Raw genomic sequence first — 243,793 nt, 5'->3', positions numbered from 1 at the left:
CAGAACATCAATGACACACTTCTTGCATATCTTGCAGCGACCAATGCTGCAAAAGGTGGTTATTCAGACTTTTGACATGTGGTCACATTAAAGTGACTGGACAGCAAAATTTTTAACAATACTGATTAACAATTTCCAGGAACAATAAAAACCAGCCATGATGTTTGTCAATAATAAATATCTGTTGTGCATCTTGTAGCAGTAGTCTAAGTCCGGTAGTCTAAGTACCCTGGCACTGGAACAGCATAACATTACACAAGAGTTTTCATTCAACAGCGCCAATGAAAGACGTTTAAAAGCAACTTTTGCATAATACAAAATCCAACTTAAACATCTTATTTTAACAAATCTTTAAAACATGTGGCTGTGAAGGTACATCTTACAATGGAAGTTCTTATACACTTATTAAGTTTCATTTTAAATCCACACTACATTTGATGAAATGTGAGAGGTTAATGTCCCATTGACAATGAGGTCATTAGAGATTTTATATGCATCTTTGTGTATTATAATGGATAAGGAATCACAGCACACTAACAATAGGCAACGAAGTATTTCTTTTGTACATAAATTTAAAAAAAAAAAATGTATTTTAAACCTAAATGTTCTTTACAAGTCTGTGAGTATGATTCATGAAAGTGTTTGTATACCTTCGGAACAAAGGAGTCACAACTTTTCCTCAACTGAGACACAAATTCCAAAGGGAGCAACTGAAACATTTATAACACTAATACATAGATCCAATTGCTGTGGCTATTTTAGAAGGTGATTTTGCTCGCAAGATAGGATTGTAGCCTCAGTCTAATACCAAATAAAACAGACTACAAATGAAAACTGGAGTAATCTTTTGTATAAATATTATTCATACACCCGCATATTTACATACCTATTTTACATGCACAGTTTGGTTCAGAATACAGTTCAGATTATGTGTGGCATATTACTTTATGAAGCATGAGAGAGTGGCTCACTGGACATTTCCACCAGGCACAGCAGAATACTTACAAAAATAAGCAATTGTCAGACAGATCACCTGGCATACCATTAACGTTGGGCAGATAATTTAGGACATACAGATAACTGCACTGTGAGCGGTTGTAAATTACTTTAAAATTTTCACACTGAGTTCTGATTACATTACATAATATAATGATATCTGTTTCAGAGTACAAATACTTATGTGAGAACCATTATGACAAGACCTCATGTTTCAAAAGTGATTCATCAAAAGAAATGGGCATTTTGTTTCGTGACTCAGTTTGAGAAATACATATATTATACATTGGTAGTGGTAACCAGAATGAATGGTACGTTGCAGTACGTTTCAAGAAGAAGAAAGCACTTCACAGATGCCTCTCTCTCTCTCTCTCTCTCTCTCTCTCTCTCTCTCTCTCTCTCACACACACACACACACACACACACACACACACACACACACACACACAAACAGTTTTAATGGTTTTTAATTCTCTTTCTGAAAGCATTTAATTGCACACTGTTCTTAAAACAATGAGTGCCTGTACAAAATGAAATGGAAACATCACCAAACGTTTTACGCATATCTTTTCTAACAGAATAACTAAACATTTGTCAGATATGAATTTTTCTCCCATTTTTGTCAACTTGAATTGTGATATAGGAATTCAGGATGTTGCTGGAGTTGTTGGAATACACAGAATATTCTGTTATAATTGAGATCAGCTGTGTTGCTCTCCCAAAAAATGTAACATGATCAGTCCCCTGCATAATGCCACATACTAAAGACATATTACCCACTAACAAAACATTAAAATGTTTAGTTTTCTTTCTGCCCATCAGATCTCACTCACTGATATAGGACAAAACAATTTTGCTGCCTTTATCAAATTTACTGAGGTTGTAGAATCCAAGATGAAGAAACTGATCATCAATTGGCTTTCAGTTATAAGAAAAAAAGTAGTTTGTGCAAAAAAAAAAAAAAAAAAAAAAAAAAAAACACCCTCAACAGATTAACAAAGAGAAATTATTGCACCAGGTTTGCAAATGAAACACTTATCACTGTCTCAAAAAATGAGGTAACTCCAATGTTTACATAATGTGATGTGCTAATGAATAAGATGCACAGATTTAAAATGGTTATCTTTTTTTAGCAACAGTCTTTAAAAATAATGAAAAAAAATGCTTACTTTAAAAGTTCAGTAAATGACACATTACTGATATAAAAACGATAAATTGTGTATACCTTTCACTTACCAGTACGATTTTCTTACAAAAAATAAAAATGCCCCTTTTTCCCCCTCATTGTTAAAACTGTCAAACTAATTAATTGTTTTAACCTGATAACGTAACAGAGAAACCTCCCATCTTGAAATGACAAAAGCCGATGTGAAGTTTCTATCTAGTTTTTAACTCACGGGAGAGCTCCTAAGTAGTGTATTGTCTTGGATTTATTTTGTTAATTTACCTTTTAATATAGGGCATCAAGAGTTATTAGTGAGCTGCTTGTTTTAATTGCCACTATATGAATTCAGCATGTTACTGTACAAGAATTCTTTACTAGTTCAGTCACTCTCCCTCTCTTTCAATTCATATCACCTTTAGTTTCTTAACTGCTTATCAGTAATTAGATGAGTGTATTGTTCTATCTCACAAGCAGTCACTTGCAACTAAATCTGCACCAAATACTATAACACAGATGCTCTGGTGATACATAATATCAATTTGTTTGTAAAATTAGTTTGTGAAAGAAACATGAGAGAAATTTTTACAGTTATTTAACAATATTTTACCACACATTCTCTTCCTATATCATATGTGACGTGCACAATATATTTTAAGTGTGATGTACATGCCATACAGTAATACCCTGTAGCATCTGTCTATGTTTCTGACACACTAAACTCATTACTAGTATGCTGCAGGGAGAGAAATGTTGTGGAAAGGGTAAACTTCACTTTCCTTATGACAAATTATTATGAATCATATTTAGAGGCAAGTTTAAATGGAATCTGAAACTGCTTTGTAAGGTAATAGATGTTACAATGGTATATGTTGCAAAATTTGAAACATCATTCTTAACCTAACTGTGAAAATAAAAATTGAAATCTTGCTTAATTTCACTGTGGCTGCTCATGCAGTCTTTGACTGCAGAAATAGGATTTGTCTGAAATCTTCCAACGTCAGTCAGTAAAAAACTACACAGTTGTGTCTTAAAGCACAACTGTGCACCATAGTCTTCATCATACAGTGATGCCATGAGAAGAAATATGTGTACAAATTTATATCTCATTCTAATCTGCAAAATGCAGCTGACTGAACACAGCGTTCCCAAATAAAAACACTGGAAAAAAACACAATACGCATAATATAAAAAAGATAAATGATATTTATTGAAGTTAGGTGATATGATTACTTAACAAATGGACATCTACAAATATGAAACAATATAAATCATTTAATGGCTAAAAATAGAAACGTCAATGACTCTTAAAGAACTCTGAAACAATACTTTTTAATCAGCAGCATAGAAAACAACAGTGCTATAAAGTTTTCATATAAAAGTAAACTAAGTTTGTCAACTTTATGTAACACACCAGCTGAAGGTCAGGTCTTAAAGCTCTTTGCTTGTTTTAAGTGCCATCACAAAAGTAATATCTCACATCTTGACTACTATACACATATATGTACACATATATGAAGAATTAATGATATCAATATAATGGAAGGAAACATTCCACGTGGGAAAAATTATATATAAAAACAAAGATGAGGTGACTTACCGAACAAAAGCGCTGGCAGGTCGATAGACACACAAACAAACACAAACATACACACAAAATTCAAGCTTTCGCAACAAACTGTTGCCTCATCAGGAAAGAGGGAAGGAGAGGGGAAGACGAAAGGAAGTGGGTTTTAAAGGAGAGGGTAAGGAGTCATTCCAATCCCGGGAGCGGAAAGACTTACCTTAGGGGGAAAAAACGACAGGTATACACTCGCACACACGCACATATCCATCCACACATACAAACACAAGCACTGTAATAGAACAGTTGGAGACTTTATGTAGTAAATGATCATTTACTCAAGAACAGACGGCCAGTTTACCAAATGAGGTTAATGATATGGTGGATGTTGCCACTGGACAAACCAAACTACTCATCAAAGAAATGCTTGCACAGTACAGAGGGCTTATTGATGAATGTGAAAAAAATAGTGGGCCTGTAAGAGTGACAGCATCAGATTTGCAAGGTTGCTTGTGTCTGCTTGTGTCTGTATGTGTGGATGGATATGTGCGTGTGTGCGAGTGTATACCTGTCGTTTTTTCCCCCTAATGTAAGTCTTTCCGCTCCCGGGATTGGAATGACTCCTTACCCTCTCCTTTAAAACCCACTTCCTTTCGTCTTCCCCTCTCCTTCCCTCTTTCCTGATGAGGCAACAGTTTGTTGCGAAAGCTTGAATTTTGTGTGTATGTTTGTGTTTGTTTGTATGTCTATCGACCTGCCAGCGCTTTTGTTCGGTAAGTCACCTCATCTTTGTTTTTACATATATGAAGAATACACTATATCAAAAAGCAATATGAGCAACACAATATATTTATAAGAGCAACAATATTGATGGTATAAAAAACAAAACTGTACAAAAAATCATATGTTTGTGCCACTTCTCCTGCACAGCAGTACATAATTTTGCACACAAAGAACAAAATATTTAAATGCAGCACCACAGAAAAATATGCACCAATTTCAACAAATGTATCACAGTATAAAAATTTGAAAACTGACTAGAATGCTGGTTGCAACTCGTAATGAATCATCAAATCCTCAATGCATTTAACAAGTTCTGAAAATTTTGGACGATGGTATGGTTCAGCCTGCCAACACGGACACATGAGCTTAATATAAAGTTCTTGTGGACAGCTGCATGGGCACGGCAGGCGTGCACCATTCTCAAGTGCTGTCAGCAGAGCCTGTTGATCTTGATGGTTGATACAAGCTGGCAGAATAGGATCTTCTCCACGGGAAAACATTTCATATAATGTCACTCCATATGACCAAACATCTGATTGAGGAGAAAACTTCCCATCTCTCAGACTTTCAGGTGCATACCTATAAAAATGGTGCAGAACATTAAAAAATAAATTAGTTTTCAACTACAAAAAAACTCAATTTATTAGTACAGCCTGTGGCACAAAGGAAATACAGAAGAATGTGAAGAAAAGGGAGGGGCAATGTTAGAAATGGGGCATTATGTTGTATTACATATGGATGAGAACGATAGTAGGCCGTACCATTATTGAAGGCTCAATCCCAACATTCCTTGCCTGAATGGGCTTAAGAAAATGACAAAAAAACCTACATTCAGAATCTGAACACTGCTGCTCACATATATGAGTCAGTGACACAATGACTGCACAGCTTCATTCAGCAAGAGTGAATGATGTAATGGAGCAAAGGCCTGACTCATCAAATGAAACTTTGCTAGGAAGAATAAACACGATGTCAACTGTGACAGTAGTACTGCTACAGAAGCACATTATTATTACCAGCCTAGAAGTTTAGCTTCTTTGATTACTGTTCTAAAGGTCCATGGTTTACTCTAACCCACTGCTCATACTCTGAATAAAAGCCCTGAGCTATGTCGGCTGAAGACTCCAGTCGCTTTAATTGTGTCAAGTGCCATGACAAAAGACGGGTGGTGAAGTGGATAAAAGTTCACAGCACCTCTAGCCTTTGGGATACGAAATTACCCCTACAAGCAAATTAATAAACTGCCATTCCTGAATACCTATGCCTTCACCCAAGTGAGCCATACAAGAACTCTTCTGGAACACTGCATGCATGGCAGCACCAGATGGGTGTGGGATCCTATACAGCAGAATCAGCCAGTACAGAGTGTCTGGACTCATACACATTGGCACTAATTAAGTGATTGGTCATCATCATGTCCATAGCCAGAAAGTATAATACAAGCACAAATGTCCTGGCACCTGCACAGAAACACATTCTCATTCTGAGTGCTGGTGATGGCCCCCTCAAAATGCATAGTTGAACAGTGGCAGTAACTGCTAATGTATTCGTGTAACGAAGGTGTAGGAAAAGTTTTAAATAAACAGGCATTTGCGATTATATGAAAGGGTAAATGAGAAGACAACAATCTCGAAAGACAGATGAAGGAGAAGAAAATTTTATATGTACCTAACTCTGATGAACAGGTTGTCAGAGACTGACACATAATTTCCATGTGCCACATGTTCTTTATTTTACATTGTCACTAGCAAATGAAGTGACAATGTCCACTGCACTACTCTCTTTACCACTCTTTTTCTTTCTGAGGTTTCCTCCTGACAGCATATGGTCTCAACTGTTTTGCTTTGGTTGATCCTTTGCTCATGTTACTATACCTTTTTTGGTAATCTAGTGAGAAACTATTGACTCAGGCTTCTACATTTGTCGAATTATTATTGGTCACACTGACATGTCCTGTTAATACAGTCATTTGCAGACTTACTAGCTGCAGCTTACAAATTGTGCAAGATATGCATTTATGTGCCCCTTCTACTTCCTATTCCACAGTCTTTGTTCACAACGGAACCCCCACCGTCACCACTGTCTTCGCACTTACCATTCCAATGGTATCAAAAATGTCTCAACTACTATCCTCTCCTATGGATTCTCTCTCCTCTACAGGCAGATCAAAATCTGTCACCACTTGTCCAATAGACTGTGAATGGCATGTCAGTGGAATATCTATGAGCCCTGTAACGAAAGGAAGGAACAAAGCAAGGAAGATTGTGTTTAACATTCCATAGACATTGAGCTCATTAGAGATGGAACACCAGCTCATATGGTGTCAAGGATGGGGAAGGAAATTGTCTATGCCATTGCAGAGGAAACATTCAGGCACTTGCCTGGAGCAATTTTGGGAAATCAACCCCAGAACACATATTGGCTCCCTCATTGTGAGCTGAGTGGAAGGTTTGAACCAGAGACTTTGGAGGGTTATAATAAACTACACTATGACTTGCTAGGCTTATGCCACAGGATTGAGAACTACAGTGTCCCCATAAATGGGTTAAATGTACACTACCCATCAGAGCCTGCTAACCCATATAGCTGACTGTATGGTGTGCACACATAGTCCTTTAAGTTAGCTGACTCTCCATCCAGTCCATTTGATGGACTTCAGGAGACCCCAAAGTACGGTTTATGTTCCAAATACACATGGATTAAAATAATAGTGATCAATTCACAATGAAGTGCCAGAGTTTGGAGTGCACCTAAAAAGCTTTGGAGGTCACAAAATATTAGGTACAGAAAGCTGATTAAAACCCAAAATTGATAGCAGTGAGATTTTGGGGGTAAAAATAAGGTTGGGCTAATGGGAAATTGAGGTGGTATATTTGTCACAATAGACAAGAAACTAAAATCCACTGAGACAGAAATAGAAGCTGCATGAGAGATTGTTTGGGTGAGACTGAACATTTAGGATGAATATAAAATTATAATTGGTTCTGTCTACTGACCACCAGACGCACCCTCAGACATAACACAAAACTTTAGAGAAAGTATCAGTTCACTAGTATATATGTTCTTCAATCATTCTGTCATCACTGGAAGAGACTTTGATCATTGAACCATCAGATGGTACAGCTAAAGATATGGAAGTAGTGACCATGACAAGACATCCTGTGAAACAACACAAAATGCCTTCTCTGAAAACTATCTAGAACAGATAGTTCAAAAGTTCACTCATGATGGAATATATTGGATCCAATGGCAATAAATAGACCTGAGTTTTTGAGGATATCCAAACTGAAACTGGTATCAGTGAGTACGAGTCACTGGCAGTAGTAATGGTTACCAAATTATAAAGGTCAACTAAAACAAAAAAGGCCTACATGTTCAGTAAACCTGATAAAGGGGACAGTAGTGTCATAGCTCAATGAGGAACCTGAAATGTTTGTAGGCAAGAGCAAGTACAGAAACTGTTACTGTAGTTTGGAGGTGTAAGTGACCAAACATTACACACATATTTACCTAGAAGAACAGTTCAATATGTGAAGGACCATACACAGAATACAGACGTCATAAAGAAACTTCTAAAAAAACAATTGCTACTGCAAAACAGATGTAAAACAAAACACAGGGTTACGGATAGGGCAATGCTAAATGAAACTTATTTGAGTATCAAAAATGCAATTTGTGAAGCCATCAACAAATACAATAGCAGAACTATAGTGAATGACTACCCACAAAACTGAAAATAAATTCTGGTCACAAGTAAAGAGTATAAGTTTCAAAGAAGTTAGAGTCCCAACACTCACGGATGTCACAGTAAATGAAATGGAGGACAGCCAAGCAAACATAGAAATTCTGTTGATTGGCGACTCCATGTTGTCTTGTGCACTACGACCAGATAACAGGTATACTTGAAAAAAGACAGCATTGGTCGTATATTTTTTACTATTGCAAAATCGATTTTCTGTCACTGAGTGACCATCTTCAGTGCTATATTGTATAACTTAAATTGGGATGCACTGTTGTCACTTAGCTTACGGCAATCACATAGACTGTGATTGCCGTAAGCTTAGTGACAACAGTGCATCCCAATTTAAGTTATACAATATAGCACTGAAGATGGTCACTCAGCGACAGAAAATCGATTTTGCAATAGTAAAAAATATACGACCAATGCTGTCTTTTTTCAAGTATATAGAAATTCTGCATTATGTTTTGTAATGTTCCTTTAAAGAGGAAATTCGATAAGAACTGCCCCAGTTAAATTCTTGCACTACTACAAAGATGAGTAATACACATAGTACTGTCCATGGTGTTGAGAAACAATTGAAATCACTGGAACTGAGCAAAGCTCCATGACCCAATAAAATCACAATCAGTACACAGAAATTGCTGCCGAGTTAAACCCTGCTTTAACCATAACATCTTGCAGGTCCCTTGATCTTCAAACATATTCTGAGCTCAGACATAATGATCTATCTTCAAAAGAATGACCTTCTCCACACCAACCAGCATGGAGAAGCCACCTCCATCAGTTCTGCAAAGTCCATCTCACAGTTTTGTCACAAGACTACTGAAAGCTATGGATCAAGGCAGTCACTCAGGTGCAGTACTTCCTGATTTCTGAAAAGCATTTTATCCAGTTTCACACATATGCTTACTAATTAAAGTACAATAATATACAGCATCATATGGAATTTTGTGACTGGGCTGAGGATTTCTTGGTAGGGTGGAAGCAGCACATCATTTTGGATGGAGAGCCAGTGACAGGTGTAGATGTTGACTTTGTGAATGGGCCTTTGATGCTCTTTTTATAGATTAATGGCCTGGCAGATGATATTAACAATAAACTAGATGATATTAACAGTAACCTCAGACATTTTGCAGATGATGCAATGATCTACGAGGGTAATCCCAAAAGTAAGGTCTCCTATTTTTTTATAAGTACAGAACTCTGTTTGTCTGGCAGTTGGTCACACTGTTATGAAGAGTGCTTCACGCACTGTGTGTAAACATGCGCATGCCACGCTGAGGTGCTCAGTCTTGGCTTGGCAGCCATTGAGAATGAAGCTTCCATTGGATGTTACCGCCGAGTGTGAATTGCGTGCAGTTATTCAGTTTGTGAACACAAAGGGCACAGCGCCGATTGAAATCTATTGCCAATTGACAGAAGTGTATGGTGAGTCGTGCATGGATGTCCAAAATGTTCGTAAGTGGTGTAGAGAGTTTGCAGCTGGTCGGACCAAAATTCACGATGAATAAAGGAGCAGGAGACTGTCAATTTCTGAGGAGACAGTGCTGAAGGTTGAGCAAAGCATGCGTGAAGATCGGTGGCTCACCCTGGAAGATATCTGCACACTGGTTCCTGAAGTTTCCTGAAGCACCACTCACAGTATTTTAATGAAAACATTGAACTACCAGAAGGTGTGCACAAGATGGGTGCCACGCATGCTGACTGAGGACCACATGCAGGAACGAGTTGATGCTTCCTGCGCATTTCTTCACCGCCTTGCAGCCGAACAGGACAACTTTCTGGACTCAATTGTCACGGGTGACGAAACCTGGGCATATCACTTTACACCTGAGACCAAGCAACAATCACACCAGTGGCAGCATCCTTCTTCGCCAAAGCCATGGAAATTCAAACAAACACAGTCTGCCAGTAAAGTCATGACAACCATTTTTTGGGATAGGAAAGGGGTATTGTTGGTCGACTTTATGCCTACAGGGACCACAATTAACGCTGACAGTTACCGTGAGACTCTGGAAAAACTCAAAATGGGCAATACATAACCAGAGAAGAAGAATGTTGAGCAAGGGCATACACAATCTCCATGACAATGCTCGTCCACACAACGCTCGGTGAACCGTTGCTCTCCTGCAACAGTTTCAGTGGAACATAATCACCCACCCACCCTATAGTCCTGACTTGGCACCCAATGCTTATCACCTGTTCCCTAGGTTAAAAGAACATTTGGCTGGAAAGCGATTCAGCTCCGACGACAAGGTGAAATAAGGGGTGTATAACTTTCTAAACAGCATGGCGGCAAGCTGGTATGACATGGGCATACAAAACCTGCCACAGCGTCTACAAAAATGCATAAACAGAAATGGTGACTATGTCGAAAAATAGATAAATTTTCAAGCTGTAAACTGATGTAAAACATTGTAGAAATAAACAGGTCTATGTACTTTTAAAAAATAGGAGACCTTACTTTTGGGATTACCCTGGTATAATGAAGTACTGCCTCAAAAAAGTTGCACAAATATCCTGTCAGGATCTTGATAATATTTCAAAATGCTGTAGAGACTGGAAACTCACTCCAAATACTGAGAAATGTAACAATTGCTCTCTTCACAAAACTGTCCTATCTTACGACTAAAATATTAGTGTGCTACAGATGGAATCAGTCAATTGTTGTTGTTGTTGTTGTTGTTGTTGTTGTTTTCAGTCCAGAGACTGGTTTGATGCAACTCTCCATGCTGCTCTATCCTATGCAAGCTTCTTCATCTCCCAGTATGTACGGCAACCTACATCCTTCTGAATCTGCTTATTGTATTCATCTCTTGGTCTCCCTCTACAGTTTCCCCCCCCCCCCCCCCCCCCCCCAATACTAAATTGGTGATCCCTTGATGCCTCAGAACATGTCCTACCAACCAATCCCTTCTTCTAGTCAAGGTGTGCCACAAATTTCTCTTCTCCCTAATTCTATTCAATACTTCCTCATTAGTTATTTGATCTACCCATCTAATCTTCAGCATTCTTCTGTAGCACCACATTTCGAAAGCTTCTATTCTCTTCTTGTCCAAACTATTTATCATCCATGTTTCACTTCCATACATGGCCACACTCAGTCTAATCATACAAATACCTACAAGGAACATGGACTGTGGGAAAATTGTACAAATGTTGAAAATTAAGTGGACTGATAAGACAAAGAATGAGGAGGTTCTGCACAGAATCGGAGAGGAAAGGGGTATGTGGAAAATACTGACAAGTAGAAGGTACTGGATAATAAGACACCTGTGAAGACATGAGGGGATGAGTTCCATGATACTAGAGGGAGCTGTAGAGTGCAAAAACTGCAGAGGAAGACAGTGATTGGAACACATTCAGCAAATAATTCAGGATGTAGGTTGCAAGTGCCACTCTGAAATGAAGAGGTTGGCACAGGAGAGAAATTCGTGGTGAGCCGCATCAAATCAGTCAGAAGGCTGATCGACTCAAAAAAAATTTGTACGGGTGTGAAATGGAATCATCATGTACACTTAATTGTATGTGAAGCAGGTGAAAGACTCTGATTCACTGTGAGCATACTGGAAAAATTCAATTAGCCTACAAAAGAGATTGATTAAAAAACACTTGTGTGTTGCATCCTAGAATGTTGTTCACATATGTGGAACCCACTGCAATAGGACTGATTGGGGATACCGAATATATTCACATAAGGGCAGCATTATGGTGACAGGTAAATCTGACACACTGGAGAGTGTAACAAAGACACTGAAAATCTAAACTGGCAGACACTTGGAGATAGACACAGACTATCTGGTGAAAAAACACTAAAGAAGTTTCAAGAATCAGCATTAAGTGAGGAATTTGGGAATATACTACAACTCCTGACATATCACTCCAACAGGAGCCACAAAGACAAGAATAGACCAATTGCAGCGAGCACAGAGTGATTTAAACAATTATTCTTCTCACTCACCATATCTGAAAGGAATGGGAAGGAGACCTAATAAGTGGAACAATGGGAAGTAAGTTTGTCATGCACAACACAGTCGTTTGTTGAGTTTAGAGGTAGATGTAGATGTGCAATAAGAACACTGTGTGAAGTTGATAACCAAAGACACCAAATTTCTCTCTCTTTGTGACACTTTACTATTGCTTATTTTGACTATGTTTAGGCTAACTGCCTCCATCAGATCAAATAACACTATAAAACATCAGTATAATGTATATTGTCAAATAGTACACATTTGTATGATATGTAGATGCACACCTCATACATATGTGTACTATTTGACAACATGCATCATATTGTGTTTTAAAGTATTTGATTCAATGATGCCAGTTAGCTGAAACATGAAATCAAAATATGAAATAACAAAGTGTGACCAAGACAGAAAAATTTGGTGTTTTTGTGCATGGTCATGGCTGCTGACTCACAAAGATGTCCTGTCTGTTATTTTGATAACCACCCATCTTGCAGAATCCTCCTAAGGGAGTGAGGGAATCTTACACTTATGTGCCCTTACATTTACTGTTTAATGGTACTTGTGGTTAACAATGACAGTGAATTTATGATGAAATGTATAATTCACAAAAAAAAAAAAAAAAAAAAAAAAAAAAAAAAAAAAAAAAAAAAAAAAAAAAAAAAAAAAAAAAAAAGATCTATGCAGACTACACATCCCCATCTAGGGTTCAGAATGGAATTTTAAACTATGGTGCAAAAGTCTTCAACAGGTTGCAGGTAGATATCAGGCAGAAAATTGACCTCAGATATTCAAAAATAATGTAAAACAGATACCTCATTTGGCACTACTTACATAATTTATCAGAATATTAGGATTCAGGAACCTAACTTCTGCATAACTCTAATGATTATTTGAATGGATACTGACTTTGCCACATTACAGACATGTGTATTGCTCTGTGTAAAATTTAAAATTACATAAATGATTTGTTTGAAGTAGAGATAAATTCAGCAGCTGAGTAGTATAGGGGTATGAGAAATTCAGAAGAGTAACAAAGAGGGCAAAGAAAATAGAAATATCTTGTATAGTTCCTAAACTACATAGCCCTCCAGGCAAAAAGTAAGGGAGTCTTAGAAGAAAGGGAATGTACAATACACTTGGTGTAAGATATAGGTGCAGGATAAACAAAGATAAGATGAAGATGATGAGTAGCGGAAATGGCAAGAATGACAAAGCAGTACTGGTAGTAGACTGCATCTATCTACCAAAATTATACGAAGTGCCTGAAGAAACAAGGGCATCAGAAATAGAATGGTGCATTCTGAAGAAAACATTCCTTGACAAAACAGGTCTGGTATCAGGTACTGATGTGGAGATGAGAAAGAAGTTCCCAAAAGTGTATGTCTTGAACACAATATTGTTGTTGTCTCCAGTCCAGAGACTGGTTTGATGCAGCTCTCCAAGCTAATCTACCCCGCGCAATCTTCTTCATCTCCAAGTAACTACTGCAACCTACATCCTTCTGATCTGTTTAGTGTATTCATGCCTTGGTCTCCCTCTACGATTTTTACCCTCCGCACTTCCTTCCAATATTAAACTGATGATCCCTTCATGCCTCAGAATGTGTCCTACCAAACGATCCCTTCTTCTAGTCAAGTTGTACTGCAAATTCCTGTTCTCCCCAATTCTATTCTGTACCTCCTGATTAGTTATGTGATCTACCCATCTAATCTTCAGCATTCTTCTGCAGCACCACATTTCAAAAGCTTCTATTCTCTTCTTGTCTAAACTATTTATTGTCCACGTTTCACTTCCATAAATGGCTACACTCCATACAAATACTTTCAGAAACGACTTCCTGACACTTAAATCTATACCCGCTGTTAACAAATTTCTCGTCTTCAGAAACACTTTCTTTGCCATTGCCAGTCTACATTTTATATCCTCTCTACTTCAATTATCATCAGTTACTTTACTCCCCAGCTGAGCGGTCTAAGGCACTGCAGTCATGGACTGTGTGGCTGGTCCCGGCGGAGGTTCGAGCCCTCCCTTGGGCATGGGTGTGTGTGTGTGTTTGTCCTTAGGATAATTTAGGTTAACTAATGTGTAAGCTTAGGGACTGATGACCTTAGCAGTTAAGTCCCATAATATTTCACACACATTTGAACATCTGAACTTTGCTCCCCAAATAGCACAACTCATCTACTACTTTAAGTGTCCCATTTCCTAATCTAAGTCCCTCAGTATCACCTGATTTAATTCGACTACATTCCATTATCCTCATTTTGCTTTTGTTGATGTTCATTTCATATACTCCTTTCAAGACTCTGTCCATTCCATTCAACTGCTCTCCCAGGTCCTTTGCTGTCTCTGACGGAATTACAATGTTGTCGCCAAACCTGAAAGTTTTTATTTCTTCTCCATGGATTTTAATTCCTATTCCAAATTTTTCTTTTATTTCCTTTACTGCTTGCTCAATATACAGCGTGAATAACATTGGAGATAGGCTACAACCCTGTCTCACTCCCTTCTCACCCACTGCTTCCCTTTTGTGCCCCTCAACACTTATAACTGCCATCTGGTTTCTGTACCTTTGCCATAAGAATGGGAACATTAGCACATTTGCTAAGGTATCCAGGAATAGGTAAGGTGGCACTTAAAGAAACAGCAGAGGAGATCAACTCTGAATGCAGACCAAAAGATGGACTGTATTACACTGCGTGTGATGCACTGAGTGAGATCTGACACACTTCTGAAAATAAAGCACATCTACAAAGAAGTAAAATTCAGTTGTGAAAAGGAATTAAGAAACTGCATGCAATTCAGTTCAAGCGCATTGCATCTCACTAAACAAATAATATCAGAAGATCTCTTATGCCTAAAATTCCCATGAAACACAGCAACTGGAATAGACATACCTGCTATAATACTACACCCATAATACAGTAAATACCATTCTTTTTTCTTCTGTAATACATACAGAGTGATTCATGAAGATATGCAGATGTTTTAATATGTTACTCTAAAAGTGAAAATAAAGAAAAAAGTTCATATAAACATAGGTCTGTAAATATTGAGTTACAGAGTTACAGCTAATAAAAGATTTTGCCTCAAATTTAGAATCTTCGTTAATATGAAGCCATCATAAAACTGTACGAGGTTGAAGTAAAGCATGATTTCCATTTATTTTGTTGTTATTGATTTGGTGAATCTAATAAAACATGTTCCAGACATGTACCTGCAGTAGTTTTCCAGAACATCCAGAGAAGCAAAGAAGTAATTTTGTAAAATTTTTAATTTGTTAACTATCTGGCCCAATTTGTTTTTTAAATTCCAGACAATTGCACAAAGTTTTCAACAGAAGTTGTAGATAATTTAATTTTGGAAAAATGATTGTAATAATCTTAACTGAAACTGTATGAATGTGTCAGATAATCTGCTTTTATTAATACCATAGAACACGTGAATTTATCTTAAACCGGAAAAAACACAGTGTTAAGGAAGTTGTATAGTGTACATACAATTTCACAATACATTCACAATAAATGTTCAAAAATGTCTTCACTGAGTTCAATGCATTTAGCTCCATGTGTATGAACAGATTTTGTTGCTCATTTCAGTTTCACAGGGTTGTTCTTAATTCCACATCTACATCTACATCTACATTTATACTCCGCAAGCCACCCAACGGTGTGTGGCGGAGGGCACTTTACGTGCCACTGTCATTACCTCCCTTTCCTGTTCCAGTCGCATATGGTTCGCGGGAAGAACGACTGTCTGAAAGCCTCCGTGCGCGCTCGAATCTCTCTAATTTTACATTCGTGATCTCCTCGGGAGGTATAAGTAGGGGGAAGCAATATATTCGATACCTCATCCAGAAACGCACCCTCTCAAAACCTGGCGAGCAAGCTACACCGCGATGCAGAGCGCCTCTCTTGCAGAGTCTGCCACTTGAGTTTGTTAAACATCTCCGTAACGTTATCACGGTTACCAAATAACCCTGTGACGAAACGCGCCGCTCTTCTTTGGATCTTCTCTATCTCCTCCGTCAACCCGATCTGGTACGGATCCCACACTGATCAGCAATACTCAAGTATAGGTCGTACGAGTGTTTTGTAAGCCACCTCCTTTGTTGATGGACTACATTTTCTAAGGACTCTCCCAATGAATCTCAACCTGGTACCCACCTTACCAACAATTAATTTTATATGATCATTCCACTTCAAATCGTTCCGCACACATACTCCCAGATATTTTACAGAAGTAACTGCTACCAGTGTTTGTTCCGCTATCATATAACCATACAATAAAGGATCCTTCTTTCTATGTATTCGCAATACATTACATTTGTCTATGTTAAGGGTCAGTTACCACTCCCTGCACCAAGTGCCTATCCACTGCAGATCTTCCTGCATTTCGCTACAATTTTCTAATGCTGCAACTTCTCTGTATACTACAGCATCATCCGCGAAAAGCCGCATGGGACTTCCGACACTATCTACTAGGTCATTTATATATATTGTGAAAAGCAATGGTCCCATAACACTCCCCTGTGGCACGCCAGAGGTTACTTTAACGTCTGTAGACGTCTCTCCATTGATAACAACATGCTGTGTTCTGTTTGCTAAAAACTCTTCAATCCAGCCACACAGCTGGTCTGATATTCCATAGGCTCTTACTTTGTTTATCAGGCGACAGTGCGGAACTGTATCGAATGCCTTCCGGAAGTCAATAAAAATAGCATCTACCTGGGAGCTTGTATCTAATATTTTCTGGGTCTCATGAACAAATAAAGCGAGTTGGGTCTCACACGATCGCTGTTTCCGGAATCCATGTTGATTCCTACATAGTAGATTCTGGGTTTCCAAAAACGACATGATACTCGAGCAAAAAACATGTTCTAAAATTCTACAACAGATCGACGGTTTTGCGCATCTGCTCGATGACCCTTCTTGAAGACTGGGACTACCTGTGCTCTTTTCCAATCATTTGGAACCTTCCGTTCCTCTAGAGACTTGCGGTACACGGCTGTTAGAAGGGGGACAAGTTCTTTCGCGTACTCTGTGTAGAATCGAATTGGTATCCCGTCAGGTCCAGTGGACTTTCCTCTATTGAGTGATTCCAGTTGCTTTTCTATTCCTTGGACACTTATTTCGATGTCAGCCATTTTTTCGTTTGTGTGAGGATTTAGAGAAGGAACTGCAGTGCGCTCTTCCTCTGTGAAACAGCTTTGGAAAAAGGTGTTTAGTATTTCAGCTTTACGCGTGTCATCCTCTGTTTCAATGACATCATCATCCCGGAGTGTCTGGATATGCTGTTTCGAGCCACTTACTGATTTAACGTAAGACCAGAACTTCCTAGGATTTTCTGTCAAGTCGGTACATAGAATTTTACTATCGAATTCACTGAACGCTTCACGCATAAACCCTCCTTACGCTAACTTTGACATCGTTTAGCTTCTGTTTGTCTGAGAGGTTTTGGCTGCGTTTAAACTTAGAGTGAAGCTCTCTTTGCTTTCGCAGTAGTTTCCTAACTTTGTTGTTGTACCACAGTGGGTTTTTCCCATCCCTCACAGTTTTACTTGGCACGTACCTGTCTAAAACACATTTTATGATTGCCTTGAACTTTTTCCATAAACACTCAACATTGTCAGTGTCGGAACAGAAATTTTCGTTTTGATCTGTTAGGTAGTCTGAAATCTGCCTTCTATTACTCTTGCTAAACAGATAAACCTTCCTCCTTTTTTTATATTCCTACTAACTTCCATATTCAGGGATGCTGCAACGGCCTTATGATCACTGATTCCCTGTTCTGTACATACAGAGTCAAAAAGTTCGGGTCTGTTTGTTATCAGTAGGTCCAAGATGTTATCTCCACGAGTCGGTTCTCTGTTTAATTGCTCGAGGTAATTTTCGGATAGTGCACTCGATGCTCTGTCCCTACCACCCGTCCTAAACATCTGAGTGTCCCAGTCTATATCTGGTAAATTGAAATCTCCACCTCAGACTATAACATGCTGAGAAAATTTATGTGAAATGTATTCCAAATTTTCTCTCAGTTGTTCTGCCACTAATGCTGCTGAGTCGGGAGGTCGGTAAAAGGAGCCAATTATTAACCTAGCTCGGTTGTTGAGCGTAACCTCCACCCATAATAATTCACAGGAACTATCCACTTCGATTTCACTACAGGAAAAACTACTACTAACAGCGACGAACACTCCACCACCGGTTGCATGCAATCTATCCTTTCTAAACACCGTCTGTACCTTTGTAAAAATTTCGGCAGAATTTATCTCTGACTTCAACCAGCTTTTTGTACCTATAACGATTTCAGCTTCAGTGCTTTCTATCAGCGCTTGAAGTTCCGGTACTTTACCAACGCAGCTTCGACAGTTAACAATTACAATACCGATTGCTGCTTGGTCCCCGCATGTCCTGACTTTGCCCTGCACCCGTTGAGGCTGTTGCCCTTTCTGTACTTGCCCGAGGCCATCTAACCTAAAAAACGACCCAGCCCACGCCACACAACCCCTGCTAGCCGTGTAGCCGCTTGTTGCGTGTAGTGGACTCCTGACCTATCCAGCGGAACCCGAAACCCCACCACCCTATGGCGCAAGTCGAGGAATCTGCAGCCCACACGGTCGCAGAACCATCTCAGCCTCTGATTCAGACCCTCCACTCTGCTCTGTACCAAAGGTCCGCAGTCAGTCCTGTCGACGATGCTGCAGATGGTGAGCTCTGCTTTCATCCCGCTAGCGAGACTGGCGGTCTTCACCAAATAATATCACGCCAATTGCATGCCACCCACACCATTACAGAGCCTCCAGCAGCTTGAACAGCCCCTGCTGACATGCAGGGTCCATGGATTCATAAGGTTGTCTCCATACCTGTACATATCCATTCACTCGATACAATTTGAAACAAGACTCATCCAACCAGGCAACAAGCTTCCAGTCATCAACAGTCCAAAGTCAGTGCAATGGGTCCAGGTGAGGTATAAAGCTTAGTCTCATGCAGTCATCATGGGAGTCCAAAAGCCCACATCAATGATGTTTTGTTGAATGGTTCGCATGCTGACACTTGTTGATGGCCCAGCACTGAAATCTGCAGCAATTTGTGGAAGGGTTGCATTTTTGTCACGTTGAACAATTATCCTCAGTTGTCGTTAGTCCTGTTCTTGCAGGATCTTTTTCCGGCCGCAGTGATGTCAAAGATTTTATGTTTTACCAGATTCATTATATTCATGATACATTCGTGAAATGGTCATACAGGAAAATCTTCACTTCATCACTACCTCGGAGATGCTGTGTCCCATCGCTCCTGGGCCGACTATAACACCATGTTCTGACTCACTTAAATCTTGATAACATAGCATTGTAGCAGCAGTAACTGATCTAACAACTGTGTCAGACACTTGTTGTCTTATACAGGCATTGCCAACTGCAGCACCATATTCTGCCTGTTTACTTATCTCTGTAATTGAATATGCATGCCTAGACCAGTTTCTTTGTCACTTCAGTATATAATCACAAGCAGTCTTTAGAGTGGTCAGTTATACAATCACTTCTTTAAATTTCCATTTGAACGTTTATGGATGGACAAAATATCATAGCAACCTGTTATATTTTATTAGACATATTGAAGTCCAAACACAAATTACAAGAAAATGAAAATTTATCCCACTAGTGTTGAGTAAAGCTATTTTATAATTCATTTAAAGCTATAAACTGACAACTGGACTTTAGAAGAAGATAAATACTTTTGAGGAACACATTCAGAAAAAGTAAGTACAGTTACACCAATTGTCATCTTTACATAAAGGTATTAGGCAGCCTACTGGCAATAAAAAATAAATTAAAAAATTAAATTAATTATATGGATATAATAGAGGGAAACATTCCATGTGGGAAAAATATATCTAAAAACAAAGATGATGTGACTTGCCAAACAAAAGCGCTGGCAGGTCGATATACACACAAACAAACACAAACATACATACAAAATTCAAGCTTTCGCAACCAACGGTTGCTTCATCAGGAAAGAGGGAAGGAGAGGGAAAGACGAAAGGATGTGGGTTTTAAGGGAGAGGGTAAGGAGTCATTCCAATCCCGGGAGCGGAAAGACTTACCTTAGGGGGAAAAAATGACTGTCCCTTTTTTCCCCCTAAGGTAAGTCTTTCGTTTGGTAAGTCACATCATCTTTGTTTTTAGATATAATTAAATTAATTAAAAATACACTACAATCACCCTCATGTTCATCTGTAAAATCAGTTCACCAAATTTCTTATAAACTCCCAGAACAATACAGAGTTGCTTCAGCTCAGCAGCGCCCTATATGAAGATTCATTCTGCATATGCGAACAAGACAGATAATTAATACGCTTTTTATCTGTAAAGACAACATGTTATCTCATAGCTTACACACAGATAATGTCCTCAGCAATGCCTGAACAAGAATAAATTATGACAGCAAATTAAATGCATATGAAAAATGGTATACCTTGGGGTGAAAGATAATATGTTCCATAACACCAATGACAGAAATGCTTGTTTCACTGTTACATTTATTTACAGTTGCTCTTCAGCATTAGTTTCTTGATGACTGGTTCCAAACAAACACATAGCAGATTTTCTCCTCTTAACAATTTCTGCTTCTCCTTCAATTATGGTATGTATCTCTTGTTTATACAATTCTCTAATGTCTGATTTCTGTGTGTGTTGCGCTCCTGGTGCTATTGTGTGTTTGTTTATTTTTACATAATTCAGCACAGTCTGAACCTCCCAATTTAAAAATGTGTTGACATCATGACATTATCGCAAATTCATATTTTTAAATACTATTTATAATGAACAATTCTTACCATTTGATGGGAAGGTCCCTGCTTGTTTTCATCTTGTAGTATCCACTGTTGCCTATAAATTGAGCAAGACCAAAGTCAGATATTTTGACGTGGTGTTCATTAGCGACAAGGATGTTTCTTGCTGCTAAATCACGATGAACTATATTCTTTGTTCCAAGGTAATCCATACCCTATAGACAAAGCAAACAAATCATAAATACAGTTGTGTGTCTATTATTTCAAAAATGTATGGGGTAAGAAGTGTATTTCATACTTTTGCAACATCTAGTGCAAATTTTAAAAGATTTCCATCCTCTAGGGATTCTTTATGTATCTTGAGGTAGCTTTGGAGTGATCCATGTTGAACGTATTCCATCACAAGACTAATTTCAGGTTCTTCAATAACTCCTTTTATTTCAACAATATTTGGGTGTTTCACAGTCTGGAAAACAGAGAGTAAAGAGTTACAACTTTATAAAAAGCAGTTTTAGTACCAATGAAAAGATATAGCATATATTATATAAGAGTAGGAGTGATCGCATGGGCCGATTATTTATTTCCCAGTGACATAAAGGATGATGATCATCATCATTACTACTCGTTTAACTGGAAATGTGTCAGTACAACATGGGATGCAATCTATTGAGAGATATGATAGTCTTATACTTGTTATATCACATGAGATAATATTATAATGGTTTATCACTAACACATAAGCTATTTGTATGGTGCTGTAATGTGTGTAGACATAATGTTCTAAACTTCAATGACTTACAGGTTAATTGCTGTGAACATACAGTGCTTTACACGATTAAGTTTCTGCACTTCCACTGCACTTTGTATAAAACTACACATTAAAGCTTGATATCCAATACCGGGTCAGTTCAAACCTATTTCTTTCCATATGTGCGAAAATTGTATTATTTAAATAACTGTAACATAAAGGCCAGGGCATTAAATATGGGGTAATGGTATATATTTTTCTCATGAGAAGCTATTTCAGTAAGATATTCAAATTTCGGTAAGAAACTATAACTTCATTTTTCATTTATTTATTTATTTTTTGCTTTGGCTTACTGTAAATAATAAAAAAGTGACAGTCAGACAACATTCTCATTAATAGGTTTTCAGTTTCAGTGAACAATTGGCAGCCCTCTTCTCAAAATTCCTAGGAACAACAATATAGAACGCATAGTAGTACTAAAAATGGCAGAAATCAAGATTTTCATACTGTCCAGAAAAACTCATTAACGTATGTATATCCTATAAAAACAGAAATTTATTGCCATTGCAAGAGAAAAAATGGTGAATTCTTACTGAGCAACCACACACAATTCAAAGAAAAACACAATTTTCTCTGACTTCTAGTAATAATAATACAGTAGTCTGACATGTGGCTGGCACTTCTCTCAACCACCTACTCCTGTTCTCTGGCTCTATAATATGGTAGTTTTCATTTTTTAGCATTATAACTGAGTTGCCTAGAAGCTAATGGAGTTAAGTGCAATTTCCAGATGTATGAAATTGAGTGTAGCATAAAATGGTTATGAATGTCCTCTGCCCACAGCGCAAGAAAGGTAAGTTGTAAGTCCAACAGGTGATGAGATCTAGTGTCAGAAATAAGTAATATGTCTCATTTCAACTTAATTCTCAATGGCCAGGGTAGGTAACTACATTGACCAATTATTATGCAATTGTTACTTTCCAATTGCTTGCTGCGATTCAGAAGGGCCAAATATGGATGCTGATGCTGACTCTAAACTTAACATGTTTCAGGACATTATATTTTCAAGCATGGGAAAATCACAAACCAAAGTGGATCAAAAAATAAATGAGACTAAATGCACAACTGAGCTTCATTGGTAATAGGTTTTGAGGTTAATTGCTCTGCTAGCAATGTACTATCTGATCTTCATTTTTTACCACTAATTTTCTTAATCTTTTTTTACATTTATACCTTTCCTGTGGAATAGCACTGTCATAGCACAGTGTCCTTATCTCCATTTATAAAAACTCTTGCTGCAATTGCCAATATAAATAATAAGGCCAAGGCAATCAATCAGATTAAGAGAAAGCAAGACCACAAAATGGATTGTATCTGCAAAAAGCTGGAGAGTTGCTGATTCATGTGAGAAGGCATAAAATTATGTCAGTTGTTTTTATTGTTTCCAGTCTCCAGAAAAGAAGTTATCAACACCAGAACTTGGCATTGCAAAGGTGTCTTGTGTACAACAACTGTGAACCTACAATCTCTGCATGCACAATCCAACTGAAGGGACAGCGAATACATATCTTATAACTGTGGAATGAGAGCCAGCTGCATGGGGCTGCCAAGAAATAAGTACTTACTGACTGGAAATTATTCTCATAAATGTCATACAGATTTTTGTGTCTTGAAGAAACTAGACGTCACTGTTAGCAACGTTTTAATGACACAGAACAATGACAACATGAAGTGCTAAATATTCCAAAATCTTTACTGCCTTAAGAATGGAAATGAAATACAAGAATTCAACAATCAGATATCCATTTTACATCTACCTGCCTCACAACTTTTTTGGATGTGCAGATCACCTATTTGTAAAAAGAGCTTAGAGGCCTTTTAACAACATATACAAGTAAAACACACACACACACACACACACACACACACACACACACACTTGTGTATTTAGCTACTGGGGCCCTAATAAGCCTCCCCCCCCTTCCCCCCCCCCCCCCAAAAAAAAAAAAAATGAATAAATAAATAAATAAAATAAAAAAAATATGCGGTCTGCACAGCTAAAAAGATTGGTATCTGCTTGTCTAAATGATAACACATTCACCACTTAACAGTCAAATGATGAATTAGTTGTCATTTAAACACATTTCACAAAAATTAGTGCCAAGTCTTTACATCTGTGAAATATCACCTCTTCTAAACCATGTACTCCTTTCTGTCACAGTGTGCCAGCAGGAAATGCTGTTATCTCTTATGACCAGTTAGGTTCTTCTCTTCATGAGGTAGAGTAATTTACCATAGATGTTTGATTGTTCAACTCTTGTGTTTAATTTCCATTTCCATTCTTAAAACAGTAAAGATTTTGAAAAATGGAAAATCCAGGACAGAATGTAACAATATTATGAACATGGTAGTTGCTATTCACCATACAGCAGAGATGCTGAATCACAGATAGGCACAACAAAAAGGCTGTCACAAAATGAGCTTTCAGCCAGCAAGCCTTTTGTTGAAGAAAGACAACAGAGGCAGACACACACATACACACAATCATGCAAACACTACACACACGCACATGACCACAGCCTATGGCAGCTGAAGTCAGACTATGAGCAGCAGACCACGACAGGAGAGGCAACCGTGTGGGGGTAACGAGGAGACTGGGTCAGAGAGAGCAAGGGATAACAGGGTAAGATTGGGGGACAGTAAAAGTGCTGCTAGTGGGAGCATGAAGGGACGAGGTGGAGAGAGGGAAGGACAGCTAGGTGCAGTCGGGAGGTTAGATGGAGGGTGGAGAAGAGAGAAGGGATAGAGGAAAATGATAGAAGTAAAAAGACTGTGTACATTGGTGGAATAGAGGGCTGTGTAGTGCTGCAATCGGAACTGGAAAGGAGCTACATGGGTAAGAACAGAGGGTTATGGGAACATAGGATATATTGCAGGGAGAGTTCCCACCTGCACAATTCAGAACAGCTGGTGTTAGTGGGGAGGATCCAGAAGGCACAGACTGTGAAGCAGTCACTGAAATGAAGAATGTTGTGTTGAGCGATGTGCTCAGCAACAAGTTGGTCCTGTTGTTTCTTAGCCACAGTTTTTCGGCGGCCATTCATGCAGACAGACAGCTTGTTAGTTATCATGCCCACACAGAATACAGAACAGTGTGTGCAGCTTAGCTTGTAGATCACATGACTGGTTTCACTGGTCGTCTTTGCACACTCCCACTAGCAACACATTACTGTCTCCCACCCCTACCCTGCTACTGCTATCCTCCCCCTCCCCACCCCAGCCTCCTTCTTACCCCACATATAGCGATATACCTTCCAGGCATTGCGCAATATCCATCCTCCTTTCACATAACCTGTAATATCTTGATGTAAGAATGTCAGTAAAGCTAAACACACTTGACAGTCTGCTAGGTTAATTTGTTCTTCCAGCTTGTCAGCTGTATTTCCATTCCTGAATCACTGCCAAAAACTTTATTTTTCACAGTTTTCGGCCACCCGATGTCATGAGCACTAAGTTTCTCCATATGACCCATGTTTGTAAGGATTCTTGTAGTTTTTCCTCTTCAAATGTCATCAATACATTAATGAAAGTAACGAACAATATACCATTGCCATCTGCACCTTGTCCCTGCACGCTCCCACTAGCAGCACCTTCCTCTCCCCCACACCTACCCTGCTATCCCTCCCCCTCCCTGCCCCAGCCCCCTCCATACCCCCACCTGGTTGCTTCTGCCATCATGCGCTGCTGCTCATAGTCTGACTTCAGCTGCCAGAGACGACAGTAGGCTTAATTCATAAAACATACTGTACAAGAAGGGGTGAAAAATATTTATATTTTTTTATAAAGAAAAGATTTGTACTTATTCACTTAGCTATCACAACCAGATGAAAACTCAGAATCGTGTAGTCAATGTTAAAAAGAATATAATTGGATTTTTGTGTGTGTCACCCACAAGAGAATCAATATCTGTTTTAAAACTGGTTAATTTTAGTATCATATCACCTACAGTTTCTCGAAAAGCCCAACAATAGTAACTCAACTTGCATTCGAGAGTCCCGAGTTCAGCTCTCGGGTCATCCATCCACATATTGGTTTTCTGTGGTAATCCAGATCGGTCCATACAAGTGACAGGATGGTTACTTAGAAGGACCATGGTTGCTTCCCTCCATTCCAGTAGTAAGAAATCCAAGCAAAGCTCCATCTCTCATAATCTTAGCTGTGGTAAAACACTAACGATCCTCCTTTCTTCTAATGTAAAGATATTTAAATGAGTAAAATTAAAGCGAACAATGGAAACTCCAGGTACGAATATCAACAATGTAGGAAAAGACAGATTGCTACTTACAGTAAAGAAGATATGTCCTGTTGCAGACAGGCACAATTAAAAGACACTTACATAAAGCTTTGGGCTACAGCCTTCATCAGTAAAAGGGAGACAATCACCATTCACATCACACATACAAGGAAGCACACCTCACGCACGCACGACCACAACTCCAGCATCTCGGACCATCTTGGTGCTCATGTGGGCATGAGGTGTGCTTGCTTGTGCATGGGAATGGTGTGGCTGAAAGTTTTATGTACGTGTCTCTTAATTATGCCTGTCAGCAACTTGACACGTCTTCTTTACTGTAAGTAGCAATCTGTCTATTCCTGCACTATCAAAATTAAAGCCAGTCATTTTTGTGAACACTTGTGTCCAAGAAAATACCAATTCAACACATTACAATCAGATTGTGGCATGTTAAGGGCTTATGTCATGGCCAGCCAGCCACGGTCTTGGGTCAGCCCTGTAGTGCAATATGTATGTGTGTACTCTTCTAGCTGCCTGGTGACACATGATATTGGTAATTTTCAATATAAAAGAATACTGGGAGTCCATCTTAGTAGCTTCTTCTGATCCATTCTTTCTGTCTGTTAAAAAATACTGGGTATATTTCGATACAACACAATGGATCATTTTCCTGTGAATGGTATAGTACAGCAATAGAGGGTTTCAACTCGATTTCATTCTGTAATCTACACTCCTGGAAATGGAAAAAAGAACACATTGACACCGGTGTGTCAGACCCACCACACTTGCTCCGGACACTGCGAGAGGGCTGTACAAGCAATGATCACACGCACGGCACAGCGGACACACCAGGAACCGCGGTGTTGGCCGTCAAATGGCGCTAGCTGCGCAGCGTTTGTGCACCGCCGCCGTCAGTGTCAGCCAGTTTGCCGTGGCATACGGAGCTCCATCGCAGTCTTTAACACTGGTAGCATGCCGCGACAGCATGGACGTGAACCGTATGTGCAGTTGACGGACTTTGAGCGAGGGCGTATAGTGGGCATGCGGGAGGCCGGATGGACGTACCGCCGAATTGCTCAACACGTGGGGTGTGAGGTCTCCACAGTACATCGATGTTGTCGCCAGTGGTCGGCGGAAGGTGCACGTGCCCGTCGACCTGGGACCGGACCGCAGCGACGCACGGATGCACGCCAAGACCGTAGGATCCTACGCAGTGCTGTAGGGGACCGCACCGCCACTTCCCAGCAAATTAGGGACACTGTTGCTCCTGGGGTATCGGCGAGGACCATTCGCAACCGTCTCCATGAAGCTGGGCTACGGTCCCGCACACCGTTAGGCCGTCTTCCGCTCACGCCCCAACATCGTGCAGCCCGCCTCCAGTGGTGTCGCGACAGGCGTGAATGGAGGGACGAATGGAGACGTGTCGTCTTCAGCGATGAGAGTCGCTTCTGCCTTGGTGCCAATGATGGTCGTATGCGTGTTTGGCGCTGTGCAGGTGAGCGTCACAATCAGGACTGCATACGACCGAGGCACACAGGGCCAACACCCGGCATCATGGTGTGGGGAGCGATCTCCTACACTGGCCGTACACCACTGGTGATCGTCGAGGGGACACTGAATAGTGCACGGTACATCCAAACCGTCATCGAACCCACCGTTCTACCATTCCTAGACCGGCAAGGGAACTTGCTGTTCCAACAGGACAATGCACGTCCGCATGTATCCCGTGCCACCCAACGGGCTCTAGAAGGTGTAAGTCAACTACCCTGGCCAGCAAGATCTCCGGATCTGTCCCCCATTGAGCATGTTTGGGACTGGATGAAGCGTCGTCTCACGCGGTCTGCACGTCCAGCACGAACGCTGGTCCAACTGAGGCGCCAGGTGGAGATGGCATGGCAAGCCGTTCCACAGGACTACATCCAGCATCTCTACGATCGTCTCCATGGGAGAATAGCAGCCTGCATTGCTGCGAAAGGTGGATATACACTGTACTAGTGCCGACATTGTGCATGCTCTGTTGCCTGTGTCTATGTGCCTGTGGTTCTGTCAGTGTGATCATGTGATGTATCTGACCCCAGGAATGTGTCAATAAAGTTTCCCCTTCCTGGGACAATGAATTCACGGTGTTCTTATTTCAATTTCCAGGAGTGTATGACCCTGATGACTGAACAGTGAAACCCCTGAAGCTCTCCATAATTTTTATCTTAACTTTAACCCCTGACCAGCGCTCATGGCCCACAGCCACACTGCCGACGGTCCAAAAGTGGGCTGCTGCCTATGGGTTGGGAACCACTAATTTAGACAATTTTACATGACTGATTCCTAATAATAAGAAAATTATTTTACAAGAATGCATAACAATTTGGTTCTTATTTACTGTGTGTTACCCTAATAATGATGTAAAACACACAAGCCAAAAGAGATAAGTGGAATGCTCTATTAGAGGTTCTCTGATCATGGACCAAGTAATACATATTCAGTGGATTTCAGCCTCTGGTATAAATAGTGTAAATAAAGTGGAAATCATATTACATATGAGATTAAATGTAGTCAATCAGATTGCTCAATTTTGTGCTTCATTTTCTCAAAATGCAGTAAACTGCACTGACCTTCCATGGCTTTTAGGCACCTCAGTTACATCCTACACTCACAACTTTTAATCCTGCTAAGATAAATGTTTTAATATACCACCTTACACTGTCTCCTACGCTGTTGACTAAACATTAATGCTTAGTTATCGGATAATAAGAGACTCTTATGCCGTTTGTTGGTGCCCCATAGAAAACAGTAAACCGCGCTGCCCTCTGCAGCATGTGTGTTGCCATACACTATAACAGCAATGAATGATGTGAATAAATGTGTGGCTGAAATTACTCTGTTGTGAAGTTCTTTAAATAGTGGTAAGTAGCAACATTTTGGTGCAGAAATCCAGGAATGTATGAAGAGATTAACTGCTATAATACGTTTAAGAGAAGTCCACATCAATGGAGAACATCTTGTATGACTTAAGTCTTGAAATACAATCAAGCCACACCACATTAAACCTACACAGACAGCAGAGGTATCTGTTAGCAGACAGCAAACATTCCTAATGAGGGTAGATGGATATACTGGATGGAAGTACCATTTCTTAGCAACAACTGCCACCCATTAGGAGGGTGATCAGTACAAATGCACCCTCACAATGATAGGAAGAACCCCTCATCACAACTGATTCAGTGATCACAATTCTTCCTGAATTGTAATGCTGACTACACTCGAACACTGAATGGTTTTTGAGAAATATGCATACATTTGACATTCCTACATTGGCAGACGAAACTGGACACAGTCAGCACCACCCAAAACCCTAGAAGGGCTGACTACACTCAATGACTAAACATTAATGCTTAGTTATCGGATAATAAGAGAGTCTTATGCCGTTTGTTGGTGCCCCATAGAAAACAGTAAACCGCGCTGCCCTCTGCAGCATGTGTGTTGTCATACACTATAACAGCAATGAATGATGTGAATAAATGTGTGGCTGAAATTACTCTGTTGTGAAGTTCTTTAAATAGTGGTAAGTAGCAACATTTTGGTGCAGAAATCCAGGAATGTATGAAGAGATTAACTGCTATAATACGTTTAAGAGAAGTCCACATCAATGGAGAACATCTTGTATGACTTAAGTCTTGAGATACAATCAAGCCACACCATATTAAACCTACACAGACAGCAGCGGTATCTGTTAGCAGACAGCAAACATTCCTAATGAGGGTAGATGGATATACTGGATGGAAGTACCATTTCTTAGCAACAACTGCCACCCATTAGGAGGGTGATCAGTACAAATGCACCCTCACAATGATAGGAAGAACCCCTCATCACAACTGATTCAGTGATCACAATTCTTCCTGAATTGTAATGCAAGTGAACAGTTCTACACTCGAACACTGAATGGTTTTTGAGAAATATGAATACATTTGACATTCCTAGGTTGGCAGACGAAACTGGACACAGTCAGCACCACCCAAAACCCTAGAAGGGCTGACTACACTCAATGACTCAATTTGCTTGATGGCACTTGAATACACGGCCAGACAGAAGCCTGAGAGAATTACACTGAAAAATGCAAATGTTCTTTTCAAAAGATGAAAGTACTTTTATGAGGAGCATGTATAAGGGATATAAAATTTAGCTAATATGTGGATTTTCCAATCTCAGCAGCTCGTCAACATGCCTATCATCAAACTGTATCCTCCCAGTATGGCCTCGATTCTGGGAACAGTTCACGGCTTCCATAGATGGAAATCTGATGTTATTGATTATGAACAAGCAAATATTCCTCCATGGATATCTATTGTTTCAGCTGATGCAAATGAGTGGACAAAGCAAATTTTGAAATCCAATTACCAGGCTAACTACACGATTATCATGGACAACCTTATTGCTTTTGCTGTAGGTAGCTCAGAGGTTCTTAATACCAACTGCACTGACTATCATAAGCAGATCCAAGGACTACAAGCAGTAGGAGAGGAAGTGTATTCTGATGGGAGAGTGTTTGCCCTGAACTATTATGTGCACTCCCATAAAAAATTTGTAAACACTGGCTGATCCATGCATGAAGGCAAAAGATCCAGGAAGGAAAGTTACACACCTCATGGAGTTTATGACAAGGAGGTAGAGGGAAACATCATTACACACAAGATATATGGACACACTGTTCCACTAGAGAACTATGTAATCACAGCATCTGCCTTTCACATGAAGATTAAAATGGAGAGTGACAAGAAGAAGAAATAACAAAATTCAGACCTTTTCTGTGTGTGCTGTAAAGAAAGAGGACACTGGGGCCAAGATTGCTGAAAAGTTGCAAGCTTACAGGTTAGAACAGATATCCTGAAGAAAATGAAGTGCCGTTTCTTATGTCTGAGATGTTACTCCAGTCAAATGCTGCTCAAAAAGGCCAAATAGTGAAAAGTTTTGCAGAAATTTTTTTGACAAGTTTTCTATATGTTTTTAAGGGTGTTGTATTCAATCTTTACAAGTCCCACCAAAATTTTTGCCCACAATGGATGAAAAATGGGGAAAAACATGAAAAATGGAACTTTTTTGGGTTTTTCACTTATAACTTGGAAATTATGCTATTTTCGGCAAAGCTGTAAATAAAGAGGATAAAATTCCCCACAAACTAGGTACGAGTGACATTTTGCCAGATCAACTGTATGGCATGTAGTGCATGTCTTGTCATAGTGGAGGGGTAAGATGTTTGTGAGATGGCACTGACATCCCCATCCTGACATGGTAAAGGCCTGTCCTGTGTGTTGGCCTTTCGCACTGGCAATTGTTTATGAGTTCACCCTTGGTTGGTTGAATAGAACATACTTGTGATCGGTAAATTCAGTTTAAATGTATAAAATAGCCATACTTGATGAGTTAAAAGTGAGAAGTGTGTTCTATGTGAGGGTGACGATGGAAGAAAAAAGCCATCACTTAGGCCCGAAGTGGCTTAAAGAATGTTCTTGAAGCAAATAAAAGAGGGAGGATGGGACAGCTGCCCTTTTGAAGGGCAAAACTGTGGGTAAGGTTCACGAACAATGTCGGAAAAAGTACACTAACAAAAGATTAAAGAGAATGAATGGGCAAGATAGTCATGCAAACACAGCTCTGTAGAAATAATCTTCAATGAAATGATGGTAATATGTGTCACTCAGGAAAAATTTCTCTCAAATTCAAAGAATAAGGACTGCTTAATAGAACTGTTACTGGACAAGTTGGCCACGGCAGGCATACCTTCCAAGCAAGATGTGGAAGATGGTGATACTCTGCTTGTAAACATTGCACTATCTTTCATCCCCACACATTCAACTGTAGTTGTTGCAGAAGACTTGGATGTTCTTGTCACTCTAACAGGCCTCAATCAATTACGTAATGCATTATTGATAAAACCAGGGAGGGAGAAAATCCCACAGCAGTTTTATTCTCCTTAGGGAATTGGCTATCCTGCTCAAGAGAATATCCTGTTTTTCTGCAAGCAGTTAGTGGCTGTGACACTACTTCTGCCAACAAATGGGCCTCCACTGCTCGAAGCTCTGCCTTAACTGTGACACAGTTTGTGAGAATGTCAGCTACCTCAATTTGCAAGACTTACAAGAAGCTGTCTTGGCAGTAGAGGAGGAGCAAGGAGACTGAAACGATGACTATTTACAGCAGAAAGTAAGCCATATTTCATATTGTTGTTGTTATAATTTCCTGTTGTGAAACTGACCACACTACTGTAACAAACACTTAACACTGGTTTCAATTTTAATTTATTATAATTATAATAGATAAATAATTATTTAGCTATTCTCAAGTGAAGATGAGGGCACTGGTGCATGAAGTGTGAAGAGAATGAAACTTCTTTCAAATTTCTTCAAAAATTTTATATCAATAATAAAACATAATATAATAATAATAATAATAATAATAATATACAACTACATAAATCCGTAATTATTGATACATGTTCAATCACCCGAAAGTTCCTAAATGCAATATAACATATACCGTACAGTTAAAAGGAAGTCACGCTTGATCAAGGTCCGTGTCACTTTCCATTTTTGACCAGACATAACGTCTGAGAAAAGAAAGAAAGAAAGAATAATAATAATAATAATAATAATAATAATAATTATTATTATTATTATTATTACCAAATGCCAAATAAAGCACAATTGTTATATCATTTAAATAAATTATTTGAACATCTTTTACCTGCAAGAGTGATGAAAGCTATCATTGTGCTGTTTCAATAAACATCATAGCATATTGAGAGATAAGGAGTCGAGTTTTGGTGGTGACACTCAAAATTACGCTAACTTCAACACGCACTACACAGCATATAGTTTGTCTGATGAAAAACGTCACTCCGATCTATTTTGTGGGAAATTTTATCCTCTTTATTTTCATAAATTGTCAACTTCACTGAAAATTTCTACGCTATAAGTAAAAAACCCAAAGAAGCCCCATTTTCTCGTAGCTTTCTTGCATTTTTGACCAATTTCAGGAGGCAAAATTTTGACAGAGCTTTGAAAATTTATAGAAAACTTTTCAAAAAACTTCTACAAAACTTTCCACTAAGAATCAGCATTTGACTGGACTATGTGGCCACAAGAAAAATCATTGCTTCAAATGGGGAAAGGCACCCAGTGCAAAATGTAAAGCTGAGCACCTAATTTATATCTATAATAGCTACCTCATGAAAATGAACAAGACTGAAACAACAACTTCCAACTTCATACATTTGCAAACTGTTTGAATGGATATTTGAGGACCAACTGGTAGGAGTAAAGTGACAATTGCCATCTTTGACAAATGGCATCAGTCAAGTTTTATCCATCATTCACTGATCAAATCTCTCCAACTCAGTGTCACTGGAACCACAACTCTGGAGATAACGACATCTCGGCTACTTTACACTTCATCCCTCTCAAAGAGCAAGGTTCATTTTGATATGTGGATGTTGAAGCAGTATTCCACCATACCAGTAGTGAGTTTCAAAAGGAGCAATACATTCTCTTTTCAACTGGCAGTGGCACAAGATGTAGGAGACAGGGCACTGAGGGAGGGTACATGGCTAGCAGATCATAAAGGAGACACTGTAGATCGTCCTATTGAAGTCCTGATCAGCAATGGAAAATTGTGAGCTTGGAAGAACCAATTAAGATGCCACCTTGATTGTTTCTTCTTCCCACAACCTTCAGACATGTTTTTTGTGCAAACAGAACTGGTACTGCATTTAACAAGACAACCATCAATTTCATTCAGCGCAGCTTCAATGAGATGTTTGATAAGTATGTGTGCCACTTTTAGAACTTGGAGACAATTGACATAACACAGCATCAAGAGTTCCAAGAGTTATACCACATGGGTAAAGGTTGCAGATTTGTATGCCTGGTTCAGAAGGAGGGTATCAACCACACTACTGTTGAAGAATCTCTTCACTCCTTATAAAACTGGTTGCCTGAGGATTGAGAACTGAAACTTATTTATCATGAAAACATGTCAAACAACATAAAGAAGGATCAAGTAGAACTTGCACCTGAGGACAATATAGTTGGAAATATATTTTGCCTGCCATACCATATAGTGAAAACACAAGGCAATGTAAGTCTCAAACAAAGGAATGTGTATGATGTATCACAGGAATCAGACTCTCCATCTCTGAATGATGCCTCAAAGCAAGACCAAATTTACTTGTAGAAATCCTCACATCCTTATCACTATTCCATAAACTACAGTGGGATTAGCATGTGATGTGGACCAAGCTTTCTTAAGTTGAATTTGAATGAATAAGACAGAGATCTCACTAGGTTTTTATGGTATCATGTTCAACAAGCTTATAATGGTGCCTATACCATCATGGATGATGTGATAATGTATTGTTTTGAGCATCGGTCATTTGGACACTTCCTTTTGTCAGCAGCCACAACTGAGCTAAAACACAAAATATTGATAAACACCCATGGGTGTCAGCAGTCAGCTGATTCTACATACACAGATGATCTTGTAGTAGTGAGAGAGATGGTGATGAGACTGCAAGAGTTTATCATGAATTGACAGCACACTACCTGTAAATAACCCTTCTACTTTTCAAATGGGTGACTAATTTGATTACACTGATGTACACACACTTTTTGATGAGTTACCTAGCCTGTAATGACAGTACAAGAAAACAAGACCCAAGGAAGTAGTTTATTCGCTGAATAGTGATTAAATATTAAAATAAATTTATAGCAGTCTTTGAAAAATTACGGAAATGAATTATCCACTCTACAACTCACCATTAGCCTATAAACACAAGTTACCAAGCCAAAAATAATACACAAACTAAAATGCATGACTTTGTTAGTTTATATCAGTGGTCTTATTCCATTACATTGTACACAGAATGCTATCCATTTATTTTGTACACAGAATTCTATCTTGTATAGTCCTAGAGACTTCTTTAAAATGCCTGTCCCTAACTGCACTTGTTAAAATCCAAACCAGCACCAGTAACTGACACTTACAAGTAATGTAACAACTCTTTGTCGTTTAGTTGGTCACACACAAGAACATTTTAGCAATGGGCCAGGAACATTTCCAGAGGATTCTTGAAGACCTACAGTCCCACCTGTGCATTAGTGGAAGCGCAACCTCAAGGCTGTTATCCGCAGTTCTGGGAACTACTGACTCAGCCTCTCAGGAGGTACACATAAAGGTAGAGTTCTGCATTGGGCCTCATTCAGCCAAGTCCATAAGCTTTCAGTGAGCTGGTGACTGACATGCTACTCTGGCGAACAGGACGCTCATATTGGCTACCCTGCAATCTTTCTCACACAATTTTAAAGAAACTACTCAGTAATAAACTGTGTTTTACATCAGTAATACCTTTGTGTGTCAGCTTCGTGGTGAAATACCTATCATTTCATAAATGGTCATAGTTATTGTGATATTTCATATGTAAGTAACACACTACTTGAAATTCAAAAGGTATACAATGAGAAATAGGGGTCAATATGAATTTGTGTTTGGTGCATGTTAGACCATATATTGCTGCATACGAAATTTAGCCAAGATACTGAATTTTTTGTTGGGCTTGGGAGGAGGTCTCTATCTGCCAACAGTCTTGAGAAAATTGATGTTATATAGTGCACTCATCTATGATTCCATGCGCCAGTGATAAGGCTAGAATGAAATACACGTAACACCTCTCATATCTCACAAATGGTTTGAGATATCAAAATGATATTTTGGCAAATGATTGCATGGAAAGAGGAGAGTATTTTGCCATATGCTAAACAAGCAGAACTTTCTTATCTACCATGATATATGAGTAACTGCGGACTTTTACAATGAATTTTTTAAGAGTCTTCAATATCTGGTGAAATGTGAATTAGTGCGCCTTTCCAGCAAGATAAGTGAAGAAATCTATATTTATACTGAGAATGTGCTTTCTCATAAGCCTTTGAGCTGATTTTTTCTCAATACTTTGTACAATAAATCACAGTTTCAGTGTGCTATTGCAATTACAACTGCATTAGGATGTTAGTGAGGTGACATTCTGTAAACTCCACTTTGTTTTTTTTCAAAAGATGCAAATTTTGACATGGCAACCATACAAATATAGGGAATACTTGAAATTTGCCATTGATGAATGAGTGGTTTGCAGGTGACAGCAACTTCAAGTTACTTAAATATAATGAAGAGGTTGGACCAATGACCACATTCAAAAACTTATACAACTGTACAGTGAAAAAAACTTATACAACTGTACGGTGAAATACCTTGTTTGTGAAAAGTGACACACAATAATTACACAAATAAAAATTATAAATAAATAGAGCATACAAAGATTTGGTTGAAACTTTTGTAGACATTATTACAACTGTTGATCAAGTGTTACAAAAACTAGCAACAGCATGAAATAAGGGAATACCTCAAAAACATGAAAGCAGACAGTTTTTCCTGATGTGAGTGAAAATACAACATAATATACCATAAGTAACATCAACATCTTTTGTAATGAACTGTTTTGAGATGCAGAATGCAAGGCAGACTGTAAATATGTTTCATTAAGGGCCACTGATGACGCTTTATTTTAATACAACAAAATGCATTTCGTGACAAAAATATGCGTTTTGTGTAGCTGCAAAGATGGATTTAAAATTCTTTCAGTAATTTCAGAAACAATCACAGAAATATTTAGGTCTCTTGAAACAAGCATAAAAGGGAGCGGGGGCAGGACGTTGTATACAGCACCAACACTATAGCGAGTGCCAATAAATTGTTGCTTGAATTATATTCATTACTGTAGCCTATTACCCATAAGTGTTGTGTTCATTATTTTACAGGTCTTACAAATTACTGTTCTTTACAAAGACTCAGACAGCTGGCGACTGCCACAATTTTCTTCCTAGTGTTGTCTACATGTTCTCTTGAAGAAATTAATTACTTTCAGAGTGCGAAAATGTACATAATAAATAAAATGGCTATAAAATGCTGCACAGTTCAATGTACGTGCAGTGTGACACAGTCGCAACTTCTGAAATCCATTGCCTGTGGCCTCTGGCCTGTCAAGCACACATGGCAGTTCTCAGTCCACAGATAAATCAAGAAAACCTGCCGATTTGCCCCCACACACGAGCAGACCCAGCTTGCAGGCTAGATCCAATGGGCAGGGATTGCATTTAATGGAAAACAATGGGCCTCAAATCAGTGGGCCAGATCCATCAGAGATATCCATGGAACTGGCCCAGAATTCTGGCACTTAGCAGAAATCTGCTTATGAGAGACCAGATTTGGTTATCGTAACATTAAGGCATTCGTGAGAGATAATGGTCCCCACCTAGGCATTCCTAGGACAATGTTTGGAAGGATCATTAAATTTAAATAATTTTATATCATAACAGTACTTTAATTTGTGTAGTGTATCATCATCAATTACCCTAAATCACGGATCATTGTTAGTGTGAACCAGTAAAATGTCATCCACAACATTACAGTCCAGACGACTTACTTTCTTAGTACATGTGCCAGAGAAGGCACTGTCTTTTCACATTCTTTCTGGCATCCAAGAATATCAGTTTCCAGCTCCACATACTTTCCAGTAGCATGGATTGATACATACAATAATACTTCATGTTGTTCGTCTGCATGGTTCAGACTTCTCACTTATCTCCAAAATTACAATGGATGCAGCAGTTTTGATGAGCCTGATGTACTTGTATGTAATTAGATCCAAACCATAATATGTAGCAATATTCACCCACAATCATGTTTCAAGATCATAGAATAATAGGCATATGAGATGTAATCAAAAGATAAGGTAACTTTATATTTTTATGCAAAAATATTTATTTATTCATCAATATTCATGATGTCCCCTTCAAAGTAATCCACCTCAGATACAATACACTTGTTCCAATGCTTCTTCCAATCCTCGAGGTACTCCTCATAAGCACTTCTTGGTACAGCCTTGAGTAGTTTTTATTTCCTCAGTCATTGAAAATCTTTGTTCTTTCATACGTCTCTTCAGTATTGGGAACAGAAAACATTGCAATGGGCCAAATCTGGTTAATATGGTGGCTGAGGCACGTCGTGTTGTTTTTGGTCAAAAAATCTCTCAAGCAATGATGAATGAGCAGGTCCACTGTCGTGATGCAAAAGCCATGAATTGTTTTTCCTAAATTTCGGACATTTTTGCATATTGCTTCTCGCAAGTGGCACATAATGTCAAGGTAATACTCCTTATTGACTGTACGCCCTTGAGGCAAAAATTCATGACGCACTACGCAGAGTAGTAGAAAAAAAGAACAGTGAGCGAAACTTTGACATTTGATCAAACTTGGTGTTCTTTTTTTTCGTCTTGGCTCTCCGGGATGCTTCCATTGGGCTGGCTGGGCTTTGGTTTCAACATCATAACTGTAAACCCATGTTTTGTCACCAGTTATTACCCTTTTGGGCAAATCAGGATCAGCACTGACATCATACAAGAGCTCCTGAGCGATGCTCATGCAATGGTTTTTCTGATCAAAATTGAGAAGTTTTGGAACAAACTTCACTGACACACGTTTCATGCCCAAAACATTTGAAAACATTGCATGACCTGAGCCGACCAATATGCCAACATCATCAGCAATTTCTCTTACGGTAATGCGATGACTTTCCAAAATAATTTTCTTCAGAGCTTTGACGTTATCATCTGTTGTTGACATGCTGGGCGTCCCAAGCAAGGTTCATCATTGGCATCTCCTTGACCATCTTGGAAGAGCATGTACCACTTGTAAACATTTGTTTTATTTAGAGCAGCCTCACTGTATGCCACTGTTAACATTTCAAGTGTTTTGGAGCACTTGATTCCATTTTTCACATAAAATTTTATGCATGTTCTTTGCTCTATTTTTTAATAATAATCGAAAATCACCGAGCACACTATAATATGTCTAACCTTTCTATCTGTCAAAAATGAATGAAGTATGGTATTGTGTACAGTTGAAACTGTGAACATATGTTTCGGACATGTGTACCAACATAACAAAAAAAGATCGATAATCGAATGTACGTTGCCTGTGCAATTAGAAAAGTCACTTACTTTTTGAACAGCCTTCATATATAGTTGTTCCTCATTTGAAATGTTTACACACATGGTACCAAGCTCTTTGAAAACATTGTCTCTGTCTTCAGTGCTCATATCAAAAGATCAGAAAATGGGGAGCACAAGAATGTTGCAGTATAGTGGTACAAGTGTAGTTTAATCCTATTATTTTTTTCCATCCATGTAACTTCTACATCTCAATTTAAGTATCGTCATGGTATCACTATCTAATTCATTAGGACTCACATGATCATCCAGAAGTTTACCTCAGCAGAGAAGTGCCAAATCGAGGATTGGATAGTTGTCTCACTGTAGAGTATTAAGAGCTTCTTTGAATGACTTGACGAACATGATAAGCTCATTTAAGTTCTTCTCATCTATAATCTGAAGTCTACTCAATTCTCATTGTGTGGGCAACTACTTAATCTCGATCAGAGTACCACATACTGAAACCAGCATTTCCAACGAGGTGTTCCATTGGTCTCTGACCTCTAATGTGAGTGATTTTGTGAGTCTCTTTCAAAGACCAACTCTTACAATATGTCACTATTGCTTCGCATCATCTCCTCTACACAAGTTAGTTCTGGCTGTGATGCTAAAAACACCAACTTCAAAGTATGTTTGAGCAAAGTGCTACGGCAATTGACGGTGCAAGGAAGTCTAGTTAAGTCTTTCAGAGCTGCCACTATATTTGAACCCTGATATATTATCAAAGATGCTAACTTGATGAATTCTCAGAAATTTGCAAAGATGCAAAATGGTGAACAAGCTCCTATAAAACATTAACTGCTGCTTCTTCCTCACTGGGAAATTGGGCAGTAAACAGTACTCTGTTCTCCATATGCTAATTCTTTGCTAATAGAGGATACAATCACTGTAGTATAGGTTATTTTACATGCATCATCCATCCACATTACAGTTTTCGAAGCAGCTCTTATCTGTAAAAGCAGCAGTAACTCATAGAATATACACATTTTTAAGAGCATCTGCAATGGATTTTACGATTCTTAACTGTAGTTGGTTGGGATAGTACAGCCTCCAATCGATTTTACGACCCACTTCGGCTCCTACAGGTATGAATGCTTCGGATATTTTTTTGAAACCTGAGTCATGAATGGCCTAAGATCTTCGAAGCACATGAGTGCCACTGAATCGTAAGTAGCACACTTTTACACACATCAAAAAAAGTTTTGCATCACCTCAGTTCCGAACCTGTACAGAAAATTGGAATAGAGATCAACATAAAAATCATTTCTGCCCTTTTTATTGCTCATGAAAACCAAACATTGCATGTTGTACCATCATACAGCAAGACAATCAGAGGTGGTGGTCCAGATTGCTGTACATACCGGTACATCTAATACCCAGTAGCACATCCTCTTGCAGTGATGGTTGCACTATCGGCTGGAGGATCGCATTTACATATTGTACAGCCATTATGGCGCCTTCCATGACCACTAGCAGCATATGTCGGCCTCATGTAATGCCACCCCAAAACAGCAGGGAACCTCCACCTTTTTGCACTCACAGGACAGTGTGTCTTAAGGCATTCAGTCTGACCGGGTTGCCTCCTAACACGTCTCTAATAATTGTGTAGTTGAAGGCATATGTGACATCCATCAGTGAAGAGAACATGAAGCCAATCCTGAAAGGTCCATTCGGCATGTTGTTGGGCCTATCTGTACCGCACTGCATGGTGTCGTGGTTGCAAAGATGGACCTCACCATGGACGTCAGGAGTGATGTTGCACATCATGCAGCCTTTTGAGCAGTTTGAGTTGTAACACGACAGCCTGTGGCTGCACGAAAAACATTATTCAACATGGTGGCGTTGCTGTCAGGGTTCCTCCGTGCCATAATCCGTAGGTTGGTTGGTTGGTTGTTTGGGGAAGGAGACCAGACAGCATGGTCATCGGTCTCATCGGATTAGGGAAGGATGGGGAAGGAAGTCGGCCGTGCCCTTTCAGAGGAACCATCCCGGCATTTGCCTGGAGCGATTTAGGGAAATCACGGAAAACCTAAATCAGGATGGCCGGACGCGGGATTGAACCGTCGTCCTCCCAAATGCGAGTCCAGTGTCTAACCACTGCGCCACCTCGCTATAATCCATAGGTAGTGGTCATCCAATGCAGTAATAGCCCTTGGGCAACCTGAGCGAGGCACGTCATCGACAGTTCCTGTCTCTCTCTGTATCTCCTCCATGTCCAAACAACATCGCTTTGCTTCACTCCGAGACGCCTGGACACTTCCCTTGTTGGGAGTCCTTCCTGGCACAAAGTAACAATGTGGACACAGTCAAACCACGGTATTGACCGTCTGGGCATGGTTGAACTACAGAAAACATGAGCCGTGTACCTTCTTCCTGGTGGAATGACTGGAACTGATCGGTTGTTAGACCCCCTCTACCTAATAAGTGCTGCTCATGCATGGTTGTTACATCTTTGGGTGGGTTTAATGACATCTCTGAACAGTCAAAGAGACAATATCCACAGTCAACATCTATCTTCTTGAGTTCTGGGAACCAAGGTGATGCAAAACTTTTTTTGATGTTTGTAATACGTGACTCTTCACTACCTACCTCAATATCCAATAAATATACATCATTTTCTATTGAATAATGTATTCGTTTTAAAGACCATCAATGATGAAATGGAAATCAGTGTGGGTTTGCAACAACATAAGTTGAGATATTTTATGTTTATTTTTATACTGAGAATGAGCTTTTTCATAGGCTACTGACCTGTCATGTCCTCTGGTACTTGCCTAGCAAAACACTGTTTGAGAATTCAGTCACAGTTATGATTATATTAGCATGTTTGTGAGATTAATCTTTGTAAACTGTGTTGAGCTTTGGCAAAAGACCCAAATTTCAACATGTTAACAGGAGAAGTGTAGTGGTTACTCAAAACTTGCCACTGATGGCACACTCCTGTGCACTTTAGCACGGGAATGAGTCAAGAGTAAGAAGCGACTGCAGTGCCACAGTTCTCAGGCTCTTTATACTCACAGAACTATCAAGGGAAGGAAAAGGCCAGTACAGCACTGACACAACAGCGACACCTTTATTTCTAAGGTACACAACCCTCAACACTGAACTTGTACTTGCTCCATTTCTGATCTCTGTAATTATCGTCAGGCTGTTATTTCAGCTGGTCACAGTGCTATAAAGGCCTCTTCCAGCTTATTCCATCCAACAAAAGTTGTTGATCCAGCATATTTTACACAATACATTTCTTTTCAATACCCTTAAAAACTTGATCATATCAAACGCTTTGAGACTTTCCTCGAAGTTTCATTGCAAGTGTTTTTATAAGTAGTATACAGCTGTGCTTCTTTTCTTTATTATGTGTTCCTAATATGATAGAGACAAATTGTAAATGGGCAAGCAGACTGATAGACCAAGAGCCCAAGGTCCTATCTGATGAGAGCATCACATCACAATTTATAACCACCACTTTAAAAGCCTGCCAAGCAAATGTATAATTCAATGTCAAAGGCTATGCATTCTGCACAAAAACCTGAATAACATGTGAAATTATCCTTTTACATGTTGATGACAACTACAAACAAACATGAAGTTCTTGAATGAGAAGAAACAAACTGTAATAAAATGTTTCCAGTAGTGCTAAAATGGATAAAATGTCATTACTTTAGCGTATGTGGTGCATCGTAACAAACAGAAAATGTGTATTTGTTGGTTGACTTGCTATAATATATTGTATAATTATAAAAACCATGAAACATTTCAAAAAAACTGGTACAGGTAAATTGCCAAGAACATCATATGTTCCAGTATGTGGAAGACAAACACTCAAAGTTTTTTTTAATATATAATGTTTATAAATGTTCTAAGTATCAACCTTTCATAACATGGCATATATCTAATTGGTAGTTCAGTTTTGCACATACTCAACCCAGCATATCGGGAGTGAGAATAAGAACAGCTGGCGTGAGGTGCTCTTGCAAGTCTTTGAGGATCTGTGGTAGAGGTGGAACATAAATGCTTTCCTTGATGTAAACTGAAAAGGAAAAATTACAAGGCGTAAAGTCTTCTGAATATAGAGGCCACACAAGTAGTGCCAAGTCTGCAGTCACAACACAGCCTATCTCATAAGTAATGCTGTGCCAACATACCATTCTGGCCATCTCCTACACACTTGTGGAAATGTGGAAGGGGACATATTGTTGAAAGGTGAAATCTCTGCTATCAGTTTCAAAGAATGTCTTTTTGGACACGGTACAGAACAGGTTAACTTTCTCAGAATCCCAGAGATGCCAGACAGTTGCATGTACCTTCTCTGCCCCCACATGCAAAAGATGTGTTAGCTGACCTCCTCCGAAAGATGAAAAATGCTTTTGTCACTGAAGATTAATTTGCTTGCAAACTCGTCATTTTCAAGATGATTCTGCATATTAGTGCAGAACCGTACATAGTACAATTTCTCATCATGGCTTATGGATTGTGCATGAGCTACAATTTGTACAGCTTCACTCTTAATCGCTTATGAAGGATTTTCCAGACTGTTTGTTGAGCGATGTTTAGTTTTCCACTAGCTCAATAGGTAGCCTTTGTATGACTTTGCAACATCACGTCACTCTCTGTACATTCACTACCGATTGGCACACGGCAAAACATTTCTCTGCCTGGTTGCTCGTTTTCCACGCTAACTTTACAGCACCACATTAGAGAGAGAGACAGAGAGAGAGAGAGAGAGAGAGAGAGAGAGAGACTGTCTTTCACATATTGTATCATACTTCCACTAAACCATGGGTAAAAGACTTTTATATTAGCAAAACACACTTTGTTAAAAAGGCGAAACAGAAGGAATATACATTTAACAATCAACCACACTAATATGGCGAGGCTGCATAAAAACAAAAATAAATGATAGAGCTCAAATAAACTAAACAGACTTTACCTTCATAATAGCTATCTCACGCTCGAAATCTTGCATGCTTGTGGCAAGGGCACTCGTTTTCAGTTTTTTTATTGCAACTAACTGTGGCTCAATATCACCACCCCGTTCCATTGAACCTTTGTATACTTCTCCATAAAAGCCCTGTAAAAATAATGCATGATTAAAAAATACCAATATTGATGAGAGTTGATTTACTATCACCTGCAAAATAAAAAACAAGACCAAGGGTTGAGAGAACTTAAGAAAGAAATAGAAAACACATATGCACCACACTTCTGTACAAGAGTTCCCTTGGCAAGAGAAATTGGCAGACACTAAATAGAGAGGACAAACATGAGATGGGAAGATGTACAGGTACTGGGGGAAAAAAAAGGATGGATAGTTAAAGTTTAACACTCTACTATGATGAAGTCATTAGCTCAATACTGGATTAGGGATGGGGGAAGGTAGCAGTGGTTGCACTGTTAAATGAATCAACCTATCAATTGTCAACAGTGATTTAGAAATGTCATGATGGGACCCTTACCAGTTGGGTCTCATTCAAGAGATTGAGAAGGTCCAAAGAAGAGCAGCAAGATTCGTGACTGGTACATTTAGCCATTGCGAGAGGGTTACAAATCTCATAGAAAGTTTGAAGTAAGATACACTTGCAGACAGACGATGCGCTAAACGGAAGAAGCTGCTCACTATATTCCGAAATCAGATCTTTGCCAAGGACGTAAAGCATATATTATTATCACCAACTTTCACATCATGCCATGAACACCACTCAAAGATAAGGGAAATTAGGGCTCGTACTGAGACGTTCAGACAGCCGTTTTTCCCTCGTGCAATCCGCGAGTGGAACAGAGGGGCGGTGGGGGGAGGTGGAGGGAATGTGACTTTGGCACGAATTGTAGCCTCCACCACACACCACTTGGTGCCTAGCGGAGTATATATGTAGATGTAGATATCCAGGCAGATATGGCTAAAAGATGGATCTGAATCCCAGTCTTCTAAAGTATGAAAGCAGTGGCTTGAGAATTACATTAGGTATAGCAAATAAGCAATTTCACCCATATTCTGATAACAAGGGAGACTTCTCATCAAAGATAAGAGTAATTTTCCTTCCATACAACAGACATTGTGATACTTATTTAACTCACGGATCTGATGTATCTGCAGTATGGAATATTAAGTTGTAAGACTGTTTCACCTTTGTCCCCACTAGGAGTAGCTTCTCTCTCAAGAAAGATTGATTCGACTGTTGCTAAGGAATATTTTCTTGCCTCATCACAAATCTTTGTTACAGATTTCAGAGATTTCTGTGAATCCTTCACTCACCAAAAATTTAATTTCATCAATCATTAGATTTCTGAAGATTTTTATTGTTTTAACCTAATCAATGCACAGGGGTATTTTCACTGGTTTCATATTACAACAATAATTACATTTCTATCACTTTTCCCTTCTCAGTTAACATAATATATGAGATATTCAATTATCACTTTCAAATTGAGTGAAGTTGCATGGTGATAAGACACTGGATTTGTAATGAGGAAGATGGTGCTTCAAATTCCTGTCTGGTTATCCAGATTTATGTTTTCCACAAGTCCTCTCAATCTGGAGAGGACATGCCAAATTCCTTCCTCGTCCTTCCTCAAACCAAGCTATTGCCCCAACTCTGAGTACTCCATTGTCAAACAGATGCTAAACCCTAAACATCCGCTCATCCTTACTTCCTCATTTTCAAACAAATTTCTTTGCATGTGCATGACGTGCTGCCTTCAGCATAAATGCTGTTTGTTTTCTACTACATACAATAATTTGTGGTTAGTTAACACTCAAGCAACACCTTGTGCTATGGCTGTAAATGTGACAATATTGGTCATGTTACTAAATTTCCAAATTTTAAATTATCGGTTCTGCCATGTTCCAGCTTTGTTTTTAATCATCAGTCTTTCAACTCGTTTGATGTGGCCCACCACGAATTCCTCTTCTGTGCCAACCTCTCCAATTCAAAGTAGTACTTGCACCACATGTCCTCAGTTATCGGCTGGCTGTATTTCGATCTCTGTCTTCCCCTACAGTCTTTACACTCTACAGTTCCCAAGTTCCAAATGGTACCTTGCTAGTTATTCCCAAATGCAGTAACACATGTTCCACAAACCTGTCACTGTTTTCCAAACATTCCTTTCTTTCACGATTCTGTGGAAAACCTCCCCCCTTTCTTATCTTATCAGTCCACCTGATTTTCAAAATACAGTGTATACATGAAGTCTGGGAGCACTTTCAATTATTTATTGCGCAAGAACTAAATACTGTACAGATGTCATACATATTGCATTTTGAAGAGAAACTCTGAAAGAGGGGTTTTTTTTTTTTTTTTTTTTTCACTCGACATTCACATCACACACACTGGGACGTTCGTTTCTTTTTGCCAGGCACAAGCAACCATCATAACGAATTTGTTGTGCTAGTGGTAAATAGCCTTCTTTGCTGGTGGCTTCTTACCGTACTTGGTTCTAAACATCCATTGAACAGCTGTAGCACACTTGTTTTTGTCGGACTTCAACTCACAGAAAGCTCGCTCCACACCTGAACTCACCATGTTTGTGACGAGCACTGACTATCGGCAATTTACCAAACTACGCTGTGGCGATATACATGGAAAAAAATACATAAATCACAGTTTCTCTTCAAAATGACATAAGTATGATATCTGTATAATGTTTGGTTCTTGTGCAATAAATAACTGAAAGTGTTCCCGGACTTTATGTACACACTGTACTTCTGCAGTACCACATCTCAAATGCTTCGATTCTGTTCTGTTCCGCTTTTCCTACTGACCATGATTCCCTGCCATACAAACTGTGCTCCAAATGTACATTCTTAGAAATTTCTTCCTCAAATTAAGACCAATGTTTGATACCAGCAGACTTCTCTTGGCCAGGAATGCCCTCTTTGCCTTTGCCAGTTTTTGCTTTCCATGTCCTCCTTGCTTCACCCATCATGGGTTAATTTACTTTCTTAACTTTTTCTACTTCATGATCGCTAATTATAAGTTTTTCACTGCTCTCATTTCTGCTAGTTGTCATTACTTTTGTCTATTCACAGTTTATTCTCAATCCATATTCTGTATCCATTTGACTTCATACCACTGAACAGATTCTGTAATTCTTCACTTTCACTGAGTATAGCATGTCAACAATGTATCTCATCACTGATATCCTCTCACCTTGAATTTTAATTCCACTCTTGAACCTTTCTTTCATGTCCATCATTGCTTCTTTGATGTACAGACTGAAGAGTAGGAGTGAAAGATTGCATCCTGTCTTGCACACTTTTTAATTCCAGCACTTTGTTCTTGGTCTTCCAATCTTATTGTTCCTTCTTGGTTCTAATATATATTTTATATTAACCATCTTTCCCTACAGCTTACTCAAATTTTTCTCAGAATTTTGGAATATTTTGCACCAGTTTACATTGTTCAATGCTTTTTCTGGAACCACAAATCCTATTAGTACATCTTGATTTTTCTTCAGTTTTCACTATACTTTCAAGCCTAATGGCAGAACTGCCTTTCTGGTGCTTTTACCATTCCTAAAGCCAAACTCATCGTCATCTAACAGATAATTTTCTTTCCCATTCTCCTGTATATTATTCTTGCCAGTGACTTCGATGCACAAGTGTTAGGCTGATGAGTGATATTTTTTGCACCTATCTGCCTTTGCTATCTTAGGAATTGTGTTATTGATATTTTCACAAAAGTTTGATCGTACATCACCAGGCTCTTAGATTCGACACACCGGCTTGAGTCTGGTTGCTATTTCCTTTAATGACTTTAGGAATTCCATAAAATTTGTAAAGTGTAAAATTTGTATATATTTTATGAAACAAAAATTCTATCTATGTACCTACAATTGAAAAAAAAATGTCCAACTTTTATGTCCATCCATTAAGCTACAGTCTCTTGAGTATTTTATTATTATTATTATTATTATTATTAGTAGTAGTAGTAGTAGTAGCAGTAGTAGTAGTAAAGTATGAGAGATGAAGACATGAAAAACTGGTTTGTTCCATTCAAATCTTTCAGCTTGTATTTTACTTGTTATGTTTCCTTATAGGGTAAGTTCAAATATTTCACTTTATTGCAGTTATGCACAAACTTACCTATTATATTCAATAGTCTTTCTGAAATTGTACTCTCTGTTCTGTTTATATGTGGCTAAGATTGATTTTTTGCACAACATGAGAATCCGAATGTCACACACAGAACTCGGAAGCATCAACACACAAATTTATAAGAACTTGAGACCAAGGGCATCCATACGAAGTTTGTAAGTATGGGGGCAGGGGTTAGACCTGAGGGTACAAAGTATTTTTAATATTTTGGAAGACAAATGGCAACTTGTTAGTTGCCATAAAAAGATTCCAGTTCTGACCCGGTTAAAAACCTGCATAACACTGACTTTTAAATGATTTTCTTGAAAGAAATACACCTGACTACATTATATTTTTTCTTTTCCCTGAGAACTATGTGGGGCTTGGTCACCCCTTGTCTAAAACAGAAAGACAGTAACTGGTGTCACTGGTTAGTTATGAGGTAACATATTTATATTTATATAATGGAAGGAAACATTCCACATGGGAAAAATATATCTAAAAACAAAGATGATGTGACTTACCAAACGAAAGTGCTGGCACGTCGATAGACACACAAACAGACACTTACATACACACAAAATTCAAGCTTTCGCAACAAACTGTTGCCTCATCAGGAAAGAGGGAAGGAGAGGGAAAGATGAAAGGAAGTGGGTTTTAAGGGAGAGGGTACGGAGTCATTCCAATCCCGGGAGCGGAAAGACTTACCTTAGGGGGAAAAAAGGACGGGTATACACTCGCACACACACACATATCCATCCACACATATAAAGACACAAGCAGACATATTTAAAGACAAAGAGTTTGGGCAGAGATGTCAGTCGAGGCGGAAGTGCAGAGGCAAAGATGATGCTTGTGTCTGTATGTGTGGATGGATATGTGCGTGTGTGCAAGTGTATACCTGTCCTTTTTTCCCCCTAAGGTAAGTCTTTCCGCTCCCGGGATTGGAATGACTCCTTACCCTCTCCTTTAAAACCCACTTCCTTTCGTCTTCCCCTCTCCTTCCCTCTTTCCTGATGAGGCAACAGTTTGTTGCGAAAGCTTGAATTTTGTGTGTATGTTTGTGTTTGTTTGTGTGTCTATCGACCTGCCAGTGCTTTTGTTCGGTAAGTCACCTCATCTTTGTTTTTATATATAACTGAAGTTAATTTTATTATGTATGTAGGTAGTCATGGACTCTTTTTTTTGACTGAATTCTTAACCCATTTCTTTGTCATCTTAGACTGAGTGATGGATAATGGAAATCACTTATATTTTTATTATTATCTTTATGAATGTCATTGTTGTTTGCAAACGGTGACTTCTTGTTGACAGCAAACTTTATAAGGGAGTAAATACACTGTGTGGCTGTTATAAGTATGTTGAACTGTTTAAAACATTTATCTACAAGAGGTTATATAATTGACATTATGTATTATCCTTATTATAAATCTCTGGACAAAAAATACTTATTTGTATTTTTCCTCAGTGATGAGCTGTGTCAGTGGCCCCGAATATAAGGTGATAAGACATTAATGATCGGGGACAGGTACTTGCTACTAGTTAAAATAGAAGGAAAAGTAGTGGGAGAACATGGACTAGGAGGAAAGGAATGCAAGAGGATGCCGGCTGGTTGAATTTTCCAGAGTATAATTTCATCACTAACATTTGTTTTAAGAATCAGATAGTAAATTGTATATGAGGAACAGACTTAAAGACACTGGAAAGGCAGAGATTTTAATAACAGGTATTAAACTGTTAGATATTTTCATGGTAGATGAGGACTGAAACCATAATTTATTGGTCATGAAGTGCAGATTAAAACAGAAGAAATCACAAAAAGGTAGGAAATCAAGGAGGTCATTTGAAAGAACCAGGGGTGGTTGAGATTTTCTACGGGAGCATGAGGCAACTACTCACTGAAAAAAGAGGAAATGGATACAGTAGAAGATAAATGGGTAGCTATGAAAAATGATATAGTGAAGCCAGCAGAGAATCGAATAGGCAAAAAGACAAAGCCTAGTAGGAACCCTAGGATAGCACAGGAGACATTGAATGTAACTCATGAAAGGAGAAAATATAAAAATGCAGAAAAGGAAGCTGGCAAAAGGGAATACAGATGTTTAAAAAATGAGATTAACATTAAGTGTAAAATGGCTAAGCGGGAATGGGTAGAGGGCCTCTCACAGCAAAATTAAACAGAGTTTCGGAGGAAAGAAAAGGAGTGATATTACTATCAAAAGCTCAGTACAGAAGGACTACATAAGGGAAACTAACTTGATGGTTATGTTACAGAAAAGGAAAAGGAAGTAAGTGAAGATGAAATGGAAGAAATGATAAAGTGAAAAAATTTGCCAGAGCACTGAAAGATGTAAGTTGGAACAAGGCCCCTGGAGTAGTGACACTCCCTCACAATAACTGAAATCCTTTGGAAAGCCAGCCATGACAAAGGTGTTTTACCTGGAGTGCAACATATACGAGACAGGTGAAATACCATCAGACTTCAATAAGACTGTAGTAATTACAATTTCAAAGAAGGCAGGCACTGACAAATGTGAAGATTATCAAACTACCAGATTAATAAGTTATGGTTGCAAAATACTGACACGAAGTATTTACAAAAGTATGGAAAAATTGGTAGAATCTGACCTTGCGGAGGATCAGTTTGGATACTGGACACATTTAGGAACACACAAGGCACAATAACTCTATGACTTATTGTAGAAGACATGTTAAGAAAAAGCAAACCTACGTTTATAGCATTTGTAGACTAAGAGAAAGCTTTTGAAAATGTTAACTGGAGTATTCGCTTTGAAATTTGGAATGTAGCAGGAGTTAAATACAGGGACCAAAAGGTTGTTTAAAATGAGACTGCAGTTACAATATCCGAAGGACATGAAAAGATAAGCTGTGGTTGAGAAGGGAGTGAGGATGATGATGTTTGGTTTGTGGGGCGTAGTCAGTGCCCGTACACATTCTCAATCTGTACACAAGCCAATCTAGCCACTTTCATGAATGATGATGGAATGATGAGGACAACACAAACACCCAGTCCCTGGGCAGAGAAAATCTCCAATCCACCCAGGAATCAAACCGGGACCCTGTGATCCATTAGCCACGAGCTGTGGACGAAGGGAGTGAGACAGGGTTGTGGCCCTTCCATGAAGCTATTCAATCCATGTACTGAGTAAGCAGGAAAGGAAATAAATGGTAATTGATAATTCTGTAATGGAAATATAATTTCAGGAAGAAGAAATAAAAACTTTGAGGTTTGCCAAAAACATTATATTTCTGATAGAGGTAGCAAAGGACTTGGAAGTGCAGGTGAATGGACTGGTTTGAATCTTGTAAAGAGGGTATAGAATTCACAGCAACAAAAGGAAAACTAGGGTAATGGAATGTAGCTGAATCAAATCAGGAGATGCCTGTAGAACTGAATTAGGTAATGAGGCACTAAATGTAGTAGATGAGTTTTGTTATTTGTGCAGCAAAATAACTGCTGCCGGTTGAAGCAGAGAGGATAGAAAATATAGACTGGCTACAGAAAGAAGGGCACTCCCAAAAAAGAGTGGAATTTGTTAACATCTAACATAAATTTAAGCGTTAGAAAGTATTTTCTGAAGATATTTGTCTCAGGTGTTGTCTTGTGCAGAACTAAAATGTCGAACATAAGCAGTTCAGACAAAAAGAGAATAGAAGTTTCTGACATGCGTTGATACAAATGAATGGTGATGATGGATAGATGTGAAAACCAATGAAAAGGTACTGAACTGAATTGGGGAAAAATGCAATTTATGGCACAATTTTGCTAAATGAAAGGATCGGTTGATAGAATACAACTTAAGGCATCAAGGCCTCATCAATTTGGTAATGGAAGAAACAGAAGTATTTTCTATAGCCAACTTTGTTAACAGTCATTTAACTTAAGGAGAAGTTGGAGAATGTGTGAAGAAGGCAAGAGTGTATTGTGTGAAGCAGTTCCAACCATTGAAAACCCAGCAAACAAATGTTTGTAACAGTGCACTGTGTTTTCGGCACATAATGGTTACTGTGTTCTCACACCGAAGGTCCTGGATCACAGTCTCCTGCTGCACAGCTGTGGAGGGAAGATGAGACTTTATAACTGGCACATGAGCTTCCATATGCAAGTACATGCAGTTTGTAATACCAATAGGCAAATCTAACTGGGGTGCTCACTGCATATGGCATCGAAATTTATTGTACCTAGATCACCACTAAATGGTAAACAGTTTGGAAGTGATAAATCATGAGCAAAGAGTTTAATTCTGTACCTGGTTTTGGAACAATGCACAAGTAACTCTAAATTATTGTTTGTAATGTTTTAGTAACTGATGACGCATATTTTATTTGCTTGGTGTTTTCAATAGAAATAATACCCACAGATGGTTTCCATTTTCTAAGTCCTCCCAAAAAGACTCTCAAAGATGTGTTACGTCAGACACTTCAAAAAGTATTGCTAACACCTGATCAGAGCCCTCGTCACATTACAGAGTCATTTTACTGTCCTTAGATGACTGTTTTCCTGGAAAGTTGATAGTTTATCACAGCTTATCAGCTGGTCACAGAGATCTCCCAGCATCACTCAAGACTATCATTAATAAAAAGGAAGATTATGGTTTAATAAGTTTTATCAGTGTGGGCACCTAAATGAACTGGTGTGCCACACTGAAATTGCCAACTAAACTATTAAAGAAATGAAAGATTTGAGATACCTGTGAAGCTATAACAGCGGTGACATTTCGAGACTTCTTTTGGTGATGAATGCTTTCCCTGCCTGTGTTAGCCTTCTTGTTATATTCTCCTTGCTTCACCCAGCGTGTACTATTTTGCTTCAAACTTAGCAGAATTCCTTCACTTCACCTACTACATGGTCACAAAATTTCATGTAAAGTTTGCCACTGATATAATTTCTGCTTCTCCTCTTTCTTTCATTTGCTCGTAATCGATATTCTGTGCTCAGTAGACTGTTCCTATAATTCTTACTGACTGTCTCAGAGGATAGCAATGTTATCAGTGAATCTTCTCATTATAACCTTTCACTGTGAATTTTATATCAGTTATAGTCCTCTCTTGTGTTACCTTTTTTGCACCTTTGATATACAGGTTGAACAAGAAAGGTGAAAGGCATTTCTGCACTAGACCCTTTTTAATCCGTGTGCTTCTATCTTGGTCTTCCATTCTTATAGCTTTCTCTTGCAGATATTGTATATGACCTATTTTTCTCGGGAATTTCAAACATTATGCAACATTTTACACAATCAAATGCTTTTTCTGTGTCAACAAATCTCATGAAAATGTCTCAATTTTTTATTAAGTCTTGCTCCTATTGTCGAGTGTAGAATCAAAACTGCCTTTCTGGTGCCTTTGCCTTATTTAACAATGAACCTATCATCATCTAACAGATCCTAAATTATCTTCTTACTATTATTCTGTAATACAGAGGCATGTGGACCCCATTTTCAACAACTATTTAATATGAAACACAAATAGTCTCGTTTGCAAGCATGGTAACTGGCATAAAAACAATACTTATTTGCTCAAAATAATAACTTTAGAGAATTTTGAAATAAATCACATGTATTAACCACAAATCATCTTACCTGTCCAATTCTACCTTGTAAAACAACATTGTAGTCTTCATCCAGTTCAAATATAGCTTGCATTGTGGTAACACTATCAACAGAGGCATTATCTTGTTGGAAGTTGAAATTTGTTAATATAGATGATATGTCCGGTGTCAGTAGCTCCTCTTCCGAATACTGGTCCTGTACAAATCATGACAAACATTCAATCTATGACATTGTGCAGAAATTTCAGTAACTGATCAAAAAACTATAGCTAGCAGTCAAAAGAAAACATAATTTTAATGGTACCTACTCAGTACATCATTACCAGTAAGAGGGGAAGGGGTGAGAAATGTCTAAAAATGGTCCTCACTACAGAACTAATGAAAAATTATCTAAATAGCAAGAAAACATAAATTATTAAGGTCATAAAAATGAGGCACTATTGTATTATGAATTTTTGTTTTGATAACTCATTTTTTTTTGTTTTAAACAACATACTTTAAATAATTTAGGTGCTGTGCGTTTTATTTACACTTACTCTTCAATCAATTACTAACCAACTCTCTTGTCAAACAGGACAGAAAGGAACATTTCATGCCATAAAACTGCACATTTTGATGAAAACTTCAGGATGTCAGATGTGGTTAACATTATTTATTAGATGCAATTCTTCACAGGTAAACATCTTCCTGCATCTCAGACATAACTGCATAAAAATGAGACTGTTGCTTTACATAATGAATAACATTTTTCCATTATGTACCATGTGCCACAGTCGACTTGCTTGCATGCTTGAGTGATACAGCCAGCTATATCTATGGAGAGAACAGATTTTCATATGGTTCCTGATGAGGGGCAAAACCTTTTCAGTAGTTGCAAGGGCAACAGTCTGGACGACTGACTAACATGACTTTATAACACTAGCCAATAAGGCCTTGCCATGTTGGTAGTGCGAACAACTGAAAGCAAACCGAAACTACAACTGTTCCATTTCCTGAGGAAATGCAGCTGTACTGTATGGTTTAATGATGATGGCATCATACTGAGCAAAATACTAAACAGATAAAATAGTTCCATATTTTGATCAGAGGTGGGGACAACAAAGGATAATGATGTTATCAGTCTAGAGGTTGGAGCAGGTAATGTTAATTGATTAATTTAGGGAGGATCAAAATTTAAAAAGAGAAATGGATACAGAACTAGATACAGAGGGAAACTGCAACAAGCAGCAGCATGAAGAACACGGCTTATGGTCAGGTGAGTATGTTACTGTATATAGTCTTCACGGGTTTGCTGCCGGATCACGTGCAAATTCCACAATATTTCCTCAGAACAACTGTCCGACACCTTTAGGTGGTTCAACCTTGCTGGTGGAGTCGCACCTAACCACCAACAAGGTTGAACCACCTGAAGATGTAGTCGGACAGTTGCTCTGAGAAAATATTGAGGAATTTGCACAACGTGATCCGGTGGCAAACCCTTGAAGACTATTTACAACACATCTGCGGGGAAAGCTTGAACAGTACATTACTAATGACATAAACTCAAATAGGGTAACATAGGAGTAGCAAAAATAATGAATAAGAAAATACAAATGCAGATGAGCTTCTACGAGCAGCATAATGAACACATTATCACAGCCAAGGCAGACACAGCATCTCATACAGTAGAAAAAGTTAATATGCCTACAACCTATGTCAGTGAACTGAAGAAACTTTAAATTAGACAAATTGTTCAGACATTTAATGGAGATCGGGAATTGCAATTAAATATTAGGAGAAGGAAATTAAGAAAAAATAGTACACAAATGTAGGCTGGGGGAGAGGAACACAAGGGGATGCCACGCGGTAAAATTTTGCACAGAGTGCAATTATAAAATTGGAAACTGTACAAATAGCAGTAATTAACATTGTATACACAAAAAATACTTGAAGACACCAGTAGGTTTCAGATAGTTTATACAGGTGTTAGTGGTCTAGACCTGTAGTCATGAGATGATGACTTTAGCTAGTAATCAAATCCTTTTGAATTCTGCATTACATCCCAGCCACTGCTAAAATTTTGAATAAGAATCACCAGCAATGGTGGCCAAATGCTTCTGGTATAAGAAGTCATCCTTGTTTTGCGTAAGGTCCATCAACGAGAGAGACAAAGGACAAAGTTTCAGGGTAACCTCTTGCTTTTGGGCTGGGGAAACTTCCCCTAAATGAGAACAAATCGGAAATGATCAACAGCTGGAGGTTGCAGATGACAACAGAAACTGCTGTGTTAAAGACACATAAGGCAGTACATGTGACCTGCAATTGAGAAAGCGTCATGATATCATTTCAGTAGTAAAAGATTATGGAACAGTCACTCATTTAGATCTGTAGAAGGCAACTGCCAAAAGGGAAGTTAACCATGAGAAAAGATTGAGTGGTCATCGAAAGAGTAACACTCTAGAAGTTGGAGCGTTGAAAGTCTGAATTCTGAATATGCCATGCAAGCTAGAAAATCTGAAAATGGAAATGCAGAGACTCAGTATAGATGTAGTGGAGGTCAGTGAAGTGAAATGAAAATAAGGAAAGAATTTCTGTTCAGATGAATATAAGGTAATATCAATAGCCGCAGAAAAGAAGTGGTGGTATACTACAATTTGGCAAAAGAATTCATAGAGGATGAAGTAATAATTTGAGTATGAATTAATTTTGTGTTACTTTTCTTATTCTATGTACATATAACAAAATGTGTTATTAACATCAGCTGTTCCCGGTTGAAGGTGAAATTTTACCACAATGACGACACGATTCATGTAGCACAACCAATGGTTTACATTAGGTATGTTATGAGAATCATAAACCACAACTGACAATTCACTGTAATTCCATCGGAAACACACAAGAATGGAAGATCAAGTTTAATGAAATGGGTAGCGTCCTGAATGAAGGCTATAAGACAAACATCGACAAAAAGAAAACAAGGGTACTGAAGTGTATTCAAATTAAATCTATGATGCTAAAGGATTATATTAGTAAATGACACACAAAAATCTGTTGGTGAGTTGTGCCATTTCTGCATCAAAATAACTGATTTTGACCAAAATAAACAAGATATAAAATGAAGTAATGAAGGTTGCCAATAGCAGAGCAAGCATTCTGAAAGAGAGAAATTTGTTAACATCTAATTAAAACTTAAGCCTTGGGAACTTTTTTCTAAAAGCATTAGTCTAGAATGTAGTTTATTATAGAAATGAGACATGGACTATATACCTTGCAGACAGGAAGAGTATATAGAAGCTTTTGAAGTATGATGTTACAGAAGAATGCTGAAAATTAGATGGCTAGATTGGATAACTAATTAAATGGTACAAAATTGAATCACAGAGATAATTCATGGCCAACATCAAGAATAGAAGGGATCAGCTGGTAGGACACATCCCACAGCGTCAAAATACTAATCAATTTGGATATGGAGAGAATGGTAGGGAGTAAAAATTGTAGAGGGAGACCAAGGCACAAATATGGTATATAAATTCAAATGGGTGTGGACTGAAATAGTTTCACAGAGATGAAGAGACTTGCACTGGATAGACTAGTGTGATAAGTTGCACCAAACCAATCTTCGGGCAGAAAATAACAGCTGCTGAGAATGGTGGAGTCTATGATATCACTAGCCATTGGTGTCATGCAAGAGGGAAACAATTTACAGTATACTGTAAGGATACGAAAATGTCTTTGCTAAGTCATTCTTGAATAAGACATGCAGAAATATGAATGACCCGTGTGGAGTTTGCTGGTCTCCCATCGGGCACCTCCCCAGGTGGCGGATAGGGGAATGCTCACCAGATATGGTGGGTACCGGGGAAATAAAATACCCGGGGTGGACCAAAACTAGCAACTGCTGCCTTGTAGTATGATATTGGCTTATCAAAGGCTAAAGGAAGAAAACCTTGAGTAAAAATTACCTGGTCCTCCAGGTTGGGGGTTGTGCAGTGGGCCAGCTCCTCACTCACATAAAAACATAAAAATGCTAAAAAACCTAATAATATGCCTCGGAAAAATTGGAACTTTGGACGACGAACTGGCAATGAGAAACGGAAAATTATGTTTGGATGCTGGAATGTGCAAGGTATTTCCACTAAAATAAATTTACTCCCCGCAGAACTTGACATGTTCAACATGGATGTTGTCATACTCTCTGAAACAAAGAAGAAAGGCCAAGGAGAAGAAGAACTGGATAATTATGTACATATCTGGAGTGGGGTATCAAAAGCAGTAAGAGCCAAAGCAGGAGTCTCCATTATGATAAAAAAATCATGGAAAGAAAGAATCACAAATTGGACATTCATCAATCAACGTATAATAACTGTTGAAATGACATTATTTGCTAGGGAAGTTGTGATTATTGGCGTATATGCACCCACGAACGACACAAAAGATAAGGAGAAAGATACATTTTGGGACACCCTCAGGGAGACTATTGAAAAAATCCCAAGAAGAAAGGAACTGATTATCATGGGAGATCTGAATGGAAGGGTAGGAATTAGAGAATCTTGTAGAATAGTAGGAAAACATGGAGAGGACGAATATAATGACAATGGAGAACGATTGATTGCAATTTGTGAACAATTTGATCTAAAAATTACCAACACATTTTTCAAACATAAGGACATTCATAAATATACTTGGCAACAGAACACCAAAGAACTTCGTTCTATAATAGATTATATTATCATTAGGCAAACAAGTAGTTTCAAGGCAGTAGACGTCAGATCTTATAGAGGAGCCCAGTGTGGATCAGACCACTATCTAGTTAAAATGAAGGCTTTCTGGCCATGGAAGAATGCAAGGAGTGATACAAGTAACATAAATAAAACAAACCAGACTGAGAAAGATGAAAATTTACCTTTTAATATTGACAGCCTACAAGACGAAAGTATCAGAACACTCTTTGCGGCCAGGATGGAAAGGAAACTGGTTGAATCATTTGAAGGAAGTACAGAGGAAATATATGACTATATAAAAGCTAATGTGAAAATCATAGCAACAGAGGTGTTGGGTAAAAAAGATAGCAACCACGACCGTGCAGCAGAGTGGTGGTCAGAGGAACTAGAGGTCCTCATTAGAGAAAAACGAAATGCGTTCCTTCAGTGGTTGAATGATAAATCAGAAGAAACAAGGTCAATATACAAGGAAAAGAAGAATGAAGTGCCAAAAAAAATAAGGATGGCAAAAAATGAAGCATGGGAAAGAACATGTGCCAAGGTGAATAGCAAATTAGGATTTGGGAGAGCAAAAGAAGCATGGTCAGTATTAAAAGGGCTTCGACAGGATACAAAAAGCAAAACTAATCTCCAACTGATAACACAAAAGGAATGGGAAGAGTATTTCCAAAAATTATTAAATGAGGACAGAGAAGAATATCTAGAAGAAGGAACAGGGGAAGATAAAGGACATGAAGATGATGAGATCCATATTTTAGAAAGTGAAGTACTTCAGGCGTTGAGAACAGGAAAGAATGGTAAATCACCGGGACCAGGCAATATCAATCTGGAGTGTCTGAAATATGGTGGTGACAAAATTGTGAAACTGATAACACAGCTCTTCAACAAAATGATACATGGAGATTCAATACCCAACGAAATGAAGCTAGGTTACATTAATACAATATTTAAGAAAGGAGATCGCAAAATTTGTTCAAACTATCGAGGAATTTGTGTTACAAACACATTAATGAGAATTTTTGCGAAAGTAATTAAAAACAAACTGGAAAAAAATTTTAGAACCCAAGAAGAACAATGTGGATTCACGGCTGGGAGATCATGTGTAGACCATATTTTCACATTACGACAGATTTTGGAGAAACATAGGGAAAAATCAAAAAGTATAGGATTAATTTTCATAGATCTAGAAAAAGCGTATGATACTGTTCCAAGAAAATTACTTTGGAGAGCACTACATATGGCAAACATAAACCCTTCCTTGATTAAAATAATACAACAGATGTATAAAGATAACATTTGCCAAGTGAAAGTTGGTAATAAACTTTCACAGAAATTTAGAACAAGCAAAGGCCTTTTACAGGGCTGTCCCATGTCACCATCATTATTTAAAATCTATATAGATATTAGCCTTAGAACATGGTCTCGTAAATGTAATAGTATGGGATTAGAAATAAGAGATGGAGTTTACCTACATCATTTATTATTTGCTGATGATCAAGTAGTCGTAGCACAAGATGGGGAGGATGCTAACTATATGTGCAATCAACTAGCAGTAGCATACAAAACTTGGGGTTTGAAGATTAATTACCAAAAAACAGAATACTTGACTAATGATTCAGATGAGCTATACATTGAAGGAAAGAAAATCAAAAAGATAAACACTTTCTGTTATTTGGGATCCATTTTAGAAATCGAGGGAAAATCAGACTCAGAAATCAATAAAAGAATTAGTAGCGGACGGAGGGTCATTGGGATGCTTAACTCAGTCTTATGGAGCAGGAATGTAATGAGCAGAACTAAAAAATTAATATACAAATCCATATTAGAGAGTGTGGTTCTGTATGGAACGGAGACCTGGACAATTAACATGAAGCACATTAAAAAATTACAAGCTCTAGAGATGGACTTTTGGAGAAGATCGGCAAGAATCTCCAGGAAAGAAAAGATAAGGAACACCGAAGTAATAAGGAGAATGGAAATAAAAGAAAGAATATATGACGTAATGGATAGGAAGAAATTACAGTGGTACGGGCATGTACGACGAATGGAGGAAGCCAGAATACCAAAATTGATACTGGAGTGGGAACCGGAGGGGAGAAGAAGAAGACGACAACCTGTGACCACCTGGCTCCAAAATGTACAGCACACAATGAGGAGATTGGGCGCAGAGGAAGAGGACACGCAAGATCGAAACACCTGGAGAAATATTTTGAGAGTATAGTTTAAGAACGTTTATTGTTTGTATTGTCATTTCCAGGTAAATTATTATGTTGGAGATAAGCCTCTGTAATGAGGAAAAGCTCAAAATAAAAAAAAAAGAAATATGAATGAGACTAAATGTAAACTCAGGTGTGAAACTGAGCTTTACCATACTGATAATGATAAAGCTTTTTTGATTTGCCATTTCATATTCATTTTACAAACTTTTTGTCTAACATATACTATGATTATATTATTAATATTCTGTAACTGGTCCTATACATGGTTTTGTTCTTTGTCGTGCAGTGTGTGACACTTAGTGCTGTTCTACAGCATAAATAATAGCACAATTAAATCAACATTTGGTAAGGAACTGAATTCCAATCCTTTCCTAGTGGAAGAAAAAGTCACAATTTATGTGGTTTGATCTCCACATTTTCTTTTTCATTTAGCAGTTTTACGTGGCCATGGTGGTATAGCAGGTAGAGCACTAGACTCCAGCCCTGGAGCTCTGAGGTTCAATTGCAAGCAGGGTCAAGCATGTTTGCTTGTTCCATTTCCTCCAGGAAGGCATCATGTCCACTTAGCCTGTTATCAAAATGAGTTCCAGAAACCTTTTCCAGAAGTAAAGGGTGGCTGGGTAGAAGAATCCATCACCCCAATCAATCCTCCTACCAGTGCCGTGGCAAATAAAGAGTCTGCAGTCAGGCTGATAGCCCCTGCCGGACTTGCACTACAGACTTTACCTATACCTGTACCCTTACCTTTACCTTTGCAGTATGTTGATAAGTTCCAAAGTGCCTCCACAAACAGTTCTCCAGTTCTGGCTGACTTCTCTCCACAGAAGTAGAACATTACTAACAGTCTGAACAATTGTATATTATTTCCATCTTTGCTTTTTCAATGTATAAACTGAACAGTATGAGCTAAGGACTGCATCACTGTCTTACAGTCTTTTTAATCTGTGCACTTTGTTCTTAATCTTCCAATCTTATTGTTTCCCCTGTTTCTTGAAAATATTGTACTTACCCATCGTTTCTTAAAACTACCTCCTATTTTTCTCGGAATTTTGAATATCTTCCGCCATTTTACAATGTCAAACGCTTTTCCCAGGTTGACATATCCCATGAATGTCACTTGATATTTCTTCATTCCTGCTTCCTTTATGAAGTGCAATGTCACAACTGCCTCTCTGGTGCCTTTACATATCCTAAAACCAAACTGATAATCATCTAAGAGACCCTCAATGTTTTTCTGTATATTATTAGTTTCAGCAACTTGCTTGCACCAGTTTTTAAGCTGACTGTGTGATAGTTCTCAAAATTATTTGTTCTTGCTCTCTTCAGAAATATGCGGTTGCTATTTTTCGAAAAGTCTGAAGATACATTGCAAGTCTCACAGATTCTACACATCAACTTGAATAGTTGTTTGGTTGCCATTTCCACCAAAGATTTTAGAAATTTTGATGGAATGTTATCTATTCCATCTGCCTTACTTTATTTCGCGTCTCCCAAAATGGTTTTGAATTGTGACTCTAATACTGGATCCCCTCTCTCTTCCATATTTACTCCAATTCCTTGTTCTCTCATGTCATTAGACAATTCCTCCCCATTATAGATGCCTTCAGTGTACTCTTTCCACCCATCTGCTCTCTTCTGTGTTTACAGAGAAATTCCCACAGTGCTCTTACTGTAGCTTCCCTTGCTTTTAATTTCACCAATGGTTATTTTGACTTTTCTATATCTACTAAAAGCGGATAAAAATTCGCTTGATGCCTTCCCAAGTGACAGTCTCCATTCCTCCTGAAATATGTAAGTGAAGACAAGACATGGCTTAAATTCAAAGAAATAGTATCAACAGCAACTGAGAGATTTATACAAAATAAATTAATAACAGATGGAATTGACCACCCCATGGTACAAAAAACAGGCCAGAATATAGCTGCAGAAGCACCAAAAAAAGCATGCCAAATTTAACAGAATGCAAAATCCCCAAGGTTGGCATAGTTTTACAGAAGCTCAAAATTTAGTACAGACTTCAATGTGAGATGCAAAAGTTTCCACAATGAAACTGTATCTTGAAGTCTGGCAGGAAATCCAAAGAGATTCTGATTATATGTAAAGTACATTAGTGGCAAGACATAATCAATACCTTAGATGTGCACCAGTGACTCTAATGTTACTGATGACAGTGCCACTAAAGGAGCTACAAAATGTGGTTTTTTGAAATTACTCCACCAAAGAAGACAAAGTAAATACTCTAGAAATCAAATCCATAACTGCTGCCAACATCAAGTAAGTGAGAATGAGATACCTTTCGTGTAGTAAAGCAGCCTAAATTGCTTAATAAAGGCAAGTCCTCTGATCCTCATAGTACACAATTAAATTCCTTTCAGAGTATACAGATATAATAGGTCTGTACTTAACAATCATATGCTACCACTTGCTCGATGAAAGACTTGTAACTAAAGACTGAAAAGTTGCACAAGTCACACCAATACTCAAGAAGGAAATATAAGTAATCCACTGAATTAAAGACTCTTATCACTGATGTCGTTTTGCAGTAGGATTTGGAACAATTACTGTATTCAGTCATTATGAATTACCTTCGAGAAAATCATCTATTGACACACAGTCAGCACAGATTCAGAAAATATCATTCTTGTGGAACAGAACTAGCTCTTTATTCTCACAAAGCAATGAGTGCTATCAACAGAGATTTCAAACTGATTCTATATTTCCACAAGGCTTTTGATACTAATCATCATAATCAGCTTCTTATCAAACTGCATGCCTACGGAGTATCGCCTCAGTTGTGCGACTGGATTTGTGATTACCTTTCAGGAACGTCACTGTTCATAGTAATCAATGGAAAGCCATCAAGTATAACAGAAGTGATGTTTGGCATTCCCCAAGAAATACTATAGGCCTTCTGCTGTTTCTAATCTATATAAATGATTCAGGAGACAGTCTGAACAGCCATCTTAAATTGTTTGCAAATGACACTTATTTAACATCTAGTAAAGTCATCTGAAGACCAACACCAACTGCAAAATGATTTAGACATGATATTGTATGGTTTGAGTACTAATAGAAATGTATTAAAGTTCAGTTACACGATTAATCGCAAAAATCTAAAGGCTGTCAATTCAACTAAATACCTAGGAATAACAATTATGAACAACTTAAACAGGAACGATTACATAGCTAATGTTGTGGGGAAAGTGAACCAAAGACTGTGTTTTATTGAAGATGATTTAGAATATGCAACATGCCTACTAAAAGAGACTGCCTTACTATACTTGGCTGCCCCCTGCTACAGTACTGCTGTGTGATATGGGATCCTTACCAGCTGGGACTGACAGAGGACATTGAAAAAGTTCAAAGGAGAGTTTTTTTTTTGTTTTATCACAAAATAGATGAGAAACAGTTATGAATATGACACGTGAGTTGCAGTGGCAATCATTAAAAAGAGGACTTTTCCATTGTGATGACATCTTTTGGCGAAATTTCCGTCTCCAACTCTCTCCTTTGAAGGTAAAAATATTTTGTTGAATTCACTTATATAGGGAGTAATGATCATAGTAATAAAACAGGAGAAATCAGAGCTTGCACAGAATGATTGAAGTGCTCATTTTTCCCACACACTGTTCGAGAGTGGAACGGTAGAGAAGTAGAGTGAAAGGCATTTAACTGTGAATTGCAGAGTAGTCATGTGGATGTCGAACCTGTTGCTCACATTAAAACCACTGTGAGTGTAGTATTAATTAATTACTGGAGATGGAAAAGGTTACTATTCTGACACAAGATGTATTACTGTGCATCTCACTCACTGTGTAAGTAACAGACATAATCCAAAATTTCATACTTATTACGAAATGCAATCGATAAACTTACCTTTGATTCTCTGTCTAGTAACCACGCACCTTCCAAGCTACTGCCTCCACTATATCGTGTTGAAAGACCACCTATTGACACATTATCTCCATCCAGAGTCCCATTGACTCTCGGATAATCAAGATCTGTCATTTCTGAAAATTACATTTTAATTACTTATTCTGCATGTCATTGTTACTGCGGCTTTGAGAAAAAAAAACATTTTTTTGTTCGGTTGATATTTTAAATGTTTTCTATGTTACCTTACATATTCAAGATTGGTATTTTGATTTTCAGATGTGAAACACAGTACTAGCAAAATAGAGAAAAATACATTTAAAAATTATGTTCAGAAAGTACAAAACCTGGCGACAAACGATCTCCAATTTTAAAAGAAATGATATACAAATTCTTGTGGCGTACTGGGAATCAGTATCAAGTATGTACGTACCAAAGGTCTCCTTATTTATTGTGAACTAAAGTACTAGTAAATTTAGGTGTTTTTCTAAAGTTTTCAGTTAATTCAGAACATGTGTCTGGTGGCCAATAGAAGTATTCAATTACTTATTTTATCCTATTCTTGATAGTTATTCTGAACTGAATCATTTGCATTGAAACACGTATGTAACGCAGCAGCGATGGCGAGGCATTGTAGCATCTGTGACCAGAGAGTATGCGCTTGACCGCGCGAGTGTTGCGAGCGGTTCTCAGTCAGTAGTAGTCTTTGCGAGTTAGTTGTCGCTATGCAGAGTAGCAGTCAGTCAGTCGTTGCGAGTCTGTAGCTCTGTCTAGTTGAGAGCAGTACTCAGTCTGTAGTCGTCATGCAGAGCGGTCGGTCAGTAGTAGCAGCCCAGTGCGGTTGTGTGATGTAGGCGGTCGGCAACAATGGTCAAGATGAGGAATAAGGATAAGGTATACTGTTAATTAATATAATCATTAGATAATGAAAAATTTTATTTATTGTAATTATTCTCCAACAAGTCTCCCAATAATAATTTTTTATTTCAAAAGCATTTTCTCAAAAGTTTAATTTTTTTTGAACTAAAGATCTCGTTGCACTTCCCATTTCATTCCACTTCTTTTTGAAGAAAAATTTCACTAGAATTACAAAAAAAAAGGAGAATATTATTATTTGCAATGTAGTTCCTCCAAGTGGTGCGCAACAACAAGAGCAGATATGTGACATCCATTTATTCTGAGGTAAGACTTTAATTCTGATTGTTTTTACACAGGGCCAAAGACCGATATTTCGGTTTAATTGAATTTTCTTGTCACTGAATGGACTTTAATTTTTTGAAGGATTTATAATTGAGTCAGATTGCGAATTTCACATTTGTTGCCATTGTCAGTACATTTGATTGTGGGCAGGTTACGCATAGACCCATGTCCATCAGCATTTCTAATTAGTATCGTTATTTTCTTTTAAAATTTTTGTGGGGAGGTTACACTTGGCCCCCATTTCTATTAAGTATTGCTATATTTTCTTATATAAAAAATTGCGGTGGAGAGGTTACACTTGGCGACACCCAGTCCAGGATCGTATTTCGTTGAGAGTCTTTTGAGCGACAGTCAGATATCTGCTCTTATTTGCTTAGATAATTAGGATTTGGCGCAACGCTTTTAATAATATTGTGACTTTCTTTCTACAGGTCAACGGCAATTTGCTGCTTTGTTGTATTTGTGTGTTGCTTTTGCATTGTGCTTATTTGTTTTGTGAAAAATTTTGACTATTGTAAAAATGCCGCGAAAGACTGTGAATAGTGTATCGCGAAGTATTGTGAATGAAATTACCGACTTAAACAACGTGACCGATAGTAATTGTGATACGCAACGTAATGATGACAATCCTGCGTTCACTAACAATCAGTGCATTCCAACCACTAATGATGACTTTCACCTTAATGATGAACAAACGAACTCAATTGTCTCGTCTGTTAACTTGACGACAATTGATGACGCAGAATGCTCTATGGTAATGAGCGCTGTAGAGCTTAACACACCCGATTTGGAAAATTCAAGTAATGTACAGTCAAATCTGTCTAATGAAAATGAACAGATCACACAAAGTAGGACAGATGTATTTAATTCCGAAACAATGACTGATAGTATACATTTGACTGACAAACCTTTTTGTAAATTTCAGAATGACCAAATGGTTACAGAAAGTGAAACAATTCCAGATCCACTATTGAACAGTACAGATAATAGAAATGGTAATTTTGGCTCGGATCCAATTATGGCATTTTTGCGGGAAAATTTCAGACAACAGAGTGAAGATTTTAAACAACTTAGGGAACAGAACAAACAAGATAACGAAAATCTTAAACAACAACTCAATGAACAGGTCAAACAACTTAGGGAAGATAACAAACACTTAAATGAAAAACTTGACAATAATGACGAAAATTTCAAACAAATTAGTGAACAAATTACAGCCGTTGCCGCGCAGTGCCATGACACTAAGGAACAGTTGCGCGCGGAAATTGAGGCGTGTTCACAAAAAAATAGCGAAGAAATTAAATCTGTTGCGCAAGAATTAAGAGAAATGCAAACAGTCGCAACAGAAACACTCAGAGACGAAATTAGCGGAGTCGCTAAACAATGCTCTGAAAAAGCTGCACAATTAAGGGACGAGTTTAAAGCAATGACGGTAGAACTTTCGCGCACTATGGACGCAAAGATAGACGCGAAATTCGAACAGCAGAACACTCAGATTAACGAGCGCTTTAGTCAGCACATACAGAACAGTGATACGCGTTTCCGCAGATTTATTCAAGATCAAAACAAAGTAAAACGACAAGTCATGGAAACAATCACTGCACAGAGACAAGAGGACAAACGTAAAATATTCGCGAAAGCGAAGACGTATGTAGACAATAATATTACTACAGTGTCCGACAAAATTAATACCATAGAACAATTGAACGCGGAATTACGGGATGAAATTTCTGATCTTAAAGCAAAAACGGATACACACACAGTAAATATTCAAACAGTGACAGATAGATTCGAACAACTAGATCTAACACAGGATTGCGATGTCATCAAAGCTGATGTTAAAAAACTGAGCGAAACTACGCGCAAGTTGCAAAAACAGATTAATGCGTCTGATTCTATAACCGATGATCAGGTTAAAATACTGACTGAAAAATGTGATGAATTGGCCAGTCGTATTGATGTTATCGAAAATACTAATGACAATAAATCAGACGATACTGCACCGGTTTCATTTATCCAAACGCCTGAATTTCAAAATTTACAGCAGACAGTTAATGAGATCGATTCATCTAACAACACGTTACGTAGGAAGTTATCAAATTTACAACAAGAAGTAACAGAAATGAAAAACACTTCTGTTAATAATACACAACAGACGCCACTTTATGAACATTTGTCAGACTCACGCAGCGTGTATAATGTGAGCAATTTACAGCAACTACGCGACTTAAAATCCGAAAAGCCACGCGAATTAAAATCTGAAAAGCTACGCAACTTGAAATCCGAAATGACACAGACGAACAGATTCACACACAAACCTGAACGTGTTATCAAACTGAGTGACGAGAACGTAGATTTCGAGCAATTTGCATTTGTAAGCAAATGTAAAGAATTTAATAATGACAGAACACAGATACACGATTTGCACTGTATACGACAATTTATCTTTGTACATTCACCGCTATTATCTGTAATGGAGAAACTAGCTTTGAACCTGAAGCGACAAATTGCTATTGTATTTTCATCAGCATTGCCTGTAATGAGGAAACTAGAATTAACATGGATACAACTATTTGCTTTTGAATTTTTACCGCTATTGCGTGCAACGCAAAAGCTAAAATTTATTTGCAGTGCGTAATGGACCTCAGGGGATTCATTACGCTTTAATGAATATGTGCCGTAGCGAGCATAGGGCCCCGAGCTGTAGTAGTGCTGTTTCATCTTTAGTTTTCTGCACTGCTGCCTTTTCTTCTACTATCCTTTATATCTATCCAAACTGCTCTTTAACTATTGCTCTACCTAGTATTAAGAAACGTATGTAATGAAAACCGGATACGACAAATCTTTTACCGAATGTGACAATTTTCAGTAGGCACTCCAGTACCGCCGTAATTTTAATTACAGATAAAATCGTAATCATCAGTATGTATAAAATTTTGAGCAGTCGGAACCATATTTTTGTAACAATAGATGTTTTTCACCACAATAGCATGAAAGTCAGCCGCTTAGCATACCTAACCAACAATGCAGTCTACAAGGTCAACCAAACTTTAATGTTTCGCCGCGTGCATGTATAGTCTCAGCGCCAACAAATGGTAACGCATGGCAGCAAAGAAATAACTACGTACAGACAACACACTATTTCAACTCGTATCGCAATGTACCGTATAGAAATTACTATCTTGACAGACGTAAAAATAACGAGCACAATTTTCAGCGTACATTTAATAACAGTCGATTTTATGAGCAGCAACAACATCAGCAACAACAAATAATCATGAATGAAACAGACAATAGGTGTCATCCATAGCGTAACACGTCAGTAAGAAATAACAGAACAGTTCATATAGTGGATATGCCACAACATTCTCCCGTAAATAATAACACGTACGATAGATTTTAACCAGATACAGCACAGATTGCATATTACAGTAACGCAAACATTACTTTTGACAAGCAGAATTTTGCTCACGAGAATGTTATTTGAAGCATGCTTTGTTGAATGCTCCACTTTTATCGCACCCAGATCTTACTAGAAATTTTTCCATTGCCACCGACAGTTCCAACACCGCTTTAGGCGTACATATTTTCCAGGACATAGAAGAAGATGGTTCAACAGTTATTAAAAACATCGCATTTGCAAGCCGCATTTTGTCACCTGCTGAGCGAAATTATTCTGTCACAGAACTTGAAACATTATGTGTTGTATGGGCTTTCACGAGATTTAGGCATTTTCTTTATGGCAGACATACCACCGTTTACACAGACCACAGAGCGATACAATTTTTACTTTCAGCTAAATTTACTCACGACAGGTTAAGTAGATGGAAACTTTATTTACAGGAATTTAATTTTACGATTGTTCACATTCCCGGCACACAAAATGTTATAGCAGACGCACTATCGCGTTCTCTCGGCAACAATCAGCAAGACGTAGCAACCAACTTCTGCAAAACAAATTTCAGTGTCATGTACATTCAGCAAGTTGCATTTGAAAATTTTATTTCATCGTCATTACAGGACATAGCACAAGAACAAAATAAGGACAATGTGTGGAAAGAAATTAAACACCTTTGGCAAGATAGGAAAAATGTTACGATTAGGAACCACTACACTGTACGCAATGACATTCTGTTTCGCCGCTCTCATCCTGACAGCAACATTTGGTTATTATGCATTCCTGACGAACTGGTTAACAAACTAATTTGGTACACTCATTTAAGTTACGCACATTACGGAGCACGAAAATGTTTTCTTATACTGAGACAGAACTGTTATTTTACCAACATGGAAAAACGTATACGACGAGTTTTAGCGTCTTGTAAAATTTGCCAGAAAGCTAAATCAGACACCACTTCACATATTCCTCCTTTATATCCCATTATACCTGTGAAATTAAGACACATGGCCGCAGTAGATATTTTTGGTCCGATTCCGAGAACTAACAGAGGTTTTTGCTACATTTTTGTCGCTGTTGAGCTCACTTCAAAATTTGTTACTTTCACTCCGTTACGCAAAGCTACTGCTAAAACTGTTTCGAAAGCATTTGTAAAACATTTTCTATTTCATGTAGGGCATGTAATGAAAGTAATTTCCGACAATGGATCACAATTTCGTAGTAGTATATGGACACGCATGTTACGAGCTAGAAACATTTCTCCGATTTATATATCCAAGTACCACGCTTCTTCGAACCCCTGTGAAAGATTAATGAAAGAAATTGGTAAGCTGTGCAGAATATACTGCCACAAAAGACATATTGATTGGGATACACACATACTCTCATTCCAAGATGTAATTAATTCCATTCCAAATGAATCCACTATGCTATCTCCGACTGTTATACTGAAAAAACGTTGAACCACCGAACAAAATTAAAGAATTAATAGAATTCCCCAAAAATCGTCGCCTACGACACCACGAAATAATTGACATTGCGCTGAACAACATCAAACGTGCCGCAGAGCGCCGGAGAAGACAGCAAAAACAGGTTTGTACACGCCGCGACTTTCACGTTGGACAGAAGATATTAGTACGTACACACTATTTATCCAGCAAATTAAAAGGTAAGTGCAGTAAATTTGAACTTCTATACGCAGGTCCGTATCGGATTCGCAGTATCCCTCACCCCAATGTTGTACACGTCGAAACTTTGAGAACCAGAAAATCGAAAGGCAATCACCATATCTCAAACATTAAACCGTTTATTGAGTGAAACCACTGTATGATTCAACACACTATGATGCCATTTACTAATGCAATTAATTCACCTGACTAATTATTGATGATTATCGTATTTTTTTCTTGGCAAGTGCCCGGCAAGGTAAGGTTAGCAGGTCGCTCTTCTTGTCGTCACACATCAGACCATGCATATTTTTCCAGATGAATTTACACATTTACGACTATTTCTGCAATTATATTTATGTGACTACTTATTGATGATTATCGTATTTTTTTTCTTGGCAAGTGCCCGGCAAGGTAAGGTTAGCAGGTCGCTTTTCTTGTCGTTACACATCAGACCGTGCATATTTTTCCAGATGAATTTACACATTTACGACTATTTCTGCAATTATATTTATGTGACTACTTATTGATGATTATCGTATTTTTTTTCTTGGCAAGTGCCCGGCAAGGTAAGGTTAGCAGGTCGCTTTTCTTGTCGTTACACATCAGACCGTGCACATTTTCCATTTTTTTGTGTATATGACTGTACTCCAGTTTTGTTTGTATGCACTATGAAATAGTTAAGATATAACACACACCAGTCGACTTTGACATTTTTTTTTTTTTTGCCTTATGACATCTCAACATCGTGACTGTTTCACATTTTTTTTGCTACTGCATTGTATTATTCTGTGTACATTTTTTCGCATCCGAACACTGTCAATGTCTTGGACATATTACGTTTTCTGTCATGTTATGCTGTATGGTTAATTGTGTCACCATAAACCAGTCATTATTTAGTGGGTATAGGATTTAAATGCAAGACATTAATCTTTGTTCATCAATTTCAGAAAGGAATGATGATTCTAAGAAATAAATTTAACATAAATGGGAATTTCACCTACGGAATAAACGAAAGGAGATGCAATAACTTTATGAGGAAGAGTAAAGGGATCAGGATTAACAAGCATTAACAAGACTATACTATACTCATCACAGAATAGCAGTCTTAACTAATTTTTTCTTTCAGAATACAAGGTGATTGATGCAGGCTGTCAGAGAGAACTACACATCTTAGTTTTAGTGATGAAATATGCTAGAGATAAGGAATAGTTATGTAATGAGTAATGAAGTGATTTTTTGCAGATGATAGTGAATACTGATGAATAATGATGAAGGAAATGGTATTATGAATAATGAAGTTTTTCTTTACAGGTGATGATAATGGTGAAGTTATGATGATATGGATAATGAAGTTTTTTTTCTTTATGCCACGTAGTTATTTAAGTATTTGTTGCGGTTTGCTTTGACAGCAGGTGTTACATTGCATAGTAGGATGACGGAAAGTTTTGGAAAGGACAGCTATGGAACACATTTTATACACATTTCACTACTTGTTAATTCGAAGTTCACTACTTTTCAGCATAGTGTGCGTTTCTTCTTTCAGGTCAATAATCCGTTTTTGTATTTTTTCCAGGAGAAGTTTTTCATGACACTTACTAAACCTGTTACTTATTATACCTGTTCTAGTACTTGCATTTTTATATTTTTTACCCATTTGTGTTTATCATTTATAAATGTGATCACATGTACTGCCTTGTTACATAATCTTGCTACAGCTGACTCATGACGAATGACGTTACCTATCCTCATTTGCAGCAATAGGTCAAAAGCAAAAAGTATTATGCCTCAGCAATTAATTATCGATCCCAACGCAATGCATTGCTACCAAAAAAATGTATTACCAGTCCCACATAATGTCACTAGTTTATGATAATTCTGAATAATACTGATCAACTCTGAATAGCATATCACTCGAGTAATGACCTCTTAATGAGACTATATTCAAAATAATGCTTTGTCACTAGCTAATAACTGCCACTGTTTATTGTAATGCCTGTGATTACTAATGATTTGACTGTAATTAACTGATTTTTAATAATGACTTTGTAATGATCTGAATAATACTGAATGATGAACTATGTTTTATTCTATTCAATACTTGATGGCCACTGAGTGCCAATAATTAATGTCAATCAACGAAATTGTTATTAATTATGCCATTAATTAACTCTTGTTTTCAATGTTCATACTTTGTTGTTGGAAATGAATGTGACTGTTTCATAATGCTTTGTAATTAGAAAAAGACTAATGATTCTTAATAGATTGGAATGACACATAATTAATTAACTATGGTACTGTTTAATAATGCTTTGTAATTAATTAAGGCTAATAATTCTTAGTATATTGAAATGACAAATGATTAATTAATTAACTGTAATTAGACATATGATTAATTAACGACAAATGATTAATTAACTGTAATTAGACAAATGATTAATTAACGACAAATGATTAATTAACTGTAATTATACAAATGATTAATTAACTGTAATTAGACAAATGATTAATTAAAGACAAATGATTAATTAACTGTAATTAGGAGAAGGTTAATGATTCTTGATTATACTCTGTAACTGAAAAGAATGCGATTATTTCATAATATTTTGTAACCAGGAAAAGAAGGCTACTGATTCTATGTAAAACAATTAATGAACATTTTTCTGTAATACTACATACTTGGTACAGAAATGTTCAATAACTGGGCTATGAATGCCACGAACTATCAATGAAGACTGTAATTGTCAATATTATGTGACTTGATGTCCTTCACCTCATAAGCTGACTACCCTGAATTACTGCAATGTCCATTTGTCCTGTTTATCCCAGTGATCATGGAGCACTATATTTGGTTTTGCACTAATTCTACGTTGGTGTGCCTTGTAAGAGTGTGGTGTTGACACGACATGCTGTCCACCACCATGAGCGATGAAGACATTATTATGGTCCCACTGTTTGGTGTACCTAATGTACTGCCAAAATGAAAACATGGAACATTACTACGACAGTTCAGTGTCTTGGCTACACTGATAAATTCTGATGGGAAAAGAACTTCAAGTTGTGTCACTTGGTGTTGTACTACTGTGGAAAGATATGGACTTTCAGAGCAGCTGTGTGCAATCTAAAGTGCTACAACCATGATGCAATCCTTCCCTTTCCTATCCTGATTCTTGTCACATAAAGAAAAAATTTTTTTTTTTGGTAACATCATTTATGTTCATAGGTTATACATTTTTCGATTCGCTAAACTCCAATGTGAGTACACTTATGTCACTGGTCGACATGATGTTTGCCATTATGTTTATTTGTTGTGAAAATACTAAAGACATTTTTCAGTGCATGTGCACTTTGGACATGAATTTTTTTTTGCCATTATGTTTATTTGTTGTGAAAATACTAAAGACATTTTTCAGTGCATGTGCACTTTGGACATGAATTTTTTTTTTGCCATTATGTTTATTTGTTGTGAAAATGCTAAAGACATTTTTCAGTGCATGTACACTTGTCAACATAATATTTTTTGCCAGTCTGTTTATTTGTTCTGAATATACTAAAGAATTTTTTCAGTGCCTGTGCACTTTGTTATCTGTCAAATAATTTGTATATACTTTTCTGATTTGCTACTATGTTTTGTACTCACATTTTGTCTTTGTCTGATATATTTTGTACTTAGTGCGTGTGCACAACATTTACTTTATGTACTACATCTAATTATTCTTGCCAGTCTGTTTATTTGTTCTGCATATGCTAAAGAATTTTTTCAGTGCCTGTGCACTTTATCTGTCAAAAAGTTTGTATATACTTTTCTGATTTGCTACTATGTTTTGTACTCACATTTTGTCTTTGTCTGATATATTTTGTACTTAGTGCGTGTGCACAACATTTACTTTATGTACTACATCTAATTATTCTTGCCAGTCTGTTTATTTGTTCTGCATATGCTAAAGAATTTTTTCAGTGCCTGTGCACTTTATCTGTCAAATAATTTGTATATACTTTCTGATTTGCTACTATGTTTAGTATTCACATTTTGTCCTTGTCTGATATATTTTGTACTTAGTGCGTGTGCACAACATTTAAATATTCTGTAAGTTGTAGGATTTTGTTAATTAAAGAAAAATTTTGCCGCGCTTGGCAAGTCCAAATGACTCACCATCGCTGCCAAATTTTTGCCCCCCGAGTGGAGGGTTATGAAACACGTATGTAACGCAGCAGCGATGGCGAGGCATTGTAGCATCTGTGACCAGAGAGTATGCGCTTGACCGCGCGAGTGTTGCGAGCGGTTCTCAGTCAGTAGTAGTCTTTGCGAGTTAGTTGTCGCTATGCAGAGTAGCAGTCAGTCAGTCGTTGCGAGTCTGTAGCTCTGTCTAGTTGAGAGCAGTACTCAGTCTGTAGTCGTCATGCAGAGCGGTCGGTCAGTAGTAGCAGCCCAGTGCGGTTGTGTGATGTAGGCGGTCGGCAACAATGGTCAAGATGAGGAATAAGGATAAGGTATACTGTTAATTAATATAATCATTAGATAATGAAAAATTTTATTTATTGTAATTATTCTCCAACAAGTCTCCCAATAATAATTTTTTATTTCAAAAGCATTTTCTCAAAAGTTTAATTTTTTTTGAACTAAAGATCTCGTTGCACTTCCCATTTCATTCCACTTCTTTTTGAAGAAAAATTTCACTAGAATTACAAAAAAAAAGGAGAATATTATTATTTGCAATGTAGTTCCTCCAAGTGGTGCGCAACAACAAGAGCAGATATGTGACATCCATTTATTCTGAGGTAAGACTTTAATTCTGATTGTTTTTACACAGGGCCAAAGACCGATATTTCGGTTTAATTGAATTTTCTTGTCACTGAATGGACTTTAATTTTTTGAAGGATTTATAATTGAGTCAGATTGCGAATTTCACATTTGTTGCCATTGTCAGTACATTTGATTGTGGGCAGGTTACGCATAGACCCATGTCCATCAGCATTTCTAATTAGTATCGTTATTTTCTTTTAAAATTTTTGTGGGGAGGTTACACTTGGCCCCCATTTCTATTAAGTATTGCTATATTTTCTTTTAAAAATTGCGGTGGGGAGGTTACAGCATGAAGACTTAATTGCTACTTCAGCTGACTAAAAATTCTTATCTATTGCTGTGAATACAGCATCTCCCATATCATGGAGCCTTTCATTTGGTATATGTTAAATGAGTCCCATATATCTGTCATCATTTATTGCAATTTTTTATTATTACTGTTATTATTATTGTTATTATCTCTTAGTATTGTACTACAACATCAGGCACTATTTTTCTTCAATGCTTTCACAGTGGATCACTAATGTAATATGATCCACCAATTCTGTATCTGTTGGGGGCATTTTTTGGGGGCTGGTATAAATGAAACATGACAAGGGACACAGAATATCCAACATATATAAATTACCATGCAGATAATTTGTCACTGCAGAAGATAAACTACAAAGTGAGCACCAAATTATATTCAATAATACAGGATGTATCAAAAAGAATCACCAAATTTTAAAAAATCATAACTATTCTGTTATTTGAGATATGTGCTTGAAGAATGTATTATAGGAAAGAGCAAACTATAGGGTTTTAGATGGTTCCCACTAGGTAACAGCAGTGTATGCCCACTTCAGTTCTAGTAAAAATGGTGTTGGTACAACAGAAAGTGTTTTGTGTTCTATGTTTTGTGCAGTGCAAGTCAGTAATAAATGTTCACAGTGACTTTTGTACTAGGTATGGTGTGGATCCTCCTAGGGCACAGAGCATTAGACAATGGCATGAACAATTCCAAGAAACAGGATTTTTGTGTAAAGGCAAATTGCCGGGACATCCCCTAGTGTCTGACACAGACGTTGAACACATCCACCTTAGTATCATAAGGAGTCTGCAGAAATCCGTTTGCCATGCACCTCACCATGCCCTCGATGTCCATCTGGTGTGTTTTGGGTTGACATTTATACATGAAACCATACAAAATTCAGTAACTCCAAGCTCTTTGTGAAGGTGACAAACAACAATGTTTGGAGTTCTGTAATTTCATTCTTGGCAAGATGGAGGATGATAGTTTTCTTCCACACTTAGTGTTTAGTGATGAAGCAACATTCCACTTAAATGGAAAGGCGAACTGTCATAATGTGAGAATATGGGGTTCGGAACAATCACATGAAGTTGTACAACATGAGAGGAACTATCCAAAATTTAATGTGTTTTGTGCAGTTTTCATGGGAAAAGGTATATGGTCCATTTTTCTTTGCAGAGAACACTGTTATAGGAAGCACATATCTCGATATGCTTGAGAACTTTCTTTTCCCACAGTTGAAGACTTCATTTACCAACAGGATGGGGCACTGCCACAATGGCATCTGGAAATGCAGGAATTTTTAAATCAAAAGATTACTGAACAATGGATTGGTCACACTGAACCAAATGATTCAGCCTTACATTACTGGCCTCCAAGGTCACTGGACTTGACTGTATGGGATTATTTCTTGTGGGGGTTTATAAAAGACTGTTTTTGTGCCTCCATTACCAACAACAATGAACGAACTGAGACATTATGTAAAAGCAGCTGTGGAAGCTGTAACTAAAGACATACTCACTGTAGTGTGGGAACAATTTGAATACCGCACTGACATATGCCATGCATATAAAGTGGGGCATAGTGAACACCTATGAAAAAAAAAAAACTTTCTGAGTTTCCTGTTTATCAAAAATCAAAATTCATTATATACGTTCATTAGTTTCATAAATATAGATGTGCCAAATTGGATGCACCACGTATATCAATATTGAGATGGAAATTATTGCAGCAGGTAACACCCTCAATAAGGACTAAAGCTGGGTTTCTCATGGGATTACGCCAGAGGCAGATCACAGTATGCGCTGTGGACAAAGACTAAAAAACATTGTCTTGAATCATACATGGCTAGGCATGAAAGGCATTAAGATTTGTAAATGATTTAGTAGTGTAGGTTACATTCTGCCAGAATTTTCCATTACCACATCAGCATTAGGATCTGTAATACAGCTATAAGAGGACAGTACTGTCAACTGTTTGATAGTCAGCAACCTCTGGCGACTTGGCCAAATGTTTGTGGGGTTTGACTTTGTTGGATGGCCGAGATCACTTTGTTACAAAATTATTATTCAAATAAATATGGATCATAAAACAAGTGGAACAGGTAGAAATCTTCAATTCACATTTTCAGAAGGTTTTGTTATGATACGAACCTCTGAAGAGAATTTTGGCATTCGCTCACTACCCATTTGGGTCTGCACTCACTATTCACATTTTCTTGTATGTGTCTTCCGAATTTGCTTCCTCATCTGCAATATATTTATTCTATTCACTGTGATAACTACATCCAAAACTTAATTTCATTTTCTGGTACATTACTGAAAGTTCATAATCACTCACTCTACTTCTTGCTGTTTCACTAGCCCCTCATCCCATCTTCTGTCTTGTGTTAGCATCATACATCACTGTCACTGAGCTCTGGAGAGATACGCAGCTACTATTAAAAGTTTGTGTTGGGAGGGACCCTTCTAAGGACACAGCGACTACAGAACAACGAGTGTAAAAAAGACATAGAGTAGAGAGAGAGAGAGAGAGAGAGAGAGAGAGAGAGATGCTAACTCAAATGCATTTGGCAGTTAAATGGGCAATGCTTGAAGCCCTCATTGAACAGCGTAGCAAACGCTTATCAAAACGCCACTCACGATACTCAAAGAAATACAAGTCATATAGAAAGGATATCAGTGGCATGGTAGTTAAGAGTCCAGACATTGATGACTGACACAAGAAACGAAATTATGGGTAGCAAAGCAGGAGTAGAAATGCTAAGCTCTTTTTCAAATGTTTCCTTACAAAGGAAAATTCAGGAATACTACCTTATTTTAATTCTCGTAACACTAGAGCGAATTAAAATAAGGTAGTATTAATTCTCGTAACACTAGAGGCCCCCCCATGAACCATGGACCTCGTCGTTGGTGGGGAGGCTTGCGTGCCTCAGCGATACAGATGGCCGTACCGTAGATGCAACCACAATGGAGGGGTATCTGTTGAGAGGCCAGACAAACGTGTGGTTCCTGAAGAGGGGCGACAGCCTTTTCAGTAGTTGCAGGGGCAACAGTGTGGATGATTGACTGATCTGGCCTTGTAACACTAACCAAAATGGCCTTGCTGTGCTGGTACTGTGAACGGCTGAAAGCAAGGGGAAACTACGGCCGTAATATTTCCCAAGGGCATGCAGCTTTGGCCTTGTAACACTAACCAAAACGGCCTTGCTGTGCTGATACTGTGAACGGCTGAAAGCAAGGGGAAACTACAGCCGTAATTTTTCCCGAGGGCATGCAGCTTTACTGTATGGTTAAATGATGATGGCGTCCTCTTGGGTAAAATATTCCGGAGGTAAAATAGTCCCCCATTCGGATCTCCGGGCAGGGACTACTCAAGAGGACGTCGTTGTCAGGAGAAAGGAAACTGGTGTTCTACGGATCGGAGTGTGGAATGTCAGATCCCTTAATTGGGCAGGTAGGTTAGAAAATTTAAAAAGGGAAATGGATAAGTTAAAATTAGATATAGTGGGTATTAGTGAAGTTCGATGGCAGGAGGAACAAGACTTTCGGTCAGGTGAATGCAGGGTTATAAATAAAAAATCAAATAGGGGTAATGCAGGAGTAGCTTTAATAATGAATAAGGAAATAGGAGTGCGGGTAAGCTACTACAAACAGCATAGTGGACGCATTATTGTGGCCAAGATAGACACGAAGCCCACACCTACTACAATAGTACAAGTTTATAATGCCAACTAGCTCTGCAGATGATGAAGAAATTGAAGAAATGTATGATGAGATAAAAGAAATTATTCAGGTAGTGAAGGGAGACGAAAATTTAATAGTCATAGGTGACTGGAATTCTAGAGTAGGAAAAGGGAGAGAAGGAAACATAGTAGGTGAATATGGATTGGGCGTAAGAAATGAAAGAGGAAGCCGTCTGGTAGAATTTTGCACAGAGCATAACTTAATCATAGCTAACACTTGGTTCAAGAATCATAAAAGAAGGTTGTATACATGGAAGAATCCTGGAGATACTAGAAGGTATCAGATAGATTATATAATGGTAAGACAGAGATTTAGGAACCAGGTATTAAATTGTAGACATTTCCAGGGGCAGATGTGGACTCTGATCACAATCCATTGGTCATGAACTGTAGATTAAAACTGAAGAAACTGCAAAAAGGTGGGAAATTAAGGAGATGGGACCTGGATAAACTGAAAGAACCAGAGGTTGTACAGAGTTTCAGGGAGAGCATAAGGGAACAATTGACAGGAATGGGGGAAAGAAATACAATAGAAGAAGAATGGGTAGCTCTGAGGGATAAAGTATTAAAGGCAGCAGAGGATCAAGTAGGTAAAAAGACGAGGGCTAGTAGAAATCCTTGGGTAACAGAAGAAATATTGAATTTAATTGATGAAAGGAGAAAATATAAAAATGCAGTAAGTGAAGCAGGCAAAAAGGAATACAAAAGTCTCAAAAATGAGATCGATAGGAAGTGCAAAATGGCTAAGCAGGGATGGCTAGAGGACAGATGTAAGGATGTAGAGGCTTATCTCATGAGGGGTAAGATAGATACTGCCTACAGGAAAATTAAAGAGACCTTTGGAGAAAAGAGAACCTCTTGTATGAACATCAAGAGCTCAGATGGAAACCCAGTTCTAAGCAAAGAAGGGAAAGCAGAAAGGTGGAAGGAGTATATAGAGGGTCTGTACAAGGGCATTGTACTTGAGGACAATATTATGGAAATGGAAGAGGATGTAGATGAAGATGAAATGGGAGATATGATACTACGTGAAGAGTTTGACTGAGCACTGAGAGACCTGAGTTGAAACAAGGCCCCGGGAGTAGACAACATTCCATTAGAGCTACTGACGGCCTTGGGAGAGCCAGTCATGACTAAACTCTACCATATGGTGAGCAAGATGTATGAGACAGGGGAAATACCCTCATACTTCAAGAAGAATATAATAATTCCAATCCCAAAGAAAGCAGGTGTTGACAGATGTGAAAATTACCGAACTATCAGATTAATAAGTCACAGCTGCAAAATACTAACGCAAATTCTTTACAGACGAATGGAAAACTGGTAGAAGCCGACCTCGTGAAAGATCAGTTTGGATTCCGAAGAAATGTTGGAACACGTGAGGCAATACTGACCTTACGACTTATCTTAGAAGAAAGATTAAGGAAAGGCAAACCTACATTTCCAGCATTTGTAGACTTAGAGAAAGCTTTTGACAATGTTGACTGGAATACTCTCTTTCAAATTCTAAAAGTGGCAGGGGTAAAATACAGGGAGCGAAAGGCTATTTACAATTTGTACAGAAATCAGATGGCTATTGTAAGAGTCGAGGGACATGAAAGGGAAGCAGTGGTTGGGAAGGGAGTGAGACAGGGTTGTAGCCTCTCCCCGATGTTATTCAATCTGTATATTGACCAAGCAGTAAAGGAAATAAAAGAAAAATTCGGAGTAGGTATTAAAATCCATGGAGAAGAAATAAAAACTTTGAGGTTCGCCGATGACATTGTAATTCTGTCAGAGACAGCAAAGGACTAGGAAGAGCAGTTGAACGGAATGGACAGTGTCTTGAAAGGAGGATATAAGATGAACATCAACAAAAGCAAAACGAGGATAATGGAATGTAGTCGAATTAAGTCGGGTGATGCTGCGGGAATTAGATTAGGAAATGAGACACTTAAAGTAGTAAAGGAGTTTTGCTATTTGGGGACCAAAATAACTGATGATGGTCGAATTAGAGAGGATATAAAATGTAGACTGTCAATGGCAAGGAAAGTGTTTCTGAAGAAGAGAAATTTGTTAACATCGAGTATAGATTTAAGTGTCAGGAAGTCGTTTCTGAAAGTATTTGTATGGAGTGTAGCCATGTATGGAAGTGAAACATGGACGATAAATAGTTTGGACACGAAGAGAATAGAAGCTTTCAAAATGTGGTGCTACAGAAGAATACTGAAGATTAGATGGGTAGATCACGTAACTAATGTGGAGGTACTGAATAGCACTGGGGAGAAGAGGAGTTTATGGCACAACTTGACAAGAAGAAGGGACTGGTTGGTAAGACATGTTCTGAGGCATCAGGGGATCACAAATTTAACATTGGAGGGCAGCGTGGAGGGTAAAAATCGTAGAGGGAGACCAAGAGATGAATACACTAAGCAGATTCAGAAGGATGTAGGTTGCAGTAGGTACAGGGAGATGATGAAGCTTGCACAGGATAGGGTAGCATGGAGAGCTGCATCAAACCAGTCTCAGGACTGAAGACTACAACAACAACAACAACAACAACAACAACAACACCAGAGAAATGACTGACTTAGATATTAGTGTCAGTGGCATTGAGGAAACACCTGAAATTACTAAAACTGAACAAGGCCGCAGAACCTGATGAAGTCCTTGTCAGAGTCTACTCGGAATTTGCAGGTGAGGACCCCTTCTCTTACCAATGATATACCACAGAGCAATTGAACAATAATGTACCACAGAGCAATTGAACAAAAAACCTTCAAAGAAAGCACAGGTAACACCCACTTACAAATAAGGTAGTAGAAGTGACCTACAAAACAACTATTAAATACCACTGACATCCGTCGGTTATAGAATCTTACAATATATTCCAAATGCCTTTTCAGAAAATTACCTTGAGCTTTAATTTTAGAACTGACCCATGAGGGTACTGTCTCAGATCTCTTGGTTAAAAACTGGCCGGAACTTTACGATTCAGTTACACAGAGCAGGGTACCAATGCTCATAAGGCCATTACAACATCAATGACTATGCGTCAAACAGAAACATAAGAAAGATATTGCTGCATAGTCAGTGGGGCAAGAAATTGATTTCACATTACTTGACCAGTTAACATGAAAAATTCGTCTCTGAAACTGAAAATATTGGTTGTAAACGCACAAAGTTCAAGAGTATTGTATAATACACCTTAGACAGTTATGTGCCACATAAAAAGTGAGAGATGGGAAAGACTTCCTGTTTTTCAACAGCCTTGTTGGAAAGCTGTTCTGACAGCAAAGAAAGCTTCACTGCTAGTCAGTAAGTTAGTCAGTAAGTTATATATCTGATAGATCATTTGAATGATTCTTTTAATGAAATGATTTGAAGCAAGTCATTACTACTTATGCAACTAGAAGTTTAAAAATAGGCCAAAAACGCATATGGTGGGCCCTGAGTAAAGCATTAAACAAATTTGAAAGCAAAAATTCGAACTACTGAGCTGACAGAAAATCCTACAAAGTTTAAATGTTCTGTTATTAAGACCAAAGTTGTCTGGTTGGATACTCAGTGATCACAGTTGCATTCCAAAGGAGGATGACAGAGAGAAGGGCGAAACACTAAATTTTTTTTTCCAAAATTTCAACTAACGGAGATCCTACTGCGAGTTTTGCAGTGCGCACATCATGGTTTAGTGATTAGCACTGCTGCCCCTAGATCAGGGGGTCCCAGGTTTAATTCACATCTGGGTAAGAGATTTTATCTGCTTGGGGAATGGGTGTTTTGTTGTCCTCATAATTCATAATCATTTCATCATCATCGATATGCAAGTTGCCAAAGTAGCATCAAATAAAAAAAAATTGCACTAGGCAGCTAAACAACCCCAGATGGATCTTCTGGCCATTAATGCCATACGATCATTTCATTTTTATGGATGTTTCTTTTCATCATCACTCAAATGTCAAAACGAGATACATCAAAATAAACAGCCATGGGATAGGAAGTCAACTAAAGTCACTCAAAAGATGAAAAGTGATAGAACCTGATGGGATATGTATATGAGTCTACATAAGAGTATGCGAAAGAAGTTGATCCTGTTCTGCAGAACTCTACCAATGTCACTGGAGGAGCGACTGGTTCCCACTGATTGAAAAATGTACAGATCATTCCTGCTTTCAAAACGGGTCATTGAATAGATGCACGCAACTATATGCCTACATTGCTGACCTCACTGTGATGCAGAGGTTCAGGACACATTTTATGTTAGCATAATATGACCTTCCTGGAGGCTGAAAAATCTCTTCTGTAGGAATCAACATGGATTTCACAAAAAAGTACCATGTGAAATGGCTTATTCTGTTTGTTCACAAAACTCAAAAGGCAATAAATATCAGCATCCATGTTGATGCCACCTTCCTTGACTTCTAGAAGTCATTTCATAGAGTTCTGACCTGTCACTTAATGAACAAAATACAAGCATACAGATTATCAGCTAGCTCTGCAATTGGACTGATGATTTCCTGGCAAAGAGAATGCATTGTTTTATTGAATGCAAGAATCCTCAGTAAGTGTAGTCCATTCATGTAGGTGGTAGCATATAAAAACCTTGTTTGATTGATGCTGAAATACTGCAATTCAGTCTGGCATTCATACCAGACAGGATTGATAGAGGAAATAGTGACGTAGCGAGACAAGAAGTCCACTTAATCACAGGTCTGTTCAGTAAGTGCTCTTCAGACTTCAATAGGAGACACTACAAAGGGCATTTTACATCATGGTTTGATTTACTGTTAAAATTCTTGGAGCGTATGTTCCTAGATATGTCGGCCAAACTACTATTTTCTTCTACATATCCCTCATGGAAAGAAATTAGACTGATTGAAGCTCACATGAAGGCTTACCAAAAATCATTCTACCCATGCACCATTCACAACCAAAACAGTGAAGTGGGAAAGAGAGAGTGCCAAGTAAAAATGTGTGGGATGGGAAAGACCTGCTGTTTTTCAACAGACTTGCTGGAAAGCTGTTCTGACAGCCACATACCATAACACAGCTTGCAGTGTATACATATAGATGTAGTTCTCAGATCAAACCTAATGAGGTACCTCAAACACAATTATCCCCTCCATGTCAATCAGTACAGACTTCATAATTAAACACTGGGCATGAAAAACCAACCACACAATTTCTCACATGACATCCTGAAAGCTGTGGATCACAGCAGTTAGGTGAGTACAATATGTCTAACTTCCAAAAAATCATATGACTCCACGCAACTCCATCAGTTATAAATGGAAATTGTTCAGCTCATGTTGTACATAAATGATTTGGCAAACAATATAAATAATAACCTCAGATTTTTTCAGATGATGCAGTTATGAATAATGAAGAACCACATGAAAGAAAGATGCATAAATTTTCAGTCAGATCGTAGTAATATTTCAAAGAGGTGCACTGACTGGAAGCTTATTCAGAAAAGTAATATTGTGAACTTCAAAAAGCTCAGTAGATGCTATTATATGACTAAAATATCGGTGATTCAAAACTGTAGTAAGTCACCTCATACAAATACCTGAATATAACAACCTGTGAGAAAATGGAATGGAATGATCACTTAAACTTAATCGTAGGTAAACCAGCTGGGAGACTTTCATTCATTAGTATAGGAAAATAGAAAAATGCCAGTAGTCTGCAAAGGAGTATGCCTACAAAACACTCACGTAATACATCCTAGAATCTTGCTCAAATGTGTGGAACCCATACCAAATACGACAAACAGAATACTGAATGTACAAAAAGAAGGGCAACACAAATAGTCACAGGTTTGTTGGACTCATGGAAGAGCATTACAGAAATGCTGAAAGTCTTAACTGAAAGATGCTTGCAGATAAGACTCCAAATATCCTACATAAGCCAATTTACAAAGTTTTAATGTAGAAATTCCTCCCTGGCAATTAAATTACTGTATACACAATTTTATTGACCAAATGAGGCTAAAAGTGACAGAATACACTAGATTTCTTTCATTAACTAAAAAACGTATATATAAAAATTGTAAAGCTAAAAATAAAAGATTTTCAGCCATGTTCCTTTTACCTGAATGACAATAAATGAATGTTAAATATAGGATAGTAAAAAATGTTCATAAAATTACATACCTGTTCCCATGGATGAAATACTAAGCTTTGAAGTGCTATAATCCTTTGTAAATGGCTTAAAAAGTTTTGGAAATGGTGATGCATAGGAATGAGCTCTTCTTGAGTTGAAAACTGAAAATAATATAAAACAATGGAAGTGATTAGTTGTGAATTTGATGATCTTGTAGTCATAAAGTATTTATCCATTATTAGCTAAGCTATGAAGTGGGTAGTAATTTGCTTCCTTGGCTGACCGTGATAGAAACATACCTTCATACAATATCTGATTAATGTCTCTCATTATAGCCTGTGGTTTCTTTCTTCTGTATGGATCTAGATCCCAGCAGTCTGACATCAAGTTATAAATTGCATCTGGGCACAACTGTGGTTTAGGTAATATCTTACCAGAAGAGTAGAGCTGGAAAAATTGTTAAAAATGTTTTCATTGACAAGACAAACTTATTATTGATATTGAGGCATTCCCTGGAACAACTTAAATGAAATATACAGAGTTCAAGATACACAACATCAAACATTTTAAATAGTTTTTTATTCATTTCAAACTCTCATACCTTGACTAAATTTCAGTGAAACATAAACAAAATGTTGTGGTTCCAGAATATATGATGCGATAGTGAATTTTTTAAGAATTACTGAGTGATTTGGATTTAAGTTACTTAGTTGTTCCAGAGAACATCTAAATTATTAGTCTAAAAAACGGAAGAAGTGTTTTTAATTATCAATGGTTAAAACTGGAATAAGTGAGTTAGAGCTAATATGTATTCAAATATGAACAGTTGCCTCATTTTGAGCACAGCACTATAAACACTGAGAAGACACTGTACAAAGCAAGCCAACCTCATATGGCAGTGCATCCTTCACATCATTATAACATTTTCTCATTTGCTTATCAGCATAGCTGAAAAAAATAGGTAGGTTCACTATGCAACACTCCATGAAAATAATTATTGCATAGTACGAAGGAATGGCATAGAAAGAAATAAAAAATGTACAAGATATTCACAAGGAAAAGCTTACCTCCTAACATAATGCAAATGGACACACAAAAAATCTACTCACCAAGTAGTGGCAAGAGAACAAAAAAAGGTTTACCTTTTACTAGCTTTTGAAGTCAGTGGCTCCTCCTTCTGTCACAAGAATTGAAGGGGAAGGAAGAGTTGTGAAGGAAAAGGAGTGGAGAGGTTTAGGGAAAGGGATACAGTTCAGAAAAGTCACCCAGAACCCCAGGTCAGGGGAGACTTACCAGGTGGGATGAGAGGGTAAGACTGATTGTTGTGACTGCACCGGACGAGATTTGAAAACCTGTGAGCGTAAAGGTGAAGGATGGGGCAATATGCAAGACAGAAGGCCAGGTGGGTGGCAAGAACTAAGGGCATGTTGCAGCACCAGTTCCCCCCTGCAGAGTTCTGAGAAATTGGTGTCTGGGAGAAGAATCTAGATGGCGCATTTGGTGAACAGGCACTGAGGTCATGACTGTCTTGTTGTAGAGCATGCTCTACAATGGGATATTGTGTGTTGCTGTATACACCCTCTGTCTACATCCATTCATCCTGACTGATAACTGGGTGGTAGTCATGCCGATGTAAAAGGCCGAACAGTTTTTACATAACAGCTGATACACTACATGTTGTTTCACAGGTGGCTCACCCTTTGATAGTATATGTTTTGCCAGTTACACAGCTGGAATAGTTGGTGGTAGGAGGACACATAGGGCAAGTCTTGCACCAGGGACGGTCACAGGGTTAGGAGCCATAGGGTAGGGAGATGGGTGCAGACGGAGCATTGGGCCTGACAAGGATATTGCAGAGATTGGGAAGGTGATGAAATGCTATTCTAGGTGTGGTGAGCAAAATCTCAGACAGAATGGATCATTTCAGAGCATGATTTTAAGTAATGGCCTTGTTGAAACAGCTGATTAATACAATCAAGACCAGTATAGTACTAGGTGACAAACGGTGCACTCCAAAGTTGTTTTTTGGAGGTATCAGCAGTACCAGGATTGGATGTGATGGCCCGGCAAATCTGCTTTTGAACTAGGCTGTCGGTATAATCAGATCCAGTGAAGGCTGAGGTGACCGTGGTGGCATATCACTGTAAAGAGTCTGCATCCGAACAAATATATTTGCCTCAAATGCCAAGGCTGTATGGGAGGGAATGTTTGATATGGAAAGAATGGCAACTGTCAAAATGTAAGTACTGTTGTTTGTTAGTACGTTTAATGTGGACAGAAGTGTGTAGCCGACCTTTGGTAAGGATGATATCAACATGAAGGAAAGTGGCATGGGATTCTGAATAGGACCATGTGAAATTTAATTGGGAGACGGTATTTAGAGATTTCTGGAATTTTAACAGATTAGCTTTATAGGGGAAAGATGTCATCAATGTATCTAAACCAAACCAGGGACTGAAGACTTATGGATCCCAGGAAAGCTCCATCCAAGCAACCCATGAAGAGGCTGGCATTGGAAGGAGCCATCCCGGTTCCCATGGCCACATTCCTGATCTGTTTGTATGTCTGTCCCGCAAATGTGAAGTAATCGTTGGTAAGTATAAAGTTGATTAAGGTGAGCAAGAAAGATGTCGTATGTCTGGAATCAGGTGGGCATTGACTGAGGAAATGTTCAGCAGCAGACAGACCATGTACGTGGGTGAGTGGGTGGGAGGGGGGGGGGGGAGCTTGGGGGGAGGGGGGTTGGTATAGAGGGAGATGGCATTGATGGTGACAAGCAAGGTGTGTGCTACGAGTGGGACAGACATGGATTTCAGAATATTGTGGAAATCCAGAGTGAAATTTCACTCTGCATTGGAGTGTGCACTGATATGAAACTTCCTAACAGATTAAAAGTGTGTGCTGGACTGAGACTCACATTTTGGACCTTTCCCTTTTGCAGGCAAGTGCTCTACCGACTGAGCTACCCAAGCACAACTCACAACTTGTCCTCACAGTGCGAAATGATGAAAAGCACATAAACTGGATGAAGTAAGTGTGGATATGGTGAGAGCAGCTAGCACTGGTGGAGAACAGTGGCTCTACTGGGTCATGAGAACAGTATGGATAGAAAGGAGGACTCCTGAGGCTAGAAAAAGGAAATGATAGTAGCAGTTATTATGACGGATTGCATGAAACTATGCCATGTTTATAGGGGAGTAACTCTGATGTGCCATGCTGTCAGGATATTGGAGAAGATATGGGAAGAAACAGTATAGAAGATAGTGAAAGGAAGTCTGAGGGATGCACAATATGAGTAATATCAGCATAGACCTGGAAGGTTGACAGTGAATATAATTTTTAGTGTAAGGCAGCTCCAACACTGGCACTGCAGATATCATAAGGATTTAGTAACGGTATTTGTGGAAACTGAGAAGGCATATGACAGTGTGAAAAGAAACTAGATCAGGGAAATACTTCAGAAAAGGGAAATGGAGGTCTGATTGTGAGAAGAATAAAGGGAAGTTGTCAAGGAAGTTTGAGTTGTGTACAAGTAGGAGGAGAGAAGATAGGCTGCCTGGAAAAGAGAAACAAGCTGATGCAAGAGAGTGTGCTATCCCCTCTTCATTTCATCATTGTTATGGATGAAATAATGACAAAAGTGACAGTATGAAAAAGATATTAGAATGGGAAAGCAATGATGTTTGCAGATGATTTTATGGTGTGGGGAAATGGAGCTGGAGAGGAGCAAGAAAGCCTATATGTGTGAAAGGAAGTTGTGCGACTTATGGATTGAAATTTAATGCAAAAAAGTGTGAAGTGATGGCGACAATGAGGAATAAGTGGAGAGTAATAATGGGTATACGTGTTGAGAAGGCAAGTGCTACAGAAAGTGGAAAGTGTCAAGTACCTGGGGGCCATACTAGAAGACACTGAGGAGTGGGGGGAATGACACAGACATCAGTTAAAAGGGATGCAAGCCCATGGATTTCTGCTGAGTGTGAGAAGCCTCGTCTGGAAAAAGGATGTACGAGGGTGGTTTGAAACGTTCTTTGAATTACCATGAGGGTTCAGCACTAGCACTACGAGTTGTTCACATGATATTCCAGACTGTTGCCTGTAAGCACGTGCCACATCAGTGCTCTTGGAAGAGAGCTGTGGCGGTGACGTGGTTCTGTTGTTCCCACGTAGTAATTTGCCGAGATGGAAAAAAAAATCAAGATTCGAGCAGTGGTTAAGTACTTCGTAAAGAAAGGTATGGAAGCAAAGGACATTCATGCCAATGTCCAGAATACACTGGGGGACTCTGCTCCTTCATATTCAACTGCTGCCAAGTGGACAAACAAATTTAAATTTGGTTAGGAGAGCTTAGACGATGATTCACGCAGTGGTCGGCCAAGACGTGTCACTATTCCAGAAATCATTGCAAAAGTGCACGAAATGGTCACGGAGGATCACCGATTGAAAGAGCGTGAAATTGAACAATCTTGCCACATGTCATCTGAAAGGGTATATCATATTTTAGAAATGAAAAAATTATCTGCAAGATGGACTCTTGATGCGCGCCTGCACACATGTGCCGTTGCCATTGCAAAATTACACAAACTAAGGTATGAACTGTTGCCACACTCTCCTTATTCACCTGATATGGCTCCGTCAGACTTCCATCTCTTCCCAGAGCTGAAAATTTTTCTTGGAAGATGAAGATTCACTTCAAACAAAGATTTGATAGCCACAGTTGACAACTATTTTGCAGGCCTGGAGGAAATTCACTTTCGAGATGGTATCAAGGCACCGGAACATCGTTGGACCAAGTGCATTAATTTACAAGGAGACTACATTGAAAAATAAAAAAAAGTTTCAGGGATGTAAGTACTTTTTTCTATTCCATTCTCTGAACTTTTCAAGTCACACTCTTAATGCCAAAACACAAACAAATGTTGTAACAAACATTATGCTTCATCATGCACGTACGCATCAGAGATGTGAGTACTGAAGAAAAAGCCAATGGGCGGGATACAGGCTTGCAAAATGAAATATTAAAGAAGCATGATAGGCCTAACAAGAATGGACAGAGAAAGGAATAAGAAGGTGAGGGGAAACAGCGACTTAGAAGCCACTGCAAAAGACCACAGAAGTGGCAAGGTTTAGATGGTACGTAGTACATGTTACAAGCATAGGAGTTGGTAGGATACCAAGACAGGCTCATGAAATGTGGTAAGAGATCTAGACCTAGAGGAAGACCGAGAGACAAACGGTGTTGTTGGCATGTATGACTGTACGAAGAAGAGGGGAGAAGATTTGGACAAAGTGGAGAGGGAAGAATGGTGGGAGAGCTGATGAACAGGATTACATTCCAAGCAGACCCAACAAGGGACTGGATACTGTAGAAGGTGACGATGGTGAAAATTTTAACATGTTTTTCTTAGTTAGATTTTTCATCTGTCTGTACGCTACAAAATCTGCAACTGATTTTACACTAAGTTTCAAATGAGTTACACACTTTACACTTTAAACATAGCTCAGAATTTGATGAGAATGAACCACTTCTTGCTTTTGAATCTGTATGTGTGGTGTGTGTCTGTCTGTGGTACAAACATTGCAGTTGATTTCTAACAAACTCCCTGATGAGCTAGAGACTTGAAACTTTCCAACATAGCTCAGCATTGGATGACAATGCAATATTAACTGACTGTCTTGTCTGGTATGTGGCAGAGAGTACTTTGAATACCACTGTTAATTCGCCCTTTTCCTGTCATGACTGTTTCATGGCAAGAATGGCTGCTGATAACCTTCCATGTGAATCGAATTCTCTCTCATTTTTATCTACACAGCCTTTTCACAAAATATATATAGGAGGAAGCAATGTATTGGTTGGCTCAGGTGAAGAGAAACTGAAATAAACCTGATACTTACCGCATGTCTCTGTAGTAATCTCAACAAAATGGTTGAAATTAACAGAAAAATTTCACACACACAAAACTAAAAAGCAGAAAATAATTATTTAAAAAAGAACACTTTTTTAAAAATGTACTAAAAGTATAAGATAATTTCTTCTAGACCCATGCAGATTCCTATTCCTTGAAGATTGTCCTGAAAATATGTGCTTATGAATTTTTAATAGCTATGACAGTACTTGTACAATTAATACCAAGAATGTGGGGTGCATGCACCAGATAATAGTAACAACTGTAGAGAGTAGCTGGCACTGAGAAAAATCACACAGAAGTTCATATCATTTGCAGTGGAATAAAACTGTTAGTGACTTAAGTGAACTATTCATCATCAATTGGTCAGCAAGTATAGAATTAAATGGTTTAGTTGAAGAAGCAAGAAAATGCATTAAAAATGTCATTTCACAAAATTTTAAAGCAACTAGATGTAGCATCAACATTTATCCTGAAATTAACACAATTTAAAAAGTTCTAAAAAAATTGAACAAATTTTCTCCAATTTTGTTATTGACATTATTTTCCAAAATATTCAAAGAAAGTAAGGTATTCAAGATCAGTTCACACTTAAGTGGAAAAAATATACTTAGCATATTTTAGTTTTGGTTCCTGAAAGATTGCTCAACTGAGAATGCTATTTATGCATTCACTCATCAAATACTACAAGCCTTAAATAATGTAGATCACTATTTTGTGATCTCTCCAAGGCCTTTGACTGCATAGATCATGATAATCTCTAAGAACAGCTCAAGTTTTATGGAACTGATGGCTTTTCACATTGCCTACTTGACAAACAGAATGCAAAATGTTGTGCTGAATAATTCAGACAATGTCAGAAAGGTAGAAAATTCTTGTGACTGGGGTAAAATCACAAAGCAAGTCCTTCAGTGCTCATTTCTGGATCCACTCCTATTCTTTATATATGTTAATGATCTACCACTTAACATTCAACCAGCAAAATTGCTACTTTTTTCCAGACAATACTAGTGTAACAATAGATCCCATTTGAGGCAAAGCAACATAAGAGTTAGTAAATGATAATTTCCAATGAATTATTAAGTGGTTCTCTGAAAATGGACTCTCCCTACATTTGGAAAAACACACCACATTCAGTTCTGTACAAGAAACATAGTCATACCAACTGATGTAGCATAGGAGCAGGAGTCAGTAAGCAGGATAAAATGCTCGACATTTTTGGGCGTACATACTGATGAAAATTTGAACTGGAAGAAGCATATTACTGAGCTTCTCAATCAATCAAGTTCAGCAGCTTCTGCTCTTCATATCACTGCTAATATTGGAAACAAGCATATCAACCTCCTGATATATTTTGCACATTTCCACTCAATAATGTTGTACAGAATAATTTTCTGGGGTAACTCATCACTTACAGAGAAAGTATTGAGAACACAAAACTGAGCAGTAAGAAAAATGTATGGTGTTCACCCACGGATGTCACATAGGTACCTCTTCAAGGGGCTAGGCATTGTAACTGCACCATCACAATATATATTTGCTCTCATGAAATTTGTCATAAATAATCAATCACAATTTAAGAAAAATACTGCTGTACATACCTACAAAACTAGAGTGAAAAATGACCTTTATTACCCATTGTTAAAGCTGTCAGTGGCTCAGAGAAAAGTTCAATATGTAGTTATAAAGATTTTTGATCATCTGCTCAGTAACAAAATGTCCGACAGGTAGCGAAGAAAGTTTTAAATCTAATTTAGAATTATTTCTCCTGGAAAACTCATTCCGTCAACTGGAATTTCTTCTTAAAAACTGGAAGCCAGGAAAAAAACCCTAGTTTTTTTTAGTGTAGTTGCACGAGTAGGAATAAAATGACAATGTGTTCATTAATGTTAACACTAATCATGTACACATACCCTGTAAACTAACTCATTCCACATCATTTCGATAAAGAATCGTTCAAAGGATCTATAGAACATGTAACTAAGTAACAGCTTGCAGAACCAATATGTTGCAACACACTACACATAAAAACGTGATTTTTTTTTCCAGGGCTCATACCTTGGGTTCTATTGGTGGTAGTAAGGTAGGCTCCAGTGTTTGGATAGCCCTTGCAGTAAGAACCATTTTCATATCCAGCAGATGGATCATCTATACTGTAACTATCCTACAGGATAGGGCTAAAGTTTGAATGTTACACACTTCCTACAGATTAGGCAAATGGAGAAAATTGGTTAGTTCTTTTTGCATCAGAAGTGGTCTACAGTATGATTTAAGGGGCTTATGAAGGCACCATTTATCCAAGGGTGGTGTGTGAGAAAATCTGAAAAAAGCATTTTTCACCACTTTTTCGCTATCAGCAGTGGATATCTCATTGATCGAGGAGTCTCATCTTTCTGTTTTGAAAAATCTTTATCCATTATTGAGAAACATCCCAAAAGCATGGTTTCTCGATTCCAAAACCAAGCCGCAGATTTCAGGATGACTATGCACAGCAAATAGCCGAATTTTTAAAATATATTCCCAAGCTCCTGACCTTGAACAAACTTGAAAACTTTCTCGATATCTTTATCCATTTCTGAAATCCAGAGTTTCAAAGTTACACTGCCTGTACACAGAAAATCTCATGTGAGGCAGAAACATAAATGGTTCAAATGGCTCTGAGCACTATGGGACTTAACATCTGAGGTCATCAGTCCCCTAGAACTTAGAACTACTTAAAACTAACTATCCTAAGGACATTACACACATCCATGCCCGAGGCGGGATTCGAACCTGTGACTGTAGCGGTTGCACAGTTCCAGACTGAAGCACCTAGAAACGCTCGGGCACACCAGATGGCGCAGAAACATAGTTTATAAAGTGGCACAGAATGGAGAAATATGGCATCAAGTATTTGCATTATTATAAGAAGGATTCTGGAAACCGCATGTTGTACTACTGAAGCTCTTGAAAATTTTTGTGCACACAAAATGCAGTCTGTAGTGTAAAATTAGTTTCACATATTTCAATTTCACAAAAGTACACTACCAAAATTTTACTGACCCTTTTTTTTCATATGATGACATGGCCTGCAGTAGAAGGGTTAAGAAGGGAACCAGTAAAAAATTCTCCTGTTGGAGCACAAAAAAGGTGAATATGCTTCTGTTCAAAAGACTGATTGAAAAGTGGGGTACAAGCTCCCTCACTGTAGCTTCCCCAGCACCTTTAAGAACTTTCCCAAGAATGTTGGCGTACAAACATCTTTGTGCTTTTTTATGTTAAGAGAGGAGGACACAGCAGCAGTGGGAAAAAGAGAGAAAAGTAATAAATGCTGGAAGATAGTAGACAGTGGTTGTGGTGTAGAAAGAACGGAGGAGCCAACGGCAGTGTGAGAGAAAGATAGGGGCCCAGTGGCACTGGAACAGATTCGACAGGGACAGAATAGTGCTAAGAAAGAATGGAGACAGTGTGTGACAAAGCAAGCTGGAATATTTTTACTTCCCCCTCTTGTTTTGCCATCTGCCCCCTTAAAGTTCATTTTTACATTTTTGAACTAATTACCATGAACATACGTGAGTATAATTACCATGAACATACGTGAGTATAATTTGCATTTTCATAAAAGAGAAAGGTTGGTCCTCAGTTTTAAAGAATATAACAGCAGATCTAATTTTGTGCTTAGTTTTATGTATGTAATTGATTTTCTAATTTATTTCAACTATTCCTAGTTAGTATCTTTTGTTATAAAGTGAAATAAGTAATTATTTTGTAACTTAAATTCTATTGTTGACATATAAACAAATTTAATTCTGTACTAATTATAAGCATTTGGAGCAACAACTAATAGTATTCCTAAAGGATCTATTTGACTCTATTCAAAAACATGTTAGCCAAGCCAGCCCTTAATTAATTCCAAAGAAATTAACAGTTTTGTCACAAGTGTTGTTCGCATAATGATATTTGTTAATTTCATGATTTAAATAAATAATTCGGCCTAACTCTTGTAGTAGAAGAAACTGTTAAAAACACACAAGATTTCAATGTATTCAGTTAATTTAATGGGTTAAGTTTTAATTGTAATTTCTGTAAATTAAACTTCAAACAATGTGCAGTTTCAGCACCTATTATTGTGAGGATATATAAGGGCCCGATTTTTGGTCCTGAGACAGTCAGCCCATGGCTGAGTTTCACACCAGGAACCTGGATTAGTCAGATCAACAACAATGCATCTGTGAAATAAGTGTAACACAATTAGGCCATGTGTTAAAACAATGACAGTGTCTGTTCCATGCATACCTTATTATTCTACAAGAACTGTGAACCCTGTGGTTGGGCTTTTAGTGCTTGTACATGTTCAACAGTAAACTATTGCAGCAGTATCTGGATATTTGCCTGCAACCTATTAATGAGGCTTATCAAAAGTTAAACTGTAGTGCACTGGACATATAACTGTAGTATTGGGGGGTTGTGAACAGTGAAAGTAAAAAACTGTGAAACGCAAAAGGGCACCTGTTGGCTACAGAATTTAAAGTAGTCAGTGTTGTACTTCCACACTCAATTTTTCAGCCAGTGTAGCAATGCAGTACCTCAGCACGGAAGACAATTAATGAGGAAATAAAGCAGGTGAACATCACAAGTGCCAATCGGAAAGGAATAAATAGAAGGCGAAACTGTAAGTGGGTGAGAGCCAGTGATAATGAAAGACAGAATCTATGACAGTAGCAATCAGAAAGAAAGAGATAGTGACAGTGAAAAGTGACAGCAGCAGTAGGGAGGAATGAATGACATAATAGCAGTAAGAGAGAGCACAAAGGAGACAGTGACAACAAGAGAAGAGAGTAAGAGCAGGACAGACTAAGAGAGACTGTAGCTGAGAGACAGGAGACAGTGAAGTTCGTAAGCTCCAAAGAGATTCTGACAATGAGTTGGACTGAATGAGTGAGTCAGAAAGGACATGTGAGAGTGGATGAGTATGAGTGACTTACAGTGATGGACTAGTGGGTATGAGCTAGTTACAGTTGGGTGTGGGTGTGAGAGATGAGTTGCATGTTAAAAAGAAGCTACAAGTTTTGGAAAAATTTTTAAAAGCACTGAATAACGTAGAATGAGGCAGCTGATACACTACTTTTCAGTCTTAGCCTTTTAATCAGAAGCATATTTGCCTTTTTGAGCTCCAGCAGGAGCATATTTCCGCTGGTTATCTATTGCCAGTGCCCCATGTTTTCCATTTTAAATTTTACAAGTCTTGCCACAGCTATTAAAACTTCACAATCCAAAATTTCCAGTGTTATCTGTATGGGGTTAGGAATCTGTATGGGGCTACTAGAAATGATTTTAAACTTTTTAGTTCATTTCAAAAATGTGTTATTTTTAAAACTTTTTCATTAAATAATTTGTTTTGGTGTGAGAAAAGACAGTAATGTGACAGTTGTGAAAGCTGCTAACAAATAATTCAATATAAGGTCACACCCAGAGCATATTTTGCAGAACCATAGGCCCATGATGATAATGAGGCTGTCACTGGAAGTTTGGGACCTTATCTGAAAGTGACATAAAAAGTTAACAAGAACCACTTTATCCAAGAACTTCACCATGAAAGATTCCGAAGCAATGTAGAACTTTATTATCAGAGTGCTGTGACTTAGAAGAAAATGTTGGTGTTCTTAGTTTGCATGATTTATGTTCTGTGTGTGGTGTCTAAATTAGGAAATTGTGAAACATGACAAGGGCTGCTCAATCTATAAATTAGCAGGGAAGATTTAGCAGAGAAGATCAGCAATGAGATTTAAGATGCTACATGCTTTCAAAGGGCCTGAGTGCAGGGTGCCAGCATAAGCAAGGAATGAGCAAACAAAGACCTACTCCAGTTCAAGTATGTGTCTTGCTGGTCTGACTGTTTCTTGAGTAGCAATAAGCAAACAAAGACCTACTCCAGTTCAAGTATGTGTCTTGCTGGTCTGACTGTTTCTTGAGTAGCAATGAACTCTTTCTAAAGCTAACTTTACAGTACACTTACAGTGTGAAAAGTGGTATATAACATTAGCATAAAATGAACCTCAGTATGCAACTTCCAAAACGTAAAATGAAATATTTTAAATACACATACACATATATTTCAAGACAATGAAGATTCATTGCAAACAATAAACGCAAACCACATGTGGCAAGAAAAAGCTGTTTCATTTATTTGTGGCCACAAAGTCCTACAGTAGTAATTATCAGCATAATACTGCATGCAAACGAGGATGACAGGACAAGAATTAGTTAATGACATTAATAAAAAAGATTTCTAGTGGTGACAAAGGAGAAAAAAGAAACATGTTTATTTAATGAAACATGTTTAATTAATAAAAAAGATTTCTAGTGGTGACAAAGGAGAAAAAAGAAACATGTTTATTTAGCTATCAGCTTTAAAAAAAGCATTCCAATTCAATAGTAATGATAATCACTTTTTTTTTTTAACTAAGAAATAACAACACATCACAGGAAACAGTTACGAAGTCCATTTTTTCCTAATATTATTCCATCTTCTAATTTCCATATCCTCATGAATATGTGCATTTATGTCAGTGTTAACTCTTATTATGCTAATGTATTTTTTTTTAATGGCAAAAGGTGTGATAAAAAAAGATTGCTAACAACAGCTGAAATACAATGAAGATTAAATCTAAAATCACGTGTTATATGTATTTTTAAGATCACTTTCGTAGAAGTTCAGGTCAACTGATACAAGCTGTGTAAACATGTAACTATTAAATATATCATTCTATGAATAAGAATTTTGGTAACTATTATTAAACCCTTCATTTTCTACATAATCAATCTCCCATTTATAAAAAAAGCTTGAAACTCCTGATTACATTAGAAACGAGTTAATACGAGGTTTGTTAAAAAGTCTCCAACACCTTACATTATTATTATTATTATTATTATTTCTTTCTTTTCTCAGATGTTATGTCTGGTCAAAAATGGAAAGTGACGCGGACCTTGATCAAGCGTGACTTCCTTTTAACTGTACGGTATATGTTATATTGCATTTAGGAACTTTTGGGTAATTGAACATGTATCGGATTTCTGTAGTTGTATATATATGAGTTTGGATGTAGCTGTATTGCACTGATGTACTGGTGGATATTGTGTGGTATGACTCCTGTAGTTGACAGTATAATTGGTATAATGTCAACTTTATCCTGATGCCACATGTCCTTGACTTCCTCAGCCAGTTGGATGTATTTTTCAATTTTTTCTCCTGTTTTCTTTTGTATATTTGTTGTATTGGGTATGGATATTTCGATTAGTTGTGTTAATTTCTTCTTTTTATTGGTGAGTATGATGTCAGGTTTGTTATGTGGTGTTGTTTTATCTGTTATAATGGTTCTGTTCCAGTATAATTTGTACTCGCCATTCTCCAGTACATTTTGTGGTGCATACTTGTATGTGGGAACGTGTTGTTTTATAAGTTTATGTTGTAAGGAAAGCTGTTGATGTATTATTTTTGCTACATTGTCATGTCTTCTGGGGTATTCTGTATTTGCTAGTATTGTACACCCGCTTGTGATGTGATCTACTGTTTCTATTTGTTGTTTGCAAAGTCTGCATTTATCTGTTGTGGTATTGGGATCTTTAATAATATGCTTGCTGTAATATCTGGTGTTTATTGTTTGATCCTGTATTGCAATCATGAATCCTTCCGTCTCACTGTATATATCGCCTTTTCTTAGCCATGTGTTGGATGCGTCTTGATCGATGTGTGGCTGTGTTAGACGATACGGGTGCTTGCCATGTAGTGTTTTCTTTTTCCAATTTACTTTCTTCATATCTGTTGATGTTATGTGATCTAGAGGGTTGTAGAAGTGGTTATGAAACTGCAGTGGTGTAGACGATGTATTTATATCAGTGATTGCTTTGTGTATTTTGCTAGTTTCTGCTCGTTCTAGAAAGAATTTTCTTAAATTGTCTACCTGTCCATAATGTAGGTTTTTTATGTCGATAAATCCCCTTCCTCCTTCCTTTCTGCTTAATGTGAACCTTTCAGTTGCTGAATGTATGTGATGTATTCTATATTTGTGGCATTGTGATCGTGTAAGTGTATTGAGTGCTTCTAGGTCTGTGTTACTCCATTTCACTACTCCAAATGAGTAGGTCAATATTGGTATAGCATAAGTATTTTTGTTAGTCTTTGTCTATATTTTTCTTTTAGTTCTTCTTTAATATTTGTATTATCTATTCCAATTTTTTGTCTGTATCCTAGATATTTATAGGCATCTGTTTTTTCCATCGCTTCTATGCAGTCGTTGTGGTTATCCAATATGTAATCTTCCTGTTTAGTGTGTTTTCCCTTGACTATGCTATTTTTCTTACATTTGTCTGTTCCAAAAGCCATATTTATATCATTGCTGAATACTTCTGTTATCTTTAGTAATTGGTTGAGTTGTTGATTTGTTGCTGCCAGTAGTTTTAGATCATCCATGTATAGAAAATGTGTGATTTTGTGTGGGTATGTTCCAGTAATATTGTATCCATAATTTCAATATAATAGAAGGAAACATTCCACGTGGGAAAAATTATATATAAAAACAAAGATGAGGTGACTTACTGAACGAAAGCGCTGGCAGGTCGATAGACACACAAACAAACACAAACATACACACAAAATTCAAGCTTTCGCAACAAACTGTTGCCACATCAGGAAAGAGGGAAGGAGAGGGGAAGACGAAAGGAAGTGGGTTTTAAGGGAGAAGGTAAGGAGTCATTCCAATCCCGGGAGCGGAAAGACTTACCTTAGGGGGAAAAAAGGACAGGTATACACTCGCACACACGCACATATCCATCCACACATACAGACACAAGCATCATCTTTGCCTCTGCACTTCCGCCTCGACTGACATCTCTGCCCAAACTCTTTGTCTTTAAATATGTCTGCTTGTGTCTTTATATGTGTGGATGGATATGTGTGTGTGTGCGAGTGTATACCCGTCCTTTTTTCCCCCTAAGTTAAGTCTTTCCGCTCCCGGGATTGGAATGACTCCGTACCCTCTCCCTTAAAACCCACTTCCTTTCATCTTTCCCTCTCCTTCCCTCTTTCCTGATGAGGCAACAGTTTGTTGCGAAAGCTTGAATTTTGTGTGTATGTTTGTATTTGTTTGTGTGTCTATCGACCTGCCAGCACTTTCGTTTGGTAAGTCACCTCATCTTTGTTTTTATATATAATGTATCCATAATTTGTATTATTTAGCATGTTGGATAGTGGGTTCAGAGCAAGGCAGAAGCAGAAAGGACTTAATGAGTCTCCTTGGTATTATTATTATTATTATTATTATTATTATTATTTGCAAACACTTGATGTATTTGAATCTAGTGAACCTGCAATAGCTGACCTCGAACCTTCCTGCACATTTGTGAATTTTTTCCTGCTTGTCGATAGCGTTAGTTGCTGGCAAGCAGCAGTACAGTGAGGTAGTGTGTGCTGTGCTCGTGTTGGTTTTCCATTTCAAGGGAAATGATGGAATGACTGGAGCAAAGCTACTGCATCAAATTTTGCTCTGGGCATCACACTGATTAAGGAATGGTACAACCAGTACAAAGACAGCTCCCCATTGGTGGAGAGCAAGCCCCACTCTGGTCAGCCACCAACATGATGAAATGACTGGTCATTGCCAACATGAACACTGTGGTGATGCGGAACTGTTGTGTGACTATCACAGACATTGCAGAAGAGGTGCGCATCAGCACTTTTCTGGCACATTTTATTTTGACCAAAGATTTGGCCATGGAGTGAGTGTTGGTGAAATTTGTGCCTAAGCTGCTGATGGCAGAGCAAAAGCAACTTCATGCTGAAGTCTTCTAGGACATGCTGGACTCAAGAGTGACCCCGATTTCATGAACACCATAATGAATGGTGACAGTTTCTGGGTGTACAGGTATGACCTGGAAACCAAACCCGGTAATCACAGTGGAAGCATTCCTTGTCAATAAGACCAATGATCTTGTGCCAAGTATGCAGCAACATCAAATTGATGCTGACTGCTTTCTTTGACTCCTGCAGAGTGGAACACCATGAGTATGCACCACGGGATCAAACAGTCACCAAAGAGGACAACAGGAACGTCCTCCATCACCTATGTGATGCTGTGTGGTGCAAGGGACCGGACTTTTAGTTAACAGGAAATTTGCGACTCCATCACGACAATGCTTCAGAACATTTCTCGTGCTTGATTCAGACTTGATTTTTGACAAAAATCCAGATTCCTGCGCTTCAACAAGCTCCTTACTCTCCTGATGCAGCCCTGTGACTTCTGGCTGCTCCCAAATTCAAGAGGCCCTTGAAAGGAGTGCGATTTCACACAAGAGAGGACATTATGGGAATAACAAGAGCCAAGCTAAACTCCATTCTGAAAGAGGCTTTTTAGGCATGCTTTCAACAATGGCAGTACCACTGGGAGATGTGTGTGAAGTGCCAAAGAACTACTCTGAGGGTGATTAGGTGTCCAATGGTCCAGGTAAGCCACTTTTTTTCCCAGCCAACGGTCGGATGCTTTTCTAACAGACCTCTTATGTTACATTTCTGATAAGCATGCAAGTGAGAAAAAAATTTGGAACAGTTGTGGAATTATATTTATGTTTCATCGGAAGTCACTAAATGTTCTCATTATTAAACACTAGATGAGTACAGTGCGAGTAATTTGCACTCAGAAAAAGTTAGTTTTCCAAGGATCTCAAAGTTTATACATCATACTTCCTGAACTGTGTGTTGTACAATGAAATAATTTTGCAAGGACATTAAATGGCATATTTGAACGCTGTCTTCAAAATTTGTTGTAAATAAAATAAGTAGTAAAGAAGTAATAAATTAAAATGTCATGCCTGATGCAGCAGTTTTACTGCATGAACAGCAAAATGTAGTTCAGTGATTAACTTTTTTTTCATTTCACCATTTTGTGTGTGGTGTCAGCATGAAAAATGTTTGTAAGGCTTTGAAACTGTGTGTAAAAGGGTGTTGTAGGTCACTAGGTAGTCTCATTTTCAAATACTGGATGAATATAGCTGGGTACTGGCATGTGGCAAGTTGCACTGTCTCAAAACATATACAAACTGCTAACTGTAATACTTGTCTTACTGTATTAAACCTCTAACATAAGCTTATAGTTCTTTAAATTTGTTCAATAATTACATGAAATACTTAAAATCAAATTTTTGTTTCCCCAGGAAACTGTTAAATAGGAGGCCTGCAACTGGGTATGGTGCCATGAACAAGGTTTGCTGTTTAGTAAAATAGATGTCATAATTTATGCAATAGGGAATGAGACAAAGTCGTAAAGGAGTTTTCCTATTTGTGGAGCAAAATAACTGATGATGGTCGAAGTAAAGAGGATATAAAATGTAGACTGGCAATGGCAAGGAAAGTGTTTCTGAAGAAGAGAAATTTGTTAACATCGAGTATTGATTTAAGTGTCAGGAAGTCGTTTCTGAAAGTATTTGTATGGAGTGTAGCCATGTATGGAAGTGAAACATGGACCATAAATAGTTTAGACAAGAAGAGAATAGAAGCTTTTGAAATGTGGTGCTACAGAAGAATGCTGAAGATTAGATGGGTAGATCACATAACTAATGATGAGTTATTGAACAGAATTGGGGAGAAGAGGAGTTTGTGGCACAGCTTAACTAGAAGAAGGGATCGGTTGGTATGACATGTTCTGAGGCATCAAGGGATCACCAATTTAGTACTGGAGGGCAGCGTGGAGGGTAAAAATCATAGAGGGAGACCAAGAGATGAATACCCTAAACAGATTCAGAAGGATGTAGGTTGCAGTAGGTACTGGGAGATGAAGAAGCTTGCACAGGATAGAGTAGCATGGAGAGCTGCATCAAACCAGTCTCAGGACTGAAGACCACAACAACAACAACAACAATTTATGCAAAATGCTCCACATGCCTTTAAAAAAATTAATCTATAAGTTTGTGAATTTCATGTAATTTACAGTAACTGGCATCAGAAATTACTATAGCGGCTGGTACAGGACCAATGGGAGTTGCAATCACTAAAGAAATGAGTGCACTAAGACATTATCAATAGCATAGTAGAATGGAGTTGCTTCTGGAACACAGTGAAGAAAAATCTTTTTGGTCACAGGGATGACAGAAATTGCATATACGTCACCATACAGTGAAGACCTGTTGGACTTAGTTTTTTCTGGACTGCATACAGCAATATGTGTGCACAGCTGCTGTACTCATAAATTCAGGAATGAAGCCAAATTACGGATTTGTAAAAAATTATCTACTTTGGCAATGGACTGTGATCAACTTGGCAATGAAATTTAATTACAAACTGTAATATGATGATATTTAAGCCTTTATTTATTGACAACAAACACAGACTAGCAAACCCAGTTAGTTATTTGCTGAAAAATGTGTGTTTGATTAATAAGCAATTACAGTTCCCACAAAGCCACTGGTTGTCACATAAAAGACATTGAAAATTACTCCACTACTGCATAATATAGTAATTTTTTGCAGTTCATATTCTACAGTTAACTTTATGAACTACATACTGTGTTTGCACTGATGTATGATCATACCTAGACTAACAGACAGACAAGTTGAAGACATATAAAAAAAAGATCATGGATTTAGTTCAGAACTTCAAGCTCCCAATCAACCAACAGTTAAATTTAAAAAGAAGTGTCATATTGCACCTGCAACCACCCAGAAATGCTGCTATCCTGAGAGCATAGTGCCAGGAATCCTCATACCAATACACTGTAGGTGTCACCTGGTAACAAAATGCTTTATAGCACCCAAATAAAAGTCCAACTGCCAATGTTCTGTTTGCCTGAAGGAAATTACAAAGACTCATGAGATAATTATTAAAACAATCTGCATATTACTGTCTTCATTTTAATCACAGTGTGAGATAGAACCATATTGATTGCTTCAGAATGAATTTTTCAATGTGCTCCAAAATAAGATAAACTCTGTGAAAATAAAAGTGATCGAAATATGTGAGGGGCAGTCAAAGTTTTAATGAACACATAAAAAGTATGTATTATATTTTTGTTTATGTACGCTTACATTTCTACAGCTTGGGTACATATTGAATTACCACGTCAAAGTACCATAGCACGCTGCTAGAAAAGCCAGATCAAAATGGTGCAGCCCACTGATAAACTGGAGATGGGTAGAGTACATTTTCATTTGGCTCTTCTAGTGGCATTGTACGGGGAGTCAGCATATACTAAAACTGAATAAATGTCATTGCAAACAGCAAAAAATTAATTACACAATTTTTTTTTAAGGTGGTCAGTAAAACATTATGACTATCCCTCGTATTCCTAACTACATTCCTGCCATGGGTGCAATTATTTGTTTTATTTGATACTGATTGCAAATGATGCATATAAGTGCAAAATTCTTATCCCAAAGTGAGGTTAATAAATACACCACCACATAAAATGACCATCCATGTCTGATTTAAAATTTTCAAACTACAGTTCTGAACAAGGATTTAAATCCAGAACCATATTTTTGCTGGGTAGCCCAAACAAACTAAATCATCAAAGCACTCACAACGCCTCTCTCTTAACTTTCCAAATTCTACATAGGCCCAATCCAAAACCTCTGTACTATCCAAAGGCCTCACCTTCAGCCCCACTCCCAGATTCAACCAAACAGCCCTCGTCAAAGATTTACTGTCCTACACTCGTACTCTCTGCTGGAAACATCACTTTGCCATGAAGAAAAATGATCCTAATCCTACTCCTAATGATCCAACTCCCCAAGACACCATCCAAATTGAACCCTGCCTGGAACAGTTCCGTCCTCCGTCGCAGCGGGACCCGCCTCCTCTTCCTCAAAATCACCCTCTCCAAACCTTCCAAAAATTTCTGACTTCCAGCCTTGCGTCTCAATCCTTCTTAAAAAACCTTAATCCTACTCCCAACATCACAACTGCTGAAGCGCAGGCTATCCGTGATCTGAAGGCTGACCGATCCATCGTCATTCTTCCGGCGGACAAGGGCTCCACGACCGTGGTACTTGATCGTCGGGAGTATGTGGCTGAGGGACTGCGTCAGCTTTCAGACAACACCACATACAAAGTTTGCCCAGGTAACCCCATTCCCGATGTCCAGGCGGAGCTTCAAGGAATCCTCAGAACCTTAGGCCCCCTGCAAAACCTTTCACCTGACTCCATCAACTTCCTGACCCCACCGACACCCCGCACCCCTACCTTCTACCTTCTTCCTAAAATCCACAAACCCAATCATCCCGGCTGCCCCATTGTAGCTGGTTACCAAGCCCCCACAGAACATATCTCTGCCTACGTAGATCAACACCTTCAACCCATTACATGCAGTCTCCCATCCTTCATCAAAGACACCAACCACTTTCTCGAACGCCTGGAATCCTTACCCAATCTCTTACCCCCGGAAACCATCCTTGTAATGCCACTTCCTTATACACAAATATTCCGCACGTCCAGGGCCTCGCTGCGATGGAGCATTTCCTTTCACGCCGATCACCTGCCACCCTGCCACCCTACCTAAAACCTCTTTCCTCATCACCTTAGCCAGCTTCATCCTGACCCACAACTTCCTCACTTTTGAAGGCCAGACATACCAACAATTAAAGGGAACAGCCATGGGTACCAGGATGGCCCCCTCGTACGCCAACCTATTCATGGGTCGCTTAGAGGAAGCCTTCTTGGTTACCCAGGCCTGCCAACCCAAAGTTTGGTACAGATTTATTGATGACATCTTCATGATTTGGACTCACAGTGAAGAAGAACTCCAGAATTTCCTCTCCAACCTCAACTCCTTTGGTTCCATCAGATTCACCTGGTCCTACTCCAAATCCCATGCCACTTTTCTTGACGTTGACCTCCACCTGTCCAATGGCCAGCTTCACACGTCCGTCCACATCAAACCCACCAACAAGCAACAGTACCTCCATTATGACAGCTGCCACCCATTCCACATCAAACGGTCCCTTCCCTACAGCCTAGGTCTTCGTGGCAAACGAATCTGCTCCAGTCCGAAATCCCTGAACCATTACACCAACAACCTGACAACAGCTTTCGCATCCCGCAACTACCCTTCCGACCTGGTACAGAAGCAAATAACCAGAGCCACTTCCTCATCCCCTCAAACCCAGAATCCCCCACAGAAGAACCACAAAAGTGCCCCACTTGTGACAGGATACTTTCCGGGACTGGACCAGACTCTGAATGTGGCTCTCCAGCAGGGATACGACTTCCTCAAATCCTGCCCTGAAATGAGATCCATCCTTCATGAAATCCTCCCCACTCCACCAAGAGTGTCTTTCCGCCGTCCACCTAACCTTCGTAACCTGTTAGTTCATCCCTATGAAATCCCCAAACCACCTTCCCTACCCTCTGGCTCCTATCCTTGTAACCGCCCCCCGGTGTAAAACCTGTCCCATGCACCCTCCTACCACCACCTACTCCAGTCCTGTAACCCGGAAGGTGTACACGATCAAAGGCAGAGCCACATGTGAAAGCACCCACGTGATTTACCAACTGACCTGCCTACACTGTGATGCATTCTATGTGGGAATGACCAGCAACAAACTGTCCATTCGCATGAATGGACACAGGCAGACAGTGTTTGTTGGTAATGAGGATCACCCTGTGGCTAAACATGCCTTGGTGCACGGCCAACACATCTTGGCACAGTGTTACACCATCCGGGTTATCTGGATACTTCCCACCAACACCAACCTATCCGAACTCCGGAGATGGGAACTTGCTCTTCAATATATCCTCTCTTCCCGTTACCCACCAGGCCTCAATCTCCGCTAATTTCAAGTTGCCGCCACTCACACCTCACCTGTCATTCAACATCATCTTTGCCTCTTCACTTCCGCCTCGACTGACATCTCTGCCCAAACTCTTTGTCTTTAAATATGTCTGCTTGTGTCTTTATATGTGTGGATGGATATGTGTGTGTGTGCGAGTGTATACCCGTCCTTTTTTCCCCCTAAGGTAAGTCTTTCCGCTCCCGGGATTGGAATGACTCCGTACCCTCTCCCTTAAAACCCACTTCCTTTCATCTTTCCCTCTCCTTCCCTCTTTCCTGATGAGGCAACAGTTTGTTGCGAAAGCTTGAATTTTGTGTGTATGTAAGTGTCTGTTTGTGTGTCTATCGACGTGCCAGTGCTTTCTTTTGGTAAGTCACATCATCTTTGTTTTTAGATATATTTTTCCCATGTGGAATGTTTCCCTCTATTAATTCAATATATATATAATTTGTTATTAACAATCCGAATGAATTCAAAAGTAATAGCAGTGTACATGGCTACAACACTAGGAGAAAGGATGATCCTCACTACTCAAGGTTAAATCTATCTTTGGCTCAGAAGGGGGTAAATTATGCTACCATAAAAGTCTTTGGTCACTTACCTAATAGCATCAAAAGTCTGACCGATAGCCATATAACATTTAATTAATTAAAAGAATTTCTTAATGGCAACTCCTTCTACTCATTAGATGAATTTTTGGACATAGTAAGTGTGTAATTTCTGCAAACCCAAAAAAAAAAAAATTATTAAAAATACTAAGTGTCATGTAATATTTTGTGTAATGTAATATCTTGTATAGACTCCTTTTATTAACCTGACACGTTCCACATCATTACTAAGTGTCGTATTCATGATCTATGGAAAAAGTACTAATCTAATCTAATCTAATCTTTAATTTCTACTACCGGAACTTAAATTCCATTTTCAGATTCCTTCTTGGTTTCTTTTATTGTTTGCTCAATGCACGGACTGAATAATATCAAGGACAGGTTGCAACCCTCTCTCATCCCCCTCTCAACCCTGCTACTTGCCTTAAGTTCGTGTTCCAGTCAACATTTTCAAAACCCTTCCTTAAATCAACAAATGCTATAAACTTAGGTTTGCCTTGTTCAACCAATCTTCTACTAAGATAAGTCACAGGGTCACTACTGTCAAGCATGTTATTACATTTTTTGAGAACCCAAAATTATCCTCTCCCAAGGTTGGCTTCTATTAGTTTTTCAATTTTTCTGTTTGGGGGGAAAAAATCAGTATTTTCTAACCATGACTTATTAAAGTGACAGTTCAGCAATATTGAACATCTTTGATCAAATACTATCTTTGGTAATGTAGTTATTACATTGTTTCTGAAGACTGAGGGTATTTTGCCTGTCTCATATTTCTTGCACACCATGTGAAATAGTTTTAATGTGACTGACTGTCCCATCAAACTCAATAATTCAAGGGAAGACTTAGATCTTTTAGTATTCTTCTTGCAGTACCATATCTCTCATCTCATCTACTTCATCTTGAAGCTCATTTCCCTTGTGTAGCTCTTATATACATCCTGGAACATTTCAGTATTGCCATCTTTGCTGAGCTCTTGATATTCATATAGTTGCATCCCCTGTTTTTTTTTTTTTTTTTTTCCAGAAGCCTGTTTAATTTTCCTAAAGGTGGCATCTATCTTTCCCATTGTTATGTAAGCTTCAATAACTTTACATTCTTCATCTAGCCACTTCTGCTTAGTTATTTTACACTTCATGGCTATTCTCTTTTGTCTGCTTCATTTGTTGCAATTTTACATTTTTTCCCCCTTTTATCAATCACATTCACTGTCTCGCGTGTTATCCAAGGATTTGTAAAGGGGCTTTTTGCCAATTTTACCTTCTACTATCTTCACTATTTCATCTTTCAAAACTATTCATTTGTATGCTATCGTATTCTTTCCCTCTGTTTCAGTTCATATTGGCTAATGTCCCTGTTGAAACTTTCAACAACCTCCAGTTTTTTAGATAATCTGTAATTTCCCCTTCCATACCCCCCCCCCCCTTTCAGGCCATGTTCTCCCGCTGTTTTTTGTTTTTCCTTCTCTTCCTTTTCCTGCTACTGAATTCCAGCCCATCATCACAATCACATTTATTACTATCCTAACATTTTATTTTTTTTAAATAAATGCTTTTAGTCTCTTCATCATCTGTGGAGCTAGTTGTCGTACAAACTTGATTGTGGACTTCATGACTATCTTGGGTATGATAAAATGTTCCCTATACTGCTCATAGGAGTTTATCTATTTTCCTATTTTCTTGTTGATTTTTATATCTTCCATTCTATTACCCCTATTTAATTTTGTATTTATAACCCTATACACACCTGAACAAAAGTCCTGTTCTTCATTCCATCACACTTCACTAAGTCCCACTACATTTAACTTCAACCTATCTTTTCCCATTTTTAAAGCCTATAGATTCCCTATCTGATTAAGGATCTACCATTCCGCACTCTGACCCTTAGAAGCATTTTGTTTTTTCTGGTGACAATATCCTTCTGAGTAGCCCCACGAGAGATCCGAAAAAGCAATAACAGATTTTGGACAAAAATATGCAAAAACCACAAGAAATACATGCCTGAACATAAATAATGATTCCAGCCAAGCCTGTATGTTGCACTGTTGTATTTGACAACAGACACCACCTGTGCAATGTTCTCATCACATTGGAACAGTCAGTCATGGCCAGAACAGTGTTCTGCTTAGTTGTGAGCACATTATGTGGAAGCTAAGTGGATTCAAATGTGGGCAAATTGTTGGTGCTCATATAGTGGGTGCTTCTGTAACCAAGGGAGTCGAAGTATTTGGTGTTTCAAGAGGCACCATAACAAAGATTTATACTGCATGCAGGAAAAGTGGAAAAACTTCATCTGCTAGTCACAAGACAGACAAAAGTGTGTGTTTCATGATCATAGCAGATGATCATCAAAGAGGATTGTGATGTAAAAAGTGGACAACTCCCTGTGAAAGTCACTGCAGAACTGAGTTTCGCACTTAAAAACCCTGTCAGGAACAAGACACAGTAAAGGGAGCTGCTGAAGCAGGGAAAACATGGTGCCAAAGCCATAAAACTTGGACTAAGGAGCAATGGAAGAAAGTCATTGGTCAGATGAGTCTCATTTCACACTATTTCTAATTTCTGACCAAGGCTACATCTCAGGAGTGAAAGATAGTCAAGTTTAGAGATGATATGGCTAATCATAATGTGATATTCCTTGGGCCCCACAGTTACTATGCAAAGACACATTATTTCCAAGGAATATGTTACTCTTCTGTCTGATCAGGTCCATCCCATGGTACAATGTTTGTTACCCAATGGCGATGTGTTGTAAGATGACAGGGTCCCTATTTACATAGCTCACATCATCCAGGACTCATTTTGTGAGCATGAGCCTGAATTGTTACATCTCCCATATCTACCAGTCACCAGATCTCAATGTTAGTGAGCCTTTGTGGTCTACTTTGGAGAGAAGTGTCTGTGATCACAATCCACTTCCATCATTACCTGAACTTGCCACTATTTTGCAGGAAGAATGGTAAAAGAGTCCCTTGAAAACAATACAGGACCAGTATTTATCCATTCTGAGATGACAGGAAGTGTTTTGAGTGCCAATGGATTTACTAAACCGTATTAGGTATGATAATGGGTTGGGTTTTTGATGTTTTCATATTTTTGTCCAGCTCTTGTATTTTATCCAAGAGAATGCCATTTTGATTACCCCCATGTCCTCCGGAAAAATATCAGCTGTAGTTTCCCCTTGCATTCAGCAGTTTACAGTAATGCCACGTTGGTCAATGTTACAAGGCAAGAGCAATCAAGTTTTTAGGAAGATAAATTACAGTGTACATTCCACTGCATTGTGAAACTTTCATTTTGGAGAGATAAAATTTTACTGAATAACATAAATACACTGGGTTACCTTCTTAATCATGTCAACATTGCTTGATTCTGGAGGATGCTCTCCATAAGCAAAAATCTGCCAGAGTGTTGTACTGAATGCCCAGACATCAGCAGGAACTGATGATCTTGCCATTTCAACATTTGTAAAATACTCTGGAGCAATCCAGTGAATACTGAAATGAAAAAACACACATACTTCAATGTAAAACCACTACACTTAAATATCTGAGTTAATTGTGTATTAATGAATTAACAGCTTCATTTTTGTGACACTCATTTAATGATTAATTGTGATTACTGGCTCATCGTCTTCAGGTGTTCCGTGAATATAATTACAGAGAGTTCATTAAGAGTTCCTACATAAATGTTATGCCATAAGAAGGGCATGTTAGCGCAGATCTGGTTTTAGTCTGCTCCACAGTAATATACACTTGTTTTAAATACATGTTTGCAGGGAACTGTCAATAAACTTTGTGTGTATGTAGAACATAACATAGAATACCAGAAAATGTTTAGTCACTAACTGAGATGTGTCATGAAAATGAAGTATCACATGACTGAACTGGATGTTTCATATAATAAATTTCTACACTTGTAGGACACCCTATTGTCCTGGGAATCTTTCATAAAACAGCCTTAACTGCTGCATATCAAATTCAGCGAAAATTGGGAATAAACTAAAATACATCGATGTAGGCCTCAATAAATGCCACATGTCATTTGTCACAATTGGTGCCCATATATACAGGACACACACACACACACACACACACACACGAGCAAAAACATTATAACAATCTCCTTAATAATGTGTTTCATCCCTGCTGCTGATTCTCAGCAGTTTGATGGTAATTTTATGGAGGAATAATGCTCCTAAACCACTGTAGCAGAGTTCTGGCTTCAAGAAATGGGCAGTTATACTGCAAAGGTGACATCACTGCCAGGGAAGACATCAAGAATGAAGGGATTCAGATGGTTTGCAGCTGACAACATGTCTTCGATTATTACCAGATGTCCCACACAAGTGCAGGATAATGTCTCTCATATCATAATACTGTTCCCATAATACTGTTCCCACCAGCCTGTATTCATGGCATGCTGCATGTTTCAAGCCGCCATTCACCTCGATGGCAGCGTTTGTGGAGACGATCATTGATGTAGGGTAGCAAAACTGTGATTCATCTGAAGAGCCGACATGTTTCCATTGATTGATGGTCGAATTCCAATAGTCCCGTGTCCACTGCTATAGTAACTGACAATGTCTGTGGGTCAACACGTTAACATGTACGGCGATCTGCTGCTGAGCTCCATGTTCAACAATGTGTGATGATTGGTGTGCTCCAAAACACTTGTGCATGCACCAGCACTGTGCTCTTTTAGCAGAGATGCCACAGATCACCATCTATCCTACTTCATATGGCAGACAAGCTTTCAAACCCCACATTCTGTGAACAGTTGTGGATGTCGAACCATTCATTCAGCACCTAGTGATAGTTTCACTGTTCTTCTGCATCTTTTTGTAGATGCTCAAGACAGTAGCACATGAACACTCGACCAGCTTGGCTGTTTTTGAGATACTCATTCACAGGCTCTACGCAATAATAATCTGCCTTCTGTCAAAATCACTTATCTCAACAGATTTCCCCACTTTCAGCCTATATCTTCTCTAGACTTATCCCCCATCTGTGTCTGCTCCAGTTACATGCTTTTGTTACCGCATCATGTGCGCACAGCACCATCAAGTGCCACCTGATGTCACTGTTGGCAGTGTTTGTAATGTTTTGGGTTCTCAGTGTATATCTCAAATATTCAATGACAAAACAGAATGTAGGAAAAATAGATAGGGCATGCTGAAAGGTAATGTGTCTGAATTTTTTATGTGAAAAATCTTACATCTTGTTAAATAAAATTAACTTTACTAGAAATCTACGTCTTTATTCTTCATGTTTACATATTTATTTGTCAACATGGGCATGCTGGTGAAGAACAAATTTCTTTGAATGAGAGACCACTTTATTGATGCTCTCACTGGAGAATGTCTCACTTTGTTGATGGAGTCATAATTTCACTTCTGCTTCCACAGCTTCTTCACAGTCAAAGTGAAGCCCTCAAAGATGTTTTTAAATTTTTGGAAACAGATGAAAATCAGATGGGGCCAAGTCGAGACTGTTTGGAGGACAACTGATGACAGTGAATGCAAAGTATCTGATTGCTACAAATATTACAGCACTTGTGTGTTCTGACATTGTCATGCTGAAGGAGATGGTACTCCATAAGTGGACCAATTCTTCGAATTTGAAAACTGATTACAGCATGTTGTTCCTCATGTAGCTACATAGTAATGTTACATACCACCATGTTACATGCTACAATTCGGAGCTTCCTAGTGGCAGAGGATTGCAGGAAAGTCAACTTAGTAATATGCATGACAAGCAATACTTCAATCAATATTGAGAACAGAATAAGAAATTTGAAGGCATTACATTTCAGCACACCCTCGCAGATTCATAGGACATAATATTATATAGCACATGTATTTAATGAAATATTGTAGAATGACCAAATACACTCTCCAGCATGTGGGAGCAATCTTCATTAAACACCAAGATAGATTCCATTATACTGCATATACGTTACACATAAATATGTTATATATAGAGTGCCCAAAAGAATTTTTCACTATCCTCATTACCTGTATAGTTTGTGATTTTTGATCAGTGAGCTCTTTCTTTACACTTTGATGACTAGCATAAATCTGTGTAAAACCAGTGTAATGAAGAGAAAAGTAAACCTCACATTTTCAGTGTACGAGGCACATTTTTTTAAAGTAAGTACCATTCTGAAATACAAGTACAACATGCACATTTGTTGAAAAGTCTATTTGGTTTATTTTTACTTCAAAATGGTACTTACTTAAGCAACACATCTTGTAATTCAGTAGTGTGTGCCGTATAAGTTGGATGATAGGGAGTTAAGGAACTAAACATGGAAGTCATCTAGCCCTTGGTCGACATGTAGTTCATCTGGAGTTAGTGACATAGGCCAGAAAAATGATCAAATTATGAAAGTATGTTGGAGTGGTAAAATCAAGTCATCAAAATCAGTATAGACTGAAGCGAGAACTGAGAAATAACTTAATAAGAAATAAAAGTATATGAATCAGGCTGTAACATACAGCAGAGCAGGTAGGGGCCTCGCAGGACTTGTCTGTGGCAACAGGAACGCCAGCCACATCTGACCCACCACCAACCTGATTAGGGGCAGAGACTGCTACAGAGTAAAGAATGCCGTCTATCTGGAAGATTTTACTTAGTTAAAAGTGACAAGGCTATAAATTTGGTGTACATCAACTGTGTCAATAATAATAAAAAAGGTGAAAGAAATAATTGTGGCAGCAGGTGAGTGGGCCCACAGCTCTGCATGCAACAGGTGACATCTCTCCAATAGTCATCCCCTTGAGTCAGAGTGTCAAAGAGGAGAACAGACTCACTATTCATTGGAGTATCACCCCTAAAATGAAAAATAAAGATTGGTAGAAAAAGGGGCTAACCACACAAAACCAATCAAAGCATAGTACAAGAATGATGAGCAAGTGTCTTGCATCTCCAGTCATGAATGGGACCATGTGGCTTATCTATACTGTTCTGTCTCTCACCACATCTCAAAGGGTTATTACCAGCTTAAATCACTTATGCACTGTCACTCTAGGAATTGTGCTTCATAGTGGTTGCCCATAGTCAACAACACCAGTTGATCAACACTGTGGTATCGACAGCATCTCCATCGACCGCACGTGACATGCCGCTCTCATGTTCATGGGATATGATACATTTAAAATTTGTCTCTGTGGGTCCTGCTCTCTCCAGTGTTCACCATCTCTGATGGGTAGCACCATGAATGCCACCAGATGACCTCGAATTCACTTTTAACCGTGTTCAATTGTTTCGTCAATAAATCTTTTCAAGGCACCGAACACTGAGTTCCACTCCCAGATCTCGGATGACTTGCAGCGAGAATACTGAGGTACAGCACAATTCTACTAATCTTAACAGTTATCCAGTGACTGTATCTTGTAACTGCAAGCAAGTGATGCAGACTGTGTAAAGGATGATTCAGAAACTGGAATATTACAGCACCAATGAAGGACTCATAGCATTACCAAAGTTGTGTGTTTCTCATGTTTTAAATTGTATATATTGTAAATGAATGTATTAATATTTCATCCTTTTCATAGATATCTGGTCTGTTAAGCTACCTCCTAAGTTATGGACACAAAAGACATTCCTGGTGTGGAGGCTGGTTTGCTGTGATTCCATGGCAGTATTTGGTACAGTGAAACACAATTGCATTTTCTTTTATAGAATTATTATATAATATTAACAAAGAGATAGAGGTGCTGGCCAGTACTTACCTCAGCTCAGTACAGCCGATAGATACACATAAAACAGAACTGAAAATTTACATTCCTAGCTTTCGGAACTTTGTTCCTTCATCAGGGAGGAGAGAGGGGAAAAAAGGGAAGAAGGGAAAGTGGATTCAGTTACTCACAACCCAGGTTATGAAGCAACAGGGAAAGGTAAACAGGGAGGGTAGCAAGGATGGAGGCATGGTTGTCCCTCTGACAACCATGCCTCCATCCTTGTGCATGGTTGTCCCTCTGACAACCATGCCTCCATCCTTGCTACCCTCCCTGTTTACCTTTCCCTGTTGCTTCATAACCTGGGTTGTGAGTAACTGAATCCACTTTCCCTTCTTCCCTTTTTTCCCCTCTCTCCTCCCTGATGATGGAACAAAGTTCCGAAAGCTAGGAATGTAAATTTTCAGTTCTGTTTTATGTGTATCTATCGGCTGTACTGAGCTGAGGTAAGTACTGGCCAGCACCTCTATCTCTTTGTTAGTATTTGTTTCACATCTTATATGAGATTTTCCATTAATCATTTATTATATAATATTTAATTTGTGTATAGAGTGGCAACTTATGGAGAGCAACCACTCACTGCATTTACCTAGTTTCACAGCCAACAAACCAATTGTTGCTAGCAAGTATTACCAAACTGGAGGAAGCCAACAAACCCAGCAACAAACTGCGACAGAAGCACAGAATGCCAGTGGCCAGGAGCTATCTCCACAATTTCGCTCTTTTAATGCAAGGTAAAAGGTATGGATGGAATACTGGATGCAGTTAGAACAACACTTTGCTGCCTACAAAAGTCAGGTGACTAATGACATTCATTCTTGTTTTCATGGCTAGGAGTACATATTTTACATTTATGTAGAAAGATGTTCCCTCAGTTACAGCCCCAAACCATAACCTATGAAGACATTGTTAGGAAATTGTACAAAATTTTTGAAGCTCAGGTTCATGTAGCTGCTGTTGCTCATTTCAATTTTTTTTCATATATATCATCATAATAAGAGAATGGACTGCTGATCTCAAGGGCATGACTAGGAACTGTAAATTCAGCTGCACTTGTGGGGCTTCTATTCAAAATAAAGTGCTTCATGATGCTGTTATCCATAACCTTGATGACAATAGAATATGGTCTGAGATTCTAAACCATCACAATCCTGTTCTCAATGATGTTCTCAAAGTAATCGAAGCTTAGAAGTAGAAGGCTTTGCGGACCTAGACTTGAACACGTCTGTTGTTGCAATGTTGGCCGCAGATAATTCTCAGAGGCCCCAGTCCAGCATGACACATGTTGACAGCAGTCGCCGAGTTCACTGCTAACTCAAGCACACCAGTCTTGTGTAAATGCACGACTGATCCTTCAACCACGCGCAATACTGACATTGATATGAATCAGGACACACACAGCAAATATGACTGCAATACATATTCAAAGTAAATTCTGTTCTCCACAAATTCTGAAGTGAGAATATAGAAAATAGAAAATAGAAGAAATAAGTACAAGAAACCTGTACCCGCTCCTCCTTGTAACGCACACACAAACTGTGAATGAAAGTGCAAAAATCACAACATGGCATGCACAGTTAAAAAAATCTGGCTCATTCCACTCAGTTCTTCTCTAACAGTGGAACAGCTACAAGCTCTATCAATCACAAATCAGGCAAAGACAGTCCTCTGAAACTAAAAAAATGACAGTTACATTCTGAGGACAAACCACACTCTGTTCATTTCCTTACAGATTTGCAATCCCTCTATGCCATTTCAGTCAGATATTGATGCTTCAATCACACTGATCAATCAAACTACTTACAAGCAGCTGGGACACCCTCAGCTACATAAATCACATCTGCAATTCACAGCCTACAACAGCAAAATTATCTCTGTTCCCAGGATGTACACTTTGCAAGCAAAATAAAGAAATACAGCTACATTGGTGTCATTCACAGTAGTTGAATCACACTTTAGTACCAATATTTTTGGCAAGGATACATTTGATTTGTTTGGTTTACATATTCAAAACAATGTGCTTCCTATTGATAGGCAAGGTTTCCACGCCAACACTCATCAACTGTGTGAAATACGGACATTTGTTCAATGGCATACTGGAAAATGCAAAGGATTTTCAAGAGGACATTATGCTTAAGGGCAATACTCAATTATGTGGATGACAACATTGTGTCTGGACAAAGGCTGGAAAAGCATAGCAAACATTTAGAATCTCGTTTTCAAGTTTCAACTTATGCAGGACCCAAGTGTAATCTGCAGAAATGTTCCTTTTTCAATACAAAAGTAGAATATTTGGGCCATCTCACAGATGACCATGTTGCTTGTCCCTTGACTAAGCATTTAAAGGCCATTCAGAAATTACCTTATTGTAAAAATGTACAGGAACTACAAGTAGATCTTGGAAAACTGACCTACTATATCAAGTTCAATCTAAACACAGTGTACATTACTGCTCTTTCACATCACCTCCAGTGTAAAAATATTCCTTTTCAGTGGACTGGAGAATGTGGACAATCAGCTTAAAAAATGACAAATCCATTGCCCAGTCACCCATGTTTTATTCATTTTAATCTGCAAAAACCAGTAGTACTCGCAATTGATGTAGCATCACATGGAATAGGTGTAATTTTGTCTCACAAGTTTTGAAACATTGAATGCCCCAAAGCATTTGTGTCTGAGATGTTGAATAAGGTCCAAGTCAACTGCACTCATCTGGAAAAGGAAGTCTTAGCAATCACATATGGCATCCTGAAATTTTGTAAGTATCTGCATGACACAAAAATTTTTCATATGACTGATCGTAAGTCACTGATTGCTCTGTTTCATCCGAAGTAAGATGTGCCCAATCATACAGCACAGAAGCTGTAATGTTGGGCACTAATTCTTTCCAAGCACCAGTATGAAAGTCTTGATCACCCTGCAGCACAGTATGCTAATGCAGACACACTGTCTCACTTACCTATGAGAACTGATCTAGAATCTGATGCATCAGAAGCTCCTCGTCTTCAAATTGATCACTCGGGTTCAAAAGCACTGCCAGATTTCCCACTGATTGTCAATGGATTGCGCAAGCTAATGAGCAGGCTCACTCGCTACATTTACTACATTTGATTGGTTTGGTCTCAAAATACAAAATCGATTTCAGATGCACTAGCGTGAAAATACTATGCTTTAAACACAGCCTTTCTCTTCGGAATGGTGCAAATGCACTACATTCTCCTAGTGAACAAAAACCAGTCATGATTGCCTCATCATTGAAGCGAATTGTTTTGAAACTTTAACTATGAGGACATTGGGAACATTAGAATTAAGTAGCTAGTGCACCATCATTATACATGGCCTCGGCTGGATAAGCAAACAGAACACAAACCCGTTTGATGCCATGGATGCACATACAACATCCAAGAGTTTTTCAACTGGCTTTGATTTGGTGGTCCTTGACAATGCATCCATACTACATGAATTTGCTGGTCTTTTCTGGAACACAAAGTGACCAGTTATCATTGATGCATACAGCAAATATTCATCTGTCATTCCACGTATCTGACAACTAGCACTAGCACTATCAAAGCACTTGTCTCTGTCTTTTATTTAGAAGGTTTGCCTCAACAATAACTGTTTCAGATAGTTGTCCAAAGTTTTCTTCATGGGAATTTCAGTAATTTGCCAGCAAAATGGAATTCATCATATATGAACAGCACAATTTTCTGCTTACTCCGATGGTGAAGCCAAACTTCTCATTCACACTTTCAAAGCTCAGCTGTCCAAACTTCATGCCTTAAACTTGAGGAGAAAATGCTTTGTTGTTGTTTCTCAGCACATATCACACTCTGCCTTTTAATGACACCGTGCCAGCAGAATTGTTACATGGTTGTCACCACTGTATTCTGCTGCATCTATCTCTTCCTCAATATCCTGCTAACTTTACTACAAAGTTCTGTAAGAAGGATAAAGTTTTCTATCACATCTATAACAAACCTCACATTGTCACTCCAACCTGGCACTGTCACTCACACGAGTGCCTAAGCTCATTATCCCATTTTCGGCAAAACAGGCACCCATCAATAGCACCAAAACCAACTTCGTTCTTGTGATTATTGTCATTCTCCCACAGATTTTCATATTTCAGAAATGTTGCCTGTATCCAGACTATTGGCCCTAAGTTGCCTTTGTCGATACCCAACACCTGGGCACATGGGTTGTCAGACAACTCTGGCATGGATGCTGACACCATTCCACATACACAGCTACTGCTGCACCATCCATCACAACTGTCAGCAATGTCAGACGCAGACACTGAGCCGGAATCAACCACACAATCTTCAGCATCATCAACAGCACCAATGCTGCATTCAGGTGCTGTTGGATGGAAGTGCTACCTTTGGTAGTTTTGGCAGATGGCCGGTGGTTCGCAAGTCAAACGTCAAGATGCAGGTTGGTTGGTGCCATCTCCCACCGCATGACAGCTACCTCTTCCAGCAGCACCGTGACATAGACCTCCCTCACATCATCTCACACATCCACACTGTGCTATGATAGTGCACATTTTTGGTGGTAGAGGAATGCTGCATTGATGGTATCTTCATCAATTGCACATGGCATGATGCTCATATCTCCATGGAAGACAATACACTTAAACCTACCACTGATGGGCCTCCACAAGTCATGATTTCTCCAGCACTCACTGCCTCTGATGGATGGCACCATGGACACCATCAGAGAAAATTGTCTTCACATCATTCCTGTTGACAAGTCTTTTTAAGATGCTGCACACTGAGCTCTGCCGCCAGATCTCGAAAGACTTGCAGTTGAATACATTGTTACAGCATGACACTACTAATCTTAATGTCTAGCCAGTGACTGTAGGTTATAACCACTAGCAAGTGAAACAGTATGTATAAAGAACAATTCAGAGACAGCACCACTGAAGGACTAGCAGCATTACAAAAGTTATGCATTTCTCACGTTTCAGCTTGTACATGTTATGAATAAATGTGTTAATTTTTTTTTTCATTTTGTAGATGTGTTAAGCTACCTCAGAAACTCTGGACACAACCAACACTGTCTACAAATTATGGGTCTTAGGTACACCTAGGAGAATGCAACAGAACTGTGTGCTGTCTTTTTGGAGGCAACAGAGAGGGCTGTGTCAACCCAGACAGAACACAAAAATCTCCACATGATCTATTTGTCCTACAGCCATTCATTATTATTACCAATACAAATGTTCCAGCACTACGGAGTCAGGCAGTGTGCACAGGAACACCTGGAATGGAACCCATATTAATGATATAGAGTTATATTCACCGATGAGTGCAGTATTTGTCTTAAGCCTTATGATCACTGTAGAACAGTGTGGAGGCAGCCAATTATTGTGCAGCAGTATCACAGGTTAAATAGGGAAATGGGTCAGTCACATTTTGAGCTGGTCTCATGAACAGATACTGTACATCTCTCAAACGTAATTTCAGGACTGTTTAGTACTGGGGAAGGACCCTCCAACCAATTGTCCATCCCCATAGTCAGTGTTCCCACAATGGGCTCATCTTTCAAGATGATAATGGACAAGCACACCATATCCACTTCGAATACTTTCCACCAGGAGGCAGGATCTGCTCAGTGGAATGGCCTGCAGTAACTGCTGACATAAATCTGAATGGACACACTTAGGACCAATTAAATATTGCAGAGTGTCATGTCACAGGAACCCTGGCATACTGGATCACCTTAGAAGAGCAACCATCATAGAGTGAAATACACTTGAGCTATAACGAATGAATCACTCTGTGACTGCATGTCAAGGAATATCCAAGCATTTTACAATGAACTGGATAGCACAACATGGTACTGAATATTACCCAGCAGTAGATACTGATTTCACAGGTGTAAACTTTTGAGCTGACAATCTGTTTTAGTTATTCTTTTGTTTTTGTTTTAAAGTGAAGTTACTTCTTTAGTTTTGTGAGGGTTATTCTTCCATAATTACTACCACTGAAATTAAGACCAAACATGTTTGGCGATTAATTTATATTGCAGAAGTACATGCACAATAGCAGTATACTCTTTGGGAATAAAACCCCTCAACCCTTACTTGGGCCATGTTTCTCAGATTGGTTTTTCATTGTAGCAGAACTAGATGATACATATGACCTCTGTGAAAAAGCAAAACAAGGAATTTGGCTACACAAGGCTACAGTTATGTGTGCAGCAGAATTATTTAGCCTAAGAGTCACTATGAGTCACTATATTTGGTATACCTTATGGCAAAATAAGTACTGAGAATATGCAATTTATTGCTTTTTGAAAGGAACTGTTATAAAACTGAAGAACTTAACGTCCAAGAAAGTACTGTCAGCAATTCTTTGGCAGTTGACTGGAGGTGATCCAAGATGAATCCGTATCATACTATACTGTCTGTATCCAGGCTTAAAATAATTGAACAAACTCACATCAAACATTGGTCTTCTTTCTAAAAAAATACTTCTTTCTGAAACAAAACAATGTATTCCACTGAAACTGATTTTATACCACAGTTATCATGTGTTTTACTACAGAGGAACAAAGTAGTGTGTAGTCTTTACTACCAATGACACAGAGAAAAACAATATTTCCAATATTGAAAGAATCACAGCCAAGATAGTAAAAATTGTTTTAAAAATAAACAAAACATAGTCCATGGAAATTGTTCAAGTCCATGCATTCACAAAGTTTGTGATATGGAGGTAAAAACCTCTACAAAGAGTTATACATACTGACAAAAAAACAGTCGATCATCACACTACAAGTTGATTATGTGGGATTTTAGTGAATCAGTAAGACAAAATCCAAACATCAATTTTCAGTGGAACACTCTGAATACAATATCATAAAAGACATGGCTCACTGGTAGAATCTGCTGGGAATAACATGTCTGTTCATTAGAACTTTCTTCCACAAGGATAAAATAAACTTGAATTTGAAAAGGACCAAATGCCTCTAAACATGTAACTGACATTTTATCAGTTCATTTTGAGACACTTCTGGACTCTGAACATACAAGAGGCTGAAATATTTCTCTTGTGAATAGTTTTTGATTTAGAAACAAGAATCCAGTTGTGTGGTTATAATGGTTATTGGCTAAAGGCACAAAGTGCAACAGAATCAAATGAAAGAAGGAGAACATACAGAGTAATTATCATTTCTAATATGTTTCATACAGGAATGAACATAGCAAAAAGTGGGATATTTAGAATATATAATTACACATCTGCTTGTGGTCTTGACTGCTTAAAATATTGTTAAGTGGGCGAGTGGTATCTTTTTTTTCTTTTCTTTTTTTTTAATTTTTGGCCAAAAATAAATTATTTGGGATCATATACTACAACAGCAAATTCTTTTATCAGCTGCAAGTATATTTTTATTTTTAGAGCCCAGACCAGACAAAACAATGCAAACCATTAAAACTGTTACTTAATAGAGTAAAATTTTGATTTCTTCTGGTTACAAGCATCAAATATTACGGCCACTGCACTACAAATATCTCTCAATTACTGTGTATAAGAGTACAGAATCAGACTTAAATAACCTCCTTATTAATTTAGTTTACTCTTTCAGTTATTCAGTGTTACCCACTCAGATGATGAGTATTCAAAGAGTCCAGGATCTGCCAGTTTCACCAAAAATGTATTTTCATTGTGAGTGTGAACTAGAAGCTTCCAGCATCTAATATTTCCATGAGCTACTCCACGCTCTTCCTGCATAAAATTTAAAAAAAGAAACAAATGTTAATGATAAAGAAATATTGCAAGTTATTGCAATGAAAGATAAAAATAGAACAGATTAGAAAAATAAGTTAAACATGGTAATAAACAAAATAACTGTGCATATCCTTGTCTATATGGAAACACCATGGATTTTCACTGATTTTCTTAAGAGTGATGTATGTTGCTTTCACTTGCATATAATATTTGTAGTGTACTTTACATAATGTATGTTAATTACTGTACTTTGCATAAAAATACTTGCCACTAAAACAGTGTTTTCAGTTTTGTATAGAATATGACAATCACCTTCATATTTTTAATAAAGAGTGGGCTTTCGTTCATACTCACTTTCAAGGAAGACCAGACATCGTACCACTTACTGTAATCCAAGATTCCACTATGTGTAGCTGTATGAAGTGCTTTCTTTGATATGACCCACATTTTACCCATATTATTAAGAGTTACATCAACATGAACACAATTCTCAGCAACATATTTGTGTATTCATTTGCAGAGTGCATACCATTCATTCTATACACAACTCGCAACATCACCACAATTTTGGATATAACAGGTAAAAATCTCTGGTCTCTATACAACCTGAATCGATAATTCTGGTCTTGGAGTCTGCATCATTTACCTTATGGCATTTAGGCAAAAGTCTGATCAGTCTGTATGTGATTAAGGATTATTTACTTATTTTTGGTTATAAATGTTATGTTTTTGACTGGACAGTACCTGAAGTGAGGAACTACTAGGTCACAACAAAATTGTGGTACTTACTTAAACGGCCACCACAAACAAAATTAATTCCTAAGAATTTTATTATAAATCTTGTGGTTTTGTTCCTGCATATGGTAACAGAAAATTATGACTAACTCATTAAATTAAAATTGTTAAGTCACAATTACTCTGCATATTCTGCACTACTGCCAAATGGTATTATGTGCCACTTCGACCAAGTATCCTAGTTGTTCAAACGGACCATGTGGTACAGTAGCCTGAAGCACATATTATCATCCTGAAAACTCAATAGTTAATCTTTTGCTAACAGAAATATATTGTCATATCTGTACTATCTGTGTCTATGACACTGAGTGATAATCATAAATGCTGACAACCAATGCTTCATTTCTGACAACAAATGTCTAAAAAGTATTTCAATTTAGATTAACAAGTAGGTGCCCTTGCAAATGTTAATATCAATTGCAGCTTCAAGCATACTCGCATAGTTCATTCAAAATTTTTATCATAACTAGTGGCATTTCTGAGTAGATGGTTTTTACTTTGTTCATCATTTGGAACATTTGATTTTTACTAGTTACACTTACTTAAAAGCTTATCTTCTATACTGTATAAGGAACAGAACACATAAGCAAAACATAAGTGAAAATAAAATAGAATGAATTTTGTGATCAGTCTCTCAGTTTCTGCATAACACTCAATTTTTGAAATAATACAGCATATCTGCCACCAAATTCTGCACTATATTTTGAAGTACCTGACTAGCAGAATAACAAATGAAGATAGACTAATGACCATAAATCATGCCAGATTTTGAAACAGTTTACGGTCTTCCTCTCCAGAACTGCACAACAAGAAGGAACTACTAACACTGATTATTTGTAGCCTACATGGTTTGGAGAATTGGACAGTAAAGGGGAGCCACAATGAAAAACACAACAAGCTTTCGAAGCAAGATGTTGCAGAAGATTTCATGGACAGAGAATGACCAATGAAGAAGTCTTCAACAAATTAGAAAGATAACATCATTGTGGAGGACTACCAAGGAACAGAAGGATTGATAGGTTGGACACCTATACAGAACTTGCTTGCTCGATGTGAAATTAATAGAAGGAAAAAAGCATGGGCAAAATGCACAATGAAGAGCAATACTTTAGTATATCAGGCAGACAAAAATATCTGAAATTGAAAATGTACTCAGAACAAAAGACACTTGCAGAAGAGGAAAATTGGAGAAGTAGAATTGCTGCTGATCAATTTATGGACTGAGAACAAAAGAAAAAGAAGAAGATTTTGAAACAGTTTACTGTGTTCCTCTCCAGAACACTGGAGCATATAATATAATAGACTCATGAGGATGCACAACTGAAAGGTACTTTTTTCCTTCCTATACTTCACTTCCTTTCTAACTACAATACAGTGCCCACCAAGTACGAAAATCATTGGTACATATGCTCAGACAGCAGCATTTAGACATTCGGAACAAGTAGAATCACTTGGTGAAATGTACCATTTAATCCAGTACTAGTTCTAGCCCCCATATATTACACCATGAACAGCAATTTGTAAGAGAACTCACATTATCTAAGTAAGAGTATTCACATTATTAGATTAGATTAGATTTACTTTCATTCCAATTGATCCGTAGTGAGGAGGTTCTCCAGGATGTAGAACAAGTCAGAAAAACAACAATACATGACAAATATTTATAACTCAAACAAATAAGCTAATGTACCATTCCACAGGTTCCAAGTGGCATGGTCGTCATTTTTTAATGAACGCTATATGAAAGAATCATTTTACAAATACTAATGCACTGAATTTAAACTAAAAAAGTTTTTTATTTATTTATAATGTAATAAATGTGTAATACAACTACTAAATACTTATTTACAATGAACACATTACTGCACTGAACTGGTGCAGAAGTTAGATTGTACTTACACACACACACACACACACACACACACACACTTATTTACAATGATGAACACATTACTGCACTGAAAATGTGCAGAAGTTATATTGTCACACAAATCAGTTGGTTCTACTGGGAAATTCATCAATGGAGTAGAAGGAGTTGGCCACCAATAATTCCTTTAGGCTTCTCTTAAACTGAATTTCATTGGTTGTTAAGCTTTTTATGGATGCTGGCAGGTAATTGAAACTGTGTGTTCCTGAATAATGCACACCTTTTTGTACAAGACTAAGTGACTTTAAATCCTTGTGAAGATTATTCTTATTTCTAGTATTGATTCCATGAATTGAACTGTTTGTTTGGAAAATTGATATATTTTTGATGACAAATTTCATTAAGGAATAAATATATTGGAAAGCAGTAGTTAGTATCCCTAGTTCCCTAAACAGGCTTCTGCAGAATGTTCTTGAGTTCACACCACATATAACTCTTACTGCACGTTTTTGTGCCCGGAAAACTTTAGCTTGGCTTGATGAATTACCCCAAAAAATAATCCCATATGACATTATGGAATGGAAGTAAGCATAGTATGCCAGCTTTTTCATTTTTATATCCCCTATGTCTGACACAATTCGCATTGCAAATAGAGATTTGTTAAGATGCTTCAGCAGTTCTGTGGTGTGCTCCTCCCAGTTGAATTTATTATCAAGCTGTAATCCCAAGAATTTAACACTGTCCACTTCTTCTATCTGCTTGTCATCGTATGTTAGGCATATACTCATGGGACATCCCTTACAAGTTCTGAACTGCATGTAGTGTGTTTTGTCAAAGTTTAGTGACAAATAATTGGCTAGGAAGCAGTGATTAATGTCCACAAATATTTTATTAGCTGACCTTTCTAAGACTACACTTGATTTGCTATTTATTGCAATGTTTGTATCATCAGTAAACGAAACGAACTTGGCTTCTGGTAATGTTACTGATGAAAGGTCATTGATATACACAAGAAAAAGTAGGGGGCCCTAAAATGGAACCTTGTGGTACTCCACATGTAAGTAGTTCCCAGTTGGATGATGTGCCTGATAGCTTGATACATGTCTCTTTCCTAATAACACCCTTTGTTTCCTGCCAGAGATATAAGATTTGAACCATTTTGCAGCATTTCCTGTTACACTATAATATTCTAATTTAATTAAAAGGATATTGTGATTTACACATCAAATGCCTTTGATAGATCACAAAATATACCAGTTGCCTGCAATTTTTTGTCTAATGAATTAAGCACATTTTCACTGTAAGTGTAGATAGCCTTCTCAATATCAGAACCCTTTAGAAATCTGAACTGTGACTTTGACAGTATGTTATTTGAGATAAGATGGTTATAAAGGCGATTGTACATTACTTTTTCTAAAATTTTTGAGAATGCTGGCAACAAAAGTGAAATTGGACAGAAATTTGATGCTATTTCTTTATCTCCCTTCTTAAACAGTAGCTTAACTTCAGCATATTTCAACCATTCAGGAAATATTCCACTGATAAATGACTGGTTACACAGATAGCTTAATATTTTACTTAACTCAGAATCACATTCTTTAATTAACTTTGTTGATATTTCATCATATCCACTAGATGTTTTTTGATTTTAAAGATTTTATGATGGATATTATTTCTGCTGGGGTAGTGAGGGTCAAATTCATATTATGGAAGTTACTTGAAATGTCTGGTCTGAGGTATTCCATAGCAGCATCTACAGAACCTGACAACCCCATCTTGTCAGTAACAGTTATAAAATGTTTGCTAAAAAGTTCAGCAAAACTATACATGTCTGTCACCAATGTATCATTTACTCTTAATTCTATTTGTCCCTCTCCATGTTTGGTTCTACCGGTCTCCTCCTTCACTATATCCCATATAGTCTTTATTTTGTTATCTGATATGACTATAATTATCTAGTGATTGTACTGTTGCCACATCAGTACCTTTTCACAGTAGTAAATAGCTACCAGATCCTGGTGTCAAATTGCAATTACGTACATGAAGTGACCTGAAAAGCAGAATTATGGTACAACCAATCAATAATACATTGAAAAACTATTTGGCATTGGCAGGGCCAGATGTCAGTGCCCAACAGGCACAATATTTCATTGTGTGCACTGAAGAACTGACTACAGAGGACCTGGAGCAGCAAGATGCTCTCTTTGCATTGTTTCTGGTCTGCAGCTTTATCTGCCATCCATGCCCAGTATCTCATCCTTTACTTCTCCCAGCATATCATTGCTCCATATTGTGTTTGCACCGAGATACCTGTGCTGCCAGCACCTCTGCTGGTCCTCCGCCTTCCCCTGAAGTCAGTTCATTATGGGACAGCTCATTCATCTTCTCATAAGTGCAACTGCAGGTTACCAGGCCTTACTAAGGATGTAGCCACTATCAGGACTGATCAATGGTTCCCTTATTTGAATCGTGGTATATTCTCTAATGACACAGTCCCAGAAGTCTGTGTCAGAACCTTAGTATGGGCATAATCCATTCCATGTAATACCAATAGGCAATGTTCCATACCTGCAGGCTTGTTAGGCTGCTGCATTTGGTGTGCTGTTGGTATCCTCAGCAATGATCTTCAACAGTGAAACTTTCTGGCATATTAAATTGTGTGCCGGACCGAGACTCAAACTTGGGACCTTTGCCTTTCACAGCCAAGTGCTCTACTGACTGAGCCACCCAAGCCCAACTCACAACTACCGATGACCGTAGCAGTCTGGTCCCTTCAATCCCACTCCCAACTCATCCTCACAGCTTTAATTCTAGCAGTATCTTGTCTCCTACATTCCAAACTTCACAGGAGCTCTCCTGCAAACTTTGCAGAACTAGCACTCCTGGAAGAAAGGATATTGCAGCGACATGGCTTAGCCACAGCCTGGGCGATGTTTCCAGAATGAAATTTTCACTTTACAGCAAAGTGGTTGGAACTCTCATTGTCATAGATGGTGCAGTTCCTATGTTCTAATGTTTCAGCATCCCATTACTTTGCACCGGGTGGGGGCATCTGCCTGTGTGTAGGCATAGGTAAGTGTGCAGCTTCTTCCAGTTCATGGTGTGGCCCAATGTGCTCCCTTCATTTTACCATGATATCTGGAAAGAGGAGTGTCCTACTCACTCCAACTGATATTCTGGTGTATAGAGTTGAGATAGTTTGAGGAAGTCATTCAGTTTGTCTCTTTCATGAAGTAATATGACACAAGCATCATTTACATACTGGAAGAAACAAATAGGTTTCCACCGGGCTGATTCCAACGCTTCCTCATCAAAATGTTCCATATACATGTTGGCCACAACTGGTGAAAGTTGGCTCCCCATGGCTATTCTTCCAGTCTGCTCATAGTAGCTGTGGTTGAAAAGAAAGTATGTCAACATCAAGACAGCTAAAAGGATTGGTCTTCTCTATGTCAAAGTTCAGACTAATAAGTTCTAAAGATTCTTATAAAGTCAGTCATGTAAGAAGAGAGACAATGTCAAAGCTCACGAGGATGTCAGTATCCTTACGTCTGAAGTTGCTAATGCAGCCAACAAAATCCACGGATTGGCGAATGTGATTCGAACACTTCCGACGTAAGGGCTGCACAAATCTTCAGGTATTTAGTGAGTGAGTAAGAGGTGTGATCAAAAAATAATAGGAATTTTTGTTTTTCTTATAGAATCTTTATTTATTCATCAACATCAATTTTGTCCCATTCAAAGTGATTGTACCAGTTCTTTTTCCAATCTTGGAAGCACTTCTGGAACTCACTTTTCAGTCATGACTCCTTCAGTCATTCTGTTTTTATCTCATCAATGGTGGCAAAACGATGTCATTTCATAGTTCTCTTTAGCCTTGGGAATAGAAAGAAGTCACAGGGGCAAATACGGTGGCTGAGGCAGCATAACTCAAACATTGAGTTGTGAGTGGGAGCATTATCATGATGCAATTTCCACAAATTGTTTTGCCAAAGTTTTATTCATTTTCTTCACACTGCTTAAGGCAAACAGTGTATAACTTTCAGCTAGTATTCCTCACTGACCGTACAACCATAAAGCAGGAACTCATGATGCACTATCCCATTGTAACTGAAGAAAACAATGATAAGAATCTTCACGTGTTTGAACTGGCTGAATTTTTCTTTTGGTCTTGGGTCTTGAGGCAGTTTCCATTGGGTTGATTACGCCTTGGTCTCAATGTCATACCATATACCCATGTTTTGTCACCCATTATAACCTTCTTTAGAAGTTCTGGATTGTTGTCGACTTTATTCAGCAATTCCTGAATTATGTCTCTGTGATGTCATTTTCTGTTGAAATTCAAAAATTTTGGAACAAACTTTGCTGCTACACGTTTCATGTCAAAAACACCTGAAAAAATTGCTTGTCATGAGAAAAAGGATATGGCAAGTGTAATTGATGTTCTAGGGCATCCAGGGTGGTCGCCATCTTCAACGCCTTCTTGACCTTCCCTGAAATGTACATACACTCATAAACTCTTGTCTTACTCATAGCAGATTCACCAAAAGCCAGAGTCAACATTTCAAGTGTGGTGCTGCACTACCATTTTTCAAGAAAAATTTAACACAAATTCTTTGAGCCATCTTTTTTAAAAGTAAACATTTACTGAGCACTCTAAAACACATATAAGCTTTTCAACTGACAACAATAAAGTATAAATTCAAAAAAGTAGAAAAACATACATACATCAGGAACATAGGTATCACCGTGACAAATTTTATTTTTTGAAACTTCGGTGTATAAAGTCTGTGAAATTAAAAATTTCCCATTACACTTTGATCACATCTCGCACATCAGGGCACCAATGTTGCTAATAACAGAACATAAAGGCACCCCATCTCTATGAATTTTCAGCAGTCCATGAGATCACAATGGAACTAGTGCTCTTTGTTGTAGTTTCTTAACAACCTCATTTGGCAAGCCGTAATCTTTGAGAAACGCCATGGTCTTCCTCTCTATCCTCTGCTAGGATCAGCAGTATCTTCCAGTGTGCACTGTCTTCTAGCAGGTCACAGATCTTTTCAACCGAATACCAGTGAGATACGACCACAGTGGACTGCCTTTGTTGGCAGGTAAGATCATGATATCTGAATCTTCTCTTAGTTCCCATATGGCAGCCCTCTCCCTGTTAGAGATGTTCAGTTTCATAGATGTTGTTCATGTGAGAGCATAACAGATTTTGTGATGTACTACTATAGGTGTGTCAGCTGGAAGTCATGCAGCTGCTTGTTCTACTGTGATGATAATGTCCATGATAGGTGCAAATTTACGAGTGGGTACAAAATTGAGTCCTTTCTTAAGAACTGAAACTGTGTCCTCATCCAGTTGTTTGGCCATATGATTGATGTGGTCTTGCAGGGAGCATCAGAAGGATTTCTCTCTTAAGTATGCTCTCAAATTTTGATGTTTGACCTGGCCTTCCTTTGTGCAGAGCCTGCTTTGTCCTACACGACACTGTCAGTCTATTCCCACTTCCAAGAACTGAACTGGTCAGCCAGCTGTAGATATAATTTGAATAGTTCTTTGTTAGTCAAGTCTAGGTACCAGCAAGTAAAGTGTCCTCTCTCCCATACCATGGCTATGCTGGCATGTTTCTTGATTTTTCTGGCTGCTGCTGAATCAATGAGATGCATTATCTTGGCAAAGCTTAGCACAACATGTTCTTCATTGCATCTCATAAGGAATGCAAAGGCACTCAGCAAACAGCTCTTCTGTTGCTGCAGCTTGTCAAGTCTTTTCGTGCTGTGGGACAGCTCCTCTGTAAAAGTATGTGATGTGATTTTTCATTCTCTCCTCATGAAGTAGTTCACAGGTGAACGGACGGATGTCAGTGTCCAAAATACACAATATTTCAACAAGCAACAACTAGGAACAGCAGAAGTGTTGCCAGAAGGAATGTCTGTGCGTGAAAATAGGATGGAGAAACACGGTAGTAGGAGGAGTGGGGAAAGAGATGCTGGGTGCAGATGATGGACAGAGTGCTGATCAGAGAGGAAGGAGGGGGGGGAAGATAAAAATACCATGTCGGTCCTTCAGCAGTCAGTTCATCAGTGCACCTGATGATGGCAATGTGGTTGCTAGCTGTAACGTTGGCCCACTGGGCACTGAATGTAACATTAAGTGATTGCCTTATCATTTTAAATCATTCACTAATCGAGCAGTCGCTCGGCAACAGCTACAGTGAGCAAATAATGTTGCGAGAATGTAAAAGGTGAACGACCTGTGACGTAACTTGTTTATTGTCAAAGCGCCGTCAGAGATGCTGTGAGTTATTGACTTTGAAAACCGCGGCGCGAAAAACAGACAGAAGAAGAACACTTTTTTACACATTTTTTTTTATGTACAAGATATTCTCGATGAACAGCTACTCATTCTTCTCTTGTCTCCTGTAACTTGTGTTGGACGCGTATGTCTTGCCGCCGTATTATTATTGTTAAAAAATAATATTGTTCTAGTGTAAAGTAAATGTGTAATACTAGAAGTGCCTAGCAGTAGATTTATTGTGCGACGTGTATGTGAAAACGTCAAAGGAATTGTTTTTCATTACGAGAAGTGCCAGTCAAAACGGCATCCATGTTAAATCCTTCGTTGCAGTGTAAGTTTGTCTATTAATCGCCATAAATTCAGATTTAAATGGAACTGGTGTATGGACTATTTATTTAATATAGAATCTATGTCTCACTCCTTCATGACGTTATTTAATTTTCTTTATGTTTCTGCCAAATAGAGAGTTCACAGTCACGAATTCTTTCGTCGAAATCGGACGGAAGTTGTATGCGGCGAAATATTTTCTCCGCACCATGTTCTATTGGTAAATGAATGATAAACTACGGTCCGTTAGGAAATTCATGTTGAGCTATTCAAAAATAATTACATTTTGAATAGGCATTTACTCTCCTCCGCAATGCAACTTCCGACTGATCAGACGATCCAACAAGAAACAGCCGCACACGGTCGGCGTTCGCAAATATGTTTCCACCGCTGATTATAGCTATATGTTACAGCACAAAAGTAAACATATTGTTATAATTAGCGGCTACGAACGGGGACATTTATAACTGTATGTTTATGTATACACATTACGTAAACATATCATTATAGGGGGGAAGATAAAAATACCATGTCGGTCCTTCAGCAGTCAGTTCATCAGTGCACCTGATGATGGCAATGTGGTTGCTAGCTGTAACGTTGGCCCACTGGGCACTGACATCTAGCCATTCACACACAAACTATTTTGTCAAGAAATATGCCGGGAAAAGCTGAAGAATCACCATAACAAATACATACCCCATTCCACACCTAAATGAATTTCTTTTGAGACCAGCATACAAGAAACTTTTTATAAATGTTTAATTCACAGATGCTTATTGACAAATTTGTTAAACAAGAAGCTCAACACATCACTGTTATTAATACACCCTTCAACCTGCAGAGGTTCGCAAGTGTAAATGTTATTTTTCAAATACTTCTGGAGCAGCTAACCAAAAATGTACTAATGTACAAACTACATGTGTGACATTATTGTCAAAGACATGGATCAGCAATGTCGCTCAACTAAACTCTTCATTTTCTGATCCGGACTGCATGAAATAGGCCTAAAATTTAATTTAGACAAATGCAGTTTATTTCAAGAACAAAGGAACATATAGAAAACAGCACCATTCAGAAACTACAGACTCATTATTGAAACGAAACACCCTGATGAAACTAAAGGCATTTCTCGGAAAAATTAAATAATTCATTCAGGTAATTACAAATGTAGCTGAAACTGTGCACCCAATCAATTGCTCTGGTGTAAATCTATGCCACAAAAATTTCTGAGGAGTGTGACAGCATTTTTTATGCTTAAGAGAAAGCTTCAGTCTGCCCCAAGCCTAGCAATATTTGAAATTGGGAAATTATTAATTCTCACAGAAGATAAATGCAAATACATAAAAGTCTTGTCATACACAATAGAAACCCTGACGGCATTTAACCAATCAATTATGCATCAAAGACACGAAATCAGAGTCCAGTAAACTACTTCCTAATTAGTTATCATTTACATGATTAATTAAGTTCTACATTTATTAATTACAGATCACATGCCATTAGTAGCACTTACTGCTCACATAAGTGATTCTGTATATCCAAAATGAATTTAAATGATCCCTCACTATGCAATTTTTTTCCTCAATGGCACAAACTGCTGATAGTACAAGTGTCCTAATGAAAAGCACGTACGTGAACCAGTATCACACAGCAGTTCCCCGGCCACTACTATGACGACAGGTTCAAATCCCTTTGCACAAGGAACACTGGCGTGGCTGGTGACACAGAAAAAACAGTATCGCCTGGCGACAGGTATGCTGGATATGGTTATCCAACAACAGTGAAAAATTATCATGTTTTGACAGATTTGCTCTACAGTCAGGTTTTACTCCATGGCCAGCACTGAAACAAAAATTAGAACACCTCTACATAGACTATGCCAAACCATTTGGTGGTCTGAGTTTCTGCTGATGCATTATACAATGTCGTAAATGCCATCCATATAATAGCAAATGCTACTGCTGAAGCAATCCTGAAAGCACCACATAAAATTTTTACCACAGAATGGGTACTACAGGCAACTGTCCCAGATAATAGACCACAATACATTTTGGGTGTTCACAAAGTTTTAGGTTCAGCTAAATCTGATGTAAAATAGCATCTGCTATATAACTGTTATGATTATGAACAAATGGGTATACACCTGCAACCACTGCAGATACTAATACTACTACTAATAATAATGCACATAACTCATCTGATGAAAGAAAGAAATGATTTTGTGGAATTTTGTTGTGTTGTACATAATTCAGTACAGTTTATGGCACAAACAAAATAATGTGTAATCTTTTGGTACTCTCTGTGTCACATTTTTGTTTAAGTGGACATTTAATGCTTTTTTACTTTTTTGGACAAATGTACATGATCCTCAACACCTGAATCAGTCCACGAATTATGCTTATTGACAAATCAGACACTCGTATGTTGCATCAATTCAACCACTTATGCCTACTGTACACTTCTTTGTTAAATTTTCATTTGAAGCACGTTTACTTGATTTTGTCACTCTTTTGATCAATGGTTCTAGTCTGGGAGACCTTAGTTCCTTTGCGGCTAAATTTTCCTGGTAATTTACCTTTCTATTAGCACTTAAAATAGATTCAACAAAGTTCATGTTGACAGTGCACATGAAAGCTGATGCCCACACAGTTAACAACCAAATTGAAACATGAACTGCCATTTGTGGAGATGATTAAATCCAACTAGTAATGTCTACCAAAACTGTCCCCTGTCTCTAGGTAAAAAAAAAAAAAACACCTACTAAACTGGTGCACTCTCCTGTTAGGAATACAAATGGATTCTCTATGATAAAATGCAAAGCCTAATATACACTCCTGGAAATGGAAAACAGAACACATTGACACATTGACACCGGTGTGTCAGACCCACCATACTTGCTCCGGACACTGCGAGAGGGCTGTACAAGCAATGATCACACGCACGGCACAGCGGACACACCAGGAACCGCGGTGTTGGCCGTCGAATGGCGCTAGCTGCGCAGCATTTGTGCACCGCCGCCGTCAGTGTCATCCAGTTTGCCGTGGCATACGGAGCTCCATCGCAGTCTTTAACACTGGTAGCATGCCGCGACAGCGTGGACGTGAACCGTATGTGCAGTTGACGGACTTTGAGCGAGGGCGTATAGTGGGCATGCGGGAGGCCGGGTGGACGTACCGCCGAATTGCTCAACACGTGGGGCGTGAGGTCTCCACAGTACATCGATGTTGTCGCCAGTGGACGGCGGAAGGTGCACGTGCCCGTCGACCTGGGACCGGACCGCAGCGACGCACGGATGCACGCCAAGACCGTAGGATCCTACGCAGTGCCGTAGGGGACCGCACCGCCACTTCCCAGCAAATTAGGGACACTGTTGCTCCTGGGGTATCGGCGAGGACCATTCGCAACCGTCTCCATGAAGCTGGGCTACGGTCCCGCACACCGTTAGGCCGTCTTCCGCTCACGCCCCAACATCGTGCAGCCCGCCTCCAGTGGTGTCGCGACAGGCGTGAATGGAGGGACGAATGGAGACGTGTCGTCTTCAGCGATGAGAGTCGGTTCTGCCTTGGTGCCAAAGATGGTCGTATGCGTGTTTGGCGCCGTGCAGGTGAGCGCCACAATCAGGACTGCATACGACCGAGGCACACAGGGCCAACACCCGGCATCATGGTGTGGGGAGCGATCTCCTACACTGGCCGTACACCACTGGTGATCGTCGAGGGGACACTGAATAGTGCACAGTACATCCAAACTGTCATCGAACCCATCATTCTACCATTCCTAGACCGGCAAGGGAACTTGCTGTTCCAACAGGACAATGCACGTCCGCATGTATCCCGTGCCACCCAACGTGCTCTAGAAGGTGTAAGTCAACTACCCTGGCCAGCAATATCTCCGGATCTGTCCCCCATTGAGCATGTTTGGGACTGGATGAAGCGTCGTCTCACGCGGTCTGCACGTCCAGCACGAACGCTGGTCCAACTGAGGCGCCAGGTGGAAATGGCATGGCAAGCCGTTCCACAGGACTACATCCAGCATCTCTACGATCGTCTCCATGGGAGAATAGCAGCCTGCATTGCTGCGAAAGGTGGATATACACTGTACTAGTGCCGACATTGTGCATGCTCTGTTGCCTGTGTCTATGTGCCTGTGGTTCTGTCAGTGTGATCATGTGATGTATCTGACCCCAGGAATGTGTCAATAAAGTTTCCCCTTCCTGGGACAATGAATTCACGATGTTCTTATTTCAATTTCCAGGAGTGTACATTATTCATTCACAAATGCACAAAATAAGTTTTTCTATCTGACATCTCATCTAATTATACTATATACTGAGTGAATTGCTATTCTGAGCAGTGTGCTACTGTCTAGCAGGATTTATGCCAAGTTAATGGGGATAAAAGTCTGCTCCAGTGTGCTACCACCTAGTGGCACTGTCGCAAACTTGTAATTAAGTGGTAGGAGCTAGCTGAGTATGCCTTGAACTGTGCACGTTGTTCATCAAATCCATATATATTAGACCCATAAGGCAATTATGTCATGTCAGTTGAGCATAAACAAAAGGTCCTTAAATCATGCACAACTGAAGATGATCTTGCAGCCCTGATGCCAAGTTTCGTAGAGACTAGAAAGTAGGAACATAGCACAGCCTTATATTTCAGATTATTGTATCTATCTTAGGTTTAATAGCTTTCAGAGAAAAATAGTCAATAACTTCACAAGGTGTCAAAAGTCATGGTGTTCACATATTCTTGTGCTCTTACACAGGGGCAGCCACTGCCCAAATTTATCCCTCATCAATTTGCAAACTTCTGTAAGGAATATGAAATCTCACATATTATCACATCCGCCACGCTCCATCCTCAAACAAAAGGGAGGCAAAGCATTTAGTTCTAGCACACAAAACCAAATGTTTAAAATTAGTACAGAATTTACAATAGATACAGCTCTCACTCTATTGTTGAGCACTAATAGGAGTGTGTCAATCATCAATAAAAGTCTGGAAGAATCCTGTACAGGTGGCAAATGCAAAAACTTCTGTTCTTACTCCTATGAATGGCAACACTCTGCCCACAATACATTCTACTGTTCTATTTTGGTGTAAAAGTCTGAACTAAGAGTTTCAACTGGTGCCTAGGTTAGCAGTCGAACAAGTTTGAAGCCGCACGTGGTGGCCTAATGCATGTGGGGGCCTCAGGTAGGACACTTGTTGGCACCGCTGGAATCAATTGCAACTTAAGTGGTCACATCAAACGCCACTCCAGTCAGCACTGAATACACCACCACCTACTACAAAACAACTGACTTGAGAGGGTACAGCAGAAAGGGTGTTATCCTACAATGTCATACCAAACATTCTCGGTGACACAATGGCTCCAGAATACAACCTTCCTCCAGCATTCCAGAAGCACAAGTGTGTATGTTTTAGGCCTTTATTGCCCATTTCAAGTATGAGAGGTTCTAAGTTTCTTGAGATCAATAGTGACCCAGGAGGACCTACGGAATTCTCACAGTTTTGTAGGGAAATGCAGTGCCGTGCACATAATTGGTAATTAATGGGACTATGGGTGGTGCATCACATGGACCACACTCCTCAGACCTACTTCCTATAAAGGATACAGTATAGACTGACCACAGCCTTACCATGGTATCACCAATGCTAAGTTCACTGCTCTAACAGTTGGAACCTGAAACAATAGAACTTGCTCTTCAAGGGCTTGACACACATGGACACTCTTTGACATAATACTAACTTTGATGATATGTTTATGTGATATCACTGGAATATCTCATAGGACTGCTAAAGTGGCCATGCTTCTACACAACCAATGTAGCACTATACGCTGATCAATTCATCAATTCATTTATGTTGTATATTTTTGTGTCAATCTGCTTCAATCTGTTTCTGTAGACACAAAATGCTTAAGTTGTTCTTGTGTGTTCTATTCACTGCTTCTGAGTAGAAAAAAGACTTTTTTTATCAACTTCAGCAATAAAAGAGAAAAATAGCCTTTGGAATTATCACTTGCTTGACATTGTTTATGCACACATGTAAAAGAGAGCGAGGGAGGGATGGGGGAGCGTGAGAGGTGGAGGGGGGGTTAACACCCTGGTACTGATGCCATAACAATATAGAAAATTTGCTGCATCCTGTTGAACCTTAAAACATATTTCTTAACTGAGTAATTCATTATGAATACGTTTGAAAACTGTGCTACAACACAAAATAACGTGAATAAAATTTTTGAAATATGATGTGTGTCAAATGATTACAGATCAAAACACAGAAAACGATTATAGTCTTTAACACGAAATAAGGAAAAATGGAAGATAAAGGCTTAACGGATATTACTGAGCACTTATCTTAAGTGTGTGTATCACTCACCAGATACCACAAGGCAGTGGCAAGATAGGAACCAGCTTCCACTAAGTCAACTTGTTTCATATCTGCCTTATGTTCTCTCAAGTAGGCATCCAATGGTCCAGCAGGCAGGTACTCCATTACCATGGCAAGTGGGCTGCTCATTGTAACACCATACAGTCTGACAATTGCATTTGAATGGAGGAATGCCCACTGCCCAGCGAGTTCCATGAATGACTGAAGAAAAAGACAACACAAACTGTTACATTATGCCACAACACATTTTGTATATGTCAAAGTACATCTATACAGAAATGTAACTGCTTCCTCTCTTGTGCCAACCTCTTCAGCTTAGAGTGCCACTTGTACCTTAAGTCTTCAATTATTTGCTGGATGTATTCCAATCTCTGTCTTCGTCTACAATTTTACCCTCTACAGCTCCCTCTATTGCTATGGATGCTATTCAATAATATTTCAACACATGTCCTATCATCCTGCCGCTACTTCTTGTAAGTGTTTTCCATATGTTCATTAACTCACGGATTCTGTGTAGTACATCCTCATTCCCCATCTTATCGGTCCACCTAATTTTCAACATACTTCTATAGCACCACATCCCAAACATTTCAGTCCTCTTCTTTTTCAATTTTCCTGTAGTCCACTACCCTACTGCACTCAAAAAGTACATTCATAGGAATTTGCTGCTCAAATTAAGGTTGATATTTGACGCTACTAGACTTCTCTTGGCCAGGGGCAGTCTTTATGCCTGTGATAATCTGCTGTTGATGTCCTCCTTGCTTTGGCTGTGATGTGTTGTTTTGTTTCCAAAGTAGCAGAATTCTTTAACTTCACCTACTTCATGGTCCTTAATTTTGAAATTATGTTTATCACTCAACTCATTTCTGTTAATTGTCATTTTTTTGTCTTTCTTCAGTTTACTCTCAATCCATATTATGTACTTACTAGACTGTTCATTCCATTCAACACCTTTTGTAACTCTTCTTCACTTTCATCAGTGAATCACCTTATAAATAAATATAAAACTTTTTTATTTTAAATTCAGTGCAATAGTATTTGTAAAATGACTCTTAGTGTTCATTAAAAAATGACGATCATTCCACTTGGGACCTGTGGAATGGTACATTAGCTTATTTGTTTTAGTTTAAATATTTGTCATGTATTGTTGTTTTTCTGACATGTTCCACATCCTGGAGGACCTCCTCACTACGGATCAATTGGAATGAAAGTAAATCTAATCTAATCTAATCTAATTGGTATTGTTTCACTCTGAATTTTTATCCCACTCATTAACCCTCCTTTTATTTTCATCACTGCTTCTTTGATGTATAGATTGAGCATTAGGGACAAAAGACTACATTCCTATCTTACGCCCTTTTTAAAGTGAGTACACACTCTTGACCATCCACTCTCATTGTTCCCTCTTGGTTCTTGTACATACTGTATATTGCTTATCTCTCCCTATAGCTTACTCTTACTTTTCTCATGACTCTGAACATGTTTCACCTTTTTACACTGTCAAACACTTTTCCCGGTTGACAAATGCTGTGAAAATTTCTTGTTTCTTAAGTATTGCTTAAAATATCATTCATGCTTAAAATATGAATCACATCATAACTGCCTCTGGTGCCTTAACTTTCTGCAGTCCAAACTGCCTATCACCTAAGACATCCTCATTTTTCTTTTTCATTCTTTCATATTTTTCTGAATGGCTCACAGTATGACTCCACACTCATGGTTTCTGCACACTAACCTGAATAATTGCTTGGCTGCCACTTTTTCCAACGATTTCAGAAGTTGGAAAGGAATGTTATCCATCTCTTCTGACTTATCTGATCACATATAATTTAGAACTGTGGAAATTATGTAAAAAACTAAATCATGTGCATTTGCTAGACATAAGAAAACTGAAATGTGAAGAACATACCAGGCAGGCACGGACTTCACTTAAACAGAAATGGAAAGCTCAAGTTAGTGAACCAGATAATGGAACTTTGTAAGGAGCTGCCTAAAACCATGGACCCAATCATCTTAGATTATAATCAACAAGATTTTTTAGGCTCGATTTCAAGCAACACAATTTTACTGAACTAAACTCCTTGGGTTGTAAAGAACCCTGTTCACATACCAAAGAAACCGACTTAGCAGTGAGTAAATTGTCACTACAGTGCAGTGTTAAAGACTTGTGTAATAATTTGACTGATTCAGAATACCATGTCACAAAGTGTTGTAAAATATCAGTGCCCTTTAGGATAATGCATCTAAATGTGCAGTATCTTAGGAATAAACTCAATTTGCTGCAAGTATTTGTGGATGAGAATTCACCACACCCGTTAGTAATTACAGAACATGGACTAAAAGACAATGAAATTGAGTATTACAAATTAGATGGTTATGTGTTAGCACATAGTTACTGCAGGCAAAAACGCAAAGGGGGTAGGATGGCAATATTTGTAAATGAACATCTTCCATTTAAGAAAATTGCATTTGTTGAACAATACGGCAAAGAAGGAACATTTGAAATGGCTGGTGTTGTGGTCCACATAAACACTCATTGAAGCAGGTTAGCTCAACAAAGTTATTGGTATGTACCACACACTGACCGTAGCATAGCTGGAGACTTAAATATTGATGCAAACTCCTTTAGTATAACTTATTTGAAAATAACAGATATATTATTTAATCTCACAAATATACTGAACTCTGACACTAGAGTAACAGAGCCAAGCTCCGGTAAGATAGATTACGTAATAGTGAACAAAAATGTAAAAGACAGTGTTAAATTTTAAAGTGTTGATTTTCATTACTCAGATCACTATTGTCAGGTGTTAGAATATTTAAGGTTTCCTCTACCAACAGCAATGAAGATAACTGAGAAGAAGTGGATCCTGAATAGCACCAACATCAGCGCCTTCAAAACTAAGTTAGCAGAGGAGAAATGGGACACTATTTACCAAACTAAACAGTCTGAAAAGAAATGGGAAAAATTTTATAGGACAGTGCTGAAGCATTTCGACTGCTGCTGCCCTCTCAAAGAAATGACCAGGGTATGAACCAACTCTCATCTTGAAAGTAATACTAGGCTGAAACTTATGCCTAGGCTGATTAGGCTAAGGCAGAATATATATGAACAAAGCTACATATATACAAGGAAAAGTACAATCAAACCAAAAAAACTTTTACGACAGACCTTTTACACTTGAGTAAACAGGCAATAGAGCGTTCAGACAACATAGGTAAGGCATCCAGGAGACTAATCAATAAACATCGTAAAGCCACCAGCAAGGGGCAGAGTGAACCAGTTGGCATTAGACACGACAGCCATCTACTGAAAGATCCAAATGAAGTATGTAATTTATTCAATAAGCATTTTATCCCTCCTTCTGACCATCCAGCCCCTATTATAGATCTACAGGCTGGCTCACCAAATGATGTCATGAATGGTATAGAGCTTGAATTTATGGAGGCAAGTCAACAGGAAATATTTAACACAATACAAAACCTAAAGAACAAGCATTCATCTGGATGGGATGGTATCTCAAGTGTGGTGTTAAAGAAAAGTGCCAATGAAATAACTAGGCCCCTTACCAATCATATCAACTGTAGTATTAATGAAAACATATACTCAAATGCCTTAGAAATAAATGTAATTCAGCCAATCCATAAGAAGGGAAGTAAAGAAGTAGTTTCGAATTATAGACCAATATCACTCATCCCTAGCTTCAGTAAAATATTTGAAACAGTTGTCTCATCAAAATTCACAATTTTTTCAAGACACAAAATGCTTACCGAATTGCAGCATGGGTTTAGGAAACACCTAAGCACAGCCACTGTTGTTACCAGTTTCTTCCATGATGTATATAACAATATAGAATGGAGTATGCACACAGTTGGAGTATTCCTTGACCTGAGAAAAGCTTTTGACTCCGTAAACCATGAGCTTCTCTTAAAAAATCTGTTGGTATACAATATCAGTGATGCATCAATGAAACTTCTACCCACCTATCTGGTGAATCGGAAACAGTATACCAAACTTACACATCAAATTGACAATAAGATCTTAACTTTTAAATTCAAAAGTGAAACAGTGACACAGAGAGTCCCTCAATGCTCAATTCTTGGATATTTCTTCTTTTTAGAATATATTAATGACATTGTACACCCCATTAAATTGCACATTGTAAATTATGATGTTAACACCTCAGTTTTATTTCATGGTAAAGATTGTGAGGAACAGAAATTTTCAGTAATGGGATACTAGAATTAAGTTCATATTTTCATGCACAAGGATTAAAGATCAACATAAATAAATCCCAGATGCTAATATTTACAACTGGCAGCTCACATCATTCACGCGTAAATGAGGTATGAAGCATAGTGGCAGAGGAAGCAAACGAGTGCAAATTTCAAGGGTTCATCTGGACTCAAATCTCCGGTGGATTAGCCACATTAAAGCTGTATATAAAAAAGTCAGCACTGAGCTGTATCTTCTTAGCCAGCTGTCCAAATGGTGCTCACCCATATGCTTAAAGCTGTGTATTATGGGACACTCTATCCCCAACTTAGCTACTGTATAGAAATATGGGGTTGTGCTGCAGACATCACCTTAACAGAGTACCATTGCTACAAAAAAAGAGGGTTAAGGATTAGACATGGAATAGGCTATAAAGACTCTTGCCATGATCAGACAACACAAGTACTTCACCATATACTCTTGGTATCTTTATAAATTAATTAATTTTTTGTCTCACAGAAAACTGAAGTAAGTTCATTGTTGGAACACAACCTATGACCAGCTTAGAGACAGAAGTGATGACACTTTCTGCAGGACCTGACCATCATTTTGCAGGACACAATGCTCTAGCACCTACAGTGCTATACCACCCCTGATTTAAGCCCTCATAAGTTCAACTTGATTTCTAAACTGAAGGAAACACTTCATGACCTTCGCTTCAGATCTGCTACAAATTCGTCATGCAATAGACCGCACCGCTTGAAGTGTCAACACAACTGGCACTGCTAAGAGTATCCTACAACTTCCACATCGCTGGCAATGGGTTATACACAATGCTGGTGACTACTCTGAAGGTTTGTAGAACTTCCAAACATGCATCTATTTTGTATGAGCTGTACATAAAAAGCTGCCACTATTAAAGTTCCAACTCTCATATGTTTGCAACTGTACGTGACATCTGCAAAAGCCATCATATTGATGACTCCACACAAAAAAATCTAAATAAATATATAAATATCTTTCAAAGCTCAGCTTAACTCTGACTCTAATACTGGATACCACATGTCGTCAACAGTTATTCCCATTTCTTCTTCTAGCTCATTATTAGACTCCTTCTCCTCACAGAGCCCTTCATAGTTCTCTTTCTACCTACCCACTCTCTCTCCTAGGTTAATAGCAAATTTCCCATTGTACTCTTTTGCTGACAGTCTTGCTTTAATATCACTGAACTCTGTTTTGAATTTCTATATGCTGAGTCAAGCCCTTCCAATGATCTTCCCTTTTTCAATTTCTTCACATTTTATCCTGTAGCCATTTTGCCTTGGCTTCCCTGCATTTGCTATTTATTTCATTTCTAAGTGACTTACATTGCCATATTCCTGAATTTCCCAGACCACTTCTACACTTTTCTCTTTCATCAATCAGTTGAGGAATTTCTTCTATCACCCAATGTTTCTTCACATTTACCTTGTACCTGCATGTGCGTGTGTGTGTGTGTGTGTGTGTGTGTGTGTGTGTGTGTGTGTGTCCAGTTACAGTGATTGCCCCTTTCAGAAGTGTCTATTGCTCTTCAACTGAACTGCTTACTGTGGTACTTAGCATTGTAGTATCTACAGCCTCAGAGAACTTCAATGCATTCTTTGCATATCAATTCTTCCAAGTGATTCTCTTAAACTTCAGTCTATCCTCATTACTAAACTAAGACTCAATTCTGTATCTACTCCTGTGTATGCCTTACCATCTAATATCTTATTTCAGAATCCCTGTCTTAATCGTGATTTAATCTGGCTAAAATCTTCCCAGGCCTCCAGGTCATTTCCAAGCATACCTCCCGCTCTTGTAATTTTTGAATGGCCTACTAGCCATTAATAAACTGAAATTTATTGCAGAACTCGGTCTTTCTCTTCTCTTGTTCCTACTACCGAGTCCTTATTCTCCTGGGACTTGAATATGGGACCTTTGCCCTTCATGCAGATATCCAAACAAAACTCACGACCTGTGCTCACAGATTTACACCCAGCAGAACCTCATCTATCTTGCTAACTTTGTAGTACTCCTACTCACCTTTTGGGGGGCTAGCACTCCTTTTTTCCAGGAGTGCTAGTTATGCCAGGTATACCAGAAGGATTGCTGTTAAGTTTGGAAGGTAGGAGATGAGGTATTGGTGAAAGCAAAGCTTTGAGGGTGGGCTGTGAGTCATGCTTGGACAGCTCATTCAGTAGAGCACTTGTCCATGAAAGGCTAAGATCCCAGGTCCGAGTCCTGGTCTAGCATACAGATTTTATCTTCCAGAAAGTTTCAAATCAGTGTACACACTGCAGCACAGTGAAAATTCGTACCAAACTCTTGTTGGTTTCTTGATTCTAATGAGAACAACTGTATTGCTGAACTGTCCACAGTAACTCAATCTCTGCCCTACCTTCCTATTTATAATGTCTACTACTCCCGTTATATTATTTCCTGTTTCTGCTGATATTACCCTATATTCATCTGACCACAAATCATTACCTTCTTTCCATTCACTTCACTGATGCCCCCTACATTGAGACAGAGTTTGCATTCTCCATTTCAGATTTTCTAGCTTTCGTTTTACATTCAAACTTATCACTTTCTTGGTTATTCCATTATTTTCTCTGAATGAAGGAAGAAGGAAATTAGGGTCAACATCAAGGTCATTAGAGACAGAGCACAAGCTCAGAATGATGGTTGACAATGATGATAAGGATGGGAAAGGAAATTATCCATGCCCTTTAAAAAGAACCATCCCAGCATTTGCCTGGAATGATTTAGGGAAATCACTAGATCCAGAATCTTTTGCCTATGAAGAGATCATTTCCTGATGACTTTCATTTAGAATTGAAGCAGTAGTTTGATTGAACATGTGACCCACGAGATGCTTTGTACTTCCAGTGTCCTTATGACCTGTTATCAAGACATTTCTTGTCACAGCATTTATCAATTATATATAAAATAATAATATAAAAAAGTAAGGAACCATGTTGCCCCTTTCCCCTCTGATATCAGCTTATTGATTGTATCATTTACTAAATAAGTCCACTATAAAGGGGAATATAGTTGAATATTAAAGCATGAATTGTACTTTATTTCAAAGCTCAAATATTCCCTCTAATTAAGCTATGAATTGTCCTATCTAGAAGCCTTTGTTGTCACATCTGTCTTTCATGTTACTGTTGCTAGACCATTGTGTAGATCTATAACAATACTGTTAATAAAATGCATATCATAATATCCAGTATACATATATATCCAGTTATCTTTTCTTACTTATTTAATAAGAGACTATAGTAATTTTCAAACATTTGTATATTGTAAAAGAAAGTCAATTTGTGTTTCCACTGATACAAAAGGTGCCTCCAAGGTTGTGTACACATCAAATGTTTAATCTCTGCAACTCGTTCATAAAAATGGTAATGAAAATAATGGGAACACCTGAAATAACATAACTGGATCAACTCTGTTCTGCTGTACTGTCTGATGGATTGAGGGGCGTTATGGGACTGAATGGCGAGGTCATCAGTCCTGCAATTCAAAAGTTACTTGCATAAGATAGAGGGTCTGCTAAAAGTGGGGAATCCAGTCAAAGGGGTCAAACTATAAAGCGAGGAAGTTAAAACACACAGAGTAAAAGGCATATAAGGGTAGGCCAAATCTAAAAACTGGAAAAAGAGAGAGATAAAAAAGCAGTCTTTGCACGGTAGAATGGTCATGGGTCCCACACCTAGAAAACATACAGAGAGGCCTTAACCAAAACCATCCTGCCTCTGTTCTAGGAGTAAAGCAAAACCTTATAACTGAAAATAAAAACCACTTTCATGTGGAAACTGAGGACCAGTTGAACCATCCACAAATTGTCTGCTAACATTGAAGCCAAGGAATGTGGAAGACAAAGGAGCAGATGGGAGAACACCAAACTGCAGTAGTGTCCTTAATTGTGCAGAGTTTATTACTGAGAGTATTAGTGCACCAGATGTCATTCCACTTTCGGGCAAAGAGAGATACTTGCATCTGGCATAAAAAAAGGCAATGGGGGTAAGTATCTGCCTCCCTAGCCAAATGGTCAGCTAGTTCATTCCCTGGGATGCATACACGACTTGGTACCCAGAGGAAGACAACGGAGCAGGCAGCATGGACAAGGGTAGAGAGCAGGTCATGTATATCAGAAACCAAAGGGTGATGAGAATATTGGTCTATAGCCTGCAAGCTACTCATTGAGTTGGTACATATTAAAACACTGTGGAGGGAGACCCGGAAAAAAAAGAAAAATAAAATTAAAGAAAAATAAAATTAAAAAAAAATTTAAAAAAAATGGAGAATCCTGTTAATGGCTAGCAGCTCTGCTGTGAACACATTAAATGATCCCGGCAGTAAATGCTGCTCCATGCCAGTAGAAGACGTAAAAGCGTATCCCACCTTAACTAGCATTTTAGAACCTCCAGTGTAGAAGATGGTAGCACCCTGGAACTCTTCAAGGAAGGAATGTACAAGATGCCAGAATATCATAGGGGCAACAGAGACTTTAGTACCCTGGAATAGGTTGGTCTTAATCTGTGGTTGAGGCACCATAAAGGAGGGGGGGGGGGGGAGGGGGGGAGAGGGGTTATGTGTGGGAGGAAATACATGGGGTACTTTCCAGTGAGTGGAGCTGGAGATCACAATGGAAGGAAGTGAGACAATTCCAACCAGCAGTTGTAGCAGCATTACTTTTCCTCAACAGTAGTTGTCGATGCCAGTATTATTTTTCAAATTTTGGACCGGTTAACATTACCTCAGTTGCATTTCTGAAAACTTTCATATGATTTTATACAAAGTATGCTATATTTCAAGCTAAAATTTATGAAAAGGAGTTACTTTATAAAATATTTTAGTTTTGATGTTATAATCGGTACGTACCAGTTATTAAAGTACAGTTCAAACTTCTTTTTTTCTTTTGAAACATTTGAAATTATGAATTACTTGCACACTTGAAATTTCTGTTAGTAATTACACAATCTTGTACTGTTTACTATGTTTATTTCTTGATTCATTTATGAAATAATAATCGAAATCAATAATGTAACAAAAACTAGTAGAAATTCATTTGTTAAGAAAAATTGTAAACCCTTTGGGATATAGTTATTTCCGCAGAATGTAGTAGTTGTAAGCTTGCCTCTGATGTGATAAGAGGTATTTTTGTGAAATAGGTGCAAACAATATAATTTCAGCTTTGTTAATGTGAAAAATCAAAATACTGTAAAATATACTACAATGTGAGAAAATCAGTGGAAAATATAATTACATAAAAAGAATTCTTCGACAACAATCTTCCAATTTATTTAGTTCAAACCAACTGTGAGGATCCAATGTTAGATTTTCAGCTTCAAGAATCAGACCCCTTGACAAGAAGAACTGGAGCCATCTCAACATGACAAGCTAAGTAAACTTGAAAGTTTATTGTAATCTTCATTCCTCTCAAATCTACATAAAAGACTTTGCTTATTAATTACTTGAACTGGGCATTATTTAATGGGGAAAATAGATGAAAGAAGGAAGAAGGGGAGATATTACATAGTCCCACCTGAGAGTGGGTATCAGGAGGGAGACATCCCTTGTTTACAAAGAGGACATGGTATACGGGATGGTCAGGGAATTGTCAAGTGGCAGTTGTGTAAGAAACCAGGAGTTGACTCCATCATATTTGTAGAAGGGGAAGCACCACTTCTGCGAGGACACTGTTGGCACGAGTAGTGCAAAAGGCACCGATACCAGACACACCGCAAAAAGATGAACAGGGTCAAGTAGTTTCAGAGTGGAAGTAACCACTGAGCCATAAACCTGACAATCATAAGCCAGTCTGGATAAAACCAGAGCATGGTAAAGGTGGAAAAGAGTAGCACGGTCTGCTCCCCAAGATGTGTGAGTCAGGACGTTGAGAGCATTAAGCTTCTGCATGCAGGTAGTCTTCAAATGGTGAATATGGGGCAGCCATGACAGCCTTTTATCAAAAATAAGGTCCAAGAAATGACCGTGCTACAATATCTAGGCACTGCTTCCCTAAAAAAAGTTCTGCATCAGGGCGTACTGTGGGTCAATGGCAAAAATGCATAACCCGCATTTTGGAGAGAGAAAACTCTTAAGCCCAGGCTTAAGGACAGGGATAACTATGCTGTCTCACCATTGCAATGGGAAGGTTCATGACAGGATTCAAAATGGTGGGGGTTGAAACAGAGGGGGTTTGTTCAGCTCGGCAGTTCTGCTGGAGAAAGATAGCACGATAAGAGGAGGATGCTAATGCTGTTGCATAGTGTGTTGCTAGGTGTTCAGCAATGACTGATGGCTCAGTACACAGAGCACCCTGTAGGACAAGACTCTGGACAGTCGATTGTCACTGGCAGCCCAGAAAGCTATGAAGCTTGCCCCATCCATCACCGGCAGGCACCGAAGAAGGGAAGCACTTTTTTAGCTGGGGAAGGTATGGGAACAGCAGGGCAGGGGGCGATGAGAGGGAGACAGTGGTGGGGTAAGGAAGAGGTGGGAGGGTGAAAGGATGTAACAGAGGCAAAAATACAAGAAATCGACATGGGGTAGAGTCGGTCACATTTTTGGTGAGCCTCAGCATGAGAGAGACAATTCAGGTTCTTGTAATCTTGGATCTTCCTTTCTTTTTTGTAAACTAGGCAATATAGTGAGCGTGAAGAGTTGACATACACAGGTGGTGGAACACAGTCTCTTCCCTCCTCGAGTGAGTGGCCACAGTCAACACATAGAGGGTCTGCCAGACAGCAGGAAGACATATGCCCAAAATGCAAGCACCAAAAGTACCTCTTAGGTAGAGGGACGTACGGCTTCATGCCACATTGGTAACGCATAACCCTGACCTTCTCTGGGAGGGTATCCCCCTCAACAGCCAGAATAATGGGACCAGTATTGGTGTGATTGTCTTTACGATCGTTCTGCAGATGTCAAACACATGAACACTGCATCACTCCAGATTAGCCCGGAGTTCCTCATCAGTGTACAGGATGAGTTCCCTGTGAAAAGTCATTCTCTGGACCATATTCAGAGACTGGTGAGGGGCAATACACACTTGTATCACAAGAACAAAGGGCTGCGGATTGGATGGCAGAAGAAGCTTTGATCGACAGGGAACCCAGCTACATCTTAGTAAGACACTCCACTTCACCAAACTTGTTCTCCATACTCTCTCTTTTTTTAAAAAAAACACACACACACACACACACACACACACACACACACACACACACACACACACACACACGTGGGCTTTGTGACAGTGAAAGTGTCCTGTCCGTCCTGGTACAGAGCAGGTAGCATGGAAAGTATTTCATCCCATCCCAAGACAGCAAGCCTGGCTCTCCCCCCCCCCCCCCTTCCCCAGGGTGTAACTAATGAAGGGAAGGCAACAGGATCATATGAAGCAGTATTTAATGATCCACTACCACTGAAGAAACAGCCATTTGAGAACAGCCAAATTTTGATATGCTTTATGCACCAAGCACCTGCCATGAAACCACCCACTCTGACCAGGGGCTCTCACCACGGGTGCCACCCATCCACAGCAAAGGTGTGGTGTGTGTACTGTAAGACCTTCGGTACACACACCATCAGATTATTTGTCTTGTCACTCTAACGAAGTAGGCGAGGGTCAGCAATATGTCTCGTGGTCTTATCGTGGCACGCTTATCTTCTGCCGCTTAGAGTAGCAGATTGACGGTGACCAACTTTAAACAGAACTTGATTAATTTTCACACATATTTATTAAAATAATAAAAATCATAGATATTGTGTAGCTTGATTCAGGATGCTGTTTACAATTGACAATCTGAAGTTCCTTTGGTCTTGGTAGGCTGGCTGGCTGGCTCTGAGCACTATGGGACTCAACTGCTGTGGTCATAAGTCCCCTAGAACTTAGAACTACTTAAACCTAACTAACCTAAGGACATCACACACATCCATGCCCGAGGCAGGATTCGAACCTGCGACCGTAGCGGTCGTGCGGTTCCAGACTGTAGCGCCTTTAACCGCTCGGCCACTCCTGCCGGCTGGTCTTGGTACATTAACCTTATTCTCACATATCTCTGATACTTGACAAAGTGTCTATACATTTCTCTTCATGGCTATGTACAGGAATATGATAATCTTATTAGGTGCAGACTGAAACTTGACTATAGACTGGTACAGACAATTGCAGACTAATACAGACTGACTAATCGGAGGTCTGCACACTCGCCACAATACCTCGAGCGTTCAGGCATCACTGTGCGAGTGTGATCCACGAGGAGAAAAGGCTCTACATTAGCAGCAATCTCATTGGCTGTGTTACATATTAATACGTGGATCGGCGGAAGCAGAATTTGGTCCGTCTCTAAGACAGCGCCATCTCGTAGTGCGGAGATGGACAAGCGCTGCGCCTGCACTGTTGTGCTTAGCGGGGCGCGCTCTATTGGGAAAGTTGTGTACGCGCCGACTACGCGGCCCTATGTACACAACAAAATGTCATCTAACATGCGGCAGTTGCCGAGAGTTCCGATGCTCCAGGATGACAAGCAACCTCTCCTTGGTATACATGGGGTGGCAACAGCTCAGGTATCATTATCACAGGGGGCTCAGCCAGATGGGTACATAACAGCTCTACCACATGGACTGGCTACACATGCTGATGACCTAGCAGGACAGAGGTGGGCTGTGGCAGGGAAGGAGGAGGGAGGGGGCAGGGGGGAGGGGGGGAGAGGGGAGAGGAATCCATGCTGTAGATGCTAGGAGGGAGTTCTTACCCAAATGGCTAACACTAAAGACAGAACATTTAGAAGTGGAGGTCAGACCCCAAAGGGGGACCAAAAATGCCAAAAAGGATGATAGAACAGGCAAGAGAAACAAATTCACAAGGAATACAGGAAAACAAGTGGATAGCCAGGTTGACATAAATAAAAACACCATGAGAGGAGAAGGAGGGGGCAGCAGGGAAGGAGCAAGGTTTGGGAGGGACGGGCACGGTGAAGAAAATGCAGCCCAGGAAGGAAGAATGGGCTGCAGTAGCTCAGGGCCTCATGTGTGCCAGGCCAGGTCCTGATGTATGGCCTAGCTCTATCACACATTGAAAGCATATTATTTTTTACTGACTACTTCTAATGTTTGGGTATATGGATTCTGAAACTGATATGTGCATTTATCAAATGACCTCTGAATGGAAATGGAAGCATGGATTATGGTGTTATAATTTTGGAAGATGGGATTCTCATTACAAAAAGAGTTCTGTGTCACATAACTTTATTCATGTCCAATGTTCCCCTTATGATTGACCAATACACAGCCTGTGAGATTAATAGTATGATCAGTGGGATTACTATTTGAGACCCAGTTCCATGTCTAACTATAGATAATAATTAGCCTAAAGTATAAGCTGCTTTGAGCAGCACCAAAGATCAACCCAAACGTTTAGTAAAGATTCAAGTTACCTTTATATACTTGTCACGTGATTCCTGCTTCAGAATCTTCATTGCAACTTCAATCTTCTTTCCTTTCGATACTTTCCATATAGTTCTATATACAATACAGATTCCACTCCTGCCTTCTTTCTTCTGATCTAAAGAACAACAATGTATGTTATCTTCAAGAATGCAAATCCATATGATAGTCACTTGCACACACACACACACACACACACACACACACACACACACACACACAAATTTTGATATAGTTCAAAAATTTTTTGTGACTTGTCAAGTTTTTAAGCCTATTTTCAAAAACCCAAAGCCTATTGTGTTTTTTGCATAATATAACTGCATACTGTGTTCCATTTAGTTTTCTCTTTCAAAAGTAGTGTTAATTGGTGACATCAAATTACATTAGCAATGTTTTAACATTGTTATATCAGCAGGACTACAGTTCAAGACACAAGTTATTTTTGGTAAATTCATTAATTTTATTCCAGGTTTTTCTCTCATCAGTTAAACAAACCACATGCTTAGTTATTGTAGCACCTACAGATCTTCAATGTAATCTGTTATATTTGTGGTGTTACATATATTTTGATATTAAAATAATATTAGCAATGCTAATATAAAATTAATGATTTACTGATCACTTAAACATGGTATTAGTCAGAATACAGCCTTACTGTGAAAGCCGTTCTCAATCATGGGATTAATTAACTGCTGTTCCTAAGCAGATGGAAGTCACTCTGAATTCTGTCAAGTGATGGGCAGCTGCTTTTGCGTGGGGAGGGCTTTTAAGAAACATGTACCACACACACTGATCTACCGTACATCAATTATCATTCTCTCCAATGGGTGTTCTCTGCACAAAATACAAGATCCATTACTCCTCATCACCTTGACTGAGTAGTGTTCCAGTGGTAGGTCTTGGAGCCCTGTACAAGTAAGGCAGGGAACAAACAGAAGTCAGGGTATTACATCCACCCCCCCCCCCCCCCCCACCCCCCAGCCAACAGATCCTAAGTGCTGTCTTCCACTGAAACAGATGCAGTGACAAGTTATGGCATGCTGGCGGATGCCACACTGAAATAGCTGAGGATCACACGATACACCTCCTTGACTTCTGCATCCACCCTTTCATTCCCTGCTATACCCATACGCCCTAGTACCCAGCAAAAAGACACCACCTTCCCCAGTTGTTGTAGTTTAGGAGGGCATCCTGGATATTCTGGGCTAATTTATCTGTTGGGTGCAAACATTTCAAAGAGTGAAGGGCACTAAGAGAATCAGAACAGACAAGAAAGTTAGCACTGGAAGAACATCTCATCTGCTCCAGTACCCAAAGGATAGCATATATTTTTGCCTTGAAGACAGCAAAGTCTTGAGGCAATCGGATGTTGAGGACACGATCTGGAAAAACAACAGAGCAACAAACTGAGGCCCCTGTTTAGACCTATCTGTAAAGACAGGTACATATTTGTAGTGCTCAGATAAAATGTCAGAAAATATCATATGCAAAACAGAAGCAGGAGTGCAATCTCTCCTATACTGCAGCATATATAAAATTACTCTGCACATCAACAGTAACCAGGGCAACAGACTGTTAAAACCCTGGATTTGGGGTCATACTTGGTCCACATGCTGCATGCAGACCCCAAACAGCCTTGTGGTTCTTGAACAGTAGGAGAAAAGGAGTATCAGAGGCAGATGAGCAACAGTATGGTACGCAAGTGAAGTCAGAGCCGTGAGGAACTTAACATGCTTGACGCACCATGAGGAGCTCTCGCTAGATGGTGGGTGGTGGTTTACTGGCCTCATCACAGAGACTGGGTATGGGACTAATCCTATAAGCACCTCTGGCCAGGCAAACCCCTGATGGTGGACAGCATCAATGATCTTCAAATAAGAAGGCCTCATCCAACCATACACCATGCATCTACAGTCCAGCCATGAATGCACAAAAGCCCTATAAAAGTGGAGCAGATGCGCCCTGTCTGCTCCCCAAGACCTGTGGCTAAGACACATTATGACGTTCAGTGCCTTGAAAGATCTGGCTTTCAGGTTTCTCAGGTGTGGCAACTACAACAATTTGGAGTCAAAAATGAGGCACAGAAATATCACTGAGACTCTAAAATGTAGGATGGTGTCCCTCATATGAGGTGTTTTTGCAGCCTACTCCTCTAACCTCCACAATGTATGTTGCATCTGATAGCTCACTTTTGAAACACTGGAAGAGGAACAGAAAACAGCAAAATCATCCACAAATAAGGAGCACTGCACAGGACTCCTTACCCTAGAGATACTGTTGATGGCTATGGCAAAGAGTGTAACACTTAAAACCTGAGGGATGCGACTCTCCTGCTCAAAATGGTCTGACAGTGGGTCACCAACTCAAGTCCTAAAAAACCATTGAGACAGGAAAGACCATAAGAAGATGGCCACGACAGCCCCACTGATGCAGTTGCGGGGGATACTGTGCCTCCAAGCAGTGTAATACACCTTATTGATATCAAAGAAGACGCCAATACAGTGATGTTTGTGTATGAAAGGCTGCAGAATAGCCGCTCCTAGTGGAGTCAAGTTGTAGACAGTGCACCAAAATCTCTAGATCAGAAACTGAGAGCGGCCTAAGGAGTTGCTTGGTCTCTAACAAAAAGATCAGATGATGGTTAATCATTCACTCCAGGGTCTTTCCTACACAGCTTGTTAAGGCGATACTCCTGTAACTAATGAGATATATGCAGTCCTTTCCTGGTTTGAGGAGAGGCGTCAGAATTATCTCCCTCCATGAGGCGGGGAAGTTACCTGTCTACCACATAAGATTAAAACATTTGCGGAATATTTCCTCTGACGCCGCTGGCAAATGTCAAAGCATGCAGTACCAGATTTGGTTGTGACCAGGTGTCACAAGTCTGGCAGTGTTGATTATAGCTCCCATTTGGAGAAAAGAGAGTTGTTAGGACGCAGAACAATTGGATTTGAAGGTCAAGTTGATAATCTCTACAGTCAGACTGTAGCGACAAAATGCCAGATCCCGGCTTCCATTGGCACCAATTTTTGCAAAGTGCTCTGCCAGTGCCTGAGTGCCAGATGTTGTCTGGAGACACCACTCTTTCAGCACTGCTGCTATTGGTAAACAACAGTGTTTATTGGAATTCCTATGGGTGGCTTCCCACACTTTTGTAGAACAAGTGGAACAGTTGATAAGAGTCCAGGAGCACTTGCTGTGACCTATTCTTGCTCTCCTAAACTCCATGTCAAGCCCTGGCTCTTGCGACTCGGAAGGCTAATAGGGTGTCTGATATAGGGCAGCATTTAAATTGTCGAAGAGCCAAAAATTGTCTCGGATTTGCTGAGTATCACTCATCTGTCCACCAAGATACAGGTCACCGCCTAAGATGACATGAGGACTTGGGAATGGATAATTCAGCAGCATGATCGTTTACTTGTGTGAGGTGGTCCACCCATTCCTGGACAATGCCATGATGTTCAAACACAGCCAGCTGTCTGAACAGCATCCAGTTAGCCTTGCTGACCATCCATTTTGGTGGCTTTTGTGTTGAAATTCATAGTGAAACATCAAGCTAAATTGGCATAAACAGCAGGAAAATTATACCATACTTGGAACAGAAGGTAATGCTCCATCCAATACATGAATGCACTGTGGGAAGTGGACACTGGAATGAAAGTCGTCAGTGACCTCCCACTGAACAAAGTGTGCAAGAGCTGGAGAGCAGAAAGGGAGGTTGACAACTAAGAATGACAACAGCAGTACAGAAATGAGTGTGAGTACCTGTGTTGAGGATGCACAGCTCATGAGACATCATGAGACTGTACAAAACCCGTCCCCGAGGGCAAGTAGAGGTCGAACCCCACAAGACATGATGGGCATTGAGGTCTCTCAGTAGGAGAGAGTTGTCACAGGAGTTGTTCCACAAAATCTATGAGAGCCTCAGATTCTACTGCATCTTGCAGAGGTAGATACAGAGAGCAAACAGTGATCCTTCGACACCCATGAATTTTGACAGCAACTGCTTGGAGGTCAGTAGCCTTGGGGGAGAGCATTATTGACAAACACAACTCCTCCCTTGGCTCCATCCCCAGTGAGGTCTTCCTTTCGGTATAGCATGTAGCCCTCTAGCACAGGGGCATCAGTACCTTCACAAAATATTTCTTGTAAACACTGGCACAGGGTCATTCCTGTGCTAGCAGATTAAGTTCCTCCACATGTGTCTTGAACCCATTAATTTTCCACTGGAGGATGGGAGCCATCTATCACGGAGGTAGCACTTTCATCCCGACTTTTTGCTGGGGAGTGGAGCCCACTATGGATGGAGGCTCAGTTTTGGGGTGAGATGATTGACCCAGTCCGACATCGAGGTCCATTACCTCCAAAGAAGTTTCAGAGAGACGTCAGATAGGAGACATTGTCAGACTGTGTACTTCCTGTATCTGCAAATGGCACCAAAGAGATCACCATGTGTACTCAAGGCCAAATGCACCAATGTTGATTACAAAGTAAGATAATTGAGGGTCCCATGATCACGGTTGAAGCTTAATCATGATTAACTTGCCTCTGCACTGCACCTATGTTAAACACAATTAGCAAAACGTTTTCAGCAACTGGGAATCTGACCACAGTTCACTCCTTGCACTACAAAGGAAACTGCCCATTATACAAGCAAAGATAATGACAATCACTGTCTATGGTACTTATGCAAGCTTTTCAGTTTGTTATCATAATGTGAGTATTGTTACTGCATTGTGGAGAACAAGAAAAGGAGGTCTACTTTCTCAAAATTTGAAACTGATAGCATTTTAGAGCTGGATGGCTGGAAAGCAAAAATTTTAGAATGAAAAAAAGAAGAAGAAGAAGAAGAAGGAAAGATTCATGTACTGTTAAGAAGAGTCAAGCCTCACCAATGGCTTTTACAGAAAATAATACTGTATGACAATATGAGGTAGGTTTTAGCATAAATTATTCATTAACTCAATTAAAACTTCATCCCATTTTCAGCTTTATTGAATATAGAGTCTGCCTCGATAGCCGAGTGGTCAGTGCGACAGAATGCCCTGCTAAGGGGCCCCGGTTCGATTCGTGGATGGGCTGGAGATTTTTCTCCGCTTTGGGACTGAGTGTTGTGTTTTCATATCATCATCATCTCATCCCCATCGATGTGCAAGTCGCCAAAGTGGCGTCAACTCAAAAGGCTTGCACCAGGCAAACGGTCTACCTGATGGGTGTTGGGTGGCCCTAGCCACACGACATATCATTTCATTTCATTTCATTGAATATAGTTAAACTATTCTGTTTAATGTCAGTTTGCACATCCATAATATCAATATTCCATTATTGCATTGATTACCATCAGTCTGAAGTAATGTACTTCAACATCGAGATTCATTCTTAATTTCATTTGAATGGAGATGGAGGTCTTTCTCAGGAGGAGGAGGAGATTAGTGTTTAACGTCCCGTCGACAACGAGGTCATTAGAGACGGAGCGCAAGCTCGGGCGAGGGAAGGATGGGGAAGGATATCGGCCGTGCCCTTTCAAAGGAACCATCCCGGCATTTGCCTCAAGCTATTTAGGGAAATCACGGAAAACCTAAATCAGGATGGCCGGAGACGGGATTGAACCGTCGTCCTCCCGAATGCGAGTCCAGTGTGCTAACCACTGCGCCACCTCGCTCGGTGGAGGTCTTTCTCAGAGTTGCTTATTATCACTGAAAAAGATGTTTACCAACAAGATACAACCATGAGGCTGTCCATAAAACCAAGAAATAGGTGTACATATTCCACACGAAATTTCATAATACAAAAACTTCCAGTGGGTGATTTGCATCTACTTTCTGATACAGACTGACAGTTATATTAAGATTCCTGCCCATTGGAATAACATTCCAAATGTTTGGGCTTTGCAGCAAGAATTGCAGCAGATACATTACTTATAATAAACAACATTGACTGCTGCATATAATACTTCTATTAAATTGAAAAGAAAGACTCAGAATCTATTAGAAAACGAGACCTGCTACCTTCTGGTTTACAGATCACCACTCTCTCAATTAAGCTATGGCTCCAATAGGAGTGAACTCCGCGAATAAGTATACACTGTGTAAAGACCATTGTGATATTCCTGTCTGGGGCCACCAGTATTTTATTTTGCTAGAAGCTCACCCTGATGCAGCTTGATGCATGTGAAGTAGCATAGTACAAAAGTGGAGTGAGGTACAAGTGACAGATGGTACAGTATGTACCAGTACCATGGGAGAGGCTGCCAATTATACTGACTTACTTCTTCTGACTGGTCGGAATGTTCGTGTGCTAGGTGCCAAAATGCCTAACTTCTCTTATTAATTGTTTATATATTTTTCATTGTATTTAACCCAGTTTTAGTATGACAATCTCTCATAGTTACCCTACTAGTCTATCATTTTGTTTATCCAATTTCACTAGTTTTGAGAAACATAACAGTAAGGATATTGCAATTGAAGTGCTTTGGACACCTTCAGGTGACTTTGGTGGGCCTGGGAGACAAATTACACCAGCTGCGCTAGTCACTCTGTTTCAGGTGTCCTGGAGGGCCGGACACGTATATCTGTTTTGGGCTTTCTGGAGGGTCGGACACGTATCTCAGTATCATGTGTTACTTTGGTCACTGAATGCCTCTGTTCTATATATCAATATTATGAAAAGGATAGATAGTTGCTACTCCCATATAGCGGAGATGCTCAATTGCAGAAAGGCACAACAAAAAGATTCACAAAATAAGCTTTCGGCCAACAAGGTCTTTGTCAATAGACTACACACACACACACACACACACACACACGGGGGGCACGCACATGCAAGCGCAGCTTGCACACACATGACCACAGTCTATGGCAGATGAAGTCACACTACAAGCAGCAGCAGTGCACGATAGGAAAAGCAACTGGGTGGGGGTAAGGAGAAGGCTGGGGTGGGAAGGGGGAGGGATAGCAGGGTAAAAGTGGGGGATGGTGAAGTGCTGCTGGGGAGCGTGCAGGGATGTGCAGAGGGTAGTGCAGCTATGTGCAGTCGGGAGGTCAGGCAGAGTGGGGGAGAGGAAGGGGGGGGGGGCAGTGGAAAAGGAGAGAAGTGAAAAGTGCATTGGTGGAATAGAGGGCTGTGTAGTGCTGAAGTGGGAACCAGAAGGGGTTGATGGGTGAGGAAAATGACTAATGAAAGTTGAGGCCAGACGGATTACTGGAACATAGGATATATTGCAGGGAGAGTTTCAACCTGCACAATTCAGAAAAGCTTGTGTTCGTGGGAAGGATCCATATGGCACAGCCTATGAAGCATTCATTAAAATGAAGAATAGCGTGTTGAGTGGCATGCTCAACAACAGGGTGGTCCTGTTGTTTCTTGGCCACAGTTTATCGGTGTCCACCCATGCGGACAGACTTCTCTCCTTTTCCCACATAGAATGCAGCACAATGTTTGCAGCTTAGCTTGTAGACCACATGACTGGTTTGATAGGTAGCCCTGCCTTTTGATGGGATAGGTGATGTTTGTGACTAGACAGGTCTTGCATATAAATCTATCACAGGGATATGAGCTACGAGGTACAGGGTTGGGAGTAGGAGTTTTGTAGGTTCGACGGATGGCAGAATACCATTGTGGGAGGAGTGGGAAGGATAGTGGGCAGGACATTTCTCATTTCAGAACACGATGAGAAGTAGTTGAAACCTCTCCTTTTCCGCCTCCACCCCTACCCCACCCTTCATGCACTGCTGCTCCTGCTGCTGCTGCTGCTGCTGCTGCTGCTCGTAGTGTGGCTTCAGCTGCCACAGACTGTGGTCATGTAGGTGTGAATTGCACTTTGTGTGTGTGTGTGTGTGTGTGTGTGTGTGTGTGTGTGTGTGTGTGTGTTTTGTCTATTTTTGATAAAAGCCTTGTTGGCCATGAGATTATTTTTTGAGTCTTTTTGTTGTGCCTATCTGCAACTCAGCATCTCTATATATCTTGCTTATGGCTTCACCTAGTATATAGTGCTTTGCATATTTACTAAATTTTCTTACATTATGCATATAACTCTAGCATGTTCTTGTACCTTCTCTATTTATACAATATACCTCATTAACTAGATAATCTTGCTCGTGCACTGGTACAGTGTTTTATCATTTTCTTTATGGAATGGTGTGCCACAAGGTACGAGGGGCCCTCTGGCGGTTGCATTCCTATAACCACCTCTCACCTTTGCGGCATTTTGGTGGTATCGCCAACAGAGGGTGCTGATTATGTGTGGCAGTTCATTTTCATTCACTGGGCTTCTTTAGCTATTTGTTTTGTAATTCTTATATTATTCTTTGTACTTGGAAAGTTGTTTATTTTTTATGTCATTATCCAAAATATTGCCACTTGATCTGAATTATTGTCACTTAACTTTTTCCTTTTTAACAATCTAACTCTTGTCATGTTTGAACTCCTTGAACTTTATTACAGCAATGACTTTTATAACTTATAAGCCCACTATTGACTTTACTGATGGTATCCCTCTTTTAATTTTACATTGTACAATTGTTGTTGTTGTTGTTGTTGTCTTCAGTCCTGAGACTGGTTTGATGCAACTCTCCATGCTACTCTATCCTGTGCAAGCTTTTTCATCTCCCAGTACCTACTGCAACCTACATCCTTCTGAATCTGCTTAGTGTATTCATCTCTTGGTCTCCCTCTACGATTTTTACCCTCCACGCTGCCCTCCAATACTAAATTGGTGATCCCTTGATGCCTCAGAACGTGTCCTACCAACCAATCCCTTCTTCTGGTCAAGTTGTGCCACAAACTTCTCTTCTCCCCAATCCTATTCAATACTTCCTCATTAGTTATGTGATCTACCCATCTAATCTTCAGCATTCTTCTGTAGCACCACATTTCGAAAGCTTCTATTCTCTTCTTGTCCAAACTATTTATTGTCCATGTTTCACTTCCATACATGGCTACACTCCATACAAATACTTTCAGAAATGACTTCCTGACACTTAAATCTATACTCGATGTTAACAAATTTCTCTTCTTCAGAAACGCTTTCCTTGCCACTGCCAGTCTACATTTTATATCCTCTCTACTTCGACCATCATCAGTTATTTTGCTATCCAAATAGCAAAACTCCTTTACTACTTTAAGTGTCTCATTTCCTAATCTAATTCCCTCAGCATCACCCGACTTAATTAGACTACATTCCATTATCCTTGTTTTGCTTTTGTTGATGTTCATCTTATATCCTCCTTTCAAGACACTGTCCATTCCATTCAACTGCCCTTCCAAGTCCTTTGCTGTCTCTGACAGAATTACAATGTCATCGGCGAACCTCAAAGTTTTTATTTCTTCTCCATGAATTTTAATACCTACTCCAAATTTTTCTTTTGTTTCCTTTACTGCTTGCTCAATATACAGATTGAACAACATCGGGAAGAGGCTACAACCCTGTCTTACTCCCTTCCCAACCACTGCTTCCCTTTCATGTCCCTCGACTCTTATAACTGCCATCTGGTTTCTGTACAAATTGTAAATAGCCTTTCGCTCCCTGTATTTTACCCCTGCCACCTTTAGAATTTGAAAGAGAGTATTCCAGTCAACATTGTCAAAAGCTTCCTCTAAGTCTACAAATGCTAGAAACGTAGGTTTGCCTTTCCTTAATCTTTCTTCTAAGATTAGTCGTAAGGTCAGTATTGCCTCACGTGTTCCAGTGTTTCTACGGAATCCAAACTGATCTTCCCCGAGGTCGGCTTCTACTAGTTTTTCCATTCGTCTGTAAAGAATTCGTGTTAGTATTTTGCAGCTGTGACTTATTAGACTGATAGTTCGGTAATTTTCACATCTGTCAACACCTGCTTTCTTTGGGATTGGAATTATTATATTCTTCTTGAAGTCTGAGGGTATTTCGCCTGTTTCATACATCTTGCTCACCAGATGGTAGAGTTTTGTCAGGACTGGCTCTCCCAAGACCGTCAGTAGTTCCAGTGGAATGTTGTCTACTCCGGGGGCCTTGTTTCGACTCAGGTCTTTCAGTGCTCTGTCAAACTCTTCACGCAGTAACATATTTCCCATTTCATCTTCATCTACATCCTCTTCCATTTCCACAATATTGTCCTCAAGTACATCGCCCTTGTATAGACCCTCTATATACTCCTTCCACCTTTCCGCTTTCCCTTCTTTGCTTAGAACTGGGTTTCCATCTGAGCTCTTGATATTCATACAAGTCGTTCTCTTATCTGCAAAGGTCTCTCTAATTTTCCTGTAGGCAGTATCTATCTTACCCCTAGTGAGATAGGCCTCTACATCCTTACATTTGTCCTCTAGCCATCCCTGCTTAGCCATTTTGCACTTCCTGTCGATCTCATTTTTGAGACGTTTGTATTCCTTTTTGCCTGCTTCATTTACTGCATTTTTATATTTTCTCCTTTCATCAATTAAATTCAATATTTCTTCTGTTACCCAAGGATTTCGACTAGCCCTCGTCTTTTTACCTACTTGATCCTCTGCTTCCTTCACTACTTCATCCCTCAAAGCTACCCATTCTTCTTCTACTGTATTTCTTTCCCCCATTCCTGTCAGGTGTTCCCTTATGCTCTCCCTGACACTCTGTACAACCTCTGGTTCTTTCAGTTTATCCAGGTCCCATCTCCTTAAATTCCCACCTTTTTGCAGTTTCTTCAGTTTTAATCTACAGGTCATAACCAATAGATTGTGGTCAGAGTCCACATCTGCTCCGGGAAATGTCTTACAATTTAAAACCTGGTTCCTAAATCTCTGTCTTACCATTATATAATCTATCTGATACCTTTTAGTATCTCCAGGGTTCTTCCATGTATACAACCTTCTTTCATGATTCTTAAACCAAGTGTTAGCTACGATTATGTTGTGCTCTGTGCAAAATTGTACCAGGCGGCTTCCTCTTTCATTTCTTAGCCCCAATCCATATTCACCTACTATGTTTCCTTCTCTCCCTTTTCCTACTCTCGAATTCCAGTCACCCATGACTATTAAATTTTCGTCTCCCTTCACTACCTGAATAATTTCTTTTATTTCATCAAACATTTCTTCAATTTCTTCATCATCTGCAGAGCTAGTTGGCATATAAACTTGTACTACTGTAGTAGGTGTGGGCTTCGTATCTATCTTGGCCACAATAATGCGTTCACTATGTTGTTTGTAGTAGCTTACCCGCATTCCTATTTTCCTATTCATTATTAAACCTACTCCTGCATTACCCCTATTTGATTTTGTGTTTATAACCCTGTAGTCACCTGACCAGAAGTCTTGTTCCTCCTGCCACCGAACTTCACTAATTCCCACTATATCTAACTTCAACCTATTATCACTGAAGAATGTAGTGGCATGTGGCAAGCCTGCATTTCATGGCTATTGTACGACGGCTTGTTTTGAACAGTGTTGCTGTTGACAAGATGACTCTTGCATATACTATTATTTTTATATGTGTGACAACACTGGCACTGATTTTGTGTTTAGTTTTTGACAATTCCACTAAGGCTCCAGTATATTAGGACATGATTTTATAAAACAGGTATACCTCGTCGTATTTAAAGTGCATAATTTTCATATGTATGTCAGTAATACTTTTCATCGTGGTATATTTCATTTTTTTCAGCTGGAGATAATCTGCTAGTTGTATTTTTTCCCATATTTTGCTGGGGATCTGAAGATGGTCACTGTTGACTGAAACCCGTAATCTGAGGACCTACATGTTTGTGACCATAGACATTAAATAAAAGAAATTCATTCTACATTTTTGGGTCACTGTTCCACCCACGACCACGTCACAGCTTATGGAATGGGAAGAAACCCTAACAAGTGGCAGCAAAGTAAGTACCTTCTGCCAGTCACTTCATAGTGTTTTTCACAGTATGCATGCCTGTATGTATGTGGAAGTAGATATAATAAATATAAAAACTTAAATAATCTAAATCAATATGATCACTTTCACACTTAGTCTTGGAACCTACATCTACACCTATACTCTGCAAAACACTGTGAGGCGCATGGCAGAGAGTACATCCCATTGTATCAGTAATTTGGGTTCCTCCCCATTCCATTAACATATGGAGTGCGAGAAGAATGATTGACTGAATGTGTCTGTGCATGCAGTAATTATTCTAATCTTATTCTCAAGATTCCTATGTGAGCGATACATAGAGGGTTGTATTATATTCCCAGAGCCATCATTCACGTCCGATTCACCAGATCAAACAAACCTCTGACCATCTGTGCAGCCCTTCTCTGCATATGTTCAATATCCTCTGTCAATCTATTTGGTATGGGTCCCACACACTCGAGCAATATTCTAGAACTGATCGCGAGAGTGATTTGTAAGCAGTCTCCTTTGTAGACTGATTGCACTTCACCAGTATTTTACTAATAAAATGAAGACTACCACCATGCAGGAACACTTTCTCAATTTTGCGTAATAGCACTTGCATACATTAAAAACAAGCCGTCGTACAATAGCCATGAAATGCAGGCTTGCCACATGCCACTACATTCTTCAGTGATAATAGGTTGAAGTTAGATATAGTGGGAATTAGTGAAGTTCGGTGGCAGGAGGAACAAGACTTCTGGTCAGGTGACTACAGGGTTATAAACACAAAATCAAATAGGGGTAATGCAGGAGTAGGTTTAATAATGAATAGGAAAATAGGAATGCGGGTAAGCTACTACAAACAACATAGTGAACGCATTATTGTGGCCAAGATAGATACGAAGCCCACACCTACTACAGTAGTACAAGTTTATATGCCAACTAGCTCTGCAGATGACGAAGAAATTGAAGAAATGTATGATGAAATAAAAGAAATTATTCAGATTGTGAAGGGAGACAAAAATTTAATAGTCATGGGTGACTGGAATTCAAGTGTAGGAAAAGTGAGAGAAGGAAACATAGTAGGTGAATATGGATTGGGGCTAAGAAATGAAAGAGGAAGCCGCCTGGTAGAATTTTGCACAGAACACAACATAATCATAACTAACACTTGGTTTAAGAATCATGAAAGAAGGTTGTATACATGGAAGAACCCTGGAGATACTAAAAGGTATCAGATAGATTATATAATGGTAAGACAGAGATTTAGGAACCAGGTTTTAAATTGTAAGACACTTCCAGGGGCAGATGTGGACTCTGACCACAATCTATTGGTTATGACCTGTAGATTAAAACTGAAGAAACTGCAAAAAGGTGGGAATTTAAGGAGATGGGACCTGGATAAACTGAAAGAACCAGAGGTTGTACAGAGTGTCAGGGAGAGCATAAGGGAGCAATTGACAGGAATGGGGGAAATAAATACAGTAGAAGAAGAATGGGTAGCTTTGAGGGATGAAGTAGTGAAGGCAGCAGAGGATCAAGTAGGTAAAAGGACGAGGGCTAGTGGAAATCCTTGGGTAACAGAAGAAATATTGAATTTAATTGATGAAAGGAGAAAATATAAAAATGCAGTAAGTGAAGCAGGCAAAAAAGAATACAAACGTCTCAAAAATGAGATCGACAGGAAGTGCAAAATGGCTAAGCAGGGATGGCTAGAGCACAAATGTAAGGATGTAGAGGTTTATCTCACTAGGGGTAAGATAGATACCGGCTACAGGAAAATTAAAGAGACCTTTGGAGATAAGAGAACGACTTGTATGAATATCAAGAGCTCAGATGGAAACCCAGTTCTAAGCAAAGAAGGGAAAGCAGAAAGGTGGAAGGAGTATATAGAGGGTCTATGCAAGGGCGATGTACTTGAGCACAATATTATGGAAATGGATGAGGATGTAGATGAAGATGAAATGGGAAACATGATACTGCGTGAAGAGTTTGACAGAGCACTGAAAGACCTGAGTCAAAACAAGGCCCCCGGAGTAGACAATATTCCATTGGAACTACTGACGGCTGTGGGAGAGCCAGTCCTGACAAAACTCTACCATCTGGTGAGCAAGATGTATGAAACAGGCGAAATACCCTCAGACTTCAAGAAGAATATAATAATTCCAATCCCAAAGAAAGCAGGTGTTGACAGATGTGAAAATTACCGAACTATCAGTTTAATAAGTCACAGCTGCAAAATACTAACACGAATTGTTTACAGACGAATGGAAAAACTAGTAGAAACCGACCTCGGGGAAGATCAGTTTGGATTCCGTAGAAACACTGGAACACGTGAGGCAATACTGACCTTACGACTTATCTTAGAAGAAAGATTAAGGAAAGGCAAACCTACGTTTCTAGCATTTGTAGACTTAGAGGAAGCTTTTGACAATGTTGACTGGAATACTCTCTTTCAAATTCTAAAGGTGGCAGGGGTAAAATACAGGGAGCGAAAGGCTATTTACAATTTGTACAGAAACCAGATGGCAGTTATAAGAGTCGAGGGACATGAAAGGGAAGCAGTGGTTGGGAAGGGAGTAGGACAGGGTTGTAGCCTCTCCCCGATGTTGTTCAATCTGTATATTGAGCAAGCAGTAAAGGAAACAGAAGAAAAATTCGGAGTAGGTATTAAAATTCATGGAGAAGAAATAAAAACTTTGAGGTTCGCCGATGACATTGTAATTCTGTCAGAGACAGCAAAGGACTTGGAAGAGCAGTTGAATGGAATGGACAGTGTCTTGAAAGGAGGATATAAGATGAACATCAACAAAAGCAAAACAAGGATAATGGAATGTAATCTAATTAAGTCGGGTGATGCTGAGGGAATTAGATTAGGAAATGAGGCACTTAAAGTAGTAAAGGAGTTTTGCTATTTGGGGAGCAAAATAACTGATGATGGTCGAAGTAGAGAGGATATAAAATGAAGGCTGGCAATGGCAAGGAAAGCGTTTCTGAAGAAGAGAAATTTGTCAACATCCAGTATTGATTTAAGTGTCAGGAAGTCATTTCTGAAAGTATTCGTATGGAGTGTAGCCATGTATGGAAGTGAAACATGGACGATAAATAGTTTCGATAAGAAGAGAATAGAAGCTTTCGAAATGTGGTGCTACAGAAGAATGCTGAAGATTAGATGGGTAGATCACATAACTAATGAGGAAGTATTGGATAGGATTGGGGAGAAGAGAAGTTTGTGGCACAACTTGACCAGAAGAAGGGATCGGTTGGTAGGACATGTTCTGAGGCATCAAGGGATCACCAATTTAGTATTGGAGGGCAGCGTGGAGGGTAAAAATCGTAGAGGGAGACCAAGAGATGAATACACTAAGCAGATTCAGAAGGATGTAGGTTGCAGTAGGTACCGGGAGATGAAAAAGCTTGCACAGGATAGAGTAGCATGGAGAGCTGCATCAAACCAGTCTCAGGACTGAAGACCACAACAACAACAACATGCGGATACTGTCTGCACACTGTGTTGTGAGTAGAGCCAATAGTAAAGAAGTAATAAATTAAAAATCATGTCTGATGCCGAACTTTTACTGCACTTTTCTTTTCATCCTTTTGTGAGGGGTGTCAGCAAGCAAAACTTTCTTAAAGGTTTGAAATTATGTGTAAAACTTGTTGGAAGTCTCTAATGCTCTCATTCACCAACATGATTACATCTTTTTCTCCGTCTGCTTCTTTTGTTGAGTATTAATAATGCAGCACCACACATCAGTGATTCTTTCTCTTCACTCTTGATGGGAATACTCAATGTGATATGTTTGCTACCAGTTCCGCATAGCAGGTGATGTGAATATGTACGAAGAAATTTTGGTTGCTATTGTAGACAGAGAGACGAACAACAAACATTGTTGTTGACCTTGGTAGAACAATGTTGCAATTAGAAACATGTTTTTAAACTCAGTGTAAATGCAGCTTAGTAGACAGTTACTATATAAATACTCATGTGGACTCCATTATCCATTATCTTGACTTTTGCTAATCATTCATGTGTTCACCAGTGTAATACAAGCAAGATACTGGTTATCTGAAAAATGTAGGAAAATTAGAAATAATTAATTTATGTACAAAACATGTTTTTTCATACTTTTGTAAACTTGAAGGGTCTTCACGTCAATGCACTGTGGTGGACTTGACTTCAGTTCTTCTTCCAAGTTTACCCCAGATAAATCTTCCACAGTCATATAATCCAATTTGCACAGTAGTAACTGAGACTTGTCTGTAATGAGAGAAATGTAAATCACAATTTTAAACAGGTGTCTACAACTATGTCTGTACAACCACAACTGACAACAGAAGTACATCATATTTTAAAATATGTTGCAATATGACAAGAATACTAACCATATTCTGATGGAGGAATACATTCCAGAAGACATAAACCCTCAGAAGTTGATCGGTAAGCAGCAACAAGTTGAGGTATAGATTTATATTCTTTCTCGTCTTTACTGAAATAATATCGTTCATTTCCCAGTTTCTCAATTTTGTATGTTTTCGGTTTCAAGCTGTAACAAAAAACATAACCCAAAGATTTATATGATTATTATATGAAGACACACAAGACCAACCCAACAGAAGCAAGGTTCATTTACCCCTACATATGGCTTTATCAAAAATTTGGATAACAGAAAAATTCCCCAAATATCAGATCACAGTAATACATCATCCAACCCATAAAACTGGAGCAATACAAATAACTACCAAGAGAGACATACCACTGCTAGACTTCACAGACAAGATTTTCTTTGCAATATTGTATAGCAGGATTACATGACAACAAGAGCAAGAATTAAATGAATACCAAGGTGGTTTTAGACCAGGTGTAGCTGTGCAGAACATCGCATTAAAATTACTCATACTAGAATGCAGGAAATACGTGTCTCTAGCAAGAACATTTGTAGATTTTAAGAGGACATATGATCTGTTAGATAACAAACAGTTCAGCTGTAGAAAAGGCAAAGGCACCAGAGGCAGTTCTGACTTTGTGTTTAACATTAGAGGTAAGACTTAGGAAAAATTAAAACCATTTCATATTATTTGTCGATCTAAGAAAAGTGTTTCACATTGTAAAATTAACCAAAAGAACTGGTATAACCTATGTGGAAAGAAAGGTAATATATAATATATGTAAGAATCAAGAAGGATCAATAATAATGGGAGACCAAGAAAGAAGTGCTCCAGAGGGGTCTAGGAGTGGCATTAAAATCCATACTGAAAGGATATTAATGAAAAATGTGGCTGAAATGAACTTGGTGAGAAACTTAACATCAAAACTGGGGGCCACAAGGCTGCTGAAGGGAAATAACACTACTACTTTGGAAGCAAAATAACATATGATACACAAAGTAATGAAGATCCAAAATGCAAGCTGGTACACATGAAAAAGGTATTCTTGATCAAAAGAAATCTATTAGTATCACACACAGACAAAATTTGAGAAAGTTATGCCTGAGAATGTACATCTGAGCTACTGTGTATGGAAATAAGTGATAAACTGTGGGAAATGTGGAAAAGAGGAGAACTGAAGCATCTAAGACATGTATAAACTGGATGTGCAAAATTAAGTGAAGTGATAAGGTAAGAAATGGGGAAGTCTTCCAGTGAATCAAGAAGGAAAGAAATATGTTTTAAAAAATGTGAGAAGAAGAAAGCACATGATGATAGGACATAAGAGAATGACTCATTATACTAGAGAGAACTGAAGAGGACAAAACGTGGGTGAAGACAGAGACTGGAAGATTTCCAAAAAATAATTGAGGACAATGTGTGTTAGTACTAATAAGGGATGAAGAGGTTGGTACAAGAGAGAAAATAATGCCAGAATGTGTCATCCATTACAAAAAGTGTCTACAGACATAAACATTGAAAATTTTTAAAAAAATGCAAAATTATTCAAACTAATAGGTCTCTCTACAACCAACATAATATCTAAAGTCCACTCCAGAAGCAAATTTTCTGTCTTTGAATGTACAGTGAGAGAATTGTTTAAGGTTAACCAGAAGAACATCAAAATTGGAAACTCAAAGATAACATAAATTTAAACTATCTGATGACCTTGCTTCAAAAACATTCAGGAAACCTGATAAGTTAAATCACTACAGAAAACAGTGAGGAAAATTGTCCTTACAACAGGCTCTGTAAAAACATAAATTACATTAACTAACCCAACAATCATCAACAAAACGTCATGAGAAGGACAGGAAATCAAAATCATAAAGCTACTTAAACATTTAAGAGAAATCATGCCATTCAACCTCAACAAAAAATTTAAGTGATGTAAATAAAATAAGCAAGCTGCACATCACCCAAACAAATACAACAAAACAAGCCACTCCACAGCTTCAAATGAAAACACTACAAATGGTTTTGCCACCAGAAATAACAAATGCCAGTGAAACCAACCAACACTGTATAAGTAGACAGCTAACATATATGACGACCCCAGAAGTCAAGTGGTCTACGTGACATTTTTGACAAAAATGGGTTAAGTACAGGAATGAGACTGATAATACTAATCTGTTCGGTGGTAAAGGGATCCCAGTGATTTTATAGACAGTACGTGCCATCTATCATGAAACCCCTTGACTATTTGGTGTATTGTAGTTAAACAGTGGGGCACTAGAGGTTCAATACCACTAGGACACCCTTACCACCAAACAGTGCAATAGATTCTGTTCATGGAAGTAGGCATCAGAGCTAGTGATAAAGTGTGTCACCACATTATCTTTCACACAAGATTAGCTGACACGTGACCATTTGGTGCTGTGTTTAGTCACATTTGGGCATTTCATACAAAGTAACTGTAAATACATCGTTTGTATACAATGAATGGGAATGAGAAAGGTACATCCTAAGCTGCAAATGATTGGTACATTTTGTTACAATACAATTTTTATCTAGTTGCTTACATATTTCTATCTGGGTAACTATTTATTTATTTATTTATTTAGTAGTACAAGTACAGAAACTTTAGGCCTCTCATCAGTGTAGCAACAAAAAATGACATTGTGTATGAATCTGTTTTAAAAAAGTAGTTGCTTCCAGATCCTAAGCCAAGGCTGATAATAGAAACAGTCTGGCGATACCAATAATGACAATGACAGTTATATTAGTAGTAGCAGTGATGCACCACTGTTTGGGGGTGGTCGTGATTCTGATAAAGACAGTGATTGGAATCCTTGTGATGATGATGATGAAACCAATGAGAATTCTTCAGGTACATTACATTTTTAAGTTGTATATGTCTGAAGCCAGATACGTATCTAACATGTTTATTTTTGTGTTTACATTTTAATACAATTTAAGGTACCACAACATTGTTAGCCGACACTACAAAAACCTTGATTTCATATACATTATTTTTAGATGACACAGAAGAAGAAGCAGAATGAAGACCTGGTCAAATTGAGGACTTGCTAGCCAATGCTATTCCCCTTGAACCACAGCCCGGGAAAAAAAGGGTGAGAAGGAAGCACACTTTGAAATCTCAGAAGAGGAAGACATTGAGGAACACAGGACAGTCTTGATCGCAATATGACGCTACAAGGGGCTAAAAAGTTATGTAATAACAATATTCCCCATGAGCAGAGGGAAGTAATATTTAGATATTGTTGGACACCAGGTAGCTGGGAACTTTAGACATCGTTCTTGAATTGTGCCATAGACTTACAGCCTGTGTTGAGGAAGAAAACCACAGCTGTTACGCACAAAGACGTATCGTCTATTTATAAACTGGATGGTTTTAGAGAGTGGAAAATCCTTTTTGTAAAAACACTTGACATATCTAACAAAAGGATAAGAAATGGTGTCATTAACAAAAGATCTAACACATAAGGCATTTCGCCATGTGACAAATGGGGAAGGAAGGAGTTCCCAAATAAAATTCCAGCAAACAGAATTGCAATAATGTAGGAGCATATAAGAAGATTCCCAATGTACACAAGCCTCCCTGCCGCCGTTGGATAAGCAGCTGAGCAGCAAGTTGTATACTCCTAGCCCACTCATTTGTTACATAGTTTAATTCTTAATTTCTTTGCGTGTTTTTGGTACTTGAATTGTTTAATTCATAAATTTCGGGCGTATTACAGTATTTGAGAGTTGTAGCATCGCGTTTTAGTACCTGAATAGTGTAAATTCACGTAGTCTCCTCCCGCCGCCGAGCAGTGTCAGCAGTGCGCAAGTAGCAGCATTACTGCATTTACTAGGCAATCTTGTATTTTAATAACCGTTTAAATTTTGTTGATTTGTTTGCGCTCTCTGTAGATTAGTTCAGACGTTCTTTGCAAAACAGTTTTTAGCATGGATAGGGACTGCAACTGCTGTGTTCGGATGCAGGCTGAGTTGGCATCCCTTCGCTCCCAGCTTCAGGCAGTGTTGGCTTCGGTCTCACAGCTTGAGGCTGTTGCCAATGGGCATCACTGTGGGGGTCCGGATGGGGGTTTGTCGGGGACGGCCAGCTCGTCCCACGCATCCCCTGATCGGACTACGACTGTGGTTGCCCGGGATACTGCCCGCATTGAGGCTCATCCCTCACCTGTGGTAGAGTGGGAGGTCGTCTCAAGGTGTGGCAGGGGGCGAAAGACATTCCGGAGGGCTGAACGGAAAGCCTCTCCAGTTTGTCTGACGAACCGGTTTCAGGCTCTGTCTCAGGCTGATACTGATCTTCGGCCTGACATGGCTGCTTGTCCTGTTCCAGAGGTTGCCCCTCAGTCTGCAAGATCCGGGCAGTCCCAGAGGGTGGGCTTACTGGTAGTTGGGAGCTCCAACGTCAAGAGCATAATGGGGCCCCTTAGGGAAATGGCAGCAAGAGAGGGGAAGAAAGCCAATGTGCACTCCGTGTGCATACCGGGGGGAGTCATTCCAGATGTGGAAAGGGTCCTTCCGGATGCCATGAAGGGTACAGGGTGCACCCACCTGCAGGTGGTCGCTCATGTCGGCACCAATGATGTGTGTCGCTATGGATCGGAGGAAATCCTCTCTGGCTTCCGGCGGCTATCTGATTTGGTGAAGACTGCCAGTCTCGCTAGCGGGATGAAAGCAGAGCTCACCATCTGCAGCATCGTCGACAGGACTGACTGCGGACCTTTGGTACAGAGCCGAGTGGAAGGTCTGAATCAGAGGCTGAGACGGTTCTGCAACCGTGTGGGCTGCAGATTCCTCGACTTGCGCCATAGGGTGGTGGGGTTTCGGGTTCCGCTGGATAGGTCAGGAGTCCACTACACGCATCAAGCGGCTACACGGGTAGCAGGGGTTGTGTGGCGTGGGCTGGGCGGTTTTTTAGGTTAGATGGTCTTGGGCAAGTACAGAAAGGGCAACAGCCTCAACGTGTGCGGGGCAAAGTCAGGACATGTGGGGACCAAGCAGCAATCGGTATTGTAATTGTCAACTGTTGAAGCTGCGTTGGTAAAGTACCACAACTTCAAGCGCTGATGGAAAGCACCGAAGCTGAAATCGTTATAGGTACAGAAAGCTGGCTTAAGCCAGAGATAAATTCTACCGAAATTTTTACAAAGGTACAGACGGTGTTTAGAAAGGATAGATTGCATGCAACCGGTGATGGAGTGTTCGTCGCTGTTAGTAGTAGTTTATCCTGTAGTGAAGTAGAAGTGGATAGTTCCTGTGAATTATTATGGGTGGAGGTTACACTCAACAACCGAACTAGGTTAATAATTGGCTCATTTTACCGACCTCCTGACTCAGCACCATTAGTGGCAGAACAACTGAGAGAAAATTTGGAATACATTTCACATAAATTTTCTCAGCATGTTATAGTCTTAGGTGGAGATTTCAATTTACCAGATATAGACTGGGACACTCAGATGTTTAGGACGGGTGGTAGGGACAGAGCATCGAGTGACATTATACTGAGTGCACTATCCGAAAATTACCTCGAGCAATTAAACAGAGAACCGACTCGTGGAGATAACATCTTGGACCTACTGATAACAAACAGACCCGAACTTTTCAACTCTGTATGTACAGAACAGGGAATCAGTGATCATAAAGCCGTTGCAGCATCCCTGAATATGGAAGTTAATAGGAATATAAAAAAAGGGAGGAAGGTTTATCTGTTTAGTAAGAGTAATAGAAGGCAGATTTCAGACTACCAAACAGATCAAAACGAAAATTTCTGTTCCGACACTGACAATGTTGAGTGTTTATGGAAAAAGTTCAAGGCAATCGTAAAATGCGTTTTAGACAGGTACGTGCTGAGTAAAACTGTGAGGGATGGGAAAAACCCACCGTGGTACAACAACAAAGTTAGGAAACTACTGCGAAAGCAAAGAGAGCTCCACTCCAAGCTTAAACGCAGCCAAAACCTCTCAGACAAACAGAAGCTAAACGATGTCAAAGTTAGCATAAGGAGGGCTATGCGTGAAGCGTTCAGTGAATGCGAAAGTAAAATTCTATGTACCGACTTGACAGAAAATCCTAGGAAGTTCTGGTCTTACGTTAAATCAGTAAGTGGCTCGAAACAGCATATCCAGACACTACGGGATGATGATGGCATTGAAACAGAGGATGACACGCGTAAAGCTGAAATACTAAACACCTTTTTCCAAAGCTGTTTCACAGAGGAAGACCGCACTGCAGTTCCTTCTCTAAATCCTCGCACAAACGAAAAAATGGCTGACATCGAAATAAGTGTCCAAGGAATAGAAAAGCAAATGGAATCACTCAATAGAGGAAAGTCCACTGGACCTGACGGGATACCAATTCGATTCTACACAGAGTACGCGAAAGAACTTGCCCCCCTTCTAACAGCCGTGTACCGCAAGTCTCTAGAGGAACGGAGGGTTCCAAATGATTGGAAAAGAGCACAGGTAGTCCCAGTCTTCAAGAAGGGTCGTCGAGCAGATGCGCAAAACTATAGACCTATATCTCTGACGTCGATCTGTTGTAGAATTTTAGAACATGTTTTTTGCTCGAGTATCATGTCGTTTTTGGAAACCCAGAATCTACTATGTAGGAATCAACATGGATTCCGGAAACAGCGATCGTGTGAGACCCAACTCACTTTATTTGTTCATGAGACCCAGAAAATATTAGATACAGTCTCCCAGGTAGATGCTATTTTTCTTGACTTCCGGAAGGCGTTCGATACAGTTCCGCACTGTCGCCTGATAAACAAAGTAAGAGCCTACGGAATATCAGACCAGCTGTGTGGCTGGATTGAAGAGTTTTTAGCAAACAGAACACAGCATGTTGTTATCAATGGGGAGACGTCTACAAACGTTAAAGTAACCTCTGGCGTGCCACAGGGGAGTGTTATGGGACCATTGCTTTTCACAATATATATAAATGACCTAGTAGATAGTGTTGGAAGTTCCATGCGGCTTTTCGCGGATGATGCTGTAGTATACAGAGAAGTTGCAGCATTAGAAAATTGTAGCGAAATGCAGGAAGATCTGCAGCGGACAGGCACTTGGTGCAGGGAGTGGCAACTGACCCTTAACATAGACAAATGTAATGTATTGTGAATACATAGAAAGAAGGATCCTTTATTGTATGATTATATGATAGCGGAACAAACACTGGTAGCAGTTACTTCTGTAAAATATCTGGGAGTATGCGTGCGGAACGATCTGAAGTGGAATGATCATATAAAATTAATTGTTGGTAAGGCGGGTACCAGGTTGAGATTCATTGGGAGAGTGCTTAGAAAATGTAGTCCATCAACAAAGGAGGTGGCTTACAAAACACTCGTTCGACCTATACTTGAGTATTGCTCATCAGTGTGGGATCCGTACCAGATCGGTCTGACGGAGGAGATAGAGAAGATCCAAAGAAGAGCGGCGCGTTTCGTCACAGGGTTATTTGGTAACTGTGATAGCGTTACAGAGATGTTTAATAAACTCAAGTGGCAGACTCTGCAAGAGAGGCGCTCTGCATCGCGGTGTAGCTTGCTGTCCAGGTTTCGAGAGGGTGCGTTTCTGGATGAGGTATCGAATATATTGCTTCCCCCTACTTATACCTCCCGAGGAGATCACGAATGTAAAATTAGAGAGATTAGAGCACGCACGGAGGCTTTCAGACAGTCGTTCTTCCCCCGAACCATACGCGACTGGAACAGGAAAGGGAGGTAATGACAGTGGCACGTAAAGTGCCCTCCGCCACACACCGTTGGGTGGCTTGCGGAGTATAAATGTAGATGTAGATGTAGAAGCCATTACAGTAGAGCAAAAGCTCCAAACTGAAAGTACTTACATTCAAACTTAAGTGTGGCAATGATGAGTAAAATGTATGAAACATTTTGCCGCGAAGACAAAAAAGTGAAACCTAAAAGCTTTCACAGGCCTCATACTGATACCTGTGTTACTTGTGACAGGTTGCAAATGAAAATTGTACATGGTACACCAGATGAAAAAAAGGCAGCTGAAGTTGAAAAAGAATTTGAAGGCAGAAGCAGGAAAATAAGCCAAAAGGAAATGCAAGGAATTAAAGGATGGCAACCATGTTGCAATAAGCTTTGATCTTCAAAAGATGTTGCAGACACCAAATGTGACGAACTCAAAAGCCTACTATATGCGACAGTTGTGGACATAAAACCTCAATATTCACAACTTAACCAGTGGTACTGCCCATATGTTTATGTGGCATGAAGGACAGGCAAGTAGGGGTTGCCAGGAGATAGCATCTTGCCTGCTGAAGTATATCCAGTCTTCCTCACACTGTGAAGCACATCTCAGCCTTCAGTGACAACAATGGAGGCCAAAACCAGAGGCATCTAATAGTAAACTTTTGGTGTTATATTGTCACGAACACCCAAACTGAAACTGTTCATCACTATTTCCTCATTTATAGTCATTCATACAATGGATGTGATCACGACTTTAGGATCATTGAACTTAAAAGTGAGAGGAACCAATGTGACTGGATGAATCTGGCTGCCACAGTGAGTCAAAAATTTGTTGTTACTAAAATGACAGATGAAGACTTCATTGATCTTCAACCACTAGCGGTACTTTAGGAACACTGTGCCAGGGATACGAGGAATGCAGGTACTTCATTTTGAAAAGGCAAACCCGGGTACCATTTCTTATAAGACAACATCAGTTGAAGGTATTCTGCCTTACCAGAAACTGCCAATGAAAAAACAATGAACAGGAAAAATGCCTAAACAACTTCCCAGTCTTCAGTTCACTGCTGTGAAACCAAAGCTAAAATACACAAAATATGAAGACCTGATGGAACTTCTGCAATTTGTGCCACCGATACACCACCAATTTTATAAACATTTATCCCATGAAACAAAGACTGGGGAACCATTTGGAGCTATTAATAATGTGGGCGATGATGATGATGATGATGATGATGTCGCTACGGACTTGGATAACAACACCTATGACACAGATGGTGATTGTGATACGAATGATTTACAAAATACAAATAATCAGTACACTATTGACGCAATACTGTATCCTGTTATAAAAATAAATGTCTGTTATGTTGAGTATGTACTCTGAGCATTATCATTTTATTCTATTGTAAGTGATAAGTAAAGGGGTCTAAGTGTGTATTGCCCATTCTTTGTACCTGTCCAACTATAAACCAGATGTTCTACCTATTTATTATCACTGGTAATGAAAGGCTAAGGACCTGAGTATTCAACTGAAATGTTCAAAATGGTGAAAATCTCATGTCCCCTCCTATGAAAACCATTAAACTTTGACTTGCATTTTCTAGAAACTACGATTTTGTCATTTAGACCCCTTGACCTCTGGGGTCCTCATATTATACACAGCAGAACGATCAGAATGTGCGTAAGCACAAAATATCAAGAAAACGAACAATGGAAGCTAGCTTCTATGAAGGTCTACAAGGAAATGGAATTGAAAAGAGCATGATCAGCTATAAACATACATTATTTTTTGGACGTCTGATCAAGACACAAGGCAGCAGAATCATCAAGGAAATATAACAGAAATGACAGTACGGTATGAGCAATACTATATGGATTACAGAAATTAAGGAAGATTTGAGATAAACACAATAGAAAATTTAAAAAATGAAACAGACAAAATCAAGAAATTTGAAGAGCAGCACAGCAGACTACAAACCATGATCAACAAACAGACAATGGAAAGAGTGATTTCAGAAGAAGAAAGAGAGTGGAGATGTGAGAGAATGAAGTACTGTGTCGACAGAAAACTGGAAAATTGCTTTTTATCAAACTGATTAAAATGAAATGCTCCAATGAAGAATACAAATAGTACTGTGTTTTGTAGAAACGAAATCACAAATTATATAGCAAAGAAAGAAATTATTGTCTGTTGTATGGATGTAATTCACCTGATGTGAAAGCAATTAAGAAATTTTATCATAAGTTTCTGACAACTGGAACTGTTCTGAAACATTCTGACGGTGCATGCCACAGCGTTTCAAAAGAAACAGTGGAGGACATCAGACAAGCCTTTCTCAGAAGGCCACAAAAGTCAATTCAGCAGGCACCTAGGCATCTTAATGTATCCTGAGCAATACTCCACTGTGTAGAAAACCTGCATCTCCGTTTTAATATTTACAAACTGCAAATTCTACAACATCTGATGCCGAATGACAAACCACGCTGACAACAATTTGCTAAGGATAAGCTGCAGTGTACTAACATGAATGCCAGCTCCCAGGAAAGACGTTTCTTCTCAGATGAGGCAACCTTTCACGCATGTGCAGCAGTTATGTGATATCATGTTCAGATTTGGGGCTTGAAACATAGGCATAATATCGTTGACCATGTTCATGATACCCCTAAACTGAATGTCTGGTATGGGCTAATGCATGGCCGGATTGATGGATCATTCTTTGCAGAAAGCGCAGTGCATGGGTCAGTGTATTTGGATATTTTGGAGCAGCTTGTGTGCTGTTGTGTAACGTGTGCTGTGGTCTTCAGTTCAGAGACTGGTTTGATGCAGCTCTCCATGCTACTCTATACAAGATTTGCAACCCAACATCAACTTTCAACAAGATGGAGCTCTGCTGCATTGGTCAGCAGCTGGATTCAAAACTTCCCGATCGCTGGATCAGATGTGGAGGATCTGGCTACCAAGTTCCCCTGACATTACCCTGTTGGATTTCTTCTTGTGAGGATTTGTGAAGGACCACATGTACGCAACCAAAAGGGATGATATTTGTATGTTAAGATGTCATGTCCCTGATGTGATTGCAACAGTGACAGAGGACATGCTATGAAGAACATGGCCCAAGAAACTTAACACAGACTCAATATTCCTCATGCTACAAATGGTTCACATGTAGAAGTGTACTGATGATTATGAAATAATTTCTTTGAAATGCCCTACCATATGGTGCAATTTCATTATCATAACCATTTCAGTTTTCTATTCTTGGGCTTTTGAAATGTGGGAGGTTTGACAGGGTCACCCTGTACCCTGTACTATGTTTATTATCTACTATATTTCAAAAATGTGCTAAAATTTCAAATATTCTGTGAAAAAGCATACATCATCTACAGTACAGGTAGAATATTAAATAAATCTCACAACTTTGACAGAATTATGTTTGCAGGCTTGTCTTTTATGTATGTAATTAAGTTTCAGACTATTACATTAATATTCTTACAAGACATTTTAATTGTTTACTAAGAAATTTTGTATCACAATATTTACCTTTCTGTTGTGCAGACATCCAAATAGTAGACATTATACTTGGTTTCACTTTCTCTCAAAATAAAGCAACCAGCTTTGTTGTTCCTCTTTTCTTGTAACTTCGCATACGAAAATTCTCCTCTGTAAACAAAAGAGCCATTTCAGTTAAAACATAAGACATTAACTGTAAATGTTGCCTTTGGCTGGAATTAATGATTCAAACCAGAGATTTTTAAAATTAAATCTTAAAGACAATACAGCACTTTTACTTCAATCGCTGCAATTGTAAAACACAACTAAACTGCAAAATATAGCTGACTTACCCAACAGGACCATGGCACTTCAGCATGTACAGCCTTTTCAATGATGGTGTTGGAACATCTTTACACAAGTTGAAAGTCCATTTCACCATCAATCGATAATAACCATCCAGGAGGCTTACAAATGAAAGTAACATAGGAGTGGACTGAAATTTTAAGTATGAAGGTATTCCTGTTTTTCTTGATATTTCTATTGTACGATCACTTCTGACTGATATAAAACAAAGATCATCTATTGCACAGAGATGTGACCACTGGAATAAAGAAAGATATTGAATCAGTGGAATACTTATATTACAGCCCTTCTGATATAAAATTATGGAAGAAATTGCTTTGCATAAAAACTTTAATATTCTGGTACATTTTCTGAACTGCTTCTATTGCTCAAACTCCCATTTCCAATGAAAACTAATCAATTAATTCAATCATGCCCATCAGCCTGAGCCTGAAACAAATACAGTTTCACTCATTAATGCAGTGGAATTAAATTTATAAAACTTGCATTACATTTGTATTTTTAAAACGATATTGTGTGCCAAATCTGCTGTGAGCTGCAACATAGATAGTACACCTTTCATGAACTTTTATTCATCATGTTTGACAGTTCCCTTCATGAACAGGGACTTCCAGTGACACAAGTGAAATAACACAGTGACAACTGATGTATGTAAATGTAACTGTCATTAAGCTGCTGTAAATTATTTGTACTTGACACAGTAAATTTAAAAGGAAAACTTGCTCATTCCTCAGTAAAATATATTAAATAGCTGCATTAATCACCTGCACTAGCTATATGACTAGACAATCACAATGCTACTTGCAATACAACAGTTATGTAACTTACATCCACAGCAGCAAAAGTCTGTTTACATTACTTGTCATGCACCAAACATGGACATACAAACATTTGAATCTAGGTATAAAGATGTAAACTGTACAAGTGGCTAATTATGTATTTATTTAATTTTCTATTGAATATGTGAGGCTTCTGAATTCCTTATTTCATGTTTGAAGCTGATATAATGAGGATTTTTTCCTACCAAACTACAGAAACCCTGTTCAGAGTCTTACACAAAGAGGCAAAATATACATGACTTTTAACTGTATCAATCACAGTTCAGCAGGAGATGATTTATATTATTTACAACAAATGAAATTATGGAGTAAATGTATTAGACATGTAATTGCAAGTCTTTGAAAATGGCCTCTGCTAAATATTAGGATACCTAATTCATACAATGTGATTGTTTTTGCTGACAATATATTTTTATTTCACTTTCATTGCACTTGAGAATCAGAGTTGCCACAAGTTCCCCCAAGTGAAATTCCCTGATTTCTAGACAAGTTTTAGCATTTTTCCCTGACAAATTTTGAGATCTTATGGGTAAGTAAAGATGTAAGTTGACAAAAAAAGTATGTACTTCTGTATTTCTAAACATGTAATTAATCCTATTTCATATGAGCACTACACTTTGTTCTATGTATTTGAAGTTTTCTGGCAAAACCATTGTTTGAATTTACTCATGTATAACTCACTTAAGTGACCACATGATGTGATCGCAAAATGGCAAAAAATGCAAGGGAACCCTCAGCTTGACTCACTTCTAAAGATTCTTTTATGGTTTTGAAAGGTATTGTTTAGGGTGCTGCAGTTATCTTGTGATTTTTTTTTTTTTTGCCACTATGGCTTATATGTGAGCACAAGCTGCTAACAAAGTATTATGATGCAAATTTACTGTCACACAGCCATTCAGCACAACATTTCTGGGCATACAGTGCCTTTACTATAGCAATGTTTAGTGCTAAAAAATATCCAGTGATGTAAAAAACACCACATTAACACTGGCACTATGGGTAGGCATAATACATACAGCTACAGATTTATTCATTCATGCTGGAATGCGTAACAATACAGGAATGAAGATAGAATACCATGTATTATAAATGTTTAGGTTGTACAAATTCAAGAGCTAGTAGACGTTAATAAATTAATAGTTTCCATATGTTGAATGGATCAAGTGATTTTTAAAAGTAATTTTATTGTAAAACCACACTAATATGTTTAAAAATATACCATAATTCCTACTCGCCAATAGACAGGTAATCAAAACCACCACAGTGAGAAAACTATTTAACTTAGTAGCAATGACACAGTGACAACCCACAAACGCAAGTCCAAACAGAGCACAAAACTGAGCAATATAAGTATACATTCTACAAAATGCGCAGAAAACAGGAAAAAGCACAGTCTATAACATGTCACGTGCAACTTCCCGATTCCTACAAACTCCGAGGAGTAAATCGACTAAAAAAATTAATAAGCAAAGGACTTCCCAGAATTGGCCAAAAACTGAAATGGAATTTTGAAACAACCATCATAGATTTGATGATCATCGCTAAAAATCAGGAGAAATAATGAAATAATCAGGAGGTGGAAGGAAATGCTGAAAATCAGGAATCTTTGTCCTAAATCAGGAGAAGACTAGAGGTTTTCAATAGATGGATTTGTCCAGTTTCAGAACACACATGCGATGAAGAAGACGTTAATGAAATCAACCCTCTCATCTAAAGAGGAAGCAAGAACAACAGAAACATTGGGAAAGCAGGGCAGCAAGGCATACCTTGCCGATCTTCCCTCTTCACTGAAAAACCAGTGGTAAGGTTTTATAAGTAACGCCAAAATTTGACATCAGAAAAGGATAGGTTATATCAAGCTGTGCAAGGATATGTCAAAAATGCCAAAATCTTTAGTTCACATTTGAGCGCCACTATGCTGGCGTGCAAGATGAATGTCCGCTGTCTGCTTGACCACCACAACTGCATTGGAGAGCTTAGATTCTTCCATATGGCTGATTACGGCCATCTTAACCTAGTTAGTGAAAACAAAAGACTTGCTGCATACTGTGCAACATGCCTGGAATTCTGACACCTTGTGGGCCTTGATGCCCTCAGACCTCCCGTCATTCATCGCTAATTTCACCTTTCTTGGTTTCACCATGATGTACTACTTCATTACTACAAGAGTTGTCGCATGACTGAGGATGGAAAGTTTTTTGTTGACAACACTCCTTCAACAATCAAAAGCTGGTGTGCCTTTGAAGGTGAGATACCAAACAAAAAACAGAGTTTCCCGAAGAGCCACTGATATTTCTGGCGGATTCTTTGATACCTGCAGCCTCTGCCTGTGTGTTTGTGGAGGCTGGACCTTGAGATTGTACCAGCACAATGCAAGAATAAAATATTCACAGTGTCCCTCAAGCCTCATAAGTGGCCCGAGTTAATGAAACGAGATTTTGGCAAATGATGCGAAGGAAATATCTCAGCATTTTTCTACATGATAAGCATGTGGAATTTCCTTACCTATCACATTGTATGTAATGGAATGATGTAATTTTTTAAGTCTTCGATAGCTGCCAAAATGAGAATTAATATGACTTTGCAACAAGATAAATAAAGAAATTACATGTACGTTTTTATACTGAAAATGTGATTTTTCATACATTTTTGGCCTGAATTGACCACATTTCCTAATTTAATTAACCACTGTTTCAGGATTCTGTCACAACTGCAAGTGCATTAGCATGTTAGCGAGGTGACATTGTGCAAACTCCACTATTTTTAACAAGGAAACAAGAGAAATGTAGCTGTCACTCGAAATTTGCCACTCCTGAGTGAGTGGTTTTCAAGAAACAACAAGTTTTACTTGCTACAACTATAACGAAGGGGCTGGACCTATGACAATATCACAACACGTACAACTGTATTGTGAACTACCTTACTTGTTAAAATTGACACATGGATGTTACACAAACAATGCTGTAAAAAATAGGGCATTCAAAAAGAGGGTTGAAAAATTTCTAGACAGTATTCCAACTGTGGACCACAATATTGTTATAAAAACTAAGCTGCGGAATTTGAAATGAAATTTCAGAAAAAATTTTTCATTTGTGTGACCATATTGTCTGTAGCTGCTTTGTAATAACTAAAGGTAAATTAAATCCATCTTTGCAGTACAGTACAAGAAACAATAGTGCCAAACAAGGAACTATATAAAAAAAACTCACAAGCTGATGGCACTTCCTGATGAGAGCAAAACTCTTAAGCAATAAAATCAATATCTTTTTTAACAAACTGTTTTTGGATGGAAAAAGGAAACCAAATGGTATATGTGTTTCATTAAGAGCAATGATGCTATTTTATTTCAATAAAACAAAACACATTTATTGACAGAAATACACATTTCCGTGGAGTCACAATATAGATTTAAAATACCTACAGTGATTTCAGAAATAACCACAGAAAAGAGGCCTCCGTTTGAAAGAAGTGTACATGGAAGGAATGAGTTGTGTAAACAAATACTATAGGTGACTGCCAATAAAATGTTGGCTCTACTAAGTTCGTTATTGTTAGATGTTACCCACTGTGTTATGTCTATTATCTTACATGTATTGTGTGACATTTCTTTTGAGAAATATGTGAGTGCAAAGCGTACAAACCATCAGCAACTGCTGACATTTTCTTCTTCTTACTGTCCATACTTTCTAAAATATAAAGAAACTACTTTTGTAGTGCTAAAATGTACTAGAGTAAATAAAATGTCTATAAAACTCCACACTTTACTTGCTGCCAGAATGTCGTAATTCCTGAAATCCACTGCCCATGGCCTCTGGCCTGCCAAGGAATACCGCAGTCCTGGGTCCGTGGATAAACCAAGAAAATCTTCTGCATTACACCACACATGAACAGACAAGCCTGCGGGCAGATTGGTGAGACTAGATCCATTGGGAAGGGGCTTCACATTAGTGGGAAACGACGAGTCCGATCCGTTAGACACACTCACAGAAATGGCCTGCAGTGTGTCCAGCTATTCACAAGTGACAGATACCGTGTTGGATAAATGACACCGTGATGATCACGCAACAGATAACTTGTGCAAGTACTGAGAGTCAATAATAATGAGGATAGTAACCAATTCACTGTAAAGATGATCGCTGAGCTGCAGACAGCCACACAGAAGAGACAATCACACTCTCACAACTAAAGTTTCAGCTATAGCCTTTGTCAGAAAACAGGAGCACTCACACATTTATACCGTCACTCAAACACAACTCGTGAACACGACTGCCATCTTCGGTCCCTGTGTTTACAGTCTCTAAAATCAGATCCAAACAAAGCACTCATCACACCTCCCTGTCTCTCATCGGCAGTTACTAGACTAGAGGCTAGAAATAGTGGCAGCAATGACTGCAAGATGAGGGCAGTGGTAGGAGGAGGAGACGCAGTAGGAGTGAGGGAATAAGGAAGTGGTGCACATACTCAACTGCACCAAACCAGCAACAATGCATGATATCCCAGTTAAAAACCATTTCATCTACCGAGACAAAAACGAGATTTTTTCCAGTGTCCTTTTCAAATTTCTCTGATATTTCCCTGATTTCACTGACACTTTTGAAATTCCCTAATTTCCAATACTTGTGGAAACCCTGAGAATAAAACCACAAGACAACCTGGAGTAAAACGAAAACCTACACCATAATTACTGAGTCAACTTCAGGTTGCTGCTGGACCCTTGAACATATTCTTAGATTGAATACAATAAATTTTCTTGAGATTGAGAAGCTTATTCCATGAATCAGCATGCTTTTAGAAAGCACTGCTCGTGTGAAACTCGGCTAGCCCTTTTTTCACATGATATACTGTAAACTACAAATGAAGGGCTACAGGCAGATTCCATATTTCTAGATTCCTGGAAAGCATTTGACACAGTGCCCCACTGCAGAGTGCAAATGAAGGTATGAGCACATGGAATATGTTTACAGATATGCGAGCCGCTCAAAGACTTTTTAAGTTATAGAACCCAGTAATTTGTCCTTGATGGCGAGCATTCATCAGAGACAAGGGTATCGTCAAAAGTGCACCAGAAAAGTGTGAGGACTGCTGTAATTCTCTATAAACAAAAAAATGATTTGGTGGACAGGGTGGTCAACAATCTACAATTATTTGATGATAATGCTGTGGTGCAACAGTAAGTTGTTGATGCTGCATGGCTGCGGGGGAGGATACAAGATGACTTGGGCAAAATTTCTAGTTGCTGTTATGGAAGGCGCTAGCTCTAAATGTAGAAAAATATAAGTTAAAGCGGATGTGTAGGACAAATGAACCCTTCATGTTTGGATACAGCACTAGTAGTATCCTGCTTGACAGGCACTTTGTTTAAATATCTGGAGATGATGCTGCAAAGCGATATGAAATGGAATGAGCATGTGTGGACCCTGGCAGGGAAGGCAAATGGTCACCTTCAGTTTATTGGGAGAATTTTAGGAAAGTGTGGTTCATCTGTAAAACTACACATAGGATACAGGTGCGGCCAATTACTGAGTACTCCTTGATTGTTTGGGATCCATACCGCTTCAGATTACAGGAAGACATTTAAGTAATTCAAAGGTGGCCTGTTATATTTCTTGCTCGCTAGTTCGAAAAACACATAAGCGTTATGGAGATGCTTCAGGAGCTCAAACGGAAATCCCTTGAGAGAAAGCGTAATTCTTTTCGAGGAACACTATTAACAAAATTTAGAGAACCAGCATTTGAAGCTGACTGCTGAACGATTCTACTGGTGCCAACATACATTGTGCATAAGGACCACAAAAGTATGATACAATAAATCAGAGCTCATACAGAGGCATATAGAGGGTCGTTTTTCCTCACCCTATTTGCAAGTGGAACAGAAAAGGAAATGACTAGTAGTGGTACAGTGTACCCTCCACCACATACTGTACTGTGGCTTGCGGAGTATCTGTGTACATGTAGACGGGAGATAAGACAGAGTGAAAATAAGCAAACTAAGTTTCTTTATTAATTTCTCTTTATTTCGAAAAAAATCTTGTGGATGTATGGCTGTGTTGTTGTTCTGGTATTCAGTCTGCAGACTGATTTGATGTTGCTCTTCACACAGTCTGTCCTAAACAAGCCTCTTTATCTCTGCTAACTACCGCAACATCCATTTGAACATCCTTACTGTAGTCAGACTGCAGGTAAAACAGTTGTGGACGTAAAAGGATAGCAGTAGTTGAGAAGGGAGTGAGATACGGTTGTAGTTGAGCCTTATTTTATTCTATCTGCAACAGAGGAGGAAACCTAGGAGAAATCTGAAAGTGAATTACTGTTCTAGAAGGAGAAACAGAAACTTTTTGTTACTGAGGACATTGTAATTCTGTCGGAAATGGCAAAGGACTTGGAACAGAAGTTTAATAGAGTACAGAGTCTCAGGAAGAAGACAAAATATGAACATCAACTAAAGTAAAAAAAGGTAACGGAATTAGCCGAATGAAATCAACTGACACTGAGGGAATTAGATTAGGAAACGAGACACTAAAAGTAGTCTACGAGTTTTTCTGTTTCAGTAACAAAGTATCTGCTGATGGCCAAAGTAGACGGGATATAAAATACAGACTGGTAATAGCAAGAAAAACATTTCTGAAATAATGTCATTTGTAAACATCAAATATAAATTTTGTTGATAAGAAGTCATTTATCAATGTATCATTCTAGAGTGTAGTCTTGTACAGAAGTGAAATACACACAGTAAACAGTTAAGACATGAAGAGGATAGCAGGTTTTGGAATATGGTGCTACAGAAGAATGCTAAAGATTAGATGGTTGGATACAATAACTAATGAGGAGACACTGAATCAAACTGGAGAAAAACATTTCATGGCATAATGTCACTGGAAGAAGAGGTGGTTAATATGGCACATACTGAGGCATCAAGGAATCATCACATTTGTAATGGAGGGGTGTGGAGGGCTAAAAATTGTAGAGGGAAAGAGATCCCATTATAGACTACGGTAAGCAGGTTTAAACAGATGCATGTTGCAGCAGTAGTTGTTCTCTGCATACAAAAATGATTTGACAAACAGGGTGTGCAGCAATCTGCAGATGTTTACTGATGAGGCTGTCGTGTACGGGATGGTGTCATCATTAAGTGACCGTAGGAGGATACACGATCACTTTGATAAAAATTCTAGCTGGCATGATGAATGGAAGCCTGCTTTAAATGGAGAAAAATGTAAGTTGATGCAGATGAGAAGGAAAACAATCCTGTAACGTTACAGCATTAGTAGTGTGCTTCTTGACATCATCACGCCAGTTAAATGTCTGGGCATAACATTGCAAAACAATATGAAATGGAACAAGCACATAAGAACAGTAATAGGAATGGCTAATGGTCAATTTTGCATTATCAGGAGAGTTTCAGAAGACTGTGGTTCATCTGTAAAGCAGAGTGCATATAGAACACTAGTGTGGCCTACTCCTGTGTATTGCTCAAGTGTTTGGGATCCCCACTAGGTCAGATCAAATAGAGACATCAAGGCAATTCAGAGGTGAGCTACTAGGTTTGTTATCAGTAGGCTCAATAAACACATGAGTATGACACAGATGTTTTGTAAACTCAAGTGGGAATCCCTGGCGGGAAGCTGATGTTCATTTTGCAGAGCATTATTAAGAAAATTTAGAGAACCAGATTTTAAAGCTGACTGGAGAACAATTTTACTGTTGCCAACAGACATTTCACATAAGAACATGATAAGACACATTAGGGCTCTTACGGAGGCTTACAGACAGTCATTTCTCCCTTTCTCTATTTGCAAATTGGTCTCTGCGAATTGGTTTGTGGAGTATGTATGTAGATGAAGAATCTTCCACAGGATAGACTAGCATGGACAGCTGCATGAAACCAGTCTTTGAACTGAAGGCCACAACAACAGTAACAACTACTTCATTATAGATAACTTCATCATCTGTGAAAAGTCTGAAGTTATTACTGAAATTGCATCCCACATCACTAATACACAACACAAACAACCAGGATCTGTATACCATTCCCTATGGCAGGGCTGAAGTTAGTTCTACTTTTGTCCATAACTCACCATCTGAGATAACGGACTGTGTTCTCCCAACAAAGAAATCCTCAATCAAATCACAATTTTCTTTGACACCCCATATAATCATACTTTCATTAATAATCATTTGTTTAGTACTGAGTTAAAAGCTTTCCAGAAGTAAAGAAATACTGCATCCACTTTATTCTCTTGACCCATGGTTTTCAGGCTGTCATGAAAGAACAACAATTTGTGTTTCACATGACTGATGTTCTCGGAATCCATGCTGGTTGGTGTGGAATATGTCTTTCTGTTTGAGATATTACATCATGTTTTAGATCAGAATATGTTTCAAGAATCAAGAAAAGGCGAAAGTTGATAAGGCAATAGTTTTGTGGGAAACTTCCGCAACCCTTCTCATAAACTGGTGTTAGCAGTGCCTTCTTCCGATCTTCTTCTTTTGTGGCACTTTAGGTCACTGTGAATCTTGGCATCTTCAACAATTCACTGCCAGTTATTACAATCCAATGCTCGAGATTTCCATTCCCCATAGCTCATTTCCTAGAGGTCCTACATCAGTTCTCGGTTGACCCTGTCCTTTTTTATCTAGTTCCGTTATCACTCATCTGCCACCACATGCTCATTCATTATGATTAAAATGACAGAGGACTTGGCCGTTAATTATGTATAGACTCTGAGAGGGATTCCATCACATCTTGCAATGTTGTTTAGTTTTAGCTGTTTCTCAACATCACTGACACTAATATCTGTGTCACCCCTCTCCGCAGAGGTGCAAGAAGTAAACTGGAGCAATATCTCTGTTTCTTCTGAAGTAAAGGAACATTTGAAAACAGAATCAGCATTTCCGCTTTTGCTTTACTACCTCCAATTTCAGTTGTTGGGTCATCCATGAGTGTCATGAATTACATGGCAAGCACATTTTAATAGCAGTTCCAATATAGAACCTTTCAGGGATAAACATAAGGGAAATACGGAAGCGCCCGATCCCGCCCGTCTGCTTTGACCCATGACGTCACAAATATGGCGGAAACAAAAACAAACACACACACTTTCCACAAGAAGCCTAATGACACTAACGGGACAAGCGCGGGAAATGGGGTGTTTTGGGTGGGGGGCAAACTAAATATAAACAAATTTAGACGCGTTGCGTAGCTACAACGTGTAAGTGAAGACAGCCATGCATGAATACCCACCCACCTCCACAGGGGTCGTAACCCCTGCAACCCATAGAAGATAAAGATGCTTCAGTAGCTGATTAGTGTTTTTTGTCTTTAAAAAAAAAAATCTCACGGGATAGAACGAACAGATCAGAAAGATAAATATAATAAACTAAAACAGAAATTGGAGGAAACAGATAATTAAAATAAGTGTTTTTAAATTAAAAAAAAAAAAAAATCTCACGAGATAGAACGAACAAATCAGAAAAGCAAATAAAATAAGATAAAACAATACTGGAGACAGCCACACTCAAACCAAACTCCGCGCCGTCATGGCGTCACACACAACACCCTTACGTCACGGGTCAAAGCCGACGCATGGGATCGGACGCTTCTGTCGACCCAACAGAAGACTCCTCCTCAATGACAGCGTTCACAAAAACCATCACTGAATTACAGAAGTGGTAATTTATATAATTATGGTAAGGAATTCTAATGAGTACCTGCTCTATGGTAGAATAACAATACAATAGAGTTAACATATCTTATGAGGTAGATAAGTGTCTAACTGAATAGTCAACACAAACTGAATTGTAATGTTCAAAATAGGAAAAAAGATGAAACTTGTCACAAGCCTCAGACATGACATTTAACAGATTTGTTTGTATCAAGCCTTATACTAGACTATGTTGCAGGAGAAACAAGTAGTGAGAGCATGGAAACGAAGAGACAAAAACTGAATATGGGCATGAGACCTCCATATACGGTATAGATATGGAGTAGGAAGTAAGAGACATGACATGACAGGGGGTTTAGAAACTGCAGGCAGGTGCAGCTTTCTCATGCAGAGAGCTGTTTCACCATTCTACAGTTCAGTATCAATGCAATCAGAGTTAAGTATTATGTCGAGTCATTTTTGATTAACGTAAGCCCTATAGGTAATACAGAGCAACCACTTCATTTATTCACACTTGATATGCCTTGCAAAAATGAGCTATCCCCAAGAATCCACACTAAGCTGGCAGACAGCAGCTTCATCTTCTGCACACACTTATTCGGACAGTGACATATGGATAACTATGTTATTAAGAAAGTGCTCTCACAGCTGTTAATGTCTGCTTTTGCAACCATAGTCAGTACTTCGTCTACAAGTAGCTACTGAGGTGTCATCAGTAGACTTAGTGAATACTATTCCAAGTCTCAAACAAGAAGGAATCCTCAGTAGTAGCAAAGAATTATTCTATGTTATCTTTATCAAAATCAGACAATGATTGATGGACTACAGATGCACATCAGGGATGTGGAACACACAAAAATATGAATTGTGGCAGTTTCAGCTATGGTAAATTACTTTCCACTTGTTTTCTTCAACATGCATAGGCTAAAGTCTTATTTACAACTAATAAAGTTCCATTTTTTATATTCAAGTGCAAAAGTGGCAAGACTTTTTCTATCCTTCTTGATTAAAAAACATAGCATAATTTGTGGTAAAGGTATCTAACAAAACACACAGTAATTTGTTGGGGACTGGAATTTTACTCTGAGATGAAGTCATTCACTGTGGAACAAGAAATCTCAGATTGGTACGAAACGTAGCTATAAGGAGTGTAAACTTTAAAAACTTATTTGTACCAGTTTCTAGAAATTGTAGCAATGTCTTATCCATTATACGTAATAAATATTTATAAAACCCAAAACAGCTTTGCATAAAATAATCATCTTGGGGTTGAAGCTCTTTTTTCCTGTGTTTGCTTTAACAATACATATGTTTTTGGATGGGGTCCGCCTTTAGCAAAACACAATTTTGTTTTTTATGCCATAGGCCTACATGTTTCACTTCAGTTGCAGCATTTTCAGTGGGCTTTTATCTTTAACAGCCATAAAATAAAAGCCACTGAAGATGCTGCAACTGCAGTGAAACAGGTATGGGATAAAAAACAAAATTGTGTTTTGCTAAAGGCGGACCCCATCCAAAAACATAGGTTTAGTATAAAATCATAACATACTGAAGTGACCTGTGGAGCCAATTTATTTGCCCATGATGATGTAATCTCATTGTTAAGCACATGGAATATTATTTATCAAGAGCTTTTCAATATTCATTTAAACAGAAACACACAGCCCACAGCTTGTTACATCGGTATGGCACATTAAATGGAATATCTGCTGCACGAGAACACGGCAACAGATCATGGACAAGTACAACAATTTAAACATATCTCAAAGTAATTATAGTAATTAATAATTGTACAAAGCTACTTAGGGATATATTATAATTTCACCTGTTTCTTTCCATCATACCGGAATGAAATTCCAGGCATTTCTTTGTGGAATGGGTTTATTTTCATCCACACTGCGACAATAGAGCCTCCCTCATCCATTAACGCCTTGTACTCTTCAGTCAAGTAATTGGGGGCCATTTCCTCAAACTGTTTTAGATATTCACCTTTCACATACCATGCATCATGTTTGCTACTACCATTACTAATTTGACATAAAGATTCATGTATTGGTCTTTTAATAAAAAACATATGATGCTTAACCACTTCTTTGGGTATATATTTCTTGTAATCACTTTCTACATTGTCTCTATCTACACCTGTCTCAAGCATCACCCTGTACATATCAGCTACACCTAAGCCAACAAGTTCCCATTTGTACTTGTCGTAGCTGATGTCTGGAATTTTATTGTTCATCACATCTTGTCGGGCTTGATTGAAGTAATAGTCATAGGCTTTAATGTCAACCTTCCTTAATCGTGAAAGACTAGGTACTTTAAATCTAATACGAAACTCGTACTGTTCATTTTCACACAAAGTCCTATAATCAGGGCAGAAAAATTTGGTGTCCCGAAGCTTCAGAGCAAAAAGATACCTAGCAACGGGGCCTACTCCAATCTGTTTACATATTTCTACGCAAGCGTCTTCTGCTGTTGGTGAAGCTGTTATGTCAATCTGTAGAACTTTATCAGTACACAAATAAACAGTGATAAATTTCGCATTTTGTTCCATTGCAGCGGTTACACTGTCACGAAGACGTAGTCATTACACCGCTGTCGCTGCAGCCGTCGCAAACGCCAGCGTTGTATTTTCTTCACCTTAATCTACATACCGACACCTACAGCACACTTTACTGGCGAACACAGCTAAATCAAAATATTTACTTGGTTCATTGTCCGCTATCTCTGACAGGGTTCAATATTATCTCTGGCAGAGACTATAAAACGTGCGGAACGATTCGATCGTTCTCATTCGACTTATATCAAATGTCCTGTTATCCTGCCTTCATCTCACGAATAAACCTGATTAAATTGCAGTATTTTTCCATGTTTACTGGAATCTCATTCGATTTCATTTTAAGTATAGTGGGAGCCAAGCTGTCACGAGTATGGTCAAGTACGATAATGAGGATAAGTTTTATGCTGTGCGTTACGCGCAATTCGACTGAGCGATAATACAGGACAACAGCTTTACCGACGCATTTAACTAGCTGGTCCGTCTAACCTGTAGCAGTGTGAGCAGTTTCAGTTACGGTTTAAAAAGAAACGAGCAGAGAAACAATACAAAGTTGAATTCATTTAATTTTTAAATGGAGTGAAATAATTTCGGCAAACACCAGCAATACCGCCTTTTCTTAGGACAGGCATAAAGCATAACATCCTCGTTCTCAGATAACATAGTATTGTAATTAAAAGCAAGCGTAATAAAAATTCTTCTGAGACACAGGGTAATCTTCTGCTCGAGATATGTGTGACGCAAGATTATACTGCAGAGATTTCACAGCATAGTGATATAGTGAAGCCACTGGAGGTATTACTTCCAGTCAGTTGTCTTATAATCTCTCAATTCGTTCCACATTCGAATCCAAGAAAAACGTTTCGGTAGTGCTATAAAGATAACGAGTCGGTCACCAACAAAATCCACAAAGGCATCCAAGCGCTATATTTCCTCCTCTTCTTTTATAACATGCCGTTGTGCATCCCACCAGTGTTCAACAGTGATGTTTGACAAGAGCTTCGTACATTAGTTCCAGTACGTCTGCCGCATTTAAGTATCTATTTTATAAAATATCAATAAATAAATATTTATATTGGCAATGAAAACTGGAATTTTGTGTGCAACGTGTAATTAGAGACAAGAAGATGTGCATTTTCCATTAAAATGATGATTAGATATGTGTTACTTAGCATAAATTTGATGAATATTATATTTAAAACTTGCTGGTGTGCCATACTGAACGAAAAAACTGAACATAGCGAGATTTGAATCCTCGATCCATGGTTTCAACGTTGCTGATTCAGCTGAGCATTTCGTATTAAAAAAAACTCCATAACTGTAGTAAATACAATTCCTCAAAAAAATCTAATGTTGATTTTTTTTCAGAGTTTGCGAAAAACATTAAGAAATATCCTGTTTCTCGCTGCTTTTTAACGGTGTGTCCACGCGCGTTTCACTATTGAGCAGGAATCACTGTCTTCTATTTTCATACTATTTACCATCAGCGCGAAAATCAGAACACAACAGTACAGAATGTGCGACTGTACATGATTTTTGAATTAAAAACTACATAACCAAAAGGTGATTAAGAAAAACGTTGATGGCTGTTATTACATTAGCGTATCTTAAAGTTTCATTTACCATAACATAATAATAAGAGTGCAACAACACCAGTGTACATGTGCTATGGCTGCTGACCATTCATCACATTTGTGTTTGTTTACTTCAGGTTTATTCTTATGACGAACAAAGTATAGTTTTACTATTTCACAACAAGGAAAAACATTCAAAATGTTACTATAAAAGCGAACAATAATAATGACTCTCTTTCACTTTCTGTAAAATGGTAATGCAAAGGCTGTTAAGAAAGTCGAGAAAACTCAATTATGCATTCATTTACGATGACTATAAAAACAAATTTATTGTGTTGCTTTTCTTAACAGAACTTCACAACTCAAAAATTAAAATTACGAAACACGTTAATTTGAGCATAAAGAGGAACCAGGAGTCCACTTGTCTAAAACGTAACATATAACAATTGAACTGTAACTTTCATATAGAAACCACTGTTTGGAGCATTGCACTGCAGATAACACCTGTATCGGTCTATAAAGTCTTACAAATCAAATTGTAATGAGAAACGATTTCACAATAAATATTTTACATCGTGAACACTGAGTATAGCTAGAGATGTTATGGTGTTCAAACATAAATAGCATTGTAACTGACATAATGTGGTGTATTTACTGGAGGTAAACAAAAATATTGATTAGTAATATTTGTTAACAGTTTCCAATTTACTTCGCTAATCATAAAATCTCACTTTTTTCTTCTTTTATTCAAACTTCTTTTGTTGCTTTGTTGGTCTTTCCAACCTCATAGAACTTTAATGTTCTGTTTCAATTCTGTCACTGCAGTCTCTAAACTACTCACACACCACGAACTTGCGAATTAATATATAGTGGTGAAGACAATTACTGACAAACAATAACAAAACAAAATAAATATGTAGTATATTGAAATGAGAAAAAGATACAAAAATACCAAGCTCAAATTCTGTGAACATGATAAAGGTGCAATATAATTGCAAGAAACTGTTCACAGTGCTTGATGAGATAGTTCATTAATTCTCTACAGAGATAACTTGCTCCAAGCATTCATGTGGAAACCTTAACGGCCTTCTTGAGTTCGATGCACTGATATTTACACCAGGCAACAAAATAAAAACTGTATGGGATATAGTGAAGACAGAGACAGGTCCGACCAAAAAGAAAGAGGGACAGATATCTCTAAAAATAAATGGGACATTTATAACAACTGCATGTAGTGCTGCAAACATCTTAAACAAGTAATTTGATTCTGTTACTGACAGCTTGGGTTTATAAGGTTCGGTAGGCAGGGCAATGGACTATCTGAGACCTATATTTACAAATAACTTCAGTAAAATGTAAAAGACACTCACATCTGTCAAAGAAGCAGCATCCAACATAAAATCCTTAAAACCTAAGTATTCTAGTGGTTATGATCAACGAAGTTAATCAAAGAGCGTTCATGCAAGTTGAGAATTATCTTAAGTTATTTGTGTAATGAATCTCATAAGCAGAACATTTCCAGACAGGCTAAAATACGCTGAAGATAAACCTCTTCACAAGAAGAGGGATAAAGAGATAGCATAAAATTATTGAGCAATTTCACTTTTTCTGACTTTTTCCAAAATATTAGAAAAGGTTGTGTTAAAGCGGCTCCTTCAGAAACTGACTGGAAATAATATATTGCCCAAGTTACAGTCTGGGTTCCTTAAGGGTCCTTGTATAGAGAAAGCTATTTACACATACAGGGAGAATGTACTTAATTCATTAGATAACATATTAGAGGCTACTGGTATTTTCTGTCAAAAGTCCTTGATTGTGTGAATCACAGCATTGTCTTACATAAGTTAGAATATTATGGTGCCACTGGCAGTGCTGTGAAATGGTTTGAGCCTTATCTGACTAACAGGAAACAAAGGGCGTTGTTGTAAAACACATGTGCAATAAGCAGTTAGTCCTATCCGATTGGGAACTAATTACATCTTGTGTTCCTCAAAGTTCCATTTTGGGGCCATTGCTTTTCCCTATGTACATTAATGACCTATCGTCTGTTACACTGCCAGATGTTAAGTTTGTTTTGTTTGCAGATGATACAAACATTGCAATAAGTACCAAGTCAAGTACAGATTTAGAAATGGCTGCTAATCAAATTTTCACTGATGTTAATAAATGGTTAAAAGCTAATTCACTGACATTAAACTGTGAAAAGTAGCACTGTATGCAGTTCCGAACCCATAAGAGATTTCCTTCCAGCATGTGTATAACATATGATGACATGTGGTTCGAAGAGGCTGACAATGCTAAATTTCTGGTATTACAACTCATAACAAATTTAGATGGGAAGAGCGTACCACAGAGCTGCTGAAGCGCCTAAACAAGACTGTATTTACAGTGAGAATGATGTCAGATGTAGGAGAAACAAATATAAAGAATATATACCTTGCTTACTTTTGTTCTATTACATTATACATGATCATATTCTGGGGTAACTCTTCAAAACAGGCAAAGGGTTTTAGCATGCAAAAGAGCGTAATGAGAATAATTTGTGGTGTAAATTCAAGAACATTATGCAGAAATCTGGTCAAGGAACTGTGTATTCTAACCCCTGCTTCTCAGTATATTGATTTGTTGCAAGCAATATATCTCTATTTCCAATCAATAGCGCAATACATACTATCAATACTAGGAATTAGAACAATCTATATAAAGATCTAAAATCACTTACCTTGGTCCAAAATGGGGTCCAATATTCAAGGACACACATTTTCAATAAATTGCCAGTAACCATGGTTTCAGATAAAGCACAGTTTAAACAGAATTTGAAAGACTTTTTGATAGGGAACTCCTTCTACTCTATAGATGAATATCTTAACAGGGACTGTTAACCAGCTTAGGTAAAAAAATTCTGTTGGACTTCAGTTTTTGGCAGCACTTGGTCACAACAGTAAAGATTAGGTATTTTACGTATCATAAATTTATTAAAAGTGCATACTATGTTTCAATCTGACATTGCCTTAATTCTGTAAATATTAGCAGTTCCAGTTTAGTGTAATATGTTCACCTATTATGACGATCTCTGGACGAATGATCAGTGTAGTGTGTATTATACTCAAATGTTTTATGTTTTTTATGTTATACTTTTTGATATGTTCCACATCCAAAAGAATCATCTCATTTTTGGATCCATGGAACGAAAACTGAATCTAATCTAATCCAATATTAGGAGGTGATTCCCCTGGGGTATATAGTGATTGGATATCATTGGGAAAGTTTTCCTTTTTTGGTTTTTGCTACAGATGATAGGCTGGTTTGAGCATGTCAACTGACACATTTATGTGTTTGCGTTTGCTCTCGATAATGAAATATTTTTCGTGCCGTACTATGACAGGGAAAGGACTTGCATATACACGTCCTAATGGTTTTCTAACCCTCTTAAATCCCAAGACGACATGAGGACATGGTTGCAGGTCTCTTGTATAATTACTGATCTTGATGTGCTATATGTAGGCTACTAGGTTTCAGACATAACATTTGCTTGTGCAAATCAGATGCAAACAATTCAGCATCAATTGTCGTAGCTGGCTCTTCAAGAAATTCACCAGGAAGCCTTATAGTTCACATACTATATGTAGAATGGAATAGTTTGATGTCTCTTGTACTGCAGTGAACAATCCCAGGAGAACAGTAGGACACTTTCCGTCTAGTTAGAAGTGTTATGGGTCATGAATGCAGACTTCAAAGTTCTATATAGTTACTCAACATTGTTGTTGAAAGGAGGATGACATGGAGTTGTGTGTTGAGTTTTCGTTCTACATACTATTCCCAAATTACCAAACAACTGCGATCCAAACTGTGTTCCTTGGTCAGTCATTAACTGCCAAGGAATGCTGAATCTTACAATCCACTTCTGCTGGAAGGCCTGTGGGACTTTTTCAGCTGTGATGTCACTGAGTAGTATGACTTCTGTCCAGTATGTGAAATGATCAATACAACTCAAGCCGTAAGTTGTAGTAGTGGGACAATATTCGTTCCAGTGCAGTTTTAATTAATTCAATATGGCAACAATTCCTGGGTGCTCCCACCCCACTTCTCTGTTGCAGGGGATGAGGCAATATCCCTTTGTTGACACGAAATATATTAGCAATTGTAAATATGGGCAACCATCAGATGGATAAAGGATAGACGACAATGAAAATTTGTACCAGGCTATGACTCAAACCCAGATTTCCTGCTTATTGCAATGGTTGCCTTGCCATTAGGCTATCCAAGTGTGACTCACAGCAGACCCAAACTTCCATATGACATCAACCATGTGTCTTCAACCTGAGCTCATACACCTGTTATGTATATTACCCTACAGGTGAGAGCTTTCACTTTGAAGTCACTTATGTCCAAAGGGACTTTGTATTGTAATTCAGAATAATGCAGGTACTGTGATATTGTATTTATCCACCAATACTGGGGAAGCAACTTTCAAGCAAAATGTCTCGCCCTAATGGAAATATATGTAATGGGTGTACAAGCATAGGTTGTAGACACGTGATTGATGACATATGGAAGTTAGAGTCTGGCTATGAGTCATGCTTGGATAGTCTAAAGGTAAGGCGAGCACTTGTGATAAGCAGCAAATCCATATTCAAATTCCAGTCAGGCACAAATTTTCATTGTTGTCACTTCGTTATATGCCTGATGATTGTCCATATTCGCAATTGTGAATACATTTCACATATTTCATAATGACTGTAGTTGCTGCAGTACCTGTTCCTGAACTGGTAGGAAAAAGACTCAATCTGTGCAGTGACTGTAGTCACTGCAGTACCTATTCCTGAATTTGTGGGAAAAAGACTCAGTCTGTGCAGAACTGCTGGAGATGAGAGACATAAGTACTGTGTTTGGAATTGTATTCACTTATGCATATGTGTAGTATCCTGTTGGAAGTATTTCCTAAATTTTAGTTTGGAAATATAAATGACAATTACACTGTAGCCTTGCTGCTTGAAATTCAAATAAACACAACTGTTTAAATTTGGCAGGGTGATAGAAAAACGTTCCTGTGAAAAAAATGGATCTAATCACGCGAAATGGGCGGTAAATTTGAGTAACATGCTGTTTTTTTATTTCAGTATTAATTAAGTTAATTAATTAAATTGCTGGTAAATATGTTCAATTGACGAGATGTTGGTGTTGGAGAGAGAGGAGTTTAATAAGTGTATTACCTATAACCATATGGCTGATGCCTGCAGCCGTAGCCTCCTACACAAGGAATGGAAGGAGATGATAATGGATGATCATAGGAGGAATACTTTTCAACGAATAATGATGATGAAGCAGGATGGGATGAGGATGCTCCTCTTGGAATTCATAGAGGCTACTGCCTATGCTGAAGCTGTTCACGGTTTTTTTTTAATGGCCGGTGAATCCACAGTGCAGGAGACAATTACATCCTATTCCACTACCCCAGACTGAATGAAGCAGAGGTGCTCGCCTTGGCATATGGGGCTCGAATGAGGTTGCTTGAAGCGGGTTTTCTTAGCCTTTCCGATCATGTGTATGTATATGTTCACCTTGCCATGCGACGTAGTCTACAATACCAATCCAAACTGGCAGGGAACTGTCCTGCTGCCACTGCCAGAAGAATTGCCTCCTACCGATCTACAATCGTATAGCTACTGAGCAACCCGTACATAGACACATCGTAAGAAGGGATAGAACAACGAAATATCACTGAAGTTTTGGAAGAGTAGCCTTCTACCGATCTGCAAGTGAATTAGCTACTGAGGAAGTTGTACATAGACATATATATATGGTAAGAAGAGGTAGGACAGCAAACTATCACTGAAGTGTAGGAATAGTAAACTCCTACTGATCTGCAAGTGAAATACCTGCTGAGGAACTTGTATACAGGTACATGGTAAAAAACGATAGCACAGCAATCACTGAAATGTAGGAAGGCCTATACATCCTATCATAACTGACAGAAAATGCTTCACAGTTCTAATTACCCATTGAAATTGTTGAAAGAAAACCAACGCTCATAAACAATGGATCGTCATGAAACACAGGCACCGGGAATTGAGAAGAATCATTGTAATAACACAACTGCTGCTAAATCCAACCCCAAAAGATCTAGCCAGGGGAGAGAGAATGGTGGCAACAGCATTTGTGTTCCCTTTGATGTGAAAATACAGACTAAGCAGCTTAGAACCAGCCTTACCTCCCCTCTTACCTCCTCTCCTCCTTCCCTCTCCTCCCTCCATTGATAGGGATACCAGTTTTACAGGCCTGTTGTCACCATCGTTTATGGTACATAAAGAGAACTATCTGCTGACAGTGATAAACTGTTTCCAGTATGCAGAAACCAATCACAGGCGAACACAAGACCCAAGAACGAGACGCATCTTGCAAGTTGTAAAACGTATTTCTCGGTAAGACTGCCTCCCTTGAACAATATCAACCCACGAACCCCCCCCCCCCCCCCCTGCGGTTTCTGACGTCAGAAAGTGCGCTTTGCGTGTTCTTTGAACACTTGCTGTCTTCAGAAACCGCAGGGGGGGGGGGGGGTCGTGGGTTGCTGTTGGCAAGTGATCAGTCAAGGCTATCCAAACAGATATAGGTATAAAAGGGCTGCAGTAGATGGCAGATGTTCAGTTGTATTGCAGTGACAATGGAAACATAATGCCTAAGTCGAAAACATGGAAGGACAAAAAGACAGGCGCAACTCGTTCTTTACTGTGGGCTGCAATAAGAAGAATTAATTCTTCAAGAGCAGCTACATCTGCAACACGTGCTGCTACTGATACAGATGAGGTGCTTGGCGCCATTGTTGATTTGTTTTCTAATTTAGACGACGAACTACAAGAGCCACGAGACGTTATTCAAGAAGCGTCTGATAGTAGCGAATTAAACACTCCACCTATTGAGGAAACAGATAAACATTTTGGAATAAAGCGGAAAGCTGAAGGAGATCTTCGGCCTGATTCAGCAGAACATAAGCAACTACGTGAGGAATCTTCAGGTAACGAAATAGAAATGGCTGAAGAATATTCTGCACAAATTCGTTCTGTAAATAGTGACAGTGGTACTGATGGTGGTACTAATAGTGTGGATCAGTCATCAAAGTTTTTTATGTGGAAAAGTGTAGATGCTATTTTAAAATGGTGATATACATTAATACTCATTTGTTCCAAGTATGGGGCTATGGACACAGCTGGCAAGATATTAAAGATGCTCAAGGTAATATTTATGGTAAACGTTATGTAACGTCTGCAGCCTAATGGTATTCTAATCAATTAAGTCAATTTTTATCTAAAGCTCAATTTTATAGTTTACCTGATTATTGTTATGTTAAATCTATATCTACTGATTTAATTCCTGTTGGATTAGAAGCTTCATTTTCCACAAGTAGTAGATTAAGTGGATCAGGATCTATAACACATGTACCATTTATTATTTATACTAAAGGCGGAAATTTAGCTGTTGCTCATGAAATAGTTGAAATAAATAGCACATCTACTAATCCAATGTTAATTAGTGGTATTAAGGGAAAGAAAGATGTATCAAAAAGTATGTGGGGAGATGGATATAACGATTATCCTTCTTGTACAACAGTAGTATGTAATTGGCCTAATTATGATTCAGGGATTATACCCTTTGATAATAATGGTTCAGGAAAAAAGAATATGTGGAGTATACAGAATGAAGTAAGAGGACCAGTATTATTAAATAAAATATATTCACAAGGTATAGCAAGTTGGGCAGTTGATAATTCAGAAATTTTTTCATGGAATTACAAGCCACAAATAGGTATAATTAAAACAGCACGGCGTGCTCATGGTATTGGTTTAGCAGATAATACATATATATTAGGTTCAACGAATAGACCTGCTTTTTCAACTGTAATGAAAAATGTAAGTCCATCTGGTTTTGCAATGCATGAAGAAAACGAAAAATTAAAACCAATATCTAATGATATAACATTATTTGTATATGACCAGTGTATTGAAAAAGGCCAGGAAATAGGTAAATTAAATGAAATTCATCAAGCACCTCAAATACCTAGTTTCAGTTTAGGTATTAATCCTGTACCAAATAATACTCCTACAGAAGGAAATTCATTTGTAAATGCTAAAATGGTAATTCAGATGACAACTAGAATTACTACAGGCACTAATTATGAAACATATAATTCTCAAACACGTACATTAAGTCATACTGACGAAATGTGGATGACTTCTTCTACTAAATCATTAGTAGATGATTTGAGATGTGTTTGTTTTGATTCTAATGCAGTGGATAGTACTGATATATTACCTGGGTCTTCTACACGTGTTTCTAGTAATTTTAATGTACCAAAAAATAAAGAAAAAGAAGGTAGGAATCGTGATCATAGTAGATCACCTATTTTAGGTGAAAGGATGTTGAGGATTTACGATAAAACAATATGTATTATTTTTGTAACAGTTTATATTCAATAAACAAATTGTACAAAGAAAATGGATTTAATTGTTTTTCTAATTTTATATCCCATTAGTAGTCCAATAACATTTACAAATCCTTTGTTCCCATACATCCCCTTTGAAATATTCAATATTAGAACATACAAATACAGGAGTTTTATCAAGAGTAAAATCTCCTTCAAACTGTATTTGAATATTAGTAGGATCACCACTAAAAATACATTTTAATTGTTCAAATGATCCTGGATCAAAATTGGGATCATCCATACATATTAATCGTTTATTAGCACATTCCATCAACCCAAATGTAAAATGTTTATTATTTTTATTACACCATCCTGTATTTATCATAGCACTTGCTACCACACGAGTGAATGTAGATTTAAAACTATTTGGAGGACCTATTAACTGAATACAATTTCGTTTTCCATTTGTTTTGTTTAATACATTATACAATGTACAGATACAATCATAAATAACATCCCAGTCACCACCAAATTGATATTCTAACAAATGTTTAATTGTATCTAAAGTTTGATTGTTTTTCATTGAAGTAATATGAATCAAATTGTTGTGCATATGCTTGAAAATACACTTCCTTTGCATTCAAAAGATAATTATACAATTGCCATAAGGAAAAATCACTTAGCATAATTTGAATATGTTTTACAACATTTGAAAAAATCTTATCACTTAAAGTACGTAAAGAAATATTATTTCTCCAAAATAATGTATTTTGTTAATTGGAACAGTAACATGATTTTCTACTATATTACCTAGTTCTGAAAACGTTGTACTTTTTTGTAATTTGGTCTGGATTTAAATTGTCCAGATAAATTTGTGCACTGGTTATCAAATTCCGGGCTGCTTGAGTCACTTTCAAATTGGGATTCTCCAAATTCACATACATTTGAATTTCCCTTAATTTGGCTTTGTACCAAACATTGCGGGCTAATGTTTTGATTTTCTGCCCATTGTAAAATTGACAAATCATAAATACATTTTCCGGTTTGTCTGACCATGACAAAGAAACATATCCGTCTTGGTTTCACAATGAAATACTTGAGGAGATTGATTTTTCCATCAAAGTCATAAGGTCCGATGACCCTAGTAAATTCAGCCCGCCCAAAGATAGAAGTGATGCTGTTGTGGAAGATACATCTGCTTGATCTGTAATGTCGTTTACAGTTGTGAATGAAGTGGATGTGTTCTCTATTACTTCCTGCTTTTTCAAGGAAGAGAAAGACGAATTTTCCATGTTTTGTGTTTTGTGTGAATTTTCTATAAAAATTTGTAATGATTTTATAATTGTTTTTATATTGGTTTTGCCTGATGACGTTATGTGACCAATTCCTTTCGAATTTGAGCATATTGCAGAAATTAACGAAATGCTCTGGTTTTTGGAACGGTTCCACTTGTCTTGAATGCAATTCACTATTTTGAATAGTGATACTCGTATATTTTTTGATAAAGTGGTTATATAACCATACAAGGAATCTATACATTCTTGTTCTGATTGATATAATTTAACAATTTTAATTAGTGAAGTTATAATTTCTAAATATGGTACTGAATCAGTACGGTCAGTGCTTTCAAGTTTTCTTTTTCTACCCCTTCTCTTAGGTGTTGAATTTGTATTGGTACCTTCTTCTTCTTCTTCTTCTGCTTCAACAACATCTAAATCTTTACCTGGGGTTTTAGGAGGTTCTTGGTCAGTAATGTCTTCAGTATCAGAATAGTCTGAAGAGGAAACAGTAGCACTAATTTTATTATTGGACATGATTTTAGATCCAAATAATTGGTTAATGTCTTTTTGATTTGGATGAAAATAATAAATATTTTCTTTTCCTGTTTTCAGTAGCCTAAAACATTTTAAAATTACACTTTAGTCTGTATTTGTGACACATCATGACAAATATATTTATCAACAAATTTTGTATGTATTCTTTCTCCAAATGTTGCTTTTAAACATACACTCCTGGAAATTGAAATAAGAACACCGTGAATTCATTGTCCCAGGAAGGGGAAACTTTATTGACACATTCCTGGGGTCAGATACATCACATGATCACACTGACAGAACCACAGGCACATAGACACAGGCAACAGAGCATGCACAATGTCGGCACTAGTACAGTGTATATCCACCTTTCGCAGCAATGCAGGCTGCTATTCTCCCATGGAGACAATCGTAGAGATGCTGGATGTAGTCCTGTGGAACGGCTTGCCATGCCATTTCCACCTGGCGCCTCAGTTGGACCAGCGTTCGTGCTGGACGTGCAGACCGCGTGAGACGACGCTTCATCCAGTCCCAAACATGCTCAATGGGGGACAGATCCGGAGATCTTGCTGGCCAGGGTAGTTGACTTACACCTTCTAGAGCACGTTGGGTGGCACAGGATACATGTGGACGTGCATTGTCCTGTTGGAACAGCAAGTTCCCTTGCCGGTCTAGGAATGGTAGAATGATGGGTTCGATGACGGTTTGGATGTACCGTGCACTATTCAGTGTCCCCTCGACGATCACCAGTGGTGTACGGCCAGTGTAGGAGATCGCTCCCCACACCATGATGCCGGGTGTTGGCCCTGTGTGCCTCGGTCGTATGCAGTCCTGATTGTGGCGCTCACCTGCACGGCGCCAAACACGCATACGACCATCATTGGCACCAAGGCAGAAGCGACTCTCATCGCTGAAGACGACACGTCTCCATTCGTCCCTCCATTCACGCCTGTCGCGACACCACTGGAGGCGGGCTGCACGATGTTGGGGCGTGAGCGGAAGACGGCCTAACGGTGTGCGGGACCGTAGCCCAGCTTCATGGAAACGGTTGAAAATGGTCCTCGCCGATACCCCAGGAGCAACAGTGTCCCTAATTTGCTGGGAAGTGGCGGTGCGGTCCCCTACGGCACTGCGTAGGATCCTACGGTCTTGGCGTGCATCCATGCGTCGCTGCGGTCCGGTCCCAGGTCGATGGGCACGTGCACCTTCCGCTGACCACTGGCGACAACATCGATGTACTGTGGAGACCTCACGCCCCACGTGTTGAGCACTCCCGCCTCCCGCATGCCCACTATATGCCCTCGCTCAAAGTCCGTCAACTGCACATACGGTTCACGTCCACGCTGTCGCGGCATGCTACCAGTGTTAAAGACTGCGATGGAGCTCCGTATGCCACGGCAAACTGGCTGACACTGACGGCGGCGGTGCACAAATGCTGCGCAGCTAGCGCCATTCGACGGCCAACACCGCGGTTCCTGGTGTGTCCGCTGTGCCGTGCGTGTGATCATTGCTTGTACAGCCCTCTCGCAGTGTCCGGAGCAAGTATAGTGGGTCTGACACACCGGTGTCAATGTGTTCTTTTTTCCATTCCCAGGAGTGTACATTGCAAAACAGAATTGAACTCATATGCAATATTGTTTCAAACATATTTGTAATATCTTTACACCTAATTTCCATTATCTGAAAAGTATAATGATCTTTACTTGGAGAATAAGTTGCAGAGATACAAGGTCTGCTGCCAACATATGCATGTACATTAGTTAATTCTTTAAGTGCTTCATTATCTTTCTTACTAACAATTTCATTAATATAACATTCAGGATATAATGCTGATAATAATTGTGGTTTATAAACTTTACTCTTATGTAAATTAGAAACAACATGTAGTTTTCCAATATTACACACACGGTATATACAATTGACCAAAATAATTTCTGTAATTGGAACCTTATATTAATTTGGTCGTGACCATTTTACACAACATATATATGGTATTATAGACAAATACTGCATAAAATTTCCAGTCAATTGACCACTGAAAATTATTATCATTGGGATATATATCATAAGTTGTTTTTTCAATAACTTGACGAACGCATGAATTAAAAACGCATTTAGGCCACGTTAATGCAAAAGAATATACATCAGGTCGAGATGTAGTTCTATAGTTCAATGGATTTGTACTTCGTATATCATTTGTACATTTGAAGGAAATATGTTTCAAACGTTCTTTTATTTGTAAATCAGAGATAGTTCTATTTGATTCTTCATCTGAGTATGTAATAATATCATCAGATTCGTCTGAATCCCATTCTAATATTGCCCTTGCATCTGAAATAGATGAAAAAGAATCACTAGAATTGGTGTCCAAAGTCTCTACAGCTTTAAAGGATGGATCGTGTGACATTTCCGAAATAAAATTAATAAATAAGTTAAGTATAGTAATAAATACCTAATAGTGCTGTTACATAACATAAAGACTACTTGCCAGAAGAGATGGAGATCAGATTACTCCGTGATAGTAGTACTGAATACCTGCCTATTCGTCATAGATTAAAAACTGAATGGTCAATAGCAATGTGCTAAAATGTTCTGAATGCGCCGGCACCATCTGAAAGTGGTGCTCAACTAAGTAAAATCAGTCTCATGTACGAAAATCATTGAAATAATACATCCCACATAAACGTGACAGGTGGATCTTTACATTAGTCTGTGCCCGATCTGTCCCCCAACAGGCAGAGAGCAGTGCCAGCACTTGCTAGCTTCCCCCACTGAATGAGGTTACAACAAGTCATTGATCTTGTTTATTTTACTTCTTGAGGTAAACTATCCAAAGGCTGTCTGGTAGAGGTCTCAGATGCTCCACTGTGCTGAAAAACGGCTGTGTGTGTGTGTGTGTGTGTGTGTGTGTGTGTGTGTGTGTGTGTGTGTGTGCGTGTGTGTGTGCGTGTGTGCGTGCGTGTCTGAGCGTTCTTGTGTACCATGGAGGAATAGATGGTGGAGGAACTTTACACAGCTCACTTGCTCCTCATGGAGCAACACACATTGTGTCAGCATAAAGTGTTGCCATTTTAGTGTTGTGGTTGGCAGGAGAACCAACACCGTGTTACTAGAGGAGGCCGAAATGCACGCGTTTTAGCTCATGCAGGCTGGCACGAAGTCTGGAACAGGACAAGGAAATTAGAATTTAGAAAAATGGACGTAGCTGGTGGAATGCTTAACTTTAATCCATTAATGATGAACGTCGCTCTTGACAGTACATGATTCACAATATCAATAGTAACTGAATATGGCGCCTTGCTAGGTCGTAGCAAATGACGTAGGTGAAGGCTATGCCGAACTATCATCTCGGCAAATGAGAGCATATTTTGTCAGTGAACCATCGCTAGCAAAGTCGGTTGTACAACTGGGGCGAGTGCTAGGAAGTCTCTCTAGACCTGACGTGTGGTGGCACTCGGTCTTCAGTCACTGATAGTGGCGACACGCGGGTCCGACGTATACTACCGGACCGCGGCCGATTTAAAGTCTACCACCTAGCAAGTGTGGTGTCTGGCGGTGACACCACATTCCTCCCCCGCAAATCGGCGCACGGTTGTGGTATAAGGCTTCCGCACAGCGTGGGGAGGACCCCATGTTGACGTATGCGACGAGGTGGGGAGCCTAACAACAGGCGAGGCTGTGCCACCCGCACCCTACCATTCGGACCGCGGGGACCTAGGAAACGCCTGAAACCTGCTCCAGGGTGCACGCCAACATGCGGTGTATGCGCCCGTGGAGAGACAGGAGGGGCCGAAGGGTCGACCTCCATCGGGCCGGGGCACCCTACGGGCGAAGACGACACATGGTCCAGAACGGGCAAGAGTTCCACGTCGGAGGACAACTGGTCCCGGGAAGCGATCGGCGGTGCGTGACCCAGGGAGGCGCCCGGCGGCTGCAGCGAAGCGTCCACTGCGGGCGTCGCCGGCGGGAGAACAGGCGCTGACCGGACGGCACCGTCGCTGAAAGCAGATGGCGAGCGGCAGATCCCGTGCGACGACAGAGGCGCAGCTGGTTGAGTTGCCGGCGCATCTCACCAGAGGCCCCCAAAACCAGATACATAGCGCGTCCGAGGCAGCGAAGAATACGCCCTTCGAGCCAACGCCGTGAACCTCGGTAGTGGCGGTAGTAGACAACGTCGCCTGGGGCAAAAGTTTTTTTTTGTTTTTTTTTTGTGGAGCCCCTCCATGCCCACAACGGCATGATGGCCAACATAAAAGGTCTACTGCCATCTCTGCATAGGGGTTAGTATTCACTAAAGTGAGGTGTCGCAGGATGTGGATACTGCGATGTTTGCGTACGTCTGGTTAGGATTAACCATTAATACGCACTCATCTGGAGATAGATTGGTCGAAATCTGACGAAGGGTAGCGGTTCGAAGGGCAGAGGAAAAAAAGTGCCAAGGCAAGAGCCAAGGGAAAAAAAACCTCTGTGAAAGTTAGGTCGGGTGGTAAGAGCAGTAGCGGTTGTCTTGCTGCCTGCGATAGGTTGTGCAAGGATAGGCTTTGTTAGTAGTGGGTATCATGCATGTCGATACCTTGACGTTGTGCGTTTGAGCTGCTCGGCGGCTGGCGCTGGGTGCTGGTACAGAGTCCTCATTCATCGTCAGCAACCTGCAACAGTTAGGTTTGTTATCGATCTTGTGTCCGATAGGTCATATACCGGAGACACAGTGTGAGGGAATGTTGGCAGATTGTTTGTGCGTCTGTGGGCGAGCTCGTCGGTGTCCCTGCTGTGGCCTGTTGGTCGGCTCTAATAGCAGCTGGTAGTTGCCAGTCAGTGTTGCTGATATGCAGGGGCTTACCGACGTTTGTCGCTGTTTGCGTATGTTAGTTTACCATAGGTGGCTATGCCCTAGCTAGCAGTGTCTTTGGCCGCTTGTGCTTCCACCTGTGGTTGTGATCGTAGTTTCCCAGAGTGAGGATGAAAGTATTGTTCGAGTGTCTCGAGTTCCTGTATAGTCGTGTGGCGTATTTTTTGAATACTTCCTTGAGGGTATCAAGGTGAAGATCCACGGTGCGTGTGTAGCGTGGAGCGTTGCTAATGATTCGTAGCACCTTGTTCTGTATGATCTGCAGGCGGCGCAGTCGTGTAGGAGCTGCGTATCTGCAGACGGGAGCTGCGTACGTCATCAGAGGTCTAATCAGTGTCATGTATATGGACCTCGACACCCTCCTCAGTGTGCTTTCCCTGTTGAGCATTGGGTAGAGCTGTTTGAGCCTCGCGTGCGCTCGGTTGGCAACGTATTCGATGTGGTCCCCCCCATGTAAGTTTCCGGTCCAGCCAGACACCATGGTATCTGACTTTCTCTCGGAAACGTATCGGGCGTGTATGTAGTGTTATTGGTCTACAGTGTTGGTGTTTGCGCAGTAGTTTCGGTCTGCGTGTGAACAGAACTGCTTCGCACTTGTCGACGTTTACTTTAATACGCCACAGCGCCAACCAAGGCTCAGCTGTTCTAAGTGCTGTCTGTATTCGTGAATTGATGTTCGACGGTTTCCAGTCTTGCGCGAGGATGGCTGTGTCATCCGTGTAGACGGCTAACGTCGTGTTTTGTGTCGCTGGGAAGTCATTAATGTACTGATTAAACAAGATGGGCCCTAGGATGCTCCCTTGGGGTACTCCAGCTTGGATACCGTGTTGTGATGATTGTTTATCCTGCACGTTAGTGTTAAAACATCTGTTCGTGAGATATGAGTGTATGAGACGTACGAGTCCGTCCGGGAAACCAGCTTCGCTGAGTTTGCGTATGAGTCCGTTGTGCCAGAGACGATCGAAAGCCTTTTCTATGTCTAGGAACACGGCCCCTGTGGCTTTGTTCATGTTGTAGCCGTGTGTTGTATGTTCGACTACACGGAGGAGTTGTTGTGTTGTCGAGTGGTGATTCCTAAAGCCGAATTGCTCCGGTCTTAGGGTGTCGTTGGCGATGCAATGCCTAGTGATACGTTTTAGTATTACCTTCTCAACAATCTTGCTGAGCGAACACAGCAGACTGATGGGTCGGTAATTTTGTGGGAGGGAGTGGTCTTTCCCTGGCTTCCTGAACATCAGGACCTTGGCCGCCGTCCAAAAGTCAGGGAAGTGTTGGTGTGTCAGGATGGCATTCGTTAAGTGTGTGAGGTATTCTACGGCTTTATCCGTGAACTCCTGGAGGACACGGTTTTGAATGCCATCAGGCCCAGGGGCTTTTCTAGCGTTGGTGTGCTTGATAGCCCAAGTGATTTCATCTGTGCTAGTACGTCTTATTTCGTTGCGCGAGGGCTGGGCTACAAGTCGTGTAACCTCCTGGTCCGTTTCAAGTGTGAATGCTGGGTCTGAAGGAACCAGATTCGGCATGAAGGACGCTGTAAGTGTTGTGGCCATAAGCTCTGCCTTTTCCGTCACGGAGTAGGCTGGGCCGTCTGGTCCTTGTAACGTGGGAATGTAATGTTTCTCCCTGGTGAAGTGTCTGTCCAGCTGCCACACGCCAGGACGTGTGGTATCCAGCCCAGCGAGTTTCTGCCCCCATTGCTCGTTTCTGAATGTTTGTATTTTATTCCGTATTATGCCCTGGAGTCTGTTGACGTGCAGTTTATAGAACGGGCGCCTGGTACGCTGCCAGTATCTCCTGAGGCGGTTCCTCATTGAGATAAGGCCCAGGATTTCCTGGGGCAGGGCCGTCGAGTGTTGTCTTGGTGTTGTAAATGGAATGGCGTCAGTCATTGCGTCTTGGACGGCAGTTGTGAGAGCCTCCACAGCCTCATCGATTTGCTGTGTGTTGTTAATTTCGTGGGTGTCAGGAATGCGACTATCAAGCGTTTCCTTGAACAGTGTCCAATTCGCACGCTTGTAGTTAAGCATCCTGCGTGGTTCGACGTCCTGCAGTGTCTCTACCATGTGCAGTATTACAGGCATGTGGTCTGAGTCCAGATCGTTTTCAATCGTAAGGTTGAGTGTGCATGTGATGCTCTTTATGAGGGCTATGTCTAACACGTCTGGCCTATGTCGAGCCTGTGTAGGCACAAACGTGGGAACGTCTGGCCCAAGTATAATGTAGTTTCGGCCTAGTGCGTGTTCGTACAGTTTCTTGCCGTTGGAGGTTCGTATTCGTGAGTTCCAATCAGGGTGTTTTGCGTTGAGGTCTCCAGCGGCAATTACCCGTGGTGCTATGTTGAGTACTGTGCTGATATCGCGTGTTACTATGTTTTTAGGATTGTATATAGATACCAGTGTGGTGTTGGCTCCGTTGAACTTGACCCTGACGGCCGTAGCCTCTAGTCTTTCATGTGCTGGGAGCTCGATGTTCGTGTGTTCTATGTCTCTGTGTATGATGATTGCCGTGCCACCTCCCCTCCTGCCATCCACTCGGTCGGTACGATAGACACAATACCCTGGGAAGTTTAGTTGTTTGCGAGGCGTAAGCAGTGTTTCGTTCACAAGAGCGATTCGGATACCCTTTCGCTCCATGAACGCGGCCATTTCGGCTTTTTTGCTTGCGATCCCGTTGGCATTCCAAAACAGGATCTGTGAGATTGTGTTTAAGTCTGCGTTTCGGGACTGGTGTGGTGTATTATCCATGTAGTAGTGTAAAAAGCGGTGTGATAGTGGCTTGGAAGCTAGTCCAGTTGAGCGTGCTCGACATGAACTGCATGAAGAGTTGTGAGACACACCCCATAATCTTCGTGACTATTTCGGTGGTCGTGCGTCCGGGGAATAATGTTTCCATTATTCTCTGGAATGTTGTCGTAATGTTGGTCATGTCGGCCTGCAAGTTATTGGTCGTGTTAGCGGCCGCTTGTTCCAGTGTTGGCGTCCGGTGAGGGCTGTCCTGAGTGTCGGCTGTTCGTGTGGCAGTTGTGGGCGCCTGTGTATTCTCTGTGGTGAGTGGGTGTGTTATGTGGGTTGTTGAGTTGGTGTCCGGGTTGTGTTCTGAGTGTTGTTGTCCTGTTGTCTGTGTACTTGTTATGGTGTGGTCGTGTTCCTCGTGCTGCGGCTGTTTAGGCGTCTGCCGCTGCACAGGAACCTGATGCGGCAGATGTAGCAAAGACATCAAGGTTCAATGAGGGCAACCGTGGAACAACTCAGCTGGCGAGCGACCATCCCGGGGCTGAGAGCGATACGAGGACAAAAAGAGCAATAACGCGTCCTCCCGAGAATGCGACTCTTTTAACTTCAACATCTGTGACTTCAAAGTCCTGACCAATCGTTCAGCGGCACCGTTTGACTGTGGAGAAAACGGCGCGGACGTCAGATGTTGAATACCATTGGCCTTACAGAATGACTGAAATTCTATGGACATGAATTGTGGGCCATTGTCGGAAACAATAGTCTGTGGAAGACCTTCAATGCAAAAGATAGCAGATAACGCTTGGATGGTGGCAGACGGCGTCGTGGAAAACATCCGGACAACAAAAGGAAAATTACTGAATGAATCTACCACAACCAACCATCGAGCATTCCAGAATGGACCAGCAAAATCGATGTGTAAGCGTTGCCAAGGGGAAGTGGCTTTTGGCCATGTAATGAATTTCCGCGATGGTGCTGATCGTTGTTCAGCACACACCATGCAAGAAGAGCACATATTCGTAATCACGGCATCGATTCCGAACCAAGTACAGTGCTGACGAGCAAGTTGTTTCGTTCTCACTATACCCCAATGTCCTTGGTGGAGAAGCTGTAAGACAGAGGACTGTAACGAACGTGGTACCACGACCCTGGACTGATCATTATCAGAACGCAACAGCAAAACACCGCGTCGTACAAAAAGTCTCGCCTGGTGAGCAAAAAATCGGCGAACCAACGGATCCCCGATCCGTGACGTTGACAAGGGCCATTGTGTAGCAACAAAACGCAGAACGGTAGCAAGGACAGGGTCGGCAGCTGTGGCTGTAGCTACACGACGAAAATCAATCGGAAACGATTCGACCACGTCATCAGTTTCCGAATCAATGAACATGCAAGCAAGTTCGGAGGAAGCGAATGCTCTATCCTCAGCAACAGGCAAACGGGACAATGCATCGGCCTTTCCGTGCATAGCAGTGGACCGATACAAGATATCGTAGCGGTACTGCGAGAGGAAAATAGACCAGCGAATGAATTTCTGCGCTGTATGTGGAGGTGCAGGGTTGTTCGGATGAAAAAGCAATGTCAAAGGTTTGTGGTCTGTGATGATGGTAAAGTGACGACCATACAAGAAATCATGAAACTTTGTAACACTAAATACGAGAGCCAATGCTTCTTTCTCGATCTGTGAATAATGTCTTTGTGCAGACAAGAGCAATTTGGACGCAAAGGCAATAGGGCGATCGTGCGATCCATCTTTGTGCGCTAGCACAGCACCGATCCCGAAATCCGATGCATCCACCATCAACAAAAGGGGCTTCTGGGGATCGAATGGCTTAAGGCAAGTATTGGAAAGCAACGCCGATTTCAACTGGCGAAAGGCGCGTTCGCATTCCGTCGTCCAGACGAACGAAACACCTTTGCGGTGTAAACGATGAATCGGATCTGAAATGGAAGAGGGATGTGGCACATATCTGTTATAGTAATTTACTTTTCCCGTCACACTCTGTGGCTGCTTCAAATTCTGCGGCGAAGGCAAGACTTGTATGGCATGAAGATGCGTGGGACTGGGATGTTTGCCTTGGGCATTGAGTACATGTCCCAGGTATGGAAAATCACGAGCAAAAAACACACATTTGTTCTTCCACAAGCGGAGACCATTTTGTCGCAAGACCTGAAATAATGTTCTGAGATTGGCCAAATGTTCTTCTTCTGTCTTTCCGGAGATCAAATATCGTCCAGATAGTTTGCTGCAGTAGGGACCGATGCACAAACAGTTTGTAGATATTGCTGAAACAATGCAGGGGCGGATGCACACCCGAATGGCAGTCGTTTGAATCGATACAAACCAAGATGCGTGTTAACCACCAAAATGCACTGGGATTCTTCGTCCACCGGTATTTGCAAGTACGCATCTGCTAGGTCCAACTTCGAAAAATATTTACCCAGGCTCAGTTTGTCAAAAAGATCTTCCGGTCGGGGTAAAGGAAAAGTTGCAGTCACTAGTTGTGGATTCACTGTTGCCTTGAAGTCCACACAAAGCCTCAATTTTCCAGAAGGTTTTGGCAAAATTACTAAAGGTGATGCCCAGAGAGAAGCCTGCACATGTTCAATTACACCTTGTAATTCCAAATCGTGTAATGTTTTTGCGACCTCATCACGCAATACGTGGGGAACGTTGCGCGCTCTGAAAAATTATGGTTGCGCGTTTACTTTCAGTTCCAAATTTGCTTTATAGTTCTTAGTGCAACCAAGGCCTGGTGCAAAAATGTCTACAAATTCTTCACATAGACGAGAAACACTGTCAGAAGGCACAGTCTGGTTCACTGATAGGACCTGATTTATTATAGACAAGTTAAACAACTGAAATAAATCGAAACCAAACACGTTCACTGCAGAAGAAGAACGAAGGACCGAAGGATGTAAAATGACACAAGTTTTGTTTGTCCTTTGTATATTGCAAGAAGGGTGCACTGTCCTAACACAGGGATCTCTTGACCTGAATAGCTAGTTAACTTAACATTTGCGGCACACAACAGAGGTGTGCCCAGCTGTTTGTAATTGTCTTGATTGATCAGTGAAACTGCAGCCTCGGTATCGAGCTGGAATGGTATCACTCTGCCATTAATGTCCAAGTCTACAAAAAGTTTATTGTCCTGCTGACGACAAGAGCGACTGTCTCGTGCAACATGAACTGACACTGGTACATAATCACTTGCGACTTGACGGGATTTCCGGCGATGTCGACGCACACTATTTGTGGGACGAACACAGTCACTGTTAGAGAGAGTGGCACTGAGCGGAGTGGAATGAACTACATGAATTTCCATGGGCGAAGTTTCACGAGCCTGAATATTCTTGGTTCGATTCTGTATCCGGCGCGAAGCAAAGGGCCTGGAATGGTTTTGAGCTTCCGATCTGAGCTTTTTCTGGCAAAACTCTGAACATGTCCTTTTTTATTACAATAAAAGCAAATAGCTTGGCATGACGGGCAATTCTCACCCGAATGTCTAGTAGCGCACCGCGGGCAGGATTTGAGCACTGTGTTTGCTTGCCGGTGCAGCACACGTGGCTGAGAGCCTGGCGGCTTTGGCGCGGCCAGGCGCGAGGGCTGTTTACTGCTCCGTGCAGCTCGCCCGGCGGGCCGGTAAACCTGACACACGGCTGGTGAAGTTTAAAATGATTCCTGAGCAAAGTCAAGTGTGTCCTGCCGATCCAGTATGTCCATCACTTGTTGAAGGTAGGGATTGACTAGTTTCAAACTCTGTTCCCTTATACGAACATCAGAAACGTTCTGTGCAATTGCATCACGTACCATAGTATCTGAATAAGGGAGTCCACATTGACACTCAAAAGCACAATCCCTAGTAAGGCCTTGCAAGGTTGCAACCCACTCCCGATTAGTCTGACCTGCCGTACGTTTTGTACGAAAGAAGGTATACTTTTACGCAACTACATTGACTGATTCTTTGAAATATGCATCTAATGCAGACAAAATTTCTTCGTAGGACAGAGTTGCTACATCCTCTTAGGGAAATAATTTGACTATCACACGGTACGTTTGTACGCCGACTGATGATAAGAGATAAGGCTGCCGCTCATTACCTTGAATTCTGTAGGCGGCGAGATGGAATCCAAATTGGCGTGACCACTCCGTCCAGCTTTCCAGTGCAGCATCAAAAGGTCAAAAAGTTGGTGCAACAGCGTGTTGTGGCTGCGTTAGCGGTGGAGCGGCGGCTGCCGCATCGTTTTGCATCGCATGTTGACCCTGGACGAGCTGTCCAAGGGCATCCAGTAAGGCTGCGTCTGCTGATTCTGTATACGATAAAATTCGGACAGTACATCTGGAGATTGCGGTGAAGCCATTACACAAGTAAATCAGGGCAATATCGATAAGAACTCGGTTTTGCCTCGTCGCCAATGTTGTGGTTGGCAAGAGAACCAACACCGTGTTACTAGAGGAGACCAAAGTGCACGCGTTTTAGCTCACGCAGGCTGGCGTGAGGTCTGAAACAGGACAAGGAAATTAGAATTTAGAAAAATGGACGTAGCTGGTGGCATAATTAACTTTAATCCATTAATGATGAACGTCGCTCTTGATGGTACATGATTCACAATATCAATAGTAACTGAATATGGCGCCTTGCTAGGTCGTAGCAAATGACGTAGCTGAAGGCTATGCTAAACTATTGTCTCGGCAAATGAGAGCGTATTTTGTCTGTGAACCATCACTAGCAAAGTCGGTTGTACAACTGGGGCGAGTGCTAGGAAGTCTCTCTAGACCTGCTGTGTGGCGGCGCTCGGTCTGCAATCACTGATAGTGGCGACACGCGGGTCCGACGTGTACTACTGGACCGCGGCCGATTTAAAGGCTACCACCTAGCAAGTGTGGTGTCTGGCGGTGACACCACATTTAGCTGCTCAGCTGCTGTATTGTCAGCTCATTTGTTTAAAAAAAAGTGACTGAATAAACATGAACACTCAATTCCTTCATGAAGTATTATGATCGTGTATTTTCCAGGTGTGATTCTGATGCTTTCTACAACATATATGGTACCAGAAGACTTCACCTCACTTTGTGTTAAGGATGTAGTCTTATCCTTTTGAATACGAATACTGTGACAGTGCAAATAGTGGATACAGTACTAAAATCAGTGAAATCTCCTACTAAATAAGTGTAAAGTCACTCTCTCCGTATGAACTTGTGCTTGCTACAATGAATACTGAATCGAGAATGTTGAATCTTGCGTTAAATATACCATAAAATAAGCACTTAACACCATCCAACAGTCTTCAAACATACATTCATCTTGCAAGTTCCACACAAAATGGTGAGTAGCAGACTCACCAATAACACAATGCTAGTAGAACTAACAACATGATAACCAATGTTGAGCGAACATTCCCGGATTGATTGACGTGTTTTTCTGTGAGTAGTACTAATGTGTCTTAGGAGGAGAGTGACATACCTCAATTAAGAAAGAAACTGTTAAAAAAATAATAGCAATGACTGTGTTAAACTCTGAGTGTATCTTGGCCTTGGTTGTACACGAAGATGAAACACTAATAACATCTTATAAATGTCGAATAAAAGACGTTCCACCAGAGCAGTGCATGTGTCTACACCTCGATGTGTGGATACAGACGAAATAGCTTAGAACCAGTTTTCCTTGCCTCCTACATTCCCTCCTCCCTCCCTCTCCTCCCCCCCCCCTCTATAGATAGGGATACTAGTTTTCCAGGCCTGCTCTAACCATGTGGCTGATGGTGTACAAACAGGTCTATCCACTGCAGGTACTGTGCTTTGGTCCATGTTCAGTTGACAGTGACATACTGTTTCTGGTGTGCAGCTGGACCCTTATGTAGGTAGTGATTCTTCTTTCCCAGGCATGTTCAAACCTCTCACTGAGGGTCACAAAGTGGTTCATATGCTGGCAATGCACTGCTTTGGTCGGTGTCAGACTGACAGTGATGTACTGTTTCAGGTCTGCAGGAATCAAATGTATTTAAAAGGATATGCCGACCCATGGAACAATAGTGAAATACTTGACTATTCATCATGAATAAGGCAAAGACAGCTCTATGTGAGAAGAATGGCCAACAGCATGCTACAGCCCTCGGCTATGTCTCACGGTGGGAAGAGGCAGCTCCAGGAGGTTCATTCGCCAGAGAGGTAGGTGCTGTGACCAGTGAACATTGATATCACTGTTGGCAGTCTCTATTCGGTACACTGGAGCCGACCAACCCCTCTGCCACTGGCTGCTTCCAGGAGCCTTGCGTAGCCTGTGTACTCAAAATTAGTGTCTAAGGCAGTCTTGTAAATAAATTGTAAAGCATGCCAGTATTACATAGATTTGAGATGCATACGTATCAGTGCAGAACTGGGTCTTCCGTGCAATCTACTGACATATCGGAAAAAACAGTCATTTTTACACCCAAAAGCAAGCAATAGCTCGCATCCCCTCCCTCCTCGTCATTTCATAACATGCAACTGAGTAAAACTATGAAATCGGTCTGCAGGAGATGCATTCTGTGCTGGTGGAGTGAGGGAGAGAATTCGTGGGGTCCCTGCCTGGGAACCCATCACATGAAGTAAGGTAATCGTGTTGTGTTTGCAACAGAACAATACCAACATCGACATCAGCGGATTGTAAATACCCTGGATGGGTTGGGGGCTTGTATCAGAATTGGAGGATATAAACAGAAATAGCAGACCACACCTGGTAAGCAGTAAGAGCATATACTTACAGAAAATCGAGGCGGCAGTAGCAGCAGGAGAAATCAGCTTCATACACAGGTCAGCTCCCTCTTGCAACTCTGTACACGTTGGAGCAGGAATCAAGTCAACATGCAAAACTGTTTCCAGACCCTTGAGTTTCCATCAAGCACTACATGAGTCTGCAGACACGCTCTCTGATGCATTGTTTCAAGTTTCCACAATGTCCTTCGCATTCTGCACTCATCGATGCCCATGCAGCTACAAAACAAGGATTACTATACTAGTTTGGTTCCTTTCATGCTTTTCCTATCCGAAATGCATGCATGTAGAGCATCAGAAAGAGGGAAATTCTCAGGATTTTTTAGTAGGCTGACAACTATTACCCATAAAAAATCAAGCCACACCAAGTTATGTTAGAAATATGACGAAAATTGACGGAAAATACGTATAAATTGAGGGAAAATGCGACGTAATGCGGAGAAATTGAAGGAGGAAGAGTACTTACAAGTCTGCTTGGTGCACGAAAATTTTTACACATGGAAACGAATGTGTGATAGCAAGAGAAATACGAGAAAAAGTAGATATAGAACCTGGGAAACAATAGTTGATTGTGTACAGCGATAGCATAAGATGGCTGTTTTAACATGGATGACCATAAAAAGTAGAGTAATGAATTTATGTACGTCGGATCACAAGTCTAGGTGTTACCACAAAGATATTAGCAACCATTTTAAAGATTTTTATAAAGCATCCAAAACTGTGACTTCAATAAACTTCCCATCTTCATCAGCGAAAAGGAGACAACTAGAGAATGGACCACTTATTTGTACATGACTGTTTAAGTGTTTTAAATTCTAACAAACAGTATTTACAATGTGCTTCTTTGTACTGTCATAACCATGCGATGTTAGTTAACAAACACCTTACAGAAGAATTGCTGCAAAGTTTTTAACAACATACTGCAGCATGTCTACTCGGGTAATAGGAATACATGAAAGTTGATTGCTGTCTTGGATGCTTTCCTAGAAAAGGGATCCATCTGCCTCTAAATTGACATGGATCTGCATTAAAGGATGATAGAAAGTAGATGGAGTAATTAGTTGAGAGGAGTTGTAATGAGGCAGATTGATGATGTATTCTAGAGAGAGGGAGATGTGGCAGGTCATTTATTGCACATATAAACATTTTTTCCAGTTGTTCTCTTGGGCTGTATCAGATGTGTGGTATAACCTGCATTTGACTCATTTACAATTACGTATCTGGGTGTGACTTACCAGCAAACCTCCCCATACCTTAGCCAGCAGGGGGCTACCAATGCATGTGTGACAAATCATGTCCACCAAACCGATGGAAAATTTATTTTGGCACCCTCCTCTAGATGAATGAAGACGCATGTGGAGTGCACCATTTCCCCACGGTATCTTGGACATAAATCGAGTCTTCAGTTTCATAACTGCAGTGACGACTTGTACACGATACCGTGTTCTGGGTGTGACATAGAGCGCTATCCAACTGCAATCATTAACAGCAAACCACTCCACATCACAGCATAGGGCTTTCAACCCATGTGTGATGAATCATGTCAACCAACTGATGGAAGACCTGTTTCGACACCTTTCTCTAGACACACAAAGATGCATGCGAAGTACTCCATTTTTCTGTCACATTTGCTTGACAGCTCTTGAGTGTGGAAGAGACTGTATTCTGGTCACAGAGTTAGCGCAGCGTGGCATGTAATTTCACATGTCAAACACTGCAGAGTGAATGTATGACAGGTATTGGAAACGTATTGGAATGAGAACAGCGTTCTATATCATTAGCGTCAGGTGGTTGTGCAAGTTTGGAACATGTGTTACGCTGTTTCTGAAACCAAAACATCGATATGTATTGGTTGCATTGAACTCAGCACATTGTGCTCTCTCACGAGACATTGAATGTAGATGGTATAGTGCCCTCCTATTTTTGGTCAGTTCCGAATTTAATCAAAAACAATGTAGCAGGAAGGTTGGTTAAAGACAGAGGAACAGTTACAAGATGCATAGAGAGAACATCTAGAATTTTGATCAGGATCCTTACTCAATAAAATCAATGAATGGGCAGCTCATTTCGAAACAGAGGACAGAGTGCTGCTATGGATATGATTAGTTTGTTGGGAAGGCAGTCAACAAAGGCGTTGGTGATATCTTTCAATCTCTGGCCTCATCCTACAAATGCGAGAATAATTTGACTCCCATCCATATAGGGAGAGGCGTCCAATTGTAATAAAATCTTACCAAATGTATAAAGTTTCCCAGGTAAGGAATGTAGTTTCTGCACTTCCTTTCTGCTGATGGATATTTCCCACTCTACGAAACCGTATTTGTGTCATGTCATGTAGGCAGCATGACAAGATTCATGATGTGACCAGAAGTATACAACACACACAAAGTAATGAAGGGGGTGGTTTAGCAACGGAACAGAAACTGAGGACCATGCTGCAGTGTCACTGGCCGATAAAATCAGGAGATTGGCGTGATAAAACGTTTTGTTGAAGAGACACGTCATCGAGAACAGTGGTTTGGAACTCGAGTAATTGGGTAAAATGCACTGACATTCCAAAAAGACTGGTAAAATTGCAAAAATTGATGGAAAAAACGTAAACTTGACGAAAATACGACAAAAGTGAATGTTATAGAGCTACAACCTCAGCAGTTAGTTCATACTTCATCGACAACAGTATTGTAGACCGATTTCATAGTTTTATGCAGTTGGATGTATGTAAAACTGACTGTTTTGTCTTTATACGTGAACAGATAGCATGAAAGCCGCTGTTCTGTACTGATACTTGTGTGACTGCAATGTACGTAATATGCACATGCATGACAATTTATTTACGACTTCCATAGGCATTAATTTTGAGTGCTTGGAGGGTAGGAGAGTGCGCAGGCTGTGGGAGGCTGCTGGAAGTAGCCAGAGGCAGTGAGATTGGTCAGCGATAGCTTATTGAATAGCGACCACCCACAGTGGCCTCAATGGTCACTGGTCACAGAGCATCACAAGGCATAGTCGAGAACCATAGTGTGTGCTCCATCGAAGACGAATTGTCAACAATTTTGCTATTGTTCCAGGGGTCGGCATTTCCTAGAAATACATTTGATCCCTGCAGGCATGAAACAGTATATCATTGTCAACTTGACACCGACCTAGTAGTGCATCGCCAGCACATAGATCACTTTGTTTATAATCAGTGAGAGATTAGAACAGGCCTGGGAAAGAAGAACCACTACCTGTGTGAGAGTGCAGCTGTCGACTGGAAACAGCATGTCATTGTCAAGTGAACACTGACCAAAACAGAGCACCTGTAGTGGATGAAGCTCTTTGTGTACCACAAGTGACAGGTTAGAGCAGGCCTGGAAAGCTAGTATCCATACATACAGAGGGGGGTGGGGGGGGGGGGGGGGGAGGAGCAGAGGAAGGGAGGAGAGCATGTAGGAGACGAGGTAATACTGGTTCTAACAATGGAACCTCCCCATCGCACCCCCCTTAGATTTAGTTATGAGTTGGCACAGTGGATAGGCCTTGAAAAACCGAACATAGATAAATCGAGAAAACAGGAAGAAGTTGTGTGGAACTATGAAAAAAATAAGCAAAATAGACAAACTGAGTAGTCCATGCGCAAGATAGGCAACATCATGGGGAGTGTGAGCTCCTGAGCGCCGTGGTCCCGTGGTTAGCGTGAGCAGATGCGGAACGGGAAGTCCTTGGTTCAAGTCTTTCCTCGAGTGAAAAGTTTATTTTCGCAAAGTTGCGATCTGTCCGTTCGTTCATTGACGTCTCTATGCACTGTAATAAGTTTAGTGTCTGTGTTTTGCGACCGCACCGCAAAACCGTGCGATTAGTAGACGAAAGGACGTGCCTCTCCAATGGGAACCGAAAACATTTGATCGCAAGGTCATAGGTCAACCGATTCCTCCACAGGGAAACACGTCTGATATATTCTACACGACACTGGTGACGGCATGTTCGCCACATGACAGGAATATGTTGACGACCCACCTAACTTGTACACTTGGCGAATGGGTAAAAAGATTCTTCTACCTTGCCCGATTTAGGTTTTCTTGTGGATCTGATAATCACTCTCAAAAAAGTGATGAAAACATAAGAGTTTGTCACATAAACTGCAACAAATGAATGCAACAGTTTCACAGTCGCACAGTTTTCCCTGTGCTCTGTCAAAACATATGTTTTTAACGTTTTCAAATTTTTCCGTGTGTAGACCGTCAAAACCTGCATATGTCCAAGCAAATCTGAACATGTACCGGAATTTTGGAGAGCGAAGTTGATTATGTGTGTGTGCCTGAACTTTGATAATTGACACACGGTCACGTAAACAATACTGCTCTTTGTACCTGTGCAGCTTCGCAAAATCATAGAATCTTTTCACAAAGTATTTCACTTGCCGAAAACCAAACACATCTAACGGTTGCACAAGAAGTGTACAACCTGGAGGAATGGTAATCACGTCTACTCCCACACTAAAATTTTACAATGCCTGATCCTTCTGTCCTGTATAGCTGTCAAGGAGTAAGGCAAAATCTTTGTCCGCTTAAGGAGCAATCACACATTCATTAAAGTCTTTCACTAGTCTTTTCTCCATTTTTCCTGACGCACTGCAATTCATAATGACATTCGGCGTTTGCTCAAGTACGCTATTCACCTGTTGCTGAACTTGCGGTCCAAATACACCATTTTTTTCCTGCAAACATAAATAAAATGTCGGTAAAAGAAATCTTGCTTTGTAAAGAGCATATTGTATGGTATAACTATGTGAAGTGGCATGCAGCTGGTCTACAGTACATTCCGTGTCGCCTTCCCCAGCTAACGTTAACGTGCGGATCGATTTCATTTCATAGCTAAAACCGGACTGATCTGTGTTGATAATGTATGCGTCTTCATACTGTTGGAATCTGACGTTAGTTTCTGTAACAAACGTCTTGGAACACTCGAAAAGTTCTTCTAGTTTATTCGCGTAGTTCTTGCTAACATATTTCGTAATCTTCCTGCTCGTAATTTTGTATTTTCTTTTGAACGTGACAAGCCAATGAGATGAAGCGTTGAAGTCCAGGCCGATTTGTTTAGCGTAATGCAATCCCCAAATCTGTAGGTCTGTATCATGCACTGCACTTAATTCATTTCTGGCTTTAATAAATTGTCGGTATACGTGGTTTTCTAGTTAACTGAACTTCTGTCTTCGGGTTCCACCTCGTTCCACGACTTCTTTGCAATATTTAATTGTGCTTTTTTCCTCCATCCCTTTTAATTTCTTAAATTTATTTGTTACTTCACTCCATAATCTATATTTGCGTCTTTTAATTGGTTTGGACGGTAACCTGTATTGGAGCTTTTCCTTCTTGTAACCCAAAGAAATACCATCAGATTGAAGTCACAGTATTTCCTCTTCGTGTTCTTCGTACGGATCGTCAACAATCTCATCATCTGGTTCCCTTGTAAGCTGTTTAGTCTGCGTCCTCACAGTGAGGTGAGGACATATGCATTGTTCTGATGGAAGGTTTTTTCTCGATAGTTATTTGAAGGTACTGCAGTGTTTCATCTTCTGGTAGAAACAAAACTGGGTTGCGCTCATAGTCTAACATGGTCGTTGCTTTAGTGTTTATTTCTTAAATGGTTGCTCGCTTTTCAGAGGATTGTGTGTGTCTCTCTCCTCCTGAGACAGACTGGTACCACTCACAGGCGAAACACATTTACCCATCCTGAAATGTTCGCTTAATATTGGTTATTGTGTTGTTGTTTGGTTCTACCAGCATTATGTTATTGGTGAAATCTTCTACTCACCAAAGTGTGTGGAACTTGCTAGCTGAATGTATGTTCAAGGAGTGTTGGATTTGTAGTATATTCAATGCAAGATTCAATATTCGCGGTTTAATTCTCGTTGTAGCAAGCATATGTTCATATTGTGAGAGTGACTTTGCACCTATTTAGCAGTAGATTTCATTGATTTTAGTGCTGTATCGACTATTTGCACTATCACAGTATTTGTTCTTAAAAGTATAAGACCACACCCTTTACACAACGTGAGGTGAGGTCTGTCTTTACAATATTCTTTGTAGCAAACATAAGGATCACACCTGGAGAATTCACGATGGTAATACACTCCTGGAAATGGAAAAAAGAACACATTGACACCGGTGTGTCAGACCCACCATACTTGCTCCGGACACTGCGAGAGGGCTGTACAAGCAATGATCACACGCACGGCACAGCGGACACACCAGGAACCGCGGTGTTGGCCGTCGAATGGTGCTAGCTGCGCAGCATTTGTGCACCGCCGCCGTCAGTGTCAGCCAGTTTGCCGTGGCATACGGAGCTCCATCGCAGTGTTTAACACTGGTAGCATGCCGCGACAGCGTGGACGTGAACCGTATGTGCAGTTGACGGACTTTGAGCGACGGCGTATAGTGGGCATGCGGGAGGCCGGGTGGACGTACCGCCGAATTGCTCAACACGTGGGGCGTGAGGTCTCCACAGTACATCGATGTTGTCGCCAGTGGTCGGCGGAAGGTGCACGTGCCCGTCGACCTGGGACCGGACCGCAGCGACGCACGGATGCACGCCAAGACCGTAGGATCCTACGCAGTGCCGTAGGGGACCGCACCGCCACTTCCCAGCAAATTAGGGACACTGTTGCTCCTGGGGTATCGGCGAGGACCATTCGCAACCGTCTCCATGAAGCTGGGCTACGGTCCCGCACACCGTTAGGCCGTCTTCTGCTCACGCCCCAACATCGTGGAGCCCGCCTCCAGTGGTGTCGCAACAGGCGTGAATGGAGGGACGAATGGAGATGTGTCGTCTTCAGCGATGAGAGTCGCTTCTGCCTTGGTGCCAATGATGGTCGTATGCGTGTTTGGCGCCGTGCAGGTGAGCGCCACAATCAGGACTGCATACGACCGAGGCACACAGGGCGAACACCCGGCATCATGGTGTGGGGAGCGATCTCCTACACTGGCCGTACACCACTGGTGATCGTCGAGGGGACACTGAATAATGCACGGTACATCCAAACCGTCATCGAACCCATCGTTCTACCATTCCTAGACCGGCAAGGGAACTTGCTGTTCCAACAGGACAATGCACGTCCGCATGTATCCCGTGCCACCCAACGTGCTCTAGAAGGTGTAAGTCAACTACCCTGGCCAGCAAGATCTCCGGATCTGTCCCCCATTGAGCATGTTTGGGACTGGATGATGCGTCGTTTCACGCGGTCTGCACGTCCAGCACGAACGCTGGTCCAACTGAGGCGCCAGGTGGAAATGGCATGGCAAGCCGTTCCACAGGACTACATCCAGCATCTCTACGATCGTCTCCATGGGAGAATAGCAGCCTGCATTGCTGCGAAAGGTGGATATACACTGTACTAGTGCCGACATTGTGCATGCTCTGTTGCCTGTGTCTGTGTGCCTGTGGTTCTGTCAGTGTGATCATGTGATGTATCTGACCCCAGGAATGTGTCAATAAAGTTTCCCCTTCCTGGGACAATGAATTCACGGTGTTCTTATTTCAATTTCCAGGAGTGTACTTCACGTAGTAAATTAGTGTTCATATTTCTTCAGCCACTTTTGTTAAATAAAAGAGTGACATTACAACAGTTGGGTTGTTAAGAACAGGAACAGTTTAGGCAGACACACAGTGTGCTCCTCAACGAGGAGCAAAAGAGCTGTGTAAAATTCCTCCACCACCTCTTCCTCCACCACCTGCACAGCAGGAATCTCACTGTCTCATGGTATACGAGAACACACAGACACAGCTGTTATTTGCTACAGTGCAGCATCTGAAACCTCTACCAGACAGCCTTTGGACAGTTTACCTCAAGAAGTAGAATAAATTAGATCAATGACTTGTTACAACGGCTAGCGATTGCGAGCACTGCTCTCTGCCTGTTGTTTGGGGGGGGGGGGGGGAGGGGGAATGGGCATGCTGGTGCACAGTGAGGTGACTAGCATAAAGGTCTGTGTGTATCTCATTTACGTGGGACACATTATTTCAATGTTTTTCCTACATGAGACTGATTTTACTTAGCCAAGGACCATTTTCAGAGAGTGTCAGCGCAGCCAGAATGTTTGAAAGCACATCTTTCAGTTCTTAATCGGTGACTAACAAGCAGGTATTTCGCTGTTGTTCCAATGGGGGCAGTCTTCCCAATAAATACGTTTAACAGCATGCACAAAGCGTCCTGTTCTTGAGTCTTTTGTCCATCTGTGATGATTTCTGCGGACCAGAAAGAGCATATCACTGCCAGCAGATGGATCTCTTTATATACTATCAGGTTAGAAAAGGCTTGGGAAAATTGTGTCCCTATCAATGAGTTGGGTAAATGTAGAGAGGTGCGGAGTTAGAAGGGGAGGTAACACTAACTCTGAGCTGCTTAGGCTGTATCTACACTTTGAGTCGCACACATGTGCCACCTCTCTCTTTCCTGGCAAGATTTTTTGGTGTCTATTCTTGCGGGTGTAGTGTTGATACAGTGATGTTTCTCAGTTCCAAGTGTGTGTGTGCTGCATTTTGATCCATTGTTTGTGAGTGAAGGTTTTTGCACTTTAATTTTGATGTTCAATTAGAGCATGATGCACTTTCTGTCAGTTGTGGTAACATGTATTGGCCTTCCTACACATCAGTGATAGTTTGCTGCCCTATCCATTTTTACCATGTATGTGTGTGTGTGTGTGTGTGCAAGTAACTCAGCCACTATACTCTTGTAGATCAATAGTAGGCAACGTCTCCTACACTTCAGTGATAGTTTGCTGTCCTGTCCCTTGTTACTATGTACGTATGTACGTGTACAACTTCCTCAGCGGCTAATTCACTTGTAGATCTGTAGGAGGTTACTCTTCCAACACTTCAGTGATATTTTTCTATCCTATCCCTTCTTACCATGTATCTGTCGACAAGTTCCTAAGCAACTACACACGTGTAGATCGGTAGTAGGCAATTCCTCTGGGAGCAGCTTTAGGACAGTTTACCATCAATTTAGAGCGGAATTGTGGACTAGATCACACAGCAAAGTGAAGATACACACAAGCAATTGAATAAGGAAACAGAATCTGTTTCAAGTGTCCTCAGTTGAACTGCATACACCAGGGTGAGCTCAGTTCGCAGGACATTACCTTATGTGCTTCATCTCCAGCAGCTCATTAATGTTGAGTCTTTTTCCCACGAATTCACAAGTGGAGGATTGGAGGAGAATTGGGGGAGGTCGGGGAGTGAAGGTGTTGATGTCAAGAAAGCGACATTTCCCCCTTCCCCCCCTCCCCCCACAGAGAGATGGCGAGAGGACCATCCAGGAAGAGCCGCCATCTTCAATAAATGAATAATCATCGTTCCCCTATTAGTCATGCCAGTTCCTTTTCCAGTTTCCTTTTTCCAGTTGTTGGATTACAGTACCAACAGCAACATCTGATGAGTCTGTGCATAGAGCTAATGGTAACCCTAACTTAGGAAAAGCAAGTAATGCAGCATTTGCCTTATCATTTTTACAATTCTGGAACATTTCCTGTGTTTCTTCAGTCCACTGAATTTCTCTGTTATCCTTCCCGTTGCTCTTTTAAGATGACTAAGTTTTAACGGCATTTTTAAGGTAATGATGGTAGTAGCTGTCAGTACCAAAAAATGTACAGATCTCATGCAGTTTGTCAGGTAATTTGTATTCAAAAATTGCTTGCACTTTCTCAAACAGCAGACGGGATACCTCTGGTGTTACCTAGTACTCCAGGAATTCTATTTAATGTACTATAAAGATGGATTTTGAGATGCTGATTCGAAGTCTGTGATAAGCCAATCCATCTAGAACGAGTATGAAGAGCGCACGGCATTCTTCGGTACTGGAGGAGGAGATTAAAATATCGTCGAGGTAAGGAAACACAAAAAACACTCCAATCATAGCCCCATTAATGAACTGCTCGAATGCTAAAGGTGTATTCCAAAGACTGATACTCATTACATTAAAATTATACAATCTAAATGGTGTGATTATAGGTGATTGTGCTTATTTCCTTCAGAAATGGGTATTTGATAATAAGCCTTAAACAGATTAATTATAGGAAACGTGGTTTTGCCTTGCAGAAGACAGTGTAATCTTTTATTAAAAGTGCAGGATAATGATTAGGAGGTCTTCTTTCGTTTAAACATCTGCAATCTCCACACAGACATAATGAGCCATACTTCTTGGGTGCCATGTGAAGAGGACTAGCCCATGCCAATCTATATGGCCTAATAATGCCTCTGTCTAACATGAATCTAAATTCTTGTTTTGCCACTCTCATCGATTGGAGTGTAACTGTCTTGCCCTAGAAAACATGGGTGAGCTTCAGGGTAATGTTGTATTTGACTTCATGTTTAATTTCGCCAGATACCAAATTAGGTATAGCTATATATGAATACTGCATCAATAGATTTATTTCTTTTGTGTTTTGGCTCATGGTACTTACGACTTTTTCGTCTGAGATTGAAGTAACTTTATTTGCAGAACTGAGCTTGGTTACATCATATATTAATAACCTTTGAGTTCATTGGATCAACAGAAACATCACTACTGCCATCAATAGAAAGCTCGAAAGCTGTTCTTTTGTCAGTTTTGCTGTATTTATCTCTGATTCAGACCAGTTGTATAGAGGTACACATTTTTCAGGTTTCCAGTGCTGTACAAAGCGAAAGAGGTACTAAGAGTACCTGTCCTTGAGTTAGTACTTATTTAAAGACTTACTGCAGCATTGTTACATCGATGGTCGAAGCATCTATGGTGAGACGTTTCCAACCCAGGTATTTGTTGCTCAAGCCCCGAAATTACTGTCATTAGGTAGCCATTGTTACTGGAACAGGACTAGTTACAAGCATCACTTTGCGTGATGAACAATTTGTTATCTGGATTCATTTCAATTGTTCTGTCATAGCTACTATAGCTGTCATAGCTATAGTTATAGCTACTTTCTCAAGTTCCTCTTCACTGAAAATTAAAATGGCTTTTATTGAATCCAGAATTTTGCATAGCCAGAGTGTCTGAAGGATCTTTTCTGACACATCTACTTCTACCAAGGATTGCAGCTTGCGTAGTAACCGGATATGGTGTCCCAAATCAATTCCCGTGACTAGTTTCTCAATAGGCTCATTTTCGCTTTCTATGAATATGTTCAGTAGATGTTCCTTAGCCAACGAATCTTTATTCGCTTCTATGCTGCGAATAATGTCCGAAATATACTCAATGTGTTTTGGTTCTAATTGTGATACTAGAGGGTTATTTTTTTGTGTTCCATGTGTTAGTAAGTTACCAAGAGACATGAAATATCGTGAAATACATGTAAGAAAGGACGAATCAGTGACATAAGTTACAAGTCATTCATGAAGAAACACTTCCAAGTATGTCTATATTTGCAGCTCATTCCACTGAAAGCAAGAGAATATAAAAATATTTCATGTGTGAGAAGCATGTATTTATGTTGTTGTCCGTTGTTATTGTCATAGGGATTTTGCTTGAAAATTAAAAAAAAATATATGTGGGTTCCAGTTATTCGCCCTTTCTAACACAGCACTCGACTTTCTAATACACGCGTATTTTTGTAAATGTACTTACTTTTGCTTCAAAAACGAATATGTTGGAGATTCTTGCCATTTGTAGCTCAGATCCAGCACCAGTTGTGGAACTAGTTTCTTCTATGTTGGGAAACAGTTTTATTGGTTTTGACGATTTATTGTCATCTTTGTGTGATTTCCCCTTATGCTACAGTTGTGGTGGCCTATTTGATACGTTAAATGATTTAGCTAAGACATTCCGAATGGGTTTCCTGCTTTCCACATTCACTGATTTGGCTAAAAGTTCAGTGGGCAAAACTCTGCTTTACTGGATAGTTATACGACATTATTCAGGAAGTGCCTGTCCTTCACAAGAAAATTGTAAATAAACTGCCCTGTAATGCATCGTTTCATATCTTTCGGGGTCCTTTGGTATCTAAATAACCACAAATATGGTGTAATTTTGTTTTGTTTTGTCGATCTTCATGACTCCACATACACTATCTATTGTAAAAACTGTGTTAAGCGTAGGATTCGAATTCATCCCAAATCGTATTCAGAACTGTTGCTTGCTATCCGCTAGGGGTGTTGCTATTGTTAAACAAAAACGAGAGGGAATGTCACGATTCTTGTGTAAGACTGTATTATCATCAAGTTGGTAAGCCAGAAAATCATATTTGAAACTATTACTATAAGACTCATAAATGTGTCTGATTTAGCGTACAGTTCTAAGAGGGTTCAAGCTAAGGAAGTTACCTGAATCCAAGAAGCCTCAGAGCAATCTTATGTCCACGAGAAGTTGAATGTAGAACTTCAGGTGACTTTAAGAGCTGCAGAGACACTAGACCAGTCACAAGCCTGTCGCGTTTTAGGTGCTAGGCGTCACATGTCTCCTACAGCTTCCAAGATGCTTGAAGACTCACAACGACGGCGTCATTTAAAGCCTGTACAACAAACAGAGAGTTGTACCTTTCCTTGTGGAATGTGGGAGGCTTCTAGTGAGGCTGCATTTGATTATGATCTATTAACTGACAAGCATAAATTAGTCATTATATGGGGATGGATAAAAAATGTAGGTGCCATAACACATTAAAGTGGAAGAGAGAAACGATTCGTTTGTGTTACTCTGATGGCAAAACCTTACACCCAGTACTAGGTCAGCCAGATAAACCCATAAAAACTCTATTTCAGCACGAATGTAACGAATGAAGGCAAGTATTAGTGGGACAAGGTTCGTTTCATGCATTTTGTCAGTGCAGGTCGCCTACATCAGGCTCACGTATACACTCAGGGAAAACCTATTGTTCTCCTTTGATTGGCAGGTACTTAACCCATTGTTCTTCTTTGATTGACAGGCTCTTAACCTATTGTTCTGCTAAAAGGATCCTTCCTTTTGACTGAAAGGTCCTTAAACTGTTGTTCCCCCACGCACCCATCAGGAAACCTCCAATCCACCATCTCACCATCGCTGAAACAGGTACACTTTCAGGTCTGAGTTATTGGAATAGCCCCTCTCACTCTTATCACTTGAGTTAACTATTTAATTAAATTCAACAACACCCCTCCTGGAAATTGGCAGAAAATAGGTCACTTGGGCTACCTCCACTAATCTGACCGCCATCTCTTCCTTGGAATTCGTGTTAAAAGGTCTCAGCCTGTGCTGGGCTGCTGGATAGGATGGACATAAGTCTTTATTTTGCAGACAGTCTTTATTTATACAAGTTCCATCCAGTGTGTTCACCATGAGGTCCAGAGTCCAACTGACCTAGTACACAGTACTGCCACTAGAGGGCACTGTCATCCCATGGCAGTCTGCAGGAAAAATGGCGGGAAAAGGACTCAGTCTGTTCTGGGCTGTTGGGGAGAGGAAACAGTTCACTTTATTTATTTAGGAAAAATTTATTTAGCGATGGATTTCACTTAGTTCATTTATTACACTGATACAAAAAACTCGCTCTGACATGCTTGGGGTCATACTACATAACCTACAGACCTGCAAACTACTCGTAAATCACCGAAATAATGCAGTACACTGATGTACAGACACGAAAACAACTTGTAAATTGTCAAAATAATGCATGTAAAACGCTCTGCAGACACGATCACTAATTGTAAACTGTCGAAATAATGCGTTGTGCAGCATACAGACCAGCAAACTACTCGTAAATTACAGAAATAATGCAGTTCACTGACGTACAGATACGCAGACAACTCGTAAATTGTCAAAATAATGCATGTAAAAGGCTCTGCAAACACACTTGCTAATCGTAAACTGTAGAAATAATGCTTTACACAGCCAACTGACCTGTTCGCAAAATAATGCAACAGACACCAAAACAACTTGTAAAGTGTCAAAAGATAATGCATGTGTAACGCTATGCAAACACGCTCACGACACTTAAACAGCCGAAATTAATTCAGTGCAGAAACACTCATTGCACGTAAAAAACGCTTTCGAACTATCATCAAATGAGACGCATCAGCGAACAGCCCCCTACAGAAGTCCAAGGCGTGCACGCCAGGTGTCTCACTCACACTGGTCCCATACGCAAGACGCCTCTGGTCCGCATGTATATGTTTACCGTTGCTGGTGCGATGCCTCTCTACCTGCGTGATGTCTCAGCTCGTCTGAATGGAAATTCTTGTCTTAACGGAACCTGTTTACGAAAGTAGCTCAGAATAACGCCGATTCCATTCTTCCTGATGGTCCTAACGAGGCACCCTGCCCGTCACATGTTACCCTTCCTGGAAATCGCTACATCCTGCTTTCAACATACGTCTTAGAAACGGTAAACGTTCTCGCCGCTTTGTAGAAGCTCCTACATCCCAGCACAAAAGATATCTTGTAAATGAATGGAGCATTCTGATTGGATCTTACTAAATTTACCCACCAAACTGCTGCTGCTGCGGGTGCAGGAGCACTGTCCGTCATTTTTTTTCTGCAGACGAGACTTTCAGCAGAAAAACTATTTTGTACAGATTGCCATATTGCACCGGCAGTTAAACCCTCCAACAGTGATCTACAGATCGTCAGATAAGGAAAGACACTTGCTCAGTTACACTGCTCTGCCACTGAGGATGGAAGCTTGAATATTACAGCATGAAAGCGATCTCCAACCTGGCAGTATATCACCACATACCATGTAGATGAAGTAAACATACAATTCGTATCTTGCACTATACCAAATCGTCGCTTTTGTGTCATGCATATGGCTATCGACCACGAGACACTCGTACATATACCGCGAAGACAGATAGCATAAGCACATGCACCGTATATACTCCTCGCAGCACTAGATATTTCCCATGAGGTCGGTATAACATTGAGAGCCTTTTAGTGGCACCTTGCGACAGTAAGCTGCTAAGCGAACATTTCGCGGTGATGTGTCAGTCAGAGTAAACACATGCACAGCTAGACGCATCTTGCATGTCCCGTTAGGTTTGCTAGGAACAATTCACTCTGTGCTGTTCTGGGAAGCATTGCAACACATTTCTATAGCACATTCAGACACAGAGACTTTACTGTTATTTACACATATATGTGACATCACTATAACATTGCAAACCTTTCATCTGCACCTACGATCGTTAGTCGCTCAGTAATTAGGTCTTCGCTGGACTGCAGGTACAGAGGCATCGCGTCAGCAACAGTAAGCACATGCCCGCGGCCCAGAGGCATCTCACATATGGGAGGGGCGTGAGTGTGCCACCTAGCATGTGCACCTTGGAGTTCTGTAGAGGGGCAGTTCACTGATAAATCGCAGTTGATGATAGTCTGAAAGTGTTTGTGCACTGCATTATTTTCGGCTGTTTAAGTGTTGATTGTTTGCACAGTGTTACACATGCATTATCTTTTGACAATTTACGAGTTGTATTCATGTTTGTTGCATTATTTTGTGAACAGGTCTGTAGGCTGTGCAATGCATTATTTCTACAGTAGAAAATTAGCAGGCGTGTTTGCAGAGCCCTTTAAATGCATTATTTTGACAATTTACGAGCTGTTTGCGTGTCTGTACATCAGTGCACTGCATTATTTCGGTGATTTACGAGTAGTTTACAGGTCTGTAGGTTATGTAGTGTGACCCCATGCACGTCAGAGCGAGTGTTTTGTATCAGTGTAATAAATGAACTACGTGAAATCCATCACTAGATAAATTGTTCCAAAATAAATAAAGTGCAGCCGGCCAAAGTGGCTGTGCGGTTCTAGGCGCTGCAGTCTGGAGCCGCGAGACCGCTATGGTCGCAGGTTCGAATCCGGCCTCGGGCATGGATGTGTGTGTTGTTCTTAGAATAGTTAGGTTTAATTAGTTCTAAGTTCTAGGAGACTAATGACCTCAGAAGTTGAGTCCAATAGTGCTCAGAGCCAATAAATAAAGTGCACTCCTTCCTCCCTCTAACAGCCCAGAACAGGCTGAGTCCTTTTCCCGCCATTTTTCCTCCAGACCGCCATGGGATGACAGTGCCCTCTGCTGGCAGTACTGTGTACTAGGTCAGTTGGACTCTGGACCTCATGGTGAACACACTGGATGGAGCTACTGCCTGTGACAACTGAAATTGTTTAAATAAAGACTGCCTGCAAAATAAAGACTTATGTCCATCCTATCCAGCAGCCCAGCATAGGCTGAGACGTTTTCCCACCAATTCCAAGGAAGAGGTGGCGCTCAGATGACTTAGGTTGGTGGAGGTAGCCCAAGTGACCTTTTTTCTGCCAATTTCCAGGAGTGGGGGTTACTAGAGGGGAAGGGGTTAATTAATTGATGAATTTAATTACATAGTTAATGAAATTGATAAGAGTGAGAGGGGCTATTCCAATAACTCAGACCTGAACTGTACCTGTATCAGTGAGGGCTAGGTGATGGGTTGGAGGTTTCCTGAGCGGTGGGTGGGGGAGTGGGTGGGAGAACAACAGTTTAAGGAGCTTTCAATCAAAAGGAAGGATCATTTTAGCAGAACAATAGGTTAAGAACCTGTCAATCAAAGGAGAACAATAGGTTTTCCCCTGAGTGCATACCTGACCCTGATGTAGGCAACCCACACTAATAAAATGCATGAAACGAACCTTGTTACACTAATGAGGCATTTTTAAAATACAATCAGAAAATATGTTGTATGCTTTCAGATTTGACATGCAGCGAAATAATAGAAACATTTTCCTTATGTACCTACATACCTGCACTTCATAGTCTTAACACCACTATATACACATAAATCTCATAAAATGAGTAGGTTGCTTACACTACATCACTCATCATAACAAAATTACTGATATGCGAACAAAGCAGTGGGTAACAGCTAGTGTTCCCATAAAACTGTCATTATCTCTGGATGGAAACTAGGAATATAAATGTGAATGTCTGTTGAGATCATAAGTAAGCCGAATGTGAACATTAACCAGACTTCTAGAACAAATGAGAAAGAGTTTTAGAATTGGAATATACCATGAGTCTCAAGCATATCCATAGGAGACCAGTCCGACTGACCACCTGTATCACAAATTTATGAGAACAGCTGAGTACTTTAAACTTCGCTTTATCATAGGGCAGATTACAATGTTTATCAAGCAAGAAGAGTTACAAAATGCTTAAGTGTTAGAGTCTTGTAATTGGGAATTCACCTGACTTGTCTTTCCCTTTGATCTTGTGGCTCTACTACAGGAAATGCATTGCTCACATTATTGAAAGCCAGAGAAAGAAGAAAATGTCTCATTGTAAAACTCCATGTCGACAGTTTATAGGATGACAAGCTTCATGAAAGTCTAAACAATTTCTCTCTTGTGCACCGAACATCTAGGTGACGATACCACAACTGTGGTAGTGCTCTTCTACAAAATGTCAGTACCAGTTGTACTTTTATTTTTATTTTAAATCACGACTACTTTTGTTTCTCTGATATATTCAGTCGTGTTTTAAAATAAAAGGAAAACTGCATCTAGTGCTGACATTTTCTTCAATACAGTTTACATTAGTGTTGAAACTTTCAATATAGGGTCTGATAAGATTATGCGATGAACTTTGGTCCTAAGCATATTTCTCATTTCATGAAAGCCAGTTTTTCACGTGCAACAAATTTGGAAGGAGCTGAAGTTCTCAAAAACGTTGACATTTGCCTGGAAATTATTTAAATTATATGAATTGCCTCAGTATCATGTGCTTCTGTGGGTTACCAACCAAGCAACCGATATCTCGTGGTGGCACCAGTGAACTACGGAAGTCAACACACTTTCTCTTCTTTCTCTGTGAATGAAAGCAACAGTAAACTGTCTTCACTAGGACCTTGACTGTTGTTACTTTTTGATGAATCCTTGTGCACAGTATTCTCTGTAGTATTATCAGTATTAACGGTCAGGGAATTAAACTTGTTTCACATGTACAGTTTTCCCCTATTAGGCTTGCTATCTCATTTGCCTGACTCACCTGAAATAAAGTATATCACAGGAGCCTCAAGCTGTAATTTTATTGTAAATTGGGTATAAATATCTGACCTAGTCTTTCCTAATGGAAGGCAACTAGATGATCTGACTTTTTAATGGGTACCTGTGTTTTCTTCTTTACCGATTACACTCATATGATTCCAATACTAATTCTAATTATACCAAGACACGATTATTTTTTCCACTAAGATCTTGCATACTGATTATAGTCATGTTTGGATCATAGTGATGGATCACTATGAATACTCGCAATTTTGTAATTGATCTGGTCCTAAATCTTGGATGTAGACGTTTGGAAACGATAACTTTACGATCAGCCTTCAGAACAGGTGACAGCAGCAATCTCGACATTAAACACTAAAATAAACAGTACTGATGTTGCGCAATAACATTTATTTGATAGTTCATTGTGAACTAGCTTTCGGATTTATAGGCCATTCTCAGACAACTAAAGACGATTAACGTGTCTGATAATGGCCTAGACAGCTGAAAACTGGTTCACAGCAAACTATTAAATAAATATTATAGTGAATGATCAGTATTGTGTACTTCAGTTTTTAGTATGTTTATGTTCGTCGAAGTACCGGCGGAATATTCCATAAATGTTAATCTCGTCCGTTTCGCCTGTGGTAGCTTGAGTCAGCTACATGTGGTGTTATTTACTGCTCCAGGCACTCAGAGCACTCATGGTTAGCCTTCACATCTGATGGGACACAGTTCCTTCTATATGGTTGTTATTCTTACATAGACTGTGCCCTTTGAATGTCCCTAGGCAATGACAGCCTAAAGTCATTTACAAATTGGACATTGTTAAACAGAAAAAAATTTGGAAAAGGTAACATCACAAAGTGCTTCAATATTATCAAACAGACAAGGTGAACAATAATGCTGGAAAGTGACGTCCAAAGTTAAGCAAGTTTGGAAATCAATATTATTACATTACTTACACATGAAAATTAAAAGTACCACATTGGTTTCAGTACAGCAATGGTTAACTTTATTTGAATGTTGCATTTACCTGATGCCACTGAGAAGTTAATTTGTGTTTAAGCACTGTATAGCGATTTGTTGTTTAAAGTCAATGACGTAAGTATTCTCCAGAGAATACATCACTGGCGTATATAATGAAATCTATGTAAAATACATGAATTAGCTGTTTTCAAAAGTTGATCTATGACTTAATATTGCTTCATCACTTGTCTTCTGCCTCTTGTACACTCTCTCAAATCGATGTATACAGCAAGACGCTGTGTATTTATTTTAATAATATACTGAATAATTAGAAATGCATTTTGTTTAATGCGGTTTCATAGTTATAATGATTTTGTCTTACTAACTGTGAACCATCTGTATCTTTCTAGCTCATTAGGCCATTAGAAGTAGACAGTTTGATGATGTGACAATTGTGCGCTGTCAGTACACTGTCATATGTAGCCTTATGATCTCTCAAGTTGAGCCTGCAGTCTTATTTCCTTTTTTATGATGCCTGATTATCACTGATATTGACATGCAAACCATTTATTACATTGAAATTTAATATTATTGAGGTACACTCTGCAGTGATGACTTCTGCACCTGACTTTTGCAAAAAGTTGAGTTATCAAGTAACTGAATATTCATCAACATGGTAGGAGTTCCAATTTCATCTTTAATATAAAATTATACCTTTTCACATCATAATTATACTCCTGCTGTCATCAATTTGATATTTCCCACCTGTCAAGGAGTGAACGTTCAAAAATCTACTCATCATTTTATTTATTTCATTTTTATGGGACACATTACATCTGTGATATTTTATCAAGAGATTAATTGAATGCAAATACCAAAAATGCTTTCCAAAGTAAGTTATCTATCATGTATTTAATCTATTGATAAATCTTTAGTATGATTAAACGAACAACATATTGACACACTGGTCACTGGTTTGGCTTCTTCACATTTACTTGAACACTGTTGACTTTGTGAGGTTAATGATGAGTCTTCTGTAATCAAGTGTGGCATAATAATATTAAGTTACAATTGAATAAGTAATCATCCAGAAATTTTTTGCCATATATGTAACGAACTGTTAGAGAAAGGTTTACAATACAGCATGGTGTGACAAGTGAACTCAAATCAAACTAAATAAGTCATAGGAGAAAGTAAAGCAGTTAATGGAGTCCCTGAAATGGATAGAATTGGGTTTTTCTAATACTGCTGTCAAAGTTTGTGAAACATCTGTACAACAAAAGAGTAATAACACCAAAAATTTTGGCATCTGCTACCTGAAAACCTTACTAGAGTAGAAAGCGAATAGGCTGTAGATATTAAAGCCAATACAGGTAGGCAAGGTACATGAGGATCCTACTTACATTTTGTAAGTGGGCTCACAGAAAAAAACAGAGAGCTTTATATTTTTATTTGCAAAGAGATATACAGGAACTTCTACAATTAGGAACTACAGCATCAGTGAATTTGGATTTCAGGTAGAAATACATGAGAGTGGCAATCCCATTCGACCTTTTGTTAACTATTGCACATGTCCCTGTCCCAACTGTAAAGCGAAATTGGAAGCAGGATTCACATTTCATGAATATTTTAGAGGTTGGAGTAGCTGCGAGATGGCTAATGGCGTTAAAGATATTATCATTCTTGATGATACAATTCTGGCATGAGTTGATTTCACTAATCTTTATACTAATGAGATTATAAAATGTAATTGACTGACTCATGAGAAAATTAGTATATTAGAAAACTAATGGACTTGTTGTAATTCTAGAATTAATTCTTCATCACAACTTTTATACTTTTAATCTGCGGCGACATCACCAACGAACGGACTTTGCTGCAATAAATGAGTGAATCCATCGCTGAATATAAAAACATCTTTGCCATAGTCAGCATAGTGACTGTTGTTATTGCTAGTTGTTTATCTATCGTTGGATGTTCATCCTACGCGAGTACAATAAAGTTATTAGTGAAATAATCGAGTAACTATTTTTGCGGACAGGAGATAAGATATGAGTTCCCATAAATGATAAAATATGTTGCCCAGAAACAAGGAAAGGCAAGCTGAATGCACGTTTTCAACAGTTTCAGGTTTCCGGTATCACTGCTAGATTTAAAATTGTAGTTTCGCATCTGAATTTAGAAGTGATAGAGCAAATCGAAGAAAGTTTGTCACAGCAAAGTTACGCTACACTAATGGAAGCTCTCTCTTAGCGCTACACAATGTCACCAGAGCGGCAATTACAAAAAACTTTCGTAAATGAAAATATGGTCAGTCACAAGTGCTCATTACACTATGTGTTAGCAAGCCCTGAACTTCTGCCTGGACAACCTTTACGTGTATTATGCCTCATAAACTTCCAGCCACCATTCGCACTGTCACTGCGTTTGTGTGTGCAAAAACGAGCAACAGCTAAGACACACACTCAGGAACGTGGATAGTAGTGGAAGTTGACCTCACTAATCCTGGAACGTGCATGAATACTTCACACCAGCAGCACACATCGACTGAACCCACAACAGAACAGCTAGCAGCACAAGTGGCAAAACTCAATGTGCATGTAGCCACGCACCAACAGCAGCTCCAAAGTACAGTTATGTTGTTCCCAAACCCATAGCATATCTCGTTTCACCAGTTATTGGTGGCCCTTAAAAATTACTGTCTTTCGTTGAAAACGTCTGTAGTTAGTGGAATAACATGTTAGATAGTAAAATTTTGCAGAATAAACATATGGCAAAATTGTCTCCTCTTTGCCTGCCATTTGCGAAAATCTCTTTTCCGTATATCAAATCATTTACGAAGTATGAGGAATGCTGCAGGTTTTCACTCCGGCACGATCTCAAACGTGTGAGCTACATCAGATCAATTTTCTCGAGATTGGTGACAGATAGAGACCTCCACCCAAGACTAAACAAAAATTCAATATGTTAGCTAAATTTCATATGCAGCAATATTTTATGTAATATGCATCAAGCAAAAAATCATAGTGACCCCTATTTTTCATTGTTAACTTATTTTTCATTGCTAAATTTTATTTCAATGTAAATATCACAATAAGGAAATGATGATCACATGAACATGAACCTGACATATAAAGTTCCAAGTAACACAAGAATGTTTTTTTCCAAATAGTTTAGGTAAAATCGTCTGAGAAAGGTGGCAAACACCGTCGGCCTCACCTTCTGAACAAACGAATGAACTCGTCCAGTGCTTTGGACTAAACCGATTTTGTGCGGCATTTCAGCAAATCAGCCCGTCAATGCACTCGGTCCTGAAACTGCCCGAATTTCAAAGACAGGTATTAAAGTGTGTAACATCCGTCAGCAACACCACATGTGTCTGGTGTGTAGATATGTAAATGTCATATTAACAGCAATTAACCAGTCTCACCGATTGCTTATGTAGGAGCAATTATCAGGTGGGGAGTCTCGCACTGATACAGATACGGAAGTCAGTGTCTATCCAAGAGGGACCAGTGACATACTGCCGGCAACAATGCTATTTATGCTTGTTGTGGCCAACAGCTCCAAGGTCACTACCCATCACGAGAAACAGCATTGTATCTGGATTCAAAGTTCCACCTGACATGCACTCCTGTGGTTCCAGACGTGCCTATCCCATAATCGTAGAGAACTTTTCACGTAACTATCGACTTATGTTCGACCTGGTCTACCGCTGTTTAGTACCAGTACCCAAAAAACGATTTGGCCTTCTGCACCTTCCGTGTCGGGTCAAATGTAATGTGATGTGCCTGTGGCTCTGCGTGTGAAGATGTGTGGCACCTCTACCGCTACTTCCACGACGGAGTATTTTGATTCAGTTCCATGTCCACACCTAGGGTGCACGTGTGTGTATCATGCAAGAAGTACGCCATGGTTTATAGCGATTTGTGTACTGCAGGCAATATCACAGAGTTATCTGAGGAGGCATTTTTCATAATCTGCATCAAGATTTTGAGCACTCACCAAATTCTGCTGTGACACCAGGTTATGCACACACAATACTCAACACTATATCCCCGTAACACGTGGCCAGCCCATTTGCATTCTGCTCTCGGTACCTGCATCCAGAGAATCTACTTACGGCACAGAGTTCGACCGACTTCTTGAAGCAGATGTTGTGACCAGATCATATAGTCACTGGGCCTCCCCAATCCACATAGTTCATAATAAAGATAATTCCTGGAGAATTTGAGGAGTTTATGGAGTGCTCCGGTACCCACAAAAATCCAGATCGCTACATTGTGCCCGACGTTACTGATTTTAAAAGCATCATTGGCAGTGCCAAAATGTTCAGTTTGATAGACGGCGCCAGGGCACATTCACAAATTTCAGTGGCAGCAGTTGACATAAATAATCAGTAGTGATCACACCTTTCTGCTTGTACAAGCAATGATCACACCAATTCACCCAGAACAATTTCATACTATTTGACTTCAGGAATGCGGCCCAAACTTGGCAAGAGTTCAAGCACGAAATGCTTCGAGAATTCCGTTCGAATTTCACTACTTGGACGACATTCTTGTATATTCTGCTTCAGCAGAACAGCATGTCACACAGCTGCGGCAGCTCTTCCACCCACCTATAAGAATATGACATAATTATTAACGAAGCGAAGTGTGGGTTGGGAAAACGTTAAGGTTAACTTCTTGGGCTACTTTGTCTCCCCGGCAGGCCGATCACCATTACCTGAGTCGGTCGAACCTGTACAACAGGTGCCCCCTCTCGCAAATTACCCTCTCCAAACTTACAAGGGGCTTAGCAGATTTCTAGGCATGCTAAACTATTGCAAACGTCACTTGCCTAAGGTATCTGCCAATCAAAAACCGCTGACAGCGTTACTTGCCGGCAGAAATACTACAGGAGATCGTAAAATAGCTTGGACTTCGGGATACTGAAGCAACTATTCATCACTTCAAGAAACATCATC

The 243,793-nt window shown here is 39.4% G+C and overlaps 1 protein-coding gene across 1 annotated transcript; it reads right to left on the bottom strand.

The window, feature by feature from the left end:
* Positions 1–4,436: 4,436 nt before the first annotated feature.
* LOC124613155 (tyrosine-protein kinase hopscotch) lies at positions 4,437–193,951 on the bottom strand. The gene is made up of 17 exons (XM_047141782.1): positions 193,053–193,951; positions 180,714–180,964; positions 180,412–180,531; positions 169,133–169,293; positions 168,876–169,007; positions 152,922–153,049; positions 139,221–139,433; positions 123,419–123,540; positions 111,410–111,563; positions 86,060–86,207; positions 85,811–85,921; positions 64,578–64,711; positions 53,814–53,978; positions 44,071–44,211; positions 21,310–21,477; positions 21,057–21,226; positions 4,437–5,084 (listed from the first exon to the last, which is right to left on the bottom strand). The coding sequence occupies exons 1-17, from the start codon at positions 193,779–193,781 to the stop codon at positions 4,760–4,762; spliced, it is 3,372 nt and encodes a 1,123-aa protein (XP_046997738.1). The 5' UTR covers positions 193,782–193,951; the 3' UTR covers positions 4,437–4,759.
* Positions 193,952–243,793: the final 49,842 nt, after the last annotated feature.

This window comes from Schistocerca americana, chromosome 4 (genome assembly GCF_021461395.2).
Source record: "Schistocerca americana isolate TAMUIC-IGC-003095 chromosome 4, iqSchAmer2.1, whole genome shotgun sequence".
NCBI classification, from domain to species: domain Eukaryota; kingdom Metazoa; phylum Arthropoda; class Insecta; order Orthoptera; family Acrididae; genus Schistocerca; species Schistocerca americana.
Note: the sequence above shows the minus strand (reverse complement) of the source record. Positions and strands in the feature narration are given on the sequence as shown.

What these genes read in the sequence shown, in the direction of transcription:
- LOC124613155 (XM_047141782.1), bottom strand. Translation starts at nt 193,781, where the DNA reads ATGGAACAAAATGCGAAATTTATCACTGTTTATTTGTGTACTGATAAA. An exon ending in GACCCTTCAAGTTTACAAAA is followed by an intron (nt 153,050 to 168,875) that starts GTATGAAAAAAC and finishes GTTGTTCTTTAG; the next exon opens with ATCAGAAGAAAGAAGGCAGG. An exon ending in TAATCAGATATTGTATGAAG is followed by an intron (nt 85,922 to 86,059) that starts GTATGTTTCTAT and finishes TATTATTTTCAG; the next exon opens with TTTTCAACTCAAGAAGAGCT.